Genomic DNA, 288358 nt, shown 5'->3' with positions numbered 1-288358 from the left:
CAGCTCTCCATTTAAAGGGTTAGATCCCTAAACCTACAAGAGGTTGCTTAAAAACTGGCCCTTTAAATAGGGATTGCTTAAGCTGGTGGTGAGTAGACTCGCCTAGCTTCTAACTTCCTGAATCCGAACGTCTACCCTGCTTCCTCTGGTTTGGCACCTGACATGAATGGCCCTTGAGTCAGATATGGCCACCAGCCACACCCTTTATGGCAGGTGAGGTGGAGAGGGTCAGGTCTTCCCATGGCTTGCCTTTCCCTTCCTGCTGAAAGTGCAAGTCCTTGAGGCAAATCCCAACCCAGGCAGAGGTCTCGTAACTTCCTCAAAGTCCAAACTTCACGCCAGCAGAGTGAACAAAAGTACTCCAATATCCAAACTGTAATCCACAGCATGTTGGCAAAAATGGTTAATCCATTGTGCTCTTAATTCCTTGGTGTGTTTCTGCTAAAGATTTCTTGAAGTCCTACGATGATTAGGCTGCTCACATTCTCCGCCTCAGGTGTTTCTTCAAGGCTTGAGCGAGTGGAAGAACAAACTTTGGTCCATGCTTCTCGGTTCATATACTCTATTGCAGCGGTCCTCAATAGGCGGCCCCCGGGCCGCAACCGGCCCGCCGGCCTCCTGTTTGTGGCCCCCGAACTATTATTCCTTCACTATGTGTTTTGGTTGGGTCAGCACGTGTATACCGGGACTTGTCTCCATGCCAACGATACACAGACAGAGCGCAACTTTTAACTTTCACTTTCGTTTTCGGAGCACTTCGCGTATTCACATTTTGCTGGTGGTAAGAGATTGAATATGGCGTGTTTCCAAGTAAACTGTTATGACAAAGTGGACAGTGATAATCGGCAACTCGCAGAAATAGGATCTTCAAAGTTGCATTTATTCTGCCTCCAACCGGGACAATCTCCACGTATCTGACAGTGCAGCAGTTTTAAATACTTCATCTTACTTGACCACCTTGCGCAGTTTGACAAGTTTTAGCTAACGTTAGAGACCTCATGTATATTCAATGTTGCAAGGAGTGTAACGGACGGGGAGTTTCTCCCGGCAAACACCCTTTCACTCACGGTGCCAAAATTTGTATCATCCTTGTTAAAACACCATTTAATCACAGAACAAATTACGTGAATTAACCCACAACCATCTTACATATCATCTTATTCACAAACACATTCACGAACCATAATTACACCAACAACAGAATACCCAAGATCCATTGCGCCACAGTCCACAAGTGGCGTTACAATATGCCAGGAGAAGCTGTGATGAAGATTTCCAATTTGAAATGGCATTATGAGACGAAGCATAGGAATTTTGAAGAGACATTTCCTCAAAATTCAGAGATAAGCAAAACACAAATAAATGCACTGAAATCGTCATATCAAGCTGCAAGCAGGATTCTTGTCACATCTATGTCACAATGAAATAAAATAATGCATGACTGAAGTGATGGACACAATGTTTGAAGGCAAACAAAAAGGAAATATTCAACTATGTATTTTAATTTATTTAATTGAATATTACAGTATTATTGCATGTGGCCTGACTGACCTCAATACATGGACCTCTGAGTCATTCAAAAAAATCTTTGTGGCCCTTTAAGATTTGTATTTGAGTACCCCTGCTCTATTGCTTCGGACCGTCAGCCCTCCTGACCAAGACTTAAGGGAACTTTCCCCGAGAAAACAGCCTCCGTCCCAGCGAGTGAGGGAGTCAGACAGCGTCCAGTTTACTGATGGTGATTACGTAATTATGTAACATCGTAATTTTCCAGGATGTTTGGTGGGTCAGGATCTCAATCACTACACATTATAACAGCATCAATATGATCATGAACTGTCCGCGGGTTTAGATTAACTGGGGGAACACCTGGGAAACACCGACGTCATCAACATGATGTGTGCCTTCACACCTCTTTTGGAGCTGCGGCACCGGCTTTCTGTGTGAATTACACGGCGGTTCAGCGGAGATGATTCACTCTGTGTGAATCACCATTGGCGGAGAATTGACGAACAACCGCTCCGGAAATAATGCGGAGACGCTGTGTAAAAAGGGCTAGAGTCGTGTTCGACTCCAGCGCCAAACATCTCGGGGTGACTTTTAATGATGTGTTGTTGACCGGGCCAGACCTGACCAATAGTTTACTGGGGGTTCTGATGCATTTTTGACGTGAACAGACTGCTGTCACCACAGACATCGAACAGATGTTTCATAGGTTTCTCGTGAGGGAAGATCACAGGAACTTTCTTCGATTCATGTGGTTCAAGATTAATGACCCTACAGATGAGGTTGTCGAGTACCGGATGCAGGTTCATGTATTTGGCAACAGCCCTCCTACGGCCTCAGACAAGCTGCACTATATGGCGAACCGGTGTTTGGCTCCATAGCAAAAGAGTTCATACATAGAGAGTTCTATGTAGACAATGGCCTCACATCTCTGTCATCAAAAGATTAAGCTGTCAGCTTACTCAAAGCGGCACAAGGGATGCTGGGTATGTCTAACCTATGCCTCCACAAGATCACATCCAACTGTCCCACAGTCATGCAAGCATTTCCGGCCTCCAAGTACGCCAAGAACTTGAAGGAGCTTGATCCAGACAGTGATTCTCTTCCAATGCAGTGTAGATTAGCAATGAACAGGGAGCTGCGCAAAGACATCCACCTTCCAGGTCTACAACACTGAAAGTATAGTTTATTCAATCCGCTTGGCCTAGTAGCATCAATCTCCATTCAAGGAAAGTTTCTGCTGGGAGAACTAACCCAAGACACTACTGACTGGGATGAGCCCCTTAAGCAGATAAGGAAGGACAGGGGATCACTTGGAGAGACTCATTAAAAGCTCTCGAACACTTTCAGACACCTCGTTGTTCCACAAGTACATCTATTTCTAAGACCCAGCATGTAGAGCTGCACATTTTTTCGGATGCTTCTGTGAAAGCCATCGCTGCAGTGGCCGATTTGAAGATGTTGGAGAGCAACGTCATGGACAACATAGGATTTGTCATCGGGAAGGTTAAATTAGCTCCTTTGTCAGTCCATAGGGTCCCATGGCTTGAGCTGGGAGCTGCAGTCCTCGCTGTTGAGATTACAAAGCTGGTGTCGAGAAAATTGGATGACAAGATTGATGACATGAATGTTTACACTGACAGCAAAGTCGTGCTGGGTTATATTCACAACGTTACCCACAGATTTTACGTGTATGTCAGTAACAGAGTAGAGAGCATCAGGAAGTTCTCGAGCCCCGACCAGTTGCGCTATGTACCCACCAGTCAGAATCCAGCAGATGTAGAAACTAGGTCAGTACCTGCGTTGCTTCTGTTAAATACTAGCTGGATCACCAGGCCCAAGTTCCTGCTGCTACCCATGAAGTAAGATGCGCCTGCGGAGACATCTTACGACCTTGTGAACCCAGACTCTGATGCAGAAGTGCGCTCTTACCTCACAGCATGGACCGACACAAATCTGGGCTCTCAGCGATTTGGAAGGTTCTTAACCTGGCAGTCTCTCATCAGAGCCATAGCCACTTTGATCCACATCACTGAGACCACGAGAGCCAAGAGTACAAAGGAAAACAGAATGTAAAGGTTGGCATCAATGTTCAAAAGTCCACACATCTGACAATCTGCTAAAAGCGAAACAGGTCATAATTAGATCAGAGTAAAGCATATCAGACTGAGATGTCTGAAGCAAAGGACATCCCGAAGAGCAGTCCATTGAGAAAGTTGGATCCTATCCTCGATAATGATGGACTATTGAGAACAGGCAGGAGAGTGATGGTGGACCACTTCTCAAGCCTTCCTGTTAGGTCGTACTCGTACTACCACTTCTTGTCTGCCATGACGGCGGTGTGCCGGAGATGCAGCTACTAAAGTGAGTTGTCCAAAAATCTTCTCTCTGTACACAAACAATGTTCTCAATGCTCATGTTCATGTGTAAAGACCCTAGTGATTCCACGAGCAAAGTTTCATGTTATTTCGAGCCTTCTTAGTGTTTTAAAAATAGTGATTTTGATACTAGCATACAAGTGCCCATAGCACTCCCATTGAAAATTAGCTTGCCCGAAAACGAAACTACGGTAAATCTTAAAAGTGCCTCTTTCATCGTAATTATGCTTTTCCATGAAGTTTTGACTCATATTTAATCACAAATAAAGCCTTGGTTGCTTTTTGGCAAAAGTTTTTTAAGATGGTTAGTGTCGAGAGATGCATTGCAAGACATTTGTACAGGTGTGTGATGACTAACAAGCTCAGAGGAAGGACAGCCGAGCAAAAGATGGCCGACCTCCCTTCAGATCGTTTAAGTACTATGCCAACATTCACCAACGTAGGCATTGATGTATTTGGGCCTTGGAGTATCTCTACTCGACGCACACGTGGAGGTGCCACTAACAGCAAAAGGGGGGCATTGATCTTTACCTGTCTCAGTGTGCATGCTGTTCATATAGAGCTGATTGAGGCCATGGACACGTCCAGCTTCACAAACGCTCTTCATCAATTTTTTGCCTTCCGGTTCCTCAGCTAAGAAGGGTGTACATGGATCCTTAATCCACCCCATTCCTCCCACATGGGGGGTGTGTGGGAGACAATGACTGGAGTCTCCAAGAGGATTCTGGATTCCATGTTGTCCCAAATTCAGCCATCTCACCTATCTCACAAAGTTCTGTCTACAGTCATGGCAGAAGTGTCCGCCATAATTAATTCCAGACCTCTGACAACCATCTCTACGGATGTGAGTGCTCCATCGCTCCCTACTCCAGCTATGATCCTTACCCAGAAAGTTTGTAGTTCTCCTTCTCCTCCAGGGTGCTTCATCGATGCAGATCTACACCGCCAGCATTGGAGAAAATTCCAGCACTTGGCCAACACCTTTTGGGAGAGGTGGAGGCACGAGTATCTCCCTATACTTCAGAGTCGGCCTAAGTGGCAGAAGAGCCGTCCCAACATCCAGGAAGGAGACATAGTGCTTCTTCGTGATCCCCAGGTGGAGAGGAACCACTGGCCCATGGCGCTGGTCACAAAAATCTTCCCTTCAAGTGACGGTGAGGTCAGGAAAGTGGAGCTCAAAGTTGTCAGAGGAGGGACCTCCAAAACCTTCCTTCACCCCATCACAGAGGTGATGGTGCTAATGTCTCCATAGGGTGACATAGACTTAACTCCCTTGGTGTTGTCTTTCATAGTGGTATTGTGTTCTATACCAGGCAGAGAGTGTGATGTTGCATGTGTTTTGCTCTGGTAAGTGTTATAGCACCTCCCACAGGTCATTAAGAGGAATGCAGCTTTTTCACAGCATTTCAAATGTTCCCGTTTTCATTGGTTGTTCAGGCCACATGATTTCAGTCACAAGATCAGGCCACATGACTAGTAGTAGAAAAAACTAGATCGCATGGGTTAAGATTTCCTTTTTTTAATCTGGTTTCATCTGCTTGTGTAAAGCTTGGAGCAGCTTTGTGTGTGAGTAGAATAATTAATCTGTGATTCTAAAAAATATTTCTGCTTATATTTCATTGTATTGCATAATATTTATTTACATTATCTCATAGCTTTTTTGTGTTGGTTTATTGACAGTTTCACATGATTATTAACAGCTTGATATCAAACGCTGTATCTTCAATAAATGGAGTTCACCTCGACAACTCATGTCCTGCCAACTCAGCATTGAAGCTGCCTAGCCACTTTAGTCAAGTCAAAGTGTAGCTGTCTGGTGATGTGTGCCTCACTATGCGCTCAGGAGCCAGAACAAATTAAGATTATAATACAAACTCAGAAATATTTTTTTTTTTTTCCATGACTGAGCACTGAACACTGTATGAAGCTAAAAAGTTCACAGAGTGTGCCACATCTAAACACAGTAAAACAGTATAAACTGTGTTGCTTGTTATTTCAGTTTATTTAGTCATGAAAATAATTTGCTTAGGCATAGAAAAAAATAAAGGGTCAATGAAGATGTTTCCTCCCTGATTAAAATTTCTTCCCCAAAACTAAAGAGTGCAGCTTTGAGTTTTGTTTTCACTGTGGTCATTATGGTATAGTATACTTTGAACCCTGCGTTAAGTGTACCTTAACGCCAGATCTGCTTTTATATTGTCACTGTGGAAAGTACCCTTGAATGTAGGCAGAGTTGTAACTGGTCAGCTTTCCAGCATTTGAAAAACAAAGCAGCAATTTCATAATGTTCTTAACCCTTAATAAGCTGCTTTATTTATGAAGTGGCACACTGTGACCTGTACTCTACCTTACTGCCGACTGACAACCCATACAAACATATATCCTCTCGCTTTCACTGTCTCTTTTCTGCCGCTTCAGCACTTACTCCACCACATTCTCTCTTTTGCTCTACCATACAGGACATGCATGTGGTGTGTTATTAAAACACGGAAACAAGCTTTACTTGAGCAAAGGCTGCAGGCAGTGAGACAAAAGAAGCTGAAAAAGCAAGCCGTGAAATCCTGCTTTAGAATTATTCAGAACAACTCTGACTGTTTAGTCTGACCAATCAGTGGTCTACAGTGTTTTAACTCCACCTTTTAGAATTGGATCAGTGTGCTAAGTACCTCAACAGACAGTTGATGATAAAACAGGACTATTCGGACCAGATCTTTTGATACCATTCGCTAATTTTGACATGGAAACGAAAAAACTGGGGCTGGAGCCAGGACTTTAGAAACTAGAAGACTACAGGACTGTATGTGCACAACTCAGCTCTGCAGCACAGGACGCTATGAGAAAACTGATGCATGTTTTGAACATTACACCCAAAAGATAAGCATGAACCTGAAAGTGAGAACAATTTGTCTCCTTTAATGGTAAATTATTTAAGAAAAGCCATTAATAAAGTGTTGCTTGTCAGTGCTTTGTTATTACTTAAATGTTCAATGCCTAGTGTGGTGTCAAGTCTCCAAAAACTGTGGCAGTGATTACTGCACCAGCCCAGACCCTCTCTCTCCCTCTTTCCTCTGTTCAACTGTCACTATCCAATAAAGGGTTAGGGGATAAATAAGTAATAAAAACCAAGTAGGAGCCAACTCACCATGCAGCAGCAGTCTGGACCTTTTTGTTCGGATGTAAATACGAAATGCCTCCTCCAGCTCCATCTGAGATGAGATGGTACAAGGGTCCCCTGAAAACATGCACACACACACACACACACACACACACAACTCAACTCAACGCCACACATTTAATCTTAACAGTACAATCATCTGATTTTATCCTTCCCATTATCCTCTGTATCATACACATTTTATCTGGCTAAATGGGTGTAGTGCTTGCACGTCTTGTATATAGAAGTATATACAGTATTCCAATGTTCTTTCTGTCATAAGAAATACAATAATAACAGAGTGGCTGAAACACACGTAGTTCAAACTCACTAGATAGTGAGAATCATATATCCCTCCAGCAATCTGATCAGACAGCCAATACTTCAGATGTCGAGAAGAAAGAGCGTTCAGTTAAGCCAGTGGTTCCCAACATTTTTGTCATTTTGCCCCCTCACAACCCCTTAGACACATCCTGACTCCCTTGGCTGCTGACACACAGGTTGAGAACCACTGGCTTCACACCATATGGCTTTTTGTCTTCCAACCAAGTTAAAAAGAAGCCCAAAATATACACAGGCTAAAAATGATTGTGAATCCTATTACTATTATCTGTGATAGTTGCTGTTGTTGTTGTTATGGATGGATGGGTGGATGGACGGATGAATGGTTCAGGAGGTATTTCAGCTGCGTTATGCCTTTCTGTTATTAAATGCTTCCATTTTAATCAATTCAGTGTACACAGGTCGTGGAACACATGATAAATGTAAATGCATGTAAACGTGACCAAAAGTGAAGTCTACTTTTATAAGACCTATACGTTTCACCACAGTGATGCCAAAACAGTTGCCCACACTGTGACTGAAGACCCTCTGTATGGACACAGACTGAGGATAGAAGCTGTTGCTGCTCTGTTAACATGTTGCTCACCTCGCACTGTAGGAACAGTGTTCAGAGATAGAGACCCAATCCCAAAACATCCCTTGACCCCTACCACTTAGCCCTAGCCTGAAGTGTTCGGCCTACACTGTCTTTAGAGGCACACTTCAGACCAAGGGTTATAAGAACTCTGTCTGAAAGGTCCCTTATTATACTGTTTTTCATCAATTTCACACAGCTGTCAGCAGTCCAACAACACTGTATTTGAAATGTATTTCCCCAAACCCATATGTGGTCCTGAATTGTCTAAAAGTCGCTCAACTGAGCTCTACTTAGAGCAGGCTGTTTCTGTGCCTGCGCCTTTAAATGCTAATGAGCTCCGTCTGACAACGTCGGCCTTGCCTGCTACAGGCTCCTCACAGCTCCGGTGGATGTAACGCTATGTCTCGCCAAGATGCTGTCATACAACCATACCAGTTTGACCCAGAATCGGACCCAGAAGGAGAACCTCTTGAAGAAATCAGACTCTGCGTCAGCAGCAGGATGTTTCAGAATGGTTAGTGTGTCTGAATATGTTACTTAGTTTGTTCGTATGTGTTGTTACATTTACTACCATGTAGCTTATGGCTGGTTTGTCTCCAACACAGTCTCTAAACTCTTGGACACTGTTCGTATAGTCTCTGTCTCCATTCTGCAAATGTTTCCAGACTTTTCACTTTGACAACCAAACGAAATATTATTAACATTAAATTTGCTTCAAACGGCATTGCATAGCGGACCAAAGCGGAGCTAACTAGCCAATTTCAAGCTGAATTCACCATAATCGTAGGCAACTGTAAATACTATCAAAACGTGGCTCTGGTGCAGTTGCTGGGTCCCGTATGGTTGGGATTGATCCTTTTACGAGGGGTCGTTACTGAAGCAGTCCGATGTGAAGTGGTTAGCACACACATACAAACTAACAGGAATCGTAGCCGGCACATTGTCGTTAAAAATTAAATGCAACCACTGTCTCTTCTGTTGTTCTGTAGTAGGGACAAAATATAGGCACTTATGACCAACAACCAAGCAATTTGCGTGTCTAGCTCTGAGCGCCGACATTGCGAAACACTGCTAGCTTACCGCTGGACACACTGAACTTCTCCTCGGGGATGAACAGTGTGGACAGCTGGATATGAGCACTTCAAGTGCCAGTGTACAGTGTGGTGTGGCAGTGGTGACTTTTTGGCTGTCCAGAAGCCCAGGAAATGGGCTTTCATTCTGCATTTTGAGTTTAGCAGTAGCGTGAAACGACACAGCAGGCAAGACAGAGCACCCAAACAGATGTGCAGTGTATTACCTTGAGGCACACCCACCTTCATCGTCGATCCACTTGAGTGTGATGGGCTGTTGCTCTGCAACACTGCACATTGTTCTCACCTCCTCACATAACTCCACGAAGGTTACCGTGGCTGCCATGTCTGTGATCAGCATGTCCCTAAATGAACACATACACAGAAAATGTCAAAATTGAGTCACTTTGTCCAAGTGGAGCAGAGATCAAGAGATCCCTCATGGGATTAAAAAGGAGAAGTTGACTTCGAAGGAGTCAACAGCAAAAGGAGGAATCCATCCACTGCACTTCCCATCTGGTCAGATGTTGTAGGTTACAGACAAGAGGTTTCACCCGTTAGCTTTCAGTTGAGTTAAGCTGTAATCTGGCTATTGTAGGTATCTTATTATTGTAAGTAAAGGATGGAGAACAATGTTGTCTGGGTTTGTTGCAGGGTGAATGACAATAGATTCTGGCGTTGGCTGGGCAAAAGAAGCAATTTGAAGACATTGCATTGGACTCTGAGAAATTGTCATAAGCATTTTTTGTCACAGTTTTTGACATTTTATAGATTATAATAGCTCTTGGAGGGAAAATGTTCAGGTGTTATTTTTTCAGTGATAGGTAGATAGCTGACTAGTTTGCTGTAATGGCCAGACGAGGTGCTGCACAGTGATTAAGCATATAGTTAGGTAGGGTTGCCCACATAATTGCACAATAAATACTTGTCAGCTGATTAATCAATAATGAAAACAATTGCTAGTTGCAGCCCTAGATGATGCCCTAGATGACACACTGATCTGAACTGAACAGTAGAGGGCTGCATTGGGATTGGGTCCCGCTGGGTCCCGTCGGACCCAACCCAAATCTCGCGGGAGCGGTCCGTTTTTTAACTTTGCTGCGGGCGGGAGCGGGCGGCTAAAACAAACACTGCGGGAGCGACAGGATGACAGAGTCAACAAATAAAGTAGACAAAAAGCTAAAACAAGGTCTCTACAACAGAAAAAATAAGCAAGGCAAGTCTGACATTTGAAAAAGCTTCTCAATTGTGTGACGGTGCACAGTTTTGATAAAACAAAGTGATATTTAAATTTATTGTGTACCGTTGTCTATCTGCTGATTGTGTTCTCATTATTGTTTCTTATTCAGGTCTGTCTTAGAAAAGAGACCTTAACCTCAATCACTGCGTGATTATATAAAGGTAGAAAAATAAATAAAATACAGAGGAGAATAGAATATGAAACAGCCTTTATTTCATTAAAAACTAAATGAGGAGCGCTATTCCTGACCAGTGCGTCAAAAGACACGCAGCCCAGGGAAACGAAACAAACAACCCCATGAGTGTCTTTATTAATTGGCTATAAAATGACGCGTTTTCTCCTGCGGGACAGGAAAAGACACAAAATCAATGCATCTCTATTATTGTACTCTATTGTGCGGGCATAAATTCTCAGAGTTTTGCAGGTGCGGGCGGGAGTGGACATACACATTGCGGGAGCGGGCGGGAGTGTAACACACACGTGGCGGGTGCGGGCGGTAATGGTCAGAAATTCAGCGGGAGCGGGCAGGAGCGGGATGAAGAAAACAGTCCCGCGCAGGGCTCTACTAAACAGTTTCTGTATCAGCTGTTTACAAGCTTGAACTAAAGTTAACATTAAGAACATTTCAGTCAAGAATACTCTCATCATAAGTTTAACATTTTATTGCAACAAAAGGTGCTGATGGCTCTGCAGTTAAGATGCTCCTTGAATTGAACAAACAGCATGTTATGCCACAATACAATGTACAGGGGTACACAAGATTGGAGGATGACAACATTTCTACTGTCATTATACTGTTTATAACCTTGAACCCTGATAGGACTCTATTTTAAAATCTTTGATTATACCAGACGAGCTGTACCGACTAACAAGTGTTTCCAATGCTGCAATGCTGTTTTGCTGTGAGTAGAACGAAACTCATAGGTAGTAATAATAAAGTCGATAACAACTGAATTTTCAGTTTTGGTAAACTAACGATTATTTTTTTAAATGTTTAATCTAGCGATTATTTTTTCAATTAGCCGACTAATCTATAATATAATCTATAATATCAAAACATTTCTTGTTAACATTTCAATATTGATTAAACATTTCTTTAACATGCCAGTTAGAGCATTGCTCCTCAAGAATATCTCCAAAATAAAATTCTGTGTAATGAATTCAAGGTATAATTTGACGGGTTAGAGGGGAGGAATGTTAACATGTCAACATAATCCAGAGTCAGGCTTGCCCTTTTCTTCGTTACAATATTTCCAGCATCTGAAAAAAGACATTCTGATGGAGTGGAGGTTGCAGGCACTGATAAGTAGGATCTGGCTAGAACAGCCAGGGTGGGGAACCTTTCTGCATTTTCCCCTCTACCACTGAAGTGGGCTAGCATCCCTTGGAATTCAGTTCTCCACAAAATTCAAAAGAACCTCGTTTCTCACTGTTTCAATCTCACCACTGTGCTCCTGGCTAATGTCCTTCTCGTTGCTGCCCTCCCCCTCAGAGTCCGAGCCAAGCAAAGTGTCCAGCACAGACCTGGAGGTGTTCTTTTGCTGGGGACTGGCTGAGTGCTCCTGCTCAATGCCTGCCAGTTGTTGCTTGGCTCTTTGGATATCAAGGCCAAGAGCCTGAATTCTTACTTGCACCTTCAGAGGATCATCGGGTGACAGGAACTTCAACTTGTGAAAGCCGTGATCGAGGGCGGCAGAAATGATGGACACATTTTGTCCATCCTCTTTGAAAGCAGACCCAGACTCCCACCTTGATTCCATCTGTTGTTCTGCAGCAATCTGAAATGAGTTCACAGCAGCAGACTCGTATGATGTTTTCTTGATGGATTTCTGGAGACCCTTTAGCAGTGGAGGTAGAACAGAGATTGTAACATAGGCCTCTCCACTAAACAGTGGCCTGTTCAAAGGACATGAGGACCTTCTCCAGTTCTTCCAGTAAAGTCCACTGGTCACTTTTCAGATCCAGGTAGTGCTTCCCACGCTGTGTGACTTCTGAGTCTGAAAGGGTTGCGACCATCAGCCACCACTGTTCTAAAAGGCGATTTACCATATCTTAGGAACTGTTCCATCTAACAGAGACATCCTGGATCAATTCAGCTCAGCTGTACCCCATTGTTTTTTTACTGGCTGAGCTTGCTGCTAGTCAGCTCACTCTTCTTGAAATGTTTTCCAAGGCACCGTGCAGCCCCGAGTGTCTTGGATTCTTCTCCAAGGCATGGTTGACCACCAACTGAAGTGTATGGCCAGCACAACGATGTGACGCTACCCCAAGTTTCTCCTCTAGAATGCAAAGAGCTGCAACAGCAATGGCAGCATTATCATGCACAATCACCAGTATATAATCTCGAAGGGAGATATCGAATTTCTCTGCCACCACCTCCGACCAAGAGGCAATATTTTCAGCAGTGTGGCACTCCAAAAGCGGCATTGTAGTTAAGCTGAATGAGGTCAGCTCCCAATTTCCATTTATAGAATGACAGGTGACACCTAAGTATGCCTCAGTGGCAACACTTGTCCAAGCATCAGCACTGAGTGATAGTTTGGAGGTGCTTTTTTTAGTTCACTTTTTACTTTGGCCATGGTAGCCACATACTTCTTTTCCATCAAGTCAGTGACATGGCACCTGGATGGGTAGGTGTATCCTGAATGGAAAGTGTTTACCATTTCACGGAAGCCTTTACCTTCAACAGTAGCAAGGGGCCTCATGTCCTTTACAATCATTGAGATGATGCTGTTTGTAAACATGCTAGCTTCCTGGGGTGTGCAAGGTTTCTTGTTCTTTTTATGGAAAAAATCCTCCAGACTGCTTTGTTTACTCCTGTAATGGAAAAAAAACATAAAGCACGTGAATATTCACAATAGCAAATCAGAAACATAGCATAGTCTAATAATTCACAGACCACACCATTGTTGTTATTATGATATATTTGATATTAGTATACTACAGCCATCTCAGAGGCTCAACTTCAAAAATAATTTCTGTAATTTAAATTGTCAGATGTCTAATGCGTGTTTACTACTTGGAACTGGTTGCTAGATTGTGGAATTTTGAAAGTAAATGGCTGCAGAACATGACAGACGGTAAAGTCTTTTGTGTCATACTTAACCAACGACACAGGAGTGTAAGCAAACAGATTAGAAACATGTCGGGACTGTATCTCTGTAGTGATCAATAGACAATTTAACAGTCTAACATAACGTTTACTCAGAGAGTAGGACCTTTGGTTTACCACTAAGACACATTCTGTGTCAATGCTTGATAAACGAACATTCCAGGGTGGAAAAGGAGGAAAGTCAACAGGACTTACAGTGTTTTGCTGCCATCCTGACACAGAGCTCCACGGTGTGTTCTCTTTAAATGTTCGTTCATTGGTGTCGTACTTATGTGATACACCAAATTAATTTTGCAATGTCTGCAAACTACCACATCACTAGAAGGGTTAAAAGTGAAAAATCCCACACTTTTGAAGACCGTGTGCATGATTTTTTTGGTATTTGTTGCACCTCAGTGCAACTCCTGCGGTTGCTGCATGCCGCCGCCATTGTTGTTGATATTTTCAGCCTCAAAAGGGTCCTACCACTATTATTTGCCTTTTGGGACGACGCGTCAACGCAAATTATTCATGTCGACGAATCGCTGTCCCAGCCCTAACCTTAAATAATACCAAATCAATACTCTTTAAAGAAGTGATGATGCATTATCAACTTCCTCAGGAAGAGATTTGGGATGCAGCCAGTTTAAGCACCTTTTATAACTGGACAGAGTGTTGGAGCTGAAGCCAAGTTCATTCCCATGAAAGCTGCTCAGTGGTGGTTTGAAGCTCGACTTCCTGGGTATGAAAAGACCTGGATCACTGACCGAGCCGGCTAACTACCGGATTACTGCCCAGCAGGGACGTGCACAGACATTTGGAGGGGCTATTGCTCTAACCTGGAAAAAGGGCACCGTGCCACCACGCAGGTTTTGAACCACAGCTGTGCTAATTCAAACAGCCTAAACACAGTGAAAGCACCTTCAGTCTCATTCAGAGTTTAATAAACACTTTTAGAACCTTTCAAGACTCTCACCATGTTCAGGGCAGTTAGTCAGAAGCACTCAGGTGAAGTTGGAATGATAAAAGTAGAATCTCACCTGTAGAATCTGACAAAAAGGCCTCAGTATCAGCTCTCATATAAAGTCTATGACACATTCATTCCGCATATATAGTTTACGTTTCCTGTAAGTGTCCAATTTGTGTGGGTTTTTTTTTAAGTCAACAGTTGAGGTATTGTTGTGCCTTTAGTATCGTTTGTCTTCGGGCACCGTGGCAACAATCACATCTTTACTGCCAAAATCCCAGAAGGCTGTCATGGGGAACGCCATGTTAGAGAAGACAACCGGGTACTCAAAGAAAGCAAACAGAGTGTAGACACCCGTTTCACAGAACATGTTGTGTCGTCTGAAGAAGTACGTAACTGCCAGACAACAGCCGATGTTAAACAGGAAGAGACGCAGCTTCCAATGGTATGATGTCCTTTCTTCTGGGTTCACATAGTTCCAGACTGACAAACGTTTCTCCAGAGGGGCAGCTCAGCTACTAAGGGCAAACGGGCTGTTGCCCGAGCAACAATAGCCCGTACCTGTGCACGTCCGTGCTGCTCGGCTTACTTGAAGGGGGATAAAATAATTGAATCATGCAGCTCTTCCGGACTTTCCAAATGTTATTGGACCGAATTGCACAAAGTATGACAGTGAAATTAGTAATTTTGCAGAGGTTTGGACACTCAATAATTTATCCAACATTTTACAGATGCTTATATCTTAATGAGTCTATTGTTGGTTCTCTTCTGTTACAACTGTTTCCAGCACATTTGTAACTTGGAAAAATTTACAACGCAACGCTTTCACAGACAGACTGCTTTTCCTGCGGGAGGTGGGAATAGGGTCCATAGGCAAATTTTAGCAAGTCGACACGCATTTAAAAAAACCTGTGTAGATCCGCTCAGTTTGGTGGGAAAGCAGTATTAGAAGAACACTGACAAGAATACATTTGAAAGACAGGACAGAAGGCTTTACTAGTTAATACCATAAACAGAGACTTTGCACTAACACTGATGATTTAAACTCGACACTGACTGCACAACGTCTACCATTCCTCTGTCGTTAAATGCTGAAAAGAAACATAAAGCACCAAGTGGTTGTACTTGAAATCAGTAAGGGCCTTCAAATACTCTAATCAGGTCTGTTAAATAAGGGTGTGCCTGTTCAGTTTCAACACCAACAGAGACAAGGTTCTAGTGGACCCAGAGTATGTGTGTGTGTGTGTTTTGTGTGAGTGTTGCGTGTTTGTGTGTGTGGGTGGGGCCAAGTGTTTATGGCCAGTGTTTGTTGGACTCTGACAGCAGGCATTGCTCAACACAATTAGTGTTGAATGACATCACATACACACACAAGGAGGGTAGGGTTATGACTATATATATATTTACATAGATAGATAGATAGATATAAATATGGATAGATAGATAGATAGATAGATAGATAGATAGATAGATAGATAGATAGATAGATAGATAGATAGATCAATTTAATCAATTTAGAAATGGTTCAATAAACTCTGACCTAAATTTATGTGATGTCAATATAAGTCTTTAGTATTGGTAATCTTTTAGTATGCTTTGGGCTCTATTCTCTTATTTTTTTTATTTTTTTGGTATTGTTTTATATTTGAATCAATACCACCCTAACCAAAACCTTAATATATGACCCTAACAATTCTTGGGGTGCCTGACTTTCCTGTATTTATTATTTTTTCCTTACCTTTTCTACCAGTGAGCATCAAGTGCCATATATAATTTGATTCTTAAGACTGAACCTTCAGATTCAGTCTGAAATGAAAGTGACAATTTTACATATGCTTTTTTGGAGACCAATGGGTAAATTACCAATATTGTTTTAAAAATGCTGGTCAAAATTTGGTGGTTTTTTTTTTACTGTGAACTTTTTCATTATAAAAACAAGTGTAATCCTATATTTCATTACTGACCATGTTGATACAGAGTACACTAAAGCAGCGGTATTTCAGAGAAATATATTTTCCATTGAACAATAAGGACAAAAGTAGCTTGGCTACAATCATTGCTCATTGGCTCAGAGTAAGAAACTATGCTATTGCAAATAAATGCTGCATAACACAATGGCATGATCATGTTCACCACAAAACCCCTGAAAGCCCAAACAAGACATGTCTGATACCAATGAAAGGCTCTGAAACGAGTATTAACACTATAAAGGATCAGCAGTTCAAAACGTATCAGACTTTTTAGAACAATAGCTATTTTGTAGCTTTGTGGCTTACTGGGTTTTATTAACATACATAAAACATGCGTAACAAAGGTCTTCTACATAATGCTTCCTCTTTGCCCTCTCTGTAGACATACCAGTAAGAATGCATTTATTTATCAGTTTTTTAAAACCAAACCTGTTGAAGCCAAAACAATGAGGGAAAAATCTCTCCAAGCCTAAGTGCAGGGACATCATTGGCTGACCCTTGCACTATTTCCTGAGTTCATACATTCACAAGTACACTGCACACTGAGGGATTGGTCATGAACAAGAGCATAAACCTTACTATAAACATGTTGATCTTTGATCCCTCTAATCCAAGGAATACTGTCACCTTGAGCTCAAATGCTGTACAAAATGTCACTGTGTGGTGGTTCTTTGGTAAACTACACTGTGTGTCAAACCAACCCAGACAAGTTTCCACCTTCTTCCAGTTCCTCCAATTCTGTCTCTGCTGATATCTATCTTCTACTACTACTACTACTAATCGAATTGTCCGATTAAAACGGAATCTATTTTCTAACACAGAATATCGTGGAATTTGACATAATTTCACTGAAATTCTCTTTTCTTGTGGAAGAGAAACGTATGTCTGGGGAAAAGTGCACGGAGGGAAGCAAATCTGGGTGGCCCACTCCACAGACTTGACCCCCGTCAAAGCCATGTAAGCATGGCAAAGCGGCTGCCTACGGCTCCGTCTTCTTCAGCCAAAAAACTGAGAAACTTGCCCTTAACCCCTGAGTACAGAGCCGAGCAGTTCCTAAACGACTTGTATGTGTCAGGTGAACTGTTGTTTGCAAAGAAGCAGACCTGAGAAATCATAATTGAAGATGTTATGCGTGAGAGTTATCCACCCTTTCTGATTCATATTATCGGCATAATACCAGAGTGACTGGTAACTGCTGCTAACAGTAGCTGCTGTTAGCTAGTTAGCCCTGTCACATTATGTAATAACGCCCCATAATGTAATAATGTAATACATTTTCAATTCATTATGTAATAACAGCGCATTTTGTAATAATCTCCCACATTTTGTAATGAAAGTCTTGAATGCAATATGTTTTTGTTTTGTTTTGCAGCATTTTGTAATAAGTTCTTACATATTGCATCAGTAATTACAAAATGCAGGTGCTGCACTTTTGTTATCAAGAAAATGTAACAATTTGGTGCATTATGTAATAAAACACCAAAATGGATGTCTTCATTAGAAGAAAACATTATACCATCAGAACGACATTGACTTTAAGCATATGAATACATTTTAAAAACTAGTAGGATGTATCATTGGTCAAATCTAAATTAAATATTTGAATTCATAGAGAATGTGTTTGAAAGCTCATAGAGACAAAAACTGCACTAAATGAGTGTTACTGGCACGAACATTATTGGTGCATTGAAATGTTGGAAGACATACACACATGCAATCTGGATTATGTTATGCAAATATTATACGTGATAGAAAGCAGACAAAACACGAAAACAAATATGGAACAGAAATTGTAACAAATTTTGCCTGGACTGGGGGTTAAGAGGACAGGGGAAGGGTTGGTGTTTTCACTGCTAGCTGGTTAGTATGCTAACTTGACATAACGTCTCGAGTATACTTTTTCATTCTGTCGGTCATCTTTGCTAATTTTTTTCAGAACAATTTTGGTATGCAAACATTTACTGGATCTGCCTGAGAGCTGACTTTTATTCAATGAAACACAAATGAAACCCATAAAAACACAAAATATACTACTGTATGAAGACATGATGAAGTCAAAATGTTTTTGATGCACTTTAACGTACACTCTAAGAAGTGATTCATGGGGTTAGTAAGTATAGCTCAAAATCAAGAGCTTTTACTACATAAAAAACTAATTTGTTATGTGTATTATAATGAGTTTATAACTTCATTTGATAGGTTGGTCTAAATTGAAATAAATAAAATAGTCTTAACTCAATAATACATGAATTTTCATCATACAATTCTGCCTTAACTTAACACAGAGATGTATTCAGTTAACACAACTTAAAAATCTGTATCCGTGTTTGTTAAAGCTGAGCATAAGGCTGACCTGCTTTAACGCGAACAGACCATGCGGCATGCCTGTTGGAGGCATAAGGTTGGAAGACACGACTTAGCAGAGCACAGAGTTGGAAAAACACGGTTTGCAAACTTTACGGATTGGTGAGTACGATTTTGACTCGTTTTATTCACAACAGCTAATAACTGCATCAGCAGACAGTACAAGAAATCGTTTTACACAACATTAGATGCTTTTTCTCGGTCAGCAGTGGTAATGTGTAAGCTAGCAGTAATGGTAGTAATTTGGTCTAACATTAGTGTTTAAGTTTTGTTTTATGGTGTCCATCCATCCATCTTCTTCCGCGTCCTCATTGAACTGGCACCTTATCGTGGTGGAGGGATTTGGGCACCTGAATGATCCTAGGAGCTACGTTGTCCAGGGCTTAATGCCCCTGGTAGGGTCTCCCAAGGCAAACAGGTCCTAGGTGATAGGTCAGACTAAGAAGGGTTCGAAAGCCCCTAATGAATATGAAACCAACAAGGAAGTTTACGTCGCCCGGAATAGCGTCACCGGGCCCCACCCTGGAGCCAGGCCTTGGGTTGGGGCTCGCAGGCGAGCGCCTGGTGGCCAGGTCTTTGCCCACGGGACCTGGCCGGGCTCAGCCCGAACGAGCGATGTGGGCCCGCCCTCCAGTAGGCTCACCCCCCGCAGGAGGTTTCATAATGGGCCGGTGCAGTGTGATTTGGTGGCAGTCATGGGCGGGGGCCCCGACGACCCAATCCCCAGACAGTGACTCTAGCCATGGGGACATGGAATGTCACCTCGCTGGGGGAGAAAGAGCCTGAGCTAGTGCGGGAGGTTGAGAGGTACCGGCTAGAGATAGTCGGGCTCACCTCCAAGTACAGTCTGGGCTCTGGAACCCAACTCCTTGAGAGAGGCTGGACTCTCTTCTACTCTGGAGTTGCGGGCTGTGAGAGGCGGCGAGCTGGTGTGGGCTTGCTTATAGCTCCCCAGCTCAGCCGCCATCTGTTGGAGTTTACCCTGGTAAACGAGAGGGTCGCCTCCCTGCGCCTTCTAGTTGGGGATAGTTCTCTCACTGTTGTCTCGGCTTACCGGCCGAACAGCAGTGCAGAGAAGAGCCCTGCGCAGGACTGTTTTCTTCATCCCGCTCCTGCCCGCTCCCGCTGAATTTCTGACCATTACTGCCCGCACCCGCAACGTGTGTGTTACACTCCCGCCCGCTCCCGCAATGTGTATGTCCACTCCCACCCGCACCTGCAAAACTCTGAGAATTTATGCCCGCACAATAATAGAGATGCATTGATTTTGTGTCTTCTCCTGTCCCGCAGGAGGAAACACGTCATTTTATGGCCAATTAATAAAGACACTCATGGGGTTGTTTGTTTCGTTTCCCTGGGCTGCGTGTCTTTTGACGCACTGGTCAGGAATAGCACTCCTATTTCGTTGTTTTCATTTAGTTTTTAATGAAATAAAGGCTGTTTCATATTCTATTCTCCTCCTCTGTATTTTATTTATTTTTCTACCTTTATATAATCACGCAGTGATTGAGGTTAAGGTCTCTTTTCTAAGACAGACCTGAATAAGAAACAATAATGAGAACACAATCAGCAGATAGACAACGGTACACAATAAATTCAAATATCACTTTGTTTTATCAAAACTTTGCACCGTCACACAATTGAGAAGCTTTTCCAAATGGCAGACTTGCCTTGCTTATTTTTTCTGTTGTAGAGACCTTGTTTTAGCTTTTTTTCTACTTCATTTGTTGACTCTGTCATCCTGTCGCTCCCGCAGTGTTTGTTTTAGCCGCCCGTTCCCGCCCGCAGCAAAGTTCAAACCGCCCGCTCCCACGAGATTTGGGTTGGGTCCGGCGGGACCCAGCGGGACCCAATCCCAATGCAGCCCTCTGGTGCAGAGTACCTGGCCTTCTTGGAGTCTCTGGGAGGGGTACTGGAGAGTGCTCCAACTGGGGACTCTTTCGTTCTACTGGGGGACTTCAACGCCCACGTGGGCAGCAACAGTGTTAACTGGAGGGGCATGATCGGCCTCCCCGATCTGAACCCGAGTGGTGTTTTGTTACTGGACTTCTCAGTTTGTCCATAACAAACACCATGTTCAAGCATAAGGGCATCCATATGTGCACTTGGCACCAGGATGCCCTAAGGTGGAAGTCAATGGTCAGCTTTGTAGTTATGTCATCTGACCTCCGGCCATATGTATTGGACACTCGGGTGAAGAGAGGGGCTGAGCTGTCAACTGATCACCACCTGGTGGTGAGTTGGATCCGCTGGCAGGGGAGAAAGCTGGACAGACATGGCAGACCCAAACACATTGTGAGGGTCTGCTGGGAACGTCTGCCGGAACCCTCTGTCAGGGAGGTCTTTAACTCCCACCTCCGGGAGAGCTTTGACCAGATCCCAAGGGAGGCTGGGGACATTGAGTCCTAATGGACCATGTTCTCCACTTCCATTGTTGACGCGGCTGTCCAGAGTTGTGGCCATAAGGTCTCCGGTGCCTGTCATGGCGGGCAGGGCTGCCCTTTGTCACCGCTTCTGTTCCTCATTTTTATGGACAGAATTCCTAGGCGCATCCAGGGGCCGGAGGGGGTCTGGTTCGGGAGCCGCTGGATTTCATCTCTGCTTTTTGCAGATGATGTTGTCTTGTTGGCTCCTTCGAGCCAGGACCTCCAGCATGTCCTGGGGCGGTTTGCAGCCGAGTGTAAAGCGGCTGGGATGAGAATCCAAGTCCAAGGCCATGGTTCTCGACCGTAAAAAGGTGGCCTGCTTGCTCCGGGTTGGGGGAGAGTTCCTGCCTCAAGTGGAGGAGTTTAAGTATCTTGGGGTCTTGTTCACGAGTGAGGGAAGGATGGAGCATGAGATTGACAGGCGGATCGGTGCAGCGGCCGCAGTAATGCGTGGTGAAGGTCTACATACCTACCCTCACCTCATGCCATGAACTTTGGGTCATGACCGAAAGAATAAGATCCCGGATACAAGCGGCCGAAATGAGTTTCCTGCGCAGGGTGGCGGGGCGAGATAGGGTGAAGAGCTCTGTCACCCGGGAGGAGCTCGGAGTAGAGCCGTTGCTCCTCCACATCGAGAGGAGCCAGCTGAGGTGGCTCGGGCATCAAGCCACCTTTTTCTGGTCGAGAACCATGGCCTCGGATTTGGAGGTGCTGATTCTCATCCCAGCCACTTCACACTCGGCTGCAAACCGCCCCAGGACATGCTGGAGGTCCTGGCTCGAAGGAGCCAACAAGGCCACATCATCCGCGAAAAGCAGGGATGAGATCCAGTGGCTCCCGAACCACATCCCTCCGGCCCTTGGCTGCACCTAGAAATTCTGTCCAAAAAAATAATGAACAGAACCGGTGACAAAGGGCAGCCCTGCCGGAGTCCAACATGCACTGGGAACAGGTCTGACTTACTGCCGGCAATGCGAACCAAGCTCCTGCTCCGGTCGTACAGGGACCGTACAGCCCTTAACAGAGGGCCTCCGACCGCGTACTCCCGGAGCACCTCCCACAGAATGCCACGAGGGACACGGTCGAATGCCTTCTCCAAGTCCACAAAATACATGTGGACTGGTTGGGCAAACTCCCATGAACCCTCGAGCACCCTGCGGAGGGTATAAAGCTGGTCCAGTGTTCCACGGCCAGGACGAAAACCGCATTGTTCCTCCTGAATCCGAGGTTCGACTATCGGCCGAATTCTCCTCTCCATTACCCTGGAATAGACTTTCCCAGGGAGGCTGAGGAGTGTGATCCCCCGATAGTTGGAACACACCCTCCGGTCCCCCTTTTTAAATAGGGGGACCACCACCCCGGTCTGCCAGTCCAGAAGCACTGTCCCCGACTGCCACGCAATGCTGCAGAGACGTGTCAGCCAAGACAGCCCCACAACATCCAGAGACTTGAGGTACTCAGGGCGGATCTCATCCACCCCCGGTGCTTTGCCACCGAGGAGCTTCCGGACTACCTCAGTGACTTCGGCTTGGGTGATGGATGGGTCAACCTCTGAGTCCCCAGCCTCTGCTTCCTCTATGGAAGGTGTGTCAGTGGGATTGAGGAGATCCTCGAAGTAATGTCCCCAGCCTCCCTCGGGATCTGGTCAAACCTCTCCCGGAGGTGGGAGTTAAAGCTCTCCCTGGCAGAGGGTTCTGCCAGACATTCCCAGCAGACCCTCACGATACGTTTGGGTCCGCCAGGTCTGTCTGGCTTCCTCCCCCGCCAGCGGATCCAACTCACCACCAGGTGGTGATCAGTTGACAGCTCAGCCCCTCTCTTCACCCGAGTGTCCAAGACATACGGCCGGAGGTCAGATGATACGACCACAAAGTCGATCATTGATCTCCGGCATAGGGTGTCCTGGTGCCACGTGCACATATGGACACCCTTATGCTTGAACATGGTGTTCGTTATGGACAAACCGCGGGCAACTCCAGAGTAGAAGAGAGTCCAGCCTCTCTCAGGGAGTTGTGTTCCAGAGCCCAGACTGTGCGTGGAGGTGAGCCTGACTATTTCTAGCCGGTACCGCTCAACCTGCTCGTTCGGGCTGTGCCCGGCCGGGTCCCATGGGCAAAGACCCGGTCACCAGGCGCTCGCCTGCGAGCCCCAACCCCAGGCCTGGCTCCAGGGTGGGGCCCCGGTGACGCCGATCCGGGCGACGTGCACGTCCTTGTTGTTCTTTCTGTCATCAGTCATTAGTCACCTCAATACATTTAAGTTAATTTCTATTTAATTTGTGTACATTTTACTTATTTACATAAAAGAAACACTGTTTTTGGTAGTAAAATAAAAGTAAAAGGTAAAAAAAACTGGATACCCAAAAATTAAAACGGAAAAAAACGGATTTACCAAAAATTAAAACGGAAAAAACAAGAATTTGGGAAAAAATAAAACAGATTTTTGGGGAAAAAATAAAACGGATTTTATAGGGCCCTATATCCGTCCTTTAAAGGAGACATGGCCATGTGTCCTGACCATTAGACCGATCCTTTGCTAAACCCGACACACAATCTGAACAAAACTACTAGATTAATTTAAGAACATTCACTCTACATCATGTCACTTTGTCATGTGAAAAACCTCTTGTCAACCACTCAACACACAAGTTTTGACAGCAGCTGCCATGAAAGCAGCTCATCAGGAGCAATACACTGCCATGTGGTATTTCTGTGCTCAGCCATATACATTTAAACACCAATGACAGCCATAATGAGTGATCTGGCGTTCAGTATCTAGCCCTGAAAGGACACTCTCTGGCTACCACCAACCTTCCAACTGGTAGATAACCTGCTCTACTTCCTGAACCAGAACCACAAAACCTTCTCTCCCTACGTATGAAAGAGCAGGACACAATTCAGCACTCTGTTATTTTGAGCTATGAGGTCCTTTAAGCATGCTACTGGATTAATTAACTAATGAACAAGGTGGCTTTTCATTTTCGGGCTTCAAAATTTTAGTCTGTTGAACCTTTTCTGATCTCTTAATCAGCCAGTGTATGCCAGTCTCGGTATAATGTGGACCCTGTTACTGTTAATCCAGCATGACTCCAGAAGCTATTCTACAGCAACATTCATTCATGCTGAATGAATGTCAGCTAACTAGTTCAGTGTCAGTACACTTGTCCGTGTTTGCCATTGGTCATATGCTGCAGATACCTCCTGTTTTAGGTGAACAAGCTAATGGCTACACAAAGAAAACCTGGGTGGACTTCCAGTTGATAAACAGTTGATTGTGACTGTCAGGGTTAGTGAAGCCAGATATCCTGGGTATGCTGAACTTCCTTCATAGTACAGACCTCTAGTCTTTTTCTTGTTTTCTACTCTTTCACCCGAGTCATGTTAACTGCATCAACATCAATGCTAGCTCACTTCCTACACCTGACAAGTGTTTCCCACAGAGTGATCATTTACCTGTGGCTGGGTACTATTTTATACAGAAGATTATAGATTTTTTTTAGGTAAGCCTTGTTTTAGGTGATTAAATTTAGCTTTTTCTCTGGACCCCGTTCACTGCAGTACAAAGCTGAGCGTCTGGGCTGGAGCGGCTCTCGACTTCTCCAAACTGAGGCTGCGCTGATCTGTGATTACGGTAGGGAACAGATCGACTATAAATATGTACTTTATATGATCCCACTTCAAAAAACCCGAACTATCCCTTTAAGGTGTTGCTGTGATATGTTATTCACAAGAATGGGGCATCGTGTGGTCACAATGACCTTGATTGACCTTTGAGCTTTTGCCACCAAATATTGAATCATGGCTGTTGACGGTGCAGAGGCATAAAAAATGCTAAAATGGGTCACCAAATATACCTGGGTGGCCCGCCCAGGTAAAGTCCATGTACGGGATACACTGGTAGTTCAGTTGATTTGCATAAAAGGAAATCATTAGCTAGAGTGGCATTCAGTAGAGTGTATACATGAAGACCCCTGGATCTGTCCATTTGTCTGGATCCACACCAAAAGTTAATTGTGTCCCTTCTGGGCTGAGACCCATCCTCCATCCAACTTCATTGGAAATCTGTTCAGTAATTTTTGTGTAATCCTGTTGACAAACCAACCAACCACATACAAAGGTACTACATCAACTTATGTCAAATTTGTATAATTGTATAGGTGACTGATTATCTGAATTTAAAGTGACAAACTGGGAAAAAGAGCACCACCACAAGTACAGTGCCTGCAAGACGGAGCCTGTTGGTGATGTAGAAGTCACAGAAACATGTAATATGTATTTTTGATGTTTCAGTGTAATACATATCCAAAGATAGTGACAAAGGCCATTCATTATTCTCATCGCCATTTTCATATACTGAAGGGAGGTGTGCACTACTGCATGACCTAAACGCAGGCCTATGTTTGGGATACACAGTGTTGCAGAGGCTGAGCCAGTGGAAAAAGGAACTGATGAAATGAAACACTGCCATTATTCTCAAGGACCGCATGAAATTCTAGTAGCATCCTAGCGTCTTTGTCAGGGCAAGGTTATCACAGTAGGCTAAGTCAGAACGAGTACAGTTCTTTTTATCAACACAAGTGAAAAATGACTTAAAACACTTGCCGCAGACTAAAGCAAAGGATAAAAGATGGTGCATGACAGCAGCGGGGCACTTTTTCAAACCCACAATTGTAAAGATATGTTTTATTTCTTAAAAGAGTAAAAGAAATATCAGGTAATCGTGGCCTATTTAGGTGTAAATAACTTACTGTTCAAAAGCTTAACTTATGCAAAAAAAAATTACATGGGATAAGAAATTCAAACTTAAAATTTGGGCCATAACAAAAACTCAGATACAGTCTTTTTCCAAACCTGAATAAACAAGCTGTTCTCAGAGGAAAATAAGGTCCCAGAACGCTGTTTGATGCTAGAAAGGTGACATGGTCTGCCATAAACAAAATAAAACAGTTGGTCAGTTTCTTTTTTTCTTTTTTTTTCAGTTTTGTTTTTAATCGGAGGGTTTGTACAGTTTGTTTAGACATTAAAAAAAATGAAAAACAACATTGTGCACCTTTAATTTTCTTTAACAATTATAGAGACAGGCTTGTAACCTAGTTACCACCAGATTTCAGGAGCTCTACGACGCCTCAGGAGAGGACACACACACGGTATTAATGCTAATAAAATAAAAATGACATCAAGTATTTAATAATCCTTAACTTGTAGGAATGCTTCAGAAACATTCTGCAGTTATAATATTTTGATTATGCCCAGTTGAGTTTGATATTGGGCAGGTGTACAGAGGTGCAGTGCCACTCCTAGCTTATCTATGTCGAAACCTCAAGACGACCCGAACTACTTTCCCGTTACACTAGCACCAGTCTCCATTCAACAGGTGTCTGCTCCTGTTACAGCCAACCACCTGACTACTCACTGCTCATTAGCACGGGCTAGCTACTTACCCACAATAGTGTGCTTTAATTTTCACCAACTCCGAGTCCAAGTCCATTATGGATCCGTTTGACGCTAGCATATGCATTGAACTGTTAAGTGTACCTCCCTAGAAGCCCAACGGTAACGGGACTGGCCCAGATTAGCGGTGTCATCCGGTCATGTTGGAGGATAAAAGTTTACAGCCAGAGGTGACGTCTGATCCAACACTCCCGAAGGAAAACTTGTCGAGGTACTCTGAAGTTTCTTTCGTTTAGTCGACATAAGAGGTTCCTCTGGTGGATGACTTAATCAAGTAGCCCGGTTAACATCACCGTTTCCGGTTTCACGTCTCAAATTAAAACACATGCTGATTCTGTTGAGAGTCGGGCTTTTATTTTGTAACTGAAATCTCGTAACGCCTGATTCCGCGTGAGCGAGCTCTGGCTAGATTGACACAGTTTCTTGGCTCACTATGGTTACCGAGTCCAGATTCTCCTGTCCCCTTGGTTCTAACGGGGCCTGTCGACTGCCCCGGGGCAGAAGTGTGTGGTACGCAGGGAAGGGACTCGGCACCGCTTCTGGTCAGTGCAGACTGAGTTTATGACAAACTTTTAGGTTTCATGATGGTATATTTCGTACAGTCTCTGATATCCTCACACAGGTGACATGTATACTCACTGATGACTCCTCATGACCTTCATGGTAGTATCTCTCTCAGTGTTAGTCTCCTTGTCATGTAGGCCAAGTCTGTTAATTCCCTGATATAATAATCAATGTAAGCAAGATTTTGTGTAAATGATTTTGAACAACTTTCAACAATTATTGAAAAGCCTGAATGTAAACATGTATTTCAGTGTGCTGTAGGAGAAGACAACTCAAGAATAGACTATGAACACAGTATGGTGGTCGAGACCTCAACTACCAGAAAGCAGCTGTCAAGCGCCACCTGCTGGTTGACTGATGAACAACAAGGCATTGGACTTGGCATTTCCAGTCTCTAGTCAAATGCCCAACATCAGGGCACAGCAATTTGGGGTTCAATGTCTTGCTCAAGGACACTTCATCCTGCATCCAGGGGATCGAACCAGCAGCCTTCCGATTGCTTGACGACCCACTCCACCTCATGAGCCACAGTCACCCCACTTTAATGCCTCCAGAAAGACAAAACAAAGATTATGATTAGTTTCAAAGTGCAAAGTCTTTATCAACCATCGGTTAGAAATCCTTAGGCTCTGTGTCAGGCCTGGAATAAAAAGAGGACTCAGATGCAGGGCTGAATCAAAATTCAACAGACTTTTATTCTGAAAATAGTTGGGCATTCAAGACAGAGAGACAAATGAATAAAACCTTACGTGACTGCACTTTCAGAAGGGCAGAACAAAATAAACAAATCAAAATTACTCCAAAAAGCAGAGGCAAGGCAAACACACAACAAAACTATGAGGAAGGAAAATTTCTAATAAATCAAAATCGCTCCACAAGGGAGGAAAACTAAAACTAGATCAACAAAACACTGATCTAAGAACTAAGAAAATAAAGCGCTCCAAAAAGAGGAGGAAAACAGAGGCCAAACTATCTACTCTGAAATTCTCAGGAAAATAAGGTGCTCCAAAATGGAGGAAAACAAAAGGCTGACTATGAATACCAAATCAAAAGACACTATCAAAATTTACAAACAAAAATCACCCTTCTCGAGGCACAAGGAAAACCAGAACAAAATCAACATGAACTTTGATATACTTAACTAGGCAAGGCTGTGACAAAGGGCTGGGGTGCACGCAGGAACGAGACACACTGGCACAAGACAAACGAAGACACAGACTATTTAACACATGAGGGAGAGGGGAACAGGTGGAAAAGTGACCTGAAACGATAGGGAGGTTAGATTTTCAAAATAAAACAGAAATTCACAAGACAAAAAACCAAGACAAGACCTCACCGCTGTGTGACACTCTGAATTAGTGCATCACACATTTACATCTGTTTGGATTTTCTGGAACAACTAAATGTTTTGAAAATGAAAATGCGACATTTTTTGCAAATAATATTTGCTGACAGGAATAAAAAAAATAAACAATCATGAAACGTAGTCAAGTTAAAATTGAAAACAGTTTTTGTTGAGGTAATATGTTTCACTTAGATTTCAGATTGAATGCTAGCCTGCTTTGGTTGCTGCTGCATGTGTTGCATTCAGCTCTCAAACAAATGTGTCGTGGACATGGACATCAGGGTACATGATCACATGAGTGGAATAGGTTTTAAGTTGATTTATGTAGTGAAGGTGTCGGACTTTTTAGTATATGATTATTGTTTTGGTTCCTGTGAATCAGCATCACAGTTGCAGAAGGATCTGCTACCATACAACCAGCTTCTCTCCTCAGGCTGTGAGACTCCTGAGCACATCCTCAACATTCCACCAGCAATAGTTTACTTTTCTGACTTGATTATTATGTATTAATAACTCTATACATCATCTGTTTTGTATGCATGTGTGTATAGTTTAATGAATTAAAGACCATGTGTTTGTTCATATTTTATTTAATTTTCTTTGTAGCGATAAGTAGTTTGTTCACCTGTGTTCACCTGTGTGCGATGCTTTCCCATGGTGCATCATTAGCTTTTTGGTTTCTGGTTTGTATTTGGTAATGGACAAATAGCCCCTGCAGAAGATGATTTTTTTAGGGATTTATCATTCATGAACCAGTTTATTTGCATTTCGCCTGAAAGGTATCAACACAAATTTTCCATGAAAATCACTGGAAATATTGGAAAGTAAACAGTCCTCATCTAACAATGCCTCCAGCTTCTATTCCCCTCATCCCACCTCAGCTGATCTGTGAGGTTTGGTCATGTAAAGATGAGCAGCAAATATAAGGCTCACCCTGCTGGGGACATGGTGTGAGGCAGATTAACAAGAGGTCTGCAGCCTTGGAGAGTGAAGTCACTGACTCTATGGAACAGATGAATATCAGCTCTGTCCTCAGAGTGTCATCATCAACAGCCAGGTAAGAACAGTGATGGGCCATCCTGCACTTTGGGGTCCAAGTATTACCTGGAACATGAGTTCTGTCTCAGCTGCATCACATGTATCCTGTGGTTTAACTTTGTCCTTTCCACATAACTGACAGAAGTTGCTGAGGTGATTTTGGCTGCACCTTCTCCTGATGTTGTCCAAGTCCCTCTCCTGAGTGGGTAAGTAATCAATAAGTATGATGATGAAGGCTGTGAGTATAAGTGTTACGTCAAAGTGTGTGCTAGAGTGTCATTGCCTCCAGTACTGCTGTCAGCAAAGGCCTGCAGGCAGGGCTTTAGTCCGTCTGTGAAAGTATTTGATGGCCTTGACAGCAGAAATGCTTTTTAAAAATGAAAATGAAAGACAGGGTGCACACTGACTCTTTTAGCTCAGCAGCCACAGTAAAGAGCTTTAGGAGGATCTGCAAGTAACATTCCATTCCGCCTATTTCTCCCTACAGTTCATGTGTCACTATAATGACTGAAAATAATAATTTATCTCCTTATATAAATTATTCACAATCAATTACAGTTTTATACTGTTTTATTTTCTTTATATGTGGCGGGCTCTACCACCTTTCTAGCTTCAAACAGTGTTCCTGGACCATATTTTATATTCGTTTATGGAAGAGATAAACATTTCTGAGTTTGTGTCATTACCTACATAGCGCTCCTCTAAATGGCTAAATGGCTGACTAAAATGGAAACAAGAGGAAATTGCTTTTTCGTTTTCATGCCCACCTCCGCAAAAAATGTTCCAAAATTCAATTTGTGATCGCAATCCCACGCGGCGCAGGAGAGTGATGTCAGCGGCCTCTGTTCTTCTTCAGCCCCTGTCTGACCGACCGTGCGACGCATCTAATACGTTAGGGGGGCGGCGGTGTGCATATTCGATGCTGGAGCAAGAGATGGGACAAGAGGAGAGTGTGAAGGCTGTGTTAGTAGCATAGACTGTGGTACATGTTTTCAGAAACAGCGGGGAAATCACCAACATGTCCAGTTCTGTACCGCGGTCAAGACAGCCATGGTTCGTTTTTGGTCAAATCAGTCGCACATTTTTTTCCAGTGCGCAAATGCTCTAACATTTACTGATCGTAATGAAGCCGCTCTGAAGAGTGTGGGTCAGACTGCAGTCTCACAGTCAGACCACTTACGACCACTTTTACACTCATTGTTGCCTGTAATAAACTGAAGGTTATGCTGTACCGTACGTCACGTCGACGTCGCTAAAGTGCTATAAGTTAATGTCTCCTATTTGCACATTCACACACGTACGGGTATATTCAGGAAACAGAGACGAACCAAAAAACGTCTGTAACGTTCTCTGATGATTAGAAACGTTAACTACTCCGTATATGTTCAGTATACAGGTCGGAAACCACAGGGTTGATTTTATAATGTTTTTATGAGTGTTTACAGCTGCCAACGTATGTAAAGTTGTTACTGTGACATGACAGTTAAATATTTAATGTCTGTCTCTAACAACCGGATCCTCTCTGTTTCCTAACCCCTAACGCATTAGATGCGTTGCACGGTCGGTCAGACTAGAGAGCCTAAAGACTGTAGGACTCTAGGGCAGGGGGCAGCATCCTTCGGAGTGCGCATTTGAAGTGCAATTACGTCACTACGCCGCGCGATGCCTGTCCCAATTCAAATTGTCCTCCAAATGCACCCCACAAATGCTGCCTTCTTTTGCCTGTTCCTGGAGGACACACACTATGCTACTATCCTTCGCAGCTATAAATTGCCCAAGATTCATTGCGCGCCCAAAGAGAAAAAATAAATAAATAATGGCGACCTCAAGTGGCACAGATCTCTCATTTAAATGTAAGTATTGGGTCTATACTCGGTTTTTACTCATTTGAGCGTTAAACATGAGATATGTTAAACTTCAAGGGACCTTAAAACCTCAAAATATCAGTTAAAATACGTTGGTAATGCTCAACTTGATGCCTTTGCAAGTAAAGCCTTAAAATATTTTACTTTAAAGTGTTACATGTTCAGAGGTTAACTTATATCGTATAACTTATTGTGACTGTGGAGATGTTATAAACTCGTTTTACTTCGTATACATAAATGAGATGAACAGATTTAGATCAAGCTGTGACTCCTGCAAAGTCTAGTTAAACGTTTGAATAAAGAGCTACGTTTATGATTATCCTTGTGATCATTATATTTGTTTGCTGTATTAGAACTCTTTTGTCCGTTAACGTAACACAAAACATCTTTTACATTTCATTGTGTTTTAGGGAGCAAACAGAGAGCTTCATCACTGTCCGAGGTCAGAACGAAGATTTATTCCAAGGGCGGAACATTCCGCCGGCTGGATGGAAGTAAGGCAATCATTAATAATTAATAATTAATAATAAATAATAAACAATACATAATAAATAGCCGATTTTTTAGTCCTGATGTCACTTTTTGTACATCTTTGCATCCCTGTGTTAATGTGATCTTGTGTTTACCTTTTCTCTTGCTTCTCTCTGTTTTCAGAACAGTTCTGGAAACAACAGGCCTGCAGGGGAAGGTCGAGCCCAGCAGGCCAGAAACAAGTGGGCCCATTTAAAGAACAAGTACAAAGTAGCTGCAGGTTTGACTGATGATGTGGAAACTAAATTATATTTATTTTTTCCCATGAAAGTTAATAAATAATTTGCTGAAAATTACTGACGTGATTGATTTCCACTGCCTTAGGATTGGCCTCATGGGTGAGGTGTTAGGACAGAGGCCTTCCACTGCCCCTCTGTCCTAACTGCCTCCATCCCTGAGGACACACCGGGGCCAAGTGAACAGGAGGAGGAAGATGACGACGATGAGGAGGAGGAGGAGAGCCAGCCAGGGCCGATGAGGAAGTGGAGGAGGGAGGATGAAGGAGGAGGGCATGAGGCTGCAGAGAGGATGGAGAGGCTCTTCTCTGCTCCAGAGGACAATCCTTACATTATTTCTGTTGTTATTTAGTTAATTTAAATTTTTTTGTTCATAATTGTTCATTTTATATAATTCATGAAATAAAATATTGTTCTATTGTTACATGGCGTCTATTCCATTCAGTATTTACAGCTAAAGTACAATTTATAACAGCAAACGGCATCAAGTGCTACTTTTCAGGGACAACAAGGGATTGAATGTTTTCTTTTATTATTTAGGTCTTAACATTTACAATTTACATTTTACTATCTACTATTTGCAAAATATCCGCATAAATAACTATTTCCAGATAATTATTAACTATTAACAAAAACAATTATTATTAAAAACAATATTAAAACAGTTACAGATGATGGACAGTAACAGGCTGAGCAGGAGTCCTTGCAGTGCTGCTGGGCTGGATGGTGTCAGTGGGACATCATCTGGGTCGGTACTCAGGGTGTTTGGGGGTCCAGTCTCCTCTGTCCACCACATCGTCCGTCAACCGGGTCTGCAGTTCTGACTCGATCGACGGCTGCCATGTCATTAAGAATTTCTTAATAGAGGAAATTTCATAATATAATTATAATAATGATAAATCATTTCAACAAACAAACCTATCTACCAAACACTTTTAAATAGGAAAAATGCCTTCAAAATCAAAATAAAACCATATGTGGTGATCAGCAGTTTATATGTCAGCATTAACATAATGTATCATTATGTTAATGACCCCAAACTGTTAGCTAGCTAATAATGATAATATTGACAGCATTACTATAACTCCCTCATGGCACGAACAACACAAGTGGCTTTCTTGGTACTGGTTTATTTGAAGCTCCCTCCAAATCCACCGTGAAAACTATAACATACACACACACAGTATTAAGGATTACATCAGCAAATTAAACATAAATATAAAAAACACTCAGTAAAGTAAAATACAGAAAAAACACATTAATTACCTCGTTGGCTGCGTGCCGTGTAAAGGAGGAATTATCTTTGTTCTTCGGATGTTTCTCGAACCCTTAATCACTTTATAACCACTTAAATTGGTCCTTAACTTCACACTTCACTGTTTAGCTTAACTACAGAACATGTGCGTCTTCACCTTCTTACGTCTTTTCTTCCTACTCTCCGGAACAGCGCAGCAAAAAAACAATATGTCAAAATAAAAGCGGTATTTTCAAAATAACAGTTGACAGCCCTCTTAAGCACCACAAACACACAAAGGCGCTTCAAACCTGTACAAAATGTCAAAAATATTATAAACAGTGATAAATTATGACTATCAGCTACAATTACTGTGGGTTCAATAACAGGTTTACCTCTCCACGGTCCTCTCAGTCGGAGATAAACCAGAGCTGCTTCTCGTCTTCCTCCACAAGCAGGAGGATTAAAAAGGAAATCAGGAATTCCTGTTGCTCGAACATATTTGACAGTCAAACTTTACTCTTCTTGTCACTTTCACTGACCTGGGCTGCATAAATAGTGACGTACGGGTAGGGGCGGGAACATCTGATGACGCAACCAGGAAATGCTCCGAAGGGTAGACTGTCCCATTTCACAACAGGCTGACGCTGCCAGCAGGTCTCTCTGAAGGACCCTGCCTTTGCTGGCGGCGAAGGATGGTGTGGTTTCTGGGCTCTGTTCCTTGAAAGTGTCAGCGTGTAGTTTGATAATAAAAGAATTCTGCGGAGGTAAGGCTGGGTGAAATGATAGAGCAATCTTTATTAAAACAGATCTCAAGCCCTGTGTCCTAATCAGAAGCAGTCGCCTTCTGATATTCTCAAATCTATGGAAAAAGCAACACCAAAATGCTTCGCTCTCTGCCCTATCAGAACTCCTGTATTCCTCGATCTTAGGAAATTCTACAAGTAGCCACCAGCCCTGTTTCTTCCTCTGAGGGTCTTTTTTAGAGTCCCTTCTTTAGTACACCCACTTATTCTAATTGGTCATTTGCCCAAATTATCCAATAGACTAAAAGAGGAGTTGACCTATCTCCCTGCTCCTCTCCCATAACTCATCTATCTTGGTGGCGGTCAACTTTGGGTGTTGTCCCCAAAATGACCCAAATGGGTTCCCTGTTCCTCTACAGGAATATAAACGTTTAAGCATTTCCCACCATCTGGTGTGGGGGCCAACCTCAGGTTTTGTACTTTATGATGGCCTACCGCCTGCTAACCTTTAGCACTCAGTTGAAAAACTATTCTAGGACCCCTAGAGCTGTGAGCCTCACTCTGTCTGCATTCCTTAACTTAACAAGAGGAGAAACAATTAGTCATCATTCAATCAATCAAGTAAACTCAAAAAACTTTATTGAAAATTGCCAGCACATACAAATGCATATAAACAATACAATTATGCTGGTGTAATCATGAGAACACAGAAACAGAACAAATCATTTACATTTGAAGGTAAACAAAGAGACATGAGAGGTAAAGAAAAATAAAAGGGAAGAGAGAGAGAGAGAGAGAGAGAGAGAAAAAAAGCAAAAAAAAAAAAAAAGCGAGGATATGGCAATCAATTTACGTAAACACTTTATAGGTACAGCGTACATTAAGAGTTTTGATAGCTTTTTTGTTCTTTGAGGGGGAAATCGTTGAGATATACTGTTCCATTTCTTTTATAGACACAGAGAAATTAGTTTTTCTGTTTGTGAATGTACACAATGTGAAATTTAGCTAGCATTAGAATTAGATTAACAAGAAAGAAAGCGTTCTCATCTTTGCTACTGTGATAACAACAACCAAATAAAACATTTTTATAGTATATGACAAAGTCTGGGAAAGTACAAGCAGCTATACATTTATTGATTTCATTCCACAGTTCACGAGTAAATTCACAGTACCAAAGTAAATGAGAACATGTTTCAGGAAGAGATTTGCAGAAGGAACATTTTACATCAATGTCACTCTTCAATTTTTGTAGGAAGTGTTTGACTGGATATAGAATCTGTGGATCAATAAGGCTCTCAATTTTGAAATTCATACCTCTATTAAGAGAAAAGCATAGTTTACCTAGTGAAGTTTCCATTGGATCAGAAGGTGACAATGACAGGGGTGCAGTGGTCAGCATTCTTAAATGATATACAAAAACCAGATGGGATTGCATCAAAAACTATAGAAAATTCTTTAGGAGTTACAGGTATATTATATCAGCCGAGAAATTCAGAGTGGTTGTACAGACGTCCCTTACTATTAAACAACTGACTCACTGAAAGAATACCATTGTTGAACCATTTGTCATAAAAAAGTGACTTATTCTTGTACAAATTACAATTACTATTACAGTTATTCCAAATAAAGCATCTCTGTGGGGAAAAATTGTGCTTGTAAATCAGCGCCCATGCTAAAAGTACGTGCTGATGGAAGTTGGAGAGTTTAAGCAGGATTTTCTGAATATTATAATTACAGAGCAGAATGAATTTTAGGCCACCTGGATGGGAAAAGACATGGTGAGACTGAGATAAAGTTCCAAATAGAGGTTGGATTTTTTAGATATTGATATCCAGTTTATTTTAAACTTATTATTGAGAGAGCTGAAGTCTATAAAGTTTAGTCCACCTTTGTCATATTCATTTAAAACAACAGATTTTCGCATATAGTGTGTTTTGTTTTTCCATAAGAAGTTGCTCAGCATCCTATCAACAGATTTACATATGGAATTATTCACAGATGACTGAGCAGCATAGGTTAGTCGCGAAATTCCTTCTGCCTTAGTGAGCAGAACTCTGCCCTTCAGAGACAAGTCTCTTTGTAGCCAGTGGTTGTGGACTTTATGGGTTTTTTCAATAATTGGAGTCAAATTTGAAGTGCCTCTCAGGTCCTATCTTTAACAATCTGAACACCAAGATATGTGACAGATTCTCTCACTGGAATGCGGAAAATTGAGGACACTGTACCATTATTCACTGGTAACAGTTAACATTTGTTAGGATTAAGATAGAGCTCAGATGCTTTGGAGAAGGACTGGATAGTTTTGACCTCGACTGACACTTGAGAAGCATCCTTAAGAAGTAAAGCTGTATCATCTGCCAGCTGGCTGATATTTATTTCCCTATTGGCAATAGTAGTACCTTTTAAAGGGTTTGCTTTGATCTGTAGATTAAGAAGTTGTACAGCTAGAAGAAAGAGGTATACAGACACCCTTGACGGATGCCACGATTTAAAGGAAATCTTGGAGAGGTACCTTTAGGTTAGTTTAATAGAGCTATTTCCATTGGTATATAATTTTTTAACTGCTTTACAAAAGAAATTGCCAAAACCGGATTTGCTTAGAGTTACCATCATAAAGTCATGCTCTAAGGAACCAAAAGCTTTATAAAAGTCTAAGAAAAGAATGTAACTGTCATCTTGAATAGGACTTGAGTAATCTAATATATCTAAAACTAACCTTACATTATTAGAGATATGTCTGTTTTGCATAAAAGCTGATTGACATTCATCTATTACGGTATCTAGTACAGATTTCAGCCTGTTAGCTAGTACAAGTGCAAAAATGTTGTAATCGTTATTTAGTAAGGATATTGGGCACCAATTATCTAATATGAGGTGATCTTTCTTAGGTTTAGGTATGAGGGTGATAAGACCTTGACATAAAGTAGGGGGGAATGAACCTCTGTCTGTACTTTCTGCATATACTTCTTTTAGAAATGGGGCTAAACTTTAACAGAACTTCTTATTGAATTCAACTGTAAAGCCATCTATTCCAGGTGATTTATTGATCTTTAAGTTATTTATAGCATTAATGATTTCATTCAATACAATAGGGTGGTCGCAAAAAATACTATCTGCTTCACTCAGCTGATTAATATTAGGAATAGAGTCAAAAAAGTCAGAGCAAGATTGATGGCAGTACTTTGAGGTATAAAGATTACAGTAAAATTCAGCACAATAATTACCTATTCTCTTTTGATCTTCACTAATCAACCCATCCATTTTCTATTGCTGTATAGTATTGTTTCTAGCCTGTTGTTTTTCTAATCTGAAAAAGTAGGCAGAGTTCTGCTCACCTTCTTCGAGCCATCTTCTGCACGATCTAACAAACGCTCCCTCAGCTTTTCGCTTGTAGATCTCATCCAACCTATGCTGTTGCTCAGTAAGCTCAATTTTTTCTGACTCACTGAGAGCCTATGGTGATTTGGATGATAAAGAAGTAATCTTAAGTATTGTGTCATTTTCTTCTGCTCTTCTTTTTTTTGCCAAGTCACCACTGTATTTTCTCAGATATTTAGCAATCTCGTATTTCATTAATTCCCAATTATTGCTATATACATTTTCAATCAGAGCTTTGTTCCAATACTCTCTGATCAATCTTTCAATTTCAGTAGTTAGATCTTTATATTTAAGAATAGTGTAATTAAGTTTCCAGTATGAGGATTTAGCAGAAGAGGGAGAAGAAGGAATATTTATACTGATAGTTTTATGATCAGATAACGGCAAAGGTAGAATGTCTGTTAAGACATTTTTCAGATCTTTAGAGACCAGCCAGTAATCAATGCGTGACAAGCTACACATTGACTTGTTGTGCCATGTATAGGATTTCTGTGATACATGTATATCTCTCCAATAAATAAATCTATCAATAAACCTCTTCAAATGAGAACTGGAGGATTCTCAAATTAACTAACATGTAATTTAAGTTTGCAATCTCTATAACAAGGAATATAAAATGACCATCTTTGTCACAGTCTGAAAATAATACTTTCCCATTAAAAAGATCTCTCTCAATGCAAACACCGTCTGAACGTTGTCATAAATCCCCCCCCCCCCCCCCCCCTTTAAGCAGAGGTAGGTGCATTTTTAGTTAGGTAAACAACTAAAGACAGCTGCATTAAACGGTGCTTAGAGATGAATTTTATAAAGCACATGTATATTTCCAAATAATACAGTAAAATAAAAATAGCAGCTTTTAACTTGAAGGCACCTCACTCCTTACTATTACCTTACCTTGCCATTGAATTTAAATGTCCACTGTAAAAAAAAAAAAAAAAAAAACCCTCTGGCATTATTCCAAAAAAGAGAAGAGATGAAAGGTCATATTGCAAACCTTACTGATAACACCTCATTGGCTCACCAGTCATATTTCTATGGAGGAAAGATTGCAGCTCCATTTACAAAATCACAGCCACCAACGAAGAAAGCCAGCTTGCCTGCTTTTCCACAGCAGGTTCCTCTTGTGTCCGTCCTCTGCTCTGCCGACAAGTCCTCTGCCAGCTTCAGGTTTGCTACAGTTAGGTTTGCGAACGTGTGTGGTTAGAGCGCCATCTTGTGCCTCTTCCCGACACAGCTGATGTCAGAGGAAAAACAGAGGCCGCTGACGTCACTCTCCTGCGCCGCTTGGGATTTTTTTTAATGCTTAATGTTACAATAATATTACATGAACAATGACATACTCTCATAAAAATAACAATATTTTACCTTATAAAGTAAAGTCACACCTCCTTTGACAGACCAGATTGATAATTAGTAACTGTGGTGTATATCACATTTCAAAAGTGAATAAATAACAAAAATACAATTGAGAGAACAAAAGAAAGGGGCATAAAGTAAATTATAAGACAAAGAAAAGTAAAACATATAGACCAGGAAATATATACTAATTAAATACAAGGGAATTAGGAAAGGTTTAATTCTGCTACCCAGCATACATTTCGACGTCTATTTCACATCTAATCAACGCCGGTCAGGCAGGTTGATTCGACGTCTACCAGAGATGCTGAAATGAAAGTTTTTCTGATGTCGTTCTCATGACTGATGCCATTTCGACGGCTAATAGACGGCATCATTTTACGTTGTTTCGACGTCGTTTAGACGACATATCAACGGCTCACAGAGCAGGCTTCTTTAATCTATATATAGATAAAATCTATATATAGATTAAAGCATATACTTTAATCTATATAGATAAAATCTATATCTATATAGATGAAAGTATAGATAAAATCTATATCTATATAGATGAAAGTATATACTTTCATCTATATAGAATAAAGTAGCCTGCTCCGTGAGCCATCGATACGGCACCTCTGGTAGACGTCGAATCAACCTGCCTGACCGACGTTGATTAGACGTGAAATAGACGTCGAAATGTTTGCCTGGTAAGAACTCAGGTTTTTTTTTTACTTTGAGGATTACTCCTATTTGAATATTTTGAAAAGACCAGAAGTCAATGTTTCTGGAGCTGGACGAGACCACAGATTGTGGACAGTCTCACATTCATAAAACAAGAGCTCTGTTGTTTCCAGATTCGTTTTACAGATAACAGTTTTCTACCATAAATTTAAATCTACTTTTCATACATTTATTTGAGGGATAAATGTAGTTTATGGTTTTAAAATGAATTTCTTTACACTTTGGGGGAATTGTACGAATAGTTGATATTTCAGATTTGTTATAATCTCTGAGAGTGAGCTTTTTGTTCTACCTGCGTATAAGGTGTTTATTAAGTACTGCCTCAAAAACTTTTTGTTACATTTTTCATTTACATGCTCTAAATCATGTATCTTCACTTTGTGTAAATTTGGAATTGGTATGTTCCAAATATTATTCTTTATCGATTGTAGAAAGACTTTTGGGACATTCTGTGAGACTTTATTATAGATCTCATTGGAGCAACTCATGTTATATTTAGCATTAAAAGCATTCAGTTCAAGTATGTTTCCATTTCCATCCATTATGTGTATAACCGACCAAATTTGTTTTGTCATCCAGTCCTCCATAAACATCGACCTCCCTTGACTCAATATCACTCTATTGTTCCATAATGGGACATTATGGGGCCTGATATTATGTTTGAACATCATTTTGCAATTTAACAGAACCTGTTGGTGAAATTTGGACAGTTTTATGGGCAGTTTTGATATTTCAAAGTCACATACTAATAGAAACTCAATACCTCCAACTTTGCTGCAACTCCAACAAGAGAAGATGTTGAGAACCATATCTCATCATCAATTCTTAAGAAGGATCAGAGCCTTTTGATCTTTAATATTCCATTCATGATTTCAAAGTCAATTGCTTTCATACCACCACCCTTATAGTCTTTTATCTTGTCTCTATTTCTGATGTAGTGTTTGTTTTTCCATATGAAGTTGAAATTTGTTCTATTAATTTCTTTTATAATTCTTGGTGGGATGGCTAGGGAGTATGCTGGATAGATTAATCTGGATAATGATTCAACCATGGTTAACATCGTCCTACCGAACGGCGTTAAATCCCTTTGCAGCCAATTGTTTAAAGTTTTTTTTGCATTTGTCAATAGTATTTTGAATATTCTTTTTTCGCTATCGTCTGCTTATTTAGTTATCCAAATTCCCAGATATTTGATCTCATTTTTAACAGATATATTATACAGTGAAGAATCAGAACAACTATGGATACTAATGAGTTCACATTTGTCCAGGTTCAGGTGCAGACCAGAGGCTTGAGAAAAAAGTTTTATTGTAGGGCCAGCGGAATTTGTTCTTTATTTTTAAGAAAGATTGTTGTATCATCAGCAAGCTGGCTTATAATCAGTTTATGGTTGTTTATATCTAATCCTTTAATGTTTGAATTTATAACAGTTTTAGCTAGTAATTCAGTGGCTACAATGAATAAGAGAGGTGAAATGCTGCAACCCTGCCTGATGCCTCTTTCAATCCTGAACCTGGAACATGTGCCTCCTGAGAGGGAAACACAACTATTAATATCAGTGTGTAACATAGCAATCATGTCAAGAAATGCATTACCAAAACCAAAGTGTTTAAACTTGTTCATAATAAAGAATGTTCGATAGAATCGAATGCTTTGTGGAAGTCCAGAAATAACATAAAACCATTGTCTTAAATTAGGTGATTGTAATCAATAAGTGGATAGTATTATGGATCAACCTTCCTTTAGAAGATCCTGATTGTGTTGGGCTAATTATCTCGGAGATGCCTTTTTTTAGTCTTTCGGCCAAGACTTTTGTAAAAATGTTGTAGTCTGTGTTTAAAAGTGTAATAGGTGTTAGGGTGCTTAGAATTTTCTTATCTTTTCCTGTTTTTGGAATCAATTTTATCACTCCTTGTTTCATTGTTTCCATGAGCTCTTTTAGATTTATGTATTCAATTAATGCTTGGAACAATAGGAGTTTTATGTCTACCCAAAAATGTTTATAGAAATTTGTCGTCATTCCATCTGACAAGCAACATCTATTAAGAGCAAAATATAAATTCAATCAATTACCGGAATCAAATGATTAATTTTGTCAAAGAAGGATGTGGCATTTTGTTCTGAGTATGATGATTTGTAAAGGTTTCTGTAAAAATGTAAGACTTCATTTGAAATACTTTTAGGATCTGTGCATTCCTCTCCATTGATTATTAGACTACAAACTGATTTATATTCTCATCTGTGGTTTTCTAAATTTCAAAAATGGGGCTGTGTTTTTCTCTCCCTCTTCTATCCACTTGGCCCTGGACCTCACATAAGCACCTTTGGCTTTATACAAATACATCACACCCAGTTTGGATTGCAGGTTATTAATTCTTTCTTTTTCATCATCAGTCCAATTCAACTTGCTGTAAAGATTCACAAGGTCTTTAACCACATTTGTTTCTTCTTCTCTCCTTTGCTTGTTTAGTGTTTTACCAAATGCGACTGAGGTTTTTCCAATGCTAAATTTTAGATATTCCCATTTGGATATCGATCTGCTAAAAGCGTCATCATTTTTGATATCCAAAATGTGTTTTTTAATAGAGTTACAGTATTCTGCATTCCTTAGCAACTGGGAAATTAAATTTCCAATAATCTTGAAATGTATTATTTTGGTCTCAGATTAATAGTGCAATGATCACTTAAAGGACAATTAGAGATTGTTGTCTCTGTAACATATTGTGAAATTGAATTTGACACCGACCAGTAATCAATACGTGATCTAATTTTACCATTAGGTTTGTGCCATGTAAATTGTCTGACATCTGTGTTCAAGGTTCTCCAGATATCTATTAATTTGTTGTTGTTAGTGAAATTTTCCATGATTGGGTTTCTATATTCCCTTCAAAGTTTTGAAGGCCATCGATCCATCCACTCATCAGGGATAACATTGAAATCCCCTCCAACTACCATATGATCAGTGGGGAATTTTGTATTAAGTTCCCTTATAACTGTCGATATTTGATGCAACAAGTTCTTATTCTTTTGATCATTGGTGTACCCATAAATGTTAATCAGAATGTTATCAATGTCCATCTTTATCCACCTTGTTACACAGAATCTTACCAGGACATCTGTTGAAACACATGGCAACTCCAGCCGAACAGTTTGGACCGTGACTGAAAGAGGATCTTATCTCCCCATTGTTCTGACCAAAACGCCACATCAGATTCATCAGAATGAGTTTCCTGGAGAAAGATGCAATTTGCTTGTTAACCCATGCAGAACAGGAAAATAGCCTTGTGCTTAACTGAGTCTTTAAGTCCCCTTGTATTAAAAGAAAAAAAAAGAACTGTCAGTTTTCAAATGGAACACAGAACACATGAACAACGTTAATGAAGCGGTTTAAGGAGGTGGAGTAGAAAAGTCTTGAGGTAAAAGTCCCATTTTCTGAAATATTCCACTGTGTGTCCATTTCACATTCAAATCTCAGCCCTTATCTGGGGTCTCAGCCATGATGCGCTTGCCCTCCATGAAACCAAATGGGCCACTGAAGCCCGGAGCCTTGCCTTTCTTCCTAGCTTGGTCAATTCTAGGCCACAATGCACGTGTGGACCCCCAGACCTCTTGGGTTAGATCTTCAGCAAAGGGGATCGCTTCTTCTTTACACACAGGAGAAAACCTCGTCCGTCTCCAGGGGCCCGTTGCACAAACGTAGGATTAAGACATCCAGGATAAGTGAGCTCAATGAATCCAAAACAAGAGCGTCCAGGCTTAATTGGTTGCACAAAGACCAAGCCAGGATGAGCAGACATGGATTCATCAAGCCAGGTGAAACCAATCCTGGATAAGTGCGCGCTCACGGCTCCCTCAAATAGACCCTGCCACCGATCACAGATTCACTGATTCACCACGGCAAGTAGAGCGGCTTACTTTTCCCCGCTGGAGGCAGAAATCCTCATGGAGGCATACGAGGTAAAAGACATAATTTAAAGAAAGGCAACACCGCCACAGTGATAAAGCAAAGAGAAAAAGCGTGGCAAAGTATTGCTGACTGCCTGAATGCGTAAGTAGTGCACAATTACACACTCACTGCTCCGCTGAAACATCACAATTACAATCCAAATAGTTTATTCACATCTCCAAAAATGCAGTTGTACTCTGATTATGAATCAGTTGAATTTTTAATTGAAATGGACAGCAGATATGAATGAAACTGTGTAAATGTAACTCCATCAGACTGTATAACTCTTTGATAAATAGATGAGCTAATAATAATAATAATAACCACCTCCGGCGCCAAATACAACTGGCAGATGCAGTACAAGAAGAAAAAGAAGGAAAACCTTGCACTGGAGTCCGAAAAAAAGAGGACAATTAGAAAATTGGACCATGAAATAAAAAAACTTGAGCGGGAGGTGAGTTATGCCTTCAATGCACACTGTATGCTGACTGTAACACAAATGTATTCATCATTATTCTCCTTTCAGCTCCAAGAAGATAACACATCTTAAATAAAAAAATAAAAGGTCAATCCTCGTAAAGTCAAGTGAGCCAATAGCCTATATAAATGCCCCAAATGGTGTGTTCCTTTCTGCTCTGACAATGGCGAGTGATTTTTTTTGTTTGTTGTTGTTTGTTTTTTAATATTATTTAAATTGATTTGGCCTCTCATGATGTTTGTGCTGTATACTGTGTGTACAAGCTTGCAGGGAGGCTACTGCATCCATTCATTTGTCCTGCATTTATTTCAGTGTGCAGACATGTGGGGTGTATTATATACAGACCTTTGAATGTGTATTTATCCTTGTGTTGTATAACATGCTTTGATTCTGTGCTTTCCATCTTGTAGAGTCACTGTGTGACTTCAGTTTTGAAAGGAGCTGATGGTTTACCTGTTTTGCTTTATCCTTATTCAATAAAGGAACATGATGTTACACTTCGATGAGTATTAGGGCCACACTGAGGAAGAAAGAAAAAGTCATACATTTGAGACTGGTTCTTTCTGTGTAAAAGATGCATTTTCTTGCATATTCTTTTTTAAGTCCTGATACTTATGACAATGTGATGCTGATGTGCCAAAAGATTAAGTATCTCCTTATTTGTGAAACCTATACTTAAGTACAATTCCACTAAATGCTCCACAACCCTCATTTTAACAACTCTCCTCCTCTTAAACAACGGGTTACAATATCATGACTTTATTCTCGAAGTCTGTGAATTTTTTTCTTTCTCTGTGGCCCTAATATTCCGTCATTTTATATATAGCCTTATAGTCTATGGGAAACTGTAAATTATCTAATGATAGCAACATCATCTAAAATCATAATTTATCCATAATGATTGAAATTAATGATCACAAACGTTTAAATAATGACAGTGGATCTAGTTATATGTGATAACAATGTGTAGTGGCCAGTGGAATAACTATTGGTTTCCATTTGTGGTGACTGCTGACTGAGATAAGGGATGAGATTAAATTGATCCTGGAATTTAGCCAGGTCTGGAGCAGGATAGCTCCACAGAATAAATCTCCATGGTAACTTATACCATAACACAGACGTCTTCAACGGGGGTCCGCGACCCCGAGGGAGTCTGCGGACGTACTGCAGGGGGGTCGTGAATTTTTCAGTTGATTAGACATTTTTTAGATATTTTTTAAAATATTTTTTATCCCACAAATTCAAATGTCTTTAAATACACATAAACATGAACACATGCAAATATCGAAGCTACACCTGCAGCTGATGTAGCAGCTGATGTGGTGGCTCTGATACAGATAATTTTCAGAGGTTTGGATTTGCATTGAATTAATAAAAATATAACATGAATCCATTATTTTAACAGCTCAGTACTGTCTGTAAGATAACAGGTGTGTTTATGTTTGGCAGTAGCTCAATTTCATTTCCAATTTGATTTCCACATTCATTTTTTAAATTGTAATGTCAATATCAGTAGCATGCATGCATGCTTTATCATGCAAATGACAGACAACAACGCACCGGTGTAGTTTTACTGTGATTTTGCCAGAATACAGGCTGAAGAAAGGTGCCAGAAATGTCAGTGTGTCAAGAATGAAGTCAGATGGGTGTGCTGTCGTTTTTGTTTTTTTTTCAAGAGGGATTCAGCACCCAGTACTGAAGCTATACAGTGAGATTAGCATGTTGTCTCTCATTAGTATTTATCTACACAAACCAATGGAGAAAGAAAATGTTTGTACAGAAAGAAGGAAATCACATGGGTCAGGACAAAGTCTCATCAACATCACAGGATATATGGTATTTATTAGTTCTTATAAATTGAGTAATATTTCAGTGATGTAACAGAACACATATTTTAGTACTCTTATTAAGCAGCTGTTCATGTCAACAGCATTATGTAATGTCTGCCATTTCCAGAGTTAGGGATCAACAGAAGACTTGTCTTGCTATTAATGACAAGTGAACACGAGAACTTCACTTTTTTTAAAAAATTGGTAACGTTACCTTTATGGTACAAATATCTGTATCTGTAAAGACTAAATGAACAGTGATCAATGAGTAAAGGAAAATCATTATTAAACTAAAGAGAATATATGGTGTAAGGAATGACATTGTTAAGTTAGTACATCACATGTTCATGTAGTCAACATTATGAGAAAATAAATATGTATCAAAAGTGACTAATAATATAAAATAATCAGAACAACACATTGGAAAAGTAGTAGTTATAAAATACAAAATTAATCATGAATTGATGTGAGGCGTCTGGGAGGTACATTTATTGCAAACATGATCTTCTTGAAGATCAAACATGAAGATTTTTATTAGTTTACATCAGTGATTTTGTACTGAAAACTGATTATGTTCAAAACCGAGCTTTGGTCAGTGTTTTACTTGATGAAAGCAAGCACATCCTAGCCTTGAAAAAGTAACGGTCCCAGTTCAAGAAGCAGACACATCTTAAAATGAACTGTTCAGAGTGGACTGTGTGAATCAGGCCTTCGTGGTTGAACTGCAGCAAAGAAGCGTCTACTGAACTGGTGTAACAGCCAACAAGTGCTCAGCACCTCTGGGAACTCCATTAAGACTGTTGGGAAACCATTCCAGATGAGGACCTCAGGGAGCTGCATGAGAGAATGTCAAGAGTGAGCAAAGCTGTCATCAACGGAAAAGGTGGCTACTTTAAAGAATCTAAAATATAAATCACATTCTGGTATGTTTAACACTGTTTACTTCATGTTCCTTCATTGCTTGGATGTCTTCAATATTATTATCATAAAAACACTGAATGAAATGATGTGTCTGAACTTTTGACTGGTACTGTATCTTAGGCAGTAAAATTGTGCATGCAAAACTAGCTATAACCTGCAATCACTAGTGCAACAGCTGTAACTAATACAAATACAAATATAGAACAGTAATGGTTTCTTGAAGCAGATCCACAGACAACGTCGCTGCTCATGCTTCCTTCTCTGAGTTTTACTTGAGCTTCTGAGCAACTGTTGGAAAAGAGAAGTAATGACAACTTTAGTTCCTTTTGTGTATCAGCACAAGTGTCAGCACAAATAAAAGTGAGCAATGACACACTCACTCACACACATTTACTTATGTGTTGTGACATTTGGTTTATCTAAAAATGACACTGTTCCATGCAAAAATAAAGTGGCCATTTTGTACAAACTAACTGGGGAACAATGTCTTACTTGGTCCAGGCGGTGCAGTTCACGCCATCCTTGGAAAAATAGCCTGACTTACAGGGTTCACACACTGTGTCACTTCTGCTGGTACCTTTAAAAAAGATAGAAGTGAGATTAATACACACTCACCAACATCCAGTGAAAAGCGATCATTAATCCAACTAGAATGGAAGACGCCTTAAAGGTGAGGCTCGGCTGGTAACAGTTTCTAGTAGGAACATTTGAGGCCATGAGAATAGGCATAATCTGTAATGTACTGCGCCCCTAACACACTCACTACTGTGTACCAGAACACCGGAGAATGGGAGGACAAAGAGTCTCATTGCCTTCCCTAATCTGGCGCCAGTGACAGTGGTGTGTGTGTGTGTGTGTGTGTGTGTGTGTTTTGCCCTCCTGGTATGTGGCCTTTTTTTTTTCTTTTCGCCCCTGCCCTTCAAAAAGTCTTTGCAAGCCACTGGCCAGTAATGTAGATGTGTGTGTTTCCGAATATGATCAGATAGTAGTGTCTGCATGTATACTTACTATCAGATTGGTTTAACTTTTATTGTTCTTACCAGGTTCTTTTATCCTCTGACCAGCGTCACAGCGAGAATGTTTCACTGCCAAACTACATCCTGCATCTTCTGCCAAAATACTGCAAAAATACCCAGGTAAAACACCACAATGTGTGTCACTTGTTGCTGTGCACTCCTGATGGACTAACAGACCATGACCTAAAAGCAAACAGAAACATGTAAGTATATTATTGTTGAATAGATTTTCATAAATTTCATTCAATCTTAAATGCCGTTTGAAATAATTAAAGGATGTGTGACCTATTTGACTGCAATCAAACACAAATCTAATAAAATCTGGCCCACAATCACGCAGCAGGAGCTCTTATTGGCTGAACTGTTGTTCAACACATATTAGCTGGCCAGTCAGAGCTCTTGTAACAATAAATTAACTGGGGAAAAAAACAACAACGACACTAGACATTAGTAAATTGAATAACAAACAGTCACAATTCTACTTATATTATTTATTAATTCATCTCTAAAAGTCAGTACATGAAAATTGATGATGATTTGGTGTATTTCATGATTGTTTTTAATTTGATGATTTCTTTAACTAGAGCAATTCAATATTAATTACAATTGTCAATACTAATACCTTATTAAATTATCTGTATTTAAACACTATAAAAACACATATTTCTGTGGGACAATCACGGCTCTATACAAACAACACTTTTCCCATATGGGGTAATTTTTCAGCAAACAAGTTAGCCAAGCAGCACATTGAGGGCTCCAGGGTGCAACTGTTTCAGTCACGCATGCATCGAAAAATCAGTCACGAGCAACTCAATACTTTCATTAGTAGAACTGGTGTGATCTGTCACTGTAGGACAGATTAAAACAATGTAGTAAAACCATTTTCATGAACACCAACAGGGTGTGAAGACTGGTGCCTTTGCACAAATCCCAGCCTATGAACATATTTTCGGTTGATTATTTTGTCAGCATATAGCCAAATTGTATGTGCATCTTGCACATGTGGTATTGATTATTATTCCGTCATGAGAAAAAAAATCAATCCCACAGTGAGAAAAGCTGTGGTGCCAGACCAATCCACCACAGGTAACTGTTTCACCTGTCACCAGTCCTAAAGTGCCTCATCCAAATTGTTTCCAGTGGTAACACCTTTTTCTGCCTCTCCCACCTGAGGGCAGGTACGAGAGGTGACCCATTACCAGATCAACATAGCTGAAAAGGTTATTCTGTGTATTCAGTGTGTGTGTGTGTCTGTGTTTTTTTTGTAGTCTTATCGACATTATTATTACTCTTACTATTATTTGTGAGTGCATGTGAATGTGTGTCTGTGTGTGCGTACTTTTACTAATACAATTGTTTATTTTATTTTACATATAAAATTATGTGAATGGATGGCAGAATTGTAAACTCAATCTAAACATACCTTGGTCACAGAATGTGCAGGGGAAACATTTACTCAATCCGTTGGGTAAGTTCATGAATGTCCCATTGTCACATGGGCTGCAGCCTGTGCCCGACTGTGCTGTACAGTCTTTTCGAACAACTGTGCCTGTTCAAGACAGAAGCATGCCATCAACATCACATTATCACCAAGAAATAGATTGGAAATAATCTACAAGACCATTACCTACAAAGACTAAATATAGAAATCTAATACTGTGATCGTATTTGGTTCAATTTAAGGATGTTTTTCAGCAGTAATGAACCATCACATCATATCCACTCATATCAAAAGTTCATCACTGCAGTAATGGCTTTGTGGGCTGTGGAACTAGTACCAACTTAAACAAACAATGCCAAAATGTATTTGCCCCTACTTATTTAAATCTCTTGTCTATCCACCTACAATTCTGGATTCAATTTGACTTGATCTGATTTGAAAATTAGCCTCTGTGTTCTCCTGCTTTAGTTTGGGGTATGTTTTGATAAACCAAATTTGAACCACCGATTGTAACATCATGCACAATTAGTATTTGTTCTATAATTATTTGGTTAGAGAGAATTATACAAAAAAAACCGTCCAACTCTGAATTGAAATCTCTGTCTAGTCTTTTACACCCCTACTCGCTCGCTGTGTTGCTCTACTCTAATGCCTATTGAATCCCCGTCCCAGACTCTTCCCTGTGGGTGGCCAGGCCTGCAACCTGCCTGGACACATCCTCTAGCATGCTCTCTGTCAGGGTTTGCTCCAGTGAACATCTGTCGCATCTTTTAAGTCAATACTGAATACTCACCTGTTTAGATTGTCTGTTCCTTCATAATGTGTATATTATGATTGTTTTCTTCTCTGTTATGTGTACTTGTATCTGTATCTTTATTACTATTGGCCTCTAATAACTGTTTTAGCCAGCTTTGTGAGATGTTCTTAGATGACTTGGGATTCTTATTAATTATTGGTGTTATTAATAGTCAAAGTGTTTAATGTCATATGCACAGTAAGGAAACATCTTTCTTTGTACAATAACATTTTTCCTTTGCTGTCAGGAGAATGCCAATTATGTAAAAAATATATATCTACAACACAAATATACAAAATAAAGAAATTTTACAAAGCAGCATGTGATTGATAAAGAAAAAAGCAACAACTATAATAATATTGTATTACAGCTGCTTGAACTTAATAAAATTCAGTATCACTCTATAAGTAAATATACCCAGAGGGAATATAACAATTCCCTCTGTGTGAGAGATGACACTTACACTCTCTCTTCAGCTTTTGGAAACAATGTAAAATATAAATGACACACCAATAAGTATGCAAATGGCTGTTCCACACATACACACACTCGTACCATACCTGTGTGGTATGTACTCACACTCTCTTACAGGAGCCAGATGTGATGTGGTAGACATGAGGAAGTGCAAAGATAAGGTCACAGCATATATTCAGTGTGAAATTTTGCTCTTTGTTAGTGCGTGTTTTAGTTTTTAGTATTGTGCGCAATTACCAATTTAAGTCATGCTGGACAAAATGCAAAATCTTTGTTTTAATATATGATATCGTGCTATTGTAACTTATTGGAATTCAAACAGGAAGACACACCCTATTGGATGATTATAATTAAACAGTGCATTTAACTTATATATTAAACAAATACATGTAAAAATGTGTGTACAAGCTGGTTACATGGTGTGTGTTAGTCTCATCATGTCTAAATATCACAGCGGTGGCTTTCTTGTCTGTACAACGACAGGCAACGTTGTCTTTATACAAAATGTCGGTCATGTAAGGATGCAGTACATGAGGGCCGTCGTTTGTCGTAGCATAACTGACTTCGGACATTTATACCTTCGTGACATTTTGGACAGCACTGTCCTTCCCTTGTTGTGTATTCCTTTGACCGACAGCCCAGCGTTGGTATCGTGAAGGCAGCGACATAACCTAGGAAAACAATAGCTTATTACCAGGGATCGACTCTGCTGTTTAAGCTAACGTTAGCATGTGTTTGTGTATTGCGTGGTGACTTAATGTGAACAATAGGCGTTACTTACCGAGGACAATAACTGTCGAAAGCATCATGACACGGGCTATTACATTGTTAAATTAGGTACGTTTCGTAAAGGACAAATAGCAATGCTGTAACAAAAAAAAAACTAAAAACATGCTAACAACAAGAATGCTGAAGCTAACGTTACATCAACACATCCGGGTGCTTTGCGTGACCAGTTCAAAGCATCTGTACTTCTTTATGGACTGTGATATGGTGTTTCTGCAGTAGGTTGTTCATTTTACGGTCATAACGGAAGGGAACACCTTATAATTTAAAGACTTAAGCCACATGGTAACCATCTAGTTCCACAGTGAGTTAAACGCTCTGTTTTAAGGTATAAAAAACCATACTGTCCGTGGACGTGTGTCACGCCTCTTCCGGTTTCTCGAGTCGTGAATGTAAAAAGACAAATCATTTTTAGATCCTGTCTAAATTGCTCCATCAATCACACATATAACATATTATCGAATTTATAGATTAGTGTTCAACTTGAGAAAGTCGCAGTTTGTCATAACAATACTAAAATAAGTCTGAAAAAATTATGAAGACTACATAGCAAACGGTCGTGTGAACACTTAACCATTGTAGAGCTGCTACTGTATATCAGTATCTTACTAAAGTGACCAACTGCCCCTTCACAGAGCTGCATATGTCAATATGGCTAGATATATTATGATTTTCATCTTTTTTTACCACCAACTGTAGTTGAGAGCCATCCCGACCACTTCACGGCCAACAGTCTGCTCTTTCTTCCTCAGCAGTGTGTCAGGATGTTTATCTTCAGCAGCAGTCAGCACCACTTACAATATTATTATGTATCTGAAAGATGCACTGTGGATACTTGGGGAAGACATTTGAATCAGAAAGAAATATCTTCATTGACAGATTGTTTTATACCTAACCAAACTAAATGAGCAAACTCTCTGTTTCATGACTATACAGTGAATAGACTGACCTTACAGGGATAGTTCAGGTGTTTTGATGTGAGGTTGTATGAGGTAGACATGAGGCAGCACGGACAGGGAAGAACAGCACTGTACACCTAAAGCACCAACAATGTTCAAAATATAGCAGACACTTATGCACTAACAGATATTTTCTTTTCGGTGGCTTACATACGTCTTTGTGTCAGCTCTGTTCAGCAGTACAATGCTCTGCTTCCCTGTCAGTGTTACACACTGCTGCTCCACACAGGGTAGGGCTGACGGTCATCTACTGCAGGCAACACACTGACAGGGAAGAGTACCTGAGACAGGCCACATTAGAACATCTGAACTATCCCTCTGAGCCTAAAGCATTATTCAGTTATAGAAACAATAAATATTTCTGAATTTGTATTATTACCTCATTCATATTGCAAGTATGGAGTTTTAGTTTCTTCACCAAAATCACATAGTGCCCCCTTTGCACATGTTTAGTTGAAATATAGACTATCAGGCGTTAAGGATCGGCTGAGTGTCTGAGATAAGTCCTGAGCAAACTGACTCTAGGTTTGATGTTCTCATCTTTTTAGGCCAACAATCTTGTTTAATTTGTTTAAATTGATGTTAACAATTTGTTCATCTATTTGGACTTTTTGATTAAATTCACTTAAAACAAAACATAGACAATATTTAATATTTATAATAAATGATTACTACCTTTATCAACATTACTGATTTCTGTGAATGCAAACAAGTTTTGACTGAGCCAGTGAAAATGGAATGCTGTAACAAAAAACAAAACTACCTGTTTGGAACATTACACAGGTAAACAGCTTGTTAACAGGTGATGGTATCATGATTGGATATGAAAGGATCACCCTGAAAGCGCCTCGTCATTCATAAGCACAGATGAGGCCAGGTGGAAGGAGAGATTTGTCCCATCATGTTGAGGCTCATGACACAGCATCCATCCACTGATCCACTAACTGGTTCTTATTTATGACAGATCAGTTCAGTTTCAGTCAGTCTAGTGTTCAGAGTCAACCATGTAATTGTAATGAAGATCAGTATATATGCTACTTACAGTCTTTAACTTGCTCCGAGCATTTATTCCAGGGCTCTCTGTATGGTTAGACGAAGAACAATCCTTAGGTCATTATGCAAAGTACAACATAGTGAAACTAGTACTCTGCTTTAATCCATCCTAAGGGAGCTGCAGTAGGCGTGAACCAGCTCCAACAGCAGATCTTAGCCAGAAGCTTCACACTGTCCTGTACGTAGTTATATGGTGTATGGACTCATTTAATGTCTGTCCTTGCAAATGCAATGTCCCTGCATCCTCCATCTGGACCATATGTCACTGTTTCATCCTGTGGAGAAAAATACATCAAATTTAACAGACACATGTTGTAGCCTCCATTCATAAAGTCATCATAGAGTGTAGCTCAGTCCATGAACATTTCAATGCACTGCCTTCTTACCTGCTAGGGTTGAGGGTGTTCTCTTCTTCTTCCATTGGTAAATTGTCTGTTTTTGTGAAAATATTGCTGATTAGTGACATTATTTCATTATTTAGCAGAAAACGTACAACTGTACAGTGCACACAGTGGAACAGAGTGATAACAGTTAAGTAGGTATTAATCATACCTCCTTTCTATTCTATGTGTTTCTTTTATTTTCTGTAATAAAACATTAACAAAACATCATAATTAACAACATCGTGATGTGACAGACTTTATTATTATGAATCAAAAACATGTCCAAATCATACCGTTGTTTAGACATCCTTTCTTCTTTTTGTGAAGGAGCTTTACAGCAGCTGCTACAATCATTACTATAAAAAGCACTACAACAACGCCGACCACAACTGCTGTCCTGTCTGCTGTTTGTTCTCCACATTCAGCATCAGTTGAAACAGTTCCGGGTTTTATCTCTTGAAGATTTAATGTTTCACATCTGGAATGAAAAAGGGACATTTTGAAGGACACTATGAAGTTGCTGCAGTTGTAACACCTTAGGTCTCTGCTGTGAAGCTTTACTCACTTAGTGTGTGACAGACAGGATGTAAATGTTCCATTTGAATATTTTCCTTCACTGCAGCCCAAGCACTCAGTGTCTCTCTGTGCTGTTCCTGTACAAATGCAAATGATCTATGTTGAAACTAGCATAGATAAAGTGTTGGGGCTCGTTACTCGAAAAAGTAATATATTACACATTACACATTACTCTCAAAAATAGTAATGCCTTACATTACATGGTTACTCCCTGAAGAAAGTAATTAGTTACATTACTCTTTCCATTTTTGCTTCTTGCTCTATAAAATTGCCTGAAGACCCCCTGCTGCGTAAAGCCACTTTTGACGGTTGGAGATACAAATATTACTTTGAATTTGTTGAATGTAAGAAAAATAACTTGACTGTAAGGTGCACACTTTGCCCGTGTTAAAAAATTCTTTCCACCGCTGCTAACACTACCTTAAACTTCACGAAGCACCTACAGAGACAGCACGCACACACAAAGCTTGTTGCTAAGGAACCGTGGAGCAACATGAATGAGACACCAAGCAAGCAGCCAAAACTTTCTTTTCAACAGAACCAGAAGGTACTGACAACATCGAAATCTGAGATAAATATGCTTGTTGCCTCGTACATAGTAGGGCAAGTCATCTGACTTCAGGCAAGTCGCATGCAGCAGCATGTTCCGCTTGTGTTGTTGACGCTGCCATTGTTATCCAATCTCCACTTGCGGGTGGCGAATAACCAATCGGTGATGGTGAAAGATACCTTGTGCGAAACCCCAACCAATCACTGTTCCATTGTTGACGGCCCCCCAGAAGCTTAGAAATACACATTTGGTTTACATTTCTATCACATTTAGATCCTAAGATACACACACACATTTACAATTTTGTGCATGAAAATGACATATTACAGGGGTCAATGACCTCTAGCTGACCTCAGAGGTCAAATTGAGAATGCCTCCGCATCTTAAATTAAAGCTTGGGCCATCAAGAACAAACCCTGAAAGTTTCATACTTCTTTCACAAAGTGGAAGATTATTGAGCTTAACAGCTCCACTAAATGTTTAAAATGAATCGAAATCAGTACATTCCAACAGACCTGCTGGATTTTTTTCTCAGTGGATTAAAAAAAACTATTTCTGAAGCTAACACCTTTGTATTGTTCCCAAAAAATCTTCAGCAAGTTTGAATGTTTCAGATCAAAATAATCTTGTGTCACAGTAGCAATGTTACACTAATTATCCTGACAGAAAGAGCAGGAATCTTTACACCTCTGCCCACCAGTTCAGAGCACCTCCTCTGGTGCTTTACAGAGGGTTGGCAACATGTTATGTGATATATGATATTGCCATATTTGTGACATGTGATGTATGTCGTCATTTTCAGCCCAAACTGTAGGTTTAATGATAAATTGTAAATTGTGACGTTTCTGCTGTGTTTCTTCCATGCACTGTGCACTGTGCTAGTGTCTTTGTTTTCTAACTTGTAGCTAACTGCCATTTTGGGTGATATCAAGCTGTCATTTTCTTCAGTCTATGACTGAATAAACTGAATTAAAATTAGTCTCATAACGTTAGAGAAATAGTTGTTCATAAAGATGTATTAAAGCATCAAACATGCATCTTTCATAACATGAAAGAACAGACTAAATTGCAAAGCAGCTAGAGCCTAATGCAGAGGGTTCTACACAGACGTTACTGTAAAGACACATTGTGATTTGCTCTCAGATTCAGAGACACATGGTATGGTGTTTTACTGCGGACAACGCCCAACCCTATCAGAGAGCATCTTTAAACAGAGACTAGGGTTACCAAAGCCTGATTTGTAAATCTCCTGATTTCCTGGAACACATTTGTACAAACAGCTACAGAGACCGAGGAGACGTTAGCATCTCCTGGATCTCAGCGGCTGTCTAGTTGCTCATCTTGACGTCCAGATGAAGTGATGGACTGACTGCTGTGATCAGCTGTTTCCTGTTTTTAAAACTCCCCGGCTGTGGGTCGCACAACAGTGCAGGTCATCGACACCTCCGCCCACCTCACGCAGGGGCCGGCACAATGATGCCTCGGATTTAGATAGCAGGCGAGGCGGAAATAAGTGTATCCTCCGAGGCAGCAAATCAGCGGACCAATTTGCCGCCCTCTGTCTAAAACCACGGACCTAGCCGTCAAAAGGACGGTCAAATAAAAACGGCTACTCTCTCTCTCTCTCTGTCTCCCTCTCTCTCTGTCTCTGTCTCTCTCTCTGAAAAACAGTCAGATTAAAAAAAGCCCATTTCTGAGTACTTCGATAGGAAATAAAATGATTGTAGAATAGATTAAATAAAAAAATAAATAAAATTAAATAAAAATAAAGCTTAATATGTCCCATATAAAGTCAGCCCAAGAAACCAACCTTTGTGAAGGATATACTGTCCTGGTTTACAGTGTGTGTGTTCCTGTGCTGCCATACAGCCGTTCTCTGTAGAATCCAGACAGAAGAATCCCTCCAATGGTTCACAAACTGTGTCTGACGTTGTTGTACATGGCAGATTTATTTTCAAATTAGAACCTGCAACACACACAGAGGTTACTTGCAGAGAGTGTAGGGGCTGTTTTGATTGGTAGTTTGTTAGTTATGGTTATTATTTCTGCTAATAACAAGTAGTACTTTTTGTTTGATTATTCTAGATGTTGCTTTAATTTGATTAGAGCCTGAAAGCATTTTCTTTTGTCTTGTGATTTCCTTCTTTAGCATATTTAGTTGTTTAGTTAGTATTTTGTTTTTTGGGGGGTCATTTGGGTAATGCTGTGGGCACCCGAGGTTTCATAGGCAGAATGATAGGTGAAGGAGCATGATGCACCTGTGTCTGCCTATGAGGCATGCAGGATCCCTTTGTTCTTTGTTTCTTGAAACAAATCGGTGTGTTCAGCTACGCTGGAAGCTTTTGGAGCCGTGCGGACCTTGTCTGATTCGATTCAACATGCGAAGTCTGAGGAGGTTGGCTGTCAGCCGTCTGAGCCATTGGATTCTCTGATTGGCAGTGTGCTAGCGAGGGGCTGAATACTGTGTGCGCATTGGTTTTCTACGCACTCTGTTCCATCATGTCTTGTTTTCATGTTTTGGAGTACTGGCATGAGACTAGCTGTTATTATGTCCGTTCAGAACGAATTCATCTGAGTTCGTTTGGTAATGCCTCACTGCATATTTAGTATGCAGCTGTTTTTGTCTGAAACAGTTAAGTTTAGTTTTGATCGAAAGTAAAGAAAGTCATGTGCATAAACCTCTAGTCCAGCGTCCTTAACAATAGAGCCACCGGCTTATTGCATCTCGCGCAAGCGCAGAACGTACATGCTACTGTGGAGTTGGCGGTACGTCGAAGCTGTGTGTTCAATGCAACTTTTCTGCCAAACAGGTCAGACGAGAGGCAACAGAGTGGTCGGATAAAGGCAATTGGCTGTTGGTTTGAGTCTGGGCAGTGTGTGGGGGCCTTAAGGCTGAGCCCTGCCACCCCATACACGAACCCATTTTAGTCACTTGTATCTGCGATCGCCATAATGAACTTTTTATGAATTTTGATTAAATTGGGGCAGGAGAAAGGAGAGATGGCAGTTACCTTTGACCTTTTTACCACTGAAGTTTGGAGTGACCAAAAAAATGCCATGAAAACTCACAAGTGAATCCATCAAATGTGAGTAAAGTCAGGACATCTCAAGGTTAGAAATAGCTTTCATATTCATTTTGTACTTTAAACTATGTTTTCATCAAAGATTGCTCCATTCTCCACAATTACAGTCGTGCAGACTTTAGGCATTCTAGCTGTCTATATGTTGAGGTTGGTTGTATGAGATTTTCTTGGTAAGAATTGTTTGGAATTGCCTTCATTTCTCAGAATGAGAATAGACTTGATTACTGCCTTAAATCTAGGCTTGGTAATAATGTTCTATTAATAATTAGGAAATATCTACCTGCATCACAGTTTGTACAGGCAAAACACTGTTTTAGTCCTGTAGGCTGGTTCATGTAGGTTCCTTCAGTACAGGGCAGACAGGAAGTACTTCGGTACTCGGTGCAGTCTGTTTTAACTCGACTGCCTGTTGAAAAGAAAACAAGAGTTTATTTTAATAACATAATGTTATGTCAAGATATAATCTTGAGAGTAAAGTGTATTTTCTAAGTGAGACAAAGTGACTACAGTGTCATTCAAATTTCTAAAAATATATGAAATTCAGCTTTTTCTTGTACTGTTAGAATAAAGTGAGATCAGTGAGATGCTAGCTAGTCACCGATACATTTCACTTGGGACAGCAGCACACTAATGGTTCATTCAGGTAAGCATTGTTGGCACCTGGCAATATAACTAAAGACTCCATACTCCACCAAAGTGAAACATCTGTTCAATAGGATCTTACCAACAGGACACATAGGACAGCATTCACTCCCTGTCTGATACTCCGATCGATGACATGTAAGGTTTTGTCCTCTGAAGACAAGCATCACAAGTACCTGTGAAGAGGAACGGATGAAAAAGGATAGAAGAAAGGGTCATTTCCTTTTGGATTACCTCAGTACCAAACACATATGAACAAATATCAATAAGATTAATTTCATATTTAATCTTCATCACAAGTGTGTTTTCTGTAAAAATACACACTTGTATATTTGGCTTCACTTCAGATTAGAGCGATGTTGTGTGAGACTGAAGTGTTGTCATGATGTTATGTGAGAATGAAGTGTTGTCATGATGTTGTGTGAGAGTGAAGTGTTTTCATGATGTGTGTGAGACTGGTGAAGTGTTGTCATGATGTGTGTGAGACTGGTGACGTGTCTTCATGATGATGATATTATTCCTATAACCTTTAGTGAAGTCACTGTGTTTTTTGTATCCTGATTATGTAATCCTATTGTGTTCATGTATTCCATTACTCCTGATGCCTGTTTGACAGTCGCTGGAGTCTTGCGAGTAAGGTCATTGTGTGGCCTGGCACATGTTGAATCTTAGCAACATTCCTGTGATATGGCCTTTGTCGGTTAAGGTGGAGGTACACCAGTGTATATTTCCCATACACTGAAAGTACAGTTTATTGTTGTAATTTGTAATTTCTAAGCTGATAGGAAATGTGTGTTCACAGTCACTAGTGGATATTTTCCCCCACCGACCCCCTTCATCGAACCACTAGGGCTGCAATGATTAGTTGCTGTAATCAATTACGTCGTCAATAAAAATTAGTCAACGCGAAATTTTTCGGACGAGACGTCATATTTATTATTGTTATTATTATTATAATTTTTTTTTAAAGATTTGAGCCGGAGCAAATAGCTTTAGCATCACTATTAGAATGCGCACCACAGTGTGGTGTAGAAGAAGACAGTGTTACAGTGTGATAAAACATGATGCATAGATTTCAGCTTCTTATGTTTTCAAATACCTGTTTTAAGGGTTTTTAATTTGCTTTGAGAATATGAGGTAAAATCAAAGTCGAAACAGATGCTGCCAAAATAATCATGACTAATTGACTTATCGAAAAAATAATCTATAGATTGGTTGAGAACTAAAATAATTGTTAGTTGCAGCCCTAACCAACCACTGAAAACAAACTTTCCACCGAGTTCACACCTTTGCACCAGAAGCCTGCTTTATTTCAAAAACAGCTCCATCTCGAATTTAACACCACCTACCCCCTTCCTTGTTAAGAGGATTAAGGGAGGGCAGCTGTGTATCACACAGTAGAATTGATGAAGTCTCTCTGATGAACACAAATAACTTCTCCATTTTCTTTTCTTGGCACTATAATGTTTGTAGATTCATAAGAAAGAGACAGAGAATAGAAAAAAAGGTGTACAAAAGAGAAGGAAATTATGGAGGAGAAAATAGAAGCTTAGTGTAATAATAAATTACTTTACCAGTAACAATGACAGTAATAGTGCAGGTTTTCTTTTCATTTTATATAGCTGGATCACAGTTTTTATGGGCTGAAGATGTCATCTCACTGAGTTTTGTGATGAAGTGAGATGTAAAATCAAAAAGGAGGACACCATCTGAAAACTTAAAGAAAACATAGAATTCAATGCATAAATTAAACTGCTAAGCAAACAGTTTATTCTGAGAATTTAAAGCAGCCTGAGTGATTGTTTTAAAGAAGACTGCACACTCAAACATTGAACTATACACTTAATTATTTCACTGTATTGTGATGACAAATATTACACTTGTTTCTCACCACGTTACATATAAAACTACCTCTTGAAATAATGCTGAATATTTTGAGGCCAGTGGTGACAAAGAATCAACTTTTTCAGGACCTCTGTAAAACTGGAATGGCATTAAGTAGAACAGATGCATCCACTAAGGCCCAACAGTCCCTGTAAATCAATCTAATCTATCTAGTCTAATGCAATATCAAACTCAATGGCCCTCTATCACTTTAACCACCCATGGTTGCTTTATCATAATCTAAGCTCTAGGATCTAGGAAATCTAGGATCTGAATCAAATTGTACTCACTCATATAACAGCCACCTAAACATGCCTGGCTTTTTTTTATTAGGTTCATGCGATGTCGCCTGAGAAATGATCCAAAATGTTGCCTTTGCAACACTAAAGTCAGTGAGGAAAAAATCCTGGATCTGTCCCTTTACCTGGTTCCTATGGAGCCGGTTCTACCTCTGCTCCGCTACCCTGCCTCTCTGCTCTACCTAATGAGCCCAGAGACACTGCAGCTCAAGACAGCCAAAGTGGTTGGTATGTTTACCAGCAGGGCAACTACAGCTCACAATCCACTGCATCAGCTTTGCTGTTGCACAACCCAATCGCACTAGACAACCTAGCTAGGCATTTCTTGTCTCTTTTGTTGTATGATTAAACAGAAAATTAACTGTGGCCCATGGCTCTCATCTTCTGGTTGTACAGTGGAGCTACTCAAGCACTATGGCTGTCAATCTTTTCAAATATGAAGTCTGACTGAATTTGAAATGACACACAATTCCTTTAAATGAATATCAATCCTGTCAGCATTGCCGAATGAGCCCAGAGATATGAACCAAAGGGATCCCAAACCAGACATCCTTCTCAGAAGAAGCAGTTAAGTAAATAATAGATGGAATGTGTGTTTGAACCTATATGTCAATTCATGAAAGTAGGCTACACTTAGTGAGAGTTAAGTTATTAAATATTCTGCACACAAAATAATTTCCTGCATAAGCATTTTTCCTATCGTAATGTTGTTGTTCAAGCAACAGGACACCATGGATGTGTTAAGTGGTTCTGGTGATGCTACACTGTGGCAGAGGGAAGTTATTGAATATTTTTGTACTATCTCTTTTTTGTTGCACTTTGTAGATGGTCCCAGTGTCGCACTCATCTGAAGGTGGGCTGCACATAGACTCAAATGTCTGTTGAAGGACAGCTTGTGTTGATGAAATTAGGTTGAGGGTTTTTGTCTACATTACTACGGAATCGAAGAATTGTTTGTGTTTTACTTATCCATTAATGATCTGGAAAGTTGGAATTTGTAAATATAATTCAAACTAACCAAAGTCAGATAAGAAACAATAACATTACCATTAGCCAACACTTGCCAGCCGATGAAAAAAGAGTATTTTCTGCCTCCATGGTATAAAATTATCTCACTTACATTGTTGATCAAACAGTTTTCTCTGATCTTTCTGCTGAGCTGGAACTTTTCTTGAGTTCTGCGCTGGACTTTTTACAAACAACCAGCACAGCTGCTGCTGCTGCTGTTGTCAGTCCCAGTCCACAGTAGAGGCCGATTCTCCTCCGACCTGCTGTGTTTGGTCCCTCAGATTCTTGCCAATTCCTTACTGCTGTAAACAGAGCAAACAGATCTGTTTCATACATGTGAAGAAAAACACTAAGAAAACAAACAAAATATCCACAACATATTAAGTTTGACATTTTCCCCAGATATTATGGGAAAGTGTGGAAGGATTGTGGTTGTCCAAAACACTTCCTCTCAGGTTCTTATTTATCCCAAAAAGCTGCTGTATTCAACCTGTTAAGAAAGTTCTACTGAGTTCTATTTAATCAACTTACCAGTGACACTAAGCCGGCATTTGTCAAAGCTCCCATAATTTGTCAACACTTCACACAGGTACAGGCCCAAGACATTAGTCTTCAGTCTGGACAGAAGAAGTCTGATTCGTCCTTCTCTGGGGAAGTCTTTGTCACACTGGACTCGTCCTGCAACTGATCCTGAGAGTCTGGGACCTCAACACCTTTGTGTATATGATACAAAACTGAGTCTCTGTGATCAGTTCTCAGTAGATGAAAAGGGAGTTAGGGGAACTGTCAGCTTTGGTTGTGAACATCCACTCCAGTGTGATGTTGTTGTTCTCCTCTGCCTGATAGGAGGTCTGTGTCACATTCACAGCAAATGACAGAGAGGGAAAGTGACAATTCTACCTGTGAGCCTTTAAACTCCATCTACACATAATTCTATAGGAGAGTTTAGTGATTGCCTCAGAGCTGTAGAGGCTCATCAAGATAAATGGATCAGGGGAATTTAGACTAGCCTAACTGATTCTTTGAATAGCAATGTGTTTGTATTCATTACAAAACTGTAAGGCTTGAAAACAAAGAGTTTATAGATACTGGAGTATAAAAAGGTAATGATACTAATAACAACTAGAACTGCAAGCAGTTACGAATGGGGGCCAAGCCCCCGCACGACTCGGACCCCGCGCCGCAGTGCCCACGGAAGTTGGCCCCAAAGGATGACGGGCTCGAGGCAAAGTGAGGACACAGGCCAACATCTGAGCTGTGGTATTCGCTGTAATGGTAAGTGCACTGGAAGTGCAAAAGGCTGAATGTGTGCCGATTTGGATTTGTTGAACTAAATCACGCCCACATTGACCAGTCATGACCACCTTCAAGATATGGCCTCAGGAGATATGAACTTTCCCATACTTTTAGCACCCCCTAGTGGCCAAAATTCACCAAATTCCGATCATCCCTTCCCAGTGTCATGGTTACCAAGTACAGTGATGTTGATCGGTTTTCAATGTAGTGAGTCCCCGGGACCCACAGGTGGTGAGTTGAGTGGGTCCCTGGGAAATTCAATGGGTCCCGACTCCCCAGTTAAAAAAATGTATTTCTTTCTTATATTATTCTATTTCCTAATTTTTATTGCATGTTAAACTCCTTTGATGGTGGTATGATATGGTTATAATAAACGGATATATTCATGTATGTTCAAAATGTATCTGAAATTAAACAAATAAAATTCCAAATCTGAAAGGTTTACTGCAAAACAACTGTCAGTGGGATGACACATGACAGTCAAATCAAACAGCATTTTTGTAGCAACATAAATAGCACCAAAAGAAAAAATAACCAAAATTCAAATAGTCTGCTGACCTGCAATAGGTTTTATCTTTTTCTTTGGTGGCATTTTTGCGTTCTCTTTTTCCTGCTTACTCGAGAAAAAACGGGATCTCGTTGGAAGCGCGATGTATGCGCAGACGCCGTTTGGGCATAACAAAATGGCGGCTGCCATTCAATGTATTTTTCATCACCACCACCGGATTATGTTTTATTTATTTCATTACAGCACGTCCCCTAAACGTTAAAACATAATCGACATGAATGAGCACAGCATCGAGCAGTGGAAACGTGGGTTTATTTACTATGAAGTTCGTATTTTTAATTGTTGAAATCAGAGGTGTAGCAAGCTTTTCAAAAGTGCGGGGGATGGATGTGTGGATCTGACAGTTACATGTCAGGATGTGGTTATTAAAGACAGATTAAATATTTAACTGTCATATGTCATCACAGTAACAGCGTTCCATCCATCAGCAGCTGTAAACACATAAAAACATTATAAAACACATCATGTGGTTTGGTGTCGACCTGTATACTGAACGTATCAGGAGTAATCAACGTTTATAATCATCAGAGAACGTTACAGACATTGTTTTTTGTTGCTCTCCGTTTCCAGAGAATTCACAGAGAAGCTGGAGAAGTTTGTGACATTTTCATCCCAGATTTTTGTGAGGAGGGAATTAAACGCCTGTCCCAAATAAACGCCTGGTCTGTTAAGTGGTTGAGACAAATACACGCCCGGCTATTATTTGGTATTTTACGGCAGATCCCGCCTCATCAGCACGAGCTGAACAATAAATCTAACACAGCAAGAGAGGCGGGACTTAAGGCAGAACAGCCAATCATCAGCTGGTCAGTCCCAAAGCCGGTGGCATGTTTGAAGCAGCAACAGGAGAGGGAGGAGAGAGGAGGCAGCTGCAACGAGCGCAGACTAGAGCAGCTGGAGAAAGTGACTCCAGCCGCAGTAAAGCGTTTGTGCAAAACTGCAGAAAAAGTGTGGCTGTTGAACCCTCTCACCGGGAAAAGTGTGGGTGTTAAAACACACACATCCCCCACGGGTGCGACGCCCCTGGTTGAAATGAAATCAGCGGTGACAGGCTAAATTAGCATGTCGCGATACTTTGTACAGGGTATCACGTAAATTTGGTGTTAATAGCATTTAGTTTGACCAAGATGTCAAACATTTTGCATTTTTATAGCTAGCTACAGAAATTTGTTCGTTAATAATCTGCGCATTTTTTGACCGAGCAAAATTCTTTTGATAACTTTAGATCAGGTCCAGCTGAAGAGTGTACGTGCCAAGTTTCACGCAGATCGGACAAAATCCCAAGGAGTAGTTCGAAAAAGTAGGTTTTGCATATGTGGTGATTTAGCGAACAAATTGTGCAGCAGAAGTGGGTGTGTCCTATGTCAGAAAACCCAGCTCTATCCAGGGAAGATATAGATATAAGGTTTGCAAATGTGTTATTTATAATGTGGAAGTTACAGGCAAAAACGCAATCGCATCCATTATAGCGCCACCTAGTGGAGGACATGTGCAATTTTTGGTATGGAAGAACTGTGTCCTATTCTATATGTACCATATAAATTTCAAAGCTCTCAGCATAATAGTATGGCTGAAATTAATGTTTGTTGTTTATCTTGTATCCAGTTATGACCACCTTCAAGATATGGCCTCAGGATTGGCACTACATCATACCCACCAAATTTCGTAAAAATCTGTGTAGCCGTTCAAGAGATATAAACTTCTGATATTTTTAGCACCCCCTAGTGGCTAAAATTCGTAAAATTCGGGTCATCCCTTCCCAGTCTCATGGCAAGCAAGGATCTCAAAATTGTTGTTAATCGCATTTAGTTTGACCGAGATATCAAACATCAAGCACATTTTTATAGCTAGCTACAGAAATGTGTTAGTTAATAATTAACGCATTTTTTGACCAAGCAAAAATCTTTTGATAACTTTAGATCAGGTCCAGCTGAAGAGTGTACGTGCCAAGTTTCATGCAGATCGGACAAAATCCCAAAGAGGAGTTTGAAAAAGTAGGTTTTCCAGTTTTTGCAATTTAGTGAAAAAAACTTTCCAGGCGAAAGTGGGCGTGGCCAATCGCAAAGTGATTCAGCTCCATTCAGGGAATCTGGGGATACAAGGTTTTTGAATGTGCGACATACGGTGTGGGAGTTATAGGCAAAAACGTGTTGGCCTAGGTTATAGCGCCCCCTGCAGGCGGATATATGTAGTTTTTTGTGTCTGAGATATTCGCAGGAATCTGGACCAACCCTCCAAATTGCACCGCCCTCCCTTGCACGGTTTAGCCTGCAGCACCACTTTTAGCCCGAGAAACATAAAAATAAAAATCTTACAATTACAATAGGGTTCCTAGCACCGATGGTCCTAGGAAACGAGTCTGCTTGCATGCGCGTTCCCTCGGCCCCTCGGGCTTGGCCCCCTAAATACAGTCTAACTAATATTGAATATAAAAAGATTACTCTGAAGTTTCTACTTGTTACTATAACTGATTCACAGTTGGAAGTCTGAAGTCTGAAAGTATATTTTGTCTTTTTTTAGTGAATCCATAATGGCATGGTTCTTGCAGTATCGGACCACAGGGCTGTCCTATTTAATATCTCACTCCCTGCACCCCCTCAGCATCTACATGCATCTCGTACTATAACCTACAGGAATCTGTAACTGCCGAAAATCTCCCTAATTTTCGGCAGTTGACGTCAATTTACAGGCTGTGAACGTGGCGTTTGTCTGTGCCGAAAATTGTCAGAAACGAACCATGACGTCAGCGGAGCTCCCGGAGGTGCGAACGCCTCTAATTTGCATATGAATAGCAGCGAAACCACGCCTGGCCAGAGAATGTGTGGGCAGGCTTGAATATCCTCACTCAGTATTGGATGAAACCACTACTCATAAACAAGCAAAATCACTCGTGATTGGTCACCCTGGGTCATTATAAATGTAAACCCCGGTGGGAAAATATATATATATATATATATATATATATATATATATATATATATATATATATATATATATATGTATATATATCTATATATATATATATCTATATATATATATATCTATATTTATATGATTTATTCATTCATTTATATTTATGATATCATCAATGACATGAATGAATGTACTGAGGAAAGGAACATTTGCCAGGAAGGAGTTGTTTATTCAAAGAGTTTTATTAGCACAAACACACAGCATGTACAGAGCATAATTTGCACACACAACAAACGGGAAGCTCACAAGAGGCCCAAATCCTACAGCACCGAAGTGTCTGTTTTTGCAGACGTCTGTGGTGCGCTGCCCTGTCCTTCGGAATCGCCTCTCATGTGACAGCAGTGTGACGCAGAGCTCGGTGAGCTCCCGGCTGCGAAAGGACGGAGGTCGCAAAATTCATCCAGACACCCGCCATCTTGTGCCGTCTTCCTCCTCAGACATCAGGTCCATTGCGGCGCACTTCGAAAAGTCCACCTCATCCTCAGCTAGCACTCTGTCTCGCTTCCAGCAGCTGTAAAAACAATCAATAAAGACGATCAGTACTGCGCGATGCACTGCGTATGGACACAACACATATTGTTTATTAGAATAATAGTCACATTGACCAAAAACGGATCTAATCTAATAAATCTTACCCTCTTTGTCCTCGATCGACTCCGAGCTGAACTCCTCACAGCCTCCGCCTGCGATGCAAGATCTGGTTGTTTGTTGTCCTGCGTACTGTCTCGTAATGTCTTACAGGCAGCTGGAAAACAATTAAAAAGACTGGTATGAATAAAGAAACGTAAGTCACAGTAAAATTAAACGAGGGAGAAAACAGTAACAGTTACTTACACACAATGGCGTCATTATCGGCATCGTGTAAATCTGGACTTGCAGACGTGGCTCCGAGCTAAAAGGAGGTCGCGGCCTTGTTATGAGGCGAGTTTAGTCTGTGAAAACAAAATGCCCGCAGCGATAAACCTCCGTGTCCCTCTGCGGCAGCGAAGCTCCGTCCGTCGGCAACATTCTTCGTGGCGACCCGGCAAAGCTTCTCCCGTCCGCGCAGACGTCCTCTCGACAATGGCCGGGCCGCTAGCCTAGCTCCTGCTAGCTAGCTTAGCCGAACTTGCTTCGTGTCCAATAAAACACAAACACTTCGACTGCGATGGAGAGTCCAACTCACACACTCACAGCACGTCGTACAGTTCAGTCTGTTAGTGATAAAACACGACACTGACGACGACACACACAGTCCACTGTCAGCGGCTCGACGCCATTAACTCTCCGCTCCTTCTTTGTCGTCACTCACGCTCCGGTCAACCCGGAAGTGTAAAAACTCTTACAGGTCATGAACTCTCACACACAATAAGAATTACTTTTCAACTGCTTTTAAAAGATTCAGAACCCATGAAATTATAGAAATGCTTTTTTTATATATATATTTTAATATCTTGGTTATCTCAAAATATTTCATGCAAATTTTAACTTCTTAACAACTGGCGTTTTATCTTTAACTTGTTCCCAGGAGAGAGAGAGAGAGAAAATAATAAATAACCTTTTTTACATAACATTGGCCATTGCTAATGACATACACAGTAATTAATCTAGCATACTTTCATTAAATAAATCCATTCAAGCTAAAATATAAGGGTCTATAATTAGGCAATACTGAGCCTCATCTATTTATACCAGAGATTTTCTTAAAATGAAGTTAACACCTCTTAGAAAAAGGTCACCTGGGGTAGAACTCCCCCTGCTACCCTGATTTGCATTCGTATAGCTCACAGCATTTTCAATTACATGTTAAAGCCTCCCCTAGAATCAGGGGGAGGGGGGTCATGGGGGGACAACTGCCAAGCAAGGCCCACGTCAATTTCCGACAATTCACGGCAGTTTTCAGTGTTGCCTGCAAATTGCCGCAAACCTGAAATTCCACGTCAATCTACAGTGCCGCATACTGACGAAAATCCCACTGTTCATGCAGTGAATGGTGCTTAAAATATACAATCACACAAAGAATAAAAAGATAAATATATAAATTACACAAAAAATATACAAGTCAAACAAAAATCACACAAGAATAAAGAACTTAAAAAAAAACATGGATAAATAAAGACAAGAAAGATGAGAAAAGATAGGAAAACTGTACAGAAGAAGGGAGTGCATTAATGTAATGCATATACATAGGGTGTGTATAAGAATCAGTGTCAGTGGGGGATTCGGGCCTTGTTAATGAGGCACTACGTGCCTTCTGGACCCCGTGCCCACTTCCCTGACGAAATCATGTCTACCTGTGCTCTGTCCCCTGCTGACAAAAATCATTAACACATCTCTTCAGTCTGGTTCAGTTCCCTCATGTCTAAAAACTGCTGCTGTGACCCCAATACTGAAAAAACCTGGAACTGACCAGGAGGACTTTAACAACTACAGACCAATCTCCAATCTCCCTTTTCTCGCCAAACTCCTTGAATGCACCGTTGTTAGTCAGCTGCAGGTCCATATGTCACACTACAACCTATGGGAAGAGTTTCAATCTGGTTTTAGGGAAAAACACAGTACAGAAACTGCAATAACCAAGGTCATCAATGACCTGCTTTTAACTATGGACTCTGGTCACCTGAACATACTCATCCTCCTGGATCTCACTGCTGCCTTTGACACTGAAACACTGCTTGGCACCACTGGCACCTTACTTTCATGGTTCAAGTCCTCCCTCACAGCCAGACAACAGTTTGTGTCAATACGCAGCTTTAAGTCTCCCAAATCTCCCCTTTCTCATGGTGTTCCACAGGGCTCAGTTCTTGGCCCATTACTTTTCATCATTCTTCCGCTTGGTCACATTATCCGCCGGCATGGCCTCAACTTTCACTGATATGCTGATAAGACACAACTATACATTCACACAAAACCATCAAGACACTCTACCACCATCCAACCTGATTGACTGCCTTCATGATATAAACAACTGGATGAATTACAACTACCTTAAACTCAACCAGGACAAATCTGAGGCCATCCTCATTGCTTCTCCAGCCACCTCCCATCTGAGCTTCTCCATCTCTGGTTTCATCACATCCACTGTTGCTGAAGTTAGAAATTTAGGTATCATCTCAGACTACACCCTCTGCTTTGACTCACATATCAAAAACATCACAAAAACAGCCTTCTTCCATCTTAAAGTCCGTGTAAAGCAGAAATAAATTTTTGTTATGAGTTCGTCACACCACAGAAACATGTGTCATTGACCACTGAGCCAAATTTGAAAGATAAAAAAAATTGCCAAGTAATAAAATTAGGTCTCAAAATCATGGAAAAACAAGCACTTCTCTCTGCTGTGAAACACTGGGGGTGTCAGTTAGAGGCGCTGGAACCACGCCCACGCAGGGAGGGGAGCCGCCTCCGTGTACTGTACAAGGACGCAACCTACAGTAACAATGGAAGCTAACAGCATCATCGGACAGACCCAGCTGGACCTGTTTGAGCCATCAGAGCCAGAAACTGACACTGAGTCAGACACTGATAGTGCTCAGCCTCGTTCCTCACAGTCTATGTTTTACATTACACACAAACGTAAAACCCCAGTCTACATGTAATTCCTTGTCATAGCTATATTGGTGCACATAAAATATTACCTGAAGATTATCACTGTGCTGTCAGATGGCGCTTCCGTGTACTGCACAAGGACGCAGCCTACAGCGTGACGGTACACATCATGTTAATGACGTCGGTGTTTCTCCAGGTGTTGCCCTTGTCTATCTAAACCCGTGGACAGTTTATAATCATATGGATGCTGTTATAATGTGTAGTGATTAAGATCCTGACCCACCAAACATCCTGGAAAGTGACGGAGTTAAGTTTTTCGCGCTAAATTACCTAATTATACATAATCACCATCAGTAAACAGGATGCTGTCTGACTCTGTCAGTCGCGGGGACAGAAGCTGTTTTCTGGGGGAAAGCTCCCTGAGTTCTCGGTCAGGAGGGCTGGCGCTTGTGGTGATTTATTTTCGTCACAAACACTCGGTGAGTTAAAGTCTTTGCCGGTGACAGACGTTGTTTTATGAGCAGAAATGTGACGAAGAGTCGGGAGGACAGGCGGAGGACAGACAAGAGGACAGACGCTTCTCCACATACAGCTGTGGTATTTGTTTTCCTCATATAAGTTGCCAAAGACAGTTACAGTTACTACGTTACTTTTGTTCAGTCCTGTAACGTTGCTTTGTGGGACATTTCTCTGTATTTAGTTGAGTGAAGGAACTGTGTAGTTATCAGACTGTCAGACCGACATGCCCTCGCTCCACGCCTCCGGATTATCCGTTCACACTGGGACGGCTCACCAATAATGCGGCCCATATACTACCGCCACATACCGCCGGTGGGACCCGCTGTCAGTGGGACGGAGAGGGTCGGCTGTGGCGGCCACATTATGCCCAGTGACCAGCATCAACGGACTCTGCAGAAATCCAGACATTACCTGGTGATAGTTGCTGAAACTATCAGGGGTAAAGTGGACACTGCATAGACGGGTGTTGGTGGTGATGTTTAACTCCCCACAGTAACGTTAGCTCCTCTTGACAAAATCAATCCACCGTTTCCTTACGTTGTCCTCCTTAGGAAACTTAAATAAGCTAACAGCACCGTCACCCTGCACACTGTGGCATCTAGGAAAGATGCACAAGCGATTTGGAGGAGACATGACTGGTTAGCTGACTGGTTGGCTGGTTAGCTAGCTGCAAACTATTGTAAGCAATGCTAAACGTATTTATACCACTTCCGCAGCAGGGCCGGGTTTATGCAAATCATATGCATGATTTGCATGATTTCTGACTTGCCCATTAAATCCTGAACACAGAAATGTTGAAAAACATTTTTTGAGCCTAGCTCCAAAATTAAACTCTAAATGGTCGAATGGGTTTTACATGTTTTAAGTAAACACATTTATGACCTGTTTAATGTGTTTAGAAGAAAATGGCTGATTTTGCTATACACGGACTTTAAGGACATCTCCAAACTCTGCCCCTCTCTCTCTCACTCTGTCACAGAAACACTCATTCATGCCTTCGTTACATCCAGACTGGATTACTCCAATAGCAGTCTCCACGGTTTGCCCAACCAAAGACTAAAAAAACTTCAGTATTTCCAAAATTCAGCTGCCTGATTCCTAACTCACACCCGGTCCTGGGAACACATCACCCCCACCAGGGACGTGCACATGATTATAGAGGTGCAGGGGCTCAAAGTCAGAAAAGGGCAGTACGTGAGAATATATATATATGAGGGCTGTCAAAGTTAACGCGTTAATAACTCGGTAACACAACATCCTCCTTTTTTAATGCGCGATTAATGCTCGGCATTAAAAAAAAAAGAAACGCGCATTGTTTGATTTACGGCCGTCGGTGACACCTGTAGTCTTGATCCAGAGGGTAGCAGAATAATAAGAAAGGGAATCAGAAGAAGAAGAAGCAGGGTTGGCGTTTGGGAAAAACACGGTGGACTGAAAAGCAAAAGTGAAAGTAAATGGAGAAAGGACTTATGAACGGCAAATTCACTTTCAACTTACTGCCAGATGGTTCGGTCGATAGGACAAAAGTTATCTGCACGTACTGTCGACATGAAATGTGTTACCATTGAAGTTTGTCGAGTCTCAAATATCATTTGCAAGCCAAACACACGGCAGATGCAGAGCCCCCCCTCCTCGCCAAAAGCAGACATCACCATGTTTTCCCATTTAGTGTGAGGGGATATTTTTTGAGCCTTTTATTTTCCTGCATGAATTGAAGTGTTTAATAAACATTTTCATAAAGCAAGCATATTTGCCCTCTCTTATAATGTTAAAAGTATTAAGAACATGGAAAAAATACATTAAGGTACATCTAGAACAGAAAGAAATGTGCCCAAAAAATTGCGATTAAATTGCGATTAATCGCGAGTTAACTATGGACAAAATGCGATTAATTGCGATTAAAAAATCGTTTGACAGCCTTAATATATATACATATATATATATATATATATATATATATATATATATATATATATATATATATATATATATGTGTGTATATATATATATATATATATATGTGTGTGTATATATATATATATATATATATATATATATATATATATATATATATATATATCTCTATATATACATATATACCTATATATACATATACATATACATATATATATACATATATATGTATACATATACATATATGTGTGTATATATATATATGTGTGTGTGTATATATATACATATATATATCAGGGTTCGTACACATTTTTCAAGGTCAAATTCAAGCACTTTTCAAGCACTTTTAAGGGTAATTTATAAAATTTTCCAGCACCTTATCGCTGGGGTAAAATACATATCTACAGGAATATACTCGTGATTATTTTTTTCACTTTTTATCACAATTATGTACATTGTATTATGCTGTCAACATCTAAAATGATGTTTCATAATAGCAAAAACTTTAGAAATTAAAGGAGAACACAAAGTTTTATCCAAAAAAAGGGAAGCCACTTGGTGTTCTTCAGGTACACTTGCACCAAGACAAAGAGAGACCTGAGCCTGTAATTTTCTTTTTTGACATTATAAGCTGTTCGCTTATTTATCAAAGTTTATTAATATTGAACGTGTCATCAGTCCAAATTGCATCAAATTCACCTTCTCCTCAGCCATCCTTCTCTATTGCTACCAGGCTGCATGTGTGATGATACACACACACACTGATTTTATTTCTCCTTGTAATAAGCAAATTTTCCAGTCTGATCCCAATGTTGCCAAGACACAGAGTTATAATGTCAGGCACTTTCAAGCACTTAAACTAAAATCCAAGCACTTTTCAGACCTTGAAAACACAACATTGAAATTCAAGCACTTTCCAGGATTTCAAGCACCCGTACGAACCCTGATATATACACACATATATGTATGTATATATATATGTATATATATTATATATTATCTTATTATCTTATATTATATATTAGAGCTGCACGATATATCTTTTGAGCATCGTTATCGCGATATACGTGTGCCCAATAGTCATATCGCAGGGCTTACAATGTAGGAGGCAAATGAACTCATCTAATTTCAAGGGTACTTTGCAGACTCTGCATGCGCATAATCCACCAATCACATTAGTTCTTATTCTATGTGCCGAAGCAGACCACACCCCTGCACATGGAGTGAGTCGCTGGTAACAACATTGAAAAATTAGCAACGAACAAGAGAAAATCGCCGAAAACGAAGACTTGGTGCCAAACAGAAAAGCAACGTCAACTATCTGAAATTATTTTGGCAACAAGAAGGATGACATTGACTAAATGTATTGTGTGTCGACAGTGCCTATCATCTGTTGCCACAACCAGGGGTTACACAACTAATTTGTTTGACTATCTAAGTCGGTACCACACAGCTCAGTACGACAAAAAGAGGTAAGATCAGTGCAGGTTAATTGTCCACAAGATAGCAGTAGTGCAGCATAACAAAGTGCTATTCAGGTCATCTGATGAAAATTTCTGTATTTTTTCATATCGCAATATACCACAGGGTTAAACAAAAACACAATATCATTTTTTTCCAATATCGTGCAGCCCTAATCTATATCCCCATTTCTAAAACACTAAGAAGGCTCGACACAACATGAAACTTTGGTCGTAGAATAACCAGGGTCTCTACACATGAACTTGAGCATTGAGAACATTGTTTGTATCAGTGTTGTGCATTAACGCGTTCAATGAACGATCGTTCATGAACTCGTTCATATTTTGGGCGAACGTGAACTGAACGCATGTATTTCTGCCTGATGAACGTTATTGGGAACGCGTTCATTCTGGCGTTTGTGAACGGCGCGTTCTCACAGTTTAACTTCGTTCAAGACAGTGCCAGATTTCCATCGAGCCTTCCAGGCGAAAACCAGCTAAAACACACCGTGAATAGGCCTTAATATGTAGCGAAAAAAGCCCAGTCTGGCTTTTGTGTATAAAAAGGACGCTGGACGAGAGGTTTGTGCAACTCACTTTACTTTCGATCAAAACGAAACTTAACTATTTCAGACAGAAACAGCTGCATACCAAACATGCAGTGAGGCATTTCCAAACGAACACAGATTAATTCGACCTGAATGGACATAACACTGGCAACACCAGCCTCCACAGAGTCGCACCGCAGCATACGTCATCAACATGCTAAGCACGGAGGCAAAAACACATGAAGGCAGCAGCACTACCTCAGACTCTGCCGCCACCATTAATACGGCATCTTTGTATGATTACTTAAAACAATTTAATGAGAAGGTCAGTGATGATCCAGGTGGGAAAAATCTGACCTTTTTGTGTAAACTTTGCCAACCAAGTTTCAAGAAGCAACACCGTACATCAACAACATCAACAGCAAGCCTGAACTAAAGCACCAGGCCAGCCTTTCAAGGTATGTGCGAGTAAATAAAAAATCAAAAGACACGGCAGCCAAAACAGATCCTCTACCACCCAAATCACATTAACGGCATACAATAGCGGCTCCGCTGTCTTCATCTCCCAGCCACAGCTGGACAACCTGGTTTTGCAGAATATTGTTGGAGAGCTGCAGTTTCAGTGTTAAAAATGATAAATAGCTGTCTGTGGTTCTATATGGGCTGTGGCAATCATTTAGAAAAATAATAGCTCGCAGCAACATCTCTCTATAAAAGCAAGTAACCTCTGTCTGTCTGTCTGTCTGTCTGTCTGTGTGTGTGTGTGTGTGTGTGTGTGTGTGTGTGTGTGTGTATTCCTCAAATATCTCTGCGGATCAGGATCAGACTGACCTGAGAGTTTCAACATGGCTGCTGCGTGGTTCAAGGGTGTGCTATTTGGACTGCAATGATACCGTTAATAAATTATTTCATAAATGCTTTACAAATTCCATGAGCATTGTCCACCGGAGCCACCACAGTCACGTGCGCACCAGAGCCAATCACAGCAGAGCCCACCGCGACCCCCCGTCTTAAGAAACAAGCAGATTTATACCTGCAGCGGCGTGAGCTGGACCGGGATTTTGCCGGCGGTTCGGTCCCGTTCTGTTCTGTGCATCTAAACTGACTGTTGTGGATTAATGAGACTAAACGAGTCCGGACCGAGTCTGTTCTCGGGGGAGATCCGGAGGAGATCTGGAGATGCACGGACAACAAAGTGGAATCGGAATCTGTGGATGTTCGTGTGTAGCTAGCTGCTAGCTGCTAGCCACTAGCCAACCTACACGGCCCACCTCCCGAGGCGACCGGACCCACCAGCACGTTCAAAACGGGACTTAGGGTAAATAATGTCTGCCACGCTTTTTTGCAAACATTGCCGTCACGTTTGCTTTGTGTCTGGTGCAGAAGAAACGGTAAAAGCGGGCTTTTGTCACGAAAGTGTCCAAGCAGCAAGTTTGGTTGTTGAGGAACAGGAAGTTGTGGGAGGGACGTAGGCAGATGAATGACAGGACAGTCTGTGTATAGACAACGATATTGAGAGTTGAGAGATTTGTGACATTTAGCGTGTCTGGAGTGTATAGTCAGTGTGTTATGTGGCGTTTGGTGTAGTGTGTTAAGTGTGTAGTGGAGTCGGTTTTTTGTTTAATGAGTCAAAACAATGAGAAGATGCTGAATGTGGAACAGGCAGTGCAGCTCTTCATTCAGCTGGAGGGAGCTCAGGCAGCCCTGAGCACTGCCTGCATTTCAATGTAAATAGTTACATATAACTTCATACATTTTTTAAATGTATGCACATATTTAGCAAACAACAATTTATATTTGCATTATAAGTAAAAAAAAAAAAAAAAGGTTTGTTAAACATATTTGTGGTTTTCACAGTAAAAAAATCTCACTTTTTCTACTCGGATTTTATGTTTTTTTTGGTGATTTTAGGCCCATTGTGTTAATACAGTATGTCAAAATGAAAAAATAACTGTACAGTCACACATGTGAGGTTGTGCTGAAAATAATGACACCAAGTAAATAGTTTTTAGGGTGAAATATAATAGCAAAATCAAAAATAGTCAAAAACGGCCAATTATACCCTGGAATATCGGATTTCACAACAAACCTAGATATCACTGACGTCCCACCTTCAAACACAGCCTCATTTGGCCATCCATGAAAAAGCTTCTTAACCTCCCACTTTTCTATAGGAACACATATTTCCTACGGGCAATGCACTAGTATTAAAAAAAGAAAAGAACTATGAACTAGTTCATTTTTGGAACTGTGTTGAAACTTAGTTCAAAATTTTGAATTATGAACTATGAACTGAACTAGTTCATTTTAAAATGTGTGAACTGAACTTTGAACTATTTCATGTAGAAAGTGAACTTTCCCAACACTGGTTTGTATACACAAAGTCTACTACTACTAACCTGGAGGAGAGGTAAGGTGGCATGCTACTGTCTTCTGGCAACAACTATCCACACGAGATCTCACGTGAGTTATCCGGCTTTTGATTTTAGTACTGTTTCTTATATGAGACTCCTTTTTCAATTTCAAGGTCAATATTGTTTTTCACTAACGACAAAACAACAAATTATCCGTGCATTTACATGTAACTATGCTGAGCGGTCCACCTTAACTGTCCTTGATGTTATGTCGCATTCGGAGATTCTCGACTGGCAGGGCAACGGCGAGCAGAAAACACAACTGGTAACATGAGTTGTTTAAAAACCTTCTTTTTAGTAAACTCTGTGTACACAAACAATGTTCTCAATGCTCGTGTTCATGTGAAGAGACCCTGGGGATACTACGATACTAAGTTTTATGTTGTGTCGAGCCTTCTTAGTGTTTTAAAATTTGCAATTTTTGATGCTGACATATGACCCTAGCACTCAATTGAAAATTATTTTGAACCGAAAACGAAAATACTGTCAATCTCAAAAGGGGGGATGTAATGGTTACCGGTGTCACAGTAAACCATGGTAAAATTCCAGACGGTGAAGGTTACCGTTTAAGTTTTAATTACCATGGTAACCACTGCGGTCGATAACCACGGTGTAGAAAACTCGCGAGATTCGCATGCGCAGCGTGCACTTGTTATGTAGTGAAGAAGACATGGCGGGGGGAGACGACATGATAGTAGCGGCCCTCTAGGCATTTTTCCGTCTTCAAAGAGTACCAAATCTTAACGACCATCCCCCGCAACTGTTCAGCGAATGCAAGGTAAGCTAACCTTAAGCTTGGGTGATGTATGTGTATGTTGAGTTTGCTCTGTCTAATTTTCTGTTGTCACTAATGTAAACTGACCAGATAGTGGTATAACGGAACAAAGTTGATCCGTGATTTGGCACGTTATCTGAACCGCTTATTAACTGTAGATTACACTTTTTAAAGTCGACCTAATAATTCCCCAAATATTGATGCAGAGCTGCAGTGAGGAGGATTTGACACAAACACGTACTGGGGCGACTGAGGTAGTGAACGCAAACTGACTGAGATGACTGACTTTCATCTCAGCTCCGTTCACCGGAGCAGCGACTACCTGTGGCTCAGCAACCATCTGACCAACCAGACTGACTCCACTGCAGTGCAGTCCACTGACAGACAGCCAATATATATATCCAGCCAGTAATATCAGAAATATATAATACTTTTGGATTATTTGTAGAATAGACTATATATAAAGAATAATATAAAATGGTGAATATAACAAGTGTCTAGATAGAGATGAGCCAAAATAGAGTATTTATATTTAATCTAAAAAATTATCCAACCTGTTTCAAACAGACATGATATGATCTGAATTGTGAGTTTTGTGATCTGTTGGTTGCACCCTTAGTATTAACAGTAATAATTAATAATAATATTTTCTATTCATTTTTTTCACAGAGAGGTTCTGCTGGCCAATCGAGTGCTACTGCCAATACATCTCATTCTACTGTATTTAAGGTTTATGTTGCACAGTTTTGATACATTCTTTTATACTTATTTATTGTTAGTTTTGCAGTGTTTTGTTAAGGTTTTGGATTTGGACTATATTGATATATAATAAATCTATTTAAATATAAATCTTGGTGAAATTATTTCAATTTATCAGTCTATCTGTGTTTTTTTCAGCATTTTGAAGATATTTTAAAATTACCGTGGTATCCCAATAACTGTGATAATTTTTGTCACTATTACCGCGATGTGAAATTTTCATATTGTTACATCCCTACTCAAAAGTGGCGCTTTCGCCATAATTATGCTTTTTAACGAATGTTTGACTCGGGTACATTCACAAAAAGACCCTATGTTGCATTTTGGCTAGAGTTTCAATTTAACCCTCAGTGTGAAGGAGGATTCAGCTGCATTTATTCTTTGCTTTACTTTTATATCATCTAATGTTTTTATTATAAGCTATATTATATTAATGAAAAAGTGAGAGGTAAACAGTATCTCAGCTGTGTGTTTCAAATTGTAGGATCTGACCTTCACACCGGGTCAAACTTCATTATTCTAACTTCAAAAAGATTAGCCTCGACCAGCAGAAACACTTATGAACAAACTTGTAATAAACAACATACGTATAATAAACGAGCCATGACGTCACACACTTCAACAGTGTGACAATGTGTTAGCAGCTTAAAAAAAAAAAATACAATACAGTACATACCGTATGACGAACAAAACTGCGCACTTCGTGTCCTAAACATGGAAGGAAGGACGGAACGAGTTTCGTTTTCACCTTTCAAAATAAAGGTCTATCAAAATCCTCAATATTGTATTCCTGGCTTAATCCAGGCAAGGACTCATCTTTGTCAGTGCTTAAATCCTTCCTGTACCTTCATCCTCCCACCGTATCCTCATCTAATTCAGCAGGGCAAAGTAAAGAGCATTAAACATGTTCCCCACCCACAACGGTGACACATTGACATAACAAATAGAATAGACATATAAGTAGTTATTAGAGCAAAAGTTGTCATTGGATGTTAATGTAGATACCAGCTGTGCATTTCACATGATCCACCTTCAGACAGAGTACTTTGTGTTCCATGGAGGATCAAGGTGCATTTGGCCATATGTTAGAACAACAATCACTTCCTGTGTCAGGGCTTTTATTTTCTCCATTAAAATACATCCGTTAGTTTGGAGTAACTGAAACGTACCAAACGGAGAGATATTAACAGCTCAATTGATACACATTTTGTTATGCCAAAATCAAATTACCTTTGCACTAAACCACACAGCTCTCTCCTGGGTGCCAATGAGGTGAGGCTTGATTCTCCATATAATTACAACACTGGTCAGCATGTACTCCAAAATACTTTGTCTAAACAAAGCCCATAATCATATGACCAGTTAAAGAGGAAGTCATGTGACATTATGATGGAGCACCAATAGTCTAGCTTAGGTGGATTCCTGAGTCAGCCAATCTTTTTAGTTTCACACAGCAGAGCACTGTTTGTTTCCTCATTCCTTCATACAGTGTGTCTGTTAACAAGACATCAGTTGTTCCCTAAAACTAACCAGGTTGTTAATATTATTACCGAGATCCTCCAACCTTAATGAAGGAGTCCTTTTAAATCAAACCTTTCTCAGCTTAACTTCACCTAGTAATTTTTGTGCTTTAATATAGTCAATCTTAACCAAGTGCCAAGTCATTTTCATTGAACAGATATATCTTCAGCACTGATTTGTAACTGTTTCTGACAGCACAAACAGATGACGTAGTCCTAATCACATGAGCATCAGATCAGAAAATGTGTTGTGCTGATGGTAAATGAGAGAATGTAACGAAAGTTATTGTTCCAATAATGGAATTTCAGCTAATGATACTGTTTAATAACTGTTACAACAAAAGAGACCTATCATAGACCTTAGAGGAGTCAGAGTTGCAGTCAAAAAGAGAACATTTCAATTTATTAAGCAAACATCGCAACATAATTCTGATGAGTCAGCTAAATGAACGCAATGAAGGGAAGCCACTAAGACCCCACAAAGGCCCGTTCTGGGTGGCTCCAACCCTCAATCCTGACAAAACATTATAAACGCTGAGACTAACAGAAATAAAACAGAAAGTCAGACTACCTGAAACCTCAGAAAGCCCATAAAAAGATGTGAAGTAGATGGAAACAGACCCCAGACTATAGTCTGCTGCAGTGGAAGTGAGGAAGCCAAGGTTCCTTCCTTCCTCTTTACAGGCAGACCGGTTACACCTGAAAAGAATACAAAAGATATTATGGGTCAACAACATGCAGAGAATAACCTGCAAGAAGGAGCATGAAACGATAACATTGCTATTTTCACTTTGGTTTGGCAGTGTCAGCTGTCATACTGTAAGAGGTAAAGTTCAGAAAGTATTCACTTAACAGGAGTGCCTGTTCAACAGGACTGAGCCTGATATATTTAGACTTGTTCATTAAGAATGTTTGCCTGACATGCACAGTAGGGCAGTACTTCTATAATCTTCACATAATAACACCAAAGCACAATACTTTCTGTCTTATCTGTCACCTCCAATTACCTCCACTACATACGCTTTTAGGGCTTGAAAAGCGAAAGAGATTAGAGCTCATGGGATTCCCCTGTCTTTCGCTTTTACTTATGGGGCTTTTTTTTTTTTTTTTTTACCTTGTTCCCTAATCTGTTAAAGTGAAACTTTCGCCAAAAAGTAACATTTTACCTTCGTGTAAAAGCATATTTACGACGATAGAGGCACTCTTAAGACTTACGGGAAGATGATCGGGCACGTTAATTTTGAACGGGAGTGCTAGGGGCAGAGATACGATGACATCAATGTCGCTATTTTTAGAACATTAAGAAGACTCGACACAACATGACACTTTGCTCGTAGCATCACCAGGGTCTCTGGTCTCTACTCATGAACACGAGCATTGAGAACATTGTTTGTGTACACAGAGTTTATGAAAAATAAAGTTTTTGAAGTACTCACGTTAGTTGCTGCATTTCCGGCTCGTGGCCGTCATGGCAGGCATTCATGGATGGCCAAATGAGGCTGTGTTTGAAGGTGGGACATCAGGGATATTTAGGTTTGTTGTGAAATCCGATATTCCAGGGTATAATTGGCCGTTTTTGACTATTTTTGATTTTGCCATTATATTTCACCCTAAAAACTATTTACTTGGTGTCATTATTTTCAGCACAACCTCACATGTGTGACTGTACAGTTATTTTTTCATTTTGACAAACTGTATTAACACAATGGACCTAAAATCACAAAAAAAAAAACATAAAATCCAAGTAGGAAAAAGTTAGTTTTTTTTACAGTGAAAACCACAAATCTGTTTAAAAGAAAAAAATGTTATTACTTATAATGCAAATATAAATTGTTGTTTGCTAAATATGTGCATACATTTTAAAAATTTACGAAGCTATATGTAACTATTTACATTTAAATGCAGGCAATACTCAGGTCTGCCTGAGCTCCTTCCAGCTGAATGAAGAGCTGCACTGCCTGCTCCACATTCAGCATCTTCTCATTGTTTTGACTCGTTAAACTCATTAAAACGACTCCACTACACACTAAACACACTACACCAAACACTACATAACACACTAACACGCTAAATGTCACAAATCTCTCAACTCTCAATATCGCTGTCTATACACCGACCGTTGTTGCCTGTCATTCATCCGCCTTCGTCCCTTCCACAACTTCCTGTTTCTCAACAACCTAACTTGCTGCTTGGACACTTTCGTGACAAAAGCCCGTTTTTACCGTTTCTTCTGCACCAGACACAAAGCAAACGTGACAGCAATGTTCGCGAAAAAGCGTGGCGGACATTATTTACCCTAAGTCCGGTTTTGGACGTGCCGGTGGGTCCGGTCTGTTGCCTCGGAAGGTGGGCCGTGTAGGTTGGCTAGCGGCTAGCAGCTAGCTACACACGAACATCCACAGATTCCGATTCCACTTTGTTGTCCGCGCGTCTCCGGATCTCCTCAGACCCGAACAGACTCAGTCCGGACTCGTTTAATCTCATTAATCCACAACAGTCAGTTTAGATGCACAGAACAGAACGGGACAGAACCGCCGGCAAAATCCCGGTCCAGCTCGCGCCGCTGCAGGTATAAATCTGCTTGTTTCTTAAGGTGGGGGGTCGCAGTGGGCTCTGCAGTGATTGGCTCTGGTGAGCACGTGACTGTGGTGGCTCCGGTGGACAATGCTTGCGAATTTGTAAAGCATTTATGAAATAATTTATCAACAGTATCATTGCAGTCCAAACAAATGCAAAGTCGCACACCACTGAACCACGCAGCAGCCATGTTGTAAGTCTCAGGTCAGTCTAATCCTGATCCGCAGAGATATTTGAGGAACACACACACACACACACACACACACACACAGACAGACAGAGATTCCTTGCGTTTATAGAGAGATTTCATACAACCACCATCTCTGGCCTTAATTTATTGCTTTAAGTGGTTTGTCTCCTCACCTACAGGTTAAGGTGTCTGGTAGCACATCTGGATAAGGTAGCAGCCATCACCAGAACACTGGAACATTAATAATGAAAATGGTTTAAATTAAATCAGACCGGCTTAAGCTTGTACACCAGATCAGACAAACTAAACCCTAAACTGACCAAACTCGTAACGTCTATATTTAAAAATACCTTTTGGAAGCTGGGTAAATGTTTGAATATTTAAGGGATGAGGATCTTTACACATCCATGCTGTTAGGATGCTATGCTGAAACAGTAGACTGTGTGAGATCTTCTTAGTTTGAACAAAACCTACCAAGAGAATGGCATAATATTCATGGGAAAATATTACAGTATGTAGAACTGTAGTGACAACAACAACATAACAGACGCTGCAATGGAGTATTGCTGCCCTCTACTGTTTGTTATAATGCTCCATTTGACAGTTGTGTAGTCCAGTACATTTCAGTCAAGGTATCCAGGTGCACAGGGTAAAAACTGTTTCTTCAGCTTCCAGGTCTTTGAATAGCTTGTTCCTTTGATGCAGTGCTGGTCATATTTGGAGGCTTACTTTTTACAACTGAAATTTTAAGAAGATGAAGTGCCAGAACAAGGTACCCTAACATTGACATGTCCCTACCATACATCCACAAATCTACACCTATGGCACTCTCTACCTACTAGTAATAGTAGTAGTGGTAGTAGGAGTAGTTTTCTTTTAATACATACATATAGTTTGTTACATCACTGTTGAAACAGGCATTTGCTTTCTGCTGTTCAGACAATCACACGCTTTTAGTGCAGATGCTAGTTTTAGTGCCAACATGAATAATTTACCTGTGAAATTATTTTCTGGCCTCTGCAGTGCAGACAGGGTTGCTGATAGGGCCCTTTGTGTGCCATGTGACCGAGTAGAAGGGAGTGGAAAGCCTTATTTACTCCTCCAACAACTACTTTTAAAGCAGTCCAGCAGCTGCTCTGCGTGACTGAGTATAACATATTTTTCTTCTGCTGGCCGTCATCAAGCGCTATCATGAGCAGTGTAGTCCAGAACCCTTACATCGGCCGAACTCCAACCGCTCGGGTGAGTAGCTTGTCAATAGTTTTTTCTGGTAATGGGTTTGAAGCATTGATGTTGATGATGCCGGTGTCTGGAGACCTGTAAGGATCATTTAGGGGAAGATTGTGGTGGCAAGATAGTTCTCCAATGTCTTCTTCTCTTGTTCTCCTTTTTAAGACACAGCTGTTATTCCAGATGATGATATGTTCTATTTTCGTCATCAGGATGTGGAAAGAAGATCTTAAATTATTGAGTGGTTGGGGATTTTCTGGTATATGTGCTCTAGTGGGTTAGAAAGAATGAGACAGCAGAGATGTACTCTTGATTTATTTGCATATTTGAGGACATCATAAAGGATGGATTTAATGGAAATGTAAAGTTATTACAGACATGAGTATAAATTGTGTTTTTGAGCTTGCGAGCCCTTATTGCAGTCTTTCTTACAGTTAATACCATCGTCCCCCCTGAACAATGACATGGCCAAAAGATGTCAATTCAATATTCAAAAAAGTCCCGTGATGAGCCGGACTGAGAGTTTTTGGGAAGGTCATCTTTAAGTTTCTTTATTGATGTCCAAGTCATTTTAGACATTGTTTTGTTCCCATCACATCATTTGTGCTGTTACATCTCAAGCACATGATGTCTGTTTGTGTGTCTCACCCAGTGCAGTGACTAGATACTGCAATTTTGCATTTGTTTTGACTGAAACAGCAACTTTTTCCATGACAAATGATGCGATCAATTAAAAAGCATGAATTTGTCCATTTATTTCAGAATATCTTAGCATTTAGAATGTCCCCCTTTTTCTTTAAAGACAGCATGCACTTGAGCTGGCACGGACTTGTTATCCCAGCTCATGTTATCCCAGCACAATTTCACAGTGCACCACAAAGCTTCTTGTGATGTCACAAAGCTTTCTTAGTCCTCAGGAGCCCAGGTAAGGCTGCGTTCACGCATGTGCAAAATCAACATTCGCCTCTCATTCACTTCCATTCTATGTGAGTGAATGGGTTTGGTACTGAAGCAAATCCGCAGCTTGGCTTTGCTTGGAGTTCAACTTTGGGGAACTTTGACTGGCAAAATTGCAGTCACAACCAATAGAGCAGATGTTTGTGTGCTGGACCGTCCAAATAGACCAGAAAACATCACACGTTCTATGTGTCTCACATCCTGCATCGCCTCAATTCAGCATCGGCAGGCAAGTTTAATGTGCCGGCATTTATATATGTGTGCCTGCCCGCTGCCTAAATGTTCAGTGGGGTTGAAGTCCGGTGACTGTGGAGGAAAGTACATGACAGCCAGGACTCCATGGAGTCTTGTCTTAATTTAGCAAATTCTGTATCTGAATAATGAGGTTGCTTTTCTATCTCACAGAACTAAGCTTGATGTATTGATCTTCTGATGGGGTGGTCACTTTGAATATGCCCGATTGTGCTTTGGAAACAACTGAACCAGTTTCTGTGAAGCATTTTGAAGTGACATCCACTGCCCCATTTGTGACCTTTAGTCTAGCCATGATTTGATGCTGAAGAACCCGCTCTTTGATAGGACTAACTATCAAATCAATTTTATATATACAGCCTGAAATCACAATCACAGTGCCTCAGTGGACTTTACAATATGTACAGTGAAAGACATCCTCTGTCCTGAGATCCTCGATTCAAGTGAGAAAAAACTTGCCATGTTGAGAAAAAAAACCTTTTAACAGGGTAAGGAAAAGAAGATGGAAGAAACCTCAGGAAGAGCCACAGAGGTAGATCCCTCTCCCAGGACGGACAGACAGGAAGTAGATGTCAGCATTACAGAGAAGAACAACAAAATCACAGTTTACAAGTTGCATTGACAGAATATCTGATACAAATCACAAGTGTACAGTGTGTGGATCCAGGAGACGACTGAGCAGGCGAGGCATCGCCAAGTGATGCCCAAGCCACACCACCTGGAAGAGGGCGGGATGCACAAGATAATTAGCAGTAAAAAAAGAAACTATTGGAGTGAAGAGCCATCACATTTAACAGTAATACAGATATAAGAAGAAAGTACAACAGAGGAAAGCAATGATCCAGCAGTGCCCAGGGTATGACGATCCAGATCCTTCAATATGTGAGGCAGCAGGGAGGAAGATATAGAGTGTAAGAGAGCGACACAGCTTGTAGCTTGTGGGAACAGAGAACTAAGCTCTGAGCTTGAGTCAGATTTCACCTATAATATGACAGAGTAAGGACAGTTGACTGACACGAAGTTGGCAGAGGGTTTCTTGACCCACTAATAGCAGTATGGTATGTTTTTGTTTTTAAATACAATGCTTTTCATAGACTAATTCAAGAACTGATTGTAAAGGTAATTTATTGTGTGAACTGTTTTCCTCTTGTGTCTCCAACATAACACCGTCAATCTTACATTACATACAAGCAGATGTTCACTGTCGTCTTTTGGAATTCTTGTGTGATACTCTATAAGATAATCTTCAGTTCATTGTGAAACTGTCAGTTTTGAAAAGCTGTTGTCTTTGAATTCTTCCTTCAGCTAACAGTGCTGTGTCTCCACAAAGTGAATTATCCTCATGCATGCCACAATTCCACAGATGTCTTCCCGGGCACCTAGTATGTGAGTACAGTATTCTGCACTGTTTTAAACAGCATTGTCATATGCATGTGTGCATGTCCATTTTTTCATTCACGTAGACAAACAGCAAAGCACATCAGCCATTCACTCACCCTGAAATGATTCAGTGTTTGTCTCTACTATCTGCATTATTGAAGTACAGAGACCCATGAAACACTGCTGTGATATGTTTGGAGCCATGATGCACACGGCATTGGGAATGGTTGAGACGAGTGTCCTGATGACTGAGCAAACCACTCAACATCTGCGGAAGACATGGTGTGACCTAATCACCTTCCTACTTGACTGTGACATTAGATCATGTTTTCTCATCAACTTCTAGATGCCCAAGCCTGGAGGCAGTGGAGGGGTGCCACCTGGGAGTCGTGAGAACACAGGAATATGTCGAAGCAGTAGCATCAGCAGTGGCAATGTCGGGTCTGGAGGCAAGATAATGTCCCTGTCGTCCATGAGTGAAAGCGTGCACAGTGGCCTGAGCTGTTTCTTGTCAGAACAAGCACTGGAGCAGGAAGAAAGACAGCAACGCAGCAGCCAGTTAGCAGAGTTTCAGCGTCTGAGAGAGGTCCGTGCAGCTGCTCAGCTCAAAAACCTGGAGGACTTCCTTCGGATGAACCATGTCTCACTCAGGGACAGCATGTCTTACGCCACAGGCATGATTTACAGGTGAGAGGAGGCCATAGAGCACAGATACAGCTCTGAGCTTATATATACTGTCCTCATGTGTCTTGTGCTTTTCATTTTATCTCTTTATCAGTCTTTCTGCTCTATTAGTGATTCATCCATGGTGCATTTATGTCCTTGTCTTCCCACTCTGTCAGTTTCTTTCGTTTTGACCATGTAAGCGAATTATTCACACTATTCACATTCATGTTCACTGCTATAATATTTCACTACCAGAATTTGATCCATTAGATCTAATAAAATTTGGAAAGTCTAGAAAGCTGCACGTTTAAATGATTTTATTTCCAATCAAGTTAATCGGGCGCCTAATCAGAGCTTGGCCAGCTCAGTCATCAGAAGTCTAGTGTGCGCGGTCTGTGGGCAGCCCAACCAGGTACTTTCATACCAAGGACTCCAATCTTTTCTGGCCTCATGCTCCACTGAGCAGCTTTCACAATTATGAACTGGGCTCTGTCTTCAACACAGCTGTAATGTAATGAAACTAGGGTAGTCATAGTGTTGACTTTCTGACCCTAACAACTAGAAAAGAATAACTATCAATGACTAAATTTCCTGAAAAACAAACCAGTGCACTCATTTGTTTTAGCTGAATGTTGGAAACATCGGAGGTTTAAGGGGGAAACTAAAGGTGGACCCAAATTCAGATAAGAACTGGAGGCAGGATAAGGAGGAACAAAAAGTGAGCTTTAATATCAAACAAAGCTGAACGAGAACAAAAACCAAGGAAGCAAACTAAAAGTGTCCAACCACCAAAAAACAGAGTAACAACTAAAACAGTAAAACAAAATGCAAACAAAAAAGGCAAAGTGCAAATCAACAGCAAAGTTTAAATCAAACATTGAAAACACCAGAAATCAAAATCCAACAAAGCATACAGAGAGACTGGAGACAAAAGGAACTCAAGGGAGGCATCACACAAACCAACACCAGACAGAAGCAACAAACTCACAAAGACAAGAGGGAAGGCAGAGACTAAATACACAGACACTAATGAAGAGATGAGGAGCAGGTGAGGTGGAACAGTAGGTGAGTAATGAAGGGCGATCACAGAGGAAACAATACTGGCAGACGGGGGAGATAAACATGCACAAGAGGGGAAAGCACAGGAGACACTGAGAGGACACAAGAGGGCAAGGAATCAAAACATAAGACACAAGAGACAGAAACATGACATCAAAACACAAAACACGACACAAAGACAGAATCATAAACCATGACAGGCAAAGGTGTGCGTTCAACTCTGTCCTGCTGTGGTCCATTTTATTTCATCATCATTTTATAACTGTGTGGTGGTCATTGATGATGATGATGATGGTAATTTTGAGCATGTCACAGATTCTGACAAAAAAATTGCGCTTGACCTCAAGGGTCAGTGCATATATGCATTTTATACATTTACCTAGGGCTGCAGCTATCGATTCTTTTTGTAATCGATTAATCTAGCACTTTATCGATCGATTAATCGAGTAATCGGATAATTTTTTTTTTTGCGTTTTTAAACAACCAAAACAAATAATGCATAACGAAAATGGTGTGGCTGTAAAATGATCAAGCATTTCTCAAAAAAACTGAGGTATTCATTCCAACTCCAACATTTGGCTCCAACTCCAATTAAGTGCCAGTGCCAATAATTAAACAACAGTACAGTTAAATCAACTTACTGTAAAACATGTATAACATGTAAAACTGTGAATACAAACTTAAATAGTAAAGGCCATTTGGCCTTGGTTTTGTTTTCTTCATACAACATTACAAAAAAGGATTGCACCTTCTGAAAATTACCCACCTGAGAACAAAGAATGAATATAAAATATCTAGCCAAACAGGTACACAATGTGTACAATTTATTAAAAAAAATAAATGTAAATAAAACAATTATAAATAAATAAATTATAAATAAGACTTTTTCAGTCTTCAGTCCCCAAATCCATGATAATCACACTAATCCGCCAATCACAAGGAGGCAAATACACTGTGTGGGAAGACTAGGCATAGACATATATACATAGACGCCGCATCGACTGTGGAGGGGTGTGCCTACAGCGCCGCCATCTTGGAACAGGGCTAGCAGAGGCAGCGGTGCATCAACCTACGGAGGAAAGAGTTACTCCTTAATCTCAAAGTAGAATTATTTGCTGAATTTTGGACCGATTATCAAACGTATTGATTTGTTAAAAACGTCACACATGTAGCTATGATACAGGGTGCTTGGATATTTTTGAAATGCTGGTTTTACTACCCAAATACAAATTCAACTTAATGTTATCAGCAGACGAGCTTCTGACCGAAGATTTGTGAATGAAAAGATGCCGGTGTTTCGGATTTAACACGGGACTACATTAACTGGCGACCGTGAGCCGAATGCGTCTGTGGTCACCGTAGTTACAACAGATGTTGAAAACGGGAAGAGAAGACGTAGCTGTCCTCTGATCTGCCTCTTTGTTCAGGTTTTTTCTGTGAAAAACATACCTGATACGTGTTTGGGGTCCTGTTTGATTAAACGTGTCAGTCGCTGACTTATTTCACTTACCAGTGCCTTTGTTAAGGCCAGTGCATTTAATACAGAAATAGTGTTCAAAATACGTTGGATTTGATGAGTGAAATAAGTCAGATCTTCAGAGTTGCTGGTTGTTACGGAGGACGTTGTAAACAGGAAAGGTGAGAGTTGCTCTTCCTGTGAATGTGTATCTCTAATAAACCTTTATTAAAAACACGTACTCTGTCTTCTCCCTGTTCGAGTAAACATGCATCACATAGAGGAACTATTGAGCCCTTTCGAACAAACACAATTACGGGACTTGAGCTCACATTCACTGAGGGAAAAAAAAAATACCAGTGCGGCAGTCACTCCACTATGCCAATCAGATCACAGGTGACTCTCGGTATCACCTATTTCACTCCTCACAGCAGACACACAGCCACCTCCTGGTCGCAAAAGGAGGTCAGATCAACTTGTGACTGCAGTGTCTGTTCACCGTGTCTGTATGTGATGATTTATAACACAAATAAGATTTTCCAAAAGAATATGGTGTTTCTTGGACAGCTGGACAGCCACGAGGAACAAAGTTCTCCTCTGTGTCCTGCAGCGTGCAACAAAGTCTGAGTCCTCAGGGGAGCCACTCAAAAAAATGGAAAGAATGTGATCCTGTGAGTTCCTGCAAGCTGTTCTGACGGTCTGATATTCAAAAAGGGTAGAGACAGCAGAGCCTATGTCTACAATAATAATAATAATAATAATAATAATAATAATAATAATGATGATGATAATGATAGAGATATAATTATAATACTAACAATATAATATGAATATAATAATAATAATAATAGCAAAAGCAACAATAATAATATAATTAAGCAATAACAAGAATCATAATATAATGATAATAATAATAATAGCAATAATAATAATACCAGTAATAATGAAAATAATATGATAATAATAGCAATAATAATAATAGCAATAATAATTAAAATAATATAATGATAATATAATAACAATGATAATGATACGAATAGTATATGTATGTATATATATATATATATATATATATATATATATATATATATATATATATATACATACATGTATATATATGTGTGTGTGTGTATATATGTATTAAAATAATATGATAATATAATAACATAATGATAATGATACGAATAGTATGTATATATGTCTGTGTGTATATATATATATTAAAATAATATAATGATAATATAATAACATAATGATAATGATACGAATAGTATATATATATATCTATATATATATATATATATATATATATATATATATATATATATATATATATATATATATATATATATATAAATATAATGTATAGGGATGTCCCGATCCGATCTGTAGGATCGGGATCGGAGCCGATCTGGGCATTTTTCCGCTGATCGGAATCGGCAATTTTGAACGTGGACCCAAGCCCGATTTTTTTTTTTTTAACGTCAGTGCACAATTTGTGGCAGAACGCAGACGCGCGCGTGGTGTTACTCTGGCAAACCTGTGAATAAAGTGTCTGCAGTGTGGAAATAACCTCAATTAGAAAGCGAAAGCAGTCCAACGGCGACGTGGAACATCTGCTATATGGCCGTTTAGCGATGCATTTTACTTCTCATTTGATACAGCATATACAAAACAAAAACTCAAAGAATACAACGTGTTCACTCGAGAGTACAGGCAAGGAGACCAAAGCAGCGAACACTCGCGGATACTTTCAGTTATGAGAAATATCCTCAGCAACATGTCCACAAATATTACAGAGAGGGTCATCAAATTAATCTCTCTGGATAACCAGCTCATCTCCGTGGTAGAGGATCAGGGTTTTCTTCGTCACCTGGAGTTTTTGAATCCCCGGTATGCCCTACCATCTCTGCATTACATTTATTCCACTTTCGAGTTACAACATGCCGGTATATGCGCACGAGTTTCGTGGGTCTCATACAGCAGAGCATGTAAAGCAGGCAATCCAGGAGATGCTGAACGCGTTAATAGACAAGCAACGTGTCCACGTCATTTTATGTGACAACGTAAAGTACATGAAATAAGCAAAGGATCATATGGAGGTACCAAGCGTGAGCTGCATCTCACACACACTTCAGCTGGCTGTACACGAGGGTCTGCTGTCACAGTGCAGCGTCACACACTCACCTGCTAACACAAGGAAGGTGGAGGCCAGTGTTGTAATAGCATATGCAGAATAAGAAAGAGCTATATGAAAGTATATACTTTGTTTCAACAAAATAATAAAAACCTTTTAAGGAACAGCTTAGATGCAGGTACTTTTTTTCTTAATGCAGCTGTATTATCTAGGAAAATATTAGTTAAGGCTAAGTATCGGATCGGGACTCGGTATCGGCAGATACTAAATATTAAAGGACTCGGATCGGGATCGGGGTAAAAAAAACCTGATCGGGACATCCCTAATAATGTATATAAATATATATAAATATAATGTATATATATGTATATATACATAGATGTATATATATGTGTGTGTGTTTATATATGTATCAAAATAAGATAATGATAATATAATAACATAATGATATATATATATATATATATTATATATATATATATATATATATATATATATATAATATATATATATATATTATATATATATATATATATATATATATATATGTATCTGTCTGTCTGTCATGTATGACGTTTGACAAACAAACCTCGTTAAAATAGCTTGACAACTGAGCGATTTATTATCACTTTTATTGTGTAGAAACACCATTCCTCCATAGCTGTAATGCACTGTAGGAGCGAGTGGGCCTGTTCCAAGATGGCCGCCCTGTAGGCACGCTGCCCTAGTGGGCGGCAGCAGTCAATGCGGCGTCTATGTATATATGTCTATGAGACTAGGGTCCTACCTACTCCACATTATACGTGTCCTCCTGGAACCAAAACTTATCCTGAACTGTCAGGAATCATTTCAAAGTGACACAGACACATTGGATTAGCCGGTGGAGGCGGTGTAATGCACTCAAACAGAGTTTATAATCACAAAACAGCCAATGTAGCACGTGATTCATGATCATGTCTGTATAAAGTGATGTTTATTTTTGCTCTTCTTCGGCGGCTGTTTCAGTGAGTTTTGGGCACAGAGTGATGAGACGTATACCGTTGAAATTTGTAGAGTCCCAGCTTTCATATGACATGCTGTATGTAGCATTAGCATGAAGTAGCGTAATCGCTAACGCCGATTTTTCGGACATGCGCCATTAGCGTGTTTTTTCTACGTGCTCCTTTAGTTGCTTGGTGTCGGAATTGAGTTTCGATTAGGTGAAAATGATTATCATGAGCGTTTAGCCGAGCTTCTTCCCGTTAAGTTGGTGTGCTGCATTAATATGTTGCTACATGGTTAGCATGCTCGCATGTATAATGCAACATGCGCAGCTCGGGTTGAAGAGGTTAAAAACATCAAAGCTAAACATCATATCTAGTCAAACCGCATCACGACATCACTACAAATACAGAGCTAAATTGTGCCAGCCAGCTAAATTCAAAATGTATGACGCGCTGGTGTGCTTCCTGAACAACGGTCCGTGTGGAACAATCAGATCCCTGCGCGTATAGTGCGTGTCATAGGAATTTAACGATGCTTCGAGGCAGAGTTTTTGCCTCGAGGAATTTTTATAATCGAGTTAATCGAGTAACTCGATGAATCGTTTCAGCCCTACATTTACCTCAACTCAACTATGAGGTTTGCCTTGGTTTGATTGGCCATACACTGAATTCACATTAAGCTCTATGCTGGGAAATGACTTCAGGTACCTGAGAAAGAGCGTACAATCAACCATCTTTGCAGCAATCAAAAGGTCACTTCTCAGTGATGCACTTATTGCACTTATTTGTGCTGTATTGTTTTTCTTTTGTTTGAAGTCATTTTGTGAATCTGGAGCAACAAAAAAAGGTCTGTGAATTAGTTGGGTTAGGGTTAGTCGGCTTCTATTAAAGTCCATGTAAGGCAGTAATACATTTTTGTTATGAGTTTGTCACACCACAGAAACATGTGTCATTGACCACTGAGCCAAATTTGAAAGATTAAAAAAAAAAAAAAAACTAAGTATATAAAATTAGGTCTCAAAATCATGGAAAAACAAGCACTTCTCTCTGCCATGCAACGCTGGGGGCGTGTCAGATAGAGGCGCTGGAACCACGCCCACACGCGGGAGGGGCGCCGCCTCCGTGTACTGTACAAGGACGCAACCTACGGTAACAACAGAAACTAGCAGCGTCGTCGGACGAACCCAGCCTGACCTGTTTGAGCCATCAGAGCCCGAAACTGACTCTGAGTCAGACACTGATAGTGCTCAGCCTTGTTCCTCACAGTCCATGTTTTACATTACACACAAACGTCTACATAAAATTCCTTGCAGTGACGTGCGGTGAGGTTCATGGCTGTTGAGGCACTGACTTTATCAGAATCAGATTTACAAATATACGAATCCAACAGAGTAGATTATTCACCAATTTGACAGCAAGAGCTAGCTCAATTCGTGGCAGCGGCAGCTAGTAGAGGCACTTCCTGCCTACTTAATTCGGACACACACACACACACAGATACACATGCACAGCGGCAAGTCAGTGGTAGCTGCCCCACAAAGTGGCAGGGGTTGAGACAGATGTTGAGAGATTAATTATGAAAACCTTGCGAATTAATGCAGAAATTACATGATGGAAATGTAACTTCCATCGAGTGTAATACAACAGTGACAACTGTTTTATAAAATAAAAAATAAAAACAGATGATCAAAGCAGCAGGAGTTGCCGCGGCAGACCAGAAGCGCCCCTACTAGCTGCTGCCATGAATTGAGCCAGCCCTTTCTCCCATTTGATTGGCAGCAGTTAACGGGTTATGTTTCATATCCCATATCATCATTCTTTACACATAACAACTGTACCCCACATGACGCACATTTCATAAAAAAAAACAAAAACGTTATTATGGTCTTACCTTTACTTATAAATGAAGTCCATGTGCCGATCCTTCTGGACAAAAATGTCAGTCACTTTTTTGAAGAAGTCCTCCTTGTCTTGTTTCAGTTTTAAAATTCTTTCCATCTCAGTGGAGATCACTGCCAGGGAAGAAATCCATCCTTGATCAGTCCTGTTCCAATTGTATGTCTTAATTCTTTTCAGTGCTGAGAATGACCACTCCACTGACGCTGTCATAGCAGGTACAGTGAGCACCAGCTGGAGTAACTTTGTTGCCTCAGGAACAGTCTGAATGATTTCCATCTGGGCCAAAAAGTTGAGAAGCTGTCCAGGAAATTTACATTCATTCCTCACTGTTTGTGAGCTATACAGTCCGATGAGATCCGCCTTCAATCTCACAAAGTCAAAGAACTTGGCGTATTTTGACAGGCTCTGGAGTTTCGTCTCATGAAAATGTTGTGACATTTCACTGAATTTTGCGCAATCCACCAAACGATGGAAAGCTAGCTCACCAAAATGATCAAACCTGGCCTTCATTTGATCACTGATGTTGTCCAGAATGAAACAGACCACTTGACTCCGTTCATCTCTGATCGACTGTCGGACTCTGTTTCCACTTCCTGTCAGGCCAAGTGCGCCGAATTTCTGCTCAAATCGGTCATAGAAACTGTCAAACTCCAATCTCATGCGCCCGAGAGCTGCAACGGTGTCACAGATGCGCGTGAGACAATATTCAATGTCCATCACCTCGATTTGCAGCACTCTGAAAAGTGCGTCAGTTTCATTGAAAATGCGCTCATATGCCATGAGGAGAAAGCATGTTGATGCTTTTGACAGCCACCGATCATATCCTGCTGCCATCATCAGCGTGTCATTATCCCAGCTGTCAGGATTTTCCATAATAATGTGGAATAACACGCGCAGGTCATTTTGGTGCATGATTATGGTCTACAGCAGCCTAGAGTTAGAGCTCCATCTAGTAGGCGCTGCTCTGGGTAAACAGCGCTTGACAACATCATCTAGCAAGTGGGCGCGTTTTGTGGACTTGCTGAAAAATGCCCCTAGTCCCTCCGCTGTTTTAAAAAACGCACGAGACTCTGGCATGCACTTTGCTTAATGCAACAGCACCAGGTTCAGCTTGTGTGCGTAACAGTGGGTAAATGTGGCCTCGGGCACCTTCTCTTTAATTTTAGCCTGCACTGTCAGGTCCGGGGACCAGGGACTTGGATGCAGACAAGGGTTGAAGTTGAATACAAGAGAATTTTTTGAGGATTTGCACAGATCTGATGAAGGTTTGTGTGGCAGGCGTTCTTGTGGCGTCAGGGAGTGATGGTAGTGTTCAGGCTCCAGGCTCGGGGTCGGCGACGCTGGCAGGCGGACTGGATACGGGCTCAGGGCAGGTAGTCTGAGGCAAGACAGGAAAAAACAGAATTAGCAACACGCTAAAATTTCCCGAGGGTTACGAGGTGGCTGGCGTTTCTCACAGGAGCTGATACAACTATCCGGCAGGGTCACTGGAAGTGATTTCTCAAACTGCTATACTCAGCTATAGCAGGAGCGCGTCTGTCCGCCCTCACGTCATCAAAGCCCAAAAGCGCCTCCTTCACCTCGCATCTGCTTCAGTTTTAGCCACGTAGCGCAAAATGATAGGTATCTGAGCTTTCTGTGTGACATCGGTGGTCTTGTCTACTTCTACAGCAACAAATGGGGCTGTACTGATCTCCTTTTTAATGTCATTTGTAATGACATCGCTGACCACTTGGATTAAATCATTCTGTATCCTGTTTGACAAGCCAGAAAATACAGTGGATGTCTCCAAATGTCTAGCTAACCCGTCATCTTTCTCAGCCAAAACATACAGGAGCTCAACCTAGTTGCCACCATTAGCAAAGCCTGTAACTTCATCATTTCCACGAAATGCCAGCTGCTGTTTGGCAAGGAAGCAGGTGGCATTGATGAGATCTTTCAAAATCTCTCAATGCTCCTTTACCTTAGCATTGCGGATGCTGATGTTCAGTCTCTGCTGTTCATCCAAAGCCAAGTCGATCCTGGAGATCCCAAACGTTTTTAGCGCGATCTGGCTTTGAAAGTGAGTGGCGGACCGCTCATTTTTGCTGAGGCTTCTCTGCAAATTCTTCATGTCACAATATCCCATCTGAGTCCAGACATTGTCATAGGTTGAGAAAAGAAGACATGGAAAGCAGAAAAGGCGGTTCCTTGCTGGACATCCACACAGCCAGTCTTTTTGTGTGTACCACTTCGTTTAAAAAGAGCGGGTAATCTTCTGCCCCGTAGTTTGAAGTAAACCGCTCAGCTTCGGTGTTGGTCTTCCTTCATTTATTACCTCCTGTTTGGATTGAAAGTCCAGTTTAGAAAATTCCTTGAGCTTGGATATTAAATCCTCCCTTGTAAATCCAGGTGGAATGAGACAGGGAAAAAATACCACTGCACTTGACTCGCTTGTAACCATGGACTCTAAGATTGTTGCTAGCTTGCTGTCACTTACTCTGCAGCTGCGGAGTAGCATAAAATTTCTGGGCTCACGAGTGCCCCCTACCTTGAGGTAAGAGAACTGCATGCCTCACCCAGTGCCTCTTCACTGCCATTGTAAGATCGCTGAGCACACGAAACAGGTTACACACATATATTTTATACATCAGCTAAACTATAGAAAGTCAGAGGGGGCATATATTAAAAGTGTTAAAAACATTTGATTGGCGACATACAGAGAGACAGTGACACGCTCTCATTGCATGGCAGAGCACAGTTTGTGAGGGATTGGGCAATCCAAGGTGAGGCTCTGCTTGCTGCTGCCTCACCGTGCGTCTCTTCCTCGTATTCGAACGGAAATGCGAAAATTCAGCAATTTTTATTTAAAAACAATCCAAATTGTTTAAGTTAAATGGAAAATTAGTTTATAGCTTAACCATTTGATAAATATAAAAAGTTAATTTATTTGTTTATTATATATTTAATTTTTTCCATGATGACAGGTGAGGCTCTGTCTCCTCTGCCTTTCCTGACTGCACGTCACTGATTCCTTGTCATAGCTATATTGGTGCACATAAAATATTACCTGTGGATTATCAGCTGTCAGATGGAAATGAGGCCAAATCATGTCATGGCGGGCGTAATGCACGTAATGCTGGAGGCGGAGATGAGAGCACCCACTGTCAGCGCGACGGGAGGATACAAGCCGGTGGCGGGCACACTATGCCGGTGGCCGTGATGGTGGCACCCGCTGTCGTCGGGATGGGAGGATGCAAGCCGGGGACGGAGAGGGTCGGTTCAGCCACACTGACCAGCGTCAACGGACTCTTCAGATATCCAGACTTTACCTGGTGATAGTTGTTGTAACTATCGGGGGTAAAGTGGACACTGCAGAGACGGGCATTGGTGGTGATTTTGAACTCTCCACAGTAGCTCCTCTTGACGAAATCGGTCCACCTTACGTTGTCGTCCGTAGGAAACTTAAATATGCTAAAGGTGCCGTTACCCTGCACACTGTGGCATACAGGAAAGACGCACGAGCTGACTGGTTGACTGGTTAGCTATCTCCAAAGTATCGTAAGAGATGCTATCGGAAAAACCACCAAAGCTAATGCGCTGAATGTATTTATACCACCTCCGCAGCAGGGCCAGTTTATGCTAATCATAGCCGTGTTATGTAACGCGGCTCTGACCCGCCCATTAAATCCTGAAAACAGAAATTTAGAAAGAAAGTTTGTGAAGCCTAGCTCCACAATTAAATTCTAAGTGGTTGAATGGCTTTTTTCATGTCATAAGGAAATACATTTATGACCTATTTAATGTGTTTAGAAGACAATGGCTGAATTTGCTTTACACGGACTTTAAATACACTGCATTTTATCAATATGTAAAACTTATGATATTGCTGCTCTAACTGGACTGGCTTTTTCATTTTTTTTGTCAACAGAAATCTGGGCAAATCTGGTCTCAGGGTGTCCTGTCTTGGATTAGGTGAGTGTTGCATATACATGCAAGGCCATTTACCATGACTATAATACCATATCTCCACCAGTATTAAGAGACTGTATAAGATCAATAACAATTCTCTTCAGTCTGCAGGTCAACATTTATCAATGTAGCTCAACCAAATGTTGTGCAGTTCTGCACAGACCACATGAGGATACACTATAAAAGAGATAGGGGTGGTTTGTGAGAATCGATTACGTTTGGCTGTGTTTCCTCCTGGCACAGGATCATTTACCTCAGACCTCTCTAAAATCAACCACGTTTAGACACAGCTGACAGCATGGACTTCTTTATTAATTACTTAATAATTTCAACAGACACCAGGGATGAAGAGGATAATGAACTTGTGGTCCTCTCCAAATCGCAATCTGTATTTGTTAATAATGAAAGAACTGTTGACTTTTCTTTTCATTAGTTGAATTTACAATTTTCTAAACACTGAAAATCCTATCCACATGTAAATGGATGGACTGCCAAAGGATGTCTGATTTCTAATTTGTCTAATGTGCAGCCTATATTTCATGCTCCACCTGTTCTCCTGCCCACCTCTTAGCTGCCACCTTTGCCAACACTGTTGCCGGTCTCCAGTTGTGCTAGCTTGCTTCTTTACGACTCCACTAGAGTTCTCATTTCAGTCTCGTTGTAGTCATTTTTGGTCTCAAACATTTCTCGTTTATTTCTCCTAAAATTAAATTGGCGCTATAGGTGGGACATAACAGCTAGCACCAGGAACCTTACTTGAGACATGACAGAGCTTTATTTGAGACCTCCTTTGAAGGCAAAAATGAGCAATACTGGAGCTATTATGGAGCATATCGACACTTTTAAAAATGTTGAAAAAAGGCCCTTATTAAAATCACCATCGTTAGTATACAACATGGCAGCACTTTATAAAGCACATTTTGAGCAGAATCATGATAACATTTAACATTTCTGACAATAGTGATCTCTTTAATACCTGTAACAACTGACTATTTCAGCTGGTAGTGTAAAGACAGTTTATTGATGTGTCTCTTCTCAGTGAAACTTCTTAAAGAAGTGTCAGTTTTCCACACAGAAAAAGACATGTTTCTGGTGTGACTGGTGTTCATTTTAACTGGTGAGGATCCCAGATGTGCTGGAGATGTGGTTTGAGAATCCCATCTCGAGAGGGGTCCTAGGCCATGTCTGCTACCATGTCTGCTAACCAGTGTAGGAGACACTACTTTGAAAAAAGTATACTTAATTACTGGTAATTAATTATACTTTAGACGGGGCACCACCTCCGATGGTTCTCTGTGCAACTAGCTTGGAGGAAACTAGTCAGAATATTAACTGTCCAAGTTTGGCTTGAACACAAAAGATCAGTCTCGAATTGATCTGTTGAATTTCAATTTTCTCCTATTCTGAAGTCATGAATTCTTTCCACGATACCATTGATTTCCCACTTAAAATTAAAAGAGCACAGACAACGACATACGGTTAAATATGTTTATTTGCTAAATAAATGCAGAATAAAGGATGTGAAATAATGATTCAAATATGTGACAACATTAACAGAAATTGTGGAATAAAATGAGGACAGAGTAGATTTTAAACGATGGTGGGTTTTAGTGTAAGTAACCGATAATTTACCAATACAGAATTACTGTTTATTCTATCGAGGCGATATGGCGAGAGCTTTGAATTTGTGATATACGTCTATATATATTCGAAGCTTCCACAAACACCAACTCTGATCTCATTCGAGTGTGACTCTTGTCGTGTGAAATGTTTGTCTACTTGGTGGAAGAAGAACTGGGTCCCGGACTCTGGACTGTCTGGAGCAGCTTCGTCTCTGTGCAGGGAGGCGGCGGCGGTTTCAGAGCCGCTGGAGAGCGATGTCATCTCGGTTCACCTGGGGACAGCTCCTGGCCCAGCAGTGTTCTTGCTTGAGTGCGCGGGAGGCGGTCGGAGACGATCGGATGCTATTTCTTCTCTAGGCTGTGGATTCCTTCACGGCTTCTTGAGCAGTTAACTGCACCGACTTATAATAATCACGATTTCTGGTCAGAGTCTCTTTCTTGAGCTGGTTATTACGGAGCTCCGAACATATATCGATTAGGTTTCTTGTATAAAAATAATGTGGAAAGAAACGCCGGCCGAACGATCTGTCTTAGTTACTAAATACAAGAACAAAAATAGCTTCTTCTAGTTTAATGAGTTGCAATACTTGACGATATAAAGAAATATAAAAAAAAAAGGATTAATCTCGTTCTTGCTTCGGTTTTAAAATGGAGTTGTTTTCAAAATAACGACGCTTTGTTTGGGTTAGGCTCTTGAAGCAGTTCAAATGTCCGGAGAAAAAGTATGGAGCCAGAACGGTGACTTTAAAATTTGGCATCCAAAAAAAAAAATTGGCATTAAAAACAAAACCAGTACTGAAAAAAGAAACATTGTTATTGTAACACTTGTATTGAAAACAGTTGTATTGGCATTGAAACAAGTATTGGCACTGAAAAACAAAAATGTAATTCAAATAATTCAAATCCGAAAATCTTATCATTTTATTTTATTGGGATTTTTTTGTATTTTTCAATGACAATCTTCAGATTTTTTCCTCATGTAACTTTTTTTTCAGTGACAGATTTTTTTTACAATGTCACTTTTTTTTCAGTGTCACTGATTTTCAGTTTCAACTTTCTGTCACAGTTTTGGCGTCGAGAGGGAGGGGCCTGAGGGGAGGGGCAAGTACAGCGTGGTTTGCATATCATTTGAGAAGGTAATGGCAGCAGCCTGCGGGAAGGCGGGGCTGGACGGCCCAGCCATAATACACCATTTAGGGCCGTCCGTCTCTGGGCAACACAGAGTCGGAGGTCCGGTCTCCGGTAGCGGTAGGTGGCACAGAGCTCGGGGAGCAGACCAGAGCGCTGCTGTCGGCGCTGCAGCCCCGGCTCGGAGCAACAGGCTGTTCTACTGTTATGCTAACTGTGGCTAATGCTCCGTGCTCGGCGCTCCGGTACTACTACTACCATACTCCATACGCATATAGGAGCGGGGCTCGGGAGCTCCGGGACAGAACCAGATACACAGAGACTTGGACACATCAGGAGAGAGCTTGAAGAAAAGTCTGCGAGGTAGTTGGGCTCTGTGTTGCCCAGAGACGGTCGGCTACAACGGTATTATGGCTGGGCCGTCCAGCCCTGCCTTCCCGCAGGCTGCTGCCATCACCGTCTCAAATGATATGCAAACCACGCTCTACTTGCCCCTCCCCTCAGGCCCCTCCCTCTCGACGCCAAAACAGTGACAGAAAGTTGAAACTGAAAATCAGTGACACTGAAAAAAAAGTTACATTGTAAAAAAAATCTGTCACTGAAAAAAAAGTGACATGAAGAAAAAATCTGAAGATTGTCATTGAAAAATACAAAAAAATCCCAATGAAATAAAATGATAAGATTTTCGGATTTGAATTATTGGAATTACTTTCTTTTTTCAGTGCCAATAGTTGTTTCAATGCCAATACAACTGTTTTCAATACAAATGTCTCAATGACAATGTTTCTTTTTTCAGTACTGGTTTTGTTTTCAATGCCAATTCTTTTTTTGGATGCCAAATTTTAAAGTCACCGTTCTGGCTCCATAAAAAAGTCCGGAGTCGCAAACAAAGCAAAGTACGGAGATTAGGTTTGAAAAATATAAGTTTACACGCTCCTTGAACCGGCACCTTATCGTGGTGGAGGGGTTTGAGCACCCGAATGATCCTAGGAGCTATGTTGTCCGGGGCTTAATGTCCCTGGTAGGGTCTCCCAAGGCAAACAGGTCCTAGGTGACGGGTCAGACTAAGATCGGTTCACTCGCCCCTGATGAAAGTTATATTACCAAGGACGTGCACGTCGCCCGGATCGGCGTCACCGGGGCCCCACCCTGGAGCCAGGCCTGGGGTTGGGGCTCGCAGGCGAGCGCCTGGTGGCTGGGTCTCTGCCCATGGGACCCGGCCGGGCGCAGCCCGAACCAGCAACGTGGGCCCGCCCTCCCGTGGGCTCACCGCTCGCTGGAGGGTTCAGAAGGGGCCGGTGCAGAGGGATATGGGTGGCGGTCGTGGGCGGGGGCCCCGGCGGCCCCGGCGGCCCGATCCCCGGATGGTGACTCTAGCCATGGGGACATGGAATGTCACCTCACTGGGGGGGAAAGAGCCTGAGCTGGTGCGGGAAGTTGAGCGGTACCGACTAGAAATAGTCGGGCTCACCTCCACACACAGCCTGGGCTCTGGAACCCAACTCCTTGAGAGAGGCTGGACTCTCTTCCACTCTGGAGTTGCCCGCGGCGAGAGGCGGCGAGCTGGTGTAGGCTTGCTTATAGCCCCCCAGCTCAGCCGCCATGTGTTGGAGTCCCCGGTGAACGAGAGGGTCGTTTCCCTGCGCCTTCAGGTCGGGGATAGGGCTCTCACCGTTGTCTCGGCTTATGGGCCGAACAGCGGTGCAGAGTACCCGGCCTTCTTGGAGTCCCTGGGAGGAGTACTGGAGAGTGCTCCAACCGGGGACTCCGTCGTTCTCCTGGGGGACTTCAACGCCCACGTGGGCGATGACAGTGTTACCTGGAGGGGTGTGATTGGGAGGAACGGCCTCCCCGATCTGAACCCGAGTGGTGTTTTGTTACTGGACTTCTGTGCTACTCACAGTTTGTCCATAACGAACACCATGTTCAAGCATAAGGGTGTCCATATGTGCACGTGGCACCAGGACACCCTAGGCCGGAGATCAATGATCGACTTTGTGGTCGTGTCATCTGACCTCCGGCCGCACGTCTTGGACACTCGGGTGAAGAGAGGGGCTGAACTGTCAACTGATCACCACCTGGTGGTGAGTTGGAAGCTGGACAGACCTGGCAGGCCCAAACGTATCGTGAGGGTCTGCTGGGAACATTTGGCAGAACCCTCTGCCAGGGAGATCTTTAACTCCCACCTCCGGGAGAGCTTTGACCAGATCCCGAGGGAGGCTGGGGACATAGAGTCCGAATGGACCATGTTCTCCACCTCCATTGTTGACGCGGCTGTCCGGAGCTGTGGCCGTAAGGTCTCCGGTGCCTGTCGCGGCGGCAATCCCCGAACCCGGTGGTGGACCCCGGAAGTAAGGGTTGCTGTCAAGCTGAAGAAGGAGTCCTACCGGGCCTGGCTGGCCCGGGGGACTCCTGAGGCAGCTGACGGGTACCGGCAGGCCAAGCGTGCGGCAGCACGGGCAGTCTCGGAAGCAAAAACTCGGGTCTGGGAAGAGTTCGGGGAGGCCATGGAGAAGGACTACCGGTTGGCCTCGAAGAAATTCTGGCAAACCATCCGGCGCCTCAGGAGGGGGAAACAGTCCTCCACCAACACTGTTTACAGTGGAGGTGGGGAGCTGTTGACCTCGACTGGGGACATCGTCTGGCGGTGGAAGGAATACTTCGAGGTTCTCCTCAATCCCACTGACACGCCTTCCATAGAGGAAGCAGAGGCTGGGGACTCAGAGGTTGACCCATCCATCACCCAAGCCGAAGTCACTGAGGTAGTCCATAAGCTCCTCAGTGGCAAAGCACCGGGGGTGGATGAGATCCGCCCTGAGTACCTCAAGTCTCTGGATGTTGTGGGGCTGTCTTGGCTGACACGTCTCTGCAGCATCGCGTGGCAGTCAGGGACAGTGCCTCTGGACTGGCAGACCGGGGTGGTGGTCCCCCTATTTAAAAAGGGGGTGCTCCAACTATCGGGGGGATCACACTCCTCAGCCTCCCCGGGAAAGTCTATTCCAGGGTACTGGAGAGGAGAATTCGGCCGATAGTCAAACCTCGGATCCAGGAGGAACAATGCGGTTTTCGTCCTGGCCGTGGAACACTGGACCAGCTCTATACCCTCCGCAGGGTGCTCGAGGGTTCATGGGAGTTTGCCCAACCAGTCCACATGTGTTTTGTGGACTTGGAGAAGGCATTCGACCGTGTCCCTCGTGGCACACTGTGGGGGGTGCTCCGGGAGTACGGGGTCGGAGGCCCTCTGTTAAGGGCCGCGCGGTCCCTGTACTGCCGGAGCAGGAGCCTGGTTCGCATTGCCGGCAGTAAGTCAGACCTGTTCCCAGTGCATGTTGGACTCCGGCAGGGCTGCCCTTTGTCACCGGTTCTGTTCATTACTTTTATGGACAGAATTTCTAGGCGCAGCCACGGGCCGGAGGGGATCTGGTTCGGGAGCCAATGGATCTCATCTCTGCTTTTCGCGGATGATGTGGTCTTGTTGGCTCCTTCGAGCCGGGACCTCCAGCATGCCCTGGGGCGGTTTGCAGCCGAGTGTGAAGCGGCTGGGATGAGAATCAGCACCTCCAAATCCGAGGCCATGGTTCTCGACCGGAAAAAGGTGGCCTGCTCCCTCCAGGTGGGAGGAGAGTTCCTGCCTCAAGTGGAGGAGTTTAAGTATCTTGGGGTCTTCTTCACGAGTGAGGGAAGGACGGAGCGTGAGATTGACAGACGGATCGGTGCAGCGGCCGCAGTAATGCGGTCTTTGTATCGGTCTGTCGTGGTGAAGTCTCGGTCTGTCTATTTACCAGTCAATCTACGTTCCGACCCTCACCTATGGCCATGAACTCTGGGTCATGACCGAAAGAATAAGATCCCGGATACAAGCGGCCGAAATGAGTTTCCTCCGCAGGGTGGCAGGGCGCTCCTTTAGAGATAGGGTGAAGAGCTCTGTCACCCGGGAGGAGCTCAGAGTAGAGCCGCTGCTCCTCCACATCGAGAGGAGCCAGCTGAGGTGGCTCGGGCATCTGTTTCGGATGCCCCCGGGACGCCTCCCTCGGGAGGTGTTCCTGGCATGTCCCTCCGGGAGGAGACCCCGAGGAAGACCCAGGACACGCTGGTGTGACTATGTCACTCAGCTGGCCTGGGAACGCCTTGGGGTCCTCCCGGAAGAGCTGGAGGCAGTATCCGGGGAGAGGGAAGTCTGGGTGTCCCTGCTCAGGCAGCTGCCCCCGCCACCCGGCCCCGGATAAGCGGAAGAAAATGGATGGATGGATGGATGGATGGAAGTTTACACGCGTGGCAGAAAAGATTAAGCAGGTACGGGTTACGAAAAAGAGGAGAAAAGAAGAGAGTGAGCAATGTGAAGTCTGCTCTTTTAACACTTATGCTGAAGGCAGAATTGAGGGCGGACTGGCACGTCACTTCCTCCGGTGACGTCACAGCTCATATTACAGCTCACATTGCGAACTTATTACTTAATAAAATATAACACAGTTTAATGTTTTAAGATCACGATCGACTTATTCACCTAAATCCACCATGGTCTTTACATCAACCTTTGTTATATGAAAACATGAAAAGGACATGACAGGAATTGCCTAATAAAGTAAAAGGGAAGTCATTGGTTACTGTATAACAAGTCACACACACAAGTACATACGTTTTTAGCAGCACTGATGGCTTAAAAACATTTCGAAAAGGGTTAGCTTAATTTTTGGTACAAGAATATATGTTGGAGGTAGGTGGTCATATTTATAAGAACAAATATAAAGTCCGTCCATTCCAGAAACTCTCCTCTTAACTATACCCGGACTTACCACTAGGTGGAGCTGTGGCTCCATCACACTTTCAAAGATTAAATCTGAAATCACTAATTATAGTTTCCTTGAACTCAGAAAACAGGGGGAAAAGTATGTTTGGGTTCTCATCAAGCTGATTAAGAATATTTTGTCCTGTAAAGGATGAGATTACATTTTAGTACTTTTAGCATTAAGACAGAGATGAAGGCTCTTCCTTTCTCCTGCTGGGAATGCAGAGACACTCTGGCTGGGTTGAGTGTCGTAATTCACACGTGTGGCACTTTGATGGCTCATGCCAGATGTTGAGGATATCTGTTGATGACAAGCCTGGTATAACAGATTGGGATCTTGCTTTTCCCAGTGACCACTGCGCACTGAATTATAAACAGTCCGTCAAAGAGGACAAAGTTCAGAGGTTAAAGGTGACCTTTCTGAGTCTCGGATGTCCAGAGTTTTGTTAACACAGAGCCTATATAAGTCAGTGAAGTGGAGAACTTAAGGTGACAAATGGTCGTCTTTCCCCTTTCCATGATAACCCTTGGTGTCTGGTGGACCCCCCCTGTGAACTCAGGAGACAGTTTCTTCTCGATGGCAATGTTTATTGCCCAGCACGTTGTTGTTTTTTCAGCATCAGAATGTGAATGGAGAGAGGGGGAGGGAGAGAGTCAGGCCATTAGGGTGTCAGAGAAAGTGGCTCAGAGGGAAATCTGTGTGGACATGAAGATCGCATCTCTGTGATATAAAGATGGGACAAAGGACATGTTCCTACACCAGGAAAAATATTCCGATCACACTGCTCATCGATCCAAGCCATGTATATGTATATTCATTTTGACGTGGCTTGAACACTACTATTCCACATGGAGATGCCAGGGTCTGCGAACTACAAACCACTGTTCAACGAGCGCTACAGAGCACACAATGGCAGTGTAGGTGACCGTGTCGATGCCTGTCCAAAAAAACGTGACTTTCAATAAATCGTCCAAAAGTGCATATTGTTGTCCTTATATCTTTCTAATGAAAGCCTGTACTCTTAAATAACTCATGGGTGAAGTCAAGGTGGAAAGTTAATCTTTCTGGCAAAAAATATGAAGGTTGAGTAAAACTGACCAGGGCTACATGCTCGAACTGTTAGTTATTTTATTCATTGGAAAGATTATTTTATATATATTTTGTTTATTTGAAAATAATTTATTTAAGATTTTACCAGGCAGCATTTTACAACAGTATTCTATTTTTTAATTTTATTTTCACATTTTGTATAATGTTACAATAAAATGTTAGTTAACAAAAGTTCTGAATACACAAACAAGCAAATTTATTTTTTGTATTTTGTTCCCATACTGTACCGAAAATGAGCCAAACTGTGACCTCAAAACCGAGGTTCGTATCGAAACCTGATTTTGCGTATTGTTACACCCCAAGTCAGTGTTTCCCCAATATGCATTCTGGTGCTGGATTTTCAGTGCCGCCGCGGCAAAAAAAAAAAAAGGACATGATTTTTGTAGGTTTAATATCACGGGCGAATGGCGAATTTAAGTTGCACACAGTGAAAGCACTACACCCTAAGTTATCTTGAAGTCGGTTATTATTGTCATTACTGCTCTTTGTAGTATTTCTACATGTCACCACGTTGAGTGAGTGTATTCCTCATCATCCTATTCAAAGGCTGCAACAGGCGACTCGTCGAACCGGGGTGAAGTTAGTTTCAGGTTTGATATGCAGCGGATATTCACTCGGGTCCATCCGCGACTTTACTGAGGTTCACCCAGTGTTGGCAGCAGGAGGACGGTTAGCTCACCTCCCAGAGCCTTCCGCTGAATCACTGGAGACTGATTATTATAGAAGTATCGGATAGGGACTCGGTATCAGCAGATACTCAAAATCAAATGACTTGACTAGGGGGCAAAAAAACCTGATCGGGACATCCCTAATACACCCCCTAAATGCCCTACAGGTCTCTATTTCAGGGTTGTTAATGAGCTTACTGAAATTATTTCTTACTATAAATGATAAAACTACTGAGAGCTTAGATCACAACAGATCAATAATATGGTGTTCCTTTGATCCACAATAGTCACAGCTTTCTGTTCATACCTTTGAACAACTTTTCCTTGGGTTCACAGCACAGCAGATTATTTAGCAGTGAAGCACATCTGTTGATTAATCAAAAAAACACAATAACGTGGCCGGCGGTGAACTGCTGTACAGCTCCTTTCCCTACATATTAAACATTAATAAAATAAACACACTGTTACAGTCGCCATATTACATGATTAACATTTTACATCTCAAACGATACTGCTTGAGGCTCAACGGTTGACATGGCTAACAGACTCAGCAAGCTAGTACAGTTTCACTCAAAAAAAGAAAAGAGAGAATAAATAAACAATAAAACGGTAACACAGTGAGAGTAAAAGAAAGAAAAAAAACGTGACAGGACAACTCAAATAACATAACATGAACTTTAACCCTAACCCTAAACTTATATAAAGGCAGTTTCATAAATTAATGTCTGATTAAATCCTGGAGCTGTTACCGTACATACTACAGTTGCGGTCGTCAATGGCAACAGGGAGAAATTGACAATGTTGCCATAATTAATTACAACAAGTAAAAGGAGCCTTGCATTGATAAACACAAAACATATTAGATAAATGAGAATGGAAAACAACAATATACCTTGCTTGCAAAATAAAATAAATACTGGAATTATGTAACTATTATAAGGGACATAAAACATTTTGATGAATGTGATTAATCAATACAAACCTGTTACAACTACATGCAAAAGACATGATTTCTACCCCAAATTGCATGCATTTCACATAAAGTGGGCATGTCTGCCAAGGGGAGACCTGCGGGTACCTATAGCATCTATTTTCATAGAGTTATACTGAGGGACTCCTTTGTATAAATGGCCATGTCAGTTTTTCCCCACAGCATAATGTAACCCAATTTTAGAGCATTATTTTTCTCTCTTGCCCATACCCTAGGATGGCCTACTTGGTACTAATGTCACTGTAGGTCGCGTAGTTTGAAATAACTAATGTTACAGCTTCAAACCGCGTTAGCTATGGATGTGCAGAGTTAGCTGGTGTCCTCTGTTCATTTTAAGAGGCTAATTTGTAGCTATAACATTAGCTTTAAAACTGAGCCCTCTACACACCGTCTCAACTATTCTATGTTACATATTTTGGCCGAGGTGGCTGGATTCCCAGTGTGTTTAATTCCCCCCTATAACTGGACTACTATAGCTTATACTGCTAATGCTAACAAGTTGATAGTCATAAGGTAGTTTGACTGAGTGAGTCTTCATAATCAACCAACCAATTACGATGTAGAGTGTGTGATGGACAATGCTGCTGTCCAATGAGATCCAGGGTTCACAGGTCACATCTGTTTGTGGCATGTTTGATGTGATGAGCAACTATTTACATAGACACATAGTGTTTACAGCTGCCAATGTATGTAACGCTGTTACTGTGATGATACACGACAGCTAAATATTTAATCTGTGTCTATAATAAACCAGATTCTGACATGTAAATGTAACATCTGTCCACCATACTGTCAACTTGGTTAACTTTAAATACAGACAACTGACTGCAGAATATATGATTCAGAATCAGAAACTTTTTATTGATCTTGATTAGAGCAGCGTTAAAGCTCCTCCCATTCAAAGTCAAGAATATACAGAAAATAGATAAATACAATAATAATGAGGGGCGGCTGTAGCTCAGCGGGTAGAGCAGGTCGACTAGTGATCAGAAGGTCGCTGGTTCAAATCCCGGCTCCGGGCTGAGCTGCATGTCGAAGTGTTCTTGAGCGAGATACTGAACCCCACGTTGCTCATCAGTGAGGGCCCTGCGATAAACTGGCGACTTGTCCAGGGAGTACCCTGCCCTCGCCCTGAGATAAAAGCTGGGATTGGCTCCAGCAGCAACACCCCGCGACCCCATGGAAAGGGATAAGCGGTTACGGACAATGACATGACATGACAATAATAATGATAATAATATAAACTATATATATGGTGCATATTTATAAAAGTAGCCTACTGCAACTTTATTTTTTTTTACCATTAAATGTTATTTTATGCAATATTATAATTTATTTTTATATACTATTATAATCCCAAATTGGGAAATTCTTTTTTCCACTCACATTACACACAGGTGCGCACACACAAACACACACATGCAGTGTAGAGGAGATGAGCGAAGGGGCAGCCACACATGCTACGGCGCCCAATGAGCAGTGTTAGGGGTTGGTGCCTTGCTCAGGGGCACCTCGGCAATGCCCAGGATGTGAACAAGCACTCTCCAACTGCCAGTCCACATCATTCTTTCTTGGTCTGGGTGGGACTTGAACCAGCGACCTTCAAGTCCCCAAGCCAAGTCCCTACGGACTGAGCTATGTTATGTCATGGAGTATATCTTATCACTGCTAAAAGTAAAGAAAACAGGCTCACTGCCTGTTGCAGTTTATTATTTGCAGACTTTGTAAATTTTTTGTCAACATGATTGGTATTATTAGCACTTAGATGATCAAAAATCACTGTATTTATAAAAAAGACATTGGTGCTTTTTATTCCCACAGACATCACTTTTACATGTCTGAATATTTACATGTCATGTATCATAACAGCATTACATACATTGGCAGCTGTTAACACTCAAAAACATTATAAAAATCCATCATGTGGTAGATAATTTATACAGACATAACAGACATTACAGACATAGTTTTTAGTTCCTATCTGTTTCCTGAATATATTAGTGTGTGTGTGTGAATGTGTAAATGAGAGACATTAACTTATAGCACTTTCTAGAAGGAGCTTTATAAAGTTCACTCCATTTACTTATATAAGTTCACAGGGCTGAGCTGGGCTGAAAGACATCTCTGATGTCTCTGCCTAAGATCAAACAAAGACACAAGAGTTGAGACATTCTGAAAAAATTGAGATCTTGATGAGATCTCCTTTGAAACTTACAGGGAGCCCAAGTTGAGATTCTGTGCACCTGATTGATCAACCTGAGATACATGAATTGAGGTGACTGGAATGAGAGTAGATCGATTTTATAAAGAGACCTCTCTGATGTCTCTGCCTGAGATCAAACAGAGACACAAGAGTTGAAATATTCTGAAACTTTATTCAGAGCTTGATGAGATCTTCTTTGAAACTTACAGGGAGCCCAAATTGAGTTCTGTGCACCTGTTTCTCAGGAGAAATCAGCCACAGCCTTACTTCACGTTTCACATGGATCTCATAGTTGTCTAGGAGAAATTAATGAGACACTACTGAGATCTCTTCTCCAACTTTCGTTTCCTCTTGGCAATCAGTACAACAAACTATTCCAGCAGCAACACTTATTAAAAAACTATATAAATCATTAATCAAATCAGGCCAACATACTCAAAATGCTTAAAACAGGCAGGTACCTCCTTTTCCCTGCGTTAAGCAGCGTAATCGCTGCAGGGATGAATGAGTGTTCTACGTTGGTCTTTACTAAGGAGAATCTGGCGGGTACCAGAGGGTAGGGATTGAAACTCCTGATCGAGAGGGTGAGTGTGGTTAGACAGGATGGAATTTGCCACCTGACTGTTGTACAGAACAGACAGGCTACTCTGCTGGACATCTTTGATTTTACTGCTAAATAACTTATTTAGCCAGTGCTGGGGCGGTTCTGGGGGGGGGGGGCAACAGGGGCCAGTGCCCCCGTTACTCCGAGTCTGGACCCCCCTGTGGCCCCCCTAACAGTGAAATTGTAAACACTGTTTTGTCTGAATGAGGGATTTATCGTTTTTTCCGGGTTGTATGTGCCCCTAACAAAAAAGCCGGCCTCAACCTGGCCCCCCTATTAAAACTGGTCTAGAACCGCCACTGAGCCAGTGCATTTGATGTTCAGACTGCCAAACCAACAGATGAAGGAAAATGGTGGCACTGATGCTATGTAAGATTTGTAAAAAAAAAATTTCATTAGGGATCTTTCAATTTGCCAAGTTTTGGCATTTGTTCGATGTCCTGATCAGAGGGCAGAACCGCCCAAGTGTCTCCTCTCCTGGTTGTCCTCCTGATCAGTTTTACATGTCAGATCATCCTCCTGCCCATCCTCCAGAGCTGCTTCTCCTATGTTTCCAGCCTGCAGTTTGTCTACCAGAGTGGCTCTGCCAGTCTCTTTCTTCCCCTACCCGGGCTCCAGAGCAGCTCCCTCTTGCCAGCGTCAAGGCCTTTGCCCTCCAGACATGCTTTGCTCTTGAACCCTACTTCCTGGTTTTCCCCCTGACTTGCTTTATCCATCTGTCACCACACTGCCACGCCTCCTATGTGAGCTCTATGTCTCTGCTTCTGTCCAGTCCCCAGGTTGCCCATCTAAAGTCTCTATCTGTCTGTCAGTCCCTGGCCATCCACCCGAGGTCTCTAACTTCCCTTCTCTCCACTTGCAGAGGAATCCACCCAAGACTTCTGGTTCCTATGCCCTACAATCCCAAGTCCAATGTCCATACATCCATTCATTTTCTTCTGCTTACCTTGGGTGAGGTCACAGTGGCATCAGGCAAAGTAGAGTATTCTAGACATTCCTCTACCAAGCAAAGTTCTCCAGCTCTTTTTCGGTGATCCGCGGGCTTTCCAAGACCAGATGAGATATGCAGTCCTGCTAACAAGTTCTTGGTCTACCCAAACGTCTCCCCCAGGTTGGATGTGCTCTGACACCAACTCAGCTGGCTCCTTTCAAGGCAAAGTGGCACTAAAACTCTAGTCCCAGCTCTCTTTGGATGCGCTTGCTCTACGCCCTGTTTCTAAGAGTCACGTCTCATTTTGGTCACTTGTATAAATGATCCATGATAATAGGTCATGGTTAAAACACAGATCGACTGGTAAATCAGAAGCTTTGCCTTCTGGCTCAACTCCCTTTTCACTACAATGGTATGGTACAGTGCCCACATTACTGCTACCGCATTAGCAGTCTACAGTACACGTCACTAGTACAGTGTTTGAAAAGCTTTGAAATAGTGGTTGAATCAATGCCAAAATAATAAGACAAAAAGTCATAAAACAAATACATTCTCAGTTTAATTAAAGCTAGCATATACTGCTGAACCTAACCCCATTCTATTAATTTTTTCTTTGAACAACATATTTTCCATCCTCATAGCTTGGCATTCCAAGCCAAGATTGTTACTGTGCTTATTATGGTCTTCACTGGTACATTGGGGAGTTGCTGGATCAGCGTTATCATTAGGAATAGGCTGGAAATCATCTCTGTTCTTCGTGGGTTGATTCTTCCACAAGAGCTTCTCCTGTGAGATGGTGTGTTGTAGGCTGCTTACAGCTGTCCTGAATGCAGTCTGTTAGAGGGATTACTGCCACAACTTCCATAGCATGCACTCTTCTTTGGAGTTTGCTTTTCTGTCTTCTGCTGAATACATCTAATTGCATCCTTTTTCTTCTCTGCCTTGGGGCTGGCACATGTTCTAAGATGGATGGGACGTCGTCGGGTGACAGAGGGTTATCTCTCTTTTTCCCTGAAACTCATGTGATGACAGGTTTAGTAGATATAGATGTTTCAAAGTCTGACTGTGTAAACACAGTAACAGAAATACAGAAAGCACACTTGCAGCCATAACCTGAATTAAACATTCTTTCGTAGGGAAGATTTTAATACTACAGTACTGCAAATATAAGCAGTTATTTAATCCCATATTTTATTTTTTTGCATTATAAGCTGCTTGTTGCTGAAAGAGCTACACCCCTTTGTTCACTCCTCAAAATCCACGCCATTATGCAAGGCATCCCGGAGCCAAACAGTATCCAACATGTTCATTTTTAAAAAAAATACACCTGGCATAGTGATAAATTAGCTCCTTGCAGGATGCCAGCCGGTGATTTCAACCGCTCTCATTCCTGCCAATATGGTGATGTTTTGATTTCGGCTGTGTCATGACATCAGCCACCGGAGCTCTATAGGTTTAATGATAGGTCTCTATTAAGACCTGTTGTAATATTCAATATTATTTGATCAGGGTTCGTACGGGTGCTTGAAATCCGTGAAAGTGCTTGAGTTTCCATGTTGTGTTTTCAAGGTCTGAAAAGTGCTTGGATTTTAGTTTAAGTGCTTGAAAGTGCTTGACATTATGTCTATGCTAATGTAATATACTCTACGTTTTTCACAAAATCTGGATCAGACTGGATAGTTTGCTTATAACAAGGAGAAATAAAATCAGTAAGAGATCCGTATGTGGAGATGTTTCCTCCTGGGCTCTGCTGAGCCTCTCTGCTCCTCTCCGCGACCTGCCGGTTTGTGTGTGACCCAGCCCCTTTCGAAGATAAGGACCGAATCAAAGAGTGGCGTCTTGCAAGGTCTGCAAAAAAGATTTGCAGATTTGTGCAATGGGAGAGTCTGCGCTCTCCAGTCACAAGAAATGTAAGTTAAGACTTTTTGAGTAACTTAGGCCAACACTGCACGTTAACACTTTATGTTATCCGCTAACGTTAGCTAAACCATAACACGCTAAATAATAATTAACACACCATTAATCACGTTAAGTGACCTCGTTAGGTTAGCGCCTGATTGTCCGTGTGTCGTTACACATGCAGACTGGTAGCAATAGAGAAGGATGGCTGAAGAGAAGGTCGAATTTGATGCACCAGAGCTGAAAGTGCCAGAGTCAGAAACTGACTGTTCAGTTTGTCTCTGTAACATCACACCAGGCACTAACATACGTAAGAGCTTTAAGTGTGAAAAGGAAATGTTCACTTTTCTCCCATTTTCATGACTTACTTCTAATAAAGTAAGATTAGCCTACATTGTAAGGCCCTTTAGCTAATGTTTATGAAGTTTTTGTATGTTTTATCTGGATACAGACTGATGTGAAACAGATTGACGTTATGTCGCTGTTCTATTGGCTGATATATTATAGTCAGTAGCCCAGCAGCACTAACCTGTTGAGGCAATGATAGCTTACCTTGTTATTGCTAGCCTGGACGGGGATCTTGCTCACAGTTTTTCTAAAAGACGGAGAATCCACTGTTGAAAGTGGCAGCATATCTTCGACAACATACTCTGCCACATTCTCCTCACTTTTTGAGGTTCAAGCATCGCAGAACGGGAGAACGGCTGTTGGCGAATTTGTATGAAAAACAACACACCACTTAATTTCGGGTTTAAAATGCATTATAACGCGCGTTACTGAGATTTGTACCAAGTAAAATATTTTTTTTGTAATGCCTTACATTACTGCGTTACAGCAAAAAGTAATGCATTACAGTAATTGCATTACTTTTGTAATACGTTACTCCCAACACTGCATTTTGAAACATACAAATTTATGTCAAAAAAGAAAATTACAGGGTGCTCTCAGGTCTCTCTCTCTCTCGGTGCAGGTGTGCCTGAAGAACGCCAAGTGGCTTCCATTTTTTTGGATAAAACTTTGTGTTCTCCTTTAATTTCTAAACTTTTTGCTATTATGAAACATAATTTTAGAAGTTTACAGCATAACACAATGTACATAATTGTGATAAAAAGTGAAAAAAAATAAAAATGAGTGTATATATTCCTGTAGCTCATGTATTTTAACCCAGCGATATGGTGCTGGAAAAATTTGAAAATGACCCTTAAAAGTGCTTGAAAAGTGCTTGAATTTGACCTTGAAAAATGTGTACGAACCCTGTTTGATATAAGGAACATCTCTTTGTGAAATGTGTAAGCCATACTTTGAAAGGAGCCTATAAAATGTTTTTAAAAAAACTGTCCTACATGTACATGTATTAACCAAGCTGGTAATTTTTCATAGGAGTGCTAGTGTAAAACTATTATAAACCACTGAGGAGTGGTGGAAGAGGGGAACATGTGAAGCTCTGCTATCTGTGAGATAATTTAATGGATGGAACATTGTTACAACATTGCATTTTTCCTTTCTTTCTTCTTTTGTTTCTGCTGTTTGCATTGTTGCGTTAGAGTTGTGCACACATCTGACCGACTTATGACATTGACCAAAAACATTATCACCTCATGATCTCAACTGTAGCGTTTAATCAACTCAGCTTCATTCTCGTTCTTCCCTCCATTTTCTCCTCTGCTTAGGAAACTCTTAGGGCTCTCAGAAGTCCTCCTCCCACTCCTAACAGATCTTCCCCCTAGGAGCTCTTTCAAGGGTGAAGATGCTTTTTTAATAACTTTTCTTTACAAGGATGGCGTCGTGATTTGAAGGAAGAATTCTTAGAAAACATAATATTTCTAAGAATTTCTCATATATTGGTAAGCTTTATGAACATACTTAAACACACATGAGCACACACAAAGGCTGCGTAATCTTTTTTTTTCTTTTGCAGGCACGTGGGTTACCTTTGGAGGCCAGATAACGGATGAGGTAGGAGAGAACACCTTTACACTCTCATGTAATCTAGCAACAACTTCAAAAGGATGTAACAATGAGAGAATGGTTTTGTGTGGTTTCATCTGTTCAGACAAGGGAAATGCTTTGATTGTCTTGACAGGCTTCTCAAGCTCACCCAGAGGTGTAGTAGACTTGATAAATGTTGTTTTAGCTCAATATTCCCTGGTATATTTTCACATATCATGTTTTATAATGCCAGAAGTGTCCACCACTTGGTCCAGACCAAAATATATCTACTTCTATTTCCACTATTGGATAATTCAGAATGAAATTTGGTATAGACATTCATAGTCCCCATATGATTACTTGCAATTACTTGTGATAGATGATCCTATCACTTTTCATCCCTGCATCATCGTCAGATCAGTATAATAATTGGTCGAATACTTGGGCTTATTTCCAAATACCTGACAACAAAGATGTGGAAAAATTGTTGAAAAATTGTTGTAGTGCAAGTCACATGTTATCTTAGAAAACCTACTTACTTAGCTATACAGCCCTGAGTCATGTCCACAATATTGTTGATCAAATCCTGAGCAAGACATAGTGGAATTAGGAATAGTGACAATGTGAAATGTACTGCTGCTCCCTCATCGCTACCATGTATGTTGACATCTTGAAAATAAAGATTTGATCACTACACTGAGTGTCAAGAGCTCATTGATGCTTATATTCCTAACCCCATAACACCCCATAATTTAAGTCATTGATCCTGAAGTAATTATCCTAAAGAATTCCATGTGAATACATATAAATAGAATATAATAAGTCACTATCTGTTGCCAAATGTGTTAACACAATGACAGTGTTAGTGTTTTCAGTGGCCAATGTTGGGGAAACTACTTTGCAAGCGTAACTTGTAAAACTACATGTAGTTCAGCCTGGCAGTAGTTTGAACAAACTACATTTCTTCCCCTGGAGAAATGTAGTTTGTAAATCTACTGCCAAAAAAAGTAGCTTTAGCGACTACTTCTACTCATTATACTCATTTAACTCAGCATTAAATAAATCAACATATGGTGTATATGAAACAAATATAATAGCCTACAACAAATTCACATGCCAGCAGAAATATGCCTCTCAACTCTTTTATTTTTTTAAAGAACAAATCTGACATTGTTGGTCAACATCACAGGAACTTCAGAGGCACTAACACTAACGCACTAGAACTGGATGCCAGGGCAGATCGCTTGTTGACACGACAGGTTGTCCGTGATGTGCTTGCATCATATGAGCACTGCCTTTAAGTGTTGCCAGGGCAAGCCAATCAGAGGCAGTGTTGGCTTAGCATGTCATGACATGTTTCATGCCATTTTAAAAAAATAAATAAAATGAAGTTTTTATTATCAAGGTCTTTTTTATATAAAAAAAAATAATCATGTTATTAGCCAAAATTGTAGTTTGTAAATTCCGTAGTTAAACTACAAAAAATAACCCAAAAAGTACTTCAAATGCTTGATGCAGCACAAAATATGAATGTAGTTTAACTACCCGCAAGTTACAGCAAATTGAAGTTAAGCTATGTAGTTCAACTACATGTAGTTCAAGTCTCCCTAACACCGCACAATGATGATCGGAACTATGGCCCACTGATGAAAGCAATTGCATTTGCTGTTCTAGGGTTGGGCTGATGGCTGACAGCCATCGTCCACTAATCCTTGACCACCGTAACATTGTGATATAAAGGCTCCCCACCAGAGAGCACAATTAGGTGGTGTGTCCCCTCAGAGTTTCTGTAGAGCAGGATTTGTTTGTAATATGTGGGGAGAGGAAATGAAAAGAAGTATGTTGCTGCTCAGTGCACTAACATTACGTCTCCATGTGCCATTTATGGTAGTTAGGTGAGACCAAGACACCAAGTTGCAGTTTCTGACAGCAGTGTTTTCCCGCAGGACTCTGTTTCTGTCAGCCACGCTGTTTTTACACACAGTTTTCTTAGCTTAGCTTCCTTGGCTAGTCGGCCAACATTGTTTTATGCATTTGAGGCTGAACAAAGCTAAGTTATTGACATGTGGGGCAAAGATGAAGATGTTTTTAAACCTGGCATTGAGATGTATGTCGGTAATAATTGGAGATGGTTTCCCCTGCAGGGTGGTCGATTCCACCAGATACATGTCCGGACCCGGTGGAAGTTTACACATAGACTACAGTGAAACCTGTCAGTGCCGCTGCTGTGATGGATTGGAGCCGGGCCAGACACATATCTGGTGGAATCGAGGGGTTACAGATTCATGTCACAGCAATGGTGGAAAACAGTGGCGGCTACAGTGGTGAGCTAATATGCAACTGCTGCCTCAAGACAACTCTGAGGGGACACGCTGCCTCAAACCCATTGACAATGATGTCCTCATCCATCATGATGTTTTACTGTAGACAATTCAGCAGACATCGCACAACCCTGGAATGTAAATCATATTACTTTTATAGCAACAGTCTTTGTTCCGTAAATACTACGTGTTATAGTTACTGTCTCAGAAGACATCATTCCCTTTAAGCTTTCATGTGGTGCAAAACTGCCAACTGACTTACTTCACAAAGGTGACAACAGATCTCTGACTGACAGAACAAACTGGACTGACAGAACAAACTGGAGGGACAGACAATATATAATATAATATTAATATAGTAGTGTTCTGGAAGAAGAGACAGTCTTGGGCAGGTTTTAAAGTTTGGGTTTAAAAAGTGGATTTATGGTCACTTGTGGATTTATCTGGTGAGTGCTAACTTTGGTCAAAGCTGACCTCGGTCACAGGCACACACACACACACACACCTATAAATACACCTATTTCTTTGATTTGATTGATAGAAATGTATTTCCTCACATTTAAATGGTTCTATTATGTGGCTAATGGTTAATAAGTGTAGATGACTAAGTCACAAAAACTCCTTTGTTCAGTGATCAGTGTCTGCAGACATTGTTTACAGGAATCAACATTTGATCCGAGAAATTCTGGTTGGGCACTCTTAATTTTGATCCTCTAATATTATTAGCTGAAACACAAATAATGTGATAATCTTGCATAAATATAATTATGCAACAGAGGCAGCTGCCGTGATCGTAATTCATGCCTTGTAATTAATGTGTCTCTATTGCTATCAATCAGCACAGCAATGTCGAACAAATAAGAGATTTTGGTGGCAATTCAGAGATCAGTAAGAAGTCTACAAAGTAAAGACCATAAATGCTGTATCTGTCACAGATTTCTTAGTATTCCAGCCTATACTTATATCACATTAAAACTTCATGGTCTTCTGAGGAAAACTCAGGGATCGTCAAAGTCATTAGAATCCATCTTCTGGGGACCTTGAATATCTCTGTAAAAGCGATGCAGATATTGAAATCCATCTAACAAATGTTTAGATCTGAAGTGGTGGACCTTCTAGGCAACTAACAGCCTCTGCCAACCTACAGTAACACCGCTGCCATAACTTTAAAATGTATTTAAATGTGCTATATAATTAAGAAATCTTGATATAACTGTTTGCCTTTTGAAGAACCTTGTCAGCAAAAAGGGCCTTCAGAGATCAGTAACAGAGAAAATACCACAGTTGGCACACTTTGTTCATCTTTATCATCTCAAATGTTGCTTTTGAAGGTGGCAGAGGAGCTGATGACTTTGGCCTACGAGAATGGAATCAATCTGTTTGACACAGCAGAAGTGTACAATTCTGGGAAGTAAGTATTTTAAATAAGTTGTCAATCAAAGTCTGTGAAATCTGGAGATATCCAAGAAATCAAGAACATTTCCTCCTTCACATTTATGTGTAAATAGTCTGATAGTCAGTTTCTCATTTCAATGGTTGAGGGGTCTGAAAAATGAATCGATAGTGTCATGTAACAGACGAGTCAACTGGGCAGCTGTTATTTAGTCAGTTGTACCAGTAATATCATATACACAGACTCACAACAATGATAATGATAATAATAATAATAATAATAATAATAATAATAATAATAATAATAACGAGAACTGCAAGCAGCTATGAACGGGGGCCAAGCCCCCCCGCGCGACTCGGACCCCACACACAGCAGAGCCCACCGAAGTTGGCCCCAAAGGATGACGGGCTCGGGGCAAAAGTGAGGACACAGGCCAACGTCTGAGCCGTGGTATTCGCTGTAATGGGAAGTGCACTGGAAGTGCAAAAGGCTGAATGTGTGCCGATTTGGATTTGTTGTAATAAGCCACGCCCACATTGACCAGTCATGACTACCCTCAAGATATGGCCTCAGGATTGGCCCTACATCATACGACCAAATTTCGTAAAAATTGGTGTAGCCGTTCAAGAGATATAAACTTACCATATTTTTAGCGCCCCTTAGTGGCCAAAATTCGTGAAGGGGGAGTTGGAAAAAGTAGGTTTTGCATATGTGGCGATTTAGTGAAGGAAATTTGCAGCAGAAGGGGTCGTGTCTTATGTCAGAAAACCCAGCTGTGTTCAGGGAACATATGGATATAAGGTTTGCAAATGTGTTATTTAAAATGTGGAAGTTACAGGCAAAAACGCGATTACATCCATTATAGCGCCACCTACTGGAGTACATGTGCAATTTTTGGTATGGAAGAACTGTGTCCTATTTTATCTGTACCATATACAATTCAAAGCTCTCAGCATAATAGTTTGGCTGAAATTAATGTTTGTTGTTTATCTTGTAATAAGCCACTCCCACATTAAGCAGTCATGACCACCTTCAAGATATGGCCTCAGGATTGGCCCTACATCATACCGACCAAATTTCGTAAAAATTATATAGCTTTAATTTATAGCTAGCTACAGAAATGTGTTCGTGAATAATTTGCACATTTTTTGACTGAGCAAAATTCTTTAGATCAGGTCCAGCTGAAGAGTGTACGTGCCAAGTTTCACACAGATCGGACAAAATCCCAAGGAGGAGTTCGAAAAAGTAGGTTTTCCAGTTTTTACGATTTTTCGAAAAAACTTTCTAACCGGAAGTGGGCGTGGCCAATCGCAAAGTGATTCAGCTCCATTCAGGGAATGTTGGGATACAAGGTTTCTGAATGTGCGACATACGGTTTGGGAGTTATAGGCAAAAACGTGTTGGCCTAGGTTATAGCGCCCCCTGCAGGCGGATATATGCAGTTTTTTGTGTCTGAGATATTCGCAGGAGTCTGGACCAACCCTCCAAATTGCACCGCCCTCCCTTGCACGGTTTAGCCTGCAGCACCACTTTTAGCCAGAGAAAAATAAAAATGAAAATCTTTACAATTACAATAGGGTTCCTAGCACTGCTGGTCCTAGGAAACATTCCCTCGGCCCCTCGGGCTAGGCCCCCTAATAATAATAGATATTATTTAAAAAGCCCCTTTCAAGACACTCATGGTCACCTTACATCATAAAAATATACAGTTAGACAACAAAGGCAAATATGTTTGGTTCTTGTCTTCGTTGAGGGATGGGTATGTGGTCCTTGGCTGCTGGACCCTCTGCTCCAGCTCTGTTTCACAACCCATCAACAACTCTGACTGGATATGAGAAAATACACTGATATTTAACTGAGGAGGAGGTGGACGAGCGCTGATGAGTGCCCCCTGTGTATAATACTAATGCATGGATCTCAGTCCGTGGATCTGGCAGGATGGGTCAGAACCAGCAGCACCGGATTCATTTTAGAGGTGGGGGGGCCGTGGGGGTTCTTGTGCGGCCCTAAATTTAATGACTGTCGGTCAGTGTACAAACTATACCAAAACACATCCATTATTACAAGCCTGTACGTCTAAATGCCTTATGTCAGCACATATAAGCACATATCACATCCAACCTTCACACACGCATCAAATCTAAATCAAAACCAAAACATGCCAGTCTGGCTACAAGAAATAAAGTCCGCATTAACAAGCGCAAAATAACCTCTGAAATACTATAACACGCATCAACAGTGCCGGTCTGAAAGAGCTGCACACTGAATAAAACGTGTTGTTTTTAATTGTTAAAATAAAATTTTTCATAATCAAATAAGTTATTTTTAATCGTTAATGTTCCTGTTCTGAGTTTTCTCTATTAAAATCTCTGCAATAATTATGGTTTACTATGTGCGAGATATGAATATTGATAAATGTATAATTAAACTTGTCAAAATGTACATTTTAAAATAAAGTAATTCTATTCTATTTTAGTGTTATTTCGTTTTTTTATAAAAAATATCATGACACAATGACTGCATTCATCACTCATTCGGGTAGTTACATGAAAGATTATAGTTTAAAATCTAGTGGTCAAAATGACAGTTTACAGCTGCTCTAGTAGTGTTGGAGTTTAGGCCCTTCTAGTGTTAAACAGATTTATTTCTTTGCATAAGAAAAATACTTCTTGTTAAAGTTTCTACATTTGTGGGAAATCGCATGTTACATTTATAGTAGGCAGCGGCTATTACGTTTGTGGAAAATGGATTACATTTGTGGGTTTATTACATTAAATGCTGCAGATTTGTAATACCTTTGTGGTTTATTACGTTTGAGGACATTATAACATTGGCGAGCATTACATGCTGCCTACCAGAGATCCAATCCTCAGCAACATCATATACAACACAGTGCCAACAATGAATAATCCAGTTTATACAGATTAGACCTTACCGCTTGGCGCATCCTCTGTCTCAAACCGGTGTAAATGGATTCTGGAACTGTTCCTTTTTTCAGTTCTGTAATGTCTAAAAATATATTGTCCACGTCTCCTTTTAGTCCATGGGCCACAGGCCAAAATTTGACTTTTCGGTACCACTCAAGGTGGCAAAACCTAGTAACATTTTTTGAAATGGTACATGTCCATAGATGATATTTTGGTATGATAACCCATCCTAAGTGGTAGCTTTGTGACAGTTATCAGCAAATGAACTTAAACACCCCCTACAATAAATAGGCCTCCAGGCGCAGGTGCATATCCTACTTTATCCTCAATTTTCAGAGCTTTACTCATCTTTTATGAGGGCATGTTTGGTAGCATTTAAAATGGTAGATTCATAGCTTTCATTTAAACCAGGTTTTGGGCCTGTCTAAAAAATACAAAGGTCACATGGGCTCTTCAAACTGTCAACAACTATTTTTCCACAATTTTCACTTAAACTGTAGTCTTTTTTATAGCAGTGTAATATGTAGGAACAACACTGACACAAATAACAAACACTGAAATACTCACAGGACTGTAACAATTCAGGAAATGTATCATTCTCCCATATTATCCTACTATGAGGGGTGATTGTGGTTCTTAAAGTGGAACATGGGCCCCGGTGAGAATTGTCAATAAATGCTTGGTATTTTCAAAGAGTCTTTATTTTAGTCCATGGGCCAGACCAGATTTCGGTACCACTCAAGGTGGCAAAACCTAGTAAAATGTTTTGAAATGGTACATGTCCATAGATGATATTTTGGAGTAGTTTGAAGTGGTAGTTTTGTGACAGTTATCAGCACATGAAGTTATACACCCCCTACAATAAATAGGCCTCCAGGCGCAGGTGCATATCCTACTTTCTGCTCATTTTCAGAGCTTTATTCATCTTTTATGAGGGCATGTTTGGTAGCATTTTAAAGGGTAGATTCATAGCTTTCATTTAAACCAGGTTTCGGGCCTGCCTAAAAATACAAAGGACACATAGGCTCTTCAAACTGTCAACAACAACTATTTTTCCACATTTTTCACCTAAACTGTAGTCTTTTTTTATAGCAGTGTAACATGTAGGAACAAAACTGACACAAATAACAAACACTGAAATACTCACAGGACTGTAACAATTCAGGAAATGTATAATCCTCCCATATTATCCTACTATGAGGGGTGATTGTGGTCCTTAAAGTGGAACATGGGCCCAGGTGAGAATTGTCAATAATTGCTTGCTATTTTCAAAGAGTCTATATTTAGCAGGCTGATCAGATCAGTAGATTTTTATCCTAATCATCATCTAATCAAGGCAACTTGACCCTGGACTATGATGATGATGATTATGATCTTCAACTTCACCCTGTTTTTATATATTCTATATTTGTGGGTGCCACAAGCTTCGAATTGTCATCTTAACAGTGCATGAAACAGTCTGTCATGGGACACATTTCACCATTTCACCATTATCTAAATTGTATATATAGGCACACAGCCAAGCAGAAAACAACACTGGAACAGAAAATATCTTCGGCAATTCAAGGAAAAAAGGAGATAGGCTGAACAACTTAAAGCCTGAAACACACCGAGCCAACTGTTGGCTGTCTGAAGCTTTTTTGGAGACTCAGACGAGTTCGGAAACAATCCTGTTCGGTGTGTTCAGCTGCATTGGAAGCTTTTGGGACCGTGTGCAGTGTTTCCTCTGCGGCCCGCCACTCCTAAATCCGCCGCTCCTTCAAATGTTTTCTTTTTTTTTCTTATTTTTTTTTTATTGTCGCAAATACACCACCACCGCATCATATCTCCACCTTCACAGCAGAGTCCTGCACTGGGTCGGGTGTCGCGAGTGCTGAGGTAAACTAGATAACTATCTTGCTCAGTATCTACTCTTTGGAGTAGACGTTAATTACTCGCGAGAGCGCGGCCTTGAAAGTGACATCACGTCAAGCACCCAGGCACCAGGTCGGAGAGTCAGAGGAGTGTCATCTTGAAAATAGGGCAATGACTCACCGGAGAAAAGGTAGACTTATTAGCTTAAGAAAACGTATAATAGATTTTATAAGTTCAATATACATTCACAAAATATTGATGGCCAGCTAAGGTTACGTAACATATGGGTAGCTTAATTAATTGGGCCCAGTGCCAACTCAACTCAGTGTCGCTAATGTGAGTAAACTAACTGATAGCATTAAGCGAATATATACACGCCATGATGTAACTGCTGACTGCATTTTCAGATGAGCTTGTTGAAATATGTCTCAAAGAAGAGAAGGCACCAGATGAAGATGACGCTAGTCAGGTATCTGCCTTTTACTGACTCAAATGATGATGGTTAGGTAAAAAATTGTGTTCACACTTGTAATCAGAGGTGATGTGAGTGTAAATTATCTAACGTTAATGTTTTATGTAATCGTATAAGACAAGTAACATTAGACAGGGAGGAGCAGTGGAACAAAGTGAAGGAGAGCAGAGTACAGCAGGGGGAGAGCCCAGTGAAGGAGCAGGAGAGCAAAGTGATGGTGCAGGAGAGAGAGATGAGAGTAGAGGAGAAAAACCTAAAGGGAAGCACAGGCTATCAGGCTGGGACCCTAAATTAAATTACATTTAAATTTAATAAAAAAAATATATATTTTATTGTTGTATTTTTTGTTATTATTTTTTATTTATACATTCAGCCTTTAAAAATCAATTTTCCATGCCAGCCATTCAATAAAAAGGGGGATTATGCTGGGCATAAAAGTAAAATCTGCAGTCAAGTGTCATTTGTTTATGTCGCCACGGCTCCCCGGAGAGCCTGCCCCCGCTGCTGAAAAAAATCCTAGAGGAAACACTAGCGTGGACAGCGTCTGCTCAAATTCAACATGCAAAGTCTGAGAACTAGGGATGTCCCGATCCGATCTGTAGGATCGGGATCGGAGCCGATCTGGGCATTTTTCCGCTGATCGGAATCGGCAATTTTGAACGTGGACCCAAGCCCGATTTTTTTTTTTTTAACGTCAGTGCACAATTTGTGGCAGAACGCAGACGCGCGCGTGGTGTTACTCTGGCAAACCTGTGAATAAAGTGTCTGCAGTGTGGAAATAACCTCAATTAGAAAGCGAAAGCAGTCCAACGGCGACGTGGAACATCTGCTATATGGCCGTTTAGCGATGCATTTTACTTCTCATTTGATACAGCATATACAAAACAAAAACTCAAAGAATACAACGTGTTCACTCGAGAGTACAGGCAAGGAGACCAAAGCAGCGAACACTCGCGGATACTTTCAGTTATGAGAAATATCCTCAGCAACATGTCCACAAATATTACAGAGAGGGTCATCAAATTAATCTCTCTGGATAACCAGCTCATCTCCGTGGTAGAGGATCAGGGTTTTCTTCGTCACCTGGAGTTTTTGAATCCCCGGTATGCCCTACCATCTCTGCATTACATTTATTCCACTTTCGAGTTACAACATGCCGGTATATGCGCACGAGTTTCGTGGGTCTCATACAGCAGAGCATGTAAAGCAGGCAATCCAGGAGATGCTGAACGCGTTAATAGACAAGCAACCTGTCCACGTCATTTTATGTGACAACGTAAAGTACATGAAATAAGCAAAGGATCATATGGAGGTACCAAGCGTGAGCTGCATCTCACACACACTTCAGCTGGCTGTACACGAGGGTCTGCTGTCACAGTGCAGCGTCACACACTCACCTGCTAACACAAGGAAGGTGGAGGCCAGTGTTGTAATAGCATATGCAGAATAAGAAAGAGCTATATGAAAGTATATACTTTGTTTCAACAAAATAATAAAAACCTTTTAAGGAACAGCTTAGATGCAGGTACTTTTTTTCTTAATGCAGCTGTATTATCTAGGAAAATATTAGTTAAGGCTAAGTATCGGATCGGGACTCGGTATCGGCAGATACTAAATATTAAAGGACTCGGATCGGGATCGGGGTAAAAAAAACCTGATCGGGACATCCCTACTGAGAACGTTGGCTGTTGGCCATCTGAGCCACTGGTTGTGTTCTAGCTGTATGACCATTCTGATTGGTGGTGTGCTAGCGAATCAGCACAGTGTGTGGGAGGGGCGGAATTCTGTGTGCGTCACTGAACTCTATGGTGTGTGCTTTGTTTTTCTATGCACTCCAGTCCAGTAGTCAAGACAGTATGTTTCAATGCAACTTTTCTGCCAAACGGGTCAGATGAGAGGCAACGGAGTGGTCAGATAAAGGCGGTTGGCTGTTGTTTTGAGTCTGGGTAGTGTATGGGGGCCTTAAAGTGTCTGACTACATTACTGACTCAGTTTACCATGTCTCCGGTCCGGCGTCTTCATTGTTTCTGTCCTTAAAAGATAATGAAAGGTCACCCACTGGGCCACCAATTGGCTGCCAGGTAGCCCTGAGCTATCCAGAGCTCACCTGCTGAAGATTGTCTCAGTTGTGTACGGGCCCAGGAACTGTAATCCCTGGCAAAGCGAAGTGGGTCCAGCCCTGGAAAAGGCTAGACAGTGCAGTTAGTGCAGCCTGTTGTCAGTCCAGCTGGAGTTTATTAGTCAGCTTCAACGTCTGGTTCCAAGCAGTGTGCTCGGTCTAGTTCAGGGGGTGACGAGATAGTCTGTTGGCCAAGTAATTTAACAAAGAGGTCCGCAAAAAACGTAGTCAGTCGCGGACCTTCAATAGACTCCGGGAGTCCGTTTATCCTAATGTTGTTTCTGCTGCTGCAGCTTTCAAAGTCCACCGTCTTCACCTTTAGCCTAGCGTTGCTCTCGGCTAGCAGCACACCTGTCCTCCTGTGCCTGAATCCGTTGGTCCTGTTGTTCAGCGCTAGCCTCGAGCTAGTCAATCCATTGGCCGTGCTCCGTCACCACAGCCTGTGTACAGTTCAGTTTCGCTTCCTAAAGCCGGAACAGAGTTTTGAAATCGGAGGATATGCTAGCTCTGTGGTCCTCCAATAAGCTAGCAATGCTAGCTACACAGTTGTTGTCGCAAGTGGTTGAGGTTGAGGTCTCTCCCTCGATGGCCTTTTTAGTGTTTTTCCTCGATTTTGACATCATGCTAGTTTATATTAATTTAGTGGCATACTGTACACTGTCTTACTGTAGGCTAGTGGGGTTGATGAAAGAGTAGAGCAAAGATGCGGGACAAGATTGCCCTGCCATTCACATGCTAACCTATCCAGAAGTCCAGTTATTTTATAGTGGGCTAATGTCTTTTTAAAGTTACAAAAACACCGTCTGTACGCCTCAGGCACAAGATCATACACACAAAGGACCGTGCTCTTTGCCTTATCATAAACTGACTGACTGTACTCAACTGAACAGGCCTCCTGAGTCTTAACAGTTAATTTGCACTGTAACAAAATAGCATAACACATCCCTTGGCTACTGCAAAGCAACTGCAATATGCTCAAATGTGCTGAAATATGAGTCTATCGAGGAAGTCAAAGTAACTCACTGTCCACCACCGATTGTAGCCATGAAGTCTACCCAATTGCAGTCAGAACATCAAACCAGATAAGATTCCACTACAGACACATATTCGAGGCTGTAATCCAGTCAATCTCTGCTATCCGACATTCTCCACCAGTACTGGACTTGAAGTACTAGGGGGGCTATGGAACTGCCAGTCTGCAGTCAAGAAGGCAGACACCATTTCAACCTGTCCCTCCCTGCAGACTCTCCACTTCCTGGCCCTTCCCAAGAACTGGATCAACCCAGAAAACACTGCCACTCCAGCTGCCCTCTCATCTGCCTACTCATTTTCACACTCCATTTACCCATTTACTCTGATTCCATCCAGAAAGCACCTTCCCCAACTGTCACCTCCGATGGCCTTCCCTGCTTCAGCCCTCCCTCCTCAGAAGATGTTCTCACACTAGTGACGTCTAACCGTGCCAGCACCCGTTCCTTGGACCCGATTACCTCCCCCCTTCTCCAAGACATCACTCCTGCCATTCCTCACCACTCTGATCAACTCCTCACACACTTCAGGCATTATTCCAGCTCCTTTCAAGACAGGCACAGTAAAGGCACTCCGAAAGAAACCCCCACTAGATTCAGCTTACATCCGAAACTACAGACCTGTATCTCTCCTTTCATTCCTCTCGAAAACACTGGAACGTGCAGTCTATATCCACATGTCGTCCTATGTTTCAGAAAATGACCTCCTTGACTCTAATCAGTCAGGCTTCAGGACTGGTCACTCCACTGAGACGGCCCTCCTCACAGTGACTGAGTCACTCGGTGCTGCCAAGGCCTCATCCAACTCCTGATTCTCCTCGACTTATCCTCTGCATTTGACACAGTCAACCACCAAATCCTCCTCTCCACTCCAAACTCGGCTGAACTTGGCATTGCTGAGTCTGCTCTAACCTGGTTCACATCATCGCACCTTTCAGGTCACATGGAACAACTCCTTGTCCAAACACTGCTTCCTGGAAACTGGTGTCCCTCAAGGCTCAGTATTAGGTCCGCTTCTGTTTTCACTATATACTAGATTACAAGGCTCTGCAATCACATCGCATGGATTCTCCTACCACTGTTATGCTGACGACACCCAACTGTTCCTTTCTTTAACCCATCCTCCTCCAACACCCATGTTGCGACGCGCATCTCGGAATGTTTGGCAGACATCTCCGCTTGGAGTGCTGCACATCACCTCAAACTCAACGTTAGAAAAACTGAACTCCTCTTCATCCCAGGGAAATACTGCCCTCACATGGATCTGTCAGTCACTGTCGAGGATGTCACGGTATTGCCTCCGTCAATGACGAGGAGCCTCAGCACTACAACATCATTAATGTGGCCCAATCTTTGCCCTCTGCAACCTCTTCAGGATCCGGTCTTTCCTCACAAAAGATGCAACGCAACTCCTGCTCCAAGTTCCTGTCATCTCCCACTTGAACTACTGCTACTCCCTCTTGGCTGGAATCCCAACATCTGCAACTAAACCGCTGCAGCACATCCAGAACACTGCATCGCGCCTCGTTTACAATCTTCCAAATTCTTCCATGTGACCCACCTCCTCCGTGACCTCAACTGGCTTCCTGTTGTGGCCTTCAAGAATATTCAGAAGAATTGTAGTAGTAGTAATAATAATAATAGTGATAATAATCCCTTTGCTGTTCTTTCACTGGAAATGCAGAAAGACAGGCACGTCAGCACAACGTGGCTACATGGCACGCAGGCTAATGACGTTGATTGAGCAACATGGGCTATAAACATTCACATTTCCTCTGCATAAACACAAAATGTACGCTTTTAATAATATTCTTCAAACTCACACTGCCAATATTTTAGCATGCTGCAGATGGTAACTCTACTGCTTTCCTCATTAGAGAAGTACTCAGTGAAGCACTGTTTAAACACATTTAACTTGCAAAACTCTGATTTAACTTTTGTATTTGCACTACTGACAGTCTGTTACTCTTGCACAATTATTGTACATTTGTGTCGCTGAGTTTCTGCATCTTTCCATCACTTATGCTCACCTGGAAATACAGAAAGACAGGCACATCAGCACAACGTGGCTACATGGCATGCAAAATGATGACGTTGACTGAGCAACATACACGCCCACCTGAGTCACACACAAAGGACCCCTGCTGCCCAAAGTGCCTGAGTGAGCATTACTTATTATAACCACCAATTCACCTACTAAAATAGTATTGTGTCTATTGCAAATTACCATATGTCAGTGTATGAATTCGGTTGTTGAGGAACAGGAAGTTGTGGGAGGGATGTAGGCGGATGATTGACAGGCAACGATGGTCAGTGTATAGACAGCAATATGGAGAGTTGAGAGATTTGTGACATTTAGCTGTTTGGAGTGTATAGTTAGTGTGTTATGTAGTGTTTGGTGTAGTGTGTTAAGTGTGTAGTGGAGTCGTTTTTTTTTGTTTAATGAGTCAAAACAATGAGGGGACTGCTGAATATGGAGCAGGCAGTGCAGCTCTTCATTCAGCTGGAAGGAGCTCAGGAAGACCTGAGCATTGCCTGCATTTTATGGAAGCGAATTTGTACCATAATTCAAATTAAAATGCATTTACAGAAATGCTTTTTCATTTTAAGAATGTAGCTGCATTTTTTGACTCATAAATAAAATGAGTAATAAATCATCCAAATTGCATTTTCATTTTCTTCTTCAAGACTGCTCATTTTGTAACTTAATTCAAATGATAAAGAAAAGGACATTTAAGATTTAATATTCAAAAGATGGCCCAGCAAATAGGTACCAAAATTCAATTTGAAATGTCAAATTTGAAAATTAAAATGCATTAGCAGAAATGCTTTTTCATTTCAAAGTCAGAGCTGCATTTTTTGACTCATAAATCAAATTAGTAATAAATCATCCAAATTGCATTTTCATTTTCTTCTTCAAGACTGCTTATTATGTAACTTAATTCAAATAATAAGGAAAAGGACATTTTAGATATAATTTTCAAAAGATGGCCCAGCAAATAGGTACCAAAATTCAATTTGAAATGTCAAATTTGAAAATTAAAATGCATTAGCAGAAATGCTTTCTCATTTCAAAGTCAGAGCTGCATTTTTGACTCATAAATAAAATTAGTAATAAATCATCCAGATTGCATTTTCATTTTCTTCTTCAAAACTGCTCATTTTGTTACACAAAGACAAAGAAAACTGCTTTTTCGTTTTGAAGCCCTCCCCCCGCATAAAAAGGTCCAAAATTCAATTTGAATTCGCAATCCCAAGCGGCGCAGGAGAGTGACGTCAGCGGCCTCTCTTCTTCAGTGTTGCCAACATGGCGACTGTCTCGCTAGACTTAGCGACTTTTCAGACCCTCTAAGCGACATTATTTCGAAAAAGCGACTAGCGACAAATTTAGCGACTTATTCAGATCATCGGGGGAAAGGCGAGAAATAGATTATATTGTAATTCACATGCTGCTCAGAGTTATCGCAGTCCACGGCTCCTCTGCAGCAGCGCCGGGGTCTCTCCTGTCCCCTCCCGTGCGGCTGCGCAGGCGACAGGCCGGTGTGTGGGGGCTGGCTGGGGCAGGCAGGAGCGTGGATCTGATGTCGGATAGCTGCCGTTTACTCTGTTTTGATCTGTTAATGTTAAGTGTCTTTAGCAAAGGTGAGACCCAGAAGCGGACAGGAGGCTTTAGCTGGATGCATGGAGTGTTTATTGTAACACGGACAAAGTCAGAGTAGGAGGGGGTGTGCACGGGGAAGCCACGCTCCGGGGCGCCGGAGAGCTGGCAGTCCTGTCGGCACTCGGAGGAGCGCCGGGCGGGTGGAGCTGGAGCGGATTGAGTGGATTGAGCAGTGCTGCTCAGTTTGTCTTTGAAAAAAAAAAAAAAAAAAAGCAGTGGAGAAGACAATAGGCTACCTATGTATTTTTGATTCAATAAAAACTACATGAAATTGATTGTGTATCCATCTCTTATAGCCATAGACGGATTATCATGACCACGGGCCTACACACGCAAAATGTGCGCACGCAGAGGCTGTTACATAATTACATTGAATGTAATAATGTCCGCAAACGTAATAAACCTCAAACACCTACTAATACTGACCGTGCGTGCAAAATCCAGCTGCTGACCCTCCGCTCCGCTGTCACACAACGGATCCCCCGTCCGCGCTCCCTCTCTCTCTTATAATTGTTTGCCCGAAAAATAATTTCCATGAAGAAAACATCGCCAGACATTCAAATTTAAATTCCCATTTACAATACAAATCTCAAGAAATCTGGATGTATTGCTCATTTGTAAACACAACACTTATCAGTCTATAGGAATCACCAAGAACCACGAAAAGAATACCTAGCACAGTACCATTATACTTGCTGTGTGTGTGTTTATGTGAAAAAATAATAATAATAACTGTGAACATTATCACAATTAAGTTATCAATGTGCGATGTGAAGAAAATGCAAACATTACAGACTTCTAACCATTTTCTAAAAGTGTCTGTATTTTAATTGAGAATAGTTTTTTATATAAATTACACAAAAGGAAAAGAAAATGTGATTTGTTTTACCTATTTCTGCCATAAGCGGTCATATTGACCGCACATCATTTCGCGGGATTTCATACATTTTCTCTCTTGTGTCTAACTTTGTTAGCGGTCTCCAGCTGTGCGACTGTAACACAACTTTATATGAAGAAGGACTAACACTAATAGCCTAATTGATTCTTATTTCTTCCACTTACAGAACTGTTTATGACTCGAAACAATGTTATTATATATGACGTTTCTGACCAAATATCGCGGCTTCAAATGCATCAAATTCCCACATCCAGTTACGCAGGCAGCTGTCCAGGGTGCTGAACCAGGTGACAGACAAAGGCTGCACTCTGCGTTCTGATGTTTGCTGGGCAGATCTGTCCCCCTTGGTTTTTCATCCACTCTGTTGTGGGAGATCTCCCACAGAGCAAAAGAAATACACATTTTTTCTCTCTCGGCTGAACTCTGGCTTGAGCCCACTTCACCCAGGCGCGAGCCTGCAGACCCCGCTCCTGCTGACAACAGACCGGGGGAGAAAACAGACATTCCTTTGCTCAGAACCCGTATCAGGCTGTGTCTGAATATGCACGAAGATCGGTATAACGCATTGGAGCAATTTTCATACAATTTCGGATATTTAGCATGATAAAGTAATTTTAATTCAACATAGCCATTTGTCCAGCTGAAGCATAATGAGCATTATGTCATTAATATGAAGTAGGCTTGTTTTGCGGTTAATCAGCCACATGATCCGTTTTAACCCACAAAATAAAAAAGGATAAATGTGCAGCCCCCGTTTCCTTTCTGATTGAGTCCGTTCAGAGTGGGGGGTTTTCGGAATGGATGGGTTTCCCCAATAGACTTTTCGGAATAGCGGGGTCTTTGAAAAAAAGGGAAACCCCGCCATTACGATGAATTGAAGTCTATGTTCGGAACAGCGGGGTTTCGGAAAGGCGGGGCTCCAGGCTATAAAGCGGCCGGTGATTTTGTGACCCGCTGCAGGTGAGTGGGTGTGGGAGAGAGAGAGACATTAGCTTATAGCACTTTGTAGAAGAAGCTTTATAAAGTTCACTCCATTGACTTGTATTAGTTCACGGGGCTGAGCTGCCACATCCAATATGGGGTCGACGTCGACGTACGGTCCAGCTGATACCTTCAGTTTATTACCGGGAATACTGACTGTAAAGTACCGTGTGTGTTTCATGGGTCTGACTGTGAGTCTGCAGTCTGACCCACCGTCACTGCCAGCAGCTCTTCAGTGCGGCTTCATTACGATCACCGTAAATGTTAAAGAATTTCGCACTGGAAAAAAAAATGTGCGGCTGATTTAACCAAGCAAACGCGAACCATGGCTGGCTTGACCGCAGTACAGAACTGGACATGTTGGTGATTTCCCCGCTGTTTCTGAAAACATGTACCACAGTCTATGCTACCAACACAGCCTTCACACTCTCCTCTTGTCCCTTCTCTTGCTCCAGTGTCGAATAAGCACACCGCCGCCCCCTAACGTATGCGTAGCACAGTCGGTCAGACTGGGGGCTGAAGAAGAAGAGAGGCCGCTGACGTCACTCTCCTGCGCCGCTTGGGATTGCGAATTCAAATTGAATTTTGGACCTTTTTATGCGGGGGGAGGGCTTCAAAACGAAAAAGCAGTTTTCTTTGTCTTTGTGTAACAAAATGAGCAGTTTTGAAGAAGAAAATGAAAATGCAATCTGGATGATTTATTACTAATTTTATTTATGAGTCAAAAATGCAGCTCTGACTTTAAATGAGAAAGCATTTCTGCTAATGCATTTTAATTTTCAAATTTGACATTTCAAATTGAATTTTGGTACCTATTTGCTGGGCCATCTTTTGAAAATTATATCTAAAATGTCCTTTTCCTTATCATTTGAATTAAGTTACATAATAAGCAGTCTTGAGGAAGAAAATGAAAATGCAATTTGGATGATTTATTACCAATTTGATTTATGAGTCAAAAAATGCAGCTCTGACTTTGAAATGAAAAAGCATTTCTGCTAATGCATTTTAATTTTCAAATTTGACATTTCAAATTGAATTTTGGTACCTATTTGCTGGGCCATCTTTTGAATATTAAATCTTAAATGTCCTTTTCTTTATCATTTGAATTAAGTTACAAAATGAGCAGTCTTGAAGAAGAAAATGAAAATGCAATTTGGATGATTTATTACTCATTTTATTTATGAGTCAAAAAATGCAGCTACATTCTTAAAATGAAAAAGCATTTCTGTAAATGCATTTTAATTTGAATTATGGTACAAATTCGCTTCCATATTATGCAGGCAATGCTCAGGTCTTCCTGAGCTCCTTCCAGCTGAATGAAGAGCTGCACTGCCTGCTCCATATTCAGCAGTCCCCTCATTGTTTTGACTCATTAAACAAAAAAAAACGACTCCACTACACACTTAACACACTACACCAAACACTACATAACACACTAACTATACACTCCAAACAGCTAAATGTCACAAATCTCTCAACTCTCCATATTGCTGTCTATACACTGACCGTCGTTGCCTGTCAATCATCCGCCTACATCCCTCCCACAACTTCCTGTTCCTCAACAACCGAACTTGCTGCTTAGACACTTTCGTGACAAAAGCCCATTTTTACCGTTTCTTCCTGCACCAGACACAAAGCAAACGTGACGGCAATGTTAGCGAAAAAGCGTGGCGGACATTATTTACCCTAAGTCCGGTTTTGGACGTGCCGGTGGGTCCGGTCCGTCGACTTGGGAGGTGGGCCGTGTAGCTAGCGGCTAGCCACTAGCTACACGGCCCACCTCCCAACCTCGCAGCTAGCGGCTAGCGCTAGCTACACGCGAACATCCACAGATTCCGATTCCACTTTGTTGTCCGCGCATTTCCGGATCTCCTCAGACCCGAACAGACTAGGTCCAGACTCGTTTAGTCTCATTAATCCACAACAGTCAGTTTAGATGCACAGAACAGAACGGGACCGAACCGCCGGCAAAATCCAGGTCCAGCTCGCGCCGCTGCAGGTATAAATCCGCTTGTTTCTTAAGGTGGGCTCTGCAGTGATTGGCTCTCTGCACATGGCTAAGGTGTGTAGTGATTGGCTCTGGTGCGCACATGACTGTGGTGGCTCCGGTGGACAATGCTCCTGGAATTTGTGAAGCTTTTATGAAATAATTTATTAACGGTATCATTGCAGTCCAAACAAATGCGAAGTCGCACACCCTTGAACCACGCAGCAGCCATGTTGAAACTCTCAGGTCAGTCTGATCCTGATCCGCAGAGATATTTGAGGAATACGCACACACACACACACACACACACACACACACACACAGACAGAGATTCCTTGCTTTTATAGAGATATAATAAAAAACAGTTTTCAAAGCAATAAACAACCGCAACATCCTTATCAACCTTGGTAACATTACCCTGAAATATGTCAATGAGGCAAGTAAGGTTAGATGTTCACACTCGATTTTTCTACATATGTTAGATATGAATATTGTAAATTAAAGCAATTACTAATTGCCAAAAACTGCAGTTCTGTCTGTCTGTTTAAAGTATTCAGATTCACCACCAAGAACTTGTTGGAACTACTCTGTAGCCTACGTAATGTAACTTTCAAGCATTTTGAATTGAAGTTGATGCAACTCTCATTACTATCCGACGCTTGTTTTACCTTACTCTCTGGTTCTGTGTAACTTTGTATGACTTGTGAAATGCATTACATTTTTATTTTTGAAAAATGATTGATTTGTATTTATTAGAAAAAAAAAGATTCTCTCTTTCTTTCCCTCAGGGCTGAAACTGTGATGGGAAATATCATAAAGAAGAGAGGATGGAGGTAGAGTTTTCAGATTGTGTTTCTTCTTGTTTTTGCAGAATTAATTGAAAGTAATATGATATTATTAGAAGGTTCTTATTTGTTTTTTCCTTGTTTCCTAAAATTGTGTTCCTAGCTCAATGCCCTACGGGAGCACTGCACATATGGTGACATTTACTCCCCCATTTGTCTTTTTATATGTACTCTATTGGACAGTATAATCTAAGTTGTTAAAAAAATAGTTTCATTGCTGATAAAATAGCAGTAATAAAAGCTATGATTCGCAGGCTTTGACACATTGTGCTTCCTGTAGAAAAGAAACACAGGACAGAACAGAAAGAAACATTTTGTTATGTTAATATGAGTTAGAGTAATTTTAGTAATTTTAAACAGGAACACTTTAACAGTTAACCTTGAACTGACAGGACAGTGTTGAGTCTGTGCCACAGCTGTCAAGTGAAATACTCGCATAGCATTGTTAGCAGTCCTGTTTGTTGTTGTTGTTGTTGTTGTTGAGACAATAAAGTCGTTACACTCCGGCCTCTCACTGCACTCTAACAGATTTCCATTTCCATGTCATTGGATGTATGTGTCTTATGACATTTGTAAAGAAAACATAAACAGACTGCATGTTATTTGTCTGTCCACAGAAATAATCAATCCATTTTCAAGAATTTTTGGAAACCACCACAGTCTAATTTCTATTTTATTTATGTTCTCAAATGCAGACGTTCCAGTTTAGTCATCACCACCAAAATCTTCTGGGGTGGAAAGTATGCATACGTTACATTTTTCTCTCTCTATTTGTGTCAGTCTGTTACTGCAAAGCATGCGCAACATCTACCATCAATGATCTGTAATACAAGCTTTTACAGACAGTCCTCTGGTTCATACTAGGCATGGAAAGAACCCCTAACGTGCTTCTGATGTCAATCAGTGATCAGCCAACTGTCCATTCCAAAGTGTATTTGTCTTTGATAAATCAAGTCAATCTAATCAATCTTTAGCCAAGGTTTGATTTGCCATGAATACTTTATTGTGCAGTGAATATTTTAAATGTTCAGTGAATAAGCAATTAAGAAATTAACGTGTTGAGGAAAACTATACAGCATGTAACCACACAGTTAATACAGTTTGTTCACAAGCCAGTGCCAGTGCAGCATCACACTGGTGGGAATATTCAGTCTACCACATTTTAAACAGTTTAAAAAACTGTCCTGAGGGGCTAAATTGTTTGTGACAGTCCAGTTGCAAGTCAAATCGGACTCTCATCACCATCTCAGTGTCCATTAAAATGAGCCTATGAATGAAAACTAAATGAAACTATTTAAATAAATAAATGTTGCAAATCATCCTTAGGATGTCTTGTATGTTCTGGACAAATCTCATTTTACTAGTGAGGCATACAACCAATCACAAAAATTGACAAATTGGGTCTGAGGGCCAAACTTTATAAATTCAAAGTATTTGGAGGATGGCTATAGGATTTGAAAGGTCCCATGAGATGTCCCCAGAAATTCCATGACATGAAGTAGGAATAGTTATAAATTCTGGGTGAGTTGGCATGGAATGACCTGCATGCATTTCGTCACTTTGGTTTTGATTTAAAAAAAAATAAATAAATAAAAAGTTTTTTGACAGATGTTTTGTGTTGGAGGGAAACGCAGAGTAGTTTAAAAGGAATGCTTTACGTTTTCGCCCTATTTCCCAACTCTGCGATTGGTTAACAATTGCTCTCAAAATTGCAACATCTTATCCACTCTGCCAAGTCATCTTCTGTCTGTAGGGCCATCAGTGGCAAGTGCTAGATTTCCCTTGTGGTCCTAGAACATCCAGAATCAATCTTAATATTTTGTCAATATGAAACGATTGCTCGTCAACAGGTAACCACATCCACATTAAACCATCTACCTTCCCAGGTACTGACAGAAAATATCATATTTAAAAAAGAGAAACTTAGTCACATTGTAGTATTTACATTGAAATTCAATTCACATTGAAAAAGCAAAGAGCAACATCAAATGGAATTCTACACACTGGAGTTCTGAAATGAAACATGTTTGTTTTTCAGAGCAGAAATGGAAAGAGGATTATCTAGAAAACATATAATCGAAGGTAAGGTTTGAGAAGGTGCACAACAAAGTTGTTTAAAGGTGTCACCATCGCATGCTTGTATGCATTTATTTAACATTTATAGTACAATAAATATCTAACTATCTTTATGAAACAGGTCTAAGGGCTTCACTAGAGAGACTTCAGCTGGAGTACATAGATGTTGTTTTCGCCAATCGACCAGATCCAAACACACCGATAGAAGGTGGGTGTGCTTATCCTGCAACAGATCACAGTGACAGTGTTTATGTGAGGACATTATTTGAGCTTTGACCTGCAAACTGTGCAGGTTAAAATGGAAGGTATATATTTATAAATAAGACATGATCACCTGTTTCAATTTACAAATACACCATGAAATATGATACGATATATTACATCATATAATTTAGATATTATAGCAGCCAGTCAAACAGGCTTCATCTCATTTCTCTCTGCCACAGCCATCCCAGATGAAAGACTGACAGCTCTGTCTTCATCAGTCCAGGTGCATGACGCACCACACCAGTGTGCAGTGCAGCAGGCTCTGAATTACCAGCAGCACTTGAGCACTTGAGCCAGAACTGCCTAGAAATATTATTTACGTGAAGCTGAGATAAATCATACAAATATTCAAATGCTATTTGTTTTCTGTTATTTACTCAATAGATTTGTGCCAAGTCTGTTCATCTAAAGGCCCCTACACACCGCCCAGACATCCAACTGCCTTATCCGACCACTCTCTGACCACTCTGTTGCCTCTCATCTGAACCGTTTGGCAGAAAAGTTGCATTGAACACACTGCTTTGACGTGCTGCCTGCTCCACTGTAGCGTGTACGTTCTGCGCCTGCGCAAGATGCAATAAGCCTCGTTAACAGCGGGCGGCGCTAGTCTCGTGCCAGTAATCGAAAACATGAAAACAGGAAATGACGGAACGAAGTGCATAGAAAAACAAAGCGCACACAGTATTGAGTCAGTATTCGTCCCACACGAGAAGATGTTTGTGGACTAAATACTTGGCATACGCGAAAGATGACTATGGTTAGGCTGACACTCGCATTGTGTGCTCTCGGGCTCGTTATGACACGAAGCGTCATCATTGTCACTTCCGCCCCTCCGAAACACCGCGCTGATTCGCTAGCACACTGCCAATCAGAGAATCAGATGGCTCAGACGTCCGACAGCCAACCTCCTCAGACTTCGCATGCTGAATCAGAGTCAACAACGTCCGTGCGGCTCCGAAAGCTTCCGACGCAGCTGAACACACCGAACAGATTTGTTCCGAGTCTCCCCAAACGCTTCAGACGTCCAACGGTTGGGCTGGTGTGTTCCTGCCTTAAGTGAACATCAAGTTAATATTGATATTAATATTAAAGGTCATATTGAACACATTTTTATGTTGAAATCATGAAATAAATCACATCTATTGAGTTTGTATAAGGATAAAGAATGAAGTCATGAAATCTTTTCCTTAGAAAATTATGATTGTGCTTTAAACATTTTTAGATATTGTTGCGTAAAGGGTATGTCTGTGTAAGAAATCTGACAGTTGTTTCCAGCATCTGACAAAGGTTTGTCAGCCAATACTGTAACTTCCCTGCGATCACCTGGTAACCATGTTTCGTCATCAACACTCTTTGGTAGTTGCCAGTTTGTGGGGAGAACGAAAGTAAAAATGGCTGAATTCTACATGCACTTTCATAAAAAGGACTGGAGCTCAAATAACTGAGCTAACCTGATTTGAGGGGAATGACAAAAGTGAAAATAGGAAACATTAATTATGTGGCATTTATGTATATTGCAGTAGTTCGGTTGAAGCGCCACCCCAGAAACATTAAAAATTCCAGGTCTTGGCCTGAGTAGGCCCTGCTGTGCTAAGTTGCGTTGTATACCAACTTGTACTAGAGAATTCAGGAAACAGTCTTCATTCCAGATCAGTGTTCTCCAAAAGTGTCAGAATTTCTGTTGAAAACTTTGTGAAAGAAGCATTTCAGAAAACACACGAGAATTAAAGGGCCTTTGTCAGCTGCCTTGTGTTCATAAAACTTGAATCTCCCAATGACTTCACTATGTGGAGGCATGAGGGAGACATTTGTCGTATGATAATTCATTGAAAAGTTGGCCAGTGGCTACGTGAGTGGGATACCTCAACCAAGTCTCTCATGCCCAGGCCAAACTTTGTATCTCAGCTAATTTGGGCTGTTTTGGCAGAGACGGTTAGGGCAATGACCCATGTCATCAACCAGGGGATGGCCATGTATTGGGGGACGTCACGATGGACCTCCATGGAGATCATGGTAAGTGCACACACAAGTCTCAAAGTAGCCAGTAAATGCATTGATGGATCGATCTGGTTCTTTGTTACTGATATTCAACACTTCTTCAGTAGCTGCCAGGCCAAAATGAATTCAGGATGTAATGACCACTGTCTCACTCAATACAACCGCTTCAAACTTCAACTAGTTTAAGATGCTGCTGCAGGACTACTCTAACTCTCACTTTTAAAGCACATTTTGGCTTAGCCCTCTTATCATATTACTGACTGACTGCCCTCTTATGAGCCTGAAAGCAGCCTGAGATCGTTCGGTGGGGCTCTGTTTGTAATTCATTTGGGGTCAGAGCTCCATGTTTCTGGACAGGCTGCTGAGAGAGATAAGGAATGATGGCCCTGTTTCATCTGTTGAAAAGCTTTCTTTTGAACTGTACAACTGCCTTTTTATCAGATTTTTCTTTTCTTTTTTTTCTTTTTTTTCATGTCTTTGTAAAGCACTTGCTTTTTGAAAACTATTGTTTAAATAAAGGGTTAGTCTTTCTTTGAATGGGTCAAAAACTGTAGATAATTTACTTAAATGGTGCATAACTGTTCAGTAATCGTTCCGTGTTTGCTGTAGGAGGCGTACTCGGTGGCGCGACAGTTCAACCAGATCCCACCCATCTGTGAACAGGCAGAGTACCACATGTTCCAGAGGGAGAAGGTTGAAGTGCAACTCCCAGATCTCTTCCACAAAATAGGTGAGCAGCTGCCGTAATCTCGATAGACAGAATAATAAAGAACCTAGCCTTTTCGTTAGTATTATGTATTATGTGTGTAAGATATTGAATTTGTGAGCTGCTACTGAATGTTAATTTTGTTTTGAGGAGCCAGAATATGGCCAGAACTTTAGTTTGAACAATCAAGAAATGAATTTTATCCGCAGAATTTACAGAGACAAGACACACAGTGTGTTGACATTATACAAAAGACGTCTATGTATCTACTGAACTAACTAACATTAGCTAGCTACAGCCAAGGACTGCTAACAAAAAGTAGCAGTTGTTGGTTACTCTGGTGATATGCTGCATTTTCTGGATATATTACGCTAGTTATACCTTTAGGGCATGGGATTCTTTTTTAAAGTATCACTGATCATTACTTTAAATCTAGAGGCTAACCCTGTAATATGTGATTTGGCCCACTACCTCCAGGTATTGGAGCTATGACATGGTCTCCACTGGCCTGTGGGATCATCTCAGGGAAGTATACGAAAGGGATCCCCCCTTATTCACGAGCCTCGCTCAAGGTAACAGTTCTCCTTATGTTCTTCTATTGTGTGATATCCTTGTGAATATTTAGCCTGTGTCTTTTACATCTGATTAATCCTTGTCTTTACCCACTGCCTTTGTTTTACCTTTTTCAAATTCTAACTAGCAATCAGAAGTAAACTCATTAGCGAGCAAGCAAAAACATTTTTAAATAGAATAGATATGTTCGACCAAAATAAATTACAAGTAAGTTCTCACTTTAGCTCCCATTGTATTTAGGCACGCAAAATACTTGTGTTGATGAGTTGAGGTTTGAGGTGCTTGAGGTGAACGTGGTGCTCACATCTGAATCACAATTTGATTTTGGAATAGATTTTTTTCAAAGGAGCAAATTGGTTTGAACTGATTCTGAGTTTTACACTTTGATATTGATGAGGGAGGAATCATTAAAAGTTGTTGTATTCCTCAACCAAGACCTGTTCACACGTAACAGTGTGACAAAGAGCGGCCTCACTGAAGAAAGAAATAAGTACTGGGCAGGTCATCCTTTGTTGCATTCTGGATTGGAAACACTACTAGTATCTTAAGCCCTCAGCTCTGTCATGTGTTATTTGCAACAGGGCTATCAGTGGATGAAGGACAAGATCCTGAGTGAGGAGGGGCACCGTCAGCAGGTGAAGCTGAAAGAGCTGCAGGCAGTTGCAGAGCGACTAGGCTGCACTCTGCCCCAACTGGCTATTGGTAAAAACAAACTGTCTTTACCTCAGTCATATCCTTCAGGGTAGTTTTCCATGTTTTCTTTTACAATAACTTGATTAAACTTCATCACACATTACAGAAGACTTTATCTATGGTTTGACTAATTCTCATATATCATAATGATGTCTTTTATTTCCTCTGTACTGTGGTAACCTGTTACTAGAGGAGCTTTATAGATATCCTCCATGTCATAACTTTTATAGCTTTGTGGATCACCCAAAGTATGACGGCTTCAGATAGGACAGTAATGATATTGGACAATGAATTTGCTGATTTTATTGTTTATCAGCTCACAAAAAGTATGCCAATTAGTGGGTGTGTCACGATCTCGATTTTAAGTCAGAAATCAAAATACCATCACAATCTCGACCTTTGGTGGAATTGAGGATTTAGCCATACCCCAAGTGTCGCTTCCGGGAGGCGTGCCAAGAAGGAACAAAAAAACACAGCATGTTGTAGTGAATTCATGTTGGATCCTGGCAAGGCAACAGAGTCAAATTTTGGACAAACGCAGCCCGACACCACGTTGCGGTGGCCAGTCACATAAGTTGGCGATCAAACTACGAGTGAAGGCACAGTGGAGTGTAAGAAATGTGTTGTGTGTATTCACTCAGTTTGGCTTTGTGCAGAAATTTAAAACACATCAGTGGATGCTGACAACCACTTCTGGACCGGCATGTTTAACCTACTGCGGCAGAGGCATGACAGGAGATCATAAACAGTGTAGAACAGGTCAGTCGCAGGGCACGTGATTTAGCATGAATAAATACTGCAGAGGAAGGCAAAAGACAATTCTCTGTGTAGCATTAAGTATCACTTTCACGTCAGACCGTTCTGATGTACCAGTTTAAAACACAGTAATGACTGTAATGACAATGTGTTGATGAGGACAAACAATCACTAGTAGGTCTAGAAGTCACTTTCTGTAGAAGGTTTGTTAAGTTAAAGGTAAAACAGTCAGTTGGTCTCCTGCAAATCTACCCAACCACTAGATGTATGTACACTCTCTCACACACACACACACACACACACACACACACACTAGTGACTTCATTAAATAGAGTAATGACATGTTTTGTTGTTTATGGAACGTGTCAATTGAAAGATGAAACATGTATAATTTCATCTCTAAAGTTACACAGTCATGCTTCAAAGTGCTGGTCCATCCGAATGAGCTCAGTACATAACTATACAGGTAGTTTATGCTTTATTTGTCCAGGCTCCATTTTATTTCTTTTATCAGAGTTTGTCTTGCCTCAGACAGTTGACTTATAACAATAAGCATCCATGAGTATGGTGGACTGATACTGCCAAAATAAAAAAGAAAGAGCCTAATCAGTGGCTCAAAAAGAAAAGTAATATGCTGTTGGTCCGTTAACTCAGTAACTCACTTAAATTAACTCTTTCTGGACCTGAAACGTTTACCTCATCTCAGGCTTAACATACATAGAGTTTACAGTAAATCTGTTTCTGAAGTAAAGCCCATGAGTTCATTCAACAATTGCTGCTGAGCGACTGCATTCAGCTTTTCTTCCTGTGCTGCAAATTCCCACAGCGTGGTGCCTGAAGAATGAAGGGGTGAACTCTGTTCTGCTGGGAGCTTCCACAACTGACCAGCTGATGGAGAACATCAGAGCAATACAGGTCAGAAGACATACAGGTGGACAACAACATTAAATGGTTCCAAACAGTCTCGATTAGTCAGTGTTTGGAATGCTTCAGGTCCACATAAAGTTTTTTCCCCTGAGTGCCAGTGTCTTTTTTTCCAGTGTTTCTGAGGAGAGCATGCTGCTAGAGAAAAAGTGTTGCTCCTAGAAGGCTTCGTCAGAGTGTTCTGCCTTTTTTCGCGTGTCCATTCCGAGGGCTTCAAGTTGAAAATCTCTTTTCACTTTTCAGAAAGGCACGGGTGGCATCACTATTGCTCCTTTTCGTTTTCCTGGAAACATTAATGATATTCATCCTATTTTTGTTTCCTACGGATCATGTCATGCATCCACTTCCTCCTTGCTCTCCACTGATAGCTGGAGCTGTGACAGTGTGGACATCACCACTATTAAGCTTGTCATCCACTAAACCTTATGAGGGCAAGCGCATCCTAAAAAAGAAATGATGGCAAATACAAAATGAACAGCTGGTAAAGCAAAAAGCAATAGGGACAAATACAAATAAGTATTCAATCCATTATTGCCTTTTAGTTGTGGTCCGTTTTCAAATGGACTTTTTTAGATTCAGACCAAAGTCACATGGACCTACAGCCTCAGGATTGTTGGGGAACAAAAGGTGAGCTTTAATTAAACAAAGCTGAATGCAACAAAACAGCAAGACAAAGTAGCAAAATAAAACAGTTCAAGAAAGTGCAATGAAAAAGGCAAAGTAAAAATATAGGAAAACCAGAACTCACAATCCGAAAAACACATTCCAATGGGAAGACTGGACCAGAGTCCAACTGAAGCTGGTCAGGAGGGGGGCCAAAGTCCAAGTAATGCTGGGAGGGTGGAGTCGAGGGCTGAGACCCTCAGGAGGACGACGGCAGGGTCGAAGGCTGAGACGATTAGGAGGCTGATGGAAGGGGCGAAGGCTGACACGATCAGGAGGCCGAAGGCGGGTACGAAGGCTGAGACCCTCTGGAGGCTGACGGTGAGGGCGAAGGCTTAGACCTTCTGGAGGCCGATGGCGGTGGCGAAGGCTGAGACCCTCTGAAGGCCGGCGATGAAGGTGTAGGCGCAGGCTGGCAGTCTCTGGAGGCCGGCGGCGCAGGCTTTCCAGAGGCCAGTGGTGAAGACGAAGGCTGAGTCCTTCAGGAGGCGAAGGTGCAAGCCCTCTGGAGGCTGGGGGTGTAGGCTGGGATCTACTGGAAGCCGGCGGCAGAGATGAAGGCTGAAACTTTCTGGAAGCCAAACTGCCAACTGAACAACCCTCCTGGACCTTGCCAGGGCCACTGAAGGAGGATTACTGGGGAACATCAGCCTGGGAGCTGACGAAGGTTTTACAGGGAGGTGGCGGCCTGGGAGCCGACGGAGGTTCACAGGGAGGTGGCGGCCTGGGAGCCGACGGAGGTTCACAGGGAGGTGTAGGCCTAAGAGCCATTGAAGGACAACTAGGAGGTGTCAGCCTGGGAGCCAACAGTGAGTGGCCGGACTCAGCCGGGCCTCCGACCGAGGAACAGGAACAGGTGTCTGTTGTGCCTCTGACTGGGAGCCCTTGCCAGGTGTCGCCTGGACCGCCGGCGTAGCAACACTGGCAGGTATCGGCAGGACCACCCACAGAGGAGCTGGAACAGGACTCGGCCGGGCCTCCGGTGGAGGTGCTTGGACAGGACTGGGCCGGACCTCCGGTGGAGGGGCTGGGACAGGACTAGGCCGGACCTCCGGTCAATGGGCTGGGACAGGACTGGGCCGGACCTCCGACCGAGGAGCAGGGGCTGGACTTGGCCCGGGCCTCTGACTGAGGAGCAGGGACAGAGACTTCTGGGCCGCCGGCTGAGAACCACTAGAAGGTGTCGACCGGGCAGCCGACGGAGAACCACTGGCAGGTGTCAGCCTGGGTGTCAGCCACGCCATCAGCAGAACAAACCTGGCAAGCGTTGGCTGGGCAGCTGACAATGGAGCTAGGGCTCCAGAGCCAGAGTTCAGGGGGCCAGGACACGACCGGGAACATCGCTTTCTTGGTGGGGGTACGTTGTAGGCAAGGCAGGGTCCCCAGAAAGGGTCTGCAGATGGTTTGTCTGGGGTTGAGACTGAGGCCTGGGCTGGTAGCAGGGCTGGGGCTGAGGCCTGGGTTTGGGCTGGTAGCTGGGCTGTGGCTGAGGCATTGGCTGGGGCTCCAGAGCCTGACTTCAGGGAGCCAGGACGCGGACGGGCTCGTCGCTTTTTCGGTGGGGGCACTTTGTAGGCCAGCCGGGTTCCCCAGAAAGGAGACATTTCAGCAATGGCAGGCCCTGGGGAGGACGGGAGGCCAACAGGCTGGTGGCTAGCAGTAATATGAGGGGCCCTGCCAACAGGATTCATCATGAAGTCCTGATACCAGCGAAAAATTTCTAGGCCAGTAACTGCTGGGTCCATTTTTCTTGGTACGTCGATTCTGACACTGGGGTTTAAAGGGGATAGCTAAGGAGATAGGAGGTGGACCCAAATGCAGTTACTCACAGAACAGGATTGAGGGGGAACAAATGCGAGCTTTAATTAAACAAAGCTGAATGCAACAAAACAGCAAGACAAAGTAACAAAATAAAACAGTTCAAAAAAGTGCAATGAAAAAGGCAAAGTACAAATCAAAAATCAAGAACTCACAATCCAAAAAACACATACCATGGGGAGACTGGAGACAGAAGGAACTCTGGAAGGACATGGCACAGACAGAAGCAGAAGCAGGAACAGAAGCAATGAATGGACAGACACCAGAGGGAAGACAGCTGCTGTGTCCCAATTCAGGGACAGGAAGAGGAGAAGCGGCTCTGGTTTATCTCTGGCTATGGAGGACTATGGAGAGTTAAATCTGTTATTGAACCCACAATAATGTTATCAATATTATCATTATTAGCCAGCTAACAGCTATTGCTATTCAGATCATCATCACACTAACATTTGTCACAGTGCTGAATCTCATGACTAACATATCCATCATAAATTTTAACCTCACCTGTGAATTTCCAGCCTCTCTTTCAGCTTCTCCTCCTCTATCTCCTCCAGCCTCTCTTCCTTCATCTGCTCCAGCCTCTCCTTCTCTACCTCCTCCTGCCTCTCTTCCTCTACCTTCTCTGGCCTCTCTTCCTCCATCTCCTCCAGCCTGTCTTCCTTCATCTGCTCCAGCCTCTCCTTCTCTACCTCCTCCTGCCTCTCTTCCTCTACCTTCTCTGGCCTCTCCTCCTCCATCTCCTCCAGCCTCTCTGCTGTCTGTCACCTTACAAAAATATGTTGATGCATGACATATGAACAGATACATTAGGGATACAATAATCATAGAGCTTGATGGTACAGTTATTGCCTGAGCAAAAAGGCTTTAACTAAATAATGATATTACCTAATATAAATTAATTATATTTTATAATTATAAAATCACACGATCATCTAGAATGTAGTTTTTTTGTATTTCCACCACAAAGTTTCTTCATTTGTGTTTTTAAACCGTTGCTCACTTCTACACAAATACATGAAAATAAGAATGAAAAATAACTTTAAAAAAGTGTATCTCTTTGGCATTAAATATTTTAAATCACTTATTACTATAAGATTACTTTTATTCAATATCTGTATTGTTGAGCCTCTACCTATAAACCCTTGAAGTAACTTACACTTTGACTCCTAAAGAAGTCTCTTATATTCAGCACACACGCACGCACACACGTACACTCACGCAAACAGACACAAACACAAATGTAAATGACACCACTGATATTAAAATCCGTCTAGCTGACGTGACCCAGGAAGAACAAATGCTGAACATGTTGACAACTTAGACTCGCAGTTGCAGATAACATGCACTGCCTCTCGTCCGGTCCAACTAGCAGGTTGCATGAAGCTTTTACAAGCAGAAGGAGTGACAGCGTGGACAGCCAATCACAAGTAAGTTAGCTAGAAACCGGCAGCCGATCAGGGAGCGATATTTAGGCTAACCCTTTGTGTGCCATAATCATTGACTAAACACTATGGACAGCAGTTGTATTGATAATGAGTACACAGTAGCGGCTGAATATTGTTAGAGACGTGTCCCTAGTGTCCCTACCCAATTCTACGCCCATGGCCACATATGGTTTTATTTTAATTTTAAAGGCATTATTCCTATATAAAGTGTTTGGGAGATACTTTTCTTTGTTGTAATTATTAATATAAATATATACTAGAAATTGCCTCTTTCTTAAGAAATTCTTAATGGCATGGCAGCCGTCGATCGAGTCATAACTGCAAACCCAGTTGATGGATGATGTGGTTGACAGAGGAGACTGGACCCTAGAGATGGAATTTATGGCTCTTTGAGGGGAGCCGGATCTTGGTGAGCCATTCCTTTCAAAGAGCCGTTCAAAAAACTGGCTCATTTGACTGATTTTTAAATGTTTTAAATTTTAAGAGGCCAGCCTGGTGGTCACTCATTTTATCTTGGAAATAATCACTGGGAGGTATGATGGGGTGAGATTTGGAACAAAACTGTCATCCTCCTAATTAAGACCGCTGCAGCTGCTCTGCCTTCCGGCAGGGGCAGTCACTGAGCAAAGGAGGAGCACACAGTGATATTAAAAAAAAGAATAAAAAAAAAGAACGGTTCCCAGCTGCGACTCGGATCCCATCGTTCATGTTAACGAGCCGTTCAATAGAATCGGTTCTTTCGTGAACGTCACAACACTACTGGACCCCAAACACCCTGAGTACCGACCCAGATGATGTCTTACTCACACCATCCAGCCCAGCAGCACTGCAGGGACTCCTGCTCAGCCTGTTACTGTACATCATCTGTAACTGTTTTAATATTGTTTTTAATAATTGATTTTGTTAATAGTGAATAATAATCTGTAAATAGTTATTTATGCTGTAATTTTGTAAATAGTTGTAAATGTACGTTTAAATACGTACACATACAATTGTACATTTAAAAACGAGATCTGCGCCACTTGAGGTTTATTTATTTCTTCTCTTCGGGCGCGCAATGAATCTTGGGATATGTGAGACCACGAAGGGTGCACGCTCCAAAAACAGGTAAAAGCAGGACGCATTTGTGGGATGCGTTATGGGAACCCTTTGAATTGGGACATCCTTCCTTCACGCGGTGTTGTGACGTAATTGCACTTCGAATGCGCACTCAAATGCATACTCAAAGTTTGCAGACTCTGAATTGGGACACAGCCAGCAACTATATACACAGACACTAATGACATGAGGAGGAACAGGTGAGGTGGCGCAGCAGGTGGGAACACTTTGGCTGATGAGCAGCACACTGAAAAGCGTAACAGACAGGGGGAGACACGCACCAAGAATGAAGGGAAAGACAGGGAAGAACACAGGACACTGAAAGGAGACAAGAGGGCATAGAATTCAAAACAAAAGAAACAAGAAGACACAGAACCATGACAATTTATTGTTGTTCCTTACACTGTCTCTGTCAAGATACCTGGACACAGCATCTTTAATAACCCTTTGGCGGCTTTTGTTCAGTGCTGGCTGGTAATCTGCAGAGATATGGACTCGAGTGATTATGACTTGGACTACAGTCGTACTGAATTACTGTTTTGATGAATTAGAACTTGAATGGACAGAAAATAAATGGCTTTAGACTCAACTTGGAAGTTAAAGACTTGTGACAAGACTTGTCTTGAGACATGATAACATGTACAGTTTGTCTGTGTACATCTTATGTTTCAGTTCTGTTGTTTGTTATAAATGTGTTGATTTTTACACAGTTGGTTTTGCACTTGGGTCAGGTATTTAAAGTAGTGTGTCAGGCATGCCCAAACACACAACAAATTCACAATGACACTGATGACAAGCAGATGGATTGTTTTCTTTTCTCTTGGTCCAGTTAAAATGAAGGCTTTCACAACAGCTGCAATGGTCCTTCTTGATACTCAGAATTAGACGCCTGACTCTAATAAAAGGCAATTTCAAGTAAAAAACTGGTTCTCTCTGCATTTCAGATAAATACAAGAATTGAGTTAACTTTTGTCTCATCTTATTCCCCAGATTCTTCCAAAGTTATCTCTGTCCATCATATCTGAAGTGGAGAACCTCTTGGGAAACAAGCCCTACAGTAAAAAGGACTTTCGATCCTAGAAGCACCAGTGATGAACTGTCACTACGTCACTACGAAAAATGATGACTATGAACAAGAGACAGCAACACACCCATGCAGCGAACAGAGAATCATCTGGACCCTGTTTTCAAAGGACATATCAGTCAAGTCAATAATCACATTTGCACTTAATGCCACTTAATAATATCAGGTTTACAATATGCAGTTTGAGTATTGCCCTGATTGAAACAACTCCGTAGGAAACACTGTGTTCAATCAGCTGAGTCACTGAAGCACTGAAAAACACTGACTACAGGTTGTTGCCTCAGCATGTCACATAGTGCAACTTACAAAATAAATGTGTTGGATTTATATGTAATTGAACACGTGGTAAACCTACTGAGCACAAAACATTCAGCTATTGTAGTGTCATAACATGAGTCTTGCTCAAATGCTGTGAATACTAGTATTTTAATTTAACTTTAATTTTGAATCACTCTTTTCCAGACTTGTTTAGTTTTAGTTTTTCACAGTTTGGGCATTTTGTTTTAGTTACATGAATATAGCAATGTTTTAATCAATGCATGTTTTATCTTCTGTTGGACCTTTATTAAAATCTTTACTGTGACCTTTTGTCAAACACTTTTCAGTGAAGCCTGAAGTTTTCCCTGAAAAAAGTACAATATCCATAAGACGATGATAACATTTCACAGAGAACAGAATTCAAAGCTCTTTTTATCTTCTAGTTAGTTACGTATGTAATATATGGACAGAAATTTAGTTCGAAACAAATAACATTTTCAACAGATTGTGAAGAGACAACAGTAATGATGTCATGTAAAAGAAATCTATGTACTGTGTTGCAGAAATGTGTACTGAAGTTAGCATGCTAACCAGCTAGCCTCTGCCTCTCCTGTCTCGCAAAACCACTATAAACCTCATGAGGCGATAGTTCGACACCCCCTATAGTTTCTGTTAACAAACAAGGATAGTTATTATACACCCTGCGATCAGCTGGCGACTCATCCAGGGTGTACCCTGCCCTCGCCCATAGAGAAACTGGGATTGGCTCCAGAAAACCTGCGACCCCTTGAAAGGGGGGATAAAATGCAGTAACATCCCATGCGACCCTCACGGATAAGCGAAAGAAAATGAGATGAGAGATTCTAAAGTCTAACCATGTCAAGTGACATTAAAACAATAGGACTGGGACTTCTGGGAATGGGAATTGACATCCAATAAAGATATTTACAAAGTGTAAACACTCTGAGTCTCTGTGACATTTCTGAAGAACACAACATGCAATTTTGCTTAAGAGATGGCTGCATTGAAACAACTGGCAGAAAATACACCAAACCTGTATAATAGACACTAACTTCTGAACAATTATGACTTGTTTTCTAATATTTAATCATGGATGGTACACTAGCAGAGATAAGAGCTTTTTTAGCAGGAAGAATATATGTGATAAAAACATACACTGAGTACAGTTTAATTTCAATTATTTGGCCATCTGGTCTGAGCAACAGGAATAAGGAAACCTCTCAATTATAAGCATTAGACTCATTTCAAATGACACTTTTTAGTAAAATGTGATTTCTGTTTTATCAAAAAACAAATAAAATTGAATAATGGGCCCTCGCAGTCCATACGCATTGGGGCATGCTGCATACCCGGCCCTATTGCCTGCTTATTGTATACGCATGTCTTAACTGTCCATGTTTCGGACAGTGCAGGAAGGGGTTAAATGTCATTTCCTGTGTCCAACATGTGGAGCTGTGACTACGACTGTATATTGGCCTATGTGCTCAGGGCTGGACTGTTATCAAACATGTGAAGTTTGGTCAAGATAGGAATGAGGAAATAGTTCCTTTATAATTTGTTGGCCCTCTCCTGCCGGTCATAATACGCATACTGAATTTCATTCATGTATGTACATGTAGGAGGTGGGGCTTTTTCAATAATCCAGGGGGCGCAATAGAGTCCCGTGGTGACACTTTTCACCAGCTATCGTCAGGAGGGCATTGGCAACAATTGTACCAAGTTTCATGTTTATCGGTCCAACCATTGTGGAGATATAAAATACTTCAATTTAAAGAGCGCCACCTACTGGTCATCAGCCAAGATTTTGCAGAGAGCCTTAGGGACTCATAGGGAAGTAGTATCATGAGTTTCATGTCATTCGGACTGACCAATGTGGAGATATGCAACACTTCCTGTTTGGAGCGAAATCTGCAGGAAGTTGTTATTTAATAACTTGATTATTCTTTGAAAGATCAAAATTCTTTTAATAACTATTTGTCAGGAGTATCCACAGATGCTGTGTGCAAAGTTTCATGCACATTGGTAAAATCGTCAGGGAGGAGTTCGAAAAAGTATTTGAATGTGCGATAAAGTATATGGGAGTTATGAGGCAAAAACGCAGTTTCCTCAATTAAGCACCACCTAGTGGTGGAAATTCACAACGACAATAGATTATAACATTTTCCGGAAGGTGTAACCTATAGTCGAAGTTTGGTGAGTTTTTGGGGTATGTTCATGCAGTGAAAGATGTGATCATTTGGGACAAAAAGTTGCTAAGCTACAACATGATTGCTCAGATGCAAGAACGGTCCTGAACAACATTAGTTATAATGTTCTAGGAACAACATCACATTGACATCAAATGCATCGCCCTTCATGCATCTACTTGAAAAGTAAGGGTGTGTTATGGATGGCTGTGTGTGTGTCTGAGAGTACACACTGCATACTGTTATGTACCTGCAATCAGAATTTGCTTATTTATTGACCACAATCTTTCTACTATCATAACATGCTTGTTGACATGCTCAGATATTGTGGGAAAACAAGAAATTGAGGAATGTTGTTACAATCCAGGATTTCTAAATAGACCACAGCCAACCGGCCTCCGGCGTACGTGGAAGCATGGTAGCCCAGCCAATGTCGTCTGTAGTCTCGATCCCACAAACGGGCTCACTATTTTCATTCACCATCAAACCAATTAAACTGTTTTGCCATTTGCTCTATATGTAATTTAAAAAAGTGTAGAAAAAAAGCTTAAACTGGATAAACTATACTAAATTGATTAAAAAAGTGAGTGATAATAAATCATGTGTTGATAATGGACAAGGTTTGCTGAAACTTCAACTCTGATGAACTAGAAGGGTGAAGATACTAAATGCCTTTGTAGCAACAAATGTACCAGCCAAAATGATCTTCTCCTGACAACTTGGTCACAGCTAAACATAATCTTAGATCAGTTGGGTTTGTCCACCACAAGCCTCCTGAAATCCTTCACTCTTGAGGAAAAACAGAGTCGACTTAATCTGAGAATGCAGTCACGTAATCTGAGGTGGGATGGGAGCTTTGCAGCCAACGATCTGAGGCCACTGCTGCGGGGTTCAATTACCTCTGTTGAGCCCATGATTCCCTGCTGTTCAGTGGGCCTTCCCTGAACCTGAATGGTGTGCCTAATAATGTGGCCACTGAGTGTTTTTTTATGACTGCATACAATTAAAGCTATCATCAGTAATACTGTCAACACGTTTGTCAGAGATAACCACCAGACTCACACCAGTAACGTCATTGGTCACGCCTCTTTAGGAGCCGCAGCTCCGGCTTTCTGTGTGAATTACACAGCTGAAGGTGGAGATGCTTCGCTCTGTGTGAATCACCATCGGCGGAGAATTGCCAAACCACCACTCCGCAGATAATGCGGAGAGGCTGTTTAAAAACGGCTACTGTCTCCTGTTAGTATGCCACATACCTTGCTGTAATGTTTGTTGGCAGTGCTTTTTTTTCATATTCAGAACTTTAATGAAAAGACTGATGAATACCTGTGGAGATGGCACACGTCCTGATGAAGACGGATGTACGAGAGGACACTCGTCCTTTCAATTCAGATACTAAGAGTGTATTTACCTCTTTAGTTTGGTTAATGCTGCATTTCAATGCTTACTAAGAGTGTATTAATGTTCTTTGGAGTCACGAAGAGGTGACAAAGAAATAACTGCATATAAACATCATTAGTGTTATTAAACTGCCAACTGACTGTATATTATGAATATTTACTAACATGTAGAGACAGGAGGAAAAGGATGCATTTCATACAGTAATGAGTCAGGGCTGTGTAGCGTGGGATCACTGTCACACACTTTAATGGACTGAACAGATGTAGTACAGAGGGTAAAACTGTCTTAACAGCTTTTGGCCTATTGATCAGGGAAATACCTGCGCTAACATGCATTCCCATTTTCATTTTTGCTAAATGATTTGCATAAATATACATATATGTTGCTTATAAAGGTCAATTATAAGATTGCTTCCAGAACAAATCTCATGAGCAAAGTAAAAGTATTAGTAGTTTGACTTGCTTTCACACCAGAAAAGCACTTGGAAACGGTCAGAGACCAGCCTCTCTACGCGTGTTCACGTTCAGCCTAACAAACCGATCTTCAGGGTGAAATGCTCCTGGTTTTGAAATAGGAGCTCTAAATGAGCCAGGTTTCTCCAACACATCCCTCAGGCAACTAGTGTAGGTGAACAAAAATCTAGCTATTGAAACATCGATTCTGAATATTTGAAAGGGTTTAAACACTCATTTTTCGCAGTATTTATACACCAGCACTAACTGCATTTTCTTGCCATCCTCTCAGACTGCGAGTCGATGCAGGCACTGCTGTGGTGCTAATATAACTTTGTTTCCTCTAGATGTAAAATGACTTTGATGATGTTGCTCGTTACATTTATCTTTTAATAAAAATCTAGTAATAGTATTACCTCCATTCCATGTCAATATGTCCCTGTGGTCGCGAACATGGTATTGAATATCGTTTATTTCTAAGGTATTGTATCAAGGTTAGAAATTCCAGTGTTATGACAACCACTCAGGCAACTGGAAAGAAAGAAAGTGATGGCATCATCTGCTCATACCCCCTTCTGATTCTGATCATGTGAACTCAACTGCATCCATATCCATCAGGGGGTATGACATGCTGGACTGCTAAGGACTGAATGTGCGAGTTCCCTACAGCAGGATAAAATATCTGCAACTTCACAAAAACAAACCCTGTGAGTTATTTTTGTTCTGGGATTTTATTTACCTGCACAACTGAGATGACTCTACACATACTGGCTGTGATTTCCACCTGCTGTCGATTTTGTTATCAAATGTCTTTTCAATTAAAAAATAAAAAAAATAATCAAAAAGTTCAGTGTTATATACGGAGTGAAAATGAGAGGGTGAGTGGGGATCAGAGGTTGAGGCTGACAATGAAACTGGCAATGATTCGCAATCATCCACACAAACCTACAATACCGGGGTATGACTCATTATGTCACTGGTTAAGATTTGACACAATAGAACAATCCACAAAGTTTTAAATATTAGCAGTGACGGGACAATTTAAATTTCAAATTAGGCTAGAGGAACAGCTGCTGGAAATAAGCTATGTTTTAAAACAAATCATTAGTTAAAATAAAGACATTAACGTTGACAGTAACCAAAAACAAGTCGATAAAAAATGCTCTGGAAGGGTTCATTTTTACAGGGAACTCTCAACAGCTTGGGTACAGCGGGATAAAAGACTGAAAGAAACAGAAATAACTTTAAGTCAACTACAGCCTGTGCTTTCCTATAAAATACAGAACACTTTCATTGGGTTAATTCCAATCAACTGGTAATGTACCTGAAAAACCTGGAAAACCCAGTTTGACTTTGATAAGGTACAACTCCCACTGGGAGTAACTTGTCAGAGTAATGCATGTTTTCTGTATTGAAAAGAACGCCACTTTTGAACAGGGGTAAAGAATATCATTGGAGTTAACAAATGAACCAACATACCAGAAACAAGAAATTAACTCAATTCAATGCACACATGAATCAGCATTCTCCTCCGTGAAGGAAATTAACAGCTCAACATTCAAAATAATGTCAACCTGTATGAATCACCTACTTCTTTATGCTAACATACTTCCCAATCACCTCGCATGCTACGCTAAGGGGTGCCAAGTAGATAACGCATGACCTTAGCTCTCAAGGAATCAATGCAGTGGCTAAAAGTTCTTTAGTTCCTTTCAGGCACGCACTTCAGGCACCTCAAATGACACAACCACATCTCACTCTACTCCCTGTGGGGGAGGCACAGCAGCGGTCCTCTCTTATGCTACTTCCTGGGGAGGGTCTCTAAGATACAGGGTTTTTGCTAGCTCCTTGTGGGTTCCCGCCATTTGTGACCAAATTACGAAGCAGTTTGCGTCGACCAGCCTGGTAGTCCTCCTCGTCAACATTGACCAACAGTTTTATAGCTTCATGCCCAACAGCCTGCTTTAAGGAATCTGTGATAAAGACCCCTTTAAGGGCCTCTAGCAATGATCCATTGATATAGTCCCTCCAGAAGGCATCCAAATAGGTGAGCTCAGAGAACTTGATGTCACAGATGATGGAGCCCAAGTCTCGGGATTTGAGGATAGTGTTTGCCTGGTTGAAGCGCTCAAACTGTCGCTCCACTGCCTCTTGCTTGTTGGAGAAGACGTTGCCCTGAAGAGCAGACTCATGCTGGCAATATTCAGCACGAACCCGAAGGCGGATGTCTGCAGGAGGAGAAGAGCACAAGGTGACAATTAAAATCATAGTTGACTGACAGATGGCAACCAGCTTGACCTTGTACAATTGGCAGGGGTGTGTGTTGAATGTCCCCTCTGGGAATTAATAAAGGCTTATCTTAACAAACCACACCCACACACCCACACACCCACACAAAATGTCTTCATAAGAATGAATTTGGAGTTTAAATATATTTATGTATTTAAAGGTTTTAGAATACCATTAAATAGCAGTTTTTATGTGATGTACCTACTGCTGAAGTCACATCTACTGAAGATAGCATGCTAACCAGCTAGTCCCAACCTGTCACTGTCCACAGCTCCTGCTCTAGCAGAGCAAACACGAACACTACTGTTGCTCTGAGCTCCCAGTCCAGACTGCTAGCTGCACAGCTAACTGAGCTGCTTAGCCTATCATAGCTATAGTAAGGAGCAGTTAGGGGTTACCCGGGTGATATGCTGCCCCTTTTTGTTTGGAAAAGAATTTACCAGGTGGACATTTCTTATATATAACCCCTCGAAGTATGAAATATATAACTAAGACAAACTTGACAAAAATGTATACTCCTTTTTTTGTCATCATGAATTTTGCTTGAATTTATGTAGAGGATAATGTCAGACTTGAACTTTTGGACTGATTTCCAAAAGCAGAATTTGAAGCTTCTCAAGTTAGGAATTAACATTTTACTCTTTGGAAACTTTCTTTTCTTTCAGGTGACTTAAGTCTGCCCATACAGGAACTGAACAGTTAGCCTTATTTAGCAAGTTTAAAGATGTTGACTATGTGAAGTATTAAAGCTGACTAGGATTTAGGCAGACCTATTAACACTGATTTAACATAATATTCATAATAATGTTTCACTGGTGAATAATCACTTGAAAACAAGAATGGTGTTTTAGTTACCTTTTATCTACAGAGAAGCTGCTCCTCTTTGCTGTGTCTGAACCTAAGTAGTCTTATGAGGAGCTAATGGCAGCAATGGTCATGATGTGGATGTGACAAAGTGACTTTTCATTTGACGACACCAGCAGCGAGTGAGTGTGGAGTATATTTAATTGAAATAAAAGTAAAGAAAGACACTGAAGGCTTTTCATTGGAAAAGATGTTTTGGCTTGTCTGTTGACCTATTGGTGACATTGATTTTCTATGTCATATGGTTTTTATCGATCTCGCTGGTTGAAGTAAGCTGCAGACTGTGATATACAGATGGTTCTTCCATTACAGTATTTTTTTAAAGTGTCTAGCCATTTAAAACGTCAGTTTAGTTACTGGTGTTCCTAGGTTGTACTTTACCAAAGTCTCTTTACCGGGCTCATTTTCCATTTCAAAGTACAGACAACAACAATAATCCCTCTCTATGTTGCATTTTATTTTACCACATGTTTGCTTCTCTCTGCAGTCAGTTGAGGAATGACTTCTCCTCCGTTTACGGTTCGATGCAGGAGGAGCCGGCTTTATTCGTGGAGGGCCAACATGAGGTCCTGACGGGGAACAGCAAATGACTGGCTGATGACCTAGAAAATGACATTAATATTGATGTTAATCAAGCTTCTGCATCACAGCACAGTCCCGTACTAATACGGAATTTCCATTCACTTTAAATATTACTAAGCTACGGAGCTTTTTTTAATCTCATGAGTGCAACTTACTATCTCGCATGCGCGTTTTACTGTATCTCGTGCGCACCAGTTACTATCTTGCACGTGCGAGATGTTAATTAATGTGCATTTTGATGTAATTAAACAGTGCAGTCGGATAAATGCAGGCTTCTCACCATGGATCGAGACCATCTCAGAATTGTAATTGATTCATTAATAAACGTTAATAAAGTGTCCTATTGTTATTGTGTAACAGTAAGAGATACATGTAATAGGTATTTTGATGATCCACGATGAGTGTTCAGGTGGATTAATAGTTATTATGCTAGCCATGATGATGGAGGAGTTGTCAAGGTAATAGTAGTTTGATTATAATTAATTTATGAAATAACGTTGCAGCAGTGACAACTGGCAATCAGGACAAACGATTAACAATGGATGCAGTTTCATTTAGTATTGTATTCATGTGAAAGTAGTGACAGAAAACCAAAATTTACTTAAATACCTTCAATTTTCCACAACACTCTCACACAGACCACATTCTCTCGGCTTTCACAGTAACACTAAACACGTTTGTCGTGTTCTGTTATTATATACAACAGATATACTATTGCTCTTTATACCACAAGGGGGCGCTGTTGTATAAGACAGGTCATAGTTAACGTGCTGCACACAGAGAGATAAGAGTGCAACAAGATGGCTATGGCTATGTACGATACGACACTGCTACTGAGAACAATGTTACAGTATAAGTTGTTGAAGAAAACAGCACTTGTTCATGATTCCAGCGACCCATCATTGTTGAGTTAACACCACAACATTCACTTCATTCAATCATTTGAGCCAGAGTGCCACGGCATGTTACTTACTACTACTTACTATCTCGCGAGTGCGAGTCATTATCTCACAAGCGTAACTTACTATCTCGTGCACACAACATACAGTAGGTCCGCGTGCGTGATAGTAACTGCCGTGTGCGTGAGATAGTAATGTGCGAGATAGTAAGTTGCGCGTGCAAGATAAAAAAAACAAAACACCACACATAAACACACACACATACACACACACACACCTGTTCTTCTGTGAGGTGCGGTGTCTGCGCTCTGTACTGCTCCTCTTGGTGAAATGTAGCGCACTGATGTCTCTTCCAGGTATTCGTCCACAGGGTCTGGGCACACTGAAAACAACAGCAGATGTCAGATGTTAATTTAATTTCAGTGGTGATCATCACATCTGAACCAGTTTAACACATTCCATGGAATGCAAATAACGCTGTCAGTTTTGTGCACTGGCAAGTTCGATAAATGAGCCCTCACCCCAGTCAAGTACAGACCAACACTATTTTTTGCTTAAAATCATGAATTACTTTGCAGTGAACTATGTAACTTTTAAACGTTTCAGTGTATTCCTTTGTACAAGATAAAAAAAGTTACCATTGTCTTTCAAAACAGATTTCACAATGATATCAATCCCCTTCTTTCTTCATCATACTTGTTGCAAACATCACTGAAAACCCACTTTAGCATTTTATACTTTTATTTTTGTTATCCGTCGCAATTCGCAATTAATTAACCAGTGGACAAACTTGCCCTCGCTCTGCCCCTCCAGTCTACTGACAATCATGCAAGCTTTGCAGAGAGCAAAAACGCACTCCTATCCCACTTCATGTAGGCCGACTTATTATGATGTTTTGCAAAAAAATTGTAAGTGCACCTGGTTGTTGCCATAATGTTTGGTGCATGTATGTTTCAATTTAGATTAGATTGGATTCAACTTTATTTTCATTGTGCACTGTACAAATAAAGAGACAGTGAAACACAGTTAGTGTCTAACTAGGGATGTCCCGAGCCGATTTGCACGGTCAGGACTGGGGCCAGTATAGTCATTGTTTAACTCATCGGAATCAGCAATTTTGAATGTGGATTGAATGTTCATTTCTCTACCATAAGCTGTCTCCAAAGGTGTTTCAGACAATTTGACAGTACATCCAACCGGCCTCACAACCGCAGACCACGTGTAACCACACCAGCCCAGGACCTCCACAAACAGCATGTTCACCTCCAAGATTGACTGAGACCAGCCACCCAGACAGCTGCTGTAACAATCGGTTTGTATAACCAAAGAATTTCTGCGCAAACTGTCAGAAACTGTCTCAGGGAAGCTTATCTGCATGTTCCTCGTCCTCATCGAGGTCTCAACCTGACTGCAGTACGCCGTCGTAACCGACTTGAGTGAGCAAATGCTCACATTCGATGGTGTCTGGCACATTGTAGAGGTGTTCTCTTCACGGATGAATCCCGGTTTTCACTGTTCAGGGCAGATGGCAGACAGCGTGTGGCGTTGTGATCCTGAGGCCCATTATTGTGCCATTCATCCATGACCATCACCTCATGGTTGCAGCATGCTAATGCACGGCCCCACGTTGCAAGGATCTCTACACAATTACTGGAAGCTGAAAACATCCCAGTTCCTGCATGGCCAGCTTCCTCACTGGACATGTCACCCATTGAGCATGTTTGGGATACTCTGGATCAGTGTATATGACAGCATGTTCCAGTTCCTGCCAATATCCAGCAACTTCGCACAGCCATCGAAGAGGAGTGGACCAACATTCCAAAGGCCACAATCAACAACCTAATCAAATCTATGCTAGAACCACTGGTTTGTGTAAATCAAAATCAAATCAACTTTATTTATAGAGCACTTTTCATACACAAGCGTGCAATAATAAATAATAAAGAAAGCCCCTCCCTCCCACCCTCCATACTACATACACACACACATACATAAACACACACACACACACACACACACACACACCTGCACACTCTTACTACTGGCAATAGGGAGACATGGCAAGGCACTGGGCTGTCGACACTGGGAGGAGTCACAGGCTGTGCCACGGGGGGCACCAGTGCCCAGGCCCCCCGACCCTGACAGACAACAGCTGGCCGTGCCGAAGGGACCCAAGGACAGCACCCCCAGCAGCAACCCAGACATAGCTCCCAGTGTGGAGGACCCCCCTGAGGAAACTCTGGAGTTAACCCTTAAAAACTAAAAACATAAGATAGGATAAAACCCTGACAAAAGATAAGTAAATGGAGTGAACAGTTAAGAGGATGTAGTGCTGTTTACTTGTTAACAATATTATAATTGACATATGAAATATGTTATACTGATTTCAATTTTTACCATTGCCTTTATTGTAAACAGAAATAACTGAGATAGGCCGAGCCTACCTGTGTAAAAAATGGGGCTGTAATCAACCAAAGAAATCCTTGGTCAACCCAATCTGTGAAATTTCGACTAAAAATCGACTAATGGGGGGGTAGACTTCCCCTAATTAATTAAAAATAAATATAAAGACTAGTAGTCTATTTGCTTTAGATCAAATTGTTTTTGACCCTTTTATTTTGCACTGAAATTAATTAATTAAAATGAATGAATTAATAAACACACTCTGTCTGTTTTGCATCACGTGTATCTGTGCAATATCATAGCCCATGATTTCCGAAAAATATACTATGTCAACTAGTCAACTAGTAGCAGCACAAGAACTGTTGAGAAATATTTAGACAATTGTTTTTGTCATGTTATAATAATTGACAGACACTAGGGGTGTTAAGGGTACTTCACAATTCGATTCGATTTCGATTATGGAAGCCCTGATTCTTCGATTATAACGATTTTCAATTAGATTCGATTCGATTCTTGGTGCCACGATTCTTCGATTATTGTGATTTTTAATGCTTTTTTCCATACAAGATTGATTTTGTCTTCATCTGTGGCTACATTTGTAAATAAATAGCTTATAAATTAACTCAGTTCCTCTAAAACTACTCATTAAGTAAATAACAAGGTTTTTTTGAACATTTGACTTGTATTTTTCAAAGACACAAAATATTTTATTTTATGACTATGTAAACATTTGCACTTTGACCTACTTAACTTTGACCAGGGAAAGCTCCACTTACAAGAGAGCCCCCTCTATTGGTGGAAAACACTGAAAACAGTCAAGCCCTGGATTTAATGAGTTCATTAATTCAAGTAATCAAGATATGTACTTCCATCAAATTTATTTAATGGAAAATGCAAACTTATTCAGTCTGGAATATGGATAGGATAACTTAACAAAAAAGCTGCCATATTCCAAGGGAACAAATTGTATTCTTCAGAACGAAAGTGCATAATTCAACTGAACTCATGGATTAAAGCAAAAAAAAAATCTTTTGACTGAAATGTTTTTTTGAGCTGTAGCCAAGTCATACTCCCAATTTGTAATTTGTGAAACATGTTACAGGGCACGTTACTTGACACTTGCTGAAAAAATGAGATAAGATTTAAAGCCTCACCACACACCATGTACTCTAATGCAGACATCAAGTTTAAATATTTGACCAACATTGTTTTAAAAGGAGGATGATCTGATCAGTTGTTCTATTCACACTTAAATAGTTTTTTGTCTTTTCAATGTCATTTTCAATCTATGAAATCAAACTGGGCCTTTTTTTCCCCCAAGCTTCTCTCAGGTTTAACTCTTTCAAATAATCAACCATCTACAGAACTTTTCAGCCTGTGCCTGAGCCTCTTATCATTTAACAGAAAAATATATAATACAAACAGCAACTTTTGGAGCCTTGTCAGTCTGATGGCGAGTTATCACCTTTCTGTCATCACTAACATACTGTTAATCAAAGAAGCTCTGAGGCTTTACATTTGTTCTATATGTTATAATACAAGATTTCAGCATTGAGCTACAATCAGGCTACATTAACGATTTTGTACAGTCAAACTAACCAAAAACTTCTTATTGATTATTATAAAGTTTCAGGGCGTTCCTGTAACCATGGTAACTCACGGTGCCAGAGGGGAGGGAGAGACGCTGAATGAAGCCGTTTACACAGATACACTTCAGACAAAGTCCAGACTATAGTTGTTATTTCATACATGTAGCACACAAGAGATCAAGATGAGACTCTCCATGTCAGACGAGTTCTCATGTGTTGACTAAACTCAAAAACTAATTGGTAACGTAGCAGCGCGACGAGTCCTTGCTAGCTAAGCAGCTAAACTTTAGCGCCACTCCGTGTTTAGATCCCGCCCTGTGTGGGTCACTGCACTGTCACTGGTCAGGCGCACACACGCTGTTAACGATACCATTGGCTGTAGAGTGTGGCAATCTGTCAATAAAGATCAGCCAACAGTTGTTCTCCTCTGATCTACATTGATCTCATAAGTCGCCTCTGTGAAGTTTGAATGACGGAAATCCGTTGTAGCGACGGAGAACTTTAATCCATGTGAACTTATTCAATCTGGATCTTCAGTGTAGTGAGGTGAACACAACACAAACACAGTAGAGCAGAGTGGCACTCACACTCATCGGTGAGGAAGTTTGTAGCGCGGCTCCATGGTGCGCACCACTAACTGAAACTAACGTTACAGCTCCGTTTGTTGTGGTCCCAGTCACTAAACAGTCCAGGCGGCGCGCGCTCTAAGGTTCCGGTTACGTGTTTTTTGTTCCGGTCTTGCAGCAAAGCATTGACGTTAATTAATCGATGCCAAATCGTCACATGACGCATCGCGATGCATCGGCACATCGATGAATTGCACCCACCTCTAACAGACACTAGGGCTGGGTATTGTTAAGAACCTCACGATTTGATTAGATTCAGATCCTTTAGGTCGCAATTCGATTCAATATCGTTTTGATTCAATATTGACTTAAATGCTTCGATATCGATTCAGTAATAAGTAGTAATAAACAAATAGTTCATTAGAGTACCTGTTGATAATTTTTTTATTAAAAAAAGTAATCTTAAATTATAAATCGTTCCTCTAGTAAGTTCTAGTTCGAATTGAAATGTAAACAAAGGTACTCGATGTGTTTAGTTATAAAATAGTTAATAGTTAAGCTGAGAAAGTGCCATTGTTTCTGGGACTGCATGATACATTTTTGTCTGACATAAACATAGAAATGACCGCAGTCCCTCCGCCCTCTGGCTAGACACGAGGGGGTAAATGTTGACACTGAACCCCCCCTCTCTCCCCGGAGGAGAGTGCTATTCGCGGGTGCACGGTGCAGCGGCCAGGGTGAGACCTGCTGCGCTGGGAGTTTACAGTCTCCGAAAGACCGGTGCGTCAGACATCGGCTACCCGGCTCCGCAGCTCCGACGGTGTTTCCGCGGCACATTACCCTCCGACCCTCGAGCGAGGTCACGGGCGAGACGCTTCCAGCTGCTGGAGGCGGGGACCAAGAGGTCCGGCAATGAATGGGTAAAAATATATTGCAATGCATTGATGAATCGATATTTTTACCCACCCCTACTATAAACTGCTTGTCTAATTGTTAAGCACGTCGACATCAACACGCCGATCGAGACGCTAGGAAAGAAGGACTACCAAGTTTGTAGTGACCACTTTTACAATGACGACTTCACGATGACTCCAACACTCGGGAAACTAAAGAAATCGTTTTTGAGGAAAAATGCTATTCCAAGAGCTGTACAAGTGGCTGCAGAACGAGTGGAGGTAATGCACTTTTGGTTATTCTACCGAAATGTTAGTGACAACAGCTTCTAGATGGGATGGGGGATGGGTGCATAATTGCTAGTCTTTGAATCACAAAGTTGTAAAGTTATTGCACAGATCTGTACATGGAGTGAAATTGTACATGGCATTTGAAAAGTCTGCCTTTACTATGTCAGTTAGTAAGTGGATAGGAGGGGAGTCTTGTGAGTTGCTCAGGTAGCCCAATCTGGACGTGTTACAATAGGTAGCATACTGGCTTCGGCAACAACTATACACGCGAGATGTCACGTGACTTTTCCGGCTGCTGATTGTAGTATTGCTTGTAATATGAGGCTCTCTTTTCAACATGGACGTCAATGTTGCTTTTCGCTAATGACAAAACAATGAATTATCCGTGCATTCATATGGAACTAAGCTTGAGGAGCGTCCCACCATTACTCTTCATCCTGATGGTTGCACTCGTGGATCGACACGGTTGCAAGTTAGCAGGAGCCCGGGGATAGCCGATTAGCTCAGCTCCCCAGGCGGTACACTGCTCATGTCCTTTGTTGGGTTTTACCGGAGTTAAGAGTTGTGCACACAGCAAGACTATGCTCAGATTTTTTCTCCTCGTGCTCACATTTTGTGCTTGCACTTAAATGTCTTCTGCTTTCTTTCAAAATGTGTGCTTGAACTCAAAAATCACATGCCTGTGATCACATTTCTCCTTCTTGCACACAAAAATTTCGCTCACATTCAAATGTGCCCTCTGCGCACTCAGAACACACACCTGCTCACAGGTCAAGGTACCTGCTCAGACTCAAGGTTGACCTGTCAAATTTGCTCTGCTTGTGCTCAAACTGTTTGCTCGCACTTGCTTATAACTGCTTGCGCAGCTCTTCTTCTTGCGCTGAGGAAAGTTCTGCTCTCGGATATCTGCTCGCAGGTTTTTCTTTTGTATCAACACTGTCAACCAATAGAAGGCTGGCTACTGTTGACCAATCAGATTATTCCCGCTTCTTTGCGGGTGCGTTCGCTGTACTTCAAGGAGCGTCGCATACGGGCGGGCACTCTTTCTATCGGGTTTATCTACTTCCGCCCTCCAGGCTGTTAAATGTGGTGGTTCCCTTTATTTTTTGACGACATTTGGAATACATATATACACATACACATATATATACATATACACTACTCACAACAACTTAGGGATATTGTGAGAGACTCAGTGGATTTCATACATACGGTGTTTGTTTCACTTCAGAGAGTTTTGGGATAGGGAGGCAATTGTATTGGGGTGATAGACAGACAAACCATTCAAAACCGACTCCACGGGTCGGGTCACCTTGCACAGAAATGATGGTCGTCAGCGTTGCTGGAGAAGGCGAGGTGAGCGATACGCTGAGGTCAACATGGTCCCCAGGGTTCCCTTTGGTGGAGGAGGTGCAACAGTCTGGGCAGGCATCACCAGTCAGCGCAAAACAGATTTGGTTATTGTAGATGGCTCAGTCACTGCACGTTCTTACCTCAGAGACATCATAGAACCCATCATCATCCCCCAATTCCGCCAGCACACCCCAACTTTCTGTTCATGGATGATAATGCTCCACCACATCGTGCCAGAATTGTCACAGCTCGACTTCAGGAAGTCGGAGTGCCTCATATGGTATGGCCAGCAATGTCCCCTGACTTGAACCCCATAGAGCACGTCTGGGACCAGCTGAAGCAGAGACTGGATGATCGTACCCCACCCCCACGTGACCTGGCAGAACTGCGTGTAGCAGTGGAACGCATTGCCTCAGAACAACATCATGTCATTGCGGCAAATGGTGGAAACACCCGCTACTGACATTATCAATTTTTGTTATTTGGGGCTATCATTGTTATTGTCTACATTTTTGGGGTAATAAATATTAAACTAAAGAAAATGGTGTTTCTTCTCATTCATTATTAGTAATATCAAATATCAAAAGGGAACTTTTACTTATTTCATTAAAATTCAGACCAAATAGGAAAAGCACTCATGTAAATAACAAAAATAAATCCCTAACTTATTGTGAGTAAGTGGGGAGATATATATATATATATATATATATATATAATATAATATATATATATTAATATATATTAAATATACTATATATATAATACATAATATATATATAAAAAATAATATATATATGAATAATATATATCTAAATACTTATATATATTATATATATATATATATCTATATATATATCATATATATATTATCAATAAATTAAATTTAACATGTAAAATATAACTATAAATAAAATATATATATAAATAAAATATATATATATAAAATATATATATACACATAAAATATATATATACATATATAAGATATATATTACATATATAAGATATACATATACATATATATATATATATATATATATATATATATATATATATATTAAAAAAAGTGAACCACCACATTTAACAGCCTGGAGGGCGGAAGTAGATAAACCCAGTAGAAAGAGTGCCCGCCCGTATGTGACGCTCTTTGAAGTACAGCGAACGCACCCGCAAAGAAGCGGGGATAATCTGAGTGGTCAGCAGTAGCCAGCCTTCTATTGGTTGACAGTGTTGATACACAAGAAAAATCCGCGAGCAGAGCAGAGATCCGAGAGCAGAACTTTCCTCAGTGCAAGAAGAAGAGCTGCGCAAGCAGTTATAAGCAAGTGTGAGCACACAGTTTGAGCACAAGCAGAGCAAATTTGAATGCGAGAGCAGAGTTTTGACAGGTCAACCTTGAGTCTGAGCAGGTACCTTGACCTGTGAGCAGGTGTGTGTTCTGAGTGCGTGCACTTAGATCTGAGCGCGCACATAATTAGATCTGAGCGCGCAGAGGGCACATTTGAATGCGAGCGAAATTTTTGTGTGCAAGAAGGAGAAATGTGAGCACAAGCATGTGATTTTTGAGTTCAAGCACACATTTTGAAAGAAAGCAGAAGACATTTAAGTGCAAGCACAAAATGTGAGCACGAGGAGAAAAAAATCTGAGCACGCGAAGGAGCTGTGTCACTGAAAAGGAATGAAATCATGCTCTCAAACTGAAAATCTATGCACTTGATTAATGACATGATTTTACTTCCATAGTCTCTATGGTCAGCCGTCTGTGAGACGAGGGCGCAGGGACCGTCTACAAAGTGCAACACCGAAAAGAAATACTGCAAAAAAAAAAATCAATAACTTCACTGTTATTCAGTGTGGTGTCACCAATATCACTCCACACATCAGTGGTCTCCTGCTGGTTATTCTACAATTTTTTGTTTGGAAAAAATGTGCTTTGCCATAATTTGGTGAAATTTCTATTGGGAGAAATATTCAATAACTTCAGTAATATTCAGTGTAGTGTCACCAAAACCACCTAACTCTAAACCTACTTTATAAAAAATGTTTCGTAATGTAACATTAACTTTATATTGGCATTAAAAATGTTTTAATACATAATCCATATCTTATTATAAATTAGGATGTTATAGTATTTGTCTGAAAGGTAAATCATTGAAATTTACTCAATGGCTTTTGTGCCCTGTCATGCAGCCTTGGTGCCCCTAAAAAAAAAGAAAAGTGAAGGCCAAATGGCCTTGCCCCTAAAATGCCGAAATATCCACCCTGGTAACAGCATGCGAAGACACGCTCCATTGCTTGGTTCAGTTTGGCATTTGCTAAGCGAAAGTCACACATACTTTACACATACAAAAATGCTTTCATCCCAAAAGTGTCCTGGCGAGGATCTCCGCTGGTTCTAAATACATATTGTGACACAGCGCACAGTTTTTCTGAAGCAAGGAAACTGAGAAGTTTCTGTGAAACTAATGTATGGCGCTATGATTTCCGCGTTCACGGAATCGCGGATGGAATCGCAGAATTGGCCATGAAATGCACTTTAATGGGTCACGTGACCGGCTGGATAAGATGGCGGCTTAGGCTTTTTGCGCTTCCCCTATTCTCCGCCTTTTTGACTAGTCTATCCCTCCGTGAAGTCGAACAAAGGAACTCGTGCTACTAAACTGGATGCTATTCCAGACACGCTAATGGAGAGACAACATGAATATCTCGAACCTCGGTTTGCTCAACTTCACGAAATGGGTAAAGGCACAGAGGATAAATTGAACGCGATTCAGTCTGAACTGGCCTCGCTCTCGGCGAGTATTGGTGTGGTGAAAGCAGATGTCTCGGCTCTGAAGAACACTGTCAAAGAAAACTAAGGAACCTCCACCTCTGTCACCACGTCACTCAGGAGGGATTCCCTGATGATCCCCGTCAGTTTTTCATGCAGCAGGATGAGCTCCGGTTGGCCCGTTCCCCCACCCGTCACACAGACGCTCTGCCTGTGTGACGCCAGGCGCTTTTTTGCTTCCACTTTTACGTCTGATCACTTTTTTTTCCACTTTGGCCACACTCCGACCTTCTGAAGAACAACATTTACATTGTCTGCCACATGCTGCCACTCTAAAGCCTTTTTGGCATTGGTGATCCGACCCAACACTGTCCACCAAATAATACAGCCTTCCTCTTCTCCACCTCCCCGACAAGAACTTCCACCTCACACTGAGTGGAACTGCGCTTCTTCGCCTTTCTCTCTGCTTTCAGCATGCTGTCAGTCATGAAGGAATATTAATTAGGGGCATTTCTCTGAATATTCATAGGCAAAAATGGGCATGGTACGACCCGCACACAGGTGCGCCACATTTAGAGTGAAGTGTGATATATAAAGGGAAATCGGCGTAGGACGTGCATGCGCACTGTTTTATAAATCAGGATATTTTTGTGCCTTTTGACGTCAATCCTACGCACAGTTTTATAAATGAGGCCCCAGATCGGCCCCAATCCCGATCCTGCAGATCGGATCGGGACATCCCTAGACAGAAATTAGTAGACTTCAACGTGGTTTGGAAGGTGGCCAGTGATAGGCCTGGTAAATCTGAGACAATGGATCAGAAACTGGCGTCTTTAGATTTGCAGGCCTGGGCTAACAGCCTAGGCGCCTTAACACAACCCTGTTAAAAACAGGAGGAATTTACGACACAATTTACAGAAAAGCTTAAGGAATTCTTGGAGTTCAATGTTGACTTGGTCGATGATCCTAGAATACTTTGGGACTCAATTAAAGGTCTTATCAGGAGTAATGCCACACTGTTTGCCTCTAACCAGCGAAAGGCCCAGATCTGTAAGTTGCATGAATTGGAATGCAAACTAGCAAAACTAGAATCTGCGCTGTCTGCCAATTTCTCGGAACAGATAGTCTCACAGCGAGAAGTGTTCAAAAAAGATATTAACGTCATCCTCAGATGCCAGTCAGAGTTTTTAATCCACAGGACCAGACAACGGTATTACTTTCATGGATCAAGGCCCAGCCACCTGTTGGCGATGAAGATCAGGTCGAATGAGCACTTCTCAGATATCTCTTCAGTCAAATTACAGTCAGGAGCTGTCACCACGGACCAGAGGCAGATCAACAATACCTTTCGTAGTATTTACGCTGACCTGCACAAATCAAACGCATCTCTCGATAAAGTCAAATGTGACAATTTTTTGGCTCGTTTGAAGTTACCTCATCTTGCAGTGGAGGAGGCGAATGAATGGCATAACCGATCTCGCTTGAAGAAATTAAGAAGGCTGTGCTCAATATGCAAAGGGGCAAATCACCCGGGCTCGACAGCATACTACCAGAATTTTATGCACCCTTTGGGGACCTCCTTTGCCCGTTGCTTCTTAGTGTGATCAACTTTTCAATACAGAAAGGGGCTTTCTCTAGGGATGTCAATATAGCTGTAAATAACCTTACTAGTGAAGAAAGATAAAAACCCAACAGAATGTGGTAATTATATGCCCCTAAGTCTGTTGAATGCCGATGTTAAAATATATGCTAAGGCAATCTCCCGCCGCCTGCAACCTCATATATCATCACTAGCTCATTGTGACCAGACCGGCTTTATGAAGTCCTGTCTGGCCTCTGACAATATCCGCCGATTGCTACAAATAATCGATGCAGCAACAGACATCAAAACCCCAGCAGCTGCTTTATCCCTGGATGCCATGAAGGTGTTCCGACTGCCTTGAGTGGTCTTTTTTGTGGTTGGTTCTGGGGGCGATGGGCTTCTGGGAAGGCTTTATAAAAATGATACAGTTGTTATATTCAAACCCCTCTGCAATGGTTCTTACAGGTAACATTTGTCCCACTCTGTTCCCAGTATCTAGATCATCTCGCCAGGGTTGCCCCTTGAGCCCGACGCTGTTCGCTCTGTCGCTTAAACCTTTGGCCCAGATGATTCGGTTATCGTCGGTTATTAAACACTTAACTGTTCACAACACACACCATCAACTGGAACTTTACGCTGACGACATTTTAGTCTTTCTTGGAGACCCATTGCAGTCTGCCCCCCACCTCCTAACGTTGTTGGATGAGTATGGCGGGCTATTAGGTTTCAAAATCAGTTGGTCAAAATGTCAGCTTTGATGCCTTTGAATGAAGCAGCCAAGACCTCTGCTTTGCCTTCCAACATTTCCTCAGTTACACACTTATCTGGGCATTGACATATTTTCCTCTCTACATCTTATTGTGAAGCACAATTATACTGAGGTTCTGAAAAAAGTCTTGGGTGATTTAGAAAGATGGGCTGGCCTGCCCAACTCACTCCAGGCACGTATTTCTATTGTCAAAATGAATGCAGTGCCCAGAATAATTTTTTTCAGCTCCATGGTCCCCCTCTCTCCCCCTGCTGGATACTGGAGTAAGCTTCATGCGGCTGTCTCGAAATTCATATGGAATGGGAAGAGACCCTGTCTTAAATCTGCCACTGTCCAGTGCAGGAGATTAGATGGGGGATTAGCGGTGCCCAACTTTAAACTTTACCACTGGTCCTTCACTCTTAGACCCCTTGTTGTATGGTTTTACCCTCAGACGGCAGTTTTTTGGCGTATAATGGAAGAAAGAATGGTGCACCCGTTGTCTTTGGCAGATGTTTTATTTGTGAATATTTCTGTGAGGCAGAGTCAATTACCTTTCGGTCTCATTGTGACCCATCTGATCCAGGTCTGGCGCTCACTGGAAAGGATTTGTAATATATCTTGCAGATGGCAGTCTCCAATTTTTAATAACAAAGGTTTACTGATCGGGGGGAGACCTGTCACCTACTCTCAGTGGGAAAAGGGAGGTATACAGTTTTTGGGTGATATTTTCGGCTTAGATGGTTTACACTCCTTTCAAGACATCAAGAATAGCTTTAATCTGCCAGGCACCTCCTTCTTTTTCTATCTACAGCTGGGAGCAGCCCTTAAAGCACACGGGATGCCGTGGCAACACCCACTGCCTAAACATCCACATCACGAGCTGGTTCTTACTAAAAGAGCTGCGAGGGGAATGGTATCCACTCTATACTTACACCTGCTTGAGGCCACCTACAAAACGCTCCCAGTAGACAGGTTAGGGAGGGGTGATGTCCCTGGATTGGATCAGGATTTTCATAGGGACAAGGTGTGGGCCAATATCAAACTCGCCTCACGAAAACCCTGACCACCAGCAGATCCATCATAATTTTATACACAGGACCTACCTGACCTCTCGTAAGCTGTATTTTATGAAAGTTATCAATGATCCCTCATGCACCCTGTGTACATTGAAAACCACTGGCACTTTCCTCCACATGATGTAGGAGTGCCCCCCTGTTGTGTGATTTTGGCAGGGTGTGGCCGCTGAGCTGATGGCGCTTACTTCGGAGACAGTGCCTGTGACCATACCAGTGTTATTATTAAATGATCTTTCAGCACTTCGAGTCCCTGAATGTCAAAAACGTGTAATGTTGGCAGGTCTAACAGCTGCTAAGAAAATGATCACAGTATGCTGGAAGCCCCCTCACACTTTGACCATCAGACAATGGGTTTTAACTTTTCTTGATGTTACGTATAGGAGCTGTCGACAGCCCATGTAAATGGGGCCAAAGAGGCGAATGTGAATATGTGGCTCACTACGGCTGAAGCACTGAAAGGTTCACTCTGATGCTTGTGGTCCGTGGTGTGTCTGAACCACTTACTTCAAGCATCTTGAATCACTCAATAGCTCTATATTAACTGCTCCATGAGTCCCCTTTCTGTTTGTTTGTTTTGTTTTTTCCTTTTTGTTTTTGCTTTAGCCGCTGTGTCATGATTCTATTTATTAATTTATCTTTTTTCCTTTCAGTTGAAATTGTTTTTTTCATTCTATGTATGTGTGGGTGGGGGGGGATTGATGTAACGGTATGTACATATGTATGTATGCTGTACATCATTATTGCATTGTGTTTGAATGGAAATAAAATAAATATTTGATCAAAAACAAGAAATGCACTTTAATGTACTGTACAGTACAGGAAATGTGTTTGTCACCTCAATACATTTAGGGTAATTTCTATTTAATTTGTGTACATTTGAGTCATTTACATTAAAAACACACGGTATTTGGTAGTTTAATAAGAGATTCCCAAAAATTAAAACGGAAAAAACGGAATTCCCAAAAATTAATATGGAAAATCGGAATTTCTGAAAAACTAACGGACTTTATAGTGCCCTACTGATGCATTATCTAAAATATGTGCTGCTGCTCAAAATCGATTTGTTTCTTTTTCAGATATGTTGATATATCATCCATTTCATTTGGTAAACAGTACAGTGTGATGTGCAATGACGTTGCTAGGTACGCATTAAAATCTGAAAGGACGCAGTGATCTCACCAGCCATGCATCCAGAGGACGCACTATAGTTTATCCCAGATAATGCTACTTCATAAACAACAAATCCATATTGAAATAATAAAATAAAAGGACACTCATTATCAAGACAGAATAAATCAGCTGGTTACAGTTTCCAACCATCTGCGCACTGTGCACATCTCAATCATCCTGACACTTTCTGCTGCAACAGGACCAGTCCTTGACTCACTGATTCCAACAAAAAAGCTTAAAAATGGGTACTGGTGCATAAAAAAAACAGGGTCACTGTCAATAATAATCACCTCTGATGATGGGGGATGTTTGAGGGCTGTAGGCTTACCTGATTTAGGATGTTATCAGTTAAACCAGATTTGGGTTTTCAACAAAAACATTTAATTATTTGTATTTTTGTCAGTTCAGCTCCACACTAAATTTCTTCATCAGCCTGCATCAGCATGTTTTACATGCAGCCACAGACTCACAGTTTAATGCCTTTCTTCATCATCAGATTTCCACACAGTCAGAGGAGTAAAAGTGTGTGTCCTGCTCACAGTTCAGTTATAAAATCCCACATCACACAGCATCTCTCTTGCCGGCTGTTGACAGCATTATCAGTGCACGGCTGGGGATACACACTTTGGGGCCCTAGAAATGTGAATTAGGATCTGGTGCCCCTAAATTCCGCTTCTCTCATTTATTAAATCAGTTGGGATTTTTTTTAACTGAAAGGGCAGATAATCTAAAAATATATTCATGGTTCCTTTTATTTATAAACTCCTCAGAGAGATGTTATCCCTGTGCATGTTTGTAATATTCTATGTTTTATCCTGTTTGTCTAACATACTCTGACTGACTGTCTCATCAACTTTCAGGGTGCAGCTGCAGATGTTTTGATTTCAGATTTGGGATTTTTGTTTTTCATTTGTTTACTTTTAGATATATTTTCATCAATAATGACTGTATGATGGTTATATGATTATAACCATTGAATATCAAGCAGATTCTTTTAGGGACCCATCAAATGACCACCTTTGGGTCTGGAGGACTCACTATATCGAAAACATATCAACATCACTAGTTGTGACATATTGTCTCATGGGAAGAAGATCATAATAGTATTGCACAAATTTGCCCAAAACTGCTGTCGATCTTGGAGACAAACGTGCATGTCAGAAGCACAGCTAGTAAGGACAACCAGGTCAAATGAGCTGTCATATGTTAAAAACTTGTCAAGCCACACTTTTTTTGATGCGCGTTAATTCACACAGATACCATACAAGTGCTTCGAGTGGCCAAAAAAGACTTATGATTTGCATGATTAATACGGATTGAAGCCCTCAAGCAACTAAGTTTGACACAATGGGATGTATTGAAGCTCTACATATTTTCTGCAGTAATGTATTTGTCAAAAAGTGGATCACCTTATATGTGTTATTAATTAATAATAATTTTAAGAAAGCCTGTAGCTGTACTCACCAGCCTGCCGTTTCCTGAGTGTGACATAAGGCAGTAGGTCATGGCGTGTGATAATCCTCAGCAGCTGGAGAATGTGTCTGAAGTTGGTCTCATCACAGCGACCTTGGCGCTCAAGGGCCAGCAGGAAATCCTTTCCACTCCTGATGCCACCACGCTCATACTCATCAATGACATCAACAAACAAGAATGACAGTACCCTGACATCCCGGTGCGTTAGCTGGGCTCCAACTATGTCAAACATGCGATGGAGTGAGTACAGCCCGTGGGAGTTGTCTGCTGCCTCCTCAGGCCATGGTTCAAAGCCCCCATCTCTTCTGGATGAGCTGGAGTTGGTGCAGGATGCAGAAACGTTCCTGCTGGCTGACTCACCGCTGGTTGCTGCCACACCGGAGCAGCCTGGCCTGCCTGTCAGAGCTCTGTGGTCCAGAGGCCTTGAGGCCCCACTGCTCTGACTCGAGTCCAGCTGATTAGCCTGAATATGAGGCCGGGCCTGCTGAGCAGAGGAGTTCTGGGCAAGGTTGGGAGGAATAACAGCATTGGGGACCTGTGGCTGCTGTGATGTCATCTCAGGACCCGATGGTGAAGAGGGATGTTTGAATCCCTTCAGCTCCGGCTGTCTTCGTCTGCTCCAACTGATGAGCTATGTGCGGAAAGTGATGAATCACATATTATCGATTCACTCTTTTTGGATCAACCATCAACATTATTTACCAATAATTAGCTACATGATACAAGAGGCAACATTGGAATTCACGATTACTCTTTCATGAAAAATATCACATTTAGAGAAGCAGAACAGAGCCACAACATAAAAATGCAAGGGCTAACTATTTAAAGAAGGAGGCAAACGATTTGACGACAGGGTGACGTCACAATACTATGTTTCCCATTAATTACCTAGAGGTAGGCCATCACAGTCCAATTAGTATAATCAACTGAAAATATTGTTCACTTCTCATACTAGCATTAAAGATATCTCCTCTGTATCCATCTGTCTTTTGCGCCATTACTTTAGCAAAGCATCTGTCGATACACACTGTCTCTCTCCCTCCCTCTGTCCAAGGCCCTGCCACTTCCGCTACCCCCCCCCCCCCCCCCCCCCCCCCCCCCGTACCAAAGTTTGTGTCAATGTTTACATCTTTCTCTCTATTGTGTCTGTCTTTCTAACTCACCTTTCAAAAGGTATCTCTTGGTCGGTCTGTGTTTTATTTGTCAGCCACTTCCAGTGTTTTATCCTGCGACCTTGTGCCAACAGTGTTTATGAAGTGCAGTTCAGAAAAGACAACCAGATTATTGTGCATTACTTGCATTCATATGCATATTTATTTTGTGAAGCTGCAATTCTGTGATAAGAGTTAATGTATCTATTCTTACAGGACAGCTATGACTTTTCTTTTCTTGTGACTTTTTGTCTCAGATAAGTACACAGCTGCACAATCTGATATTGCCGTGTTGGTGTCGTTCCTGGGACATTATAAATTCTATACCATGGTCTGGTTCATCAGTGTGATAAGAATGAAGTCTGCCTGAAATTATAGAGAGCATATTTTATTATGGCCTATGTCCCAGCCACTTAGATGGATGAGGAGGTACTTGTGACCTGTACAGCAGCCACTCATCCAGGGTCAGTCGAGAGGTTATGGCTTCGACTTTGGGAAGCAGCCATGTCGTCCATCTAGACAAACAGTCAATTATATTTAAAATTTCATTTAGTTGCTTCAGTTTCAGGGTCTAGGATTTGTTTATGCTGACTCACTGTAATTGCTAACAGCAACATTCACACTAAGGTGACCCTCATCAATGTGCTTTTAAATAAAAGTCTACATGTGAGAAAAACTGAAATCGTTGGCTGTTTGGTTGACAGACTGTTCAATAATCATTAACCAATCAATCATTATCAGCACCATAAGAACTGTTCAATTACAGATTAAATGGGAGGTGTAAATGTTACAGAAGAGCCGCATTAGAATAAGAGAAACATGACAGAAATGGAATTGGTGAGGTAAAAATCGACAATTCCGGTTTTGACATTGAGACGTTTTGTTATTAGTATCGTTTTTATCTTGTCTTCTTACTTCATCGATGTCACATCAACGTTAGTCGTTAAGAACACGTGGTGCATATATGCATTGTTAACACAGGAAATCGCTATTTTGATCATAACCATAGTCGTCAGCTGTTAGGGCGTTTGAACTAACAGCTAACATTACAGTTATCATAACGCTAAGCTAGCTAATGCTAATTCAGCTAACGAAAGCGGAGTTTATGTAAACACAAGAGCCGTTAACTGTAACGTGAACAACACTGCAGCTATTTAGATATGAAATCAATCGTTTCCAATGTATAGATGTAACACACACACACACACACACACACACACACACACACACACACACACACACACACACACACTCACTCCCATGTCCAGCTGTTTAGTAAAATACATAACAAGCTGACAAGGACCTAATCTGGGTGCCTAGCGGAAGTTAGCTAGCAAGCTAACGATAGTTGTCTGGAAATTAAAAACAGATGCACAATACTGATGTGTAGTCATCACACATCAAATGTGACATCTGATCCGTGTTACACTACTTACAACTCAGTAACTAACAATTTGCTATTTAGTCAGTAACGTTGACGTAACATTAGTCTACACATAATAACACCTAGGTTAACGTTCGCCCCTTGATTCCCATCCCGGTTTGTTATGACTGCTTATGGGTAGCTTCGGTCCACGTTTGCTGTCAGCGTTGACATTATCTATACTTATTTCCATACAGCCAAGCAAAACACACCATCAAAACAAGAAATGTTATTATCATAACTTTACATTACCTCCTGTGTTACTGGATGTTCCTGACAAGTTCGACAATATCACAGTTCGGCAGGCAGCTAACGCGAAGTTAGCTTCCTACTGTCTAATAGCAAAGCAAAGCTTATTTGTGGACATAAAACACGTTTCCGTTAAATAGTTTTGGTGAAATACAAGACGGATGCTCAACACAGATGTTCCCAGGCTATCGGTGTGCGGCACGGCGTCTTCCATTCCAGGAATAATAGTCCGTTTAGCTAACGGTTTTAGTCCTCAAACAGACATCATGGGAAAAATAAGAAGACAATTTTCGTTCTCCAGCTAAAATGAAAGAACTTCCGGTTCACAGTGCAGTCCAGTTCCGGTACCACCGGCGCTGTGTGTGTAGCCCACGACCGCGCGCACAACTCCAAACTAGCACCTCGTGACTGGTTACAGCTCCTGACTACTACTATAACTACTATTCTTACTACTACTACTACTACTACTACTACCAGTATTACTATAACTACTGCTATGACTAGCTTCTAGTACTATAAATACTACTACTACTACAACTACTATTACTACTAATAGTATTGCACTTGTATAACTACTACTCTAACTACTGCTACTAGTACTGCACTTCTATAACTACTACTACTAATATTAGTTACTACTAGTTACAACTACTACTTTTTCTTCTTCTTCTTGTTAGAAACAATTTGAATCCAAAATATTTCTTAATCGCTCACTACTGGATTAAAAATAAGACTCAATTTTCTGTCAACCAGAAATAAAAAAAAAATAGTAAAAACGCACAAAAGACAAGCTTTTTTTCCCCAGCATTATTCTCATTCTCTAATGATCTATCCATGATATCATATCACTGACTCTTATGCTCTCAACAGGCCCTGCACCTACTCTCCACTGATTCAAACATCTTCTGACAGCATCAATTCTGGACAGGACTGTTGGATATGGTTAAATCAATCATATTGCAATTACTTTGACAGCTATTGTGATAAATATATGATATATGATCAGCAGGAATGATAATTTTTACATGATGATATGACATTTGTTCGAGTCTGTATCAAGCAAACGTGTTTTCTTACATTATGAGAATATAATTTGTAGGCCAGGGCATCAGTACAGTGGGCCTAGTATCCAGCTCATTTGTCACATTTTACTTTTAGCTTAAATTAGCTTTAACATCTGTGATTTGGGTATTCCCTTCAGCCATATCATGATTTTGAGTAGGCCTATTATGTAATTAACTACGTGGACCTTTACTCTGAGATCCAGGGAAGAGAGGAACTCTGTAGGAATGTTTTCAGTGTCTTCACTCAGGATCACAGTTAAAGACAGCAGCACCGAGACCAAAAAGTGGCAAAAGGTATGTCAATTGCTGCACAGCGGTATATACCAATCCCTAGACGGGTATACCGATCCTTGGATGGATGGATAGATAGATAGATAGATAGATAGATAGATAGATAGATAGATAGATAGATAGATAGATAGATAGATAGATTCAAATATAAAGGCAAATATAGAGGCAATAAGAACCAATAAAGTATCATATATGCATCAAAAACAATAGAATATGAGGCGGACCCTGCTACCTTTCTCGCTTCAAACAGTGCTCTGGGACCTCATTTCCTCTGAGGACAGCTCGTTTATTCAGTGATAGAAAAAGTACACATTTCTTAGTTTGTATTATTATCCTATTAATATTGTAAATATAAAAAATATGTTTTTGAATTTCTATTCCAAAACTACACAATGCCCGTTTAAAGACTTGGTTTGGATTTATTTTTCACCAGCAGGAAACTCCAACTGCTCAACAGTACTCTATATCTATACATTGATCTGATGGTATGATAACTATACGTCATTTTAGTTGTGCAATAAAGGTGTTTTGAAATAGGACATTGTAAAAGCAGCCAAGCTCCCACACACTCTTAATGGAACTAATCAACACCGACACTCAGCTGGGACAGTGTTCCTGTGTGGAACAATACACCAAAATAACCATGGGAATGTGTGTATCCTGGACCATGTGCTGTTCCAAACAATTCCGTTCAGCTGCAGGAGTCAGGTCACCTCGGACACTTCGGGGAACGTTGGTTTACATATTTACTTTTCTACTGAACATTCCCTCATTGATCTAATAGAGCCAGCTTTTTCCAGTTTGCTTCTAATGCAGTGCTGCCAACCAGCAGCCAGGCTATTATGCAACCCTGCACCTATCACCTCACCATATTTCCACTACATCTCAACTCCCAGGCAGGCTAATGGAGTAAAAAAACTAGGAACATGGAAACAATTCAATAGGCCTAGTATGTATGAGCAGGTCATATGAGCTTTGTGAATTCCCCACAGCCTTCCCTCACCAGAGCCCTGAGAGAAAGTCACATTTAACTTGTTTTCTTTCTCTCTTTTTCTTCTAAAGAAAGAGGAGTGCCTCTACATGTGACATCACAAGAAATTTGAAACCATCATTTTCAGCAGCCCTTCCTCCTCACTGCTTGCTCCCACTTTTGCTCCCCTCTCCCCAACCTCTCCCTTGCTTCTCTGCTGGGCTCCATAAACAGGCCAGCATTGCCATCGTCCCGGGCCAAACTACACCTCTGATCCAAGGACTTCACCACACAAGTTCCGCTGTGCTTCATAGAGTCAGCTGGGTCTGCTTCTGGAGGTAAGTCTGTCCATTCTTCTGGCTGCATTGGAGCTACTGTGCTGCCACGTGGTTTAGAAACTTGAGGAGGTCTCCACAGGAGGAGTGAGGAACCATGGGGAGAAGAGCACAGCTTTGTTAGTGCCACCAACTTGTCCTCAGAGGCTTGGATTTTGAAAGGTTTATCACACTTGTTAAATTAGTTGTATGCATAGGCTATCCAGCTGTGTTCAGCTAGGGTCACTGAGAGTCAGTTATTGGCAGATTTAAAGTTAAAACTTAACTCACTCTAAATGAGCATGAGCACAATTCTTCTTGAAATCAAAAATGTAATTTCAAGCTATTTTCTAATTTAGAGACATTTGACCAATTATTTTTCAAAGTAACTATTAAGGTTGTTTTTTTGTTTTTGTTTTTTTTAACAAAATCAGAAGGTAAATGCAGTAATATGATTTTTGCTGAACACTGAGGTTAGTTGGTTGTGGCTTTTTTACATTTTTCGTTTAAGAATTGACCATTCTAATGACAAATGGTGAGTCTTGACATATGCGTATTTTCCCATAAACTTCTTAGATATGTGTGGAGTAAAAAATTAAGTAAGAGATTATGGGGGAAAGCTTTAATTAATACACTAACATGCATGCATAGGCATAGGTTAACTATCACACATAAATAAACAACAACAACACACAAACAGTGAACAGATTTGAGTTAACATGAGCCTCAGCGGATGATTGTCCTGCTGTCAATCTCAGGTTAATAGGCTGCATATTTAAAAGAAAAAGACTGAAACACATGGAAAGAGGTGATAGTATTACATAAGCTGTACATCTACACATTCCATGCTTGGAAAGAAGGGCAGGGCCTCATTCAGGCACACATTGTACACTATATGTTCCATCTGACCTCAGTGTCTAGCAGACCATATATACAGTCCAAGTCCAGACGAACAGGCGTGTTTTTCTGTTGGCTTTCCAAACTCTTTGAATAATGTGGAACAGTTAAAAAAAAGTTTCTTTTGCATCAGTGTCAGAACACTTTATATTAAAGACCTTGTGATAAGTGGTAGTAAACCGGCAGTGAGGTCCTTATAAGTCCTTTTATTATGTGTTAATAAGATGATATAGGTGTAATAATATTATCTTTTTAATATATATTGTTTCTTTTATAGATCAGACTTATGAGAAAAGTGTTTCTGAAAATGTTTTCAATAGCATTACAAACCAGTTAATTGAGTTTAAATAGCTAATGGGTCCCAAGAGCAATAGCAATAGAAAAACAATATGCCTCATTAGTGTTTTTCGATTTTACCACTGCATGGAAATTAAGCATTCTATTTCTAAAGGGATGACCAATAGTCACAGGCAACCAACTTGTAAACTGCACAATTGTGTTTATGCCATTAGTGATGTTCTATTAAACATCATCAGAATGTCTGACAACATACAGTTTCCTCAATATTTAAAGATGCTGTAATTGTCCACATAACTGTACTATTTTTTCCTAAATACTTTTCTTCATATTTGAGGCTATATCTGATAGGAAGCATGTTTTTATGCTACACTGCTACAAAGTATATTTTCTTAATTAATCTTTTATCTACCTTGACAACATGCAATATTCTAAATACAGTTGCTGGGAAAAGCATGGTTAACTGTTACTAAGTACATTATCACGTATATTAACCTGAAGTCATTGCTCTGCCTTTAGATCTGGTGGCTGCAAAACGTTTAGCTCAGTGTTAATAAGTGCATTGTTAATTGCTAATAAATACCTAATAAAGTATGCAAATATTACAATTACAAATATAGATATATATTTATACTATTAATTCATCATAAATATTATAGTAGAAGATTTATGAGAAACTCAGTTTGATAACCTTCCCCAGCTGTCTAAAGTTATAACTTATTCTTATCAGTGCTTATAAATGTCCTATAATCTTAATTATCCATCAACCAAACACATGTTTATGACACAAACATCTACACTTGTTATTTTGTTTATAAGAAAATAAACAATGTTAACAAGTATCTTATAATGACTTGTAAAAGCCTTATTAAATATAAACTAACACTTAGGACCTTAGTATAAACATTATTAACTTTCTCTTCAAGAGTGAAAAATACAAGACACAGTATGCTCAACTGACATTTATGTTTTCTGTAAAGATAAGCATAAATGAAATAAAGTAAAATTGTCATTTTTATATTTCTGTTTGTGGACAAATTTTAAAAAAAGGATACAACATTTATAGTTGTGCGTGTCTTTGGCCAAAAAGCATTGGCAAAAAACTCTTGAATGTGATTGGTGCACGGGGTGGGTGGGTGTACCTGCATCACATAATAAGTCACATAAGTTACATAATGTCAGGTGAGCAGACAGGCACAGGAAATCGTTTGACTTTTATTTACTTTCCTGTAGCTGACTATTTCCTTTAACGGGATTGGCTGAGACTTAGTGTTGTTTATTGAACACTATGGTTCAATATATTCCCTCTGGGAAACAAGAATATGTTAAGTATTACATATAAAGTGTGTAATAGCATAGAACTGTAAAAAGCCCCGTGTGGGGACAGTATTTACAAATACAGTCCATGTGACGGCTGCTGTACAAAATGTCAATGTCTGAGGAGCCAGCTCAGTCATGTTTGAGTAGGGAGGTCATTCTCAGCTGTTATCACTCTGTCTCTTGTTACTGAAGCCTACAGGCAACAAATATCCACAACTGGAGCTGTCCACATATGGCTCCACTCCAGCCACTTATCTGTAGAGCCACGTTGCCTTTGACTGGGGATTGGAAATTGGCTTACCAATACAAACTATGACTCTGTCAGAGGTTCATTAATGTAAGCCAACTGTATTCTATTAGCAAAGAGCAGTGTGCAATCTATTTGTCTGACATTTAGCCAAGTTGAATAGCAAATCTGGCAAAAAGAGATTCTGTACTAAAGAAGTCCAGTTTGCACCAACTTAGCTGCTCCTCTCGGTTCTACTGAGCTTTTAAGCAAATTTTATGCTTGCTGTTGGGATTTTATGGTCCACAACTTCACTGTTTTAATTCACTCTCATTGCTCTCATCAGTTTTGTTTGCAGCACCAGAAATCTGCTGTTTTAAGAGAAAAGGCTCTGATAAAAACGAGCTGGTGAACAAAGTGGAGGACTTAGAGACAGATGGAGATCAAAAACAGAGCTAAAAACTAGTTAATATAGGACATACATTCATTATCATACTAAGGGTGTTTGGCAACTTGGTCTTAAAATACGAATGATATCGATGCAGGTTCCCTCTTGGCAATTTTTTTTTTTTTTTAAACGAAACACATTTGAAGTTATTTTATGGTAAAAAGAAGATGAAAAAGAAGAAAATGTAGTCCTCTGTCAGCAATATTCACGTGTGTGTATGTCTGTGTGTGTGTGTGTGTGTGTGTGTGTGTGTGTGCGTGTTTGTGTGTGTGTGTGTGTGTGTGTGTCATGTCATCATTACTGCGCTTGGCTACTGTGCTGAAAGCACATCCCATGTTGTTATGAAGGGCTGAACATAGTCTATTGCCTAACTCTAACTCTACCACTGGATCCAGTAAGGGTATTTTTTCAAAGCCCCAGTTGAAATATTCAGATGACTTGTGTTGTCTGACCAGTAGTTCTTAGCAACATTTTCAGTTCATAATCAGAGCAGACTTTTTTAGACGATTGAAATTTGAGATGTAGAAGAAGTAGTTTCTGTCGTTTTTGGTTTATAAATTGTTTATCAAAATTGCAGCAGATTGATTTTCTGTAATGAATAATGCTTTCAGCTCTTAATCCATTTTCCACGAAATTTCAGGGTCATTTTTACATTACAAATATAAAAAGATGACACCAATTGCAACCAAAAGTCAACAGAACATGCTATTGTGCTTGACGTCCTTTGATGAAGTAATTTAGTTTGGTACCAAAGGTACATTCAGACCATATCATCCGGCCCAGCTTTGACTGTAAACCAGAGGCACCGATATCAAAACATTTACATTGGACATGAGTATCTCGCACTTATTCTGAACACTTAAATATGGTGCAGTTATTGACACATTATCACAACTATCTTTGGTGAATACATTTTATAACCTGACACAGTTATCTGGTGCCCAGTTGTATCAGCTAATGTAATGGTGGCACTGCTGTAACAACAGAAATATTTAGAGAAAATAATTGAAAAAAATAAAAGCTCAGTGCTCAGCCCTTCACTATATCCTTCATCCTTATTTGTTTTGTTAATTTGTTCCTTCTTTTTCTCTTCACTTCATCCCTTTCTCTTCCTCCCTTTTAGTTTCATTTTCCATCGTACTTTCCTCTTTCCTGTCATGTTTACCAACTTCCAATCTGTCTTTATTCAAGGCGTTTGTGGTGACTCTGTGTGCCCACCTTAATTTAGCTGCCTGGCACTCAGACGTCAATAATAAATTAATGTGATCACCTTCTGCACGTAATGGGGCTCCCTGAACCTGTTTTGTTTTTGTTTTTTCAGAATTGCAAATTTCAATTTCTATGAAGAAATAAGTGAGGCTCTGTACTTGTCAGAGGTATGGAACTGCAGAAGCTATCAAATGGTAATCACCAACATGATTCTGCTGGTTCTGTGGAGGGAGGGTATGTATCCATTATGTGACCTCTATGCTGACTTGCTATTAATGTATGATACATAAAATATGTTGATATTATTATTAATTATTAAGTGAAGTGTTTATTTTTTGCATATTTCAGAGTCCCACCAGAGGAGGAAAAGTTCCTGCAACACAAGAGCAATGGATCGAAGAGACCTCAGTTCACAGATGTGAGTTTGAGAGAGAGACAGAGGGATGCAGCCTGTCAGTGTTCCAAACATGGGTTAAATGTATAAAGTTAAGCCTCAAGAATAACTTACAATAGCTTTTATGTAACATAACGCAATATGAAATCATACAAATAACTGTATTAATAACTGTGTTAACTTTGAAGTTAATATTTCCGTTTTATGTCTTTTCCAGTTTGAAGGTAAAACTTCCTTTGGGATGTCTGTCTTCAACCTGAGCAACGCCATCATGGGCAGTGGCATTCTGGGTCTGTCATACGCCATGTCAAACACCGGCATCATCCTCTTCCTGTGAGTACCACTAACACACTCTTTGGTGCAAATAGTGCAATTTACACACACACGCATGTTCTGTATTGCAGCAGTTCTCTGAAATCGACAGACAGTAGACAAATGGGACACATGTGAGGAGACATGATCAACATTGCACAACACTAGTTCTGGTGGCTTATGCCACACCATCATGTAGTTATGACATATACAAAGTTACTTAAATTATTGTTTCAAATATTTGATGTACAATTTAATCAACTTGTCTTGAGAGTTACAAAATACTTCATATTACAATCAAATAAATAACAAATAACATGCTGTTGTTCATTTCCAACATCTGTTTTCATGATATTTCCTTTTATATCAAAGAGTTTCTTTGGATCTGTCATGCATTATCCCAGCAGGAAACACCAATGAATCAATCATTTGCACAGTAAAATGAATACCTTGTGTTGAAGATAACCTAAGATTGTGTTTACCAAACCTGGAAAACATCCACATATCTGTCTGAAACCATAGTAAATCTATAGTAAAGCGATGCTTTAAGATGTTTTACTCTACATTAAGCAGTGTGTGTGACCCAAACATTTTACAATATAGGTTGTGATATTTGTTGTGAGTCAGCAAGCCAGTTGTTTCTGTGTTGATGTGGGCGACTGGTTGTTGTCTAAGACAGACTGTGAAGTGGCAACACAGGAGATGTATGATGTACCGAGAAGAGGTGAAAAGGGATATGGTAAGTCCTTTCAGTCCTCCCAGGCTGACGAAGGCTGTGTTTCTTAGCATAATGTGTAGGAACAGCCATGTTGACTGACTGCTTACGGCCCTTTCAGTCTTCAAACATGGGCTTATTGTGCTGCCTTTAAATTGGGATGTAGCAAGAGATAAACCAAAGATGTATTTGTGTAAATGTGACAACATCACTTTAGGCGGATTGTCTTTTTTACTTGGCTCCCTGAAAATGTAATGACTGCATGTAGCTTTTTAAGGCCGAAAGCTGTGCGGTACACAATTCTCTGATCAACATGTTAGTGATATTGATTTCTTTACCTACCAGACGTGTTTGTGTTTTACAGGATCTTGCTGACATGTATTGCCTGTCTATCCTGTTATTCCGTCCACCTACTGCTATGCAGTGCTGGAGTTGTGGGTAAGGATTCATTTGAGTATCTTCACTTCTGTATCTGAGGCCAGTTTAGCTAATCGTCCTTTACAGGTGTCTGAATCACGGCTGCCAGGCCTGTGTAACAAAACCAGGCCAGTAGCCTATAAAACCAGCCCATACCAGAACTCTTAATATTGCCTTGACAAACCACATGCACTACATTCAGTCCAGCAGCATTGCTATCTCGGGCCAGTGCCTTTCAGTATCTACAAAGTGACACCAAAGGTATGTGAGACATTATCCTCAATACTACTCTTTTTCTTTTCTGTTTGTGAGGATGTACACCAGAACCTTTATGTTTTGTGTTTTGGCCTTCTCTTAACTTGTACCTCTTCCTCCCTACCTAGAAAACACACTTTTTTTTAAATAGTAATTCATGCCTCCTTCATTCATACCTTAATCCAACTGAAATATCTTACTGCTAATGTTGCTTCACTATAAAGCTCACAGAATCAGTAACTCCTTCACTTATAAAAAACACTTTTCTAGACTTGCTTTTTTATGTGAAGTTACCCTTTTTAATCTGCCCTTAATTCCTTTCATGCAAGATCATCTTCTCATCATTCTTTATTTATTTAATTATTTTATTTATCTCTTTATTTGCATGACCTTTTTTCCCATCGGTCTTTTTCTGTAATTTTACCTGTTTTATTCCTTGCATTCCTTTTGTAAGCTTAGTATGACTTATGTTGACATTTTGTGTTTTTACATTTTCTATTCTTCTTCTTGTTTTAAGTCACCTTAGACAAGGCTTTCTTGTGTTGGGCTCTACTGCCGAGTGTTTATTCTGTTATTTTGTCTTCCTGAGTTTTCTGCTTTTGCTGGTTTGCCACAGCACTTGTAAAATATGTTTTTATAGGTGCTATGTAATGAAGTTTATCATATCATTTTTACAGCATATGTGTAAATAGACTTTACCGTTTACTGTATACGAGTGCTTTGCCCATAGGAAGTATGTATTCCTACAGAAAAGCGGAAGGTTAAGTAGCGTTTTCATGGATGGCCAAATGTGGTTGTGTTTGAAGGTGGGACGTCAGGGATATAATTGGCCATTTTTACTACTTACTTACTACCTTGTTTGGTGTCATTATTTTCAGCAAAACCTCACATGTGACTGTACAGCTATTGTTTCATTTTGACATACTGTATTAACACAATGGACATAAAATCACAAAAAATCATACAATCAGAGTAGGAAAATGTTGGATCTTTTACTGTGAAAACCATAAATATGTTTTAAAAATGTTTTTTATTACTTATAATGTAAATATAAATTGTTGTTTGCTAAATTTGTGCATACGTTTTTGAAATTTACAAAGTTATATATAAGTATAAGTATTTACATTTAAATGCAGGCAATGCCTCAGCTCATTCCAGCTGCACTGCCTGCTCTACATTCAGCAGCCTCGTCTTTGTTTTGACTCATAACACAAAAAAATGACTGCACTACACACTAAACACACTACACCAAACACTCCATAACACACTAACTATACACTCAAAACATGCCATATGTCACAAATCTCTCAACTCTCAAAACTCGCAATCTCTCTCACCGTCACTGCTGCTGTCACTCTTTCACCGCCGTCCCTCCCACAACTTCCCCCTGTTCCTCAGCAACCAAATCGCGTGGTTTGCCCCATCATTTTGTGATTGGTTGATGTGGTGCCTTTTTCCACCAATAGGAACGTGTTTTTTTGCTTGCCAAAACTTCCTGCTTGCAGAGACTTTCATGAAAAAAGCCTGTTTTTACCATTTCTTCCTGCACCAGACACAATGCAAACATGAGAGCAATGTTCGCGCAAAAGCGGGGCGGACATTATTTACCGTAAATCCGGTTTTGGACGCGCCGGCGCGTCCGCCGACTCAGGAGGTGGGGCATGGGGGTGGGCTAGCTGCTAGCTACACACGAACATCCACAGATTCCGATTCCAGTTTGTTGTCATACAGACAGACGGACAGAGATTTCTTGCTTTTATATAGAGATATTTTTGTTTGCCTACTTTTAACTGATACACTTTATCCTGTTCACAAGTTTTTAATACTATACCCAGATATACTGTATGTATACTGGGTATACTAAATTAAAATAGGTTCAGCTTGCCTGTTTGACTTGTACAAGGTTAAAAAAAAAAAAATAAGTAGCAAAACGAAGAAGTCTGTTATTTTTATCCCATGGATTGTTAGCTGGCTAGCTAGTTTTTAACCTGTTTGCTGTTCAACTAGAGAGAGGGTTGGGATTGAGAGGCTGGTCCAAATGTCCAATCAGTTTTTTAACATGGCTCTATGTTATCGGTCTCTTCAGGTATACGTGCCTATGAGCAGCTTGGCTTCAGAGCTTTTGGTCATCCAGGGAAGATTCTAGCAGCTGTCATCATAACGCTACATAACATTGGAGGTAAGACTTTAGGTGTGGTATTTTAAATGTTTCTGTCAGATGAGTAGGTGGTGATGATATATCCCTCCAAGGGAACCACAACATCTTTGTTTTATGTGATTGTGTCATATGTGGTCATGTACACTAATTGTTGAATACATATTCAACAATTTAGTAACACAAGTACAAATGAGGGAACATGAGACCAGGAAATGATTCCACGTGGACGTATATTTATTGTCCAACTCCATCCTGGGATTCCCCCTTGACTCAGTGCAGGTGGTGGGAGAGAGCAGGATGATGAACAAGCTGTCATCCCTGCTGGTGAAGGAGTCCCACCCCCTGCAGGTCACTCTCACAGCACTGACCAGCTCCTTCAGCAACAGACTGATACACCCTAAGTGTGTGAAGGAGAGGTATTGCAGGTCCTTCTTCCTGCTGCTGTCAGACTGTAAAACCAGCACTGCTCCATATAGACCTCACCCTGTACTCTGCACTGTGCAATAAGTCTGTACAAACTCATTATTATTGGATATTTTGGTGGAAGGCCGCATTTGGTGGCAGGCCGCATTGTTGTTAACATACCAGCAACATTGGATTACCTGGGTCTGTTCTGCCTTCCTAAGTACTGTCTTAATCAGCTAAAGACATGGCTACAAAGAAACTAGGAGAAGACATGGAGGAGGTTAAAAAATCTTTGAACTTCATGTCAGAGGAGCTAAGTAAGGTGGCAAAGCAACAGATGGGCCTACTGGAATTAACTGAAGAAGTGAAACAACTGAAGGCTGTGATTAAAGAAAAAGACAGGAAAATTGAAGAGCTTGATAGAAGAGTAGATTATTTGGAGCAGTACACAAGGATGGAAGACCTTGTGATAACTGGGCTTGAGAGAACCCACCGTACCTATGCACGGATTACAGCAGGGGACAGGGAGGGTGAGGATGCACCAAGAGGTGAACTACACACACTTAAGCAGCAAGTCATCAACTTCTTCAACAACAAAGACATTCCTATAGACAGTCAAAATATAGCTGCTTGCCACACTATACCCCAACGACGGGACATTAGGCCCAACAGGCCCAACATCATCATTCGATTTGTGAGTAGAAAATACAAAAATGAGGTGCTAAAGCAGGCAAAACATTTGAAGGGCACAGGGGTATATGTGAATGAGCATCTGACAAAGAGAAATGGTGAAATTGCAAGACAAGCTAGAATCTGAAAAGGGAAAGCGGATTCAGGACACTTGGACAAGGAACTGCAGAATAATGATACGACTAAATGGAACACCAGAACAGGCTAAAGTGACAGCCATCAGAGACATTAATGAGCTGGAACGATACAAATGTAAATGATGAATCACATGGTAAAGAGGTGGCATAGTGGGGAAATGTCTAACATTTATTTTGTGTTATGGAAAACAGGTATATGGCGAAATACTGCTTGTGAGTGACAAAACATGGTAAAAATGTGTGAACACACAGATTTTAAGTAATTGACTTTGAAGATCACAAGCTTTATGAGTTGGAAAATGACACTGATCCAGAGATCCACTTCTACCAGAACATTGACATGAACTGTGAATACTATTCTGAAGATGAGTTTAATTCCAGTATGAAGATGGAGGGGTTTTCAGTGATTCATTTTAATAGTAGGAGTCTCTACAGTAATTTCGCCAAAATTAAAGATTACCTTCAACAGCTTCAACAAAAGTTTAGTATAATAGCAATTTCAGAGACTTGGGTGATGAAAAAAACCTACAGGATGGATTAGAGGGTTATGAAATGTTTTGGCAAAATAGGAGTAATAAAAGGGGAGGGGGTGTTGCCCTGTTTGTGACGACTGCCTTTAAATGCAAAGTTGACCATTGTTATTGACAATGTGATGGAATGTATAACCATTGAAATTGAGGTTGAAAGATCTAAAAATATATTAATTAGTTGCATTTATAGAACACCGGGATCATGTATTGATCAATTTAATGAGAAGATTTCTGAATTATATGAAAAACATCATGACAAGACTATTCTGGTTTGTGGTGACTTCAATATTGATTTGCTGAAATCTTATGATCATATGAAAACCGAAGAGTTTGTTAATATTATGTTTAGTTTGAGTTTACATCCGTAAATCGTAAAACCTAGCAGAATTAAAACTGCAAGCAGTGATGAACAGGCCCTCGCAGTCCGCGCGCGTTGGGCTGCGGTGTTGTCGGACTGCGCGCTCACCTGTTACAAGCATGTCATGACGGGGAGAAAACAAGCAGTGAACGTCATGTCAATCGGATGATGTTTGTCTGACTTCCTGTGTCGAGTGGGTGGCGCTATGGATATGACACAGTATTGATGCACAGATCTATTTATGGTGACTCCCACTAGATTCCTGAGAGATTTGGCCGAGATAGGAAATTGTATGAAGAAGTTATTAGGACTCGATGCTTCATGACGAAGGATTTTTATGGCGGGCACCGCCACGGCCACCAGGTATGACGTAGGATAAAGATTTCCATAACTTTTCATCTTCAAGGTCAGAGGATGATACTGAGTGAGTTAGTGGTGTTACATCTGTAGGAGGAGGTAATTTAAGTACGAAGATTGGCAATATTTCAAAATGGCGGCCAAAAGCAAAATGGCCGTCTTAGTATTGATGCTGAGATTTATTTGGGGAGACAGCCTCTACACTTATGAGCAGTTTGGTGTGGATAGGAAATTGTATGTTAAAGTTATAAAGCCTTGATGTTTGACCGCGAGGGGAAAAAATGGTTTCCACCGCCCCGCCCACTAAAGTATGACGCAGCTGAATGATTTCCATAACTTTTGTTCTTCAAGGCATGAAGATGATCATTTTCAAAGTAGGCATGATTTGTACAAAAATGCCGCCACACATCAAAATGGCTGACTTCCTGTTGGAGTGACGGTATGGGTCCAAGAGGGTTTTTTGTGCGTCTGGTCATGAGGAATCTGCGTATTGAATTTCTTTCTTCTACGCACTTGTGGGAGGCGGGGCTGAACATTAGGGAGTGCTACAGAGCCCGCAGGTCACGACCACGCCCCATGACAACACAGATCTTTTCAGGGTGACTGCCTCTGCATTCCTGAGAGATTTGGCCGAGATAGGAAATTGTATGAAGAAGTTACGAGGACTTGATGCTTTACGGCAAAAGATTTGAATTGACCGCTCCACTGCGGCCAGCAGGTATGACGTAGGATAAAGATTTCCATAACTTTTCATCTTCAAGGTCAGAGGATGATACTGAGTGACTGTGAAGTCGGTGGTGTTACATCTGTAGGAGGAGATAATTTAAGTACGAAGATGGGCAATATTTTAAAATGGTGGCCAAAAGCAAAATGGCCGACTTAGTATTGATGCTGAGATTTATTATTATTTATTCATTTATCATAAAGAAGATAATTGAGTTAATTTGAAGACTGTGGTGTTTAAGCTCTAGGACAAGATAGTTTTCAAAGTAGGCATGAATTGGACAAAATTGCCACCACACATCAAAATGGCTGACTTCCTGTTGGACTGAGAGTATGGGCCCCCCAGACTTTTTTGTGCGTCTGGTCATGAGGAATCTGCGTACCGAATTTCGTTTGTCTAAGCACATGTGGAAGGCAGGGAAGAACATTAGGGGGCGCTACAGAGCCTGCAGGTCATGACCAAGCCCAGTGACGATGCAGGATCGTAATTTTCGCTGGATGTGACTTATATTCCAAATTTGGTGAGTTTTTGGGTATGTTCAGGCATCCAAAACTGCAGTCAAGCTTGGAGAAGAAAATTTCTCTCCTTCCAATTACAATAGGGACCTCGCAGGTCTACCTGCTCGGGCCCTAATAACCAAAGATGCTGCAACATTGATTGATAATATTTTTACAAATGTAATTGATGTGAAAATAGTTACTGGATTATTAGTGACTGATGTAAGTGATCATTTACCTATTTATGTTGTGTTAAAAATGAACAAAAGGTTAAAAGTAGGAGCAAATACACAGACTAGTAACTTAGTTAGAATGAAATCAAGAGAGGCAATTACGGCACTCAATGCAGACCTTATGAATCATGACTGGCAGGAAGTTTATGTAGATGATATTAATCAAACATATGATGCATTTTTAGATACATTTTTGTCATATTATGATCACCATTGTCCATTGAAAGAGTATAGACAAAATCCAAAAAAGAAGAGAAAACCATGGTTTACAGAAGGGTTGTAAAAAGCTTGTAAAAAGAAAAATAGGTTCTATAGGGAATTTATCACATATAGAACAAAGGAAAAGGAGGACAAGTACAAAAATATAAAAACAAATTGACAGCTATTATGAGGCTGCACAAAAAATACTGTTTTGATCATTTGTTGCAAAAACACAAAAATAACATTAAGGGTACCTGGAGGGTGCTCAATGGTTTGAGAAAAAACCGTAGTAAAAATGATTTTCCAACATACTTTGTAAATAATGACAATTCAATTATTGAAAATCCAGAGGAAATTGCTAATGAGTTTAATGATTTTTTTGTCAATGTAGGCCCAAATTTAGCAAGGGAAATTAGACCATAATTATGATTTTGCATTCAACAGTAACAACTCAATGTTTCTTGGTGGAGTTTGTGAGAGTGATGTATTAGAAGTGGTACGGAAGTTTAAGAGTAAAAAATCCACAGATGATAATAATATTCGCTTATAAAGGAAGTAATGGACTGTGTCCTCAAACCATTTACTTATATATAAACAGGTATTTTTCCTGATATGATGAAAATGGCTAAGGTGGTCCCAATCTATAAAAATGATGACAAACATATTATAGACCAGTGTCTTTGCTACCTCAGTTTTCAAAAATACTCGAAAAATTGTTTGTAAACAGACTGGATAATTTTATGGAGAAATATGAGTTACTGAGTGACCATCAATATGGGTTTAGGAGCAACCGATCAACATCCTTAGCAGTGATGGAATTTGTAGAAAATATAGCTACGGCTATAGATAAGAAACAATATGCTGTAGGTGTTTTTGTTGATTTACGTAAAGCATTTGATACAATTAATCATTCCTTACTACTACAGAAATTGGAGTGTTATGGAATAAGAGGTGTTACACTAAATTGGATAAGAAGTTATTTAAATAATAGGTTTCAGTATGTAAAAGTTAATAATACTGTGTCACATTATGGAAAAGTAACTTGTGGTGTACCACAGGGTTCGGTATTGGGACCTAAGTTATTTATACTTTATTTGAATGATATTTGTACAGTATTTAATACGTTGAAATTCATTACATTTGCGGATGATACAAATTGATTTGTGCAGGACCAGACATTAAAGAATTGTTGTCAACAGTAGAAAAGGAGTTGATCATGTTAAAAGAATGGTTTGATATTAATAAGTCATTAATCATTAAATGAAAATAAAACAAAATGTATGGTGTTTGGTGGTGTTAGGGCAAATTGTGAAATTAAATTATTCCTGAATGGAGTAAAAATTGAGAGAGTATATGAGATTAAATTCTTGGAAGTAATTTTAGATCATAAATTCAGTTGGAAGCCACATATAGAATATATTAAAAAGAAAATAGCCTGGCTTGGCCCTGGACGCCTGGTCTCTGGCCCTCTCTTACGAAGGTGATGGTACTCAACAGTGGCTTTGTTTTGGCTGGACGTTTCTTTCTCCTCTCTTGCTCCAGGATATCTGCGAGCTGTGCCAACACCTTATTATGGCGCCACCTATACCTCCCCTGGGTCAATGCTGTTTTACACCCTGATAGGATATGCGCCATTGTTCCTTTACCGCCACACAGCCTGCACAGTGAGTCCTCCCTCATTCCCCACCTGTGCAAGTTGACTGGGTCGGTAGAGTGTCATACACTGCTCGGAGCATAAAGGAGATACGGAACGGCTCCAGCCGCCACATCTCACTCCACGTGATTGTCCTTTTGGGAAGGTTCCACCTTGTCCAGGCACCTTGAGTTCCGAGCTCGATGGATTTAGCTCTCCTTCCTTCTTCCTCAAGTCTTCGGACTTCTTCCTGGATCAAGGTCCTCCTTTCCCTGGGAGTGGACTTCGACCACTGCTGGAATTGGGATGTTCCTAGACCCTGCCTTCCAGTGCAAGGGTTTCCGATGATGTCTCTGGTCCTCAGAGAAGATTCTGCCTGGTTAACTGCCGTGCTGGCGGCCCACTTCCTGCCCGATCTTGTTCTAATTCCTGCTTCCCTGGTGAGTTGGTCTTCGGAGTCCCTATATGTGAGGGAAAGTCTGCACTTGGCAACTTTAAACTCCTCAACCACTGAGGACAGGGGGAGCTGAAGCTGGCCCGACCTTATGTAGAGCCCCACTGATGTAAAGCTCGGGGGTATTCCCAACCATCTTCGAAGGTGCTTGTTGAACTTTCTCTCTATCCCTTCAACTGATGTTATCGGCACTTCGTAGATGGTGAGAAGCCACATAAATCTTTGGAGTAGGCCATGTTGGTAGATACAGCATTTATATTTCCCAGGCAGGCCAGACTTGTCAATCCTGTTTAACCATTCTCCAACTTGTTTTTCGGTACTGGAGATGCTGTTTTTGTCTGTCAGGGAATCATCATACCATTTCCCAAGGCACTTAATAGGGTTCCCCTGGATGTTCGGGATCACCTCCCTTTGAACAAGCAGCTTGAACCTCTCAGTTGTTTTGCCCTTTTGAATCACCAGACATCTTGATTTCTTGGGCTTGAAAATCATTTTCGCCCATGTGGCCATACGATCCAGCTCTGCCAGGACCCATCTTGCCTGCACATGGGTTGGTGTTATGACGGTAAGGTCATCCATGAATGCCCTGATTGCTGGCTGTTGACTCCCTGCAGCAGTTCTCGGTCCTCTTGACTTTGTACTCGCTGCGGTTATGATCAGGTTCATTCCCATGGTGAACAAGATGGGAGAGATGGTACACCCAGTTACTATTCCCTTCTCCATTGGTTGCCACTTTGTTGTGAACATGGCTGACTGGAATCGTAGCTTGATGTCTCCCAAGTAATCTGTGATCATACCCTGGATGTGAAGTGGGATGTGGTAATGGTCCATAGCCACTCGGATCAAGTTATGGGGAATAGACCCGTATGCGTTAGCAAAGTCGAGCCAGGCTACTGTTAGGTTGCCTTTCTTCTCCTTTGCCTCTTGGATAAGTTGGCTGATGACCCCTGTGTGCTCCAAGCACCCAGAGAACCCTTCAATCGCACCCTTCTGGATAGAGGTGTTAATGTATCCATTCTGGGTCATGCATCAGAATCAGAATCAGAATCAGGATTCCTTTAATGTCCCGTATACCGCTGGGACCTGGAGCAGAAGATGATCTAGCATGCTTGACGAACTCTTGAACCTCTCTCCATGATGGAAAATCTATGCTCAGGGATGTTATTGGTGGATTGATGGTGCCAAGCCCGTGATCTTCTGCTAAGGCGATGTTTCTTGACGGATCACTGAATGTCTCTTCTACAAACTCCTCCACCTCATCCTTGGAGCTTGTTAGAGTCCCAGACCTTGCCTCTCCCAAAAGTGCTTTGGTGAAGCGGTAGGGGTCTTTTATAAACTGGGCTCTTGCAGCTTCCTGGTTTCTCCGCCTCTGCCTTAACCTCTCAGCCCTTCTTGCTCTGATCAGCTGCTCACGATGGCTGGCTGTCAGTTCTTTTATTCCTTCCTTTTCTTCCGTGCTTGCCAATTTGAATTGCTTCCTCAGGGCTTTAATTTCCTTCCTAAGTTGTCTTATCTTTCTTTCTCTTCTGTTCTCCTGATTTTCTTGTCTGGCTTTCTTCTCTCTCCTTGGCACTGTTCCAAACCGTTCTTTTGCCAAGTTATAGGTGATGGCTGTCAGTGAATCCATCTTTCTTTCTGCTGATCCTGCTTGTGCCGCTTCCAGCACCTTGTCCAGATCTTCCTTGAACATGGACCACTCTTTGGTCTCACACGTCTTCGGCCACTTGAGTCTTTCCTTCGTTGGCTGGGGTGGGCTCTCTGGGGTGGCATTTGAGGTTCTCCTTGTGTGCTCTTGGGGGATTGCATGCACTGAGAGATCTCTAGGACTATGGTGTCCTTCCTGCCTAGGGTTCTCCTGCGTCTCACCAGACTGATCGTCTGAGCGGTGTGCCTGCATCCGTTCTTATCCACACTTGGACTTGCTCTGGTGTATTTTTAGCCCTCTTGCGCCTTTGCAGATCTTTCCGCACTTGCACTTGACTTCCCATGCCTCCCCGGTCAAGTTGGTTTGTTTAAGCCTTCTCTGTGTCTGTGTCACTGTCCTGGTCGTTGCCGTTGAATCTGTCCTAGTGAGTCTCTCATCCTCCCCCCCTCTCGGGAGACTCTGGGGGTATTGCTCTTTTGTTGTGTCTGTAGCTTGCTTGGAGCCCTCTTGCGAGTGCTGCAACAGGGGTTGCTAGCCCCTGTTACCCTGCCAGTCTTTCCTGGAGGTCAGCTGTCTTTCCAGCGTCACCGACCTTCCTCGGTTGCCATCCAGACTTTCCTGGAGGGAAATACATGCAGGACATACATAGACCCTATAATTAATAATTAATAAAGCTTCCTATCGCGAAACCACTAATAAATTATTTATAAAGTCTGGCATCTTAAAATTCTTAGACATTGTATATATGAAAACATTAGAAATATTATTTCGAGCAAAGAATAAAAGTCTTCCCACCTGTATTCAACATTTTTTTAAATTGAGAGAAAAAAATTATAATTTAAGAGGGTTGTGTATTTTTGAAATATGTAAAGTGAGAACTAATGTTAAATATAGATGTGTTTCATTTTTGGGAGTTAAATTATGGAATGGACTTAGTGATGAACTGAAATTGTGTAGATCACTGTTGAGTTTCAAAAAAACATTGAAAGGTAAAATAATTAAGGATTACAATGTAAAATGACTGAAATGTGAAATGATTAAGAAGTAAGAATTTAGAGTACATTTTTATCATGTTTTTTGTTTTGTTTTTTCTTCTTCTTTCTATAACTGATATTTTGGGTTATTTAATGGATTGTACAGGATAGGCAAAAATAAGCCTTGGCTTCAGCCTATTCCTTTTTCGGTTACAGAGTTTGTTTAAAATTTTTGATGTGAGAAAATGTTGAGTGGAACTCTGTATGGTAATATTTGCCAGTTGATTGCACATAATTTAAGTATTTTATATTGTAACCGAAATAAAACTATTCATTCATTCATTCATTTCAACACCCACATTTATTATCTATATTTAATATCTGTATATAAAAATGTGCTGTTCATTTTTGCAATATATCATGTAAACATGTGTATATGCCGATTATATTTTCTTTCCTTTTTAATTATATTGTCTATTTTTGCTATTGCTCTGTTCTTGTAACATTCTGACGCTGCTGTGACAAACAAATTTCCCCGTCTGCGGGACATTAAAGGATTTCTGATTCTGATTCTGATTCAACTAAGTACTACTCAGTAATACAGTGACATGTGTACAATGCGAATGCAGATATTGTATTGTATTGAAGTATTGATACCTTGGCACCCCACAACAATACGCAGCACTCATAAACACTTTTTCTTTCTTTCTCTCCTGCAGCCATGTCCAGTTACCTGTTCATAGTAAAATCTGAGTTACCTCTGGTCATCCAAGCCTTCCTTGGCCAGACATCCAGCTCTGAGTGAGTAATGCTAACAATCAACAAAATGTATAAAATTCAATATCGCTTTCAACTGTGTCCATTACAGAGATGGGTCCAGATATGACGAGGCAACATACTGATTTTATATCCTTATCCTGATTCAAGAATTTAAATTGTTTTAGATTTTAGACATGGTTATATGGTGATATGACACAAGTGTTGTCTTTTCCTGGTTTTAAAGGCTGTATTATGGTAAAGTGATGTCATTTTCTGACCTGACCAGGTTGTTCTGCTTGTAATATGCAGTTTTAAGTAATAGTTTTGGGAGGGCACAGGGGAAGAAGATATATCAGTCTGTGATACACACCAGTACGTGTGAGGAGAAACATTCACTGTAGGTTTGGCTTTGAACATGAGATCATTTACTGCGTTTACCAAAATGTCAGTGTTCCTTTAAAACTGCTTAAAAGTGGATTTCATTCAATCATCTCATAGAATTTCACTGTGCACTGTCCACGCTGCAAGATTTCCAATGAATGGTCCTACGTTTGTCCTAATAATGCCCCACCTGAATGAGGCCGGATATTAATTGATCACATCAGCATCAACATCACTGCTCTGCTGAGCAATGTTGTATATTAGCTGTTCCTGCTGCTTCACCACACTCAACCAAACTGAATGTTGTTAAGTTGATCCTTCACAGTGAGCAGATCCAGTCCAATTACACTTGTAATTGCGAAGAGTTACTCTCATTAATTTAAAGGGCAACTCCACCAATATTAAACATTATATTGTGTTTGCAGGTCTTAAAGGGATAGTTCGGGTTTTTTGAAGTGGGGTCATATAAAGTACATATCTATAGTCGATCTGTTTCCTACCGTAATCACCGATCAGCGCAGCTTCAGTTTGGAGAAGTAGAGAGCCGCTCCAGCCCAGAGGCTCAGCTTTGTACTGCAGTGAACGGGGTCCAGCAAAAAAGCGAAATTAACCACCTAAAACAAGGCTCACCGCTTTACATTGCCGTCAGACCGCGCTTTCTTTTGGCACTACATTTTCTCTTACGCATGAGCAATAGTGCGTAGGGATACGGAGGTTTTGCGGTTGAGAAAATGTAGTGCCAAAAGAAAGCGCGGTCTGATGGTGATGTAAAGCGGTGTGAATTTTACCTATACAACGTACACTTGAACTGATGTAAAACATTTTAGGTGAGCCTTGTTTTAGGTGGTTAATCTGCTTTTTTGCTGGACCCCGTTCACTGCAGTACAAAGCTGAGCCTCTGGGCTGGAGCAGCTCTCTACTTCTCCAAACTGAAGCTGCGCTGATCGGTGATTACGGTAGGAAACAGATCGACTATAGATATGTACTTTATATGACCCCACTTCAAAAAACCCGAACTATCCCTTTAAGGAGTACTACTGCATATTTGAAGAAGAAGTAGTATAAACCCTTTTGTGGCTCGAGAGGGAGTTGAATGTAATCTGTCTCCACTGATGTCATTCATTAGCTAGGTTGCATTGTGGGTAATGTAGGCACCAGGTGAAAAGAATACCTTGATTAAAATGGTGATATTTCTGATTCTGTTGTATCAATTCTGATCATTTGGTTTTAAACTGTCGATAAGGAGTCCAGCAGTCTGTATGTTTCCATGAACACTTAAGTCGAGCTACAGTCACGGCTCGATAAGGCTATTTAATTGGACTACTGCCATTAACCCACAAGCACCCGGGGAGAATTGATATATTGACAGAAGTGTGTCTGACTCCACCACGGCAGATGGCAATATGCATCAGTTATTTGTAACTGGACCTTCATCTGGTTAACCAATTTCGTAACATATCAAACAAGTTAAGAAGTAGCAAATGGGCTGCACAACAAACAGTTAAAAAAATGGATGGAAATGGATGAAAATGGACCCCAACATTAGACCAGTGAACTGCTTTTCAGAACAAAAGACTTTATTATACTACTTTGTTCACTTAGTGGACCTCCTCAAGACCTGGATAAAAAAGTGCATAATTGGCACAGTTACTGTATGACTGAATTCAAACAGGTGTGTCCTGCTTCACAGTGTTTTTTAATGATCAGCCAATAGAAACACAGATGTGCTGTGTTTAGTTATTTTTTCTGCCATTAACCTGCCATGTACAATTTTCACTATCAGGATTCAAAGTGACCCAATCTAAGCTTTGTTGAGAAAACCGGCTTTTCGTGTGGTCACCAGACTTTTTTACCTCTAAGCGCTGGTTGTGTGCCTCGCAGAAATGGATGATTTGCAGCTGCGATGTTATTAAGCTCAAGCAAAATGCTGAAGGTGATACATGAGGATGTGGAGTAAGTCAGCAGCATACTCTCAACAAACCACAACAGAATTGGAGCAATGTTTTGTGGTCAAGCTAAAACATATTTAAGATGTCAACATTATATGGTGACATTCTCATTTTTGGTTTTTGTTGCACTGTAAGAAACAAGGAACTGCTTAATGAAACAGTTCATCCAAAAGTCATAATGTAATAATTACCCCATCACCTCCACGCTGATGGAAAATCAGTGAAGTTCTGTAGTCCACTGAACATTTCTTGAGCTTCACAGCAAAAACAGCCTTGCAGCATTCTGCTAAACAACCAGTGCCTGGAGACTATTTAAAATGTAAAAAGCAACCAAAACAAATAAACATAAAATGGCTGCATTTTTTACACCCTTTTAAAAAGCCATTGAATCTTCACTGTAGCTGCTAAGCTAAAAGTATTACTGCAGTTGAGAAGATCATGTTTGAATTTTGGGGTGAACTTCTCCTTTAAGTCATATTTTTTTCCCAATTGACACACTCAGGGGTATGAACCATGTCTCTCACATCACAGCCACTTATCTACATGTAGTAAATACAGTATACCACAAACCTATATTTGACTTCCCGCCCCTGGAACAAATTAAAAGTTTTCATTTTTCAACAAAACCTACCTTGCTTCTGCTCTGACTGCATTTCTCACAGTTTTCAACTATATGTGTGTTTGTGCTTTACTGTATGTGTGTTTTCTTCACCTAGCGACTGGTTCATGAATGGAAACTACCTCATCATCATTGTCACTGTCTGCATCATCCTCCCACTAACGTTGATGAAACACCTTGGTACGTCCCTCAACCCAGTCACACTCAACATTCCTCAGAGAGATGCTTTTGAAAGTTGCGCTCAACAAGGTCGTTTATTATATTAAGTCTTCAGAAAAAAATCACCACATTTTTCCTTGTATTGTATGGTGTGACTTGAATTTAGTACAACCTTCACAAAGCAACGAAGGAGAGAAAAGATTTCTGGTTCTGCTTTCTTGCAGACACATGAAATACATGTCATCAACACAACATTTTAATATAGTCACAGTGTGTCTGAGGCTTGTGTTCTTGCATTCTGCAGGGTACCTTGGTTATACCAGTGGCTTCTCTCTCTCCTGCATGGTCTTCTTCCTCTCTTCGGTGAGTCCCCACTGAAAAAATACCCAAATGCCCCCAAGCATGAGTCCAGTTCAGAGGTGTAAAACAGAATGCCTGTGGAGTTTGGGTCTGACTCTGTTAACACTCTCTAAGACTTGGTCAGGCTCTGAATCCTTATAGCTTTAGCTGGTTGGACAGGGATGAGTTACCTCCAACAGCTGCTGCAGACTTCTTTTTGGGAATGTATACAACTGCTGCTGGGTGCACACTCTCAATATGTCAATTGCCAAGATCAGGGACATGCACATGATTATAAAGGGGCAGGGGCTTAAACTCAGAAAAGGGCAGTACATGCGTGTGCATAGTGTGCACCAATTGTTTTTTTTTCAGGCCTGAATAACACAATATGTTGATTAATTTAAAATGAATAAACAAAGTACTTATAGAAAGCTAACTACTTAGCTGTGTATCCTGTGTAGCTGTGGGTGACATGCAATTGCCATTTCTTTTGTGTCAACAAATTATAGTCAACATGAGTTTATACACATTATCATTATACTGAGGTTTAGAAGATATGCAATTCAGCTGCGACTCTTAAAAAGCAATAAAACACTCGTTTACTAATAGGCTATTTATTGGAGGGCAAGTGCAAACTAGAAATATATGCTACACATCTAAAAATTTGTCAAAACCAAGAAATGACTACTGTGACTGCTACTCTGACTGTTAGTAGGAACAGCAATGTTTACAACAGCAAAGTCACAGTAAACTCAGTATCAGGAAGAAGTTTAAGATTTGTGGCAAGACAGCTGTCAGATTATTCTTAACTCTCATTAACAAGCAGTTAGCTTAACAAGCACAAATGGGCGCTTTTCTAAAATATGACTCATATTTAAGCACGTTGAATAAGTGGAAGGCGGCTTGTTAGCCCCCACAAGGAAGTTATGTTAATGGTTTATAACTCACAAAGGTTCAAGTCGCTCCACTGTCACATCTCATCTATGTGCGTGGTGGAATTCTTGATGAGGCAGCGGCTTCTCTCTCTCTCTCTCTCTCTCTCGTCCCTCTGTGAGAGACAGAGCGGAGCCGCAGCAGACAGAGAAGCGGCTTTAGGCTCAACACACACACAACACCATATACGCATAGGAAATGCGTACGTTAGATAACAGTGACGTTTTTATACCGCCGTTATTTTTACATACCTTTGCACAACAGGAATTTATTTATTCATTAAAAAAACACACAAAAAGGGCTTTTTTTTAATACAAGGCAAAAAGGGCAGGGGCTCAAGCACCCCATGGGCCCTATGTGTGCACGTGCCTGGCCAAGATGTAGCGACATGTCAGAGAAGAGTTAAGTTGCCAAACAACATAGGATTGGAAAGGGTCCAAAAAGTTGTATTGTCAGGAAAGGCAGCAATAATAACATGTGTTTCACTTCGTCATAGTCTCTCTCTCCCTCTTTCTCTCTGTCATATCAGGTAATCTACAAGAGATTCAAGATCGCCTGCCCTCTAGAAGTGTTCGGCAACTACTCTGTGAACACAGTGGTCCCAGAGGACACATGCACCACCAAATTCTTCACCATCAACCAAGAGGTTGGAGATAAACTCCCTCAATTTCAAGCACACAGTGAAACTGTTCATTTGTGAGCTCTGTTCAGAGGACTGTGTTTTGCTCTGAACCCGTGTACTGTTGGGAACTATTTGTGGCTGCATCATATTACATGGGGTAGTGTGGAGTTCATATCTTTCCTGGAAAATAACCAAGTGAAGTTATTCTGTTACTTGATTTGCAGACGGCATACACCATTCCCATCCTGGCATTTGCCTTTGTATGTCACCCTGAAGTGCTTCCCATCTACACTGAACTGAGCAAGTAAGATATATGCGAGTCTTACATTCGTCACACACAGTATACATCATGCACTTTGATGGTCAGAATACCATCCCTCACTCCCAATGTCTCAAACACAGATAACTGATCGGTGGCCCTACACTTCTTGGTTTGATGCTGTAGTTAACAAATGCCACTTCTTTCGGTGCCCCTCAGGTCTGCTTAGAACACTACATAGTTATACCTAAGGAATTCAAAGCATTTCCTGTACCACCATCAATCCTTTATCTGTTAGCAGAGTATATTATTAGCACTGATTAGTAGTTTGGTTTATGATCACTTTAAACAAGCGATTGCAATGCAATATGAAAAACAAAAACACACAATTAAAGCTTTCCTTTAAAATTAATAACTATATCCTGCTTTGCATAAACTTGTGATATTATAACATGAACAGTTTGGTTCAAAGAGAAATACCATTTGTGAATATCAGCACCTTTCTGAGTGACATAAATAATTCCTTGCATGAATATAAAATTCCTGATGAAATATCATTGGAGTTATCTCAACTTTTCAGAACATTATTGTGGATACAGTTGTCTGTGTTGTTTAACAGTGAACATCAGCTGACTTTTATTCCTGAAGAAATGTTTTGGAATGAAACCCATCAAATGTTTATTTGCCATCAGTTACATGTAAGTGGCACAATGTACTAAAGCTGTGTAGCAGTATTGGTTCAAGTCGCTTACATTTAAACCATTTTGAAATGTAAAAACACACTGCAGTATATGTTGTTATGATAGATCATCAATTATCATTAATTTACTTATTAGCCTGATAGCACAACATTCTCATGCTTCACATTTGTCAGTGTTTAAATTAGTGAAGAAAACTAGGGTTCGCATCCCATTTGTGTCTAAGAGTCAAAAGTTATTTGTTTTGAAGTTATGTCATGTAAGTAAGAAAACGCACATAAGTGACATATACCTGTTACCTAAGAGATGTACGTATGTTACTTAAGTTACATGACATAAATGTACCTATTTTAACCCAAAGTATGATCTTTTCCCAAACCTAAGCAAGTAGTTTTGTATCCTAAACCTAACCATGGAGCTTTTGTGTATAAACTGAATGGATGACTCTCGTCCATAACTAATTGGGTCTTATTTTTGTGGTTTTTGGCCACATCAGTATCCACCAGGTAAAATGACATCTGGTGAAAAGGAAAATCAGAAGATCTGACAAGTGTAATGGGCCTTGTGCCCTCAGGCACGTGTCTCAAACAAAGAGACCAAGAGAGGCCTGTAGTTGAAGCCAGAAGCCTAACTACCAGGACCTCAGCCACGAGGTCTACCGGACAAAGAACAGGGCAAAAGGGCCCACAAGGTGTGAGAGCCAAGTTGAACTACCCCCAAGACGTTCACCTGGTCCCTATTGGCTGTGAGCCCGGAAGCTCTGCCAGGATCACAATGACATCAATCCCACGTTAAAAGGTCACGGATCATTCCTGCCCTTCGTATTTTCCTGCGGTCTTTTGTTGTGAAGAGACTTAGGTTCATGCAATCGCTGCCATAAGGGTACAACTTGAGAAATGTTTTTCACTTTTGCTTGAGCTAATTTCAGTTCCCTCCTCGCTGGACGAGACAGAGACTTTTTTTGTTTTACTTTTGTTTTTGCTCGGACGTTTGTCATCATTGTTTGGATCCAGGAATGCTGCACAACCCAGCCGTTTCCTCACCGCTTGCAGAAGGAAGAAGTAATCTTCAGAAGGAGACGAAACCGTCCTTTCCATCGAGTCGACATAACGCTGTGAACAAAGCTGGCATCAGTTTCCAGGACCCTGGAGCCTGACCCCGCTCTCGCGCTCCCGAACTAGTTGGAGCTTCGAGTCAGACAGGCACCCACACTACCGCAGGGCTGCCAAGTTTCAGAATCTTTTTTTTTTTAACATCGATTTTGCCTGTTTTAATGTCGATTGATACCTTAAGACTGATGTCCTCACCTCCATGCCAGCGGCTCTCCCTGCACTGTGACCTAATTAAAAAGTCTTAATTAACCAGAAATTAGAAATTAAAATTGTAACAAGAATTTTGACAAAATACATTTATTTGTCAATATTTCATTTCAACCAACTCTCCATCATTTAGCTGGGGACATGTCTCATGTTGTAGGTGTTTGTGGCAGATTTTGATGCCTTGATGACAGAGGCAGGGCAGGCAGTTCCTTTAGGGGGGTCTAAATTGACCCTTACAAGGTCTGCAACTCTGACTCTGTACAAATAGAACCAAATGGACCCCAATGGGTCCACTGTCACAAGGATAGACCTTGAAATTTAAAATTTTGAGAAACACTGCTTTATGGGGGTCTAAATTGATATTTACAAGTCTGTAACTCTGACACACACACACACACACACACACACATTGGTCCTCATTTATCAATCTTGCGTGAAAACGGGTGCAGATCTGAGCGCAGAATTGGTCTTACGACGGGACACACGTGATTTATGAAACGTTCGTATCTGACCAATTCCAGCGTGCGAATGATCGGGTCTTGATAAATGCGGCGGCTGAATTCGATCTTCATTAACATGTTACGCCCTTAAATATTCCTAGTTCGGAGGCCTCACCCACTGAGGTCAAATATGGAGAGAAGAAACACTGGCAAGAAGAGAAACTTTTCTGAGATGGAGATCAAAGGCATCAAAGGCACTCCATGCGCTAATGGAATATTGTGCAAAACTAGCAGGCCAAAATAATATCGCACACTTTCTCTGGAGTATACAGCAGCGTTCCCCCTGCTGGTCCAAGACGGAGTCACCTGCCCATCAGCAACCCGAAGCAGCGCTCCACTGTGACTCGTGTGCGTGTGTGCGCACTATTGAATCTCCATTCCTACTCTGTAGCAGTGTTATTAGGTATTCCGTTAACTAGTTGTCATGTTAGGCTATTTAGCTATCATATTTAATTTTACAAAAAAGTGGTGTCATTAAAAACGTGGGCTTTTTTTTATTAAAAGTTTTGTATTTTGTTCTATTCGTTTTAAGAATCCGTTTTGATCTGTTCTAAATATGTGACTGCTTATGCTTAATGAGAGCTGAGGTTTGTTTAATAATTATTTTTAGACAGATTTTGCTGTACTGCACCGCAAATCCACAGACTCAGATTTGCGTACACAAGCTCAGACCTGACGTGAGATCTGATCGTAGCTTCCACTCATGTCCAAATTGATAAATGCTGAAGTTTGAGTGGAAATGGTCGTATGCACGGTTTTCTGCCGTACGTTCGTTTGTTAAATTAGGGCTATTGAGACTAACGTTAGAATCTCTTTTTCAAGTGTGAACTGGCCAAGAGAAGAGGCAAATAAATGTTACACAGCTCTGCAACAAATACAGGACAATGATAGACTTATAGCAGCCTTAAATCAGCAATTATTTATTTATTCATTTATTTATGCATGTATTTATTTATGCATTTATTTATTTATTTCAGCATTTATTTATGCATTTATTTATATATTTATTTATGCATTTATGCATTTATGCATTTATTTATTTATTTCAGCATTTATTTATACTTATGTCAGGTTTGGTCCTCCATAGTTGTGTTTGTTTCTTTGTTGTCTGCTAAGCCCCGCTTAGCTTCTTCCCTCTTTTACTAACACACACACAAACTGAGATACACGTAATCTTATGGGCCATCTGTTGTAAACTTATAGTTAATAACCCCACTATAACATAAGACATGTGTCCTGCATATCCCCTTTATTGACTTTAAAGATGGACTCCTCTCAGTAGCACAGCGACCTTTTTGGGGCTGTGGGTATTATCCCTCTAAACGCACCTCTCATGTGACCAAACCGCACACGAGACTAAAGATGGCGTAACCGCCACCTTTGTTCAAACCTCGCGCACGTGTAGGGATCACCTTTGGTCAATACAGTCACTGCCGCCATTTTTGAATTCCAGGTATATGAATAAGTGAATCTGAATTCATCAACTTGGAATCCGCTTTCTCGCATGACACAAAGTCACGTCAGGTGTTTCCTGTAGTCTCTCCAACGAGACTTCCTAAGTCACGCCCACTAATTTGTAGTCCGGCAAACGTGACTTCCCAAGCCGTCTTTGTAGTCTTTATTGGGGACTTCCTGCCACACAGACCCACACGCACACACGCCCACACCCACACACACACGCCTCCACCCAGTTACATGTTTGGCTTGCTTATGTTTTGATGTTGCTAGTTGTTGAAGGAAGCTGTTGTTTGTTAAAGTAGGTGGTTTGTTTTGTGGAGAAAAGCTTTAATAAACATTGTTGATTTTAACTGAGCAGCATCTGTGATTATTTTGCACAATCCCATATTGTAATAACGGCTGGTTGAGATGGCCAGTGCTTGGATTCACGCCTTCCCTCTTATCTAATTATTGATATTTTCATATTATTGACAAGTTGACTAACTTTCAGGCTATGAGACTAAAGGTAAATCATTTGATTATTGATCCCTGATTCCAGGGTAGTGCCCCGTGTTCATTAATGACTCATAGTTACCTAGGTTTCATTAATCAACTATGATAATTTTTATTTAATTAATAACATGGTAATTAATAATCAATAATCAATATCGATTCCTAACATGTCATAAGCCACACTATTTTAACATCAAAATGAAAATGTGAGAACCTCAAAAAAACATCTTCTTACAACTTTTCCAAGTGAAAAAAAAAGTTAGTTTCACATTTGGGCACTACAGCAATAGTGTCTGTAAATAAAGGCTATTCTTAAAATAAACTATAGCAATGGCCATGCTTCTTCTCTTTTGACTCTATGTATCTTTTCCCCCCAAAGCCCAACAAAGAGGAGAATGCAGAATATTGGCAATGTTTCCATCCTGGGCATGTTCATCATGTACTTCTTCACTGCCATATTTGGCTATCTGACCTTCTACGGTGAGGAAACATCTCTCTCTCACGTACCTCTGTGTAATGACATTGAAGTAACACATGTTCTATATCTGTGTGTGTGTGTGTGCAGAGAACACTGAGGCAGAGCTCCTCCATACCTACAGTAAGGTAGACCCCCTGGACACTCTGATCCTGTGCGTACGGCTAGCTGTCCTGGTGGCCGTCACTCTGACTGTACCCGTGGTCTTGTTTCCTGTAAGATCATGTCTGGGCTTCACACACGTCCATCTAATATACTCTGTGATACTCACCTGAAATACTTGTGCATTTAATAATGTGGTCAATATAGTATACAGAGGTTCACATGGTAAACTCAATAGGGTGCGTCTTTTCACAGTACTTCATTTATTCTGTTCAGAGATGGTGATGTATCCACTTCCATCTGCTTCCATGGATGTTTCACATTAAAAGCCTACACGGAAAGAAAGAAATAATTCTTTGCTTAAATTCAACTAATTAAATTTATTTGTGGATTTTGGATCCATTTTTGGTCAGTTGCAGAGAGCAGAGGCTCTAGCTTGTTTTATTGATAAGAGTTGTAAAATGGGAATTTCAGTATATTCTAACCTAGGCCCCACAGTGGCTACAACTTTGGGGCAACTCTGTTAAAGAGGCTTGTTAGCTTCTGCCAACTTTACGGAAACAATTTCTACAGAGATAGACCTTTTGGTTATGCCCAATCCTGGTACTGTCTGTTTACATGAACCCCACTGTTTACTGATGATGATAGAGTGTCTTGAAAGGGTTCCTATTTCATAGGAGGAGATTTCACCACCTACTACTACAAGATGAACATTTCGGGCTCTGAAATTGAGCTGATGAGTCGCAGGAAGACAACAGTGGAAAGAGGAACTAGAGAACCTGCCAAACATAATTTATTACTATAGTCATGGCTGAACAACGATCTACCTTAGATGAGGCAACAACTCATAAAAAGATTTCAGAGTGAGACTTAAATTAGCAGACATACGTTTATTGGCCCAAAGGATTGCGTTGCAGGCGCTGCAGCTGCCAGAGACTGCTGGCTGAGGAGGTCAACTGATCATGAACACACCAAAATATTTAAACCTACAGCCCTGGTTTTAAATGATTGGAATTACCCTTTGAAAAAATTCTGACAACTGACACAATTATATATACGTGAACTGTTAGACATAATACATTCAGGATATATTTCCCCTGTTGGTCTGCTAGGATTAGTGTCACACAGTTCTACAGTTCTAGTTTCATAGACTGACTTGGTGTGATACCTGGGCAGAATTATGCATCCTTATGTCCTGTCCTGCTAGATCCGCCGTGCCCTCCTGCAGCTGCTGTTTCCAGGAAGGCCCTTCCACTGGCTCCGTCACATCATTATCGCCATGTGTCTGCTGTTTGCTGTCAACCTGCTGGTCATCCTCGTTCCCAACATTAGAGACATCTTTGGCATTACTGGTGAGATATTAGACTTCAAAGTTGTATGGAAGCCTGAAAGGAAAGGGCTTCTGATCAGTTCTGATGAGAATGCTTTCAACTGGTAAACCACAACATACAGGCCAGAAAACCAGCGTTAACTGTTTTTAATGTGTAGTTGCAAGGCAGGATCTACTATCTGATGATCAGTAATTGCCCTCTGTGCAAACAAAAATGACGTGGAGTTCCCCAAGGCTCCATTCTAGGGTCTCTCCTGTTAAACATCTTCTTGCTCATACTAGCTCAGATTATTAAAGACAGCTATTTTACCACCATTATGCAGATGGCACACAGATTTATATCCATAAATTTCGTGCAGAGGTCACTGGGGAGGTTATTGGGGAGAGGATTAAGGGGGATACTTCAGGTGATCGACGGAACTAGTGTAACTTCTGTTGAAGTTACTAAAAGTACAGCACCGGCGGTATTTACACTAGATAAAATAACTAACCTAGATCTTCATTCATGAGTGATACAGTGCACTAATCACTCTGAGAAGGAGGATTCACCTCCTGTTATCATGGAAAATTCTGTTTCTGTCAAACGACTGGACATGCTGTTAGTTGAACCCATAAATTGCGCAATGTATTATGGGGCTAAGAATAAGGTGGATAACAATATCCTCAAATGACTATGGTACCAGGCAAGCACTGAATAAGTGCATTCAACAAATCAGTGAGTGATTAATTGTGCCTCCTCTGTGTGCCCAGGGGCTACCACTGCTCCCAGTCTGATTTTTATCCTTCCTGGACTCTTCTACATCCGCATTATACCCACCAACCAGGAGCCCATGACCTCAAGACCAAAGATCCAGGTAGGCTGATACCATCTGAGAAAACAGAGTTATAATGAATGTAATAGCCTAGTGATTCTGTATTGATGTACTGTATCTTCTTTTGGTTTTTAGGCTGCATGTTTCACAGCACTGGGTTTCATATTCATGACCATGAGCCTTACATTTATCGGGATTGACTGGGTGAGCGGAGAAAAGCGAAATCTTGGCGGCCATTAAAGAACAACTCCCCTACACCCTACAGCAACAGCAGCCCATTGCTGCACCCCTCTTCCAGTCCTCTGAAAGGGGAGCAAGACTCAACCTACTGTTGAAAAGCTTGTGGCTTTGGTGGGACTGTTTTATTAATCATAAGGACAATCCGTATGTCCAGAGTGATGAGATGAGCCCAGCTTTGTCCCATACCCACCCAGGTTGATATATACCACCAGGCTCCATCACAGGTGGTGTTCCTCTGTTCTAAATAAAGAGCTGAGGGACATGTTGACAATGGAAGCCCCTCAACCACTAAAAGCTATTTGCCTTAATATTGGCTAAATGTGGTGTATAATAAGAGCAATATTAAAAGCAAATTAGACAAATGTCTAAATGCAAAAAAGCGTTTGATAATCTGCTAAGTTTGATGGAGACAATGTATTTGGTATGTGCTTGATATAACTGCTATTCAAAAGGAGAATCCATCACACTGTTTATCATTACCATAGGTGGCTGAACAGATGCCTTCAGATAATTTACTTCAATTGATGTATTGGTGTATTGTAATTCTGCAGAGTGGTGTTTGGTAAACTGGAAGAACTCGTTTACTTTCCATTAGCCAAACTCTAACGTTAAGTTTATACAGCTGTGAATCAATTAATTTGGTATGATCTATTTGTGAATTTATTCTGGACAGGTGGATGTTCAGCATTCATGTTGTTCAATAAAAGTTCAAAAGTGTTGAAACCTGTGTTGTTTGTTAATGGCATGGAATATAAGATATGATTTTGACATATGGCAAAGAGCTCAAGGAACCAACCTGGCCTCAAAATTCCCCAGATACAAATCTGAACACACTTCCTTGAGACATTCCAGAACGAACCAGAGGCTCCAACTCGCAACTCACAGGGCTCAAATCAGCCACAACTTGCATCTGACTCATCCCACAGGGTTCGTACACATTTTTCAAGGTCAAATTCAAGCACTTTTCAAGCACTTTAAAGGTTCATTTTCAAAATTTTCCAGTACCTTATCGCTGGGGTAAAATATATATCTACAGCAATATATACTCATGATTTTTTTTTTCACTTTTTATCACGATTATGTGATATTATGAGACAAATAGAGACCTGAGAGCACCCTGTAATTTTCTTTTTTGACAAACTTTTATAAGCTGTTCGCTTATTCATCAAAGTTTATTAATATTGAACATGTCATCAGTCCAAATTGCATTAAATTCACCTTCTCCTCAGCCATCCTTCTCTATTGCTACCAGGCTGCATGTGTGATGATACACACACACACACTGATTTTATTTCGCCTTGTACTAAGCAAACTATCCTGTCTGATCCCAATTTTGCAAAGACACAGAGTTATAATGTCAAACACTTTCAAGCACTTAAACTAAAATCCAAGCACTTTTCAGACCTTGAAGATGCAACATTGGAATTCAAGCACTCTCCGATTGGCTGCTCTATCGGACTTAAATGTTGGGAATTTGGAAGAAAGGAGGAGGAATCTTTATTTGATCACGTATCATTCATTGTGAAACTGGTACTCTGCATTTGACCCATTCTGAGGGAGCTGCAGATCTGTGCCAGGGCCTTGGACAAGGGCATTGACTGGAAAGATAATCTAGTGTGTATGTTTTGATGGTGGGGAAAAGTACCTGGAAGAAACTCATGCCAGCATGGAGAGAACCTCCAAACTCAAAGTGCTCACCACTGCACCACCATGAGTTGAGGGCCAGGTCAGCACCTTGAGCTTCCTGTCACCTTCTGTGAGCCGTTCCTGGACGGTTTTTGTGGCGTGGTAAGATGCATTTTCCTGCTGGTGCTTCCATCAGGAAATGCATAAACGTTTGAGGTTGTACCCGGGCTGCAGAGCTATCCAGATGGTGGGAATGTGTTAAAAAACATCCACAACAGATGATTAATGATGATCACCACCTGCAAGTGATTTTATGGTTAAATGCAGTACAACAAGTAACCAGTGACTGCTTCACTTTAGCATGCTGCAAGTACTTGAACTTGATTTGCAAATTATTTTTTAACCTAAATAAAGTTTGGAGAACCCAGTATAAATGGACCCCAATCAGAAAGCAGTTAGCAGATAGTTAATATGAGCAGAACACTGGTGAGTCGTGAAGATTTTATTTTCACAACAACTGAGGAAGAATCCAACGATTGGATCACAACACGTTTACATGAGTGAGAATACAAATGACAGCCTGGGAGATGGGACTATGCTGGTCTTCTGAAAATGTGACCAAATCAGCTGGATCATAAATATCACTATGCTGCCCCCTATTCCTTTTGCATTTGACAGGTGGTCAATTCTTACATATTGCACCTTTGTTAATAAGGTTTTATTCCAATGTTAAACATTGTGTTTCTGGAACATCATGGTGAATGTTGCTCCAGGACAATCTTTGCAACCTACATTCCTGTAATGTTACAGCTTTGGGGCTCAGGGAGAAAGATGGGAAATATAGGCACAGTGAAGAAGTTATCCTTTCAAACATGTCTAATGTTGTGAAAGGGTCTATTGAAACCCAAAGCATGTTTTACTAAAACTAACCAAGTACAGTAGCTTGCAAAAGTATTCATCCCCCTTGGACTTTTCCACATTTTGTCACGTTACAACAACAAACGTAAATGTATTTTAGTGGGATTTTATGTGATAGACCAACGCAAAGTGGAAGGAAAATGATACATGGTTTTCATGTTCTTTGACAAATAAAAAACAGAAAAGTGTGGCATGCAAAAGTATTCAGCCCCCCTGATTCAGTACTTTGTAGAACCACCTAGGTTTGGGGTAAGTCTCTACCAGCTGTGCACATCTAGAGACTGAAGGTTTTGCCAATTCTTCCTCTAAACTAGCTCAAGCTCAGTCAGATTGGATGGAGAGCATCTTGCCAGAGATTCTCAATTGGATTTGGGTCTGGGCTTTGATTGGGCCGTTCTAACACAAGAATATGATTTGATCTTACAATTCTATTGTAGCTCTGGCTGTATGTTTAGGGTCATTGACGTGCTGGAAGGTGAACCTCTGCCCCAGTCTCAAGTCTTTTGCAGACTGTGTGGTTTTCTTCCAAGATTATCCTGTATTTGGCTCCACCCATCTTCCCATCAACTCTGACCAGCTTCCCTGTTACTGCTGAAGAAAAGCATCCCCACAGCATGATGCTGCCACCACGTTTCATGGTGGGGATGGTGTATTCAGGGTGATGTCCTGCCATACATTGCATTTTGCATTTAGGCCAAAAACTTCAGTTTTGGTCTCATCTGACCAGAGCACCTTCCTCCACATGTTTATTGTGTCCCCTACATGGCTTGTGGCAAACTGCATGGCATTGTTTGAACAATATCTTTCTTCTTGCCCTTCTTCCATAAATCCCGATTTGTGGAGTGCGCGATAGTTGTTCTGTGGACAGATTCTCCCACCCGAGCTGTGGATCTCTGCAGCTCCTCCAGAGTTAGCAAGGGCTTCTCTGACAAATGCTCTACTTGCCCGGCCGGTAAGTTTAGGTTTACGGCCATGTCTTGTTAGGTTTGCAGTTGTGCCATACTCTTTACATTTTTGGATGATAAATTGAACAGTGCTCTGTGAGATGTTCAAAACTTGGGATATTTTTTCATATCCTAACCCTGCTTTAAACTTCTCCACAACTTTCTCCCTGACCTCTCTGCTGTGTCCACTTGGGCTTCATGATGCTGCTTGTTCAATAATGTTTTCTAAGAAACCTCTGAGGCCTTCACAGAACAGCTGTATTTACACTGAGTTTAGATTACACACAGGTGGACTCCATTTACTAATTAGGTGACTTCTGAGGGCAACTGGGTGCACTGGATTTCATTTAGGCTATCAGAGTAAAGAGGGCTGAATACTTTTGCATGCAACACTTTTCAGTTTTTTATTCATAAATAAATGTGAAAATCAGGTATCACTTTCCTTCCACTCTAAAATGATGCACCACTTTGTGTTGGTCTGTCGCATGAAATCCTGTTTGGGGTTGAAACGTGACAAAATGTTCAAGGGGTATGAATACTTTTGCAAGCCAATGTATTTTAGTCGCCTTAACCAAAATAAATAGTGACAGAAATCAAACAAACAAAAATATTATTTTTTACAGGGTAAAAATCTGTTCCAACAGGATAATAACACTGGTCTCCAGGGCGACAGTGCTGTACTTCACCCCTTCAGCCACAACTACCTGCTCCAGACATGGACATTCCTGGACCGACATTAGTTGTGATGTTCGGAAACAACATCAACATGGGGAAAACAGATAAAAAATTTACTGTTATAGGCAAGTTTTAGCTCTGTGTAATCCAAACCAGCGAACATCAAGCCTACATGAAGTTTTGTCGATTATTTTTGCATGAAAATTAAGCATGCAAATTAGCAGCAAATCAATTTTAAAAAACTGCACTGTGTTACCCTGTGAATATGTAACTTTTCCAACAATCAGAATATCTTTTAAAAGTATTTGCTGTGGTCTGTGTAGACTTGATGTTTACTGTGACCGACTATACATGCCAACTAAGTTTAAATATACCTTTAATAGGCTTTTAAGATGTAAAGAAATTAATGATCTACAATCTACAGCTGCCAGGCTTGCTGAACAAAAAACTTCCATGTTCTGCAAAATGGTTAGCTGTCATTAAGTATAAGTACTTTGTAGTGGTGTAATTGGTTGATCTAGTTCTTTAAGGGTTAAAACTCAACACCATAGGAACATGTGTAATGACCATTTGTTGGAAATGTTTCCACTTGGAGAGAAGGATATTTCTCTCTGTTGGTTTGTGTCCCAGCATTTAGGACTTCAGTACCCATAATCCAAAGTAGCTGTTGCTACAGTTGAAGCAGATTCACAATGTTTGGTTACTGCAGTCAAGAACATAACATTGCCCATAGTTCTGACGAGAACCACCTCTGTTCTCACTGTGCTGAACTGAACCGAAGCTCTTGCAAAGAAAAAGTTGTTGGTACTACATGAACTGCGTCTCTGCTGCTCCTGCAACATGTGGATGACAGCAGCAAAGGCTGTTCGGCAGGGTGGTGGAGGCTATTTCTTTGGGAAATGTTTGTGAGGAGGAGGAGGAGGAAGAACATTCCAACAGGTGCTGCTTCTGATGATGATATCAGTCCACGATGGAAGGCAGGGAGATTGCCGGCACCCGGCGGAAAAAGAAGCTGGATCCTCTGAAGAGTTGGCCCTGACAGGAGGGGACACATACAGCTTTTGAATGCTTTGGAGTACTGAATACTGATAACTTCAATCCAAAATAAGAGTCTTCAAAAAACTGGTCCAACTCAAGAGACTGTGTTAAAAATTATCTGGATAAGGCTAGTTCTGAAGAAGCAGGGATTTTTTTGGATAATGTTTTTGGACCATCCCCTTGACATAGAAATAACACTCTAAAATACCCACAATAGAAGAACAGTATTGGATTGCTATTACTTACTGTTGCTGACTAGAAGACAATACATTAGGATCTTAAGATGTGACCCCATGCGAACCCCAGACAGTAAAGTGACAGTTACGTCAACTGATAAAGGGATTAACTGAAACCACAAAGAATGACCAAAATCAACATTATCAATTTTCTTTTCTTTTTTTTTGTGTCACACTGTGTTGGTTTGCCATGGTGATGAAATGTTCCAACCTGGTGTTAAAGAATACACTAGACTTCATAAAAGAGAAAATGCTCACAATCTCTGTAGAGCACTGTGTTTATGTCCTGCTGCTGCAGCTTCACATTAGAAGCATTTAAAGCGCACCTCTAGTCACTTGTTCTTCCTGTCTAATGGTCAATTTTTGGGGGGGAGAATAGGGGTTTGGTTTACAATCATGCGTAGTTACTACCATCACAACCAGACTGCTGTTCCGGCAAGATAAACATCACTAGCATGGATTAGTGATAAGTGATTAGTGATATTAGCATAGACAGGCAGGCAGCAGCAACAGGAAAAGGACTCAGGAAAAGGACTCAGGCAGGAAAGGACTCAGAAAACTATGAAATATCATAAAAATATCAAAATACACTGGAGGGGCACTTAAACTGGATAAACAGGGGTTGACTTATAGTCACAGGAAATACAATGTGTTCACTACTAGTGTTCATCAAAAATGCATCTATGGGAAAAAACATTTCAAAGCATTTATTGACACTGCATCGGTTTAAAATTTTAGGGAGTAGTTTATACAGTCTGTGTGAGTAATAGTAGAGGAGCAGCCTCAGCTAGCTGTTAAATTAAGAGCTGCAGGCGAGAGGCTGCACACCTGCAACTTCTTTGTGAGGTCATTTACTGTCATTAATGTTATCAGGTTCTCTGTCAGCACTGGAAATAAAACTGAAATAAACAGGTACTGTGGGTGCCCCACTGGTGGTGTCGTCTCCTGATGTGATAAATTAAATGTGACTCTTGGTCCTCTGTGCTGTGGCTCTGCTCTTTGCTGTATGGTGCATACACTTTTAGTTTGTGTTTCGAGCGTCCACCGTCAGAAAAAAACCAAATGAGGACAAGTAATGTAATATGTGTGTGTAACACTGTGTTACATACTCTGCTAACACCGACAACCGCAGTAAGCCTAATGTGGTCTAACTACATTTGCTTAAGTTAGGGCCAGTCTGAGACAAGACTGAGGTGTTGTGACTTTCCACATAATCAAGTGTGAGTGTGACTGTACCTCGTGGCTCAGGTGATTCCAGCAGTGCAGCCAGGACTTAAAGATGGGAGAGTGAGGAGGAAGACCTGCAGCAAGGCTGACACCACAAACAAGAACCAGTCAGTATCAGTAGTGTAGCCTGGATTTCAGTAATATAAAGACTATTAGAACCAAAGGGAACTTTTTCAGTCATTAGTTTTGTCTTTATTCAACTGTGTTAATATTCTATTTATCATATTTATTTTATTTAACAATTTGAAAGTCTAAATGCTGGTTTAAAGTGTGATATGGCAAATAGCCTATATTGAAATATACAGTATAGATATATCATTATTTTGAAATCTCCTCTAAGGCACTAAATGCTAGGACTGCGTGACAAAATCACATATCACAGTATTTTTTATGGAATTCCTCTGTATCAATATTATGTCATAGGTACGGATGACTATCACAACATATTACCCAGCACTAACACAATCCTCTATTTAAAGTGGTCAATCAAAACAGATTCATTCCAAATATACTTGAATATATATCCACCCTATGTAACTAGAGAACATCATGCCCTCGAGGTTGCTAACTCCCTCCTCCCTGTTCTCTATGAGCAGCTAGACTGTATGAAATAACTATGTGTTAAATGAATCAAGTATATCAACAGTATATTGTCATTTAGCGGGTGTATTAATGTTTCAAAGAGTGACCCACCCACAGTTGTTGACGGCCATGAGATCAGCCACCAGCATGAAAGGATATGTTAGAACGCTCACTGCAATCTAGAGACAAACACACACTATTATTATGCAGTAATGCTGCAAATGTGAAACTTTCTGGGTCCCAGTTTGAATGTTGAACTTACACCCATCACAAACTTGGTGTAGCTTTTGACAGCTGAGGCCTGACTGAACTGCAACACAAATAAAAGCAAATGAAAATGGGCAGACCTTTCTCTGGTACAGTTTGTTAGCCTTTCTCCTACTGAAAGAAATGTATTAGGGATAAGGTTAAAAACTGCATCTAATCTATATGAATGATCCCTCAAGTCAATGTGGCTTTAGTCCCTGAACACTGTAGAAGTTGATTGACCCACAGAAGGTAGACATTGCTTTGTTCTAAGTGTGACCAGTTTAAAAATCAGCCATTCCACTCGTAAATGCTGATGTTTATGTTTCATTTTTATATGTTTAATTATAAAATATATTTTTCAATAAAGAAATCATTGTGTTAACACAACATTAGGTTTACTCTTGATTTTCTTACACTTCTCTAGCATCTAAAAAAGTGACAGACTTACACTATCGTCTACAGCATAGGTGTTAATAAAGTGAGCCAGGAGGTTACAACACCACAGGAAGAGAACCTCTCCCACCACATGGGGTACGAATCCACTGCAAACACACAAAATGCTGCTCAGACTGGTAGAGGACAAAGGTCAAGCTAAAAATGACAGAAAAGTAAAAAGATAAGTATGGCTCACACATAGAATCCAGCGACTCCTTCCTCCTTGAAAATCTTGACGATCGAACTGAACATCGACCTACAAATGTGACACAAGCTCCTTTAACACGTACAGAATGTACAAGTGAACACGTCATGTACTGTATTCATCACTGAAATCTTTCTGTAACTTTAACCTGTTATGTTGCTTACTTGGTCATGACTGGTCAATGTTGTACAGTTGAGATATGAAACTAATTATTTAAGGTAAATCATGAGGCATATCTGCAGCATTAGTCTTACCCATACGTGACCTCTCTGCCAACAAACTGGGCCATACACCGCACTGACATAACTGCCAAAGGAAAAAAACCAGATGAACAGCTAAACAACCTGCTCACTCATTTGATATTAAGATGTTTCATTTAATTCAGACAGTAAATAACACCTGTGACGTCAGCTTTCAGGGAATACAACATGGCACATACAGTAGTGTAGGCGGTACAAATGGATGGTCTTAGAATGATCTTAAAAAGTCAACCTTTACCTTGTTTCAGTATTTTCTCGTTTTCTCTGTGTTATGACATTGTGAAATTGAATATCTCTGAGTTGCAGTTGGTCGGGCAAAACAAGACATTGAAAGACGTCACCATAGAGAATGTGTGATGGGCATTTTTCACAATATTTCAACATTTAATTGACTAAAGGAATAATCAGAACAGATAACTTGACGGCAAAGTGATAATGAAAATATGTAGCCACAGCCCTACTTTGACTTGTGACACTGCTTTTTTAGATGAAGCAGACGCTTCCAGAATGTAGCTGCGTAACCCAAGACACTTTAGATGATGAATTCAACTTGGACAGTGAAGACATACCATGAAAAGGATGAGTGGCTACTCTGGAAAGACACTGGATGATCATCTCATGTGAGGTCTGCAGATAGGAAACAATTTAAAAAGATTTGTTCCAAAGCCAAGCAATGAAAAGAATCTTTATAGCATCAGATCCATTTTATGATGCATAAATATGTCTAGTAGGGCAGGGGATATAGTTTTAAAAAACTTCTTACTAACACCTCTCTTCCCAAACAAAACTTCTTTAGCTACCTTACCTTGAGGTACAACATATTCTTATTAAACTGACAGAAGACACTTAAGTAATAAACATATGTAAACAAGCACAAATTACTATACAGATAATTTGCCTGAAATAAATGTACGATCAACAAAATAAGAGAATAAGACATTTCTAAGCTGAATAGAAGAGTGTTGCGTGTGGAGGGCGGAGTGGAGCGAGGGAGCAGAGCTGCTGCTCAGCCACTGAGAGCTGTCAATCACTGGAGGAGAGAGCTGGGTGCAGAGCCAGACCTTCTGGAGGAATCAACACCCGGATCACATCTGATGCTGCTCTGATCCAGAGCCGTTAACCAACAGGAGGAGAGCTCAGACACTGTTTTTTAACTTTTGGGATTAAATCAGGAAAAAGACTCCCGCACACTGTCCACTTAACTTGAGAGTAAGCGTATTGACAACAACATTTTGGTGCTTAGACCTTCATCAGGTTATTATACAAGACAATGGGGGAGGCTGTCGTGAGTAGGGTTGTGGACTCGCATGACCTAATGCATTGCATTTATGTACACTATAGACATAGTATAACAATATAAATGTTAGACAAAAGCAGGTTAAGGTTAATGTGTCTTCAAGAGCCTAGATAAGATTACTCATGAAGAAAAAAAAAATAATCAAAGAAATGCAATGTGGGACCTGGCTAAAAAAAAGGAGTAAAGTCCTGACTTGTCAGCTTTCAGTCTTCTCCTTATGCGTGCAAAAGATTTGGGATTAAGTGGATTAAACTTCCCTCCTGTTTATCAATCTGACTGCAGCAGCAATCTACAGGGACAAACTACACACGTAAACACAATGTTACACAGAGACAAACACAAGAGAACTTGAGTCTTTTGAGAGCTAGGTTTACAGTAAGCAGTTGACATAAATTCAACACACACACACACACACACACACACACACACACCATTTGTGTGTACCTTTGCTTACAGGAAAGTAATCTGGCTGTCTGGAGCAAATACACACTTTCGCAAGTCAAGTCTAGGAAAGAGGGCAACTCCTGCAAAAATTTTTACTGACAGGATAATGCTTTAGTTTTATTCACATTACATTTCATCGCATTCGCAAACTTCCTTCCTCACTCTCTGACTCTATACTTATAGTTATAGCGACAGGCAACCAAATGAAACACACCTCAACCTTTCTTTGGGTTTCAACATTGTTGGAAATGTTCAGGATAATGCAAGTACACAACTCACCAAGCCGTCTTTAGTCATTCTATTGCAGAAATGTTACATATTATTAGGGCTGGACGATTATGCTAAAAATAATAATCACTATTATTTTGATTGATATTGAAATCACGATTAATAAACACGATTATTCACTGATTTCAAAGTATTAATTGAGCCACCAAAACTCAACTTTAAATAGAAATTTTAGAAAAACAACCAGATAGATTAGTAACAAGTAAAAAAGTAAATGATAATAATATTTGTATGTTTGCGTGATGGCAACACGTACCGCTTTTCCAAAGTGTTGACCAGTGTCTTGAAGCCTGTGTTGCTAACTGTACTGATAGGGCACATGTCCTTAGCTAGCATGAATGTCACAGCCTCCGTTATCTCTCGCTGTCGCCGGGAGCCGGTGGGATATGGAGCGGCACTGTAAAGAGTGTTGTCAATGGAGGACTGTGTTGCGGTGGCTGTGGCTGAAGTTGACGCTCTTGCACTTTTTTGGGTCTTTTGCTCCTTCAATACTTTGTCATAGACCACTTTATGGTTAAATAAATTTGTCGTGTTGCCCTGGGGTGCAGACACGACGGTGTGACAAACTTTGCAAACAATCTCCTTCTGCTCCACGTCGACGATTTGAAGCCAAAAAGTCTCCAACTGACCGAAGTTGTCCTACCTTTCTTTTCAACTAAAGGCTCAGGCAACTTTTCTGCCATGTTGTCAATCGCTCGTTCCACAATTGATCCACACACTCACTGCAGCAGCTGCAGGCGACACAGGTGCGTTCACTGTGCTTTTACAGCGCAGTAATTTGTATACACGACGCGCGGCGGCACGTTAATCGTTTTTCTTCGATTACAGTGTTTTCATGATCCTGAGAAGCCAAAATCGAAATCACAATCAAAATTCGATTAATCGCCCAGCCCTACATATTATATCTTTAAATTTAGGCTGTCTGGTCAAAGACTGACTAAAAAAGAATACAAATCTGACAAGACAGTACTTGATAGTCATCCATCCTCTCTGCCATGGTGTTGAACCTTAACCCTGGCAGATGCTTGGGTACTCCTTAGATTCATTTCAGAATGGAACATTTTAGTGCCAAAATATCCAACAGAAAGTAGGAATTACGTGTAACGATGCATTTCAATCATAAAACTTCAGTCCAACTTTAAATGTAAGACATCATGGATGTTGTCACAGTTTATGTTATTCAGGAACAATTCTCACCTCTTGGACCACTTTTCTGAGTGAAGTCCTTATGTCATTTCTCTTGGATAGGAGCTCCACCTGCTAAATCAAGAACTCAAATTACTTTGGCAAAACAGGTTTTGACCCCATCTTACATAATGTGGTGTATGGATGATGAATTTTTGCAGTCAAACTCGGGAGTTAGGACCACCCCGGTTCCCTCGATAAAAAGGCTGTGGGACTCTAACTTTGTATTTTTAAGTAATTAATTTTATCTTATTTTAATTAATTAATTTTGAAGTGATTATTAGGGCCCGAGCAGGTCACAACCTGCGAGGACATATTGCAGGGGTACTCACATACAAATCTGAAAGGGCCACTAAGATTTTTTTCAATGACTCAAAGGTCCATGTATTGAGGTCGGTCAGGCCACATGCAATAATACACACACATATATATATATACACATATATATATTATATATATTCAAAACAAAATGTCCTTTTCATTCAAAACAACAACAAAAATACAAATTAAAATAAAATGTCATTTCCATTTTGACAAACACATTTTCTAAGTGAGCACTCTGTTGCCTTTTGTTGTTGTGTCATAAATGTGACAAGAATCCTGCTTGCAGCTTGATATGACGATTTCAGTGCATTCATTTTTGTTGTTCTTACCTCAAAATTTTGAGTAAATGTCTCAAAGTTCCTATGCCTCGTTTCATAATGCCGTTTCAAATTGGAAATCTTCAACAAAGCTACAGTCTCCTGGCATATTAAGCACATGGGTCTTGTGCTGGTTGGAGGGAGAATGAATGCAAATTTTTCAGTCCATTCTTCTTCATATTGCTGATTTTCACCGTCCACTTTTCTTTTAGCAATGAACTTGGAACATGCCATTTTCGTGCAATCTAGGCTCCTACAGCCGGCAAAATGTCATAGCGAACTGCTCCAAAAACGAAAGTGAAAGTTAAAAATTGTGCTCACAGCAGTGAGTGACCCAATAACACGCTGAGGACCTCTGACATTGTATCTGTAGGAATTCTTTCTTATTATTATTCCGCCACTTTAAGCGCACTTTTGGAGGTCTGAACATTCCCCAAAAGTCACCAAATTTGTAAAGTTCGTCACATCTGGTTTGGGTGTGGCCGGGGGGACTCGATAGCACCCCATAGTGTAACGCCCCGCCTCCAACATGCACATACATGAATGATATTTGGATTTATCATGGGCAGACGCACAAAAAACCCTGTTGGACTAATACCGTCACTCCTATAGGAAATTGGCAATTTTGATATTATGCGCCATTTGTAACAAATTCATTTCTCTTTCTTACATTATTTCCTCCTACAGATTTAACACCACAGTCTTCACATTCACTCAGTATCATCCTCATGCCTTGAAGATCAAAATTTTCTAAAAGCTTTTTAATATGTCATACCTGGTGGGTGTGATGGTGTCATCCATTTTAATAGCCCTTTTTAGATAGAAAAGGCGGAACATTTGCTCCAAGGTAAGGACGGCAATGTGCCGGCCTGTCTTTCTAAAACAGAGGCTTAATATTCCTCCTTTTCCAAAAGCCGCCTCTGAGGTAGGCGTAAACATGTGACATGGGGTGAAGCTCAAAGTTGGGCTGTAAACAGTGATAACACATTTGTCTTCAAAATAAGAGCTTTACATTGCACCCCATTGGAGTTTAGAACTGGGTTCTTAACGGGGGGCTTTTAATTTGAAAGTAGCGACCGTCCTTTGCTTGCCGACACAACAACTAGCTAACACAACCAAACAGCTACAGAGACAGAGGAGACGCTGGCATCTCCTGGATCTCAGCAGCTGTCCAGTTGCTCATCTTAATGTCCGCGGATGGACTGACTGCGGTGATCAGCTGTTTCTTGGTTTTAAAACTCCCCGGCTGTGGGTCATACTACAGTGCAGGTCATCAACACCTCTGCCCACCTCACGCAGAGGCCGGCACATCCCGCCTCGTTTTTAGATGGCAGGTGAGGTGGAAATAAGTGTACCCTCCGAGGCGGAAAATCGGCAGACCAAACAGACCCCCAATTTGCCATCCTCTGTCTGAAACCGCGGACCGAGCCGCCAAAAGGACGGGTAAATTGGCGGCTTGGTACCCTGTCTAAAAACGGCTAATGCTTTGCCATGAAGCATCAAGGCCTTATAACTTCAACATATAATTTCCCATCTACACCAAATGGCTCAAACATGTAGAGGGTGTCGCCCCGAATACGTCTCTGCATCAGTACTAAGTCGGCCATTTTGAATTTCGCCACCATTTTGAAATGTTTCCATACCTCATACTTTAATTACCTCCTCCTACAGATTCAACACCACAGACTTCACAGTCACTCAGTATCATCCTCAGACCATGACGATGAAAAGTTGTTAAAAGCTTTCGCCTACGTCATACCTGCTTGCTGTGGTGGTGTGATCGATTTCAATCCCCGCAATAAAGCATCAGGTCCTTTTAACTTCAACATACAATTTCCTATCTCCGCCAAATTTCTCAGGAATGTAGAGGGTGTCACCCTGAATGTATCTGTGCATCAAAGCTGTGTCACATCCATAGCGCAACCCACTGGACACAGGAAGTCAGAGAAACATAATCCAATTGACATGACATTTACTGCTTGTTTTCCCTACATCATACATTACAGCATTACATGCAAGTAACAGGTGAGCGTGCAATCCGACGGCACCGCAGCCCAAGTTTTTTTTTTTTTTACATTTTTCTTACATTTTCGAACTCCTCTACGAAAAGTTATTAAAAAATTTCAATAGTCCAAACAATACTCAAGTTATGAAATAACAACTTCCTGCAGATTTGGTTCAGAACAGTAAGTTTTGCATATCTCCACATTGGTGTAGTGCAGTGGATCTGAAATGGTGGGGCGCGCCCCCCTGGGGGGGGCGCAGTGAGGTGTCAGGGGGGGCGTGAGACGCAGGGCAGGACGCGGAGGTCTATTTCCACTGGATACTTGTCCGCTGCATTATGTCTCCGCCACGCCAGCGGAGCTGATAGGTTTCACTTTTACTTTAGTCTATGCGTTAACTTCTAGCAGGTCCGCTGCGCTGCGTGTCTGTTCCGTCCAGCTCCGGCAGTCCGGAGCCCTCCAGAACAGCTACGCAGGACTTCTATATGTCTGGCAGATGCCGGAGCAGGATGCAGCAATTCAGCTGAATCAAACACCAAGCAGACAGGAAGTCAAGCGACAAAATAACAACATAAAATCCTGTTACTTTTCAAAATAAAACACTCCGTGTTGACACCTCTACAAAAAGACAAACACAAGCTCTTCTGCTAATCCCTCGGTCAGGAACTATGCAGCAGGAAATATGACGATGCTGAAATAGACTTGGGTTTACCATGAACCCGGTCGAAAATGGGGAAAGACCTGTTTGTGTTTTATGCAAAAAACTCTGGCAGCGAACAGTAGGGGTGTCAACGTCTACACGTGTAAACGGATACACGGATAACAAATCATAACCGTTTAGAAAAATCAATAACCGTTTACACGTCTTTTTTTCTTCCTCCTCCTCCTCCTCGTTCATTTCTCATCAATATATATAGTATTCAGGGTTTCCCCTACATGTAATTGACTGTGGCGCACCGCCACGGCAAAAAATAAAAGCCGCCACACCTTAAAAATTCAGGCATAAATAAATCCAGTGGAAATATTTTACCGTCGTCTTCCACCGCAGTCTTTGACGTTAACTAGCATGTTGGATATTTAGCTTGATAATTGGCTAGAGGATTAAAATGGTCACTTAGAGCAGAGTCCTGCACGGGTCACCGCATCCGACCCGTTATCCGACAGTAGCACAGATTACATTCCGTACCAGAGCCGACCCGCTATAAATTGATACCGACGCCCGAAGGAAAATTGGACGGACGCAATTTTTAAAAGTGAAAGTAAGATAATGTTACCTGAAAGCTTCAGATAATAACATTAACTAACTATACACTTAAATGTTCCCACTAGTGCAGTTATCCGCATACATAATAGATGAATGGGGCACAATGTTACGTTGATATAAAAAAAAAAAAAAAAACCCGCAGCCACAGCCAGTGTCACGTCACTTCAAGTTGACTGGGGGACACGATGGCGGCGGTCAACAAGCGGAGCACTGTGTGTTTTTTGAACAAACTGCCAGTGGAAATCAAGTTGAGTGTAGGCTATGTCAGGCAAAGTTGGCTTACAACAACAGCACGGGATCCATGCTAAACCACCTGTGATGGAAACACCCGAACAATTTGGAGGGAGAGACTGCTGCTGGCATCGGTGCTACCACAACTGCGATAGAAAGAGATCATAAATCTCCGACGTGTAACCGGGTACACGTCGGTTAGAAGCCCCGTTTACACGTGTAGAACAAATTGTAAACGTTGACACCCCTAGCGGACAGCACGAAACCATTTTGATAATCAGGTGATTGTATGCAGAATGCTGCAACTCATACAGAGTTTTATACAGATAAATAAATAAATATTATCAGGTTCTTAATAGTATTTCATTTCGGGGGGGCGCGATAAAAATTCTGTCCTCTAGGGGGGGCATGACAAAAAATAATTGAGAAACTCAGGATTCTGCTTCCCCATGAACCCCTAAGGCTCTGTGCCAAATTTTGGCTGATGACCACAAGGTGGCGCTGTTTAAATTTAAGTATTTTATGTTTCCACATCGGTTAGTCAGATTACCACGAAACTTGGTACAATTATGGTCAATGCTTTCCTGAGGACTTGCCGATCCACTGCTAGGTGGCGCTCTGGTGGCAGTCTAATTTAATATTTGGCACTGTGCCCAAACCATAACACTTATGGAAATGAAATTAATAGGGGTGATATAGAACGGCCCCTGTAACACACACACACCAAAAATGACCAGCCGGTGGCGCTATTTTTAATGCAAAAGCATTTTTGGCCCATAATTCCCACATAATATGTTGCATATTTTGAAACCTTATGTCTACTTGTTCCCTGAATTACGCTGAATTGTGTGATGTAGGCCATGCCTACTTTTATGGTAACTTTCCATTCGCAAAATCGTGAACAATGAAAAACCTATTTTTTCGAACTCCTCCTAGGTGATTGGACCGATTTGCACCAAACTTTGCATATGGCATCTGTGGACCCTCCTGACAAAAACGTATTAGAAGAATTTTGATAATCCAAAACACGCCCAAAATATGAAAGAATAAATTCCTGCACATTGTCCAATACTGACTATACTGTCCAATTACCACAACACTTTTGCTAATTGTGTTCCATGGCCTGATGAGGTTGTGTGCAAAATTCCGTGCAAATCGGCCAATAGGTGGCGCTTTTATGGCTAAATGACGAAAGAACAGCTGAAATTCCTTCATTTTTGAGTGGACAGGCTTTCTCCACCAGAAGGCAGTGTTGCCTTTCTAATGGATACAAACCTCTGTTCAACAGTCTATAGGGTCACACAGTGCACGCCTGTCATTATTAGTTCTTAATGTGATTGCAGGGACTTCTTCTGACTTCAGCCTACTGCACTTAATACCAGCAGGAGCAGGCCATAAAATGATCAAGGAACAACTTCCTCATTGCATGAATAAGCCCTGACAGCAGCATGTCTTGACGCCAGCATGCCCCAACGTGCGTGGACTGCGAGGACCAGATAAATAAATAAAAATGAACATACATGTACAGATACAGATACAGATACACGAGTAGAACATGCTGCTGCATTCGACTTGCCTGAAGACCCCCCGCTGCGTAAAGCCACTTTTGACAGTTGGAAATACAAACATTACTTTGAATTTGTTGAAGATAAGGAAAATAACTTGACTGTAAGGTGCACACTTTGTGTTGGAAACTTCTCTCCACCGCTGCTAACACTACCTCAAACCTAACGAAGCACCTACAGAGACAGCACGCACACACAAAGCTTGTTGCTAAGGAACCATGGAGCAACACGACTGAGACGCCAAGCAAGCAGCCAAAACTTTCTTTTCAACAGAACCCAGGGCCGTTTCTGTCTTTTTGGGGGCCCTATGCAAGATGCTGTCTGGGGCCCTTATTTTGTCAAACTACGATGGATAGATTCCCAATCCTTTTGGGTGATCCATAAAGATGCAACAATCTATTACATTTTAAGAAGAAAACAGGCTAGAGTCTTGAAAACCTCTCTTAAATTAAAATCAAACATCTTAAGTTGACCCACACTAGTAAGTTGAACTGATAGAAAATGATAATACAAGGTAAACAATAGGGATCCTTGATAGGTCAATAAATGAAACTGCTGGAGTGTTCCTCAATTTTATTTTATTTTAAGTTGACATTAAACATATAATATACATACACCCAAGACTAAAGTTTAAGTTGTATAGAAAATAAAATAGGCTATTACAATGAGCCAGCATCCATATCAATATGCAAACAATAAAAACTAAAAAACTAACAAGAATAATGCTGGTAGTAAGGAACCTTTCAAATGTAACACAAGCCCTTCAGGACCAACACAATAAACCAGCATACAATAAAAATGCAACAATGAAAACAAACCAACAATAAAAACAATAATTTAAAGGAACCAAACAGAACTATATAACACAATCACACCAGTTTTTGATGATTATCAGTATCATCTGAGTCTTGTGTTTTAAGCAGATCTACCCTAAGCCCTCCACAAAATTTCTGCTTCCTTGCCAGCATATGAGAGCTGCTTGCCAATCTCTGGTGCTGAAGGCGGCAGTGCTGCTTCCTGTTCTGCGGCTCCAAAATACTTCAGAATTGCTCCTGCAAAGACGAAACTCCTCAGGTTACCAAGCAAAACAGATCCTAAGCAAATATTCATACTTTATAAATGAGTTATGTTACACTAATGGAGAAATTCATAATCTGTTTTCTATTTCAAACCTTGCAATATACAGCACAGTGTCCCTTTAAAGCATGCACCCAATTTCAAAGTTGTCACTTTTAAGCAGTTTCAAAGAGTTATAAAACAAAGATAAATGACTGATGAACTTTATGTGATATTGAAGGAATATCTTAAGTTTATATTTCACAGAGTATTACAAAGTGAACTACTTGCTTAACTGATGAATTGGTCTTAACTTATATTCTGTGGGCGGAACTAACGGTCCTATATAGTATAGTTAACTTTAAATGAACTTTAATTTGTGTAATTATGATTATTTTGAATAAAACAAAGTAATACATCAAAAACATAACTAAACTGTAGGAATGTAGGCAAATGTGTTCAAATTATATTGTCACAATAAATATTCTAATAAATGTGGTAAAGAAAGACGCAACTAGCTCAGCAGAGTTAACAATAATCCACTCAGAGCAATAATCTACTGCCACAATAGTCCATAATAATCTACAGCAGGCCTCATATGCATTAGGGTTGTTTAGCACACTTCACATTAGAGACCTACAACCTGAGGAAACACTAAAATTGATAAATTAATCATAAAAACAATCCTAAAGTAACGTTAATGTTATGTGACAAATATTGAAGAGCAGAGGAGGTCTATGACGGACCAGCAGCTCCACTGTATGAGGATACAGAAGACATGACAGATATCTGCCTAACACACACACCCTCCCTCACAAATATGATGCCAACGAACTGGACCTGCTGTGATTCACCAAAACGGGTTTCACTTCAGTCAATCAGTGTTATGGCATTCACATGTGAGATACATTTTATTTTAGCCCTCTCCTAAAGCAAACACTTAAGCTAGCTAAAAAATTTGGCATTTTAGCTAGCCCCTCCAACCCACATAATGAAAAAAAAAAAAAAACCTTACCTTTATCCAGCGAGCGTTTTTCTTCATCTAGTTTCTTCTTTTTTCTGCGCCAGATGAATACACTAGTTTGGACGCCATGCCGTGAATGACCTGAACTTACGGATCGGCGCAATCCCCCTCCCCCTGCAAGTTTAGTAGTACCTGTCGTCATAGCAACGAGGCATGGTAGACACCAGATCTGACCAATCAGCGGGCCAGGTGTCAGGTCCTTTTCACATCTTTTCCTTCGGGTCATTCCTCAGGTATTGCAGCTGACCTTGCAACTTGAGGGGGGCCCCCTAGTGGCGCGGGGGCCCTATGCACCCGCATAGTCCGCTTATAGTAAGAAACGGCTCTGACAGAACCCAAGATACTGACAACATCGAAATCTGAGATGAATATGCTTGTTGCCTTGTACATAGTAGAGGAAATGTTACCTCTTTTATAGAGCAAGTAGAGAGAATGTAACGAGTAATGTAACTAGTAATGTAACTAATTACTTTCTTCAGGGGGTAATCATGTAATGTAAGGCATTACTATTTTTGAGAGTAATCTGTTCTAACCACAGACCTTATTTCAAGCATTTAACCAAAAACCAATTCAAAAAGCTCATAGACTTTGAGACAAGGGAATCTACGGAAGAGGATTAGGGCCACATGTGAATTTTTTTTTTAGTTCTGACTTTAAAGTCAGAATTCTGAGAAAAAAGTCAGAATTCTGAGATTAAAGTCAGAATTCTGACTTTTTTCTCAGAATTCTTAGATTAAAGTCAGAATTCTGAGATTAAAGTCAGAATTCTGAGAAAAAAGTCAGAATTCTGAGATTAAAGTGAGAATTCTGACTTTTTTCTCAGAATTCTGAGAATAAAGTCAGAAGTCTGCACATGTAAAAAAAATTTGAGTTCTGACTTTAATCTCAGAATTCTGACTTTTTTCTCAGAATTCTGACTTTATCCTCAGAATTCTGACTTTAAAGTCAGAACTAAAAAAAAAATTCACATGTGGCCCTAATCCTCTTCCGTAGGAATCAGATGTGCAAAAACACAAACAGATTTTTGGGTTATAAAAGCCTGTTTGCTGTGAATTGCAGAACTCTTTAAGGTTCATTAAAATATTTTGTAACACACAAGAAAATGACTGAGTGAAACATGATTACTGTGACATCATGGATACAGTTAGGGATTCAAACTATAATAGAATTTTTCTCCAGTGAAAAGTGGTGAATACAAAATATGTCATAAATATATGGGTAAGTCTTCATATAAGCAAATAACTTGTATTATACAACGATTATCTATGATTTGTTTGTGAAAATTGATTTGGGGACAGTGATATGGCTAGCTAGTCTTTTTATTAAACATACTGTTTAATAAAAATATTTAGTGTTTGTCAACTGTCTGTTGTGTTATTGACTTTGAATCTGGCTAGCATGATGTTAGCTTTCTGCCTAATGAGCCCGAAGGGTGCTATGAGCTAAGTGCACTAGTTTATCTCCCACTGTCAAGTAATCTCTAAGCATTTCCTATTTACTAGAATAGTAAACAACATCTCCATTTCAAACAAACCTTTATGAGATCATAATGTCGGTCAAACCGCCAGATGTTACCAAAGATTTGGGGATTTTGATCGCAAAATGCATGAAATATAAATCAATTGTATGATATCTTTTGGGTAATAGGATAATGTCCTTCAAGGTGTCCATAATGATGATTTAATGGACTCTGCAAACACAAGCTTTGACATCATCCATTCATTCCTGACAATGGACACCTTGTTAGGCATTATCTCTTGAATGATATCCGTTAAGTCCTTGCTTACCTGTTTAACTTTGCTCCTGACAACAGTGGAGATGGCACTGGAGATGACTCGAGGAGAGAGGCCACTAAACAGTCCTTTCTTTCCATCCACCTTGACAATGTACTGTGCTGAAAACAAATCCATCTTCCGTCAACTGCACAAAACATGTGCAGTTAAACAATAAGACTGATGATAACAATCACTCCTCACTCACCATAGGAAAAGAAGCCAGGCAGGTACAAGACTCTTCGTCCAAACATCGTTGTGCCCACAGTTGGGGAAAGAGGTTCATGTCCCACCTTGAAACAACAGTAACTTAGATTAAACACAGTCTGTTTGCTTAATGGGAATGATGACAATACTGACCAAACGCACAACCGACCTGGGACCATTTCCAGAAAGGTACATTTTCCAATTAATCTTTTTCTCTGTGTTATGGCCTCAGTCCATCCAAAGGTAGTTTTTTCTGACCCCAAAACAGTGTTTTCCCAAGAAGGTATTCAGAGTGGGTAATGTGTATATATATATATATATATATATATATATATATATATATATATATATATATATATATATATATGTATACAATGTTGAGACACAACATCAAAACCGCCGACAGCCAGAGTGAACAACACTAGCCACCACACCACAGGGCAAGGCTCTGCTGGTCAACCCTGTGTCCCAGCACCAGACCCACACCAACCATCTAAACACCACTGCAGCACACCCTGCCAACCCAGCAAGGCATCTTGGTTTGGTAAAGGAAAAGACACTTGAATTCAAATGATGTATGGTTGTATTTTTTTTTTTATTAGTAAGGAAAATAAGTGTTACAATACCTACTTTGTTGACATTTTGTTTATTTAATTTAGTTATCAGACTAAGAAACACACTTCTGCTTTTACATTTTAGAGCTGAAAGACAAGGGGCGATCTGACAACTGCTTCTTGCAGTACAAAGTGGTATTGCAAGACAGGATAGGCTAGCAGGTTATTTACACAATAAATTGACACCTTTGATGTAACATCAAGACTGTTGTTTCTTTCCACTAATATATGATAGTGATGTGTTTACATTTGTTGAATGCATAATTAAACTAATATTCAAGCTAGGGCTGCACGATATATCGTTTGAGCATCGCCATCCCGATGTACATGTGTGCAATAGTCACATCGCAGAGCCTGCGATGTAGGACGCAAATGGCAAATGTACTCATCTAATTTCAAGGGTACCTGCCACACTGTGCATGCAGACTCTGCATGCACAGCAATCCACAAATCACATTAGTTCTCAATCAGTGTGCCGAAGCAGACCATGCCCCTCCACATGGCGTGAGTCGCTAGTAACAACATTGAAAAGTGAGCAACGAACAAGAGAAAATCGCAAAAAACGAAGACTTGGTGCCAAAAAGAAAAGCAACATAAGTTATCTGGAATTATTTCGGCTACAAGGATGATATTGACCAAACACATGTTCTGTATCAACAGTGCCTTGCATCTGCTGCCACAACGACAGGTAACACAACTAATTTGTTCTGGGAGGGCGCAAGCACGCATGAATGAGCTCATATGAAATATAAATGCCTATCATTTTGAAATGCAGCATAACATTAAGTGCAATTCAGGTAATCTCATGAAAATTCCTGTATTTTTTCATACCGCAATATATATCGCAGGTTTAAAAAATTGCAAAGTCAGTTTTTTTCCAATATTGTGCAGCCCTAATTCAAGCCACTGAAAACTGAAACTGAATTTTGCTGAAAGTGCTTAATAAAGTGCATCCTCTTCTTCTTCACACTTTACAAACTAATCCTTTAAAACAGCTGCTTGATATTGTATCCCTGCCTCAGTCTTGGTTGGGGTCTGTGTGGCAGTATAGTTAAAAAGATGTCACATAATGTGAGTCATGAGTTCACTATGGCATCACAGCTGAGTGAGAGACTGCTCGTTAACATGTAGTACTAAGGAGTTTCTATCAAATCTATATTTTCCCCATGTATATGAAAATAATAATTTATTATCATAAATGTGCCTGTCCTAAAACACAGTGAAAGTCACCACAGGTAGCAGAAGGGGACTGATCAGAGGTTATCCAGCTTATACTGTGCTGGCCTCTTACCAGAGGTTGGCAGAGTTGTTGTTTGCCAGTTGAAAAGTTGTCAAAGAAGAAGAGATTTATTCTCAGATCAGAAACACCTTTGTCTTTGTCTCTCTTCGTGATCACTTTGTCATGAAGATAATCACAGAGTCACATATTCATGCTGTGACTTGGCTGACAGACATGGCTAGAAATCTTTAAATGTGATGATGGTGAGATGCTGGGGATCCACTCTGTCAGCTCTAAGATCATTCCTCTTTCGATTTGCCACAGAAGAGCGCTGCGTGCTGCACAGGTGGTCACACTAAGAGGGAAATGTTAGTCTGTTAGTCAGGACATTGTTAAGCTTCAGAGATGCTGCAAGTCTTCCACTGACACACAACACACAGTGAGACACTTTAGAATTGACAGGACCATTATCGGGCTGATATAAAAGGGAACATATGTAGATAATGTTTTCACTGGGATATTTAAAATAATTTTTGAATATGCAGTATCAGTTCCTACAGCTAATAGATGCAAGCTGTTGCCAGTGTAAGTCAGGGAAAGCAGGGGATACATGTTTACGTATAGGAGAAATTGAAACTAAGGATCTTTAGAGTTACAATATTAAAATGACTGTCAGTTACTGTGGATTATAGTAGCGACAAGGTCATGTATTTATATGTGATTTATATGCGATATATGTGATCAGACCTGAGCACTGGCATTAATAATAACTACATAAAACAGCAGCCTTTTCTCTGATGTTCTCACTTGCTGTTAAGAGTCTTGTGTAATCATCAGAGGAATCACAATTTTCATAAACAATGCTAGTCCCTCCTAGTCACTTTAATAATGCAAACTCAGATATTTTCATTTTTCCATCATTTTCAAGCTGTCCTCTGAGGAAAATAAGATCCAACTAGACTGTTTAAAGCTACCCAGGTGGCAGAGTCCGCCACATATAAACAAAGTGAAACAGTTTAAACTGTGTTGTTCTTTAAGGTCAGTTTATTTATTCAGCCATGACAACAAAGAGAGATTGATTATTTAGTGTGTTTAGAAAAAAATAATCAGTCAATGAAGACATCCCCCAAAACTACACAGTGCACCTTTAGCTAGAACCTGAGAGAATGTATGATCAGGTGTACAGAGATGCCTCCTGATCTGAGAGAAGAACAACTTCTGATCGACAATGTTTGAGGAACCAAACATCTCCAGCGTCTAAACTTCTGGACTCTGACTCGGAGCCGAGTGCATCTGCTGCTACCGTAAGAACCCCCTGCAGTACGGCTCTCCGCTGGTATCGACCCAGGTGAACCGACTAGCCGGGTGCTGCGGGTCGGTTAGTAGATGAGTACATGAGACACATGAGCATCGGGAGGGAACCGAAAACACCACAGCAGCGGCGTGGATGCTAACATCATCATGGTCGCTTTTAGCTAGCTACAGCAGCTACCTGTATTAGCAGCTTGACGTATAGCAGCGGGTGTGTGATGGCGGTCACTCCCGCTCCCAGCAGCAGCACTGCGGTGTCCACGTTCACGGGGATCGGTGCCGCATCCGGCCCAGCTCCGACGACCTGCTCGGATAGGTTCTCTGCTGATTCCATGTTTAATTACATTGAAGGAGCGACACACTTCATCATCGCTCAGTCTGGAGCCGGACCACTACACAATCAACTTCCGCTATGAACCTTCAAAATAAGTATAGGAAGTATAGGAGATGAAAATACTCTAGTAAAGTCGGCTTAGTACATTTACTCAGTTACATTCCATCACTGAAATATATGAAATAAAGTCATATGATACTATACTATGTATGTCCAAACTTATTCTTTCACACCACCACAACCTTTTTGACAAAAACTCAAATGCTGAGACTTTTCTTTTGTTTTCTTTCAGTGGCAGTCAGTGTCTGGTTTTCCTATGAAGGTAGATTTGTGTCTTTATTATTCAATCAAAACAAAGTTTGCTTCAATCAATATATATTTTCAATAAAAAAAAACCTTCACTTCAATCAAAAAAACCCTTTTCAATCAAAGAAAAAAAGTGTTTGAATGCAAAAATATAGTTGAGACTCATAAAAATGCATTTGAATACTGTTTTTCTTTGATTGAAAATGTTTTCTTTGATAGAAGTGAAGGTTTTTTTGTTTGAAGCAACTTTTTTGATTGAAGTAATGTTGTTTTTTTTGGGCCATATCATGGGTAGGACATTTGTACGGAGCCCTGGAGGTGACATGGACGTTTTTTTTTTTATCTAGCGAGTGCGACTTACCATCTCGCGCGCGCCAGTTACTGTATCTCGTGCGCGCAACTTAGTATCTCGCACGTGCGAGATATTAATTCAAGCGCATTTGACGTAATTAAACAGTGCAGTCGGTTAAATGCAGGCTTATTATCATGGATCGAGACCATCTCAGAATTTAAATTGATTAATTTATTAATTAAAGTTAATAAAGTGTCTTATTGTTATTGTGTAACGGTAAGAGGTACATGTAACAGGTATTTTGATGATCCACGATGAATGTCCATGTGTTTTCATAGCTATTTCAACGGCTATTATGCTAGCCATGATGTAGGAGTTGTAAAGGTAATAGTAGTTTGGTTATAATTAATTTATGAAATAACGTTGCAGCAGTCACAACTGGCAATCAGGACAAACGATTAACAATAGATGCAGGTGCATATAGTATCATATTCATGTGAAAGTTGTTACTAAAATACCTTCAATTTCCCACGACATTCTCACACAGACCACATTCTCTCGGCTTTCACAGTACACTAAACACGTTTGTTGTCTTCTGTTATTATATAAAACAGATATACTATTGCTCTTTATACCACAAGGGGGCGATGTTGTATAAGACAGGTCATAGTTAACACGCTGCACGTAGAGAAGTCAGAGTGCAACAACATGGCGACCATATACGATACGACACTGCTACTGAGAACAATGTTACAGTATACGTTGTTGAAGTAAACGGCACTTGTTCATTATTCCAGCGTCCCATCATTGTTGAGTTAACACCACAACGTTCATTTCATTCAATCATTTGAGCCAGAGTGCCACTGCATCTTACTTACTATCTCGCGAGTGCAAGTTATTATCTCGCACGTGCCAGTTATTATCTCGCGCGCGCGAGATACAGCAAGTCGCACGTGCGTGATAGTAACTGGCGCGTGCGAGATATTAAGTCGCGCGCGAGAGATAGTAAGTCGTGCGCGCGAGATAGTAACTGGTGCGTGCGAGATAGTAAGTTGCACTCGCGAGATAAAAAAAAAAACGTCCATGTCACCTCCAGGGCTCCGTACATTTGTGTCTTTATAATTCAATCAAAAAAGAAGTTGCTTCAAAAAAAATAAATATTTTCCATAAAAAAAATCACTTCAGTCAAAAAAATCTTTTTCAGTTTTTGAATGCAAAAAAATATTTGAGACTCAAAAAATTGCATTTGAACACTTTTTTATAATTGAAAATGTTTTTTTTGATTGAAGTAATCTTTTTTGTGTTTGGGCCATATTATGGGTAGGACATTTGTGTCTTAATTATTCAAAACCAAAAAAGTTGCTTCAATCAAAAAAAATATTTTCATAAAAAAAAAAAAAACTGTTCAAATGCAAAAATAAAATTGAATCCCCCCCCCCCCCCCCCCTCCCAAAAAAAAAATATAAAGTGAAAAAAAAAATATGAAGTGAAAAAAGTTTTGAAGTCGTTTTTTTTTTTATTGAATTATTTTGACACAAACATCCCGCAGTGGGCGGGTGCTTCCCCATTGGTCAGACATGTTTGAGTGACAAGTGTCTACATCAGCTAATGTTATCAGCTAGCCTGCCTGACAATATGACGGCGTTGGATATCTAACACCATCACAGAAATTAGTCAACGTGAACTAAGTTAGCAAGCTTTATGTTTAATCGAAATATCAAACAGAGTAGGCTAATAACATGACATCAATCATTTTAATGCTGTAGTTAACAACAACTCCACCACTTCTCCCTGGCTTGCTGGCGGCCATGACTTGCTTGTCAGAAAGACGTTGTTGGTGTAGACACTTGTCACTCAAACATGTCTGACCAATGGGGAAGCACCCGCCCACTGCGGGATGTTTGTGTCAAAATAATTCAATAAAAAAAAAAAAAACGACTTCAAAACTTTTTTCACTTCATTAAAAAAAAAAAATCACTTCAAATCTAAAAAAATATTTTCAATAAAAAACAACAACACTTCAAATGATTTTTTTTTGGGGGGGGGGGAGGGGGGATTCAATTTTATTTTTGCATTTGAACAGTTTTTTTTTTTGATTGAAAATATTTTTTTGATTGAAGCAACTTTTTGGGTATTGAATAATTAAGACACAAATGTCCTACCCATAATATGGCCCAAACACAAAAAAGATTACTTCAATCAAAGAAAACATTTTCAATTAAAAGAAAGTGTTCAAACATTACTTCAATCAAAAAAGTTGCTTCAAACAAAAAAACCTTTACTTCTATCAAAGAAAACATTTTCAATCAAAGAAAAACAGTATTCAAATGCATTTTTATGAGTCTCAACTATATTTTTGCATTCAAACACTTTTTTTCTTTGATTGAAAAGGGTTTTTTTGATTGAAGTGAAGGTTTTTTTTTATTGAAAATATATATTTTGATTGAAGCAAACTTTTTTTGGATCGAATAATAAAGACACAAATCTACCTTCATAGTTTTCCATTTCAGTAGCACCATGAGCTGCTGGAAAACTATTTGCTTACTAAGTGAGAATTAACGCTTGTGAATCTGCACCGTATGTCCTATTTCATCGTTCGTTTAGGTTTAGGGTTAGAATAGAGAAGTGATTTGATTCCAGCAGGGGGGGCTGTTAGTCTTTCCTTTCTTCATCTCAGGACTCAAACAGCAGTGAAACACACTCAGTGTGAATGGTTCACATTCAACCAAAATCAAATTTGAGATGTTTGTCTTTTTTGATTATGATTCTATTGTTTTTGTTTTTGATTGAGTTGGGATGAACCACAGAATTCAACCAGACTGATTTGGAAAACTGTGGATTGAAATTGACAGTTATTGGGATTTAAAAATAAACTGTACCGTGGAACCCTTCAGACCACTTGAAACAATGTGAGAAACAGAAATATTGTCCAAATTGATTAAGTCATGAAACCATAACTATGTTCAATGGTTTTAGTGTTGAGGCTGACGAGTGTCAGCCTGAGGAAAGAAGCTGCTCTGGCCCAGTGGTACAACACCAACACCATTCACCCTCATTGTCTGCTGTTACCAGAATCATCAGATATGAAAACGTCCTTCAGTAGCTTAAGCTGCGAAGCCACAACAAATACATATCTTGAGAGTACACATTGCTGTTAAGCTTAGTGAACAGAGTGTCACCTCCGGGTGGTCGTCACTCACCTAAACTTGTGTGTTTATTAAGTGAATCTGTGACTGTCTTGCTTCACAATGCAGTGTGGTGTCAGTTCTTAGTTCAAAACTGGATATCAAGATGTTGATAATACTATTATTTCTGAGTATTGTATACCAGGAAATAATCTTAAAACAGACAGTGTTAGATGTCAGAGGTGTGTTGGTTGCTTCATGCTGCATGGAGGCTTATGAGGACTTTATTCTGTTTCTCCTATAAATAACAGACTCCTCATTTTACATATACAGTCTGAATGAAACACTGATGCATTCATGAAATACACAAAAGAGTCATTGGTTTTGGAAATGTCAGCGAGACACTTTAATTAACACATCATCTGGTGTCATTGTTTGTGTATGGTTTATTACCATCTCATTAATGTTAAACTATTCAATATCAGTTTGTTTGCATGCTTACAGCTCCGTGTCCACATATAAAATCAGACCAAAAAGTCAGATTTGAAGTGTCTGTGACAAATTGATTGGTTGATTGGTATGAGGAGAGGAGCCTGCATGCACACACAAACACAGACACTCTCCCTCTCATACACAAACCTCACAAACAAGTGTGATTTAGTCACCGGCCCTGTGGGTCAGCTGATTTACTATCATCATGGATGCTGGTTTCAGCCCACTGACCGTTTCCATTCAAGCTGACAGACTAAAGCCCTCAGACTGAAGATGGATACATCACTTATTTAATACTGCTGCTGTCTAAGCAGCGATGCAGTGGTAGTAAAAATGAGGCTTTAAGAAACGATCGTTTCTTCCATCGCCTCGTGCATTTTTCCCAAGCTGACACTACTTCTAATGTTGTAGTCATGTCTGGTATGAATTCACACCAGAGAGACGTAAAACAAGCAAAATAATCATGATTTCTTTTTCTCATTAATATGTGTATATCTAAGAAAGGGCTGTCAAGTTGCATTTTATTGATATTTGCAGAAAATCTCTTAAAATCCAAACAGCGCTCAATAAATCAAACTGTTTTGAAAGGAAATGAAGATAAAAAATCTGGAGCTGGAAGTCACAGACTTCTAACAAGCATATTTAATCATTTCAAATGAATTCATGGGACAGTCTACCTGCTGGTCGACCTGCGGAAATGCCCACCTTCAGCATTCTGTCTGTCATTCAAAGCATGTGAACAGAATCTTCCACAGGCTTGATCATCTTGATGGGATCGTTGCTAGAGCTGAGCTAGCTAGTAGCACAAGAACAGCTGAGAAAGTGCAGCTAAAATGTCCAAACACTTATGTGCTAGCTGGACAGCAGTGAGCACTATCAAAAGCTGTGTTTGTTGGTGACATTGATTGTGATGATTATTTTCTTACATCTGAATGAGTCATGAGCTAGCCTCCATGGACACAGTAAGGATGTACATGTAATGTTATTAGAATTCTTTCTGAGAGAATCATGATTGACAGTACAAGATACCATGACAATGAATTGACTTGATTTCAAGATACTTTACTGTACAACTTGTCAACCTGCTAGTGGAACTCCAGTAAATGAGAGCTCAGTGGATCATCAGGATCAGCAGGATCCATCCTCTTAGACCCAAGAATGCCTGCGCACAATTTCAGAGCAATCAGTCCAACATATGTTGAGGTTGTTCAATCCCGACCAAGGTTAATGGACTGACAGAGTTAAAAATCAAACGACAAAAGCATTTGCCCTGTGCTGAAATATAGGCTGTGTTGAAGTTATTTTCATTGATTTCACTCAGCTGAACTGTCGGTAAAGACATTTCAATAGGCTTCATTTTAATGTAAATCCCAATGTGACACACTCAGTGCGGTTACATGCACAGCTTAGTCAGATTACAGCCATAGTTCGACTATGCTACTCAATCAGACGACTGCAATTATCCGAGTATACATGCTGGTGAGAAAATCGGATTATTGGGCCGGAGCATGTCATACCCCGGCACCCTAGGTGGCGCTGTACCCATTTCAACTAATGGTAACAGAGCCACCTCCGGCTGACCTCTTTACGTCACCAGCTGCCTCAGCATTCAAAAAAGATGGCGTACGAAGAGCAAGATGAAGCTACATCTTTGTATATTTCATATATAGTGTACATGACAATTACACAAACTAGATGCACAATGGCGCTCTTTCTTGCGGTGATTTCGGAGGAAAGACGCCGCCACCGCCGTCCGTCTACTTCCGGCTCACGGCCCCGGGGAAAAAATCTCGCGCCTGTGCAGAACGCAAAATCCGATCCGATTCGCTGGAATGTATACATACAGGAGTAATGCGACTATCAATCAAATAATCTGGGTGCTTTAATTCGACTATGAGAAATCCGATTGGGTCCGATTTTAGTCAGACTAAGGTGTATACATGCATCTTAAAGATCTGATCATAGTCAGACTAACCCAGTAATTCGGTTGTAAACGCACTGACTTGCATTTGCATTCTTCCTCTGTCCTGTTACAATAAAATACAAATTCGAATTAAATGTCAATGGCTTATCATAAATTTAAATGATGGAATATCTGTAGAGCTGAGTCCAGGTACATTTCCCTGGCACAGTTTAATTAAAAGCTTATCTCTCTCCATCTTTTATTGATCCCTAGGACATCATTCTTCTGCTCTGCGATATACAGTCACAGTTTTATTAGCTGGTGGTCACACAGAGTGTGAATAAATTGGTGTTTAATATCCAAGGTGCTTATATGTATATGAGATATAAGATGTGATGATTCTCAGCTTGTTGTTGAGCTCTGACCCCCGGTAGCCGAGATAAAGTGATTACACAGCTTTAAATTTAATTCTCCTTCTAGTTCGTCTGTTCAGTTTTATCTCCATGTCACTCTTTCTGTCATCTGTCTTCATCCTGTGTTTCTGTGTCTTCTCCTGGTTCTCCTGTTTCTCAGACATTCTCAGATAAATCTGAAGTATACGGCTCAGTTACGCGATCAGTGGTATTTAGGCTACATGCCGTGAAATGAAAAAGTCTAGGCAATAAATTCATTTAAAGCACTTGAACAACCACCCCTGGTTCAAATGTTCCTTGTGATGAATGGACATTTGTCTTTGACAGAATGTCAACAGTTATTTCTTCACTCTGTTGATTATGTTTATCTTTTTTGGAATGTTGTAAGCTAAATTCTGGCCACGTCTTCCACATTTAACAGCTTTGTTAAGGAAAGTTTTCAAAAAGCTTTAAAGAGCGTTCCCTCCTCTCTCCTTGTTGTTCCATCCATATCTTAAAAAATGTATGTCCAATAAAAACGATTACTGTAATTTCTGGACTATAGAGCGCACCTGAATATGAGCCGCACCAACTAATTGTAAAATTTAAAAAAATGTGTACATAGGCCGCAGGTGTCCAGGTCTGCTCTCTGTGTGTTAACCCAGTCTTCAAGAATGTTTTCAAGTTTGGGCTATCTGCTTTAATTACCTCTGACAGCTTTTGTCGTCTTTTTGCATCGAGTCAGTTCTTCACTCTGCCGTCTCCAACATCTCTCACCATCAACTCATTGATGCCAAGCTTACGTGCAGCAGCTCTATTTCCTTCTTTGACAGCCAGATCGATTGCCTTAGCTTAAAAGCTGTATCATATGCATTTCTTCCTGTGTTTTCCATGATGAGGGTGTGTGCATGATGTGCAAAATGACTATTCAAAACACAAACTAGCATCTTCCTCGGTGCATTATCTCTTCCACCTGTCTGTCTGGCTCTTGCACTTCCTGCTAGAGCGCCCCCTGGAGGCCGTTAGCCCGTAAAAATCTATAGATTAGCCGCATCATATTATAGGCTGCAGGGTTCAAACCTGGGAAAAAAGTAGCGGCTTATAGTCCGGAAATTACGGTAATGCATTCCTTCTAGAAAGTAGTTGATTATACAGGTTATTTTCCTTGTTTATATGAAACATTGAATGTGCTGATTATTAAAAATTGCTCTAATTCAGCCAAGACACCTGCATGTAAAAATTGGCCTGTATTTTAAGACTGTATTTTTAGCTCTTCTGCAAAAAAAAGGGTGGACAAAATATGAGAGACACATCTCAGTGTAACATAATGCAATTCAACATGAACAAACTGCTCTCGAAGTGTATTGGACTGCATTAGTTTTGTTTTTTTTCATAAATGCACGCTAATAAAGATGCCTACATTTAAAAAGAAATGCACTCAAAATTCACTAACAAGACCACGCCAAGTTTAACTGTTGAAATTGTTTATTTATGTATTGAGAAGATTTGGAGAGGACAGAATAAAAGGGGGGGTTGGGGGTGGTTGGATGAGGAAAAGAGATCGGGGTCAGTGGATAAAAAGTGGGCTGCAGGTTTGCCGAGCCATCTAGTAACCAAGGGGGGGGGAGACAGTCAAGACTCAGATTGGGGGTACGTCTCGGTGAGCGCACGTCCTGACGGGCGTGGCTTCATCTCCCCCACTGGCTCGTGTGCTGGATGGCCCGGGTCCCCGCTCTGGTGTCTTCTTGGCGTGGAATGGTGATGTTGAAGGCTGGGCTGCCAGTGGTCCTGTGAGAAGGGATGGTGGAGAGAGAGAGGGTCTGGAGGGGAGGGTTATCATAACTTGCGACGAACGGGAGAGATGGTTTGGCTTACCTTAAGTAGGCTTCACGGGTGATGAGATCGGACGTGGAGGTGGTTGAGTTGATTGGGTGCAGGGGGTTAGATTGATGAGACGCAGGTGGTTGGGTTGATGATGTGGCTGGACCTGGGTGGCAGGTCAGCGAGTGGATTGGCGTGGTCCTGTTCCTGAACCTTAGTTATAATAAGTATTCTGTGTTGTATAATGACCAATAAATCACCTTGAACCTTGATACAATAGCTTCTAGTTGGGGGGCCTTAAGCACATTTTGCTGCATCTGTGCCAAATTTGGTGCAAACAATGGGGTGTAAGGCCCATACTACAGCCAAAACTGCTTTTTTGGACGGCAGCCATATTAGAATTGGAGGATTAAGGGGTTCAGATATACCGGATCATAAACATAAACATTCCTATATGTTTTCCATGATCAATTCAGCTGAAAAAGACATCAAGTTTGTATTTGTAGCTCATGTGGTTCAAAAGTTAGAGTCGGAACCCTTTCGGGCAGTGGCCATATTGGATTTGGCTGCCATCTTGGCCCCCGAGGGTCGCTGGCTCCGGCGCCCTAGCTAAATTATTTCAGTATGACCTGAGCTACATCAGTGCCGATTTGGCACTTTTACATGAATTTGCGAAATTATCTATTTATGTGCTTAAGGCCCCCAACTATTCTGAGTGTCTATCCAGAGCACCGCATCAGTAGAACTGTCATGACTGTAGATTCATGTCCTTTTGTTATGTTCAGATTTTGGTTTTGTGTCTTGTATTCTCCTGCATTTGATTTCTATGACTTTTGTCTTGTGTTTCATGTTTTGTTTTTCCACGTCTCATGTGTCCTCTAAGTTCCCCTGTGTATTTCCCTTGTTGAATTTTCATGCCCCTCTTGTGTCTCTGGTCCTTTAAGTGTCTTAAGTGTGTTTTTTTTCCTCTGTCTCCCTCTGTCTGTAGTTTTGTTTCCCTCCATGTTTCTCCTCTGTGCTCCTCCCCTGCTCATTACCACACCTGGCCTCCTCCCTCTCCTCACCTGTTCCTTGTCTGATCATTAGTGTCTATGTTTTAAGTCTCTGCCTTCCCTCTTGTCTTTGTCTGGTCATTGTTTGTCTCTGTCTACATCTGCCTTGATCCATGGTCCTGTCCATGTCCATGTTCTTCGAGTCTCCCAATGGTATGTGTTTATTTGGTTTTGAGTTTTTGCATTTGTTTGATTTGAACTTTGGTTTTGATTTGTACTTTACCTTTTTCTTCATGCATTCTTGTACCGTTTTCTTTGCTACTTTGGTTTTTGGTCTTTGGACTTATTTTGTTTCTTGCTCCTTGGTTTTTTTTTGTGGAATTCAGCTTTTTGTTTCCCCAATCCTGCCTCCCGTTCCATGAGTAACTGCATTTGGGTCCACCCTCCTCTATCCATAGTTTTCCCTTTTTCCCCCAACCTGACAAGAACAGCATTGCCTCAAACACTGCAGAGTGGGAGGAAAAATAAAGCAGCTCCTGGAGATTTCTTCTGCTGATTAATTTGATTCTAAAATGAGAACTTGCATTCATATTTTTCGACTGAAACGTATTTTCATATTCACATTTCCTTTATGTACCTATATAAGGTTTCAGTGGTTCTCAGTGCTCCTCCTTGAACCGGCACCTTATCGTGGTGGAGGGGTTTGAGCACCCGAATGATCCTAGGAGCTATGTTGTCCGGGGCTTAATGCCCCTGGTAGGGTCTCCCAAGGCAAACAGGTCCTAGGTGACGGGTCAGACTAAGATCGGTTCACTCGCCCCCGATGAATATAACAAGACCAAGGACGTGCACGTCGCCCGGATCGGCGTCACCGGGGCCCCACCCTGGAGCCAGGCCTGGGGTTGGGGCTCGCAGGCGAGCGCCTGGTGGCCGGGTCTCTGCCCACGGGACCCGGCCGGGCGCAGCCCGAACGAGCAACGTGGGCCCGCCCTCCCGTGGGCTCACCACTCGCGGGAGGGTTCAGAAGGGGCCGGTGCAGAGGGATATGGGTGGCGGTCGTGGGCGGGGGCCCCGGCGGCCCAATCCCCGGATGGTGACTCTAGCCATGGGGACATGGAATGTCACCTCACTGGGGGGGAAAGAGCCTGAGCTGGTGCGGGAGGTTGAGGGGTACCGGCTAGAAATAGTCGGGCTCACCTCCACGCACAGCCTGGGCTCTGGAACCCAACTCCTTGAGAGAGGCTGGACTCTCTTCTACTCTGGAGTTGCCCGCGGCGAGAGGCGGCGAGCTGGTGTGGGCTTGCTTATAGCCCCCCAGCTCAGCCGCCATGTGTTGGAGTTCTCCCCGGTGAACGAGAGGGTCGTTTCCCTGCGCCTTCGGGTCGGGGATAGGACTCTCACCGTTGTCTCGGCTTATGGGCCGAACAGCGGTGCAGAGTACCCGGCCTTCTTGGAGTCCCTGGGAGGGGTACTGGAGAGTGCTCCAACCGGGGACTCCGTCGTTCTCCTGGGGGACTTCAACGCCCACGTGGGCGATGACAGTGTTACCTGGAGGGGTGTGATTGGGAGGAACGGCCTCCCCGATCTGAACCCGAGTGGTGTTTTGTTACTGGACTTCTGTGCTAGTCACAGTTTGTCCATAACGAACACCATGTTCAAGCATAAGGGTGTCCATATGTGCACGTGGCACCAGGACACCCTAGGCCGGAGATCAATGATCGACTTTGTGGTCGTGTCATCTGACCTCCGGCCGTATGTCTTGGACACTCGGGTGAAGAGAGGGGCTGAGCTGTCAACTGATCACCACCTGGTGGTGAGTTGGATCCGCTGGCGGGGGAGGAAGCTGGACAGACCTGGCAGACCCAAACGTATCGTGAGGGTCTGCTGGGAACGTCTGGCAGAACCCTCTGCCAGGGAGATCTTTAACTCCCACCTCCGGGAGAGCTTTGACCAGATCCCGAGGGAGGCTGGGGACATTGAGTCCGAATGGACCATGTTCTCCACCTCCATTGTTGACGCGGCTGTCCGGAGCTGTGGCCGTAAGGTCTCCGGTGCCTGTCGCGGCGGCAATCCCCGAACCCGGTGGTGGACCCCGGAAGTAAGGGTTGCTGTCAAGCTGAAGAAGGAGTCCTACCGGGCCTGGCTGGCCCGGGGGACTCCTGAGGCAGCTGACGGGTACCGGCAGGCACGGGCAGTCTCGGAAGCAAAAACTCGGGTCTGGGAAGAGTTCGGGGAGGCCATGGAGGAGGACTACCGGTCGGCCTCGAAGAAATTCTGGCAAACCATCCGGCGCCTCAGGAGGGGGAAGCAGTCCTCCACCAACACTGTTTACAGCATTTAATTTGGCTTTCTTTATTTCCCACAGATGACTTCAAAAGTAACCATCAGTACAGCCTACTGTATTTTTATTTATTTTTTTTTTTCCAACAAGGTAATTTCAAAGTCCGTGTTTCTAGTTTGCTGCCGCATTGAGTATAAGATTAAATGACTTCTCGGTCAATCTGTTGACAGTAAGTGTGTGTGTGTCTGCCTCTAATGTTGGGTCCTGGTGGTGAGTGACGCCCTCTGCCTCTGGTCACCCAGCAGCCCTGACTCGGGACCAGCTCCTCTGCCTCTGTCGGACGTGCTGGAGGTGGATGTGAGCACCACTTCATGTTCAACTACTCAGCAGGATGTTAGGACACAGATGTGTGTAAAACAGCATTTGTTGATGGTAAAAGCTACTAAAAGTTAAAATATCCACTGAATAAACTTTTCCTTTGTTTAATATGTGAAATAAAACCCAAGTGAGGAGCCATCATGAGACTGTTTCTATATGTCATTTTCAGCTCATTTAAATAAAACGGCCTAAAATAAAATGAAACAAAACATTGAACAACATTTAACCACTTCCTCAAAGGCTGATATAAAAGAAAGTGATATTAAATCCAAAATGAAAAGACGACCACATCTAAAACTCTGTTAGTGATTTTTATTACGGCTGCAGCCATGTTACTTTTTTTTTTTTTCCCAGAAAATGTCTGCTTCCTATTTTCTCCCCTGTTGCCATGGTGAATCACTGTATGGGAGCTCAATTGATAATGGCTTTTTACTAGTTGTCAGGCACGAGCTCAACTCTGAGTTAACATACTCAGAGTCGACTTACCTAACTTAGATCAGCTGTTCTGGAACTGAAAACTCAGAGTTTCACTTCACAGGGTAAGTCAACTCAGAGTTCAGGTTTTGACTCGGTTTGTTAAATTTGCTTCCTGAAACAGGCCCCAGAGCTGCAGAACTGTTTTAATTTATTTTTTATTTTTAGCTTGGCGAGGGAGGGGCAGTACAACTGCATAAGTGATGGTGATTGGCTCTCTAAGGTAGAGTGAGAGTTCCTAAGCCAATCAGAGGCAGTGTTCAGTTTACACACAAACCACATATGCACACAGCAGCCTCGCACACACAAACTAGCAGAGATGAGCTGCAGTAATGGCGAGTCCGGAGGGAAAGTTGGCGTTTTGAAGTTTGTAGGGGATATAGCTGCTTGATGAGGGTAATTAATCACTGGCGATTAATAACACACTGGTAGATGGGGCACCACCTCCGTTGTTTAGTTCTTGCAATAATCCGGAGGAAATTTTTCAAAACACTTTTTTTTTTTTCACAATATGTTTGTCATTTTTCTTAGAACAACCCAACAGTAAAACATAACATACCAGTAATATTAACCATACAATTTAATTTAGGACTACACATACTCACATTACCCAGACACACACATTCTCACACACCCTCATCCCCTTGCACCCATCTAAAGTAAAATATAAATAAAATAAATATTTCCATCATTTACAATTTTCTTTCAGGTAGAGCCCACCTTTCCATCTTTAATTATATTCATATATGGTTCCCAAAGCTTAACAAAGTATTTCCATCTGCCCTTAGCAATGTAAGTTAGTCTTTCCAGACCAATACATTGTGATAGTTCCTTTATCCACATCCTTAGTGATGGTGTTTCCATGCTCTTCCGACACAGCGCAATAGCCCTCCTGGCTTGGAGAAGTCCAAAGTCCAACAGTTTAGTCTGTTTCAAGGTCCGTTTAAAGTTCTTCGGATATATTCCAAGCAAACAGAGCCCGGCATTTAAAGGGACTTTGGTGTTGAACAAGTCTGACAAACATTTTAAAACATCCTTCCAAAAATCCTGGATCTTTAGACATTCCCATTGACAGTGAAATAGACTACCTTTCTCAGTCAAGCATTTAGAACACACATCAGGAATATTAGCAGACTTATGATGAAGCCTGAAGCTTACATCCTCATAAGCCACTTATTGGAGTAATTTAAACCTTGTATTAATTGTCTGTGTTTGTGCTTTTAAACAAGCGTCATTCCAATCCGTCTCATCAATATCCTCCTTAATATCCAGCTTCCAAGCGTTTAGTTTATCGTGTGCTGATTCAGGGCTATTTGCAACCAATATGTTGTAATATCTAGATACATGTCCTTTCCGAGACCCCAATCTCAATTCTCTTAAGTTCATAAGATAGAAGTCAGAACTTAGACAGAAGTCAGAACCGAGACAGAAGTCAGAACTTTAGACACCACTCCTTCTCACGTGTGTGGCTCCAGCTGTATGAAGGCGTTCAGCCTGTTTTGTCTGGGAGTCAGGAGGTCCTGAAGCTTGGTTTCCTTGAGAGTTCTGGGTTGGACTACGGCATGGGGCGTCGATCCAATTGCCAGAGGGAAGGCCGGTACTCTGTTGAGGAACTCTTGTTCCAAAGGCCCAGCAGGGTTTCCGCATTGGGAGCGCTGGGGGCAGAGTCGGTCTCGGCTAGGACACACAAAGTCTCTTTTGTTGGAGACTCCTTGCAAGGCTTCTGAAGCAGACAATGGGCCTCATTCACCAATATCTTCTTAAGAATCTTCTTAGATTCTTTAAGTTGTTCTTAAGAGGTTCCTTAAGAAAACCCTACGTCAGATTCACCAACACGTTTGTAAGCCTCAGAATTGTTCGTGGCTGTGTTCTTACATTGATGAAAGCCGCAGGAGCAATATATATGCCATTGTTTTGTGGGCCTTGGATGGAGAAATGTCACGTATAAATATGGTGGGGGGGTTACTAATTGATGGCATGTTTCCAATTTATTTGATTTATCTTAAATCATTGGCACATTTAATTTATTTTAGAATTTAAATTCTTTGTAAATTACCAAAAATATGAAATGAATAAATATGACAGAATTATCACTGTAATATTTCATTTTATTGAACTACACAAGAGAAGAAAACACAACCATGCCAACATTTCGGCACTGAAATGTGCGTAAGAGTACTGAGTGTTCGTAGGATTTGTTCTTGCCTAAGAAAAAATCCTAGATAAGAAAAAATTCATGAATGCCACAATGTTCATAAAATCTTCGTAAGTGGGACTTAAGAACAAATTTGTTTGTAAGAACGGTTCATGAATAAGGCCCAATGACTGTAACGTTCTTCATCAAATGATCACAGTCTTGAAAAAGACTCTTGAAAAAGATCTTTGTTGTTTCAAGTGGTGGCTCTTAAGTTCTGGTTCTTCAACTACTTCAACTTCTTCTGGATCAGGCGGTGATACTTTAATGGTACATTGAAATCAAAAAAAAAAAGAATTCCGTTCCGTTCTGTTTTCTTTCCGCTTATCGGTGAGGGTCGCGGGATGTTGCCGCTTTTTTCCCCCTAAGGGGTTGCGGGGCTTACTGGGGCAATTAATGTTTCTTGTTCAAGTGGGATCCTTTAAGTTGTTATCTCAATTCTAGTTTCTCGTTTCTTTGAGTTGACTCAGTTCTAGGTTCTTATGTTATCTCAGTTTAACCTATTTTAGTCTTTCTACCTCTCAGTAGTTAATTTCAACCAATACATCAATCCTTATAGCAACACAACAGTTTGCATTACCTCAAAAATGTACTTTTTTACACTTTTTTACACATTTTTTCCGTCTCTCCTCAATCGGTTCGCTACTCCTCCGGTTGCTTGTCTGTAGCGATCAGCAGCTTTCTCTCTCTATTTTTCCTCTCTCTCCAGTGGGTGGTGCTGCAGCTACCTGATTGGCTGTTACACTGCACGCATTAAAGGAATAGTATGCAAAGTAAAATAGCAGAACTGAACTATAAACTACTTTTTAATGAATGTAAATTGTAAATGAATGTTATTACTAATTTGCTCATTGTATTTAATAATCATGTAACCTGTCACCTATTTATTGGTTTAAGGATATATTAACCCTGGTTACACCCTCCCCCCTTAACTCTATGCATGTCCCTATGCATAATAGGTCACACTATCTCAGGTTCAGGAAGAGGTGTAAACCTTGGCTCTACAAGGGAATCAGTGATGGCTGTGCTCAAGTTTTGAAATAAAGATTGAACAATATTCACTAAGGGGTTACCTAACTCAGGATATGTCGGTCTTCTTGACTTTTCTCTTAGTCTTGAGGATCTTCTCACTGTTTGTCTTCATTGTCACTTGTGTCAGTTGTTGTTGCACTTTCAGCATTTGCTGTTTCATCGACGCCTGCTTCATTTTGATGTGTGACCTCATCATTTTCCACAGGTTCAGATTCACTGCAACTCACTGTACTCTTCTCAACCAGCAATGCAGGTGCATCTTGAGCATTGGCTGTAACTGTCTCAGGTTGTGCTTAGTTTCTTCCATAGGTCTGTCTGATGTTTGTTCAGTGAGATTTTCCTTTTCAGGTTTGTCACTTGTGGATATTACTTCCACTTCAGGTAAGTAGTCATTTTCCAGTATTGTCGCAGATTCAGGTAAGGTTTCAGCAGATTTTTCTGAGAGCTGTTAGAAACTGGTACTAAGGATGTCCCGATCCGATCTGTAGGATCGGGATCGGGGCCGATCTGGGCATTTTTCCGCTGATCGGAATCGGCAATTTTGAACGTGGACCCAAGTCCAATTTATTATTTATTTATTTATTTAATGTCAGAGCACAATTTGTGGCAGAACGCAGACGCGCACGTAACGTTACTCTGGCAAATCTGTCCATAAAGTGTCTGCAGTGTGGAAATAACTTAAATTAGAAAGCGAAAGCAGTTCAACGGCGACATGTAACATCTGCAATACGACTGTTCTGTTTAATTCATAAGATTCAGTGTGTTGGTTATAAAAAAGACTTGATGTATTTAATTTCATTTATTTCATTGTTCTACTTGAATGAGAGTATTAAAGGCGCAGTACTGCCACCTACTGGCCGACTTTAGTTTTGCGGTTGGTGTTTTGTCAATGTTGAATAAAACTTTATCCAGGAAGTGAGAATGAAGTAAAGGAATAGCTCGTTTTGCCAGCTTTCAGTGATAATCAGCCACTCCAGCATACAGCTTGTTTTGAGTTGCATCGTCGGTATGTATTGATATGTTTGTGTTTTTTATTGTCATGTGCTGATCTTTTAAGTGGCAAATTTTCCGTTTCCGTATGCTAATTAGAAACGTGTTTAACCTGAAATCTCCTTCTAGCATGCTGTGTCTATTAGCCACGCTAATTTTGGTTGATATGGTGCACAGATAAGATGTAGACTTGTTTATTTTATGTTTTATGCATATGAAGAAATTTAATATTCATAATTGTAAGACTATTTTGTTTATTTTCCTTTTAGTTTCACCTGCTTCAGCAATAAACCTGGCAAAAATGATACCCAGAGTCTTGTTTGGAGTAAAGTGTTTAGCTGCCTGTCAAACACATGCATGGCACGCATTGAGGACAGAACAACGACCGTTTCGCAGAGCTGCATTTAATACTACTCAGTTGATACGGCTTATAAAAAAACAAACTCTCCAAGAATACGAGTTCAATCAAGCAATACAGGCAAAGACACCAAAGCAAAAAACACTTGCGGATACTCTCAAAAGAAAAGAGAAATATCCTCGAGACAGCGACATGGCCACAAATATTACAGAGAGCGTAATTAAATTAATCGCTTTGGATAACCAGCTCATGTTCGTGGTAGAGGATCAGGGTTTTCTTCGTCACCTGGCAATACATTATATTGACTCCACTTTTGAGTTACAATGTGCCGATATGCGCACTAGTTTCATTGGTCTCATACAGCAGAGCATGTAAAGCGGGCAATCGAGGAGATGCTGAACGCATGTGAAATAGACGAGCAAAGCGTCCACGTTATTTTACCTGACAACGTGAGGAATTTGTAAAAAAGCAATAGATGATATGGAGGTACCAAGCGTGGGCTGCGTCTCACACATTTTAGCTGGCTGTACACGAGGGTCTGCTGTCACAGTGCAGCGTCACAGGCTCACCTGCCAACACAAGGAAGATGGTAGGCCAATGTTGCAATAACATATGCAGAATAAGGAAGAGCCATATGAAAGTAGATACTTTGTTTCAACAAAATAAAAAAAACCTAAGGAACAGCTTGGATGCAGGTACTTTGTTTCTAAATGCAGCTGTATTATCCAGGAAAATATTAGTTAAGGCCAAGTATCGGATCGGGACTCGGTATTGGCAGATACTAAATATTGAAAGACTCGGATTAGGATCGGGGTAAAAAAAACCTGATTGGGACATCCCTAACTGGTACATTATCTGAACAGGTTTGCTCAACAGAAATTTATGACTGCTCCCTGGGAGGCATTGTCATTTCATATTCTTGAGTGAACCTCGTGGGTCTCAAGAGTGGATCTTGAAAGGAATATGATACATAGTCATCCTCTTATTCAGAGTTGAACTCTGGCTCTTGCTCATCAGGACCCCAGTCTGGATGCTGACGTGTATTCGGCCTTCGAGATTTGTTTAACTAGTAAGAATCCACATGGTAATAAGAGATCCCTGTGCAGGGTTCTGAGGGGACCATCTTTGTTTTCTGGCTTTACTGTGTAAACTTCCTGTTAACAACAACATGCACAGTTGCCTCCCACTTATCAGCCAGCTTGTATTTTCCTCTTAGGCGTACACAATCACCAACATCCAAAGCGGATTCAAAGTGGGTTTTGTCTTCATTCTTGAGTGTACCAAGCATACTGAACAGTGTCCTATTAAACCTTTCCATAGGGTTTCCCCTTGGATGGTATAGTGTGGTTCGGACTTTATAGATCCCTGCAAAATCACAGAGCTCTTTGATTGTCTTAGACTCAAAATCTGGCCCTTGATCACTGTGCAGTTTTTCAGGGATACTATAGTGAACTATGAAATATTCCAAGAGGGACTTGGCTACTGTTCTAGCCTTCTGATTAGGAGTCGGAATTGCTACTGCATACTTGGTAAAGAAGTTAGTTATCACAAGGACATCTTTTGTATTGCTTCGATCAGGCTCAATTGATAGAGAGTCTATACAGACCAACTCAAGTGGTCTAGTGACCTGAATGTTTACTAGTGGTGCTGCCTTGTCTGGCAGTATTTTTCGACAGACACAACGGCTACAACTTTTAATCCTTTTCTCGATGTCATTAGCCATTCTAGGCCTAAAGAATATGGCTCGTGCCAGGTCAAGAGTTCAGTCAATACCCAAATGACTCATGCCGTCATGAAGGTTTCGCATGACCATGTCTCTCAATCCCTCTTGTAGAACAAGCTGATAGTGAGCTTCCTCACCAACCTGCCTCTTCCTGTAGAGAACTTCGTTCTGCAGCTCAAGTTTCTTTAGCTCTCACAGAAAGATAGAAAGCTCTGGAAGTTCTTTCCTTACAGCTGGAGGGGTGGTCTCCCCAGATTCCAACTGACAGATGACTTCAGAGATAGCAGGATCAGCTCTGCAGTTTTTGTTCAATTCCTCCTCAGATATGCTGGTAATGACAGGAAACCCATCATATTGCTCAAAACTGTCTGGAATAGCTTTGGCTGACATAGCAAGAGGGATGGAATCATTTTCATTGATGTTCATAGGTGGGCAAATCAGGTGTTTATCACAGGCTCCACTAACAGTGTTATGTGAGACATGAATGAAATCTTTAGACTCGGGCAGATGGTGTTGGATGAATTGGGGGATTTGCTCCTCCTCTTTCTGAGAAACCAGATCGTTGGTCGGTTCAGAATGGGGTCGTCGTGAAAGGCCGTCTGCATCGAGGTTACACCTTCCTGCTCGGTACTGAAGTGGAACTTTAAGGTGGAGAGGTCAGACAACCAGCAATAGCTTGTTGCATCTAACTTAGCTGTGGTTAGAATGTAAGTTAGTAGGTTGCTGTCTGTGACAGCTGTAAAGGAGCCTCCATACAAATAGTCACAGAACTTCTCGGTTACTGCCCACGTGAGTGCCAAAAACTCAAGTTTGTGAGCCGGATAGCGAGATTCGCCCTTTGACAATCCACGGCTGGGGAATGCAGTAACACGCATCTTCCCTTTCTGCTCTTTTTTTTAATATAATTTTTTATTAGGGTTTTCCATCAAATATATAAAACACAAACCAAAGAGACAAAGAACAGACAACAATAACAACAACAACAACAAAAATAAACAAAAAAATAAATAAATAAAAAATGTTACTCCCACCCTCCTCCCCCCTAGGCGGACAAGGATGCGGCATATAGACAGGTTTAGGGCCCTTTTTTTTTTTTTTCCTTTCTCCCTTCCCCCCTTTCCTCTCCCTCTTCCCTTCCTTTTCCTTTTCCCCTCCCCTGTTCTCCCTCTTCTCCCTTTCTTCCTCTTCCTCCCTCTTTTCCTTTTTGTGGTTGAAATCTACTAGCATGATAGTAATTAAAACAATAATAATAATAGAAATGGTGAATAAATGGTTATTTACACAAAGAAGAGAAAAAAAAATCCCTTTAGCCCTTTGACAGAGCGCAGCTCCCAGGCCAGTTGTACTTGCGTCAGTATGCAATATACTATATGGGAGCTTTGGGTTAGCGAAACACTGGGGCTGTAGTGAGCCGGTCAATGATTGTTTCAAAAGCTCACTGAGGTCTGTCTGTCAGCCTTCCTCCAAAACAATCTTTGGGAAAGGTAACATCTACTTCTATAAAGCCTGAATAAGGTACAGTTTGACCATTGGCAGCCTCTACTTCTAGCAGCTCATTCAGGGGGTAAATGTTCAAGTTGGAGAGGTTGTTCTCATAGAATGACTGCAATACTGTGGTCACTTGCAATCCTGTATCAAGAAGGCAATTGCATATCTGTCCATCAATGAGTACATGAGCAGTGTACTTGGCTCCAATCAGACCTTTGGTTATTTGCACAAAGGTGGATTTTGTGCAAGAAATCTTTTCTTGGGTTTGTGCTCAGTATCAGGGGTGGTACTGTTATTGTGGTTAGCTCTCATTTGTCCCGCAATGAAGGCTAAATCTAGTTGGCCATCTTCGCCACACTTAAAGCAGTACCGTGGCTTTGGTCTGCTACTAGGTCTTTGGTCTGCAGTGGTATGAGGTTCAGCTGCGTTGTGCTTAGTTGGATGCTCTGTGTTCATTTCAGTCACATTGGCCTTTGTTTTAGGATGGTTTTGTGCCTTTTATGCTTGTGAGCTGGCTCCTGAAGCTCAGTAACCTTTCTTTTTAATTCAGCAACAACATTGTCGAGAGAAGGCATGATTGACTCTGCTTTCTTCGTCTTCAGGCGGGTGAGTTGACTTTGCAGCTCAGTGACTTGTTTCTTCATTTCAGTGATGTCACTCTGTAATGATGTCATTTTCAAGGGAGTAAACTTGCAGTTAAGAGATTTGCACTGACTTTTTGCTTCGACACGCCAATGTGTTTTCTCATTCGGGTTTCCTTTGAAGTGTATCTATCACACACAACTCTGACAGTAACTCAGAGAATGGAGGTGGGTTGTCTCTTTTATTTTCAAGCTAAAGATCTGCTATCAGCACATTATCCCCACACCCTCAACAGAACTGGCCCAAAAGATGTCAGTCAGCTTCACTGGCAGATACACCGCCTCTCTTCAGTGCTTTGGATAGAACTGTCTGTAGTCTGTGTAAGTAATGGGATGGCTTCTCCCCAGCATCTTGAAGTGTATTAAGGAACTTGGTGAAAAGCTCATCACCATCCTCCATGGTTCCAAAAGCTGAGTCTAGTAGGTCAAGGTAAGCTGCAGGTAAGGCTTGTGGGCCTAAAGGTTTTACGACATCAGCTGCTGGTGATACTAGTCTATCTAGGACAGAGCTAAGTCCTGCAGAAGGAGCTCAACACTATTTCGCCATGTGTCGAAGTCAACCTCATGATTAGGGCAGGGAGTTTTCCAGAAAACCCTCTGAGTCTGAATGACACATTAGTCTGTGAAACAGATGCTTCACTTCTAACTGTGTGTTCTACAACCTTTCGTTGCACCTCTGGAGGGTTGACGGCAACTCTAGGGGTTTCATCCCCCCGTGTCTGGGTGTCTGACCTTGACTCAGTGGCATCCAAAAAGGATTTGTTCATCTCCACTTTACTAGCTTGAAAAGTCTGGTAAGTTACCTGTGGTCCAGTAACTGAGACTTGTGGTTCACTCTCAAATTCTGCAGTGGATGACTTGTCTGCAGGCTCACTAATGGGCTCTGTGTCATTTGCAGCTGATTTACTGCAGCTAGACAGCAATTTGGCAATTTTTTGTAGTTCACTCAAAAAGCACTTGGTGGCGCTTATCAGTCACAATTGGTAGGTAATCATTTGACAAGGCTCTGATTTTGTATGTGACTCATTTTGGGCTCTCATAACTATGTGGAAGCATAGGCTCAAGGGTATTCACCGCAGATTCACTTTCATACTCTACAAAAGCATTTTTGTGAAATGGAGATTGGGGGTTATCTATCCTAACTGTTCTTGCAATGTGTCCATACTTGTTCAAGAAATTGGATAAATCATAATCTAACTCTGTCTCAGTGTGTCCACTAACAATAACTTAATTAGGTACTTTAATATTCTCTCTACCTACAACTTCCATTATTTCTTCAGACTGTTTTTTTTTTTTTTTTGGTCTCAGTGGTCTGAACAGTTAATTTTAGTTAGTAACTGCTCCTGGCTGGCTCACCAAGATTGTAGCACTGTAGATATTAGCAGATAGCTAGGACTAGTTGATGTTGACTAGTTGAGGTTCGGAAAAGCAGTTTTAAGACTAGCTCTCAAGAATAACAGACCACAGACCATGAGGTAAGTTGGAACTGCCGGCAAAAATATATTTTTCTCAAAAATAGTAGTAGACAATACACACAGAGTATGTTTCCAGACAACATATACAAACAGAGGAATCTTGTACTCAAATCCCTTAAACAGCAAAATAAAACCTAATCTCAGAAAAATATTTCTCGCTATTTTGTCCCTTTTTGAGTTTATATTAACCCTATTTGAGTTAATTTTTCTTGTTCAAGTGGGATCCTTCAAGTTGTTATCTCAATTCTAGTTTCTTGTTTCTTTGAGTCAACTCAGTTCTAGGTTCTCATGTTATCTCAGTTTAGCCTATTCAAGTATTTCTACCTCAGTAGTTAATTTCAACCAATACATCAATCCTTATAGCAACACAATAGTTTGCATTACCAATTTAGCACAAAATAAATGAAAACAGAAAATGAAACTTAACACAAGACCAAACTGAAATTTCACAGATTGATATCAATCAATAAGCTCAAATTTCCACAACTCTGTGTGTATAATCAGTCCTTTGATAGGTCCTCTAAAGAAAGAAAAGTCCAAATGAATCCACTGCCTCTTGCAGCAGAGGGTTTAGTCCTACCAAGAGTCAGGTGTTTGAATCACTATCTTTATCCCTCCAGTGTTGGGAGTGTTGGGTCACTGACAGACTCTTTTCTGCTCATTATATCAAGCACTGCTGCCGGAGGTTGAGCTGTTAGCGGTTCTGCAGTTGTCTGGACAGCTGACAAGCTGTAGCATGGCTGAAGATCCGATGGCAACTCTAACAGGATTTGAGCTTAGTATTAGGTATTACCTTTGATAGTCTTCCTTTCTTCTTGATAAATTGAATGTCCATGCAGTATAAAATTTAGAGAGCAGAGAACAACCAACTGTGTGAAATAAAAGGTCAAGGACTGGGTGTTTCACAAACCACAATCTTAACTTTCTGTTGCTCATTAGTGCGCATCTATTGGCAATATCATATTGTGTTTAGTCAGTACAATCTGGCAAATCTGGTGCTATTGGACCTTTTTCGCCCTTTGGTCTTGTAATTTTTATATTCAGAAAGTCAGTAAGAGGATCAATCATCATTTGTTTTTTATCTCTTAGTGAACAGTTATGGTAGACCATTCTTCCCTGCCACTGTAGAGCAGTGTCCTCTACACAAACTGTGACTTATTCAACACTGAACTCCTGTGCACAGTATCTCAGTTATCTAAATTATATTCAGCCTCTTTAATACAAACATCAGTAAATGGGTCGCGGTTTTAATCACTTGCAATCAATGGGGAGATGATCCGTCAGCTTCGAATGTTTCTTTTTGTCCTCTGACCTGCAATCTTGTGCTCCCAGCATGCCTTTGTTTTACTTGTCTGTCTAAATTGGATCATTTAAATGTCCCTCTCATGTCCAGAGCAGAGCGGCTGATGAGACTGTGGTCCTGCTGAGAATGAGGCCGGTGACTCAACAGCTCAAAGCTCTCATAAACTGACAAGGAAGGAAGAAGTTTGCTTTAATTAATGAAGGTGACCTTATCCTTGAGATGTGGCAAACTAATTAGCTGCAAACACTTAAGTTGTATTGTCGAGGTGCTGAAAGCTGCAGATACCGATGGGGGATGTGGTAAAGAGTCTGGTGTTGATCATCATCCCTGTAGAACAGCGGTCTCAAAATGATCCAGTAAAGGGCCGCTGTGGCTGCAGGTTTTCATTCAACACACCTGACTCAATCAACTGACCATGATCCAACAAATCAACTGTGCAAAGACAATTCAGTTGATTGAAAAAGTCTAGTCAGGTGTGTTCTTGTTTTGTTGAAATGAAAACCTGCAGCCACAGCAGCCCTTTACTGGATCAGTTTAAGACCCCTGCTGTAGAGTCAACTCTGTGTCAGTATCTGATACTCTAAATGTGTCATGAGGATTAATTTATCCGTGTGGAATTAATACAAATAACACTGGATGTTAATGTTATCGTTTAGGTAGGAAACATGCTGCTGGTACAAAGACCTGTTGAAATTAAAACTTTCACTAACATTATGTTGGAGACCTGATGCACCTGTTGGGCCACAGACTACAGGAAATCCTAAATAAACCAAAAATAGCAGTTAGATTGTTGCGTAATTATCAAAGATGGGGTGCTCCTGGAGACAATAGCAAAGCAACACACTATGTAAAATAAGCAGAGCAGAAACCTTCGATAGGTCCGACCACCATGTTTAACATTATAACTGAAAATGACAACACAAGTAAACAAGTTTGCTGATTTCACATGTCTCCACACTGCAAACCACCTGGTAGTTATCTACCCGGAAGTAGGCTAACAGTTGTTGATGCCTTACAGTCACAGTGATCCGGACTGTACATCGAATTCTTCTAAAATGCATGTTTGATGCTTTCATATCTAATTTATAACAACACTTTGACTAACATTATATTGGAGAACCTAATTCACCTGTTGGCCAACATAAAAATACAGCTTGATTTTACCCAAAAAACAGCAGTTAGTGCAAGATGTTCCTGCTGTGCCAAAAGCAAAGAAGACAGTAAAACAACACAGTACATAAACAGTCTGACCACTGTGTGTTCACACACACCTTGACTGAAGTGAACAAGCTTGAGCATGTGTCAAGGGTGTAAACATCTGCTATGTAAGAGCAGACCTTTATGGACATTATTTATTGAGTGCAGTTCAGGAAACTGAATTGAAAAGCGCAATTTAAAGGCGCATATATATTTGACAGAGCTGTTTCTTTCTGCTCTAATCCTGTATGTATTTGCCTTTATCTCCAGAGCAAATAAAAATGATGCTTTAGGTTCGTCTGGAGAGACTGTGAGCCTGTTTGATTTAGGACTTGGCTAATCTCTGCAGGACTCTAACAGCTCCCACAGCTCGATCGGCTTAATCTCTGAGCCAAGAGATGAATCTTATAAATGACTTTATACTGTTTTGATTTGATTAACTCTTAAATGGTGTTATGTTAAAGAACATTAAGGTGTTGATTTCAAGTGTGTCATATCAGCCCTATGTAAATTAGGCATGTGGGTCATCTTGTAGGGACGTCATCATTTGTTATGTCATCTTCTTTTACAGTATGACTCACCACACATGGATAGTAACACTGACAGCCCTTCTTAAACTCCCTCGTGGGATGTTATCTGACTTGATATTGTTAAGATGAAGCCGCACCACTTGTCACCTTGACACAGTCTGTTTAACATGTCACATCCTGGGAGGAAGCTGCATGTCCTCTCCAGCACTGAGGTGTTCTGCAGGATTAAGGCCAAACTGATAGATGCGGCAGCATCACAAACCATAAGTGCAGACTCAACTCCCAACCACAGCTGACTGTGACGTCAGAGGCACATACAAACGAATGAACGAAGATACAGACAAATTGTTCAACACAACGGGATCAGTGTGGATGTTAGATTGTCATCTGAAACATTATCCGATAATTAACATGTACAGAGTGGGAAATGGAGGCTCTGTGTTCAGCGTCTGAGCAAGGCAATCTGCCAGTCATGCTAATTTACAGTGTCTGACCAGGTGTGTGAGACAGTGGGCAGGGTTAAACTATGCTTAACTCTTTTATGTAAATGTAAGTTTTATAAGTTAAATTGTTGATAAATCATGGATAAAGGTTCTGGGGGTACAGAGCAGAAATTTGACAGCAGACCGAGAGAGGTCAATATTGCGTTCTGAAATGTAAAAGACAAACACACACATTGAGCACAGACGAGAATTGTGTGTCCTCACAGTTAATCATACTTTGCCTTAGAGAAAGAGAAAAAGAAGACTTGCATAACTAACCTGCTTCACCGACTCATTCCTAGTCTCTATCTATTAAAACAAGAAAGCTCTGTGTGTGTGTGTGTGTGTGCGTGTGTCTGTGTTCTGCGTGTGCCTGAAATATCTCTGCAGATCAGGATCAGGCTGACCTGAGATTTTCAACATGGCTGCTGCGTGGTTGAAGGGTGTGCAACCTCGAATTTGTTTGGACTACAAAGATACCGTTAATAAATTGTTTTAATAAATGATTAACGAATTGCACCAGCATTGGCAACCATAGCCACGGGTGCGCAGTGACATTCCGACAACCCTCCATTGCGAAACCCCACCATTCCGAAACACACCCATTCCGACACACCGCTGTTCCGACCCTCCCCTCAAAACACCGCTGTTCCGAAATTGATTTTCAAGTTTACATTACTTCCTACATCAAACACTGCCGTCCACACTCACACAACTCATTGCTTTTTATTGCTAATAGGCCTATGTCACTATCTTCATTTATTATGTATTATATTTTCGCTTGCAGCAAACACATTTAAACGTTTCCAATGTGTCTAATCTTTTTACACGCGCTATCCGTGGTGCTGAAATCCCCTCCAGCCGCACTCGCACAACTCTGAAATAAACTGTGGCCCATGGGTGCGATCTGCCGGGGAATGACCCCTCTGGTCGTCCGTTTTAACATAACTTGTCTTTGTGGAAGGTTAACAATGTATGAGTGGATTGAGCAGTGCTGCCCAGTTTGTCTTTGAAAAAAAAAAAGCAGAGGAGAAGACAATAGGCTACCTATGTATTTTTGATTCAATAAACATTAAATGAAATCAATTGTGTGTCCATCTCAGGGTTCTCCCCAGAAATTTTGAGTGTAGCGGCGCACCGTCTGTCCGGGGGGGGGGGGGGGGAGAGACATGGACGGATGGACAGACGGTCATCACGGACGCTCATCGCCGTCAGCCGGGAGCTCCTAGCCGTCAACCGGACGGACGGACGGACGGACGCACGCACGCACGCTCGTCACGTCACGCGCGGAGTATAGCGGCACTGACCTAGCGGTATAGCGGCGCAGCGCCGCTGTTCCACCGTCTGGGGAGAACCCTGCATCTCTTATAGCCATAGAGGGGATTATCATGACCACGGGCCTACACGCGCAAACTGTGCGCACGCAAAGGCGCTGTAAGGCAAGGGCGCAAAGGCTGTTACATAATTACACTGAATGTTATAATGTCCGCAAACGTAATAAGCCTCAAACACCTACTAATACTACTGATTGTGCGTGCAAAATCCAGCTGCTGACCCTCCGCTCCGCTGTCACACAACGGATCCCCCGTCCGCGCTCCCTCTCTCTCTTATAATTGTTTGCCCGAAAAATAATTTCCATGAAGAAAACATCGCCTGACATTTAAATTTAAATTCCCATTGACAATACAAATCTCAAGAAATTTGGATGTATTGCTCATTTGTAAACACAACACTTAACAGTCTATAGGCAAGAATCTAAAGGTTTATTAATTCAATTCATTTCAAATTCGCTTTAGAATGCCACAACAACAATATTGCTCCAAGCACCAAGAACCACGAAAAGAATACCTAGCACAGTAAATAATAATAATAATAATAATAACTTTGAAGATTATCACAATTAAGTTATCAATCTGCGATGTAAACAAAATGCAAACATTACAGACTTCTAACCATTTTTTTAAAAGTGTCTGTATTTTAATTGAGAATAGTTTTTATATAAATTACACAAAAGGAAAAGAAAATGTGATTTGTTTTACCTATTTCAGCCATAAGCGGTCATATTGACCGCACATCATTTCGCGGGATTTCATACATTGTCTCTCTTGTCTCTGTAACACAACTTTATATGAAGAAGGACTAACACTAATAGCCTAATTGATTCTTATTTCTTCCACTTACAAAACTGTTTATGACTCGAAACAATGTTATTATATATGACGTTTCTGACCAAATGTCGCGGCTTCGAATGCATCAAATTCCCACATCCAGTTACGCAGGCAGCTGTCCAGGGTGCTGAACCAGGTGACAGATAAAGGCTGCACTCTGCGTTCTGATGTTTGCTGGGCAGATCTGTCCCCCTTGCTTTCTCATCCACTCTGTTGTGGGAGATCTCCCACAGAGCAAAAGAAATACACATTTTTTCTCTCCCCGCTCGGCTCGAGCCCGGCTGAACTCTGGCTTGAGCCCACTTCACCCAGGCGCGAGCCTGCAGCCCCCGCTCCTGCTGACAACAGACCGGGGGAGAAAACAGACATTCCTTTGCTCAGAACCCATATCAGGCTGTGTCTGAATATGTGCGAAGATCGGTATAACGCATTGGAGCAATTTTCATACAATTTCGGATATTTAGCATGATAAAGTAATTTCAATTCAACATAGCCATTTGTCCAGCTGAAGCATAATGAGCGTTATGTCATTAATATGAAGTAGGCTTGTTTTGCGGTTAATCAGCCACATGATCCGTTTGAACCCACAAAGGAAAAAAGGATAAATGCGCAGCCTCCTTTTCCTTTCTGATTGAGTCCGTTCGAGTGGGGGGGGTTTCGGAATGGAGGGGTTTCCCCAATAGACTTTTCGGAATAGTGGGGTCTTTGAAAAAAAGGGAAACCCCGCCATTACGATGAATTGAAGTCTATGTTCGGAACAGCGGGGTTTCGGAAAGGCGGGGTGTAACCCATTGCCACGTCTCTTGAATTTGTGTGCACCAGAGTCAGTCACTGCAGACCCCACCTCCTGTGTTCCGAGTCTCAAACGTCACACCTTATAGCAGTACTTCTAGTGGGGTGTTGGGGAGGAGACGCAAAGGTCTATTTCCACTGGATAGGTGTCCGCTGCGTTACGTCCGCCACGCCAGCGGAGCTGATGGTTTCACTTTAGTCCATGTGTTAACTTCCAGCAATTCCGCTGCGCTGCGTATCTGCTCCGTCTGGAGCTGGGACGGAGCAGATAAGCAGGACTTCTATATCTGGTGAATGCCGGAGCACGATGCAGAAATTTAGCTGAATTTTGCACCAAGCAGACAGTCAAGTGCCGAAATAACAACATAACATCTGGTTACTTTTCAAAATAAAACATTCCGTGTAGACGGCAGCACACAAATCTCAAAAAAGAGACAAACACAAGCTTTTCTGCTAATCCTTCGGTCGGGAACTATGGAGCAGGAAATTTGACGATACCTACAAAGCCCTTGGGTTTATCGTGAACACGGTTGGAAGTGAGGAAAGTGTTTGTGTACACAGACTTTGCTAAAAAAGTAAGTTTTTGAACAACTCACCTTAGCAGTAGCTTGTTCCGCTAGCCGTCATCATGGCATCCGAGAAGTATCGATTTCTGAATGCAACATAACCTGGAGGAGAGTTGAGGTGGACCGCTACTGTCTTTTGGCAACCAGTGATGTTGCTAGGTACGCGTCCTGCATCCCTGACGCATTAAAATCTGAAAGGACGCACTAAACTCACTATCTATGCGTCCCGGGGATGCACCTCATTTTCCCCATGAAAAACGATACATGGTGAACATTAAACAACTCGTGTTTAATCACAGTAACTGGCAAAAGAAACCTCGTTGTTAGCGACATGCTAATTTAGCCGCTACCAAAACAACTAGCCCGTCACCGCTGATTTCATTTCAACCAGGGGCGTCGTACTCGTGGGCGATGTGTTTGTTTTAACACCCACACTATTCCCGGTGAGAGGGTTCAACAACCACACTTTTTCTGCAGTTTTGCACAAACGCCTTCGGCCGGAGTCACTTTCTCCGGCCGCTCTAACCCCCAATTTCCACTGGATACGTCTCCTCTGCGTTGCGTCTCCGCCACACCAGAGGAGCAGATACGTTTCACTTTAGTCAATGTGTCAATCCCCACCAGGTCCGCTGCGCTGCGTATCTGCTCCGTCCCAGCTCCGGCAGTCCGGAGCCCTCCGGCAAAAATACGCAGGACTTCTATCCCCCAATTTCCACTGGATACGTCTCCGCTGTGTTGGTCTCCACCACGCCAGTGGAGCAGATATGTTTCACTTTAATCAATGTGTCAATCCCCACCAGGTCCGCTGCGCTGCGCTGCGCTGCGCTGCGTATCTGCTCCGTCCCAGCTCTGGCAGTCCGGAGCCCTCCGGCACAGATACGCAGGACTCCTATATCTGGCGGACGCCGGAGCACGACGCAGCAATTCAGCTGAATTTAGCACAGAGCAGACAGGAAGTCAAGCGCCAAAATAACAAACAGCATCCGGTTACCTTTCAAAATAAAACACTCCGTGTTGACACCAGCACACAAATCTCAAAAAACAGACAAACACAAGCTCTTCTGCCGATCCCTCGGTCGGGAACACTTCGTGTTATTGTTCTTAATAACACAGACCTATAACTGCAATCGTGAGTGATTATGTGATTATCGCGGGAACTCCTCTGCTTCGTGAGCCAGCTGTCTACCGTACTGCGCCGCAGCGGACTCAAACCGCAACCGGTGGGGATTGCCGGACCGCGGACGGCGGAGCAAAACGGATCGGAGCTGCAACGCAGCGGTCACGTATCCACTGGAAATTTGGGGTAAGTCTGCGCTCGCTGCCGCCTCCTCCCCCTCCCTCTCCTGTTGCTGCTTCAAACATGACATCGGCTTTGGGACTGACCAGCTGACGATTGGCTGTTCTGCCTTAAGTCCCGCCTCTCTTGCTATGTTAGATTTATTGTTCAGCTTGTGCTGACTAGGCGGGATCTACCGTAAAATACCAAATAATAGCCGGGCGTGTATTTGTCTCAACCACTTAACAGACCAGGCGTTTATTTGGGACAGGCGTTTAATTCCCTCCTCACAAAAATCCGGGATGAAAATGTCACAAACTTCTCCAGCTTCTCTGTGAATTCTCTGGAAATGGAGAGCAACCAAAAACAATGTCTGTACGTTCTCTGATGATTATAAACGTTGATTAGTCTTGATACGTTCAGTATACAGGTCGACACCAAACCACATGATGTGTTGTATAATGTTTTTATGTGTTTACAGCTGCTAATGTATGTAACGCTGTTACTGTGATGACATATGACAGTTAAATATTTAATTTATCTATAAGAACCACATCCTGACATGTAACTGTGATTTTTGATAATCTAAGTACTAATAATAACAGTCATGACAACAAAGACTGCAGATCAAGATAAGAAGCTGCAACTGGCAGTGAGCAGCTCTCTTTTCTGTTAGCAGTGAAGTGACATAGTCCATGACAGAACATTATAAAATATGATAATGTGTAAAATAACATTTAATCGTAAAAAAAAAAGTACAGTTGCATTAGGCTTCTATTATAATTATTATATTATATTATAATTAAATGAATCAAGACAGATGTCACATTTACATGTCAGGGTGTGGTTATTATAGACAGATTTCATATTTAAGTGTCATTTATCATCACCCCCCGACCCAAAATTGTTTTAAAAAAAAAACACCACCACCACATCCATGCCCCGCACTTTTGAAAAGCTTGCTACACCTCTGATTTCAACAATTAAAAATACGAGCTTCATAGTAAATAAACCCACGTTTCCACTGCTCGATGCTGTGCTCATTCGTGTCGATTATGTTTTAACGTTTAGGGGACGTGCTGTAATGAAATAAATAAAACATAATCCGGTGGTGGTGATGAAAACTACATTGAATGGCAGTTGCTATTTTGTTATGCCCAAACGGCGTCTGCGCATACGTCGCGCTTCCAACGAGATCCCGTTTTTTCTCGAGTAAGCAGGAAAAGGAGAACGCAAAAATGCCACCAAAGAAAAAAATGAGACCTATTGCAGGTCAGCAGACTATATGAATTTTTGTAATTTATTTTGGTGCTATTTATGTTGCTGCAAAAATGCTGTTTGATTTGAATGTCATATGTCATGCCACTGTGACAGTTGTTTTGCAATTAACTTTTCAGATTTGGAATTTTATTTGTTTAATTTCAGATACATTTTGAACATACATGAATATATCCGTTTAGTATAACCATATCATACCACCATCAAAGGAGTTTAACACTCAATAAAATGTAAGAAATAGAATAATATAAGAAAGAAATACATTTTTTTAACTGGGGAGTCGGGACCCATTGAATTTCCCAGGGACCCACTCAACTCACTACCTGTGGGTCCAGGGGACTCACTACATTGAAAACCTATCAACATCACTGGGCAACAATTATCCACACGATATCTCACGTAACCTTTCCGGCTTTTAAATATTTGTATTGTTTCTTATATGAGGCTCCTTTTTCAATTTCAAGGTCAATATTGTTTTTCGCTAACAACAAAACAATTAATTATCCATGCATTCATATGGAACTAAGCTTTAGGAGCGGTCTACCTTAACTCACCTCCATATTATGTCGCATTCGGAAACCGACACTTCTCACTGGCAGGACAGCTGCGAGCGAGGAAACATCTGCTAATGAGAGTTGTCCAAAAACTCTTCTTTTAGCAAACTCTGTGTACACAAACAATGTTCTCATTGCTCGTGTTAATGTGTAGAGACTCTGGTGATACTACAAGCAAAATTTCATGTTGTGTCGAGCCTTCTTAGTGTTTTAAAAATGATTTTGATGCTATCGCTAATTTGCCCCAAGCACTCCCATTGAAAATTTGTTTGACCCGAACACAAAAATATGGTAAATCTTAAAAGTGCCTCTTGCGTCATAATTATGCTTTTACACAAAAGTTTGACTCCTATCCATTCACAAAAATGCCTAGGTTACATTTTGGAGAGAGTTTCACTTTAAGAAACAAGCTACTTTGAGTGGTGGTATATGCGAGGAACATGTGAATCGGAATTGGATACTTGCCAACACTGGTAAGCGAGAGAAAAACAGAAAATTGTCCAAGAATTAAAAGGCAGACTGCAGTTGCAGCAGAATTTGTTCACCAAAGCTGTGATGCAGCAGTGTGGCGGAAGAAATCACCCAAGCATCTAAGTGCTTTTGGAGGGCACATTTTTGAAGTGGTGCATGCTAAAGGTATGTGAACAGGTGTGCCCTGACCAAATAAAGACTTTTAGCAATATCAGTTTGTCAAGAAACACCATCGCAGACCGAGTTAAGGAACAGACAATCTGACAACATAGCTAGCCGAAGGGTCACACAGTTACCTGGCTTTTTCATTAGCTGTTGATGAAAGCACTGACAACATGGATACAACGCATCTGTCCGTTTTCAAAAGAGGCGTGAAGGCAGTCAGCGAGGACCTCTTGGATGTAGCTTGCCATGCATGGGACGACGACGGGCAGGAACATTTTTGATGCAGTGGAGAGGTTCGTGAGTATAATTAAATTACCCTGGGAAAAGTTGGTGGGGCTAACTACCAATGGCGCACCTGCAATGTGTGGAGGATAGACGGGCTTGGTTGGACTAGTCTTTGTAATTTAAACTGATCATTTATTGTCTCAGGAAATAGATTATTTAAAAATGTGTTGTGTCAGTGTTCCATCAGTTAAAGACATCTTGGAAGATAAATGAATATGTCCTTAATCAGGGGTCATTAAAGTTTCCTATAATCACTTATTGATCCATCGGGTGAACGTGTGGTGTATTGATGATCATTCATTGCCAGGGGGCAGTCTATAACTGTAATAAGAATCTTCCTCATGTTTCCACCAGAAGGTTTGAAAGCAGGTTTCATCAGCAGGAACACTAACATCATGTTCATCCTGACCAAAGCCTAATCCTGGTTTCAAATCATTAGAATCTGAATACTTTTTTAATCTCCGGGGTGAAATAGTTTTTGTTCCAGATGCTCTGTGCAAAGTAGAAACAGAAATATAGAATAAATGGAAACGAAAGGTAAAATAATAAAGAATACAATCTCAAGTGTTCAATATATACATAAATACACATAGATACACATAGATTCACATAGACATACACAGATACACATAGATTCACATAGAAATACATAGATGCACATAGATATACATAAATATACATACACATGTATTGCTATTAACTGCTCCGCTCTGAGTCCTGCTTGTGAGTCCACACATCTGTGTGTTACAGATAGGCCAACATGGATTCATGAAAGCTAAGGCCTTTTTTACTTCCTGAGGAAGCTCAGGTCCTTCAATGTCTGCAACCGGATGTTCAAGATGTTTTATCAGTCTGTTGTTGAGAACACCATCTTCTTGGCTGTGGTGTCCTGGAGTGCGGGCATCAAAGCGAGGGATGCCAACAAACTTAATAAACTCATAAAGAAGGGCTCTAAGCTTCTCCCCCTTGAGGAGGTGGTGGAGGACAGGATGCTGGTGAAACTGCTGGCAATCATTGACAACCTCCCCATCCCTCCGTAAAACTGTGGACAAGCTTAAGAGCAGCTTCAGCAACAGACTCAACCCTTCTGCCTAAAGGAACGACACAGAAATCATTCCTACCTGTACTGGTGTTATCAGACTTTACAGTGCTCACATAACAAAACTCAAAACACACACAACTACTGTAAAACCGAGACAAATAAAGTTGCCACACTGTGAGACTGAGTCGAGTCTACTTGAGAGTGCAACACCATCATTTGTCCATCATGTCTCCCACTGGAGCAGGTCCTGCCATCCCTCCCTTATCTGTAGTCGTTCACCTTGTGCAGCAGACTACAAGGGTCTCAGTGACATCATTGTCAATAAATGACAAATGATGATCAATGACATTCTTAGAGACTTAAATGATGACTGTGTTTTCGTGTACCTGAACCACATAAACGTTATCAGGCTGTTATAAAAAAAGGGGGGTTAACTATTTAAAGAAAATGATAACACAACAGCTTGAAGAAGAAGATTTAGGTGTTTTAATTTCCAAAAGGTGCTGATCAAACAAAAACTTGGACTTCCATGGAAATGTTATGTTATATATATATATATATATATATATATATATATATATATATATATATATATATATATATATTAGGACTGTCAAAGTTAGCGCGTTAATAACGCGTTAAGGCAACATCATCTTAACGCCATTAATTATTTTATTGCGCGATTAACGCTCGGTATTTTAAAAAAAAAGAAACGCGCATTGTATGATTTATGGCCGTCGGTGGCACCTGTGGGTGGCAGAAGAATAAGAAAGGGAATCAGAAGAAGAAGAAGCAGGGTTGGCGGTTCGGGAAAAACACGGTGGACTGAAAAGCAAAAGTGAAAGGAAATGGAGAAAGGACTCATGAACGGCAAATTCACTTTAAAAACACTGCCAGATGGTTCGGTCAATAGGACAAAAGTTATCTGCACGTACTGCCGACATGAAATGAGTTACCATTTAACTACGTCGAATCTCAGATATCATTTGCAAGCCAAACACATGGGAGATGCACCGGCCCCCCGCGCCAAAAGCAGACATCACCATGTTTTGATCCCATTAAGGGTAAGGGGATATTTTTTGAGCCTTTTATTTTCCTGCATGATTTGAAGTGTTGAATAAACATTTTCATAAAGTATATATGTATGTATATGTATGTATATTTCTTACATTAAGAAATATATGTATGTATATTTCTTACATTAAACAAACATTACTCTTCATTGGACTCTAGTCAAGACTCAAGAATAATGTCAAGTTAAAACTTTTTTTCTTTTAATAGAGTAATAATAATAAACCAAATAATCATAAAATGTCCTCTACTGAAGTAAATCACAATATAATATTTGAATGATATTTAGCAGTCGTTGTGGTCATCCCTGTGCTGACAGGTAGAGAGCAGCACTGCTCTGCACTATACAGGCTGCTGCTTCTTCATGGATGAGCTGAGCTCATTCAGCTACCAGCCATCAGTTCCCCGACTGAGGACACAGAGCTGTAAACGTGCTGGGACATCGTGTACTGAACGTTGTGTGCTGCTGCTCGAAACACACACACACACACACACACACACACACACACACACACACACACTCAGACAAAAGACTGAACTGCTGTCCATTGTATGTCCAAAGTGCTGGCACTACAGAAAGAAGAAATTGCATTTCTTTTATATATTTCATCTGAAATATAGTTGTTATTTTGCTGTTTGTATTTGTTGCCTGTATCTTTTGTTTATTTTATTGTTAACGAGTGATGGAGTTTCTTCATGCTTTGAGTATGTGGCCGGTGCTCATAATGTACTTGCTACAGTCAGATTGTTACAGTGTAAATACAATTGCCTCTTCAAAGGAAATAAATTAAGAATGATAACTTTTTCCAGAAATCCTGCCATTTCGTACAAAAGATAATATGACTCTTCAAACAGATGGAATTGAATTGCATGGATACAAAAATATTGGCTGTAGATGCCTTGTGCTTAAAATATTTAAACTATAATATTACCAATTACTGTTTGACATCATTATTTTATTATTACTACTTGATTTTAAAATACAATCATGGTTAAAATTCAAGGAGGAAAATATACAATGCTGCTTTTTTTTGATAGTTCAGTAACTGTTTTTTTTTTTGTTGTTGTTGGATATCGAGCCAAACAGTTGTGAAATACATTAAGAAATGCATGAATGAAACTAAATGAATATGACTTGCAGATAAGATTTTGTGGTAAGCATGAAGGGCAGATGAGTGGAAAAGAAAGGACAGCATAATGAAAAGACAAATGAAACAAGTGAAGGAATAAAGATATAAGCAGCACAGAACATGTGGAGGACAGGGAGGGCTGTCCTGTCCTGTCCTGTCTCTCTGTGCTGACTCCATTTTCCTGCTGTGTCATCGTCAGTGGAAAGGATGGATTAAGTTCCATCACCCGAGCCAGACCAAGCCAGGTCAGGCTGTCGAGGCACTGTGTGTCCATGGTTTGTTCTCACAGCAGATTAAAGACCTGGGATTAGGATTAGTCAGATCTATGTATACCTGTGCACACTTCCAGTCTTAATAATGGTGGGAAGGAGGGTGGGGAAATGAGGAGTGACCTGCATCAGACTTGCATTCACGTCACAACACCGCTGTTGTTTGAATCATCTGCCCCCTCAAGTGGTTGCCAGTGTTGTACATTAGCTGACATTGTTAACGGCAGCAGCTAACAAACTTCCATAGAGTGGTGTAGGAAATTAGTATTGTTTGTAGGCCTACCTGGAAGTCAACATCGCCCTGGTTCCCTGGACAAAAAGCTTATGGGGCTTTTAATTTGGATTTTGGATTATTGTCAAAAACAAGCTCTGTTGTAGAAGTATGATAATTGCACGTTTTGTTCAGCAAGCTAATCTTCACAGATGAGCATCACTAAAGTGGGCCTGTAAAGACGGACTAGTGAAAGATGTGTCTCCGTGTTCGCTGTGAGGACGTTTAATGTCTTAATATTTTAATGCAGAAACTTTAAATCCAATTTTCTTTTTTTGCATTAAATGATGTATTTTGTGTTGTAGAACAAATGGTTTAAATTTCTTAAGCCTGTTGTCACCACAGACCTTATTTCAGGCTTTTAAGCAAAAGGCTATTCAAATAATAACTGATTTCCGAGTTGTGGGAATCATTAGTACACCATTCTATGTTGCTATTACTAGCAACGTTAATGTTGCTAATGCTAGTTACCTAAGCAAACTTAGGGCAGTACAATATGCTGTAGAGCAGGGGTACTCAAATACAAATCTTAAAGGGCCACAAAGATTTTTTTCAATTACTTAAAGGTCTATGTATTGAGGTCGGTCAGGCCACATGAAAAAATACATTTCCATTTCCATTTTGACAAATTAAAATAGTTGAATAAAACAAAGTTTCTAAGTCTCTAGGTCAGCACTCTGTTGCTTTTTGTTGTTGTGTCATGTATGTGATAAGAATACTGCTTGCAGCTTGATATGACGATTCCAGTGGATTCATTTTTGTTGTTCTTACCTCTGAATTTTGAGGAAATGTCTCCTCAAAATTCCTATGCTTCGTCTCATAATGCCGTTTCAAATTAGAAATCTTCATCACAGCTACAGTCTCACAGTGGCATATTAAGCACATGGGTCTTGTGCTGGTTGGAGGGAGAATGAATGCACATTTTTCAGTCCATTCTTCTTTGAATTGCAGATTTTTACCGTTCACTTTTTTTTTAGCAGTGAACTTGGAACAAGCCATTTTCGTGCAATCTAGAGGCTCCTACAGCCGTCAAAATGTCAATAGGGAACTGCTCCAAAAACGAAAGTGGAGCCCCACGGACGTTGTCTGCTCCGATTCCACATGCAAAGTCTGAGGAGGTTGGCTGTCGGCCGTCTGAGCCTGTTTTCATGTTTTGGAGTAATGTTACTGGCACGAGACCAGCTGCTATGTCCGTTCATGACGAATTAATCTGTGTTCACTTGGTAATGTCTCGCTGCATGTTTAGTATGCAGCTGTTTTTGTCTGAAATAGTTAAGTTTTGTTTTGATCGAAAGCAAAGAGTTGCGTGCATAAAGCTGTCGTCCAGCGTCTTTTTTTATACACAACACTAGTGCCACTCGCTTATAGCATCTTGCGCAAGCGCAGAGCATACACGCTACTGTGGAGTTGTCAGCACGTCGAAGGGGTGTGTTCAATGCGACTTTTCTGCCGAATGGCCTTTAAGGCCCCCACACTCCGCCCAGACTCAAACCAACAGCCAACTGCCTTTATCCGACCACTCTGTTGCCTCTCATCTGACCCGTTTAGTAGAACAGTAGCATTGAACATACCGCTTTGACGTGCTGCCTACTCCACAGTAGCGTGTACGTTCCGCACTTGTGCAAGATGCAATAAGCGGGTGGCGCTACTCTAAAACAGGAAATGATGGAACGGAGTACATAGAAAAACAAAGCGCACACAGTATTCCACCCCTCCCACACACCGCACTGATTCGCTAGTGCACTGTCAATCAGAATGGTCTTACAGTTAGCACAAAACCAATCAGAGAATCCAATTGCTCAGACGGCGGACAGCCAACCTTTTCAGACTTCGCATGTTGACTTGGAGCAGACAATGTCCGCACGGCACCGAAAGCTTCCAACGCAGCTAAACGCACCGTACAGATTTGTTCCCCAAATGCTTCAGATGTCCCAACGGTTCGACAGTGTGTTCCTGCCCTAACCCTTAAGTCAACTTTTTTACTTTAACTCATCATTCTGAAGTAAGTACTGTTTGGAAAGTGTTACAGCTGTAGCAAAATGACACCATCTGTGTATAGATTGGTTCCCAATAAAACCTCACTTTTACTACTACTACTTTTACTTTGCTATTTGGCCTGCCTACCCAGGACACATTTGTCCTGCAAAAATAGTATTATAGCAAAGGAAACATGTCCTCCTTTGCTAAACCAAAACAGGAAGAGGCATTATTCTCCTAGGTCACTACCCCCAGGTAACAGAGGAAGACTCGTAAGAACTGTGGAAACTGTCCTGCAAATACAAAAGGAACCTCGCTGATGGAGAGAAGGCACAGAAGGTGAAGAAGAGTGAAAGATACTTAAGTAACTAGTAAGTAGTACTTCACTTAACTACAGAGTGAACAGACGGGTATTCACAGTCAAATTCTTATGGTTGTTTTTTGCTTTGGACCGTAGCCAGGCTGCTAGCAGTAGCCATGTTGCTAACGCTGTCTCTGCAACAGCAGCACCAACAGTTACAGTATACCACAGGGGGGAATTGAAATGTTAACTGTTTCCACTTTAATATAGACAATAACATCAGTGTTCAAACTGCAGTACTCCACAATATCATCACACCTACATTGTTATGTATTTTCTTCGACTGGTATTCTCTTTTGTTGTAGCAGGAAGTGAAATACTTAGCAGCCAGCACTACATTTCCTTTTTTTCATTTCTCCCTGTTGGTCAAATTTTGGAAAGTAGGTCATTTTTCTTCCATAGTGTTTGTGTAGTTCTGTCTCGCACATCATAATAACAGCACAGCCTGTCTTCTCTGGGCAGCAGGTCTGCTTCTTGTCTGCCCTTATCTACTGCCAGACTGTGGTCTCTCAGTCCATACTCTGTCATTGTCATGCTAAGGTCCACTCAGTCACTGTGGTTAGGTAGTCTGCCACAGCGTACTGTCTGTTTAGGGTGCAATAATTCTCCATCGTATGTTGTGAGCTTGCAATATAATTCCAATAAGTGATGTAATTCTCTTTCTTTTCAGTTATAATCCGGTGTGATCTCATCTTCCGTGAGTGTAGCTGCTCTGAGGCTCACTGGGGTTTGTGATGTCAGAAGGTCAAAGGTCAGCCAACCTCAACTGGATTAGAGGACTCCTTTGTATGTTCAACTCTTGGCAGGCAAGGGCTTTATAATGATAATAGGCACGGCTGCATTTTTTAATATAGCGCAAGAATCTTTTCTTTTTTTTTGGTCATGTCAGCCTGTTGCACATTTTACTTTCAGTGAAGCCAGCAGCTGCCACCAGTTTCCAGTCTTTGGAATCTCTGGATGCAGTGAGATAAAAGTGATATTGATTTTCGTGTCTGACTCTGAGACAGAAAACAAGAACATAGACCAGAAACTCAGTGTTCCTTCCAGGTTTTCCTTGTAGTTGTGTGTTCAAATCAAAGGGCATTGAGCAGGGCACTGTTCTTCACAAGGGCACATGAATACTGAAAATATGCTGGTTTATTGTTTCACACAGATAAAGCCATCATCACTCACACAGAAACATTTGGATAATGATATGGCAGAACAGAGCAGATATCCAGTGACCAGTGCAATGTTTCTATGGCTATCACCATGACACCATAGTGATCTGACAACAGTCTGATTTCTACTTTTCAGTCGGACCGTACAGAGTAGAGATTAGGATAAACAGAGGGCGGATCTCAACCTTGAATCAGCCCGTCTGTGTGTGCGTGTTTGTGTGTGTGTGTGTGTCATGCACATCAGCGACGGCTGCCAGTGCCATGTGCCCCCCTGGAAAAGGCAGCCGCACTGAGGAAGTGGGTCAGCTTGGTCTGAAAGAGCCAGACAGAGACATCAGCTCCCTGCAGCTTGTCTGACACGTGTTACATTTTCTGTACTGATGCTGATATTTTTGGATTCCTTTAGTGGTTCCCACCTATGTGTATCGTTAAATCAGACTTTTTCATTGTCAAAAGGAAAACCTAAAAATAAATGAAGCCCATTGAACATCATCCAAAATTAGGTCCCTGTCAAGCAAAATAAATCATGTTGTATGTGAATAAAACATGAAAGAAAAAATTGCCTGCAGAGAGTTGCCTTTCCAACATGCTTTCAGTGCTAATGATGGGGGGGGGGGTCAAAATCCACAGTGCTCATTCCATGAAAATAATATGAGCAGCAGCCGGCAGTATAAGTCACTCAGTCAGTCAGTCAGTTCAAGTTGTTTTAGCATAACACTCATTTTTTTTGTTTCCCTGGCCAGCGTTTCTTTGCTGAGAGAGTGTGGACGATGGAAGTTCAATCGGGAGAGACTGACAGAGAGTGAATGAATTAAAGAAGATGTTTGTTACAGCAGATGGTGTGATGATTGAGTCTCATCAGAAAGACTTTGACGCTTAGACTGTTCAGGAGCAAAAGAAATCCCCCCATGGCGTCCAGACACTGGTGGTGGTGGTAGCTGCTGGCTCTGCATAGGTTGGTAGGATGATGAAATGATAAAAATGGTAAACTGCGAAGACTGGTTGTTGATGGGAACGTGGAAGAGAATACACTAAAGGCAGAGAGAGAATCATATTTACATAAAAAGACAGTATCAAGATGATCATCTGGGTGTGCCGCTTTGTTATTGGATGACGTGACCGTCTGATGTGAACAGCTGATTTCAGCTGACAGCTCCACATGAGCAGGAAATTGTTAGTGGGCATGTGTAAGAAGAGTGAATGACAGGATGGTATTAGTTATAAACTAATGGCCTTAACATGCAAAAGAGGAGTCCTCCTGACTTAACCTTCACTAGAGCTTCATTATACAGAGGAAATTATGTACTAAACCGACTTTGAGAGATCTCTTGACTTGATAACTCAGGCGGCTGGAGCCTTATAATAACTTCAGATAAACTTTGGAATAAATTTCCAGGCTCTTAATGGCCAGAATGAAGGGGGATGTCACCAGAAGCGAACTGTTCCAGTTTTCATATTGATACCTGACTGTTGTATTTTAAAGACTTGTAAATCTGTCCTTCAAGTACAGGAGTGGAGACAGGGAGTGTTTAGCCTAGCTAAGCATAAAGCCTGATATCAGTGGGAAACCACTGCCAAATTTAAAAAACACAGTGACCGACATCTTTGAAGAAAAACTGGATCGCTGGGAGCAAAACATTCCAGCTGTGTTTGGGCTAGAATTTTAAAAAGAGTAGTCTGGTTCCTACCAAGCAATCATATTGGTCAACTGGACATTTAGAACCTGCTCAAATCAGCATAACACCACACCTCGCTAATTTCTAACAATAATTCTCTGCAAAATGTTCAGCCTAAATGTTAAGGCCAAGCCCCAAGAAAGAGGCTTTGAAGCCATTTTTGTACTGGCCAAGCTGTGCAATTACAGCAACATGGGACGCACCGAGGCCCAAAAAGAATCTGTCCCCATCATTGTGAAAGAAGCATCTAGATAAAAAAATTTTTAGCATCACAACCCTTACAAAATGACAAATTTCACTATTATTATTTGCACAATTATAATATTTTCTTCCCATTCAAGTTAGCTGGGCACTATAAAGTTAGCCAGCCTGTTTTAGCAAGCAGTTTTCATAGGAATTAATGTGTCCCTGCCTCCAAGGCTGTGTCCACATTTAATATAACATCCTGCATCCTCCATTAGCGGGGCCAGTGAGCAAGGGGCATGGCACTACTAGTTTAACACGTGAAGTATCAGAGATGTAGTAGCAAAATCTGTCGAGGGAAAAAAAGGATTTTTGCAGATACCTTGATTATAACAAGAATGACGTTTGGGAAACCCGTATCTCTAGAAAACATAAATGTCAGGACTGAAAATCGTCACTATTCCTAGGTCGTTGCTCAAGTGCAGCCAACAAACTGGAGTAGTAAACAAGGTTTCATTGCATATAGAAGTCTAAGGACTTAGAATACTTTTTTAAAAGCCTTTTTTAGGCCGAATTCTTCACTGTAGTTGCTAAGCTAAAAGTGTTAATGGGTGATGACTGAATTTGAGATTCTTTAGTTGAACTGTAGAATCTAAATTTTTCTCCTCATGTTCACCTCAGATTTTCCCATGTTAATGTTACTGTGTTGTGTTTTTAAAATGCAACAAACAAACTCAATCCAATTTTTGATAGTATATATTTTCTGGTGTTGAAAACTGCCTACTCAGTTGGTTGATTATCTATGAGACACACCAAGATCATAACAAAAAGAATAGTTAAGGTTTTCCATCGTTTGAATGGAAGTTTGAATTGTGAACAACACACCCATACCCGACATTGGTGATCCTAACTTCTGTAGCTTCAACTCTGGGAGTTCTCATAATTCTCTACACGTATTAGAAAATCCAAGGCCTTTCTTCAGCTGATGAAACATTTTCATTAATATAGAAAGAATTGTATGTGAACAAGGCTTTTATCATGCGCGTATGAAAAGGTGTTATTTCAGACGGACACAACCCATAAACAGAGGCCCTGGTGTGTGATTAAAACCAAACTAACAGAGCCCTCAAGCTGCATCAGGCACCTACTGGACTGTCTCCTTTTACAAAATGATTCATAAAGTCATCCTTTAGATGCAGTCATGAGTACATGATGCTGTTTGGAGGTGTATTGAGATGTTAATCCAGATCAATACTTCTTTTATGAGGAAAAACATAAAGGGAGAAGCCATTAGGCTCATTGATGAACATGGGCCTAATGGCTATTCTTGCTCACCAGCAGAGCACATCAAGCACATTACTTTTTACATCTTAAGATGTCCTAAATGAGCAGAAAATTAGTTACAAAGTCTCTCACCATATAAAAGAGTGTGCATTTGAAAGGATAGATCCTAATGGAAGATGTGAAGATCATTTAATAGTATGACTACTCAGCGACATTTTCTTTGCATGAATTAAAAACAAAGGCCATGTTTCTTACCTATTTATTTATCCTTCATAATAAATCTTTCCATTAGGATTATCAGATGTACACTACAAGTCAAAAGTTTGGACACGCCTTCTCGTTTAATGTTTTTTCTTTATTTTCATGTCTATTTACATTGTAGATTCTGTCTGGTCGGGATTAAAGGGAGAAAAACTAAAAGGCTTAGGAGATAGGAGGTGGACCCAAACGCAGTTACTCACGGGAGGCAAGGATGTGGGGAGACAAAAAGCGAGCTTTAATTTCAAGTTGAATGATACAAAAACAAAAAACCAAGGGAGCCAGGTACACAAGACAGAAGGGAACAAAAGGCAAAGTAGCAACTAAGACAAAACACGCTAGACAAAGTGCAAACAAAAAAAACTAATGTTCAAATCAAAAATCAAAGTTCAACTCAAACATGGAAAACTCAAAACTAAAACATACCATGAAGGGACTGGAAACAGAAAGGAATATGAACATGAACAGAAGCTGATGCAGACAGAGGCAATGAACGGACAAGGAGTGCAGGGAAGACACAAGCTGTGTCTCAATTCAGGGGCAGCATCCTTCAAGGACCCATCCTTCTCTGCCAGCAAATGCAGGGTCCTTCAGAGAGACCTGCAGGCAGCGTCAGCCTGTTGTGAAATGGGACAGTCTACCCTTCGGAGCATTACCTGGTTGCATCACCAGATGTTCCCGCCCCTACCCATACATCACTATTTATTCAGCCAAGGTACGCGAAAGTGACAAGAAGAGTAAAGTTTGACTGTAAAATATGCAACAGGAATTCCTGATTTCCTTTTTAATCCTCCTGCTTGTGGAGGAAGAGGAGAAGCGGCTCTGGTTTATCTCGGGCTGAGAGGACCGTGGAGAGGTAAACCTGTTATTGAACCCACAGTAATGTTATCAATATTATCATTATTAGCTAGCTAACAGTTTGGGTAATTAACATGCCGATACGTTACGTTAATGCTGACTTGTAAACTGCTGATCGCCACATATGGTTTTATTTTAATTTTAAAGGCATTATTCCCATTTAAAGTGTTTGGTAGATAGTTTTGTTTGTTGTAATTTATTAGGGCCCGAGCAGGTAGACCTGCGAGGTCCCTATTGTAATTGGAAGGAAAGAAATTTTCTTCTCCAAGTTTGACTGCAGTTTTGGATGCCTGAACATACCCAAAAACTCACCAAATTTGGAATATAGGTCACATCTGGCGAAAATTACGATCCTGCATTGTCGCTGCACATGGTCGTGACCTGCAGGCTCTGTAGCGCCCCCTAATGTTCTTCCCTGCCTTCCACATGTGCGTAGACGAATGAAATTCAGTACGCAGATTCATCATGAGCAGACGCACAAAAAAGTCTGGGGGGCCCATACTCTCAGTCCAACAGGAAGTCAGCCATTTTGATGTGTGGTGGTGTTTTTGTCCAATTCATGCCTACTTTGAAAACTATCTTGTCCTAGAGCTTAAACACCACGGTCTTCAAATTAACTCAATTATCATCTTCATGCCTTGAAGAACAAAAGCTATTAAAATCTTTCAACAGTCATACTTTAGTGGGCGGGAAGGTGGAAACCATTTTTTCCCCTCGCCGTCAAGCATCAAGGATTTATAACTTCAACATACAATTTCCTATCCACACCAAACTGCTCATAAATGTAGAGGCTGTCGCCCTGAATACATCTCCGCATCAATATTTAGTCGGCCATTTTTATTTTGGCCGACATTTTGAAATATTGCCAATCTTCGTACTTAAATTATCTCCTCCTACAAACGTAACACCAGTGACTTCACAGTTACTCAGTATCATCCTCTGACCCTGAAGATGAAAAGTTATGGAAATCTTTATCCTACATCATACCTGCTGGCCGCAGTGGAGCGGTCAATTCAAATCCTTCGCCGTAAGGTATCAAGTCCTTATAACATCTTCATACAATTTCCTATCTCGGCCAAATCTCTCAGGAATGCAGAGGGAGTCTCCCTGAAAAGATCTGTGTTGTCATGGGGCGTGGTTCACAGTCAGTCAGTATACTCCTCGGACCATGCCAAAGACATGCTAGGAAAATCTTTGTCCTACGTCATACCTTCTGGCCGTGGCAATGCCCGCCATAAAAATCCTTCGTCATGAAGCATTGAGTCCTAATAACTTCTTCATACTATTTCCTATCTCGGCCAAATCTTTCAGGAATCTAGAGGGAGTCTCCATGAATAGATCTGTGCATCAATACTGTGTCATATCCATAGCGGCACCCACTGGACACAAGAAGTCAGACAAACATCATCCGATTGACATGACGTTCACTGCTTGTTTTCTCCCCGTCATGACATGCTTGTAACAGGTGAGCGCGCAGTCCGACAACGCCGCAGTCGGACAACGCCGCAGCCCGACGCGAGCGGACTGCGAGGGCCCGTTCATCACTGCTTGCAGTTTAAATTTTAATTGTGTTTCTGTAGATGTCCAGTGTGGATGTCGTGTGTGTGTGTGTGTGTGTGTGTGTGTGGGGGGGGGGGATTGAATGGAAAATTATAAAGGATTTTTATCATAGAAAGAAAACAAGCATTTCAATTATATACAGACATTCTATATCCAACCTTGCTATTATCATTGGCACGTCAACTTAATGTGAAAAACACAAAACAGCAGGTTTATTCCCTGTGTTGCAAGAGTCCAGAGTCCACAGAGTCGAGGTATGGGGATGATGATGAGAGCTCATTCAGAGATAGGATTTTTACAACTATTGCCTCCCTTGCATTTGCAGTACTTATAACAATGGATACCAGCTACCCGACAGGGACACCCATTCTTGTGTGCACACTTACCACATGAGCAGGGATCTGGCAAACCTTCAGGTTTTTAGATTACAATCTCAGGGACTAATAAACTGTCCTTTCTTACAAAATCATAAGCATCTGCATTTAAGATTGAGGTGGCGTCTGTAAATGGTGCTAGGACCCAAAGCTGCTGTTGATAATGGGCTCTTTGTATATGTTTTCTTGCATAAGTTGAGTTGCAAACGGTCCTCTCAAAGTCCATCTTAAGGACATTACTATCAAACGCAGCAATGCGCAGGTCATCAATTGTCTCCATGTCCATTGATGGTTTGAGACATTTGACCAAGAATATTTCCACCATTTGTATTGCACTCTCTGTTAGCTGTTGTTAGACAGTTGAAATTGAGAATCAGAGAAGAGTTATATGGTTTGCGGACAGTGTTCAGAGCTGCAAGTTTGGTTGATATTTTGCTGGTTGTATTGCATACAGTCAGCGCATGTAGTGCTGGGAGACACTGTGTGAGCTTGTCTCCCATCGCTTTGCAGATATCATGAAGTGTTAGGTTGCTCAAAAAAGCTAGATACAAATTTTTCCACTATAAAGTATTTCCCACTTCAAACAAAAGTTGCCTTAAGCATGGCACGTCACTCCTTTTATTTTTAAACCCCCATAATCCACAGATACATTGAAATTAATGAATTAAAGCTTATCTTACCATGTCTCTCACTCTCTCCAGATCTTTTGGAATTTTGTAAAATAAGGTTTCAAATATGAGTAATTGGTAAGTACCAACACATCTGTTCTTCGTGAGGAATAACTTCATGATATAGAGACAGTTTACCTTCATCAACCTGCCTGAGACTATGTGATCACAAGTTGTGATGTACTGCTGATGACATTTTCCCCATTTTGCAAAAAATAAAAACAAAAACACTGTCAGCAAGCTAGCTAACAAACTGTTATTAGCTAGCTACAATACACACCACATTAAATATAAAACTGATACAAATCCATTATAATTATCTAAACACCCAAAATTACAACTCATATGATAATGACACATTATAAGTGCACATGCCAACACAAAGAATAAAGAGTAGATTTCCTTACTTTTCTTGATCTCACAAGTCATCTTGCTTGACAGCCATGTGCTGTGCTATGACCTCAGGTCACTATGGTTGCCAAGTAAACTTTTGTTGAAAAAAAAAGTTGGAGGTGATGACATGATGACAGCAATATTTAGAACAGGTAGGAAATGTAAGCTTTTTAAGTTTAGGTTAATAAATAACTGGCAATTCCCATATGTTGCTAGTTGTATGTAATAGGTTGACTGTTATAGCCATTTTCTTTATATCAAATCAGAATGCTTACACTCTTCTATGACCTTATAATCATGGTCATTGAAACATTGTGATTACATCAGAAAATCTGTCTTATGTAGGCATATAAAAGAGATATTGCCTCATTTGCATATTTTATATTATTTTTTAGACAAAGTGTAATACAAAAACTGTTTCTCTTCATAAGAAGATTAATCTGGTAGAAATTTATGAGGATATCTATAAAGGAAAAAAAAAAGTCCCATTCACCTGCAGTGTGATAATAGTGTCACCTGTTGTGGTCATTTTCAGGACTTTCACCCCGATTAGAGATTTTGGCACACATCCCACGTTGTTCAATGGGGTCATATTAGTCTATAACAGTTGAGATATTCTCCGCTAAATGAAGTGCATACAAATCTTACCCAGGACCTGTACTAACAGAGATGTCTGCCTTCTTTCAAATAAAATAGGGAGCTGGTTAGCACAGCTTGTCGTCCTCATACAGCCAAAAAAATGCATTTAAAAAACTCAAAAGCAATGTCTCTTCTCAGAAACCTAAATCTGTTTACTCAAGATAATCCACAGACCTTCTTGTGAGCACAGCGCAGAAAGAAGCTTGCATCTATTCTTGAACGCGAGCCTAGCTAAAAAAGCAAACTATGTAGAAACCATCAGTGTTTACATCCCATGCCGTCATGAGCATGAGCCTCCCATCCATGAGTAGATGCATGCTTCTTCTGCACAATGATATGGTTACCGTGTGACATATATTAATTTTCTACATGGATAAATAGGAAAGATTGAGGGATGGACTCAGGGATGGACTGTCCCTTTAAGACGTACAGGGGCATAAATAATACAAACATTGATCAGCAGAAGCTTAATTTGTTAAATTGTTTAATAATTGTTGAATTTCCTGGAGTTCTGAAGCTTATTGCACCTGTGATGACTGTAATAGGTGACAGCAGCATTCACAATTCCATGTTGATGTATGGGGTATCTGAGGGAAAGCATTCTTTCAAACAAATATGGTATATCTCATATTTTTATGTCCTGAAAGTAATCGTAGCTTATGGCTTTCTAAAAACTAAACAAACTGAAGGAAAGTGTTGCTCCCTTTGAGTGGCAAGTGATTGCCTTTCTTTGTTGTCATAGAGGAAACTATAAGGATACAGTAAGCCACACAATGAATGTAAGTGTAACATAAGATGAAATTTACTGCATCACCAAAACATATATCCAACCCACTATTGAATGCTCTTTAAACAGCAGGTGACACTAACAGCTGAGTTCAGTTGCTAATACTAAGCAGACATCTTGTTAGAGACAATATTCAATAAATCACTGTGTATTGACGTCATTGCTTCACACCTGGATAGTGTCTGTGAAGAAAACAATGACATCAACAGTGACAACAAAGCAAAACACATTTTTTCGATGTTTTTGGAGCATCATTAAGACATAATTTTTCCATGTTTTATTATGACCATAGAATTATAGCTTCTATTACTGCAACCTGTTCCAAAGAAGTCGACACCATCAGACCTCAATGACTATCGACCAGTGGCCCTCACATCTTACGTCACGAAGGTGCTGGAGAGACTGGTTTTGGACAACCTGAGGCCGCAGGTGAGAGCCCTGCTAGACCCTCTGCAATTTGCTTACCAGCCCCACTTGGGAGTTGATGACGCTGTCATCTACCTGCTGCAACGAGCCCATTCGCACCTAGATGGTGGAGGAGGCACTGTGAGAATCACATTCTTTGATTTCTCTAGTGCTTTTAACACCATTCAGCCACTGCTACTGGGGGAGAAGCTGCGGGTGATGGGTGTAGACGACACAATGATCTCCTGGATTACTGACTACCTGACAGGCAGGCCACAGTTTGTCCGTATGGGCAGTGTTCTGTCTGATGCGGTGGTTAGTGATACAGGAGCTCCACAGGGGACTGTACTGTCTCCTTTCCTGTTCACCTTATACACCACTGACTTTCATTACAACACCGGGTCGTGTCACCTGCAGAAGTTTTCTGACGACTCGGCTGTTGTTGGGTGTATAAGTGAGGGACAGGAGGAGGAGTACAGGGCACTGGTAGACAACTTTGTGGAGTGGACTGGACAGAATCACCTGCGGCTGAACATCAGCAAGACCAGAGAGATGGTGATAGATTTCAGGAAGAAGAGGAAGACGGCTTTCCAACCTCTGTGCATTCTGGGAAAGGATGTGGAGGTGGTTGAGGATTACAAGTACCTGGGTGTTACCGTCAACCACAGACTGGACTGGAGATCTAACACTGAAGCTGTGTACAAGAAGGGGATGAGCAGACTTTACTTCCTGAGGAAGCTGAGATCCTTCAACGTGTGCAGCAAGATGTTGGAGATCTTTTATCAGTCTGTGGTGGCCAGTGTACTTTTCTTTGCTGTGGTTTGTTGGGGAAGCAGCATTGGAGCCAGCGACACCAACAGACTCAACAAACTGATCAGGAAGGCTGGCTCTGTGATTGGCTGCAAACAGGACACTCTGGAGGCTGTGGTGGAGAGGAGGACACTGAAAAAACTGTTATCCATTATGGATAATCCTCTCCACCCTCTCCAACTCACACTGGTCAGACAGCGGAGCACCTTCTCCGGAAGACTGCTTCAGCTTCGCTGTCGTAGCAATAGATACAGGAAATCTTTCCTGCCACAATCCATCACTTTATACAACAACTCTCTCACCTCTGCCTGACAGAGAACTCTGGTCTCTCTACTGTTTTGTTGTATATATTATTATTGTTATAGTATATTTTGCATATTTTGTTTTGTTGTATATATTATTATTGTTTACTGTTTATAGCACACTGTGCACTGTATATATACACACTATGTATATATTGGATTCTATTTATGTTATGTATGAAATGTTTTATTTGCGGA

At 41.1% G+C, this 288358-nt stretch overlaps 7 protein-coding genes and 1 long non-coding RNA gene across 15 annotated transcripts in view; 2 read left to right on the top strand and 6 right to left on the bottom strand.

Moving 5' to 3' along the window:
* Positions 1-26828, bottom strand: part of prkcz (protein kinase C, zeta) — a 197049-nt gene extending 170221 nt beyond the window's left edge. The window contains exons 1-4 of one of the 2 annotated variants that reach the window (XM_030422233.1): positions 26526-26827; positions 12948-13084; positions 9271-9392; positions 7027-7116 (exon numbers count right to left, since the gene is read on the bottom strand). In XM_030422233.1, the coding sequence (XP_030278093.1) occupies positions 7027-7116; positions 9271-9388 (208 nt within the window). In that variant the 5' untranslated portion in view covers positions 9389-9392; positions 12948-13084; positions 26526-26827. Of the gene's footprint in view, positions 1-7026; positions 7117-9270; positions 9393-12947; positions 13085-26525 lie in introns of both variants that reach the window. The other variant, XM_030422231.1, reaches the window with a different exon arrangement.
* A 5801-nt stretch (positions 26829-32629) lies between these two features.
* LOC115584602 (uncharacterized) lies at positions 32630-33685 on the bottom strand. Its single transcript, XR_003984566.1, has 2 exons — positions 33381-33685; positions 32630-33277 (listed from the first exon to the last, which is right to left on the bottom strand). It is a non-coding gene; the product is annotated as an uncharacterized LOC115584602 (long non-coding RNA).
* Positions 33686-45791: 12106 nt separating this feature from the next.
* LOC115585210 (tumor necrosis factor receptor superfamily member 14-like) lies at positions 45792-51627 on the bottom strand. Its single transcript, XM_030423427.1, has 6 exons — positions 51237-51627; positions 51034-51126; positions 49168-49293; positions 47766-47924; positions 47218-47302; positions 45792-47013 (listed from the first exon to the last, which is right to left on the bottom strand). Exons 1-6 carry the CDS (start codon positions 51262-51264, stop codon positions 46869-46871), a joined length of 636 nt encoding a protein of 211 aa, XP_030279287.1. The 5' UTR covers positions 51265-51627; the 3' UTR covers positions 45792-46868.
* A 1099-nt stretch (positions 51628-52726) lies between these two features.
* LOC115585209 (tumor necrosis factor receptor superfamily member 14-like) lies at positions 52727-59855 on the bottom strand. The gene is made up of 8 exons (XM_030423426.1): positions 59837-59855; positions 58570-58663; positions 58126-58251; positions 56573-56728; positions 54202-54289; positions 53930-54114; positions 53640-53685; positions 52727-53528 (listed from the first exon to the last, which is right to left on the bottom strand). Exons 2-8 carry the CDS (start codon positions 58652-58654, stop codon positions 53516-53518), a joined length of 699 nt encoding a protein of 232 aa, XP_030279286.1. The 5' UTR covers positions 58655-58663; positions 59837-59855; the 3' UTR covers positions 52727-53515.
* A 23955-nt stretch (positions 59856-83810) lies between these two features.
* LOC115584869 (voltage-gated potassium channel subunit beta-2-like) lies at positions 83811-152357 on the top strand. 3 transcript variants are annotated; one of them, XM_030422736.1, is made up of 16 exons: positions 83846-83958; positions 86461-86541; positions 86882-87222; positions 98646-98689; positions 116548-116585; positions 120211-120290; positions 136988-137032; positions 137740-137784; positions 139083-139126; positions 139242-139328; positions 141315-141400; positions 141995-142115; positions 142569-142663; positions 143246-143366; positions 144940-145028; positions 151052-152357. In XM_030422736.1, exons 3-16 carry the CDS (start codon positions 86882-86884, stop codon positions 151139-151141), a joined length of 1326 nt encoding a protein of 441 aa, XP_030278596.1. In that variant the 5' UTR covers positions 83846-83958; positions 86461-86541; the 3' UTR covers positions 151142-152357. The 3 variants fall into 3 exon arrangements, with proteins under 3 accessions (XP_030278595.1, XP_030278596.1, XP_030278597.1); XM_030422735.1 differs by lacking the exon at positions 86461-86541 and having other exon boundaries at positions 83811-83958; XM_030422737.1 differs by lacking the exons at positions 83846-83958; positions 86461-86541 and adding an exon at positions 116300-116370 and having other exon boundaries at positions 87018-87222.
* A 2869-nt stretch (positions 152358-155226) lies between these two features.
* Positions 155227-179179, bottom strand: dedd (death effector domain containing). Of its 3 annotated transcripts, XM_030422739.1 has the most exons (6): positions 178841-179177; positions 177178-177247; positions 176006-176645; positions 160375-160479; positions 159081-159218; positions 155227-157691 (listed from the first exon to the last, which is right to left on the bottom strand). In XM_030422739.1, exons 3-6 carry the CDS (start codon positions 176568-176570, stop codon positions 157285-157287), a joined length of 1215 nt encoding a protein of 404 aa, XP_030278599.1. In that variant the 5' UTR covers positions 176571-176645; positions 177178-177247; positions 178841-179177; the 3' UTR covers positions 155227-157284. The 3 variants fall into 3 exon arrangements, with proteins under 3 accessions (XP_030278599.1, XP_030278598.1, XP_030278600.1); XM_030422738.1 differs by lacking the exon at positions 177178-177247 and having other exon boundaries at positions 178841-179176; XM_030422740.1 differs by lacking the exons at positions 159081-159218; positions 177178-177247 and having other exon boundaries at positions 178841-179179.
* Positions 179180-181321: 2142 nt separating this feature from the next.
* Positions 181322-213131, top strand: LOC115585428 (sodium-coupled neutral amino acid transporter 3-like). The gene is made up of 16 exons (XM_030423781.1): positions 181322-181500; positions 185986-186107; positions 186222-186291; positions 186485-186600; positions 187659-187732; positions 190053-190145; positions 199682-199763; positions 202768-202850; positions 203134-203192; positions 204631-204747; positions 204948-205027; positions 209829-209929; positions 210015-210139; positions 211234-211378; positions 212107-212210; positions 212304-213131. The coding sequence occupies exons 2-16, from the start codon at positions 186043-186045 to the stop codon at positions 212406-212408; spliced, it is 1419 nt and encodes a 472-aa protein (XP_030279641.1). The 5' UTR covers positions 181322-181500; positions 185986-186042; the 3' UTR covers positions 212409-213131.
* A 1390-nt stretch (positions 213132-214521) lies between these two features.
* Positions 214522-237348, bottom strand: LOC115584920 (mitochondrial carrier homolog 1). Of its 3 annotated transcripts, none has more exons than XM_030422846.1 (12): positions 237106-237348; positions 233782-233866; positions 233589-233695; positions 224030-224092; positions 221373-221430; positions 220798-220849; positions 220535-220594; positions 220352-220445; positions 219917-219964; positions 219766-219833; positions 219082-219157; positions 214522-217606 (listed from the first exon to the last, which is right to left on the bottom strand). In XM_030422846.1, the coding sequence occupies exons 1-12, from the start codon at positions 237256-237258 to the stop codon at positions 217532-217534; spliced, it is 939 nt and encodes a 312-aa protein (XP_030278706.1). In that variant the 5' UTR covers positions 237259-237348; the 3' UTR covers positions 214522-217531. The 3 variants fall into 3 exon arrangements, with proteins under 3 accessions (XP_030278706.1, XP_030278708.1, XP_030278707.1); XM_030422848.1 differs by having other exon boundaries at positions 219770-219833; XM_030422847.1 differs by lacking the exon at positions 224030-224092 and having other exon boundaries at positions 217378-217606.
* Between the last annotated feature and the right edge of the window lie 51010 nt (positions 237349-288358).

Source organism: Sparus aurata, chromosome 7 (assembly GCF_900880675.1).
Source record: "Sparus aurata chromosome 7, fSpaAur1.1, whole genome shotgun sequence".
NCBI classification, from domain to species: domain Eukaryota; kingdom Metazoa; phylum Chordata; class Actinopteri; order Spariformes; family Sparidae; genus Sparus; species Sparus aurata.
This window is presented reverse-complemented; position numbering and strand designations above follow the sequence as displayed.

What these genes read in the sequence shown, in the direction of transcription:
- LOC115585210 (XM_030423427.1), bottom strand. Translation starts at nt 51,264, where the DNA reads ATGATGCTTTCGACAGTTATTGTCCTCG. An exon ending in CTGTCCAAAATGTCACGAAG is followed by an intron (nt 49,294 to 51,033) that starts GTATAAATGTCC and finishes TGTCTTGAACAG; the next exon opens with GCACAGTTGTTCGAAAAGAC. An exon ending in CTGCACATTCTGTGACCAAG is followed by an intron (nt 47,925 to 49,167) that starts GTATGTTTAGAT and finishes GTTTGCTTTTAG; the next exon opens with GTCATGGTCTGTTAGTCCAT.
- LOC115585209 (XM_030423426.1), bottom strand. Translation starts at nt 58,654, where the DNA reads ATGCTTGTCTTCAGAGGACAAAACCTTACATGTCATCGATCGGAGTAT. An exon ending in CTGTCCTATGTGTCCTGTTG is followed by an intron (nt 58,252 to 58,569) that starts GTAAGATCCTAT and finishes TCTTTTCAACAG; the next exon opens with GCAGTCGAGTTAAAACAGAC. An exon ending in TCCTGTCTGTCACACACTAA is followed by an intron (nt 54,115 to 54,201) that starts GTGAGTAAAGCT and finishes TTTTCATTCCAG; the next exon opens with ATGTGAAACATTAAATCTTC.
- LOC115584869 (XM_030422735.1), top strand. Translation starts at nt 83,908, where the DNA reads ATGAGCAGTGTAGTCCAGAACCCTTACATCGGCCGAACTCCAACCGCT. An exon ending in GCCGAACTCCAACCGCTCGG is followed by an intron (nt 83,959 to 86,881) that starts GTGAGTAGCTTG and finishes ATCAACTTCTAG; the next exon opens with ATGCCCAAGCCTGGAGGCAG. An exon ending in TAGAAAACATATAATCGAAG is followed by an intron (nt 139,127 to 139,241) that starts GTAAGGTTTGAG and finishes TTTATGAAACAG; the next exon opens with GTCTAAGGGCTTCACTAGAG.
- dedd (XM_030422739.1), bottom strand. Translation starts at nt 176,570, where the DNA reads ATGACATCACAGCAGCCACAGGTCCCCAATGCTGTTATTCCTCCCAAC. An exon ending in ACTCAGGAAACGGCAGGCTG is followed by an intron (nt 160,480 to 176,005) that starts GTGAGTACAGCT and finishes TGTTGTTTTCAG; the next exon opens with TGTGCCCAGACCCTGTGGAC. An exon ending in CGCACCTCACAGAAGAACAG is followed by an intron (nt 159,219 to 160,374) that starts GTGTGTGTGTGT and finishes GTCATTTTCTAG; the next exon opens with GTCATCAGCCAGTCATTTGC.
- LOC115585428 (XM_030423781.1), top strand. Translation starts at nt 186,043, where the DNA reads ATGGAACTGCAGAAGCTATCAAATGGTAATCACCAACATGATTCTGCT. An exon ending in GCTGGTTCTGTGGAGGGAGG is followed by an intron (nt 186,108 to 186,221) that starts GTATGTATCCAT and finishes TGCATATTTCAG; the next exon opens with AGTCCCACCAGAGGAGGAAA. An exon ending in AACGCTACATAACATTGGAG is followed by an intron (nt 190,146 to 199,681) that starts GTAAGACTTTAG and finishes TCTCTCCTGCAG; the next exon opens with CCATGTCCAGTTACCTGTTC.
- LOC115584920 (XM_030422846.1), bottom strand. Translation starts at nt 237,258, where the DNA reads ATGGAATCAGCAGAGAACCTATCCGAGCAGGTCGTCGGAGCTGGGCCG. An exon ending in ACGTCAAGCTGCTAATACAG is followed by an intron (nt 233,867 to 237,105) that starts GTAGCTGCTGTA and finishes TGTTGTTTCAAG; the next exon opens with GTGGGACATGAACCTCTTTC. An exon ending in GGCAGAGAGGTCACGTATGG is followed by an intron (nt 220,595 to 220,797) that starts GTAAGACTAATG and finishes TCACATTTGTAG; the next exon opens with GTCGATGTTCAGTTCGATCG.